Source organism: Rhinolophus ferrumequinum, chromosome 23 (genome assembly GCF_004115265.2).
Source record: "Rhinolophus ferrumequinum isolate MPI-CBG mRhiFer1 chromosome 23, mRhiFer1_v1.p, whole genome shotgun sequence".
NCBI classification, from domain to species: Eukaryota; Metazoa; Chordata; class Mammalia; order Chiroptera; family Rhinolophidae; genus Rhinolophus; species Rhinolophus ferrumequinum.
The window spans coordinates 15442662-15666926 of NC_046306.1; the positions used below are offsets into that span (position 1 = coordinate 15442662).

Sequence of the window (224265 nt, forward strand, 5' to 3'; positions counted from 1 at the left end):
TCATAGAGCCACATGGCCTGCAAAGGCTAAAATATTTACTGTCTGGTCCTTTACAGAGTCAGTTAAGATATGTTTATATTAACTGACACATGGTTTTGTATAAATATGAATCATAGACTAGTATGTAAGTGACGTCTGCTTTTAAGATAAAACAGACTTCAAAGATGAGCTGGGCTTCGGGCACACTTGGTTGCCTCCAGACTCGCAGGGCATACTTTCACTTCGGAGGGCAAGTCGGAGCTGCCCTGCCCGGCCTGGCCCTGTCCTCTTGATACTACATCCGGTTTGGGGTGAAGAACAAGGGACCCGGAGGACAGACTTGAAGCCACCAGTGAGAGAGAAGATGAAAATTTTAGAGAGGACTCCAAAAAGGGCAGGAGGAGAGTCAGGAAGACACAGGCAGAATGAGACGGTGTGGGTTTAAGGACCAGAAGGCAAAACGGCCCAGGCCTTGGGAAGGGGCCAGCGAGACAGTCCTCGGTCAGGGGCTGTGGGCTCCTTACCTGCACATGGGCGGAGAGAGGCCTCCCAGGAAATGGGCCTGGAGGATGAGTGGACATTGGCCAGGCCCCACCTGGAGCTCAGGCAACGGGAAGACAGGTTGTGGGGTTGCTGAGTGCAAGGAAGCAGTAGCCCTGGCCCAGGCTGGCAGACAGCCACATCCTGGAAACAGAGTTCAGAGGAAGACAGGACAAAGCAGCTGGAACCAAGTCTATGCAGGGAGAAGTAAGTTCCCATCTCACACCTTCCCGCACCGGATATTAAGGGCAGCAGGCACACGATCAGGCCTCAACCCATGGCCTCCCAAAGGTATTGAGTCCTTGGACACTGCCTGGGGACTTCCAGTCTCTCCTGTGTGTCAAGCTAGGCTGTGCTCAGGAAGACAGATCAGACACCACCCTGCTGTTGGGGACCTCCGAGTCTGGGGGACAGGACTGTCCCACGGAACCACTAAATCTGCTAGATGTTCTCCTCTGTGACTCAACACCAGGCAGAGGGACTTGCGACTTGAATGGGTTGCTGTTCTGCATGCAAGTCTCCGGCGGCCAGTGTGGATTATGCACAGGGAGCAAGAGCAGCCTTCATGGAGCAGCTTTGGGTCTCTGAGCAGTCGGGGATGGCAGACGTGTGGGAGACAGGCGGGAGGAAGTGCCGCCATTTTCAGGACAGGAAGATGGGAGAGTCAACCCTAGTGGAAAACATTGTGGAAAGGATTTTTAAAGATGTGCTGAGGGTTTACCAAGAGCAAGTCAAGCCACACGTCCATCCCCTTTGGGGATCCCTGTTAGGTGAAGAGAGCAGCTCTGGGTGTTTTGCAGAGTGATGGGAAAAGTGGAGAGCTGTGGGCATTTGTCTCTGCCTGAATGGCCGTACCCAAACGGAACTAAGAAATGGGTCTGTCACCATCTGAGCAGGCCTCGGTAGCTCATGGGCCCTTTTCTTAATACTGTATTTCCCCAAAAATAAGACCGGGTCTTATATTAAGTTTTGTTCCAAAAGACGCATTAGGGCTTATGTTCAGGGGATGTCATCCTGAAAAATCATGCTTGGGCTTATTTTCCAGCGAGGTCTTATTTTCGGGGAAACGTGGTGTGTAGCAGTGTTTGTCAAATCACGTGCTTGCGAGGTGAGGCAGCTGACAAACATGAGTATCATGGGCCAGATTTGAGGCACTAAGAAGTGCTGGGGACCATGGAAACTAGAAACGTATTGCCCGGACTAAAAGGGACAGCTGGGACCAGCTACAGCCAAGTGAGGCCGTGCAGGAATGTGCACTCTGTGTTGCCTGACGCCCCGATATTTTTTTCAGCAGAGGATGGAAATTCAGGTACTTATGTAAAAATCCCGATTTTTAAATGTATGCAATAAATTCAAATTAAAAAAAAACACACACCACCACTGGGCAGACAAAGCCCTGTCTGCAGGATGAATCTAGTGCACAGAACACGTTTGCTACTCGTGTAGTTGCAGAGCCGTGGGCATTGGCAGGCTCCTGCTACAACCAGCAGGTGACAGGTGAGAAGACAGAATCAGGATGCATTTGAAAGGTGGTTATCCTGCTCCCCACTGGGATGTTCAGCCCGGGCTCAGAAGCAGGACGCTAGGAAAGGCTCAGGAGTTCAGGTCAGTGCAATGCTGGCAGCTGGCAGCTCCCAGAGTGGTGAACTGTCCCCCCAGGGAGAGGGTGTCCAGGAAGGTGCCGCAGTCCTATGTGGGGGCGAGCCTGGGCAATGGCCAACCTCAGGTGGGAGACGGGACAGAAGCAGCTTTGCAAAGTCACCTTAGTCTGATTGTTAGGCCACTTGACTCTCTGGTCCTTGTTTCTGTGTGTGAGCCTGTGGTACCACCCCCTTAGGATGACACTTGAGCCTCACCCTTTCCTGTCCCTAGCACACGTGTGTTCCCTGAGACTCCTCAGGGACTTCTAAAGAGTGAGTGATGGCACCTGTGGCCACTCCTCAGGTGTGAGTCGGGGAGGAGAGCAGGATCTGAGAGGGGCCAGGCCTAGCACGACTGCTGAGGATTTAAGCTTCTTCCGGGCTCGCCGAGAGGAGCCAGAGCAGGAAAGCTCACGCCACTGCTCCCACCCACGCCCCTACCCCATCTCCACTGCAGCTCTGATCCAGGCTTTTCCATTCACAGATCCCAAACTTTCCAGGCCAGCAAAGAGCCAGAGGGGCTGCCAAGGCCCTGGTGGATGCCTTCGGCGGGAGCTGGGGAGCCGTGCAGGCCTGTCGGGTGGGTGATAGGGGCCTGAGGAAAGCCCCAGCCCCAGCCCCCGGGGCCCACGTGTTGGAAACCCTCCTACTCTCACCCCAGTCCTTTGTCAAATCGCCCCATCAGGAAGCAGTCTATATGCATATGAGGAACGGGGCCCTCAATTCAGGTACTCCTGATATGAGTGTACATCTGAGAGAGGAGAGATGAGAGAGAGAGAGCTGGAGAGCCGTGGGCATGGGGGAGCAGGTACTCTTGCTGGCTAAGACCCTGCAGCTACTTCCGTCCTTCCCCCAGATCAGTTAGCGAAAACTCATTCAGGGAGGGGATGGAGAGGCAACCCCCTACCCTGGACTGCGTGGGCAGGAGGATTTGGGGCCCCCTCCAACAGCACAGTCAGTGTACAACCCAGAACCTACAACAGACCCAAGGGGCTGGGGCCATGTTCCACTGCCAGACCCCAGCGGCCCAGCTCCCCCGCCCCCGCCCCGCCTCTGTAAGGGGCCTGGGGTAAAAGATGAAACGTCCCTGCAAAGTGGTACTCTCTCTGCAGAGCCAGTGGTGGTGGCGTAGTGTGCTGGAAATGCTGACCTTGTGTTTTTTAGCTTTTAGTTATTCCTTATACCCTTTGCGTCCACTCTCCCTTTCAGCCCGTCAGCCAGTCTGTGCTCATCTCTCAGGGGCAGTGAGCCCTGAAGAAGAAAAAAAAAAAAGGCAAGAGTCTCTGTCTGGTTTTTGAGTTTCCCAAGAAGCCCCTGGCCTGGATATAACATGACAGGTAAGAGCAAAGCTTTGCACTACCGTCTCTCCCAGTCTAGAAAAGGATTCCTGGAAGGGAGAGGTGAGGGAACAGTTGGTGGGGGGTGTGGGGATTGGAAGGAACCGGCTTCTGGAACATTCTGTTCATTCCAGCGCCCACTGTGCCCACGGGCCTGCCCTCCTCATCAGACTATGTCACCTCCTTCACCAGCAGCTCCCATGTCCCATGGACAGACCAGTGAGAATGGCTACCACCTGTCCCCTTGAGCTTCACTTGGGATCAGATCTTCTTACCCCATTGGACAGTCCTTCCAACATCCTAGGACACCTGCAAGACCCTTGTGCCCTTAGAGGTGGAGCCCCGGATATCTGGGAGGAGAGAGGTGTGGAAAGCCCTCACCCCTGTGCCTCAGGGGGCTGGCGGAAAGCAGCCAGAGGGCCCCACAGCCCAAGTCAGGTGGGTGCTGGGTAAAACCTGCTGCCTGAGATCAGCGCTGCTCAAACACTGACTTTCTGATTTGGAGTCTGGAGGCTTTGGGCTCTGAGGCAGCCGTGCCTCGGAGTCTCCTGGGAGGCTGTGAGACTGGCAGCAGCACCCACCTCACTGAAGGTGGGCAGACCCAGCGCTCTCCATGGATGGGTCGCCAGGGTCAGGGGCAGCACAATGCCCGGAAGGGGCTCAGCTCTCTGAATGGCCTGAAGCACCTGCCTGGGCCTCACCTTCCCTGTGCTCAGTCCCTCCCAGCTCTGCTCCCCTGGGCATGAGACCTGGAGATGCTGTGTCCCCTCCTTGGGTGGGGGGAGGTCCTCAGACTGAGCTCAGCCTCGGGACACAGAGCCCCTTTCTGGCTGAAGCGCCGCTGAGTGATGTTCCATTTCATCTTGGGGCTTGGAGCGGGGGTCCTGAGCCCCCTCTACAGGGTCCCCACCTTCCTGTTAGCCTACTCCCCATGAGCCTTTTTGTAAAGAGTTCGGCTGGGAGCCAGGGAACTTTTGGAAAGTGTATGGGCCAAGGCAAGCTGTACAAACCTGTCTTCCTCCCAGAGCTGAAAGGGGCCAGGTTGTTCTCAGACAAACGCAGAGGCGGGGGTTGGGGGTAGGGGGCGGTCGAGAAGAAAGGGACGACTTGAAGAGGCCTTGCACACCAGAGCAGCAGCCGGGGTGGGAAGAACGGGGGGTGCACAGCCAGAGGCAGCAGAGGTGGACACACACATGAAACGTACACACACACCCAAAAGCACCTGGGTACAGAAGTGGCTACACAGATACATAGGTGTGTAAGCATGCATAGGTATGTGCTGGTGTATACAGACATATACCTAGGTGGTCACTCATGCTAAAACATGCTTACACACACACACACAAACACATACACACCCTGGGAGGGAACCACTTTTTTTGTAGGAGCTTTTGGATCCAGGGCAACATGCAATCGAGACCTTGTGCTGGGAAAGAAAGCGCCTTTGTCTGCTGGGACCAGGACTGTGGGCGCAGCTGCAGCCTCCTCCAGGCTAAGGGCCAGGCCAGTTCCTCACCCCAGGGAGGAAGGTCAGGTGGGGTCAGGGATGGGGATTGAGGGAGCTGGGGGCTCCGGCAGGCGCTGCCACCAACTCCGGACACTGTCTCTGGCTGGCGGCACAGAGGCCAGAAAGCCAGTTGTTCCTGGGCCTGGCCGCTCTGCCCCTGGGCCCTGGTCTGTCTCTGTCCTCAGAACGACCGTGGTTCTGACCCCAACCCTGGTGCTACGCTGACCCAGACTAAGACCCAGCTCTGGCCCCAATACCACGCCTGTCTTGTACCAATGACCTTGCTTGTTTTTCAGCAGAGTGAAAAAAGGTCAGTCTCTGGAATTACAAAGATGTGAGATTCAGCCCTGCTCTGGCACTTGCGAGCTGTGTGACTGAGAACGGACCTGACTTTGTAAGTCCTACATGTGAGCCCGTTACAGTGCTCGGAGCAGGGAGGCAAATCCTCCTTACTGAGCCCACAACACACAGGGGCCTTCTCTTTGTACACACCTCTTCTCTGGGCATGGCCGATACAGCATCCTGTTGTCCCAGGGAGGAAGGTGGAGCCCAGGCCCAGTCCCGGGGCTGCCATCTCTGGAACACCCCGCCTCCCTTTCGCCCCTTCCTCCCACCTGTGGGGGGCCTGCAGGTGCCCAGTGCCCTCTGAGCTTCCTCATCACGTTCTGGAGGCAACTCTCACCTCCCCACATCCCCTGCCCCAGACCCAGCCTCACCTCTGTTCCCTCAGAGCTGCGTCCTCTACAGGCCAAACTTCCAGGGAGAACAGCCCTGTTTTCTAACTCAAGAGTGTTCAGCCTAGGGAGACCCTCCAGGGGTGACCCCGGCACCTTCTCCAGACACTGTTCCTGGGCTCATTCATCATTTAGTCAGCACGTATTTACTGAAGACCTACTGTGTACCAGACTCTGTTCTAGATGCTGGACATTTAGGGATGAACCAAGAGACAAAAACATCTGCCTGTGGGCTCACATCCTGATGGCCACACTGCACGCTGTTAGGGGGCCTCAAGCATCACACATCCCCCACATCTGCCCCGAGAGCTATACTCATCCTTCAGGCACAGACATCACTTCCTTCTTTGTGTCACCACCAAACTTGGGAACGTGACTATTGCAGCTCTTGCTCCCCCACCCCTCCCTGCCCGCCCCTCCCTGACCGTGCATATCTCAAGGGTGTGGACGGCTGCCTCACAGGCCGTGGGGGACTCAGCTATGGCCATAGTTCAAGTGCATTCAGATACCACTGCCTCTTGGTGCGTTTCTGTCTTTTGCTCTGACTGTAACTTGGCACATCTCTTTTAATGTATTTCTCATAATTGCACAATAGTCAAATAACTTGTGACCGATGAAATTATATGTTTTTAGGAACCAATTGACTGAAGCTCAACCAGCAAGCGTGGGAGGGTCAGCTCACGTGCTCTGCTCTGTCACTTACAGTACAATTTGTTTGTCCATATGCTATGGGCGAACACTGCCCCACTTCAGACCTGGAGCAGGGGAGGGGAGCCCTCGGAGACCCCTGTCTCGAGGTGCCCAGATCTAGCAGGTAAGAAGATAAGTGCGGTTGAGTGGTAGCATGATGGCAGGTACTGCAGGAACCTGAGGGAAGTCCCTTGCGGGGGCTGGGTGCATCAAAGATGGTGTTGCAGAACTGGACATTTGAGCTGAGCCTTCAAGGAAGGAGCAGCTGGATTTTTTTTCTGATACTGATGAGAGAGGGTGAGCCAGGCGGAGAGACCAGCATTTGCAAAAAGTCATGGAAATGGGAAGTGCCTCGTGTGTGTGAAGGAATGGGGAAATGTTAGATGTGCTGGTCAGGCCATGTGTCTGGCTGAAGAAAGAGCTGGCACCAGACAGGATGGTGGGTGCCAGGGAGACGGGGGAACCCCTGCCACATGGAGGGTACCCAGCCCTGGCCTGGGAGCTGCCCCACGGAGCTCTCTGCTCCTGTTCTGAACCGTCTGGGCAGCTCCCCCTCCACCCTCAGCCGTGCCCGAAGAAACTCAGGGTTCCTTGTGGTCCAACTCCTCTCTATTCTTGGCTTTGGAAAAAAACCAGGGGCGGGAATTTTTGTAAGAGCTCTATATATATTGAAAATGTGATTCTTTGTTACATAGCCATCTTGTCATTTCTTTTCTTTTTCTTGTTTTTGGAAGTTTGACCTTTATTTTATTTTGTGTTGATGGAAAGGAAGAGCCTTATATATTTTTGTTATCAAATCCATCAGTCTGTTCATTTAATGCCCTCTTAGAAAATTGTTGCCTATTCTAAAATTGTATGTGTTTTAGGATTCTTTTATGGTTTTCCTTCTAACATTTTCAGTCTTTAAGCCATCTGAGGTTATTTTGGTGTAAGGTAGGAATCTAACTTTATTTTTTCCAAATTGTTAGCCAGTTGCTCAGCCTCGTTTAGTGAGTAATCCATCATTTCTGTACTCGTTTGTTTATTTTGTTCAAAATTCATTCCTACTCTTTTCTATGTTAAAGTCATGCTTGCAATCGAGAGGCAGACAGACAGACAGACAGGCAAGCAGACAGAGACATAGAGACAGAGAGAAAAAAAGGAAGAAAAAGTAGTCCAAATGTCATGGAACTATATGGTGTAGAAGGTGAAAACCCTCCCGGGGCCCACATCCCCAAGATAACGCCATCAACAGTTTGTTTCATATCCTTTTATTAGTAATAGTGTAAAACCTATTAGGTTTCTCTTAAGCGCGAAGACGTACACTGGAGAAATCTCTAGGTAACATATCAACATAAAAACATGTTGGGTGCTCGCTTCAGCGGCACATATACTAAAATTGGAACGATACAGAGAAGATTAGCATGGCCCCTGTGCAAGGATGACACACAAATTCGTGAAGTGTTCCATATTTAAAAAAAAACAAAACATGTTGGCATTTGAAAAACAGAGTAATGCATATATAAGGTTGGAAAAGTCAAACAATCCTCAAAGATACAAAATGAAAACTAAGCTTCCTCTTTCACTACCCTCCCACACCAAGTCCCTTGCCCCCCAAGGTACAATTTGCTATTTGCTTGAGTTTGAAATGCATCTCTTTACCACATCCCACATTCTCATCTGTAGATGGGTCTATTTCTGGAGTTTCAATTTTCTATACCATTTATCTCTCTGCTGTTCTGGTGCTCATACCATACTGTTTAAAGCATGAGAATTGCACCATATGTTTTAACAGCTGGGAGGGTAAGACTTCCCTTATTGTTCTTCATTCTTGGATATATCATGACTTCCTTAGTCCCTTTGGGCTGCCATAACAAAGGACCACAGACTGGGGTGCTTCAACAACAGAAATTTCTTTCTCATGGTTCTGGAGGCTAGAAGTCCGAGGTCAGGGTGGTACCACCATTGGGTTCTGGTGAAGACTCTCTTCTGGGTGGTAGACTGCCAACTTCTCACTGTGTCCTCACGTGCCAGAGAAGGGGCGAGAAGAGCTCTCTGGGGTCTCTTCCACGAGGGCACCCATCCCATTCCTGAGGGCTCTGCCCTGCTTTCTCATCACCTCCCAAAGACCCCACCTCCTAGTACCAGCGTGGTAAGGGTTAGGATTTCAGCATAGGAATTTGGGGGAACACATACATCCGGTCCATAACAATAATCAGTCTACACTTATTTTCCATGTCAACTCTGTATTGTATCCTCCCCCTCCAAACTCCCAGTTTGAGTGGGATTTTGCTGGAACTGCATTGTTTCTATGGACGAATTGGGGGACAGTTATCTTCTTTTCGGTAGTGAGTGTTCCTGTTGGGGGTAAGGACGTGTCTGTCTCCTATGACTACGTTTAGGTTCTGTGACCTTTCTCGTTCATCACCTTGAACCTCCCTCCTCAGGGCACCTTCCTTTTAATCCATCGGATGTTATAGCTGCAGCCACCTGAGAGGAGGATCAGGACACTTGGTCATTGTCCTGCCATACCTGAGGGCCACCAAGTAGAAGAGCAAGGGAATGCGCTCAGCAAAGCTGCAGACAGCAGACTCTGAGCAGCTGGGGGTCACCCCGGGGCCCCCTTTGGCTCTGCAAAGGGAAGACTGTTCTATATGTTGGCACCACATGGCCACCGCATGGAGCAAGGGTGGAAGAGGTGCTGAGCGCTCCACCGTGGCTTTTCCAGTGTTCCATGGAAAATATCGTCTGTGCTGCCCAGGGACTTCCCAGCTTGGCAGGGCGGCATCAGGAGTGTGCCGGATCCCCAGGGCCCAGGCCTTCCATTGACCAAGGGGACGGACCCAAGTCTTCCTAATACCTCTGTACCCCTCACCTCGCTGCCCTCCTCACAGTGACCCTTAGAGGTGGAATGGTCTTAATCTGCTTTACATCCGACCACAGCGAGGATCAGCAAGGCCGAGACACCTAACCGAGGTCACCCAGCAGCACTGGTACAACCCGATTCCCACGCACATGCCCCTCAGGCTGCCATTCTGTGATTGTCCCCTGGGAGCCCCTGCTCAGAGTTAGGACTGACCGACAGGAGGCTGAAACCCCCTCCCGGCTGCCCCAGGCAGAGGACAGCTGCTGGGCAGGTGAGTGACCCAGTGGGCAGCAGGATGGCACCATCAGCTCCTCTCCCATTCCTGATGTGCACGTATGTCTGCCTCTCTCCCCCGGGCAGCTCTCGGCTTGGCTCACGGTGTCCCCAGGGAGCCAGTGGGCTTCTTGATTCCAGGCTGCACATCTGGAAGTTGACGCTATTAAAACAAACCCCATTATATAACAAACGGACATCTGGAACCCGTTAACGCTGAGTTTTTAGAAAAAGAAATTGTTTTGGATGTGCTCTCTCCTAAAAATGTGGCAAGACGCCCTCACCCTGGCTGTCCAGGAACCCAGAGACCAGGCAGCCTCTCCTGGGCCCATTTCTCAAGGTATCTCAGGCCAGGCCAGGGGTGGGCTCGGGCAGAGACAGAGGCAGGCTCTCCCCGCCGGACAGGCAAGTGCCCTGTCTCCTGAGGAGTACGTCTGGGGAAGGCTTCTCTCCACCTCCACTAAATATGTCTTCAGCACTTGTGTGCCTGCTGTGTGCTGCCGACTCCATGTCATTCACCTGCCCACCCCGACACCCGCACTGAGCCTAATCACTCTATCATGGCTGAAGAAAACAGGTCTTGGACTGCCCTGGATTCTGACCCACCTGCCAACACCGAGACTGCGACCTTAGCTTGTCCCTGGAGCTCCCTAGCACCCTCCAACCTCTCCCTGAATTGTCTTCCTACCTTTCTCCCTGGACACAGGTGTCCTGGAGCTAAACACTGTGAGGCACCGACTCACAAATGACTTGGCAAGGCTCATGGTCATTCCCTCTATGAGTGGACCTTGAACTAGCAGTGAAGAGGCTTTATGAGAAATGTCTGGCTAACGTTTTCAAGTAGAAATTTTAATTTTTAAAATAATTTCCCCCACCCCCAACATTTTATGATGAAAAATTTCAAACATACAGAAATGGTGGGAGAATTGTACAATGAATGCCCACATCAACCCACCACTTCGATTCTGCCGTTGTTAACATGCAGCTGTATCTGTCCACCTAGTCACCGATCAATCAATTCAAAAGCAAGTCACAGGCATCACTACACTTCACCCCTAAACACTATGCATACATATCATTAACTAGAGTTTAATATTTGTTTCTGGTTTTCTTCCCCCACCCCCGCCCTTCTCCCAACTCGTTCAAGCCATTGTTCTCAGTCTAGTTGTGGAGAACACAGCTCACTGGCCCATGTGGGAATCGAACCGGCGGCTTCGGTGTTGTGAGCACAGCACTCCAACCACCTGAGCCACCCGATTGCCCTGTTGCTGGTTTTCTTGGAAGTAAAATGAACATACAATGAAATGCACAAGTCTTAAGTATAGTATTCCAGTAAGTTTCACAACCCTGTGGTTGCCATGATACCTGTGTAACCCAAACCCTTGTCACCATGTACAATTTACCATCAATGCCAGAAAGTTCACTGTGGTCCTTCGCAATCAATCTCCACCCCCCACTCCGAGAAGCAGTCACTGTTCTGGTTATTTTCACTGTAGACTAGGTATTATGGGTTGAATTGTGTTCTCCCAAACTTCCTATGTTGAAGTCCTAACCCCAGGATCTTAGAATGTGACTGTATTTGGAGAGGAACTTTAAGAGGGGATTAAGGTAAAAATGACGTCAGAGGCGTAGGCCCTAATCCCACATGACTGGTGTCCTTATGAGAAGAGATTAGGACACAGATACCCACAGGCATAGAGGAAAGACTATGGAAGGACACAGGGAGAAGACAGCCATCCACAAGCCAAGGGGAGAGGCCTCAGGAGAAATCAAGCCTGCCCATACCTTGATCTTGAACTTGTAGCCTCCAAAACTGTGAGAAAATAAATTTCTCTTGTTTAAGACCCCTCCCCATGCCCCAGTCTGTGGCAGTCCTAACAAACTAATAGGGTTTCTCTTTTCTAGGATTTCATATAGATAAAACCATACAGTATGTATTCTTTTCTGTCTGGCATACTTGACCCAGCATGAGGCTTTTGGGATTCATCTGTTTGGCAACATGCATCAATACTGAGCTCCTTTTCGTCGCTGAGTACTATTCCAGTGTATACGTATTCCACAGTTTGTTTAGCTGGGACAACTTGTTTTTTAATGACCGAGGAATTGTTTCATAACATTTCACTCTAATGCATGTTCTTTATGTCCTCCCAACAACAGAGAAGACATTCCACGGCCAGCCCTACTTAGTAGACAGCTTCATAACTACACGAGTGTCTAATCATCCAGAAATACACATAGAACACATTATACCTCCTGAAACGAAACATTCTTAGAGATGAAAGTAGTAGTGCATTTTAACATCAGCTAATGCAGACGACCCCGTGATGTCACAGGGGCATTAGCTCTTCATCTGTGTGGTTACAAATAACACAGTGATTATCCTGGCTTTGGGGACTGGGGCTTTGAGTTTGTGTCTTCACTTGCTATATGGCCTTGGCAACTCAACCTCGCCAAGCCTCATTTTCCTCACCTGAGAAACGAGGCAGTAATCCCCTCCCTAAGGGTTGCTTGAAGACTGAATGAGCTAATGAATTCAGGGTGTTCCCATTGGCTGGAGAAAGTAAGGACTGAGGAAGTTTTCACTGTTTTGATGTGTCCTACTTGGCAGCCCTCAGAGTCAGAACGTCCCTCATGCCAGGCAGGGCAGCAAAAGTGGCTTTCCAGTTCACAAAGAGTAGAAAAGAGTAGAAAATGAGCTTTCTGCACTGCCATGTATGATAGCTGAGACGATGGAGCAGGGTGGTGATGGTTGCGGCATCACCAAAACGCCAAGATCAGTTAGGCTGATGCAGATTGTGCTTTTGGAGTTTCATGAAACACGCTCTGAATTGTGGGAGTAAAAGTTGCATGTGTTTGACCATGTCTCTTTATTAAATATTCTGTCTGAATGGGGTGGTTTCAAAATTTTGTTTCACTTTGTCATGGTCTCTTCTAGGAAAGGGTAAATTTACATCGGGTAACCTTGGGACCATCCTGTAGAATAGATATTAACTTAGTACTTTTCTTCTGGCAAAGCAGAAGTGCATGATTCGAATTGCCACCATTTATTTTATTTCAGAAATTCTTCTCTTTCGAAAGAAATATTTTTCAACTTTGAAGTCCTTAGGAATTGTTTTTTTGGCATAATTTATCCACTCTGTCCCAAGTGGCTTCGCAATGTCCATAATTTCTCTCAGATGATGATCTCTGTTGGCTTTTCAAGACAAAGAAAATGCCTATAGTTTCACTTTGAAGCTCTTTAGAAAAAATTCCCATGACACTTAACCATGTGGTAAATAAATTTCAAACAAAAGATAGATCCGAATTTGGAAACAGGGCAATCGAGTGCACCCACCGATAGCCTGCAGGTTGAGAAGAACCATTTACTACCATTTCCCGTGGTCTGACGGCGTGTGAACACGGTCCATTGAAGCTGCAGGTGTCTTAAAAAAATGTCCTTGCGCCCTGCCCACTTCATCGGCGCCCCGCTTCCAAAGGCTGGGAGAGCTCTTTTAGTGGGTTCCTCATGTTGTGCCAAGAACAGAACCGAGAGCTTTGAGGTCCTTTCCTTTCCTCGCAAAAGTTCATGATTATTAGAACCAAAAGATGCGCAGAACCCCTCACACTTCCTTCAGTTTTATTCAAGTCAATTCCCCTTTGCTGCTATCTTTTTGTTTTCTGATATCTGTGTAACCCTGAATGAGATGATTGATCCCAGTCATGGCTTCAACAGCCATGAAACCCGAGAATCTTTCTTCGACTAAACCTTCTGGGTCAGGGCTGCCCTGTTTCCCAACTCCAAACGTGCGACGGGCGCAGAGCTCCAGGGTCAGCCAGAAGCAGCCCTGGCGGATTGGGCAGAGCCTCTGGAATGAGAGGGCTGGCCAGACAGTAGCAACCAGCGGCAGACAGAGCCGTGGGCAGCAATCACATCTACTAGGTTCAGGAGAGAGCTTGGCACAGGGGTCCACTAGAGAGCTGGGTTAGCAGTCTTGGGTGGTCCTGGGAGGATCCGTACAACCCACCGCCCACATTGTCCCTGGGAGATGGGGACCCAGAACACTCCCTTCTGGGGTACCACAGGGCACGAGCCAGCCTGTCAGCTGGACCTGAGCCTTGAGGGTGACTAGAGCTGCAAGAAGGCAAAAGGATAAACTCTCTTAGCCCTGCTTTTGCGGCATCCCATAAGTTTTGGTATGCGGTGTTTTCATTTTCGTTTGTCTCAAGATATTTTTTTAAATTTCCTTTTGATTTCCTATTTGACGCAATAGTTGTTCAAGAGTGTGCTTGCTGTTCACTTTCCACGCGTTTGTGAGTCTTCCCATTTCCTTATTGTTAAACTGATTTCCAGTTTCATTCCGTTGTGGTTGGAAAAGAGACTTGGAATGATTTCAGATGAATGATTAAAGAAAATGTATTCCATATATATAATGGAATATTATTCAGCCTCTAAAAAGAAGGCAATTCTGCCATTTGCAGGAATGTGGATGGACCCAGAGGACATTATGCTGAGTGAAATAAACCAGACACAGAAAGACGAATACTGCATGATTTCATTTATATGTGGAATCTAAAATAGGCAAACTCATAGAAGCAGAGAGTAGCGTGGTGATTGCCAGGGGTGGGGAAGAAGAGGGAGGGCCGGGGGAGGGGGACATATTGATCAAAGAGTACAGAGTTTCAGTTATGCAGGATGAGTAAATCCTGGGGAGCTAATGTACAACAACATGACTGTAGTTAATAATACTATATTGTGTACTTGAAATTTGTTAAGAGAATTGATCTTAAGTGTTGTCACCAGGAAAAAAAAAAGGTAACTGTATGAGGTGAAGGATGTGTTAGTTGGATTGTGATAGTCATTTCACAGTGTATACTTACACCAAAACTTCATATTGTACACCTGAAATATATACAACTTTTTAAATCTGTCAATTATACCACAATAAAGCTGGGGGGGGAAATGGGAACTTAATAAAACTTATATTGAAGTTCTGGAAAATAAAAAAAGGACAGAGAGAAGAAAATAGGCACCTGAGGGAACCTAACAGGCAGGAGAAAGCCTGCAATGCACTCAGAACTGCAGGAGGAGACAAACCGCATCCTGCACAACAACAGGAGAAAGCAAACAAAACAAAAAGAGCATTTTAGAAAATCAGATGCAAAAGAAAATACTTTCCTGAACTCAAAAACATGATTTCAAATTTAAAATAAATTGGAGGAGAGAATGGAGAACTGGGAAACCAAGTGGAAGAGATAATGCAAAACCCAAAGCAAACATAGAAGACGACAGAAACAATGCAGAGAAAAAGAAGAGCCTAGGAGGAGAGAGACTCAGGAGACATGATAAGTGAATAATAAACCTAGAAGGGGGAACAAAATAACAACAACAAACAGAGGAGAAGCAATAACTTTCAAACGGGAAAGAAAATTTTCCGTGGCTTGAAGAAAGACTTGGGTTTGAAAGGGCTCGTTGAGTTCCAGGCAGGAATGATGGAAAAAAACAGGCAGTTAGGCATAGCCGGGGAAGATTCCTGAATTCCATGATTAAAGGGAAAACTCTTACAAGCTTCCCAAATGAGAGAACAAATTCCATGGGAAGAAAAGAGAAACAGACTGAAACCACACATCTCATTTGCTAGGAGGAGAAAAGAATCCTATGCCAGCCAAGGTTCTATTCACCTACCCAGGACAGAAAAAATACAAGGGCCCAGTGAATTTCCCTGTATGGGGAAAACACCCAAGAACAAATCGAATCAGGCAATAAATGAATCAGATTGGAGACAAGGAAGATGGAGATTAGAGGAAGCCTTCCATGGTGAGTCGGGAACCTACCAATTCATGTGTAGTTGGTTCCAAGTGGATAATGATAGATTAGGTGGAATTTGTAATAGAAGCACTAAATGAGCTGTTTTTCTGTTTTGTTTTGTTTTGTTTTGTTTTTTAAACAGCGGAGAGATGCAGTCAGACCTATTGGGCAGTAGACAAATGGGACACCTCCACGAGCTGCATAGGCTGGCCCTCCGTGCAGGCTTTCTGTAGGGCACCTCCAATTTCGCATGGTTTCCTTTCATACACGTGCCTCCCTTCTTTCCTTGTCACAGCAAAAAGGACCCCCAAGCTGGAAACCTGAAGTCATCCTGGAGCCCCTCAAAAGTCACCAAGGCTTAGCGGTTCTCCTCCCAGTCTTTCTGGACGCCTCCTCTCACTTCCATCCTTGGCTCCATGGCGGCAGCTGTGGCCTGCACCCTCGGGCACCAGCACAGCCTCCTAACCATCTCTGCTGCCCCTTCCCTGTCCCCCTCCCATCGCCACCCAGGCACTCCACAGTGGGTGGCTGAGGGGTGGCCCTCCCTCTGAATGCCAGCCCTCTCTCATTTCCAGCATCTGTGGCCTGGACCCGTCCTCATGGCTGCAGAGTGACTTGTTTAAAACCCACAGCTGTTTAGCTAACACAGGCAGGAGGTGGCCCCCGCATCAAGCAAGGCCTGTCCGTCAGGAGGGGAGCTCAATGCAGAAAGGCAGTGACTGTGGCCTGTGGGAAGTGGCAGGTGAGTAGACTCATGGGGTCTGAAGACCGAGGGTGTCTGTACAGGCCCTCAGCCTGTACCTGGAGGAGGTATGAGGGAAGGAGGAGCCGAGACTTAGGATAACATGGTGTGGATGAGACACACCGTGGGGGAGTCTGGGGGAGGGCAGGATGCCCTATTCCCTGTGCAGCACCCAGGGTGGGGGAGGGGAGAGGGGGTAAAGTCCCACTGCAGGAGCCTTCTGCCTGCCCTTTCCCAAAGGAACTGGGGCTGCTGGTCCGCGCCAGTGTAGCCAGGAATGTCGGAGTCACCAGCTGCAGAGACTCCACCTGGACGGGGTCTCATTGGTTAGGGTGGGCAGCAAGAGCAGGTGGGTGGGCTGCTGGGGGGGTCAGAGTGGTTAGGCCCTGGCAGGGAGCCCTTTGAAAAGCTGCCAAATGTATCATCTGGCCCTAAGCACGAGACGGATGGGGAGACAGAGCCCTGCAACCCTGCCAGGGTGTGGGCCCATGACTGACCTTGTCCTTGACCTCTCTCTCCAGCCAGTTCACGGAAGCCTGGCAGCCCTCCCTCTGAATGCCTGCCCTGTCTCATTTTCAGCATCTGTGGCCTGGATCCTGGCACCAGCCCCGTCAGTGCCCCATCCTCATGGCTACAGAGTGACTTGTTTAAAACCCACAGCTCATCTGTTTAGCCAACACAGGCAGGAGGTGGCCCCAGCATCAAGCAAGGCCTGTCCGTCAGGAGGGGAGCTCAATGCAGAAAGGCAGTGACCGTGGCCTGTGGGAAGCGGCAGGTGAGTGGACTCATGGGGTCTGAAGATGGAGAAATGCAGGTGCGCTACCTCCCAAGTCCTCAGCCTGTACATGGCCCTCCTGGCTCCTGCAAACCCCCTCCTAAGCCACGGCATTCTCACTGGAGCACGTCTCGCCCCGCCCTAGGGAGTCTCTTGACCCTCTCGCCTCCCCAGGCCCCTTTCCTGACCCCTCCTGGGATTTCTCCCAACTCTCAGCCACGTCTGCCCACCCCTCGTCTCGGTGCCTGGAGCACAGTCTGAGGCCACTGTGTCTGTGCTGCTTGCACTGAGCGGGTGCCCAGCAAACGTCCGGGAGAATTAAGGAATTAAGGCAGAGCAGGTCTGAGATGAGGGCAGTGTCTGGGTGGAGGTCAGGTCCTGCCTAGCCAAGCATGAGTTTCCATGGCAACAGCCTCACCCGCCTGCTGCCCTCCCCCTCCACCCCCAGTGGAGGGTAGCCTCCTCTCCGGCTTGGCTTGGCCTCTCTGCTCAGCCCATGGTGTGCCTGCCTCCTCTGTCACCAGCGGTAATCCTGTGTGGTTTTTACTCTGGTGCCCATGAATAGAAGAGTTAGAGGAGGGCGGGGCCTGAGCTCTTCCCAGGGCCTTGCACCCAGCCCCGCCAGCAGGGAGCAGCTCCCGGCCCCCTGGAGTCAGGCCAGCTGTACCACCCACTCCTGTCAGCATCCGCCTTCACGGAGGCCTCCCCACTCCAGGCTCAGCGTCGTTGGCCTGGCCTGCGCCGGGAATGCAGACCCTGCCCTGTACAGTTCATTAAACCGTCCTCTCTCCTCACACTTAGCCACATATGGTCTCCCCTGTCCCAGTCCTGACGTTTTGTCTCCCCTCAGCCTGGCACCTTCCAGAATCCTTCCCACACCCACAGCCCCCAAATCAGCCACCAAGGCCTGTCAGCTCTCTGTCCTAAAAGCCTCTGGGACCCACCCTCTGTCCCCGGCCCCCACCCCTGTCAGCCTAATGGCTGACATTGCAGACACCTCCTTCCTGGAACCCTCCCCCAGTGCCTGCTCCATGCAGCAGCACCCCTCAGAGCGAAGGGGACATTTTTCGAGATAGTTCTGTATGCATTGTCCCCCTGCTGTAAAGTCCAGACTCTTCTCTGAAGTAGCCAAGGCCCCTCTTATCTGGCCCCTGCTAATCCCTATTGGGGCCTGGCCCCCCAGAGATCTGCAGGGCTCCCGAAACACAGCAGGCTGTCTCCTGCCTCCTGGCCTAGCACACACTGCACCCACTCCCTGGCATGCTCTCTCCCCACAGGTGGACTCCGTGTTGCCTGTTTGGGGAGACAAATTCTTATCCCCCCCAGGCACTTCTTCCTTAGTGACCCCACGCGTCCCCATGGTCCTTGATCATAATGAGTGTCATGCACATTGTCCCTTTCTGCTTGCAGGTCTGTCTCCCTGTCTGGGGTCGGGTTCCCAGAAGCAGAGCTGGAGACAGATTCAGGAACATACCATTTTCTAGGAAGGGTTCTCAGGAGACACACAGAAGGGAGGGTGGGAAGCAGGAGAGGGAAGGGGCAGAGCAAGAATGGGGTCTCGGGTGGAGTCTAGATGTGGCCTGATCCAGGGGGGCCTAGAACATAAACCCGTGAGGGGAGGAGGCCCGTCTTTTTTACCCCTGTATCAGCCATGGGGTGGGAGGCTTTGTGACTTCCCAGGGGAGGTGGCTCTTATCAGCCACGGGCAACTCGCAGGAAGGGCAGCTGTGAGCAAAAGCAGTCAGCACTCCTGAAGTGGGGGGTGGGGGTGATGGGTGCACTCGGTAAAGGGGGTCTGGCAGGGCTCCGCGCCCCTGTCGCGTGGGACCTGTGACACCTTTCGGGATGAATGAAGAGCCTGCCGCTCCTCGGGCCGTCAGCTGTGACCGTCCCCAAGCCCACAGCTGCACGGCTGCCCTTGGAGAAGGTCGTGCCATGGCAGTTACCACTGTAGTGGGCAGAAAGAAGCCCAGACACCCACTCCCCAGGGAAGGACTCAGCCCTGCTTCCTCCATGAGTATCTCTTGTGGGCCCAGTCATGCAGATGGGAGCGTAGCCAATGTTCTCCTAGTCACCATTTTACAGATGGGAAGATAGAGGCTCAGGGGATGACAAGACTCCATGAAGGTCGCGCAATTTCTGAGTGGAGGAGCTGGGATTCAAAGCCAGGGCCAGTCGACTCTCTGCCTGGTTCCTTCCCCCAGGGTGTGTGAACGGCCTCAGTAAGCCCTTCCTGCCCACCATAAGAGACTGGTGAGTCCAGGGTCACTTCTGTGCATCACAACAGGGCTCAGCTCAACTCAGGGTCCCCAAGGGCCACATCTGGTGTTTGCAATAGTTGGAAGGCCCATGCATGTATTTTGCATGTGATTTGCATAATGATTGCATCTGGTTTGCATGTGTCCACACTGAGAGCCCATCAGTGCTGCACAATTTTTAAGTTGCTTGTTAGTACCTCTCATTCAATGGAAGTCTATCCCGGCTCCACAGAGTCCAGTGTCCATGATTTCTGGACCTTCGGGCTGCACGTCTACACACCCGAGGGTCCTGGAGAAGCCACACTTCTGCCCAGCTGGAAGAGGTCACCCCAAACCCCTGCGTGTGGATTTGACAGTAACCTTTTTTGATGGCGTGGGTGTAATCAAAATACCGACTGGGCTTTGAGCGTGCTGATGTTTATGTTGAGGAGAGAGTGAGCCAGGCAAAGAGCCTTGCTCACTTTCAATGGTGGCCCCGTGTGCAGGAAGGCCGAGCTTCTCGGGCTCAGAAGAAAGAAGATGGGGGGTGGGGCTGGACAGGGACAAAGGGCTAGTGGAGACGGAGTAGGAGGCTGGTATCCTAGAGGGTGCTACCCCCAATTGGCTGGTGGTGGGGGGTGTGAGTTTCTTCCAATAGGCTCATCCGTGGTAGGAAGGGCCTGTGCCAGAAAGCTGTCAGTGTCAGTGCTTTCTATTTCTGTCTCTTTAAGGGGACCTACATTCCATAAAACTGAGGCTTTCAATGACCTTATGTGGTGGGACTCCCTCAAAAAGCAGGTAACATCCTGGGTGAGGTGGAAGGAGCCTGGAGATGGGAGAGGAAGCTCCTGGGGTCCTCAGAAGTGCCTGGAGGCCTGGAAGGGCTATCCCAGGTGAGTGGGTCACCACTAAGCAACTCTGCCCCCCAGGAGCGCATGGACGAAGGAGGCAGAGGTTCCTGCTCATGTCTCCCCACACTGTGCTACTTACTGATAGACCCTAAATGCAAGACTTTATGCTCCCTGTCCCATGGGACAATAACCCTATCCATAGTTATTGTCATCCTGATGGCATTCTCTGTTCTTCCTGAGGAGAGAGGTGGCGTATCACTCACCAGGGCCTCATGAAGGTTGGGGAAGTATGCTTCTTAGTGTGTGTGTAGGGAACTGGCATGGGGTGGACCAAGTGTCTGGATATGGCTGTGCAGGTCCCCACGAACAGAAAGCGTGGTCCTGTGTGTGGCCCCTCAGCCTGCCTCCATCCAGGTGTGGAAACTCCAGTGTGAGTGGGGGGAGGACATACTGTCTCCCTCCCTCCCCTGCCCCTGGCTTGCCTATGCTTCCTGTCTGGCAGATGCAAAGTGGCCTCATTGTCTGCGGGGGAGACCCCAGCCTCTGGCTAGATCCAGCCAAGACCCTGAGTGTCTCCCCCACCAGGAAGGGGCCCCAGTGCTGGCTCCCAAAACTGTTCCTATTAAAGAGGGAATATGGTGTTTGATGTCAGCCACCTGGGAAAGGGGGAAATGGGGTCCAACTGTCCTTTCAGCCCCCTGTTATGTGGGTTTTTCCACGTAAAGACAAGGATCTAGCCTCCTCCCTGTGAGTTATGGGCCCCACATCTGGGCTGGGGAAAGGAGTGAGAGGAAGAGGCGGGACCCCTTGGAAAAGGATCACAGTTTCTGGGACGGGGAGGGGGGTTTCTCCCAGAGCCGCTGGGCAGCGCTGCCAGGCAGTCAGGAGCCAGCCTAGGGTGTGGAGTCGGGCCCTGTTCATCTCCCACTCACATGCTTCTCACTTTCCGAGAAGTAGAAATTCAGTGCTCACCAGATCAAGAGCATGTTATGGACACTGTGTATCCTGCCCTCAGCAGAATGGCTCATGACATCTCTGTTACAGGCTGGAGATTATAATAGCACATTGGGTGGACTTGTGGCAGAGGATGAAAGGCTGTCTTAGACAGGCAACACTTGGATGCTGGGATCAGAAGCCCACTCGAGCTAGCTCAAGTGAAGTGGCTTATTGGAAGCAGACGGGAAGACAGTCACCAGATGGCCACTCACTGCACTTCTCCCTGAGTCCAGAGCCTCTCGACTTTGCCCCACTCTCTCCTGGCAAATTCTCTTCTTCAGCTTCCCTGTAACTCCAGTAGAGCTAAGGCTGCAGCGTAGCTACGGCAGATCTGCAGCCATGATCTGTCCTCTCACCACCCCTCAAGGTCCCTGTCGTGGGTTGAATAGTGTCTGTTCTCCCAAAATTTATGTCTGCCTAGAACCTTGGAATGTGAACTTAAGAGGAAATAGCGTCTTTGCAGTTTTAATTACTTAAGATGAGGTCATACTGGATTAGACTCGGCCCTAAATTCAATGAGTGGTCCTTATAAGAAGAGGAGAGGACACAGAGACACCCACAGAGACAAGGCCACGTGAAGAAGGCCACGGGGAGGAGACCCTGGGAAGACAGATGGGGACATTGGAATCATGCCGTTACAAGCCAAAGAACGCCAAGGATTGCCAGGAGCCCCCAGAAGCTGGAAGAGGCAAGGAAGGATCCTTTTTCTAGAGCCTCTGGAAGGAGAATAGCTATGATGACACCTTGATTTCAGATTTCTAGTCTCCAGGATTCGGGGAGAATAGATTTCTGTTGTTTTAAGCCACAGAGTTTGTGGTAATTTGTTAGGGCAGCCCTAGGAAACTAGTACAGCACCCATCTTGAAGCTGGATCCCATCAGCCTCTGTATTCCAACTCCCAAGCCCAGGACAAAGAACAGTTAGCTTGGCTGGGTCAGGTGTCTGCCTCCCAGGCCCCACAAGCCACTGTGCTAGGAGAGGGCAGAGGCATAGTTGTGGGTTTCAGAGCTGCCCACTTCCAGCACCCTTGATATCTTCCCTTTACCTGAAGGGTGTGGATTTGCATCTCAAAGTCAGGTTGGAGTGAGGTCTCTCCAAGTGTGCCTCCGAGTTCCTCGCCTTCTGCACGCCTACCAGCTACTTGGGTAAAGACGCAGAAAGCTGTGGTCACCTGTGTGCATGAGACAAAGCCAGGAAGACGTGCCACTCTGTTGGATGACAGCACCAGGATTCAAAAGGCTCTTTGCAGGTCAGAACGTCAACAAGATGATTTTGAATGAGGATGGCTATGAGGGCCAACTCTTGGGGTCCAAGAGTCAACTTCCCAAGGGAAAGATGGAGGAAGCCTGGCTTAACAGCAGCTCTTTGTGAGAAAGACCTAAAGGTTTTCTTTGAGCAGACGCTACTAAGGAGCCAGTGCTGTGTGGCCCAGCGGGCTAAGAGCTCTAGATGCCCAAAGAGAATCAGAGCGTCACTGGCTGGGCTGGAGAGGTGATAGGCATTTGGGGCTCCATGCAGCCCGTACCTGAGACACAGGGATAACACGGACCCCATCAGTACACCAGAGAGACAGCCTGACCACCAGACTGGGTGGCAGAGGGTCAGGGAGCAGGGAGGAGTTAAGATGCCTGGGGAGGGGACAGCAGACTTATCAGATGTCCTGGGCACTTCCAGACAATGACAATGACAGTGCAAGGAGGCAGAGCTAGCCAACAGGGACGGTCTGGGGCCTATTCCAAGGAGGTGGCTGCGGAGGTGTTGCTGGCGCTACCCCAAATACGGTCATCTCAGCTCCGAAGTGGTGGACCGCCGTCCCCAGATGCACACTGGCTTTTAAGAGCAGTGTGTCCGGCGGGTGGGCCGCTCCCGGAGAGCCCCACGCCCACGCCGGTCCCAGGGGTCTGGCTCTGCTTCTCACCCGTGCACGCGGGCTACGGCAGTGGATGGGTGTGTTTGGGGGCATCCCTGGGCGCGACGGCCTGCGTGCGCCCCTGCCACCCCGGGGTTGCTCCCTTCTTAACCTCTTGCTTGCGGGCGGCCCCTCGGGCGTCAGCTGGGAGTCAGGGCGGGGGTCTGGCGGCAGAGAGGGGGCCGGCGGAGGAGAGCGACGCGGCCCCAAGTTTATGCTAATCCGCGCAGAGCCCGCCTCCCGCCTCCCCTCCGCGGCCCCAGCCGCGAGAAGCGCCGGCCACTCCGCGGGACGCAGCCGCTGCGAAGCGCCAGGCGGCTGGGCCAGCGAGCTGCAGGGGCCGCGAGCGGCGGCGGGACCCGGGCGGTGAGCGGCGGGGCGGCGCGGCGGGCGGACACCGGCGGGGGCCCCGCATGGGGCCAGGTGGGGACCCGGGGGCGGCGGCGATGGGCCGCCGCCGCCTGCCGGTCTGGCTGTGCGCCGTCGCGGCGCTGCTCTCTGGGGCGCAGGCCAAGGGCACCCCGCTCCTCTCGCGGCCCGCGCCGCCCGGTGTGTCCCGCTACAACCTCTACACGACGGGATGGCACCCGCGACTGCGTCCGGGGCCGCACAAGTAAGCGCGGGCCGCGCGGCGGGCGGGAAGCGGGAGGGACGGCCCCGCGGCGCTGCTCCCACCTGCCCCGATCGCACGCGCGGGCGGCGGGGCGCAGGGCTCCCGAGGCCGCGGCGCGGAGGGGGCGGCTCCCAGGGCCAAGCCCCTGCCAGCGGGCGCCCCACGCCGCAGGAGGCTGAGGGGCTAGTGAAGAAAAATAAGCCGAGGGGGCCTGGCGCGGCGGCGGGGATCCTGGCAGTGCCCGCGGAAACCTTTCCAGAGAAGTAACATTTTCCAGCTGCGCTGTGTGCAAACCCCGGGCGCAGCGGACCAGGTGGAGGGAGCGGAGGGAGGGCGGTCCGCGCACGGAGCACGCGGGGCTCTCCCCCACACACACACACACCACGCCGGGGCCTCCCATCGTTCCTCTGCCCCAGTAGGTAGGGGAGGGATCCCTGCGCCCAGCGGCCTGCCCTCCCTTGGTCAGCCTGGCCCCAGCAACCCCTTGACAGCCGCAATGTGGCTGGGCCTCAGAGCTGGTGGGGGCTCCTGGGTCCTGGGTTCGTGGGCTTCAGAGTCTAACAACAGACTACAGGTGGCCGGTTTATGTCAGGCAGCTGCCTCCCCAACATTTGTGGCCTGTAAGGAGGAGCTGCTGTCCCGCTCCTGCCTCAGCTTCTGGTCTTTAGCGGCAGTGGCTTGAGAACTGGCCTATCTCAGGTGAGTTAGCGGCTCTGCCTGGGGTGGAGCTGAATTTGAACTCTAGCTGCATGTGAGAGGTACTGTAGAAGGAGAGCGTCCAGCCCATAGCTGACACTCAAATGTGCCTGGGCACATCAGAGTAGGCTTCCTGGAGGAGGTGGTAGAAATGATGTGAGAATGAGGAACCAGGATCAGAGGCAGGGTCCCCAAAGCTACAAGGTGGGGTGCATTTCCCCAGGAGTCAGGGGAGGAAGGGAGAAGTGTGGTCTCCAAGACACTCAGGTGCTAAATTGGGACCTCGGAAGCGTCAAATGCTGAGATGAGGAATTGAGAACCAGTGGAGGAGTTGGAGAAGGGTGGGGAATGCGGAAAGGTCCTTGATGGGGAATCTGGGGGGAGGGGCTTCTTCTCCAGGCAGGGAGAGCAGAGGTCAGACTGAGGAAGGGCAGCCACACCAGGCTCCTGGTTCAGTACAGAGCTTAGCCCAGTGACCAACTCATCAGGGAGGCTGGGATCAAAGAGACCAACAGCAGGGCTGGACCCCAGGCCAAGGGCGCTGGCTCCTGGGATCAAGGAGAAGGGGTAGAAGAAAGATGGAGGTCTCTTCTGCTGAGGCCCACAGTTGGGGGGAAGGGGTAAAGAGCCTCAGTGGGCCTGGCCCAGGCCAGATATTCCAAGGATGCCATTCTCCCCTGCAGGGCCCTCTGCGCCTACGTGGTGCACAGGAATGTGACCTGTGTCCTCCAGGAGGGAGCAGAGAGCTACATAAAGGCTGAGTACCGGCAGTGTGGATGGGGGCCCAAGTGCCCCGGGACAGTCACGTGAGTGCACCCTCATCCCACCCACTCGGGGTCCCTGGGCACACGCCCCACCCAAACTTGCCTTCAGCTGAGAGCAGCAGCCAACTCTACAAGGGCTGTAACTCCTTGGACTTCAGAGAGCCTACCCCAGCCCCCACCCCAGCTGGATGGAGGGGGCCAGGGAGGAGTCAGGGGCAGGCTCAGGTCAGAGCCCACAGGGGACCAGGGGAGGGTTCCTGGGGGAGAGGCAGCACCAGGCAAGGAAGAAGCAGCATGGGGGTGGGGGGACAGGGGAAAGCAGAGGGTCACACTGGCATGGTCGATGCCAAAGGACCTGGTCAGACTCAAGGAGGCCTGTGCTGACAGTGGAGAAGGTAGGCCAGGTGTGGGGCTCAGGCTGGACACATGGGGCCGTGTGAGGACGTGTCGTCTTGCACACAGGTGGGATGCACAGGTCTGTGCTCGGAGGGGTTCAAATGCAGGTTTGAAAACAAACCCGTTTGCTTCCATGTGTCAGTGGGTGAATAGGTACAGGTACACTGCTGAACAGGTGAGAGAGTGGCCCCTGTGCTGCCTTACACCCCAGGCCTTCCTCTCTGTGCTCAAAATCAAAGGTGCCCTGTCACTAGCCTCTGCGATCAGAGCTGAGTCCTTGGAGTCAGCTAGGGAGAAGTGGAAAGGCCTAAGGGAAGCTGATGGGAGTCCAGAGTGGCCCCCAGGCAGTGTGAGGGGCTGCCTGCCCCAGCTCCAGGGCAGTACCCCTCACCCACCATAGGAGTGGGGGGTGGGGCGGGGGCTGAGGCTTTGCCAGAATTATTCAAGGTACCACCAAAGCCAGAGTGGAATTTCTGATGGCAGTATAAGCTCAAGGGGGTCCAAGTGATCTTGGGAGCTTTGGGGCCAAATTCCTGCTTGCCTTCTCCCCAGGCAAACAGGAGGGGGTGGGGCTTCTTCCTACACCCTCCTCTAACACATCTGTGAGCCTTGGCAAGGCCTACTTCCATTCTCCAGCCCTGTCACCTTAAGCACAGAAAAAGGAAACCCCTGGGGGTGTTGCGGAGGTGGGAAGACTTCTAGACTGTATGCAAGTGTCTGAGAGTGGCCCTGAATACCAGCCAGGGCACAAGGCCCCCTGCCAGGAGGCAGGCACCTCAGCCCACAGGTACAGGACCCTGCCCTCTCCCCATTCCTGGCCCAGGTACCGCACGGTGCTCAGACCCAAATACAAAGTCGGCTACAAGACTGTGACGGAGCTCTCCTGGCGTTGCTGTCCCGGGCTCACTGGACAAGGCTGCCCTGAGCACCTCACGGACCCTCGGGCCACCCCGCCCCATTCAGAGCCTGAGTCCCAGATTCCCTCTGGGCAGCTGGGACCGGGCCCCAGGCCCCCTCCTTCTAGCAGAGCGGCGCCCAGCCCCTACGGTGAGTCTGCCCGTGGAGACCCTACCAAGGTAGTTGGGTTTCTTGGGGGGAGGGATGTGGGAAACGGACTGACCCAGGCTGGCTGAGCTCAGGCAGAGCTGGCAGAGTGCATCTCATGCTGGGCAGAAGGGTGAGCCCCTGGGCCCCCTCCAAACGCTGGTGGAGCTATGCCCAGCGAGGTTGACTTAGAATAGAAAATCTCTCAGGTGGCCGGGCAACAGGACAAGCTGAGCCAGCCAGGCCAACGACACCCCTGCGGTTCTCTCCTCTTTCCCAGGAAGGAAAGGCCCAGGGCTGTTTGGTGAGCGGCTGGAACGCCTGGAGGGTGATGTCCGGCGCCTGGCACAAGCATATGGTACTCTCAGCGGCCTGCTGACCAGCCATGAGGACCCCAGCAGGATTACTGGTGGCCCCAGAGCTCCTGCTGCCCCAGTGGGCTTTGAGGTCATCCCCGAGGGGTTTGTGAACCCTGAAGACAGAGCTGGAAGGCCGCTTACACCTCCCCTGGACGAGATCTTGAGCAAGGTGACAGAGGTGAGCAACACGCTCCAGAGCAAGGTGCAGCTGCTGCACGAGGTGCACGGGCTGGCCCTCGGCCACGAGGCCCACCTGCAGCAGCTGCGGGACGCACCCCCATCTCCACTTACCTCCCTGGCCCTGTTGGATGAGTATGTGGACCGACGGCTGCACCGACTCTGGGGGAGCCTGCTGGATGGCTTCGAGCAGAAGCTGCAAGGTGTCCAGAGCACATGTGACCTGCAGGTGCAGGAGGTTCGGCAGCAGTGTGAGGAGGGCCAGGCGGCCAGCCGAAGGCTGCACCAGAGCCTGGATGGCCGGGAGCTGGCCCTGCGCCGGGAGCTCTCACAGCTGGGTACCCGGCTGCAAGGCCTAAGTGTGGCTGGCGCTGGGAGCTGCTGCAGCCAGCTGGCCCTGGTCAGTGCCCGCATGGACAGCCTCGAGAGGAACCTGCAGGTAGTCACTGAGGCCCAAAGGGGCCACGGCCCCACCTCCAGGGATGAGCTCACGCGGCTGTCTGCGGCCATGCTTGACGGGGGTGTTGATGGACTTCTTGAGGGCCTGGAGACCCTCAATGGGACGGAGAGTGGCATGAGGGGCTGCTGTCTGGGGATGAAGGACGGGGGATGGGGTGTGGGCGGCTTCAGGACCGTGCTGGAAGAGCGTGTGCAGAGCCTAGAGGAGCGCCTGGTGGCACTGGCTGGGGAGCTAAGCCATGACAGCACTCCACCAGGGAGGTCGGCGTGGCCCCTGGTGCAGACAGAGCTGGCCGTGCTGGAGCAACGGCTGGTTTCGCTAGAGACCTCGTGCACCCCCAGCACCACCTCAGCCATCCTGGACAACCTCATGGCAGAGGTGAAGGCCTGGCAGAGCCAGATTGCGGTCCTTCTACGCCAGGTAGCCAGCCACACGGCCCTGCTCCAGCAGCTCAATGGCACCGTGGCCGAGGTCCAGGGACAGCTGGCAGGAGTGACAGGCAGCTCCCTCCAGGGCGAGATCACCCTGCTCAAGGTCAATCTGAACTCTGTGAGCAAGTCGCTCACAGGCCTCAGTGACTCCGTCAGCCGGTACTCTGATGCCTTCTTGGCCGCCAACACCTCCCTGGATGAGCGGGAGCGCAAGGTGGAGGCCGAGGTCCACGCCATCCAGGAGCAGGTCAGCAGCCAAGGCTCGCGGCTTCGGGCTGGCCACAGGCAGGTCCTGAGCCTGCGGGGGGAGCTGGAGCAACTCAAGGCCGGTGTGGCCGGTGTGGCCGGCGGGCTGAGCCGCTGCCAGGACACAGCCCAGGAACTCCAGCACGCAATGGGCCACTTCGACCAGAGGGTAGCACAAGTGGAGGGTGCGTGTGGGAAGCTGGGCCTGATGGCTGCAGACCTGGACAGCTTGCCCACCGAGTCGCTCAGGTCCAGGGAGGGTCTATGGGACCATGTGGACCAGCTGAATCGCACGCTGGCCCAGCACGCACAGGACATCGCCCGCCTCCGGGACGATCTGTTGGACTGCCGGGCCCAGCTGGCCGAGCAGGCGCGGCCAGGGCAGGCTGACTAGGCGGGCCAGACAGGACCCAACCCCAGATCCCATCAACCCTGGGAACATCAACCCAGAGCTCAGACCATGCCTCCCAGCCACCCCTGGCCATTGCAGATGCCAGAGGCCACTGAAGGAACAGTCTTGGTCCAGCTCCAAGAGTGTCCCAGGCACCAGCTCACCCACGCTCAGGGCTGCACCAACTGGACGACTCAGGATAGCAGTCAAGGGAAGCACGTGGTGCCTGAAGGCCAGGGTGGACCTAAGAGACCTCACAATCCCGTCTGCAAACGCTCTTCTGCGGACACATAAGTTGGCCTCTGTGCAAAGACCTGCAGCGCCATTCTCTCAGACAGTGGCCTGTCCACAGCTGGGGCCCCAGCCCATGGAGGCTTCTGGTTCCTCTGTCCCCTCAGTGTTCCTCCCCAGGGTTCTGGGCTCAGTTTCTGCAGGAAGGTGACGCCCACTGGCACTGCCCTCACACCTAGCAGCTTCACGGGTGCTGCTTCTGAACCAAGGACCAGAGGTTCCCACCACCCCCAGGTCCTTCAGGGTGAACAGAAACACGAAGACTCAGCCAGAGTTCTCTTTATTCCTTTTGATTCTCCCCAAGGTGAGGGCTTAGGCAGCTGTAGATTCTTGAGGAAGCTTGGGTCCAGGCGATCTGTTTGGAGATACCACTCCAATTTATCCTTTTTCTTCCCCAAAGATATTTTCAGGGCACTCTGGTTCGCACACAGTTCTCTCCTTTCCATGTGGGGGCGGGGGCGGTTCTTCCCCCCCCAGGTTAGGGCCTCTCTCCAGAGAGCAGCCCTTCTTGTACGTCATGGCCTGAATGAGGTCAGACCCTGGGCAAGAGGCCACAGCTGGAGGGAGAGGGCTCCAGGCCTAGTTTCCAATATCCCTGTAAACCCAACCCCGCCTGGATGTTCCGTTCACAAAGTCCTGAGAAAGTCAGATATGAATGACACCACCAAGGGACAACCTGAAAACACAAGTGTTCAGCCCGCACAGTTCCAAGACCCTGAGGCCTGCCTGCTGAGTCTCCAGGCCTCAGTTTCCCCACAGCAGCACGAGCCCTCCTGTGCTGTTTTGCAGGTCCCTGTAGCCCTGCCTTCTGGTGTCTCAACATTGGGTACCCTGCCCTCCACTGTGGTGCTATTGGGGAAGGGCAGGCCTGGATTAAAGCTTTCAGCCCATCTGAAGGTATTTTCTTCCCCGAAGACGGAGAGATGGAAGGCTGCAGTGGGATGCCAGCCCTCCTCCCCACAGCTCCTCAGGCAGCAGCCCACTCAGCAGCTGTGTGGGCACTGAACTGACCAGGCTAGGGGAGGACAGACCAACCCCCACCTGCCTGTGTCCCCAGGGGAGGTGCCGGGAGGAGCAGGAGCAGCTGCTGGGGGCAGGCTAGGCCAAGTGAGAGCCATATTCTCTTGGTCCTTGCATTGCCCTGGGCTCCCCCTTTCCTGATTTCAGAGGTCACTGGAGCATCTGAGCTTGCGATGTGCTGCAATGTCTGGCTCAAGAGCTGTGGGAAGGGGCCAGGGCTATGTGAGGCTCTGGCCTCAGAGGGTGTGGACGGTCCAGGCTCCCAGAAGGCAGTGGGGGAGCACTGTGTTCTTCCCAGATGCTATTCAACTACTCCCCACTGCTGCCACCAACCTTCCCTGTGCACCCAACTCTGAAGCCTCAGTGGGGCCTCTATTCTCTCTGTCCTAATCAGGAGTTGAGGCAGAGTCTCAGGGTGATAGGGACAGAGATGTCAAGGGCACAGAATGCTGCTGCAAGGGCCCAGGTGACAATCATTTAATTGCTATCAGCCAGGGCCATGCTGAGGCCTGGAGCAGCTGCCCCGCCCCCTGCAGCTCAGCTGGCAGGAGACAGGAGAACAGGACCGGGAGAGGCTGCCAGCCAGCCCACAGCGCCCGTCCTCCCCACCTAGCTTCCAACCCCCATGCCCTGGGACACCCAGTCAGTTCTGGGCCAGGCCAGAGAGGAGGGGGCAGCCTGGGCGGGTTCAGGCCAGGGCATCAAGGTCCACAGAGGTCAGTGGCTCCCGCCAGTAGCAGAAGTTGCTGTATTCAGGGTTGGCCAGGTCTGTGCTCGGGCCACGGGCCACCGGCGGGAAGAGGAGCTCAACCACCTCACCCAGCCGCTCGTATCTATGGACAGAAAAGGGTCGTCACTAAGAGCCCGAGCTGCCACCAGGCCACAGCCTCTGAGAGGCCTGGGCAAGGAACAGAGGCCCTGGTAGGGAGGTGGAACTGGGGTCCAGGGACAGGCTGGGGCGTGGGGATGTGGCAGGGCGTGGGAGACAGGTGGCAGGGTTTGGCCTCACGTGGATTTGTGGTTCTTCATGGGCTCCTGGGTGAGCTCTCCCCGGGGATTCACTGTGAAGATGCGAGATTCAGGTAGGCCCACCTGTCGGTAGGCAGTGATATCCTGTGGGGGACAAGAAAGGGCCGGTGGGCTGGGAAGTGGGGAGGAGGTGGCTCAGCCCTCGGGGAGAGGACATGCTTACGTTGGGCCTGTTCCCGAAGGCGGCATAGAAGGGCTGGCCGTGGGGCAGAAACAGCTGTTGGATGTCACTCAGGCAGGCGATCTTAAAGACCTCTGGCTTCTTCTCAATCACCTCCCTGGGGAGCAGGGGCAAGGGCAGGGAAGGGAGCCAAGGAGGGGTAGCAGTCAGAGGATGGCAGGGTCAGGTGACACAGGCCTGGTGTTGCCCTGGCCTGGGCTGGCAGTGGGCCTGCGCTCCACCCCCCCACCGGGAGCTGCAGGCCCCTGTGGGGTAGGGGAGTTACCTGTGCAGGGCGGAGAAGAGGCTGCTGGGAGACAGCAGGATGGGGCCCTTGGGGAGGCCACAGCCGCGCTCGCTCACCCATTGCAGGTACGCCTTGGTGAGGTCAGCCATGCCGATGGCCCGTGCCGAGCAGTACAGGAACTTGTACCCATTTCTGGGGGTGGCACGGAGCCATCAGGGACCAGCCATCCCCCATCCCGCCCTCTTGGCTTTAGCCAGTTCAGCGCAACCCTGGGATTCTGGCCTCCAAACCCAGAGGCTTTTGTAGGGAAGGGACTTAGGACAGCTGAGCCAGGTCTGAGAGGTGGCTGTCCCCAGTAAAAGGAGCATGGCCAGAGTCGTGAGGCCCAAGTGGGCCAAGATGGACAAGGGTCTGTAGACTTCCTGCTGTAGCAGGAAGACCAGCAGTTAGATCCCAGGCCACAGGAGAACCGAGGACCAGCAGGTAGGTCTCAGCACTCCAGGGACATGCCCTGGCCTCTTCCCTTGTGGGCTCTGCTGGTCCCCAAGCCTGGCTTCCTAGGGCCGAGGCCACGGTAGCTTAAGAGATCCTGTCACCCACTCCCTGGGGCCCTGCCCTCGCCCCCGCACTCACAGGTGGATTTTGTGGTAGAGACTCGTGATGCCCTGGTGTGTCCAGTCTTTCCCCAGCTGGGGCAGAATGTGGCCCAGAGCATCCGACCTAGAGCCCAAAGGAGGGGTCACTCCACGGCAGCCCACGTGGCCCGCATGGGGCCTACCCCACAGCCCCAAGATGGTGCAGACAGGCCTCTCTCCCTGTCTGCCCCCCCCCCCCCCAGAACAGAGAGATGAGTTTCCAGAACACCCCTCACTTCCCCTGGCCAACCCGGCCTCACTTGGTGATGGTGCCATCGATGTCTGAGATGACCACTTTGTCGTCCCATTTCCACAGGTAGATGGTGGCCCTGCAGCGGCAGGTGCCCTGGTACTGGGTTGTCACACTGAAGACCACGTCGTTGGCACCTTCTTGCAGGTTCAGCTGCCGCTGGGGCCGGGCAAAGGGGGTGAGCTGTGATCTGCGATAGCCGGCCACGATCTACCCTGTGCCCCCCAAACTGTGGCCTTTGATCCCCCAGGCCTCTCCTTCTCCTCTCCTTCCCAACTCAGAGAACCTGCTAGAACTCATCAGAGATAGGCACACATAGACACATCCACGTGGGCCGAGGGTGGCCACGAGGAGGAAGTGAGGGAGTGCTGGCGGTGCCCACAAAGTACCAGGCACAGGAACCCTACCCTCCTTTTGTGCTCCTTTGGGGTGCAGTTCAAGGACAAAGCCTGGCCCATGGCTCCCAGTCAAGTTTCTCAGGTCAGTGCCAAGGCTGGCATTGCTCTTGGCAGGGGACACCCCACTCCATAGATGGGCCCTGAGGGGATCCCCACAGGCGGCCCCCTGACTAAGGCTAGGGTACTTGTGATAGCCCCCTAAAGAGAGACCCAGCCCTGTGCTTGGTCCATAGAGAAGGATCAGGAAGCTCAGCCACAACTGGTGACCAAGGCTGCCAGGCCCTGGCTGACGTGAGCTGTGTGTGAGCCCTAGGGTACCACAAAGGTGGCACCTTCTCTGCACAGGCTGGCCAAGTCCCCCCTGGGGCACCTCCCTGACCACAGAGTCACACTCGGAGAAGACATTCTTATTACAGGAGCCACGCGTTACAGAGCTTGAAAACATGACTCGGGGTGGGGGGAGGGGCGGGGGGCTGGGGTTGCCAACATCTGAAGGGCTGTCATCAGCATTTGATTCCTTTAGCGTGGCTTCCAAGGGCAGACCCAGAGCCAGCAGACCCATTGCAGGTAGGGATTTTAGGATGGCACAGAGCTTTTCCAGTGACAGCATCTGACAGGGAAATGGGCTGGCACACAAGGAAGTGAGCCCCTTGCCCCTGGAGGTATTCAAGTAGAGGCTGTCAGGGAGGCTGCCAAGGAACAGATTCTGGGCTTTGGTGACTGTGGCTTTGTGGAACCATTCCTTAGCCGAGACCTGTCAGGTTCTGGGACAGAGTTCTCACCGCCCTCCCACCCCTCCGCGATACTTACAATCTGATCGGAGGAGAGTCGGAGGGATTTCTTGTAGGTAGGCGTGTAGACTGGAGGTGAGGGTGGCAGGGAGGGAGCCTCAAGGATCACAGGGCTGTCTGGGGCGTCATCCTCACTGCTCAGGACATCAGGCTTGTCCCTGTGGGCAGCCCAGCTCTCAGGCCACCTCCCCCAGCTGGAGGCCCTGCACTCCCAGGAGATGCTCAGCCCGCAGGCCAGACCACGAGGGGTTTGGGGCCTGTCCCTGCGCCTCTGGAGACTACCTAGGGGATCAGAAACCCCTCCCTCGAGGTACCACCCATTGTGGGGGTGGCAGCCGAATAAGGATGCCCGGGCTCTCAGCCCTCAGTGCCTCACCAGCTAGGATGCCAGTGCCTGCCTTGGAGATATTTACCTGAAAAACCTAGTGTGTATTTTAGGGTTTATTCCCATCTCCACCTGCTTTGGCTTTAGTCGACTCATCCTTGGTCACCCTCCCACCCAACCCTGGGCGTTCTGGGTCACTTCAAAGGTAAAACAGGAAGCACGGTCAGCTGGCCTCTGGTGGAGAGGGGAGGCCCTGCCCCTCCTTAATACAGGAGCCCCTTGTCTGGGCTGGGAGTCCGGGTACCCGTTCCAGCTCTGCTATTTCCTGGCTCTGAGACCTTTGCTGCATCTCTAAGTCTCAGTTTTCCTATCTGTGAAATGGGGGCATTTCTCAGGAAAAAGAAAGGGTGTAGAAGTGATTGGGGAGTGACAAAGAAGCATGGCTGGGGGAGGGGTACTGGCTCCACCCCTGTCCTCCAGGGGATCCTTCCCAGACTCCTCCCCAGGCTCCAGCTCCACCCAGGAAATCAACTCACCCCCCTGGTTCCCTGGCTGTGTTCTTCTCCCTCTGTGCATTGCGCTGTGGGAAGAACATCCATCCAGTGAAGTCTGGCTCCTGCCTGTGCTGGCCCTGCCCTCTGACTGTGACCACCCACCTCCTCGGCTGAGAAATCCCGGCGTCGCCAGGAAAACCACCACCGCCCACCCTTCCGGGGCATCTTCTCCTTCTCCAGCTTGTCCACGGTGCCCTGTGGGCAGATGAAGGTCATGGCATTTTCCCCCGGCACCACACAAACCCACCTTAGATTGCCCTTGGGGGTCACGCTGAGCCCAGAGTCTGGGGCTGACCCTCGAGCAAGGTGCTGCCGCTATCGGGATGCGGAAGAAGCACATTCACCTCCACTCTGGGACTCATGGAGCTAAGCCCAGGAGAGCAAGGGCCACTTCTGTCTGTCCCCACTCCACCCCAGCCCAGACCCGCTACCTTTAGCCCAGCCTCGGCCTGGCCTCCAAATAGTGTGGGTCAGTCTTTCTACTAGAGTAGCTTTGGGAGTTTCTAAGCTCTGGTACTCCCTGCGTGATGCCACCAAGTGACAGCAGGAAGGAAGTCTATGGTCATTACTGCCCTCAACCTCCAAGACCAACACAGCCAACTGCTAAGGTCAGTGCTTCTACCCCGTGCACAGCCTCCCTCTCTGTCTACTCCCATCACTGTCTCGTGGGGGCAACATGACCTTATGACAAACGCTAGAAAGTTGTGCTAGATATCCCCAGGGAGGGCCCAGGTCCCCCTGGGAGACACATCAGCTTCCTACAAGCACCAAATGGCACACCCAAGTCAGGAGGACGTGGGCTCGGGAGGGGTTGGCCAGGGTGCCCACTTGAGCTGGGAACAGGCTGAGGGAGTCTCCCAGGGGCCTCCGTGTGGGTCTGTCTGGGTAGGTGAGGAGAGCCAGGCAGGAGAGGGTCCTCCTCCTTCCCACAGGCTGTGGTCCTCGCTCAGACCCAGAGCCAGCCAGAGGACGGAGCTGAGTGTCACCAAAGGGAGGCATCAGCTGTCACCATCTGGTTACTGATGTTCTTTGCGCAATTCTAACCCAGTGGAGAACAGACCAGGGTCGGGCCCTGGACCACTCTGAGGGGCAGAAAGGGCAGATGCAGGTCAGACAGGGTGGACGCTCTGGCAGAACTGAAGAGTCTGCATTCCTTCCCCTCTCTGAGTATCTGCACACGCTGTTCCCACCCCTCACCAGCTTAAGGCTTCCTCATCCTTCCGATCTCTGACCAGTGGGCACTTGCTCAGCCAACCTCCCTGTTGTAGGCTCTCAAAGCAACCCAGACCGCTCCTGTCCAATACTCACATTCATCTGAACTTTACATTCATCTGACAGAGTCTTTGATTAATTGTCTGTCTATGAAGGTATGACTGTCCCTGGCACATAGTAGGTACACAACAAATGTGTGCTGATAAAGCAAGCAAGTCCCGCAGCGCGTCTGGAGAGAGTCTCCAGGTAAGGTGAGGGCGGGGAGCTCCATCTCCCTACCTCGTCGCTCAGATCCAAAATCTCTTGTTGAAGGCCTGTCCCTGTCAAATGTTTATCCCCCTCTGGTTTATCCTGAGCTCAAGCCCAAATCCACGAGGATTCAGCCATGCCAGGAAACCAGGGAAGGGTGGAGCTTTGTCCCCACACCACGGGTGAGGCTTCAGGGGCCCTCGGTCTCCTCTCCCAGGGTGGGTCTTGCAGCCGGTCAGCCCCAGGCCCATCTCTGCCCACACTCCACTTCCTGGCCAAGGCCTCTACCCTGAGGCTATGGCTTCTTTCCCCAGGGGGCCCAGGGGTGCTCTAAGCATTACCTTGGGCAAGTTCTTCTGGAAGGCTTGCAGGGAGAGGATCATGGGGGCAGCTACAGCCCAGTTATAATGCCTGGGGAGACAGAACAGGGTGTCAGGGCTACAGTAGTTACAGAGCCATGAAGGCGGGGGTGGGGGTGACTTCTGGGGCTGCTGGCAGCCCAACCTCGGTACTTACTTCTCATTGATTTTCACCACTAGGTTCTGGTCTTCCAGGAGGCCAGGGTTTTTGGTGAGGTCCTGATAGGAGACGATGTGCTGGTTGAATTTCTCTGGGCACAGAGGCAGAGAGTGAGGGGCCGGCTGACACATCCCACGATGCCCTGCCCCGTGCCTCCTGGCTCCTCTGCGCTCCACCACTCAGGCCTCTTGCAGGTGGGGGCTTTGACCCCGCAGGGCTCCTCCCTACCTGTGGTTTTCGCCCCTGTTGTTCCCACCCCAGGCTCTGGCCATTGTGGATTCACCGGATCACTCACACCTTGGTATCAAGCGTTTGCTTCATGGGGATGCCATGCCCTTGCTGGCTGAACGTGGGCTCCACAGGGCAGAGAATGGCAGGGGCTCCAGGCCCAGCCTCACACTTCTGCTGCCCCACCCTCTGGGGTCCTCCCGGCACCCACCACCACCCCCAGCCTCCAGCCTCAGAAGGGTCAAACATACCCAGGGAAATGTCCCGGCTGTCAGCCAGTCCCCCACAAAGGGACAGCACTACAGTGTCCACTGTGTCCGGAGTGGGTTCTGGCTCCTGTTTGGGGTTGGGGTCCTCCAAGAGCTTCTGGCTGCTGGGTTCACTCCACCTCCTGGCCCCCATTCCCCAGTCACTGAGGGCAAATGGGCCATCAGTGACATGAAGAGGAGGAAGCTGGGAGGAGGGCACTCAGCCCTCCCAGGCCCGTGGTAGCCAACCCCTGGTCCCACGGGCTCCGACCCCAAGACACCCTGGCACCCAGAGCCCAGGCACCTCTGGGGGAAGTAAAGGGCTGCGTTCTCAGAATCCAGAGACGGCAAGTCATCCAGGTAGATGTCACTGGGGCCCAGGTGCTGGCTTCTCTTCAGGGGGCCTGAGGGCAGAGGAGGGGACACCTGTAGACCTAACATGTGCTCAGCAGTGTGAGCGGTACATGTCCCCCTTGCCTCTGGACACTCTAGAGCAGCGCTGTCCGGTAGACTTTTTACGGTGATAGAAATGTCCTATGTCTGCTGGCCAATAGCCACAGGTGACTGTCAGCACCCTTACAATGTGATGTGATGAAGAAATGGAATTTTCAATGTTATTTAATTTTAATTCACTGTAAGTAGCCAGTGACTACTGACTTGGGCAGTGCAGGCCCCGTGCCTCCCCCCATTCTTGGGATAAACCGCCTGCTCGTGAGCCGAATGTCCAGCTTCTCTCATCAACTCAGCTTCATTTCCCAACCTCCCCCCTGCCTCACTTTAGACACGTCAGCTGCCTCAGTTCCTAGACATGAAACCTCTCTCCTTCCTCATGGCCTTGACCCATGCTGTTCCTTCTGCCTAGAATTCTCTTCCCTTTGATCCTCACTGGGCCACCTCTTCATCATTAATGTCTCAGCTCAAACATCACCCACTCGGACCACATGATTTTACCAGCCCCCCTCCCACCCAATGATCACGCACATCACATTCTTCCTGGTTTATGCCTGTGTCATCTGTCTGCCCCACTGGACTGGGAGCCCCACGGGCTGGTGCCAAACACAATACCTGGCACATAGGAGGTGCTCAAAACATGCTTGAAGTCACAGAATTCACCCAGGGGGTAACAGCGGGGCATCCAGCCATCACTCACCTTTCCCCCTGGAGGATCCCTCTGGCTGCCCAGTGGGAGCTGGACCCTCCAGAGCGGCCCAGCTCCATGATTTAGAGGCAGGAGGGTGACCCGTACCCCTGGACCTCTGAGTCTTGGTTTCTGTTCTCTCAGGGATGGTAAGAAGGGGGCCCGCCAGAGCGGGCACCTCCATGTCAGGCTGAAGGAGGTCAGTGCCAGCCCCCGCTGGCAGGAGCAGGGCTCCAGAAGGGTCCACACCAGTCACAGAGGTGGAGGCGGTGCTGGGCTCTCCCTGAGGAGCAGAGGCTGCCCCTGTGCTGCCATCAGGGACCGTCGAGGACACTGGCCACTCAGCCTTGGCCACCTTCATTCAAACAGAGGGGGGAGGATGTGGGCCAGTGCAGAGTCTGCCTCCCACACCCCACAAGGCTTTGGGAAGGTGGCCCACGGAGGCCACGGAGCCCCTGAAAGGCAGAGATGGGGGCTGACGTGAGGAACTCACCTTAGGCAGCCTCCCCCAGGCCCACTGCATGTGGGACTCAGCCCTCAGGGCGCGGGGCTCGGGCGTCTGCACCTCCAGCTCTGAGTCGCTTTTAGGGGATGTCAGCCCACCTGACGAGAGGCTGCAGGAAACAAGAACTCAGAGGCCTCAGAGCCAGCCTGCCACCCCCCTACCGCCCACCCTAGCCTGGGAAGAAATATTTGTAACACATAGTTATGCCTGTGTTGGAGCCAGAATATATAAAGAATATATAAATATATAGAGAATGCCAACAAATCAACAATAAGAAGGCAGCCCCGTAAAAGAAGAAAAAAACTGGGCAAGGTTGTGACTCCTTAATGGGTACTCGGTGTCCATGTGGGGTGATGAGAAAGTTCTGCAACTAGATAGAGGCTGCACTAGATGGTGGCACAACGCTGTGAATATACTAAATGCCCCTGAATTGTATGCTTTCAAATGGTTAAAATGGTAAACGTTGCGTTACGTGCATTTTACCGCAGTTTTAAAAAAATGGGCGAAAGACTCGTACGAACACTTTACGAAGAAGGTACACAAATGGCTGGTAAACACAGTAAAAGTGTTCTAAGTCATTACGCATCAGAAAAATGGAAATCATTCTGAGACCTTGGCCTTGAGTCCCTGCCTGCAGCCCACCTGGACTCTCACCTGGCCTGCGGGGACCACTCTCCATCAGAGAGGGGATAGATGTCTTTGGGCTGCGGCGAGGACTCCCCTTCTGACAGGACACTGCTGAGGGGCCACAGGGAAAGAAGTGATCACTGATAGTCCAGGGTGCTCCGGGCAGGGCATGGCAGCTGGACAGCAGGGACTCGGGGACGTGGAGCCCTGGCCCAGGGTCACAGCACCAGCAGAAGAAACTGCTTCAAGCCCGGCTGGCATCCTTACACCCATTAGTTCCCACCTGGTACCCACACACCCGGGAGACTCTGGCTTTGGCTTTTCCAGCAGGGACAGCTCACTCTCAGCGCCTGCCTCCAGCTCCTCAGAACTAGAATCGGCTGCCACTGTGTCCTCCTTCCGCCTGGGTTTCCTCCTACGAAGCCTCTTCTTCCGCCCCGTGGAGGGCACACCGGTGATGATGGGCTCTGCTTCACTGGCTGTACCCAGCTGGGAGTCCGAGGGGAACCCAGACAGGCCCCCCCAGGGGATGGGTGACGTGCACAGGCGGGGAGGCACGTGTTCCTGAGGAACAGACCAGGGTCAGGACTGAGGGGCTACAGTTTAGGGGGGCCGCTCTTGTCTCCCCATTACTCTGAGCCCTGCCGGAGTCCCAGACTTTGGAGTGAGCTCATCTGGGTTCAGGCACACAGGATGGAGCCTGGACAGAGGCGGCAGCCACATGGCCTTGAACGGCTGCTGGCTTCACGGCGCCCTCACAGAGATGAGGCAGGCCAGAGGAGCGCCCTCACCAGAAACCTGGGCATCAGCCTCTCATCTCTCCACACCGACCACAGTAGACACCTACTTCCCTTTTAAGTCTCAGCCAGGTGTCACCTCCTCCAGGACGTTCACCCTGACCACCCTCAGCCTCGGTTCCAACCCCAATCACTGCAATGAACAGTTTCATCATCAGTTGTTTATGTGTCTGTCTCCCAGGCTAGTCTGGGAATCTTCTTCGAAGGTAGGGGTCTACCCTTACCCGAGTCCACTGCAGTGTCTGGCATGAAGTAGGGACTGTTGGAGCTCGTCCAGCTCAAACTATTTAAACACCTCTGCTGGCTTGTGCTGGGCCTCCCTCCCATCTGCAAACACCCCTCTCTGTACCCAGCACCCACACATTTCCATGTTCCAGCTGCACTGAGCTAGCCCCAGATCCAGAACAAGTCGTCATATGCGTTCCAGCCCCAGCCATTCCTCAGCAAGCAACCCCCAGCCAAGCTGCCCGAGGAAGTCCTCCTTTCTAGCCTTCAGGGGACCAGCTCAAGTGTCCTCTTCTGAGACACCTTTCCCAGCTTCCCCTGGGAGGGAAGTCAGCCCTCGACCCCACCGCCCCCCAGGCGCTCATAGCGCATCCTGAGTGCCAGCACCAACCCTTCCCCTGCCATCAGACCCTTGATGATGTGGTATTCCCCACAGAGGGCACAGTGACACACCCACGGCCCCATCCACAGGGGGTTGTAGGGAAGGGAAGAGGCAGGTGGTGTGACGGACACAGGGACTTACCTCGTCACTCTCCAGCTCCTGGACGAAGAAGGCCTCCCCGCTGTCCCCCAGCTTCATGTGCAAGTCCACCGGCTCCCCGTTGATTTCAATGTCTACCTGTAACGGGGTGTGATGGGGCAGGGGACGCACGGTCCCCACCGCTGGCCTCACTCACTGCCACGCTCCAGTCCACTGGCCTCCCAGCTGGTCCTGGACACAGGGGCTCCCGGCTGCCCCCGAGTCCTGTACTTGCTGGAACTTTCTCCTTGAGACCTTGACATGCCTGGCTGCTCCCCACTCGGAGGGGCTCTGCTTCTTCTGAGAGTTCCCCTTCCTCAGAGAGGCTGTGTGCCCCCCGACATTTCCCCATTCTCCGGGCTCAGTTGCAGGTGTCCTGGTCACAGTATTCCTGTTTGGGCCTTGGTTTCTGTGTTCCTCTCTCTCCCACACCCCCTGAGAACAAGAACCTGATCCATCTCGTCACTGTTGTGGCCCCAGCCCTGGGCCAGCGCTCAGACATCTGTGGAGTACCCCAGCAACGGTAAGAATGACCATTTCCTATTCACTTCGTACAGTGTTTTATTGCGACTGTGCTGTTTAACCTTCACAACAAGCTGTTGCAGCCCTATCGTTAGTCTCTTTATAGATGAGGAAACTGAGGCTCAGAGAGTTAAGCCATTCGCTGGGAGGTAGCCCAATGAGGCTATGAACCTAGAAAGTCTGAGCCTACAAGCCAGGCTCTTAACCACTTAGTTCCATGGTCTCCCACAAGGTTATACTTTCCTAGTAGGATTCTAGAAAGCTCACCTCAGTGTGAAAGGGACCTGGGCCCACCAAACCTCTTTTCACACACCAGGCCTTGGCACGAACCACAGTCTGTCATCACGTTTGCCCAAGCCCAGTGAAGTCAGTGTAGGTTCCCTAAGGGAGAGGAACTAACCTTTGCACAGGCCTGGCCCTGGGACGTGCTATCAGCTCCTATCTAATCACCAGGCAGATGAGACCTTATCCATTTGCACAGGTGAAGTGACTTACCAGGAACACACAGGTAAGGTCTTAGCTAGCTGGAGCCAGGTCTGATGGCTCCAGCACCAGGGACTGCCCCACCATGCTGCTTGCAGTGGAAATAGAAACCCTCTTGGACCCAAACCCCCAAACTAAATCAAAACCTTCCAAGAAAATACAGAAGAAGGGAAGTCTGTCCAGAGGACAGATCCCCACCTAAGAAGGGCCCAAGTCCTCTCCTGGGACAAGAGGGGCTGCCTTGGCTTCAACAGCCCACCCAGCATTGGCCCCTTGGGCAGCCGCCAGCACTCACCACCTTCTCCCGTGACCGCAGGACGCCCAGCTTGCCGAAACGCACGTGGAAGGGCGAGCAGCGGAAGGAGCCGTCCACCTGCTTTACCACCAGCACGTCAATTCCACCGCTCAGCGTAGCTGGGTTCAGGCCCTGGTATAGCTCCTTCACCGTCCCGAACACCGTCTCCGCCAGCTGCCCCACGTAGTTCATGGCTGGGGCTGGCAAAGGGAGGCGGTGGTGGGACTAAGGCCTGGTCCCCCTTCCTCCGTGGGGAAGCTCCGCAGCCTGACCTCTGGGTCCCCAGCTTACCCCTGGAACACCTTTGAACACAGGTAGCAGTCTCAGGATGGGACGTATGCCAGTAGATGTGGGTTTTGGCTGTGCCTCACCCCGACCAGAGTGGCCCTCCTGGACAGCTGCCTCCCTTCGCCGGGAGCCGATCCCCACATCTGTAAAATGAGGGCACTGAGTAAGGCGATTGGGGGTGCTCTGAGCCTCTAAATGCCATGAGTCATGATAATGAGCATGGTACTGAGTGGCAGGGCTCATTTCATCTTCACAACAACCCGCGAGGCTGGTCGAGTGGGTGTCATTATTCCTGTTTACAGACACGCCAGCTGAGGCTCAGAGAGGTGGAGTGACTTGCCTGGAATATCACAACAAGTAAAGAGAGGATTCGAACCCAGGCCTGTGTGGCTGCAGAACTCTAGGTGTGGACCACTGGGATGACGGCTCAACTGTGGGAACAGCAGGAGGTAGGCACCCCTCACTGGGGTCAATGAGGGGCAGCCTCGTGACATATCGACCCTGGACCCTACTGGGTAATGCCCCAAAGGCTGATATCTTCCCAGGAAGTGGGGAGGAGGGAGTCTCGGTTTTTCCATCTGAGAAATGGGTTCAGATATCAGCTTGCTGCCTCCTGGTCCTAGGAGTTGGGAGGGGTCTTGCTGGTCCACTGTGGCTGATTTGTGGGGAACCAGAGGTGGGGGTACCCCAGGTACCATCGTCTCTGCCCAGCTCTACTCCTAGGGTCAAATGCTCGACGTAGGGCGTCCCCTACAGCTGCAGGTGGAGGGAGCTCTCACTTGAAGGCCCCAAGCTCCAAAGTCCTTCCCAAGTTTCCTTGGGAGAATGGGAAGTGCTTCTGTGGCCCACAGTTGACCCCAGTATCTCTAGGCTATAGTTCTCAGCCCCGACGCACATCCAGGCTTTGGCCTAGCTCTTGGCGTGTCAAAGCTGCTCCTCCTTCCCACAGCCAGACCGGTCCCTCCAGCTTTCCCATACCAGGCACAGCTAGGTGAGCCAGAGGCAGGAGGCTGCCACCGCTGTGGAGAAGAGCCTGGGCTGTAATGAGAGCCACCTCCATGCTGGCACAGTGCCTGCCTGCCAGCTTCAGCTCATCGCCCTCGCGCTGGCTGGCGGGCGGGACCCAGGCCCTCCCACCTCTGCAGAGCACTTCCCGCTCGCAGACCTTGCATCAGAACCCCTGGAGGACCAGCTGCCACGTAAGCCCATCCCTCAAAGATGTGAAGTGGCTTATCCAAACTCTATTACGCTAAGAGGCCATGGGTGGGGGGAGGCCATGACTTATATCTTGGTTTCCTGACTCCATACCATGGTTCCTTCTACTCCACGGTCCCCAAACCGCACCACAGTTGTCTGCAGAGAGGGCAGCCCAGCCCACAACCCCCCCTCTGCACAGCCCTGGAATGCCCTGCCCCTCAAAGTGCGGTCCAGGCCCAGCAGCACACGTGTCTCCTGGGAACGTATTAGAAACATAGAGCTTCACACGCATAAGGTACAATTTGAATTGCTAAAATGAAAACTGGATTACAATGAAGTTTTTTGGACTCCAAATATGTCACTCAAATTTAACAAATATTTTATCTGCAAGGCACCTACTCTGTGTTGGGTAAAACTTTCCACTTTGGTTTCTCCCTGCTTAGCTAACACTCAACTCTGTGAATATAGGTCTGGAAACAGACAGACTGACAAGGACAGACATGTTGTGGGCAGGGCTCTAGACCACTGTGCTCAGGAAAATCAGAGAGGACTTTAGAAGCTTCCAGGAATAAAGGAGCAAGCATGGGAGGGGCAGACCAGGGGAAAGGGCAAAGGTCTGCCCAGTTGGAGGCCCAAGCTAAGCTATCTGCCTTGCTGGGGGCAAAAGAGCTCGATGTGTGTGTCTGTGACATGCTCAGCTCGCCCTAGTACAAGATTTCCCAACTTGGGAATCACTGACGTTTGGGACTGGGTAATTCTTTGTTATGGGGGGATTGCAGGATGTTAAGCAATATCCCTGGTCTCTACCCACTAGACGCCAACAGTACCCATCCCCCAGTTGTGACAAATCGTCTCCAAACATTGACAGAATTGGCTCCGGTTGAGAGCCACTGAGGTAGCAGAAAGAGACGAATGGCAGAGATGGCACCCAGGGAGCACTAGGTCCTACTCTGATCCACCCATGAAGTGTCCTCAGACAAGTACCTCGCCGGCCTCAGTTTTCCCCTCTATGAAACAAGTCCTCAATTTTTTAAACCGTTCTCAGCCTAGAATTCCTTCCTCTCCCTGTTCCCACCACCCCATGAGTAGCTATCCCCACATCTGCCTGCTCAGCATTTGGGGAGACTCCTGTGAGCCAGGCCTTGGGCTCCCCTCCTCTACCTGTACCCATCCCTGAAGGCATCGCCTCTCCCCAGGACCCAGCTCTGCCTCCTTGGTCCTCTCCAGATGCAGGCAGGCTCTGCTTGGCTCTCCTATGCCACCCTCCACCCCAAACTAACATGTCTAAAATCAAACACTTCCTCTCCCCCACACCCGACCCCTCGTCAGCTGAATTCCTCTCGGGACTCATGGGTAACCCTCTCCAAGCCCTCCGAATCCTATCCCCCAGTTTCCTGCTCATCTAACCCCTCCTTTCTCCTCCTTCTGGCCTAGGTCAAGGCTTTATAACTGGATGCCTAGTTCCTGGGTGGCAACAGGACACTGTGGGTAAGGCACCAGACTGGGTTCTAATCCCCTCCCTGACACTAACTAGCTGTTGCCTTGGACAAGTCACTTGACCTCTTGGGGCCTCAATTTCAGCCTCTGAAATGGGGATAACATAAGGGACGCATGAGTAGTTAATGACATAATTCACGTAAAGCACAAGAACACAATAAATGCCCATATATGTCATTTATCAGCGGAAGCATCTTTTTGGCATCGTGACAGCCGCACCTACCCAGGCTGGTCCTGATGACACTACAGGTCAGACTCCAATGCACTGTCCCAGCCTGCAGCTGAGAGTTTAGACTTCTTAGCTCAGCATTCAAAGCCCTGCACAATGGTGGCCCCACTGTTTGTAAAGTGAGCAGGTGGGCTCCAGGCAGGCTTCACAGGGGGCCCAAGCCTCAGAGCCCACTCTGGGAACATCCACAGCCCTCCCAGGCCAGCACACAGCTACCCCACAGGGAAGCCACAACAAGCTGCTTTGGGTGGGAGCTTTCAGCCTTTCTGGGCTCCCAGATTTGGGAAGGGGTGGGGGCAGGGCTGTCCACCTAGGACCAGAGGGAGCAGGAGGACAAGCATCCCTCTAGCTCTGGAAGGGAGATAACCAACCCCAGCTCCCCAGCGGCTTTCACAGCTGCCCCATTCGACCTGGCTAGTCCCAAAGCAGACCTGACAAGGGTAAGACCCAACTGTGCAACTGAAGATACTTAGTACCAGAGAGGATGGGTGTTCTCCCCAAGGACAGACAGTCTGCCTGGGGAGACGCTGGGCCAGCCTCCTCTGAGAGGTTTTTGCATCTCCTTATCTCCTGAAACCTCGTTCTGTATGTCCCGGGGCCTGCAGCCTCTGGGCCAGATCCAAGGACGAAGTGAGTTCCTCCACCCCGGAGTTCCCTTCTGATGGCTAGGGATGGATTGGATTCAGGCCCGCGAACAGGAAAGAACGAGGGTCGGATGGCAGGACGGAAGGACAGGGCAAACGCGGACAGGAAGAGGGGCACCTCTTCTCAGGCCCGGGTTGGGCCCTACCTGGGGAGCTGCCCACTGGACTTCCGGGACCGGAGCCGCCGCCTCTACCTGAGTGCACAGGGTCGGCTGGTGGGCGTCCTTGGGCCCGCACTCGGCGCTTCCTGCTCCTCTAGGACGGAGTAAGTTCCCGGTTCCGCCCCTTCCACGCGCCAAGGGCGTCTTCGCTGGCACCAACGCGTCCAGGCTCCACCCGCCCCCAAAAGACCCCGCCCCCGCCCAGTCCCCACGCCCAAGGCTGTCCTTTCACCTATAGAGGCTGGGCGGGGCCAGACTTCAGGCTCCACCCCAGTCCCTTCCCGCACCCCAGAGGTGCTAGGTGGAAGTTGCGGGTGGCCCGCCACATGACCCACTGCCAGGACAGGCGGAAAACCCGCGACCTTGGTACTCTTGGCTTTACTTCCAGCTCGCTATGTGACTTTGGGTAAATTTTCCCAGCCTGAGCCCGTTTTCTGCTTTGTCCAAGGGAATAAAGTGGCTAATCCCATTTGTCAAAGCCACCTCGTAGGATTTTCGATATTACATGCAGTGACACTCAAACGTCCCCTCCTTGGGGGCAGCTTTCCCTGACCTCCCTTATCCTGGACAGGACCCTCGTACCATATGCTTCATATTTGCTCGAATGACTGTATGGTTATTGTCTGCCTCCTCATTTGAATTTGGACTCCGTGAGAGTACGTCGCGTTCATCCTTACACCCTAGCGCCCAGTTCAGTGCCTGACACACAGCAGGAGAGCAGTAACTGCCGCTTATCCTTCATTCCACCTCTCCGATGCACTGGGGGAGCGGCAGCCGTCTCAATACCGCCACTGGCCAGCAGAGGGCAGGTGATGACCAGCCTTCTTGCCCAGCTGAGCAACCTCTTCGCCCGCAGGCGCCCCGGGGATGGGACAGGTGAGCCCAGGTGCGCGCACTTCTAAAAAGATCAGTCGGCCGGTGAGCCACGGGGCGAAGCTCGGGCCAAGGAATGGTTTCTGCTTTTGGATCTGTGGTTCGTGGCCTGTCGTGCATCGAAGACCTTTCCGAGAGCCTTGAGGATGTACGGCCCCTGCAAAGAAGGTGTACTGAGAAGGCTCAGGAGGTGAGGGGATTTGTTGTAAAGGGGGAAGGCACCGAGAAAAGGCTTGGAAGGGTGGGGTGCAATGGCAAAGAGCCAGACTTAGAAAGTACTGGGCAGTGGGGAGTGAGCGGTGATCGCCATTGCTCTGTGACCCAAGATGACAGGACCTGCTTGGAACCTCAGTTATCTTTGCTTTAGCAAAAATCAATCCTGAACCCAGGCAGTGTCTGGCTGGTATCTCAGAAGAGAGCCCTGTTGGGAGCAGAGTTATCTCAAAGTGGCCAGAGAGCAGCACCAGGCCGCAAACATGTCTGTGGAAGCATCATACATAACTATTCTATTTAACAGTGAAACACTTGGAAATGTCGGAAATCGCTCCAGCGAGCAAAGGAAGGAAGGAAGAAAGGAAGGAAGGAAGAAAGGAAAGAGAGGTCATAGGTTGGGGCTACAGAGGCCACAGTCACTCCTTTTTGAGCCTCAATGCCCTCATCTGCAAAATGGAGATAAAACCTACCTTGCACGATTGTATTGTGAGGATGAAACAGGACGATCTAACTCAGTGGTTCTTAACTGTGGTTTCACATTGGAATCACGGTATCCTGGGCACATACTGATGCCTGGGGCACTGGCAATAGAAACACAAAAAACAAAAACTTCTCCAGGTGATTGTAATATGTGGCCAACACTAGAACTATTGAGGTAAATAAAATGCTGAACACGGTGCAGGGCGCACACTAGGCATTCGATAATGTTTATTGCATATATATATATATACATATATTTAAAATGGAGCACAAATTATTTTCATTGTTACTTGTTAGAGAAAAAGAAGATGATATAAAGGTTGTTGCAGAAATTGGATTTTGGACAGGCTTCTTTCTGGAACTATGAATCATCTGAGATTTGGTGATTATGGGGGTGGGGGAGACAGGGGCAGCTTCTGATAGTATAATTTGTCCTAACACCCAAATGAGCTGAACAAGGCAGGTGTCGTTAGACCACCCTGTGGTTTATATCACCATTTCCAACACGTCCTTCGAACATGCATGCAGCGTGGATGCTTGTGTTTGCCCATTTCTGGGGTTAAGGGTAGAGGCTATTTTCTCCTCTCCATGGGTACACTCACCAGGCGGACCTATACCACTGGCAACTGTTTGTTTCTTGATTAATCCGCGAGTATAGGTAGCACTTCCTTCTTTATGGAACTAGATAGGCGTCTGTGCTTCATTAAGTCACAGAGCCAGTGATTATTTACTGTGTCTCACTACTTTCTTGCTGGCCCCCATGCCTGCAGCTATGACCACTTGTCACAGGCAGCAAGACTGGCTGTGGGAACAGTTCTTCAACCACTCCTGGTGGCTTCATTGAAAGTGGAAAGGGAGGCAAAGGAACCTGGGGCTCACTCTCTCCAGCACGTAGGCTTGGGGGTGGAAGGGTAGGCAGCTGGTATCTGGCTAGGGTTGTCAGATTTAGCAAATAAAAATAAAGGATGCCCAGTTAAATTTGAATTTCAGATAAATAACATAAGGTGTTGTGGTGTGTGTGTGTGTGTGTGTGTGTGTTTCCATGCAATATTTGGGAGATACTTATACTAAAAGAATCATTTGTTTATCTGAAATTCAAATTTAACCAAATATCCTTTATTTTTATTTGCTAAATCCGGCACCCCAGTGCTTGGCCAGCCAGCCCAGGAGAACCCAGCATGTGGGATTTACTGCCGGCGACGGCCTCCTGCCCAGCATTGCCACATTCAGCTTCCACCTGTCACTGCCCTGCTCCAGAACTGTGTGTGGCTCCCAGCTGCTTGCGTAGCACAATGGACTCCCTGGCTGCTGTGCTGGGCCTTGGCTCTTCTGTCAGCCCAGCTGCCCTGCTTGGACCCGTTCCCGCCTCTGCTCTTGCTTCCCCTGCTTGGCATGTCTCCTGCCCATCCCCAGTAGTGATTGCAAGCACTGATTGTGCCCCTACTGGGTGCAGGCATGTTGCTGAGTTCTTTATTTGCATTGGTTCACTGGACTCTCACACAACGTAGTACGGTAGGGACAGCACTTATCCTACCTTACCAATGAAGAAACTGATACTCTAAGAAAGTGATTCTTAAAGTTGGTCCCTGGGCTAACAGCAGCAGCAGCTCCTGGGAACGTGTTAGAAATGCAAACCCTCAGGCCCTACTCCAGACCTATGGAATCAGAAACTCGGGGGTGGGCCCCACCATCTGTATTTTATAACCTCACCCCTACCCCAACCAGGTGATTTTGATGCATGCTCGAATTTGAGACCTGCTGTTCTAAGAGACGAGATGACTGCAGGTATAGCGGACCACCAGACAGGATGTTTATAATCTCACCCAACATCGTGCCTGGAGCCAGGGACTGGAGACGCTGCAGCAACAGCACAGTCTGGGAGGTGGCAGCGGAGGAAGGAGGGAAAGAAAGAGAAGAATACACAGGCCACTGGGATGTAAGATGATGAGGCTGAGGTGGGCCAAGCCCTGGAGCCCATAGCAGGATGTGAGGGCTCAAGGAGAGCTTTCCCAAGGTAGAGCTCTAAGCCTGAAAATAAGTTGGAATTTGTTAGGTGAAGTACAGTGGCAACAGTGTTCCAGGTGTCAGGACTAGTTTGTACAAAGGTCCTGCGGGTAGTTCATTTTTGTAGATAGAAAGTGAGGCAAGGTGAGTGGGGGGTGGGGAAGGAATCTGATTGTGCCAGAGTCCTCTGCTCTCAGAGCAAAGGAAGAAGTTTTAACGGCTATTGAGAAAAAGCCCTCTGGCTTCCAGGCAGAACAGGTCCTGGGTCAGATGAGGGTGTGGGTGGGGGTGGGGGGTGGGCAGCAAGGAGAGACACGGTGGTGCTAGGCCTTACCCCAAGCCCTGGATTCAGGCTGCTTCTGTCCTCCAAGGCATCTGCAGAGATTCAGCCCCCTATCACAGCAGTGGGCAGGTGTGTGGGTCCAACGCTGGAGTCGTGGGGTGCAAGGCCAATATGTAATATAATATTCTGGGCCTAAGAAGTGGGTTTGAGGAAGCAGTGCCCGCCCTGTCCCCCCTCCACAGGCATCAACCACACTGCCGGCCCCACCCTGCTGGCCCCGGCCTCTGCCGCACACTGGAGGGAGCCAGGCTCAGGCCACTGGCCCAAGTTCTTTTCCCTTGCATATTCCTTTTCCATGCTGATGTGGCTAAAGCTGAGCCTTTCAGGGACAAGCCCTGGACGGGGTCAGGGATCCCTAGGCTGGAGGGCAAGAGACTTCTGCTACTATCCCCTACTCCTGCCAATGAAGCCTTTGGTGCCAGCCAAAAACTGAGCCGGCCAGGCCAAGTTGCCTGGCAGCCTGGGTTTCGGCTGGGCAGTTCCCGGTTCCAACTGTCCTTCCCGGAAAAATATCAGTTTGACCGAATCCTTTTGGAACCTGCTTGTCATTTCTAGCCTAGGGAAGAATAGTGAAAGATCACTGAGCATTGTATGAAGTGGAGCTTTCTGTGTGTCTAAAATCCCTGCAGGATTTACCAACTGCCCCGTGAACTTGACCTTCAGCAAGGGGACCTCCTATTCTTCCTCTTTTTATGTGCTCCCCAGCCTCCATCTGGCATCCAAGACTATGTCTCATGCTTTGCCATCTAAGGAGGGTCTAGCCTGGAGCCCTCCACTTAAATAGATGTTCAGAGATACTGTTTAGGGGAGATCAATTTATGCTCAGCCTTGAATAATATACAGATGGAGTATATATAGGATGGGCAGTCTAAGTGGATGGAAGTGGTTGAATGAAGGCACGGATATTGGAGAGAGAAAGTGAGGACAAGGAGATAGCCTGTCTGGCCTGAAATATGGGGCAAAACCTTGGGCATTAAGGAACAATTGATGGTTGTTGAGCAGGAGAGTGACATAATATTGCTAGTCATTGTACTAGATTCTTTGTAAATGTTACATGTACTGTCTGGCACATATTGTTTTCTCTACCTGGACAGTTCTCTCCTCCCCCTGTCCATACAGTTAACGCCAGCTCATTTTTCAGATCCTTGCTCCTCCGTTACTTCCTCAGGGAAGCCTTCAGTGGCAGACAGACTCTAAAGTGACCCCCTGTATCCTTGCCTCCTGGTGTTCATGCCTCTGGGTATGTAATCCCTTCCTCTTGACTGTGGGTGGGACCTGTGACTTGATTTTAACCAATAGAATGGGGCAGAGGTGATGGGCTGTCACTCACAAGGTGATGTTACGTCAGATGAGGTCTGACAATTAAGTTCACGAACTTGTTGCAACGATGTTGCTAACCTTTTTTTGATATCAGAGGGATTATTCATTATGAATTTGTACCAACTGGACAAACAGTGAACAAAGTTTACTATTTGGAAGTGTTGAAAAGGCTGCATGAAAAAGTTAGACAACCTGAACTTTTCACCCACAATTCATGGCTCTTGCATCACGACAATGCGCCAGCTCACACAGCATTGTCTGTGAGGGAGTTTTTAGGCCGGAAACACATAACTGTATTGGAACACCCTCCCTACTCACCTGGTCTGGCCCCCAATGACTTCTTTCTTTACCCAAAGAGAAAGGAAATATTGAAAGGTAGACATTTTGATGACATTTAGGACCTCAATGGTAACAAGACGAGAGCTCTGTTGGTCATTCCAGAAAAAGAGTTCCAAAATTGCTTTGAAGGGTGGACTAGGTGCTGGCATGGGTGCATAGCTTTGAAGGTAACCATAGTTATATTCAGCAAAGAGGTACGTAGCATTTTTTCTAGGATGAGTTCATGAACTTAATTGTCAGACCTTGCGTAAGAGTCTTGCTAGCAGACTAGCTCTGGAGACTCTCCTTGCTGACTTGATGAAGTAAACAGCCACGTTGAGGAAGCCCACATGGCAAGGAGCTAGAGGTGGCCTCTAGGAGTTGTGGTAGCCTCCAAGAAGCCACAGTCCTTAGTACTATAGTCACAAGGAAATGAATCCTGACAACAACCTGAATGAGCTTGGAAGGGGTTTTTCCCCAGTTCAGCCTCCAGATGAGAAAGCAGCTCAGCTGTCACCTTGATTGCAGCCTTCTGAGTCCCAAAGCAGAAGACCCAACTAAGACATACCCAGACTGCTGACTCACAGAAACTGTGAGATAATACACATATGTTGTTCAAAACCTCTAAGTTTGTAGTGACTTGTTACACAGCAATAGCTAACTAATACACCTTCTTGCTAGGTTGACTCTCCCTTACATAGGCTCTCATAGCATCACGTATCTTTTCATCTTAGTGCTTTATGTGACACTTTCCATATACTACTTGATGAAAGCTGTCTTTATGAGGGCACTTTTTGCTCACCACTGTATCCCGGAGCTTCACTTGGTGCCTGGTACACAAAAGAAAACCCACAATAAGTATTAGTTACATGTGTTAGTGAGTGAAGGCTCTTATTTTATCTTTATAACAACCTGTTAGAGTAGCAACCATTGTTCCATATGAAGAAAAGGGAACCAATTATTAACTTATACTTAAGTATACTGATCAAAATTTTATACTTAGTAAAATTTTGGTTATGCATGCCACCCTATCCTAATTTTTAGTGTGACCCAAGAATAAATTATTTGAGTGCAGGGTATGGATCACATCATTGCATGGTATGACATTGTTTATGTAGCATTGTATTTTCCAAAAAGCACAGCTATCCAAAAAATAATTCTGGGCTCCTTTGGTTTTCCTAACGGCTTCTCTTACCCTTTACTTAAATCATTCTTTTGAAACTCCTGCCCTGAGACTGTTCTTCTCTAACACTGCCAGACCCTCGTCTGCCAATGCTTTTTATGATTCCAGCTGTTCCCAACCTCATTCTAATCAACTTCATAAAATTCTACATCTTCAGCAAGACTTCTTCCTACACAGCAGTGAGAAGCTATGAATTAGACATGCATACAGTAGCCTGGATGGAACTTACAGTGTTATGTGGGGAAAACAGTAAAAGAGATTGAAAGCAGTTTAACTGAGGTATGACTGACGTACCATAAACCACACATATTTAAGCTGTACATTTGAGTTTTGACATGTGTAGATGGATACCCATGAAACCATCACCACAATCAATGGTTTTATTTTGTACTCCTCTTGCACTGAACTCTCAGAGTTCAAAGCCATGTGACAGCAGGATGCTGTTAAAACCAAAGTCAGTTCTGGTTGGCTGTCTTCTCAAAACCTCCCAGTGGCTCAGAGTCACACCTCCCACTTCTCTGCTCTCTTCTCCCACTCAGCTCCGCATCACTCACTGCCCCTGCCACATTCACCTCCTCCTGGGTCCTCAAGCACACCAGACACACTCCCCCACTTTGCCCTGGTGGTTTCCTCTGCCTAGAATGCTCTTTCCCCAGATACCCACATGGCTTACTCTCTCACCCACCTCAAGACGACTCAGATGTCACCTTTCTACCCTGACCCCTCCCATCTACCGTTCCCCGTTGTAATCTTTTCCAGTAGCACTAATCACCTTCTCACATGCCATATAATTGACTCATGTATAATATTTGGTGTTTGTCTCCCCCCACGAGAATGTAGCCCCAGGACAACAAGACATTTGATCTGTCTTCACTGATCTATCCCAAGAATGGCGTCTGGCACATAGTAGGTCTCCAATCAAGATTAGTGAGTGACTGTCTGCATTGCCTCTACCTTGAAGTCTCTAGCCCTTGCTGCTGTATATCTCCCTCTGACCACTTTCTCCAGTATTCTCTCCAGGTGATACAACTGGTGGTATCTGTCTGACTTACTAGGTTGCCAGTGTTTTGACCTTACTGTGTCTTTGTCAAGTCTCCAGCAGTTGCGAAATACTAAATTCAAGCTTTTTTTTTTTTTTTTTTTTTTTTTTTAAGGGCAAGAGGATAAAAGAGGAAGGAGCAAAGAGAATGAAGGGAGATGATGGGGGAAGCAATGGGCAGAGCAGAGAGGGTGGAGACAGAAGACAGTCACGGATTTTCCTGGGGTCCCCACCCAATCAGCTTTCCAAGCGGCTCAGAGGACCAGCCAGCAGTGGCTGAGGGTAATGTGCCACATATCCAGAGCTGTGTGCCACATGGCAGAAGCAGTCCCGTTGAGTCATGGGACACCCAGCCACCCTAGAGTTTGGTGTGTGGAGTATTTTTGTTTTTTACAGCCCAGCTGTCTATGTAATGACTTCCTTCCCTGTGGCGTTATTCATGGAGGTGTCCCTGAGCGACCAGCTGAGTCACTGCATTCCTTGCAGCTTAAAACACTGGCTAAGCACCCAGGCCCAGTTCTTTCATGCAGGTGGGACCTGTGAAGGCGGCCAGGGAGTGCCCCGGAAAGACAGGCTTTCGGGTTCCCGTCTCTAACCTGCACCCATCCCCAAAAGCATGATTTTAAAAAGCAACACGGTAAAAGTAGAGATTCCCTCTGTTAAGCACTGAGGGAATGGCCGCAGTCGTGTACCACAGCCTGAATAATCACATGTCACAACCATGACATCAATACCACATCGAAGGGGGCACGAGGAACCAGAGTCCATGCCCTCTGTGTCGTTGCAGCGTGAAGGGTCAGAAACCCAAGTGAAGAGACTGGGAACGCTCATGCCCAACTGGCAGCCATGGAAACGTGCTCAGCCCTTCTGTAAAGTAAGCATGAAGTTCTCAGTAAAATGAAGTCTGCCTACGGCACAGCGTTCAGCAGTCTCCTTGAAATGTATCTTGAAGGAAGTGTGCTCAGATACATAAGAAGAGAAGGAGGGGGTTGTTTATTGATAGCGTTGTTTGTTCATGCGTCAGTGAATGGGAGGCCGGGCGAGACTGCTGCAGGACTGCCCCAGGCAGACTTCATTTTGCTGAGAACTACCTGCTTGTTTTACAGTTTACTTCTACACAGCAATGAGAGGCTATGCATTAGATGTACACACAGTAGTCTGGATGGAACTTACTGTGTTAAGTGGGGAAAAGAGTAAGAGAGATTTAAAGCACAATACTTTTCCAGTTTTACTGCGGTATGACTGACATAAAATGAACCACACACATTTAAAATGTACATTTGAGTTTTGACATGTGTGGACACCCATGAAACCATCACCACAATAAAGATAACACATATATCCATCACCCCCCAACGCGTGAAATAGATCTATATGTGTTAAAATTTTAACTTAACCTAACATTAAGTTGTTGTTTTTTTAAGTTTAACTGTATGTGTAATATAATCCCATATTTATAACAACAAAAAATATTCAGATACCCTGAAAAAACTGGAGGAACATATACCAAACTTGTTTGTTGTTGGGAATCTTGTGAAAACTGTGTGGCCCCGTTTTGCCTGGCACCTCAGAAACTGCCCATATCTGTTGTTCCATATCATGGTCTCCAAGTCTCTGAAGAAGGTTTAGCACACTAGAAATTTGTTATTATGGTCCCCTTACTTTGAGTGACTTTATTAAAATATCACAGAGGTCATCACAATGGACTCCCACAGAAGGGGTGTCTGACTCTTCTGTTTTCCTTTCAGCTCACCTCCAGGACCATTTTCTCATCACCCCTCCAAACAGGAACTATTTCAGCAGGGGGCTGGCTGTGGCTGGGGAGAAGAGTGCTTCCCCAACTTGTTTTTCAAATCCATCTTTTATTACCACTCTTCACGTAGCTCATGAGAACAGGAAGTGGTGAAAGATTGTGGGGGTTGGGGTATGTTTAGTTTTGTCTGGTTATGGGTTTTATATAAAGGCAGTCATTAAGTGTTTTGTGTCTGGCTTCTTTCTCTGCACGTTATTTATAAGAGCTGCGTGCAACTGTAGTCCATTCACTTTTAGTGCGATATATAGCGTTCTGTTGAGTGACTATACCCCCATTAATTTATCCCTTCTACTACTGATTGACCTTTGGGTTGTTTCCAACTTGAGACTATCATAAATAATGCTGCTGTGAACATTCTTGTACAGGTCTACTGTTCTACCTGGGCATTTATTTCTCTTAGGTATATACTTTGGAGCAGATTTGCTGGGTAATAGGAATGCTCATTCTTAACTTTAAATAGTAATTCCAAATTGTTTTCCAAAATGATTATAACTTTCCGCCCCCAGCAATGTGTTAAGAGCTCCCCTTGTCCATTCAGCAACAGTTCTCAGCAGTTGGCACTGTCAGACTTTGTACTTTTAGCCATCTGTTGCGTCTGTAGTAGTTGTTCACTCTGGTTCATTTCCTTGATTACTAATGAGGCTAAGCACCTTTCATATGTTTATTGGCCATTTGGATTTATCTTTGTGTGAAGTGAAGAGTGTGTTCTTGCCCATTTTTCTATTGCTCTTTTTTTTTTTTTTTTTTGTATATTCTGGATATAAACCCTTTGTCAGTTATGTGCATTGCAAATCTTTCTCATCTGTGGCTTGCCTCTTCACTCTGTTAATGGTATTTCATTTTTTTTTTTTTTTAAAGATTTTTATTGGGGAAAGGGAACAGGACTCGACTGGGGAACAGTGTGTACTTCCAGGACCTTTTTTTCCAAGTCAAGTTTTCCCTTCAATCCTAGTTGTGGAGGGTGCCATTCAGCTTCAAGTTGTTGTCCTTTCAGTCTTAGTTGTGGAGGGCACAGCTCAGCTCCAGGTCCAGTTGCCGTTGCTAGTTGTAGGGGGCGCAGCCCACCATCCCTTGTGGGAGTCGAACTGGCAACCTTGTGGTTGAGAGGATGCGCTCCAACCAACTGAGCTATCAGGGAGCTCAGCAGCAGCTCAGCTCAAGGTGCCTTGTTCAATCTTAGTTGCAGGGGGCGGAGCCCACCATCCCTTGCGGGACTCGAGGGATTGAACTGGCAACCTAGTGGTTGAGAGCCCACTGGCCCATGTGGGAATCGAACTGGCAGCCTTCAGAGTTAGGAGCATGGAGCTCTAACCGCCTGAGCCACCAGGCTGGCCCTGTTAATGGTGTTTCTTGATGAACAGAAATTTTTAACTGTCTAGAAATCCAATTGATTAATTTTTCCTTTGTGGTTAGTGTGTTTTCTGTCTTGTTTAAGAAAACTTTTTCTATCTTGAGATCATGAAGATATTTTTGTATGTTATCTTCTAAAGCTTCATTTTTTTTTTTTTTTGAAGATTTTATTGGGAAAGGGGAACAGGACTTTATTGGGGAACAGTGTGTACTTCCAGGACTTTTTTTTTTTTTTTCCAAGTCAAGTTGTTGTCCCTTCAATCTTAGTTGTGGTGGGTACTGTTCAGCTTCAAGTTGTCCTTTTTTCAGTCTTAGTTGTGGAGGGCACAGCTCAGCTCCAGATCCAATTGCCGTTGCTATTTGCAGGGGGCGCAGCCCACCATCCCCTGCGGGAGTTGAACTGGCAACTTTGTGGTTGAGAGGATGCGCTCTAACCAACTGAGCCATCTGGGAGCTCAGCGACAGCTCACCTCAAGGTGCCCTTTTCAATCTTAGTTGCAGGGGGCACTGCCCACTATTCCTTGCGGGAGTCAAGGAATTGAACTGGCAGCCTTGTGGTTGAGAGCCCGTGCTCCAACCAACTAAGCCATCCAGGAGCTCAGCAGCAGCTCAGTTTAAGGTGCCGTGTTCAATCTTAGTTGCAGGGGGCACTGCCCACCATCCTTTGCGGGAGTCGAGGGATTGAACCGGCAACCTGTGGTTGAGAGCCCACTGGCCCATGTGAGAATCAAACAGGCAGCCTTCGGAGTTAGGAGCACGGAGCTCCAACCGCCTGAGCCACCGGGCCGGCCCCATAAAGCTTTATTGTTTTGCCTTTCATATTTAAGTTCATAATCCAACAGAAATTGGTTTGTTGTTTGTTAAATACATGAAGTTAAATTGGAACGACACATCTCATAGACACCCATTCATTCAAGAAATATTTATTGAGTATCTCCTGTGTGTCTGGCCACGTTTATTGTTTTCCTTTTCATATTCAGGTCCATAATCCATCAGAAATTGGCTTTTGAGTATGGTGTGAGATAGGGTTCCAATGTCATTTTTCCCAGATGAATAGTCAATTGACTCAATGTCATTTATTCAAGAGATCATTTCCCCACACTATTCTACAATGCTATCTTTATCATTAATCTGTTTTGGGGGGTCTTTTTTTCTGTCTGTTGGTTTTTCTCTACTCTTGTGCCAGTACCATACTGTCCAAACCTTTAGAGCTGTATTATAACTCTAATTAGCTGATAGAGCAAATTCTCCCACCTGGTATTTCTTTGAGAGTACCTTGGCTATTCGTGGCCTTCTATAGTATCACATAAATTTGATATTAGAATTATCATATAATGTTCCATATGAAAATCAATTGGGATGGCTTTGAATCCATATACCAATTAGAGAGAATGATAACTTTATAATATTGAGTCTTCCAATTTATTAACATGGTGTCTCTCTCCATTATTCATTTATTCTTTGATGTCCATTAAAATGTTCATGGTTTCCTCTACAGAGGTCTTACATGTCTTTTGTTAGATTCATTTATAGGTACTTGGTATTTTTTGACTATTGCAAAACTATGATTCTTTTAAGAAACTATTTTTTCTGACATTTGCTAGAATATGTAAATAAGGTTGACTTTGGTGTAGTATTGATTTTGAAACCCAGTAGTGATCCTTCATAAATCAGTACCCAACCATGGTGGCACCCTGCTCTCAGACTATTACCCTCCAGAATGGGGAGAAATACATTTCTATTGCTTATAAGCTACCTAGTCTGTGGCATTTTATCATAGCAGCCAGATTAAGACAATCATTTATTGGTCCTAAAAGTTTTTGAAATTCCTTAGGATTTTCTATCTACGCAATCATGTCATCTTTGAATAAAGACAGTTTTAGTTTTTTTTTCTTTCATTTCTATTCTTAGGTTGCTAAGAGTTTTTATTGTGAAAAGTGTTCAATTTTATCAAACGCTTTTTCATCACACATTCAGATGATCAAATTATTTTTCTATTTTATTCTGTTAATGTGGTTGTTTGATTTTTAAATGTTAAACCAATTTGCATTTCTGGGATAAATTCCATTTGGTTGTGATTTCTTACTCTTTTTATTTATTGCTGGATTTGATTTGCTAACATTTTGTTTTGGGTTGTTGCATTTTGGTCATGAGGGATATTGATCTGTCATATATTCTCTTGCCATGTTCTTGCCAGGTTTTGGTAGTAGTATTATGCTGACCTTATAAAACAAGTTGGGAGGTATTATTTCTTATTTAAATATTAGCTAGAATATTTCCAATCTTTTATCTTTTTACCCCGTATGCCCTTAAAGTGTGTCTCTTATAAACATTATATAGTTGAGTCTTTTTGTTTGTTTAAATTCAACCTGTCAACCTTTTTCTTTTTATTAAAATATTTAGTCCATTTACATTTGATGGAATTAAAGGTATGGTTCCAAACCAGTTATTTCTATAATCTTATTTGTCTTCTCTTTTTCCTACCTGGTTTTTGTTCCTGTTTTCCTTTTTATCTTCCTTCTTTTGGATTTTTTATTATTCCATTTTATTTTATTTTTAATTGTGGTAAAATACGTATAACATAAAATTAATCATTGTAGCCATTTTAAGTGTACAGTTTACTAGTTCACATTTTTGTGCAGCCAATCTCCAGAATTCTTTTCATCTTGCAAAACTGAATCTCTGCCTCCATTAAACAATGACTTCCCATTCCTTACACACCCCCGCCCCCCACCCCATTCCCGGCAATCACCATTCTACTTTCTGTCTCTATGAATTTTACTTTTCTAGGTACAGGCATACCTCACTTTATTGTACTTCACTTTATTGGGCTTTGCAAATATTGCATGTCTTACAAATTAAAGGTAAGCCTCTCCACCAGAAAAAAAGACTATCACTTGCTGACAGCTAAGATGATCATTAGCATTTTTTTAGCAATAAAGTATTTTTTAATGAAGGTGTATGGTCGTTGCATTTTTAGATAAAATGCTATTGTATGTCTATTGCACATTGAGCAGCCTACAGGATATACAGGATATATAAGAGTTATGTAAACACTGGGAAAACCAGAAAAGCACTGGGAAACCAGAATTTTTGTGTGACTCACTTTACTGTGATATTCATTTTATTACTGTGGTCTGGAACCGAATCTGCGGTATCTCCGAGGTATGCCAGTACTTCATATCTGTGGAGTCATACAGTATTTCTGTTTTGTGACTGGCTTATTTCACTTAGCATTATGTCCTCAAGGTTCATCTATGTTGTAGCATGTGTCAGACTTTTCTCCATTTTTAAGGCTGAATAATATTTCACTGTATGAATATATTACGTTTTGTTTTTCCATTCATCTGTTGATTGTTATCTGGGTTGCTTCCACCTTTTGGCCATTGTGAATAATGCTGCTATGAACATGAATGTATAAATATCTGTTTGAGACTCTGCTTTCGATGTTTTTCCACTGGATTTTTAGGTAAACCACTTTTTTATATTTTTAGTGGTTACATTGAAGATTATGATATACATCCTTAACTTATTGCAGTATAACTTGAGTTAGTACTTTACAATTCTCCAAACAATGTAAGAACCTTACAACAATGTAATTCCCTTTACTGCTCCTACCCTCTATATTATTTTTGTCACATAGTTTGCTTTTACATATTACAAATCTCAAAATACATTTTGTTATTGCTTTAAATAGTAGTTTATCGTAAATTTAAAGTTGTTATTATGTTTACCCACATGTATACCCTTTCCTGTGGTCTTTATTTTGTTCTATAGTTCTGTATTCCCACCTAGAATTGTTTTTCTTTGACTTGAGAAACTTTTAGTATTTCTTGTATTTCAGACTTGCTGGCATTGACTTCTCCAAGTTTTTCTTTTTCCTTTTTTCCTGGCCTGGAAATGTCTTTATTTCACCTCACTTTTTTGAAGGCTATTTTCACTAAGTTCAGAATTTCTTAGTTGGCAGTTTTCTTCCCACTGTAGATTTTAAAGATGCCATTTTAGCCTTCTTTCTTCTTTATCATGAGAAGCAGGCTGGTATTATAATTGTTGTTTCTCTGAATTGTCTTTTTTTCCTTCTGCCTGCTTTTAAGATTTTATCTTTGATTTTTAATGGTTTAACTATGTTGTGTCTAAGATATGGTTTTCTTTATATTTGTTATATTTCATGTATTTATTATCTGAGCTTGAATTTGTGCATATCTTTCATTAATTTTGAAAAAATTTTAACTATAATCTCTTCAAATATCTTTTTCTTTCCACCCTCTCCTTTTCTGGGACTCAAATTACTTTTGTATTAGACCAATTTGATATGTCTTTGGTTTTCTATGGTTTTGCCATAATGTATCTGGGTGTAGATTTATTTGGCATCTTCAACTTATGACTTGATGTCTTTCCTAAGTTCTAGAAAATTCTCAGACATTGTCTTTTCAAATATTGCTTCTGTCTCATTCTCTTTTCTCTTTCTGGGACTCTAATGAAACTGTACATTAACCCTCACTGTATCCTGTATGTCTCTTACCTTTTCCTATATTTTCTATCTCTTTGTCTCTCCATACTTCATTCTGGGTGTTTTTGTCTTACCTCTAATGGTAATTGTCATTTGCTTTGCTTTCACCTTTTGGCTATTGTGAATAATGCTGCTATGACCATGGGTGTACAAATGTCTGTTCGAGTTCCTCCTTTAGATTCTTTTGGGTATTGGAGTTTGGACAATTAAGTTTGTGAACTCATCCTAGCAAAAGTGCTACATCACTATGTGATGTAGCAAAAAGTGCTGAATATCACTATGGTCACCTTCGAAATACTCCCCTTGGGAAGTTATGCACCGACGCCAGCACCTAGTCCATCTTTCAAAGCAATGTTGGAACTCTTTTTCTGGAATGGCCATCAGAGCTGTCGTCATATTACTCTTGATGTCCTGAATGTCATCAAAATATCTTCCTTTCAATATTTCCTTTATCTTTGGGTAAAGAAAGAAGTCATTGGGGGCCAGATCAGGTGAGGAGGGAGGGTGTTCCAATACACTTATTTGTTTACTGGCTCAAAACCCCCTCACAGACAGTGCCATGTGAGCTGGTGCATTGTTGTGATGCAAGAGCCATGAATTGTTGGCAAAAAGTTCAGGTTGTCTAATTTTTTCATGCAGCCTTTTCAACACTTCCAAATAGTAAACTTGGTTAACTGTTGGTACAAATTCATAATGAATAATCCCTTTGACATCAAAAAAAGGTTAGCTACATTGTTACAACAAATTTGCAAACTTAATTGTCCGACCTCGTACACCTAGAAGTAGAAATCCTGGATCATTCTATATCCATTCTGATAAGTCTATATTTAATTTTCTTTTTTTTTTTTGCATTTTTTCCATTTTTATTTAAATTTATTGGGGTAACCTTGGTTAATAACATCATATAAATTTCAGATGTGCAACTTTATAATACACCATCTGTATAGTCCATTGTGTGCCCTCCAGCCAACGTCTAGTCTCCTTCTGTAACCATATATTTGAACCCCTTTACCCTCTTCATCTTTCCCTTCCCCCTTTTCCCTTCTGGTAACCACCATACTGTTGTCTGTGTCTATGAGTTTGTTTGTTTTGTTTGAATGTTTGCTTTTTTGAAGAGCCATCATACTGTTTTCTACAGCAGTTGCATTATTTTACATTCTCACTAATAATGCACAAGTGTTCCAATTTCTGCACATCTACATCTAACACCTGTTATTTTCTTTTTCTTTTCTTTTTTGGATAATAGCCATTCTAATGATTGTGAAGAATTAGCTCATGATTTTGATTTGTCAAAGCTTGGCTTTTATCTCCTCGAATGTAATAAGTTTGGTTGGTTTTTGGTCTGTGTCTGATAATTTCCTACATTTAGCGTCCCTATGAATCTGTTTCTTTGTTGTTTTACTCATTTTTTCTTTTGGTGTCTTGTCTCCATTTGTGTCTGGCTACATTTGACTGTCCATTAGGCATTGCAGTACATTTGAGACAATTGTAGAAAAATTTTAAGGTTAGACCGATGTAAACTTTTCCCAAAAAGATTTGAAAAAAAATTTTTTTAATTTTTCGTTTTTTACTTGACCCCTTGAGAGTGCTCACCGTTCAGGACCCCTTTAATCTGTATTCAGAGTGTGACGTTATCTAGAACACTCCGAAGACTTGAAACCAGGCTGCCACTGTGCAAGGAATGGAGCACTTCCAGTGCACAACTTTTCTGAAAGCTCTTCAGAACCCTTGATTAAAGTGTAAAGAGTTTTGTTGGCTGAAGTCTTGAATCTTTCACTGAGTTGTCTGGAGAAGGGATGGGCAGTTGTTGGATTGGTATTGGGTCAGGGGGCAGCTTGTTGAACTTTATATTGTGGTTGAACTTTATATTGTGGTCAGGGGGCAGCTTGTTGAACTTTATATTGTGGCTGTGCCAGACTAGGGCTAGGGAAACCGAACCTGCCTCAGGGATGGGCTGTCCCTGCGGAGGCTCATCCCTATATGGTACAGGGTCTACCAGGTAGAGTACAGCAGGGGAGAAGCCGGGACTACAGAGAAGCTGAGAAAGTGACCGGGGGTGACTCAGCAGTCCAAGGCTTCTGTTCACCTGGGCCAGAAGTAGGTTCTCTTTCTTGGGTCTATACCTTGGCCTCCGCCAGGCCAACCAGTACCTACATATGTGGCCTGGGCTGAGCCTGGACACTTGAGGCAGCTTCATTATTGTTCTCCCTGCATCATTCTGAGCCTACCCAGTCTGTTCCCCACATAGCAGGTTGTCCCTACTCAGGTCACTTCCATAAAGTCCCATTGCTCTTAGGATGTCTCAAATTATTACCGTGACTTGATCTGGCCACTGGCCACCTCTCCAACCGCATCTCCTCCCATTATCAACCTCATTGTTCGTGTTTCTTCTGATTTAAAGAATAAAATCACCATGTACCCTTAACTGCCACCCAGGCTACGCTTCTTTTCCCTATCTACCTAATGGTATGGACTCAATGTGTGTGTCCCTGAAAAATTCATATGGTGAAGCCCTAACCCCCTTTGTGACTGTGTTTGGAGTAAGGAAATAATTAAGGTTAAATGAGGTCGTAAGGGTTGTGCCCTGAGCCAGTAGGATTAGTGTCGTAAGAAGAGACACAGGGAGCTCACTCTTCCTCTCTCTGCACACACACGTACTGAGGAAAGGCCATATGAGGACACAGAAGAAGGTGGCCTCACCAGAAACCAAATTGGCTGAAACCTTGATCTTGTATTTCCAGCCTCAAAAACTGAGAAAATTAACTGCTGTTGTTTAACCCACCTGGTCTATGTTATTTTGTTATGGCAGTCCAAGCAGACTAACACATCTAATAGCACCCCAATTTTCCCCTTTAGATCTCACACTTACTGTTTCCCTCAATATCTTTAGGCCAGAGCTTCCTATTTCTGGATCTCATGGTACCAGCACCATGTAAGATTTATGTTTTTGATTACTTGACCAATGTCTGCCTGACTTATTAGATTGAAGCTCTGTGAGGGTCTCTGGTTTTATTCGCTGCTGCATACCCAGAACCTAACAGAAGGCCAGGTACATGGTAGGTGCACAATACAAATTGATTGGGAATGAGAGTGGTGGGTAGGGACAGACAATGCCTTGAGCTGGACACTCAAGCTCATCTCTGGTCCAGCAGAAACTGCATATTTATAAAACAAGATGTGACTCTAAGCCCCACCCTGTGAAGGATTGGGGCTCTTGCCCGTCATGCCTGGCTCAGGTCCTGGGCTGGCCTGGCCTGGCCTACGCCTGCACATGGAAGCAGCAGAACCCCAGCTGTGAGGACTGGCAGAAGACAGGCTCTGACATCAGGCCACATCCTGTTCCTTCTCTGAGCTCTGCCTGCATTATGCTACTCATTCTTAAAAAAGAGCTGGCATATCAATCGGGTAGAATTTTCAGCTTCTCTTCCTGTAGTTCAAAGCTCAGACTTGTTCCCACCTATGCGTCTATAGCCCTGTCTACTACCCAGAGCTGGGCAGGAAACAGCCATTGTTAAAATGCTTTTGGTTTCAAGTATAATAGAGAATCCTACTCAAATTAAAATCAACAATAAAGATGATTTATTGATTTATGGAACTGTTATTTGGTAGATGGACTCAGGTAGGCCTTGATCAGCCCTCCGGCTCTGTTTCTCTTCAATTCTTGCTGCCTTTCCCGATTCCATATGTGAGGTTCATCTTTAGGCTGGCTCTCCTCATGGTTACAAAACAGCTGCCAACAGCAAATGGTTCCTGCCTGACATTCCAAGAGACAGTGAGGGTTTTATGCAATTATTGTGATGAGATGAATGCTGGGTATTGATAGATGTAGGCTGGGGTAATCGGACTGTCCCTGAAGCAGTCAACACAAGGTGGATGAGATTACTTCAACTGGCTTAGAACAGTCAGGGTCCACACCCACATGGGGGAGACGGGGTCTATGCCTCTCAAATTGTCTCAATGCTGTACAATGGAGAGATGGACTGGATGTCAGGAAGATGCATCTGTCAAGCTAGGCTAGATGTTGCTGTGGTGAAAAATAAGCCCCAATCTTGTTTATGTAACAGCAAAACTTTATGTCTTGCTTATACTGCGTGTCCACTGTGGGTCACCTACGGGCATTATTCCATGTTTTCTCACTTCAGGACCCAGACTGATGGAGCTATCACTATCTCAAACATCGTCTATTGCTGTTACTGATGGAAAGAGTATAGAAAATTGTTTACTAGTTCTTAAAATTTGGACCTGGGAGTGACATACTTCTACTCATCCTTTATTGACTACAATAAAAGCAAGTACCATGGTCATTCCTGACTCCAAGCTGTAAGGAAGTATAACACAAGCCTGTGATGTGTCTGGGAAGCAAACTTGAAATCATTGGCTAGCATTCATGTCAACTACCACAGGAGGTCATCAGAATACCCACTACCGAGGGCTCATGGAGACCACCCTAGTTTTTGTCCACTTTTTGTTGGGGAGAAAACAACTTCCTGTTTTGATTGCTACCTAAAAATAGGCCTCCTGACTACACAGAAACTCAATAATCATCTCCTGTGTCACAATCAAATGTTTCTCAGGTTTTGTCCCATAAGTGAAATCAATGGTTCTATTTTCCCATTAAATGAAATCAATGGTTAAGATATCGCCTCAACTCACAACAATTTCCTTTATTGTGGTCTTGATCCACAGAGGTGGGTTCCTGATGAACTACACCACTTGTAAGCTGGACACAATTATCGGTGGTGGGGAGTGGGGTGGCACCGGACTCAAGTTGCATCAACGAGAGCCTCTTCTCTGGGATTTGGAAATTGGAATGATTAGGGATTTTAGTCTTTCTCTGGGTACCTGGAATTGTGTCACGTACTTGGGAGTGGTTGGCAGACATATTTCCCATTGTGTTATCTGGACGCAAAGAAAACAAGTTTGCAGAGAGAATCTTACAGGTAAACCTTGCTCTGCTTCCAGTTCATCCAGAAGTCCAGCTGGGTTCTCCCCCTTGGCCTGAGAGACTCCTCCCCTTCTTCCCCCTTTTATTTTCCTTAAATTGGCCTGATGGGTTACTGGTACTTGCAGCCAACAAACTCCTAACTGATACATGTTCTTTGCCTCTGGATCCTGACCTAAATAGGTCACAGGTGTAGCTCATTCCAATAAAATAAAGCTCAGGTTGTGATTCTGGTGCATCAACTATACTTCTGGCAGTTTCTTTCCTGCTTGAGAAAGCTGATCAGAATGAGTGCAAAAGATTATTATAGGGAACACCTGGAATCTACTTAAATTTTTTTTTTTAAGAAAAATAATTTTCATCCTCAGGTAAGCATGATTCGTGACTTACCTCCTCACACTGGCATTAAGTGCATGCTGCCTCCTCTGCCTGGAGTCTCCTCATTAATTTTTTAGACCCAACCCAATGTCACCTCCTCTTGGAAGCCTTTCCACACTCTCCTATATAGTATTAATTATGTCTGTCTCTCTGCTTCCCAAAGCAGTTGGCACATCTATCTAGTGTTATGTGTTTTCCTCCAGAAGTACTTTGTTACCTGGGTGTCTTCTTTGAAATACTGAGTCTCTCAGTGGTCAGGAGAGTGCCTTGTCTATCTCTGTGTCCCATAGTGCCTGGATTGGAATAGATGCTCAGAAGTTTGAGTAAATGAAGTTAATTGGAACAATATAGCCCATATCTACTTCTATTCATTCAAGAAATATTTATTGAGTACCTGACTATGTCAGGCCATGTTCCAGTTGCTAGAACACAAAGTTTCTGCCCGTGGGACGTTACAGATGATATTCAGGTCATAAGGGCTATGAGGGAAAATGAAGCAGCGAGAAGGGAGAGCAAGTGATTGGGGTTGGGATTTGATATTTTAGTAGAGTTGTCTGAGAAGGTCTTCTTGAGGAGGTGACTTTTGAGTAGATATTTGGAGTAAGGGCACATACCTTTCTTGGGGGAAGAAACACCAAGTGCAAAAGTCCTGAGGTAAAAGTGAGCCTGCATGTTCCAGGAGCAGGAAGACAGCCGGTGTGGCTGGAATGGAGGGAGGGGGTAGAGTGGCAGGAGATGCAGTTAAAGTGGTGGGGGAGGGGAGGAGTGCAGATGATCTAGAATCTTGGAGGCCCTTGAAAAAAAAGCCTTTGGTTTTTGCTGTGAGTGAGGCGGGAAGCCACTGAAGGCTTTAGAGAAGAAATATGTTTTGACTTAGGCGGCTTGAGAACAAGCTCTGTGAGAGCAGAGTGGATTCAGGGAGCAGAGGTAGCAGGTCCTTGCAATATTCTAGGAAAGAGAAGATGAGGGCTCAAATGAGGCTACTTTAAAGGTAGAGCTGACAAACTTTGCTGCTAGACTGCATGTGGGATATGACAGGAAGAGAGGGATCAAGGATGATTCCAGTGGTTTGTCCTGAGCCCCCAGAAGGATGGAATTGACATTAACTGCGGTGGGGAAGGCGGCAAAGGAGCAAGCTGAGGGGCAATTCCAGTTTGGCTTTGGACATGTGAAGTCTGATGTATTGCTCAGTACTTGTGTACGCGTATATATACGTATTTACTGGTTTTCAGATCTGAAGGTTATACGCAATCCGATTTAAAGTTAGCCTTACTTATTTATTGAACAGCAGGCACCGTGCAGAAAACTTCATGTGTGCTGTCATTTAATCCTTTCAATCATTCCTATTGTCTTGGTTACTAATATTTTCATAGCCCTTTTATGGATCAGAGATTAAATAGCATGTACAAAGTCACTCAGCCAATTGTTAATCTGCCAGTATAATGCAGATCTGGGATTCCAACGCAGTTATGTCAGACTGCAGAGATCTTGCTGTTTATTAATCACTAAATTCTAAATGTGGGGACCACTGAGCGTATTTGCTATAGGTTTGGGCTCCAGAACAAAAATGGTGCCTGGAACGTATGACAAACTCAGAAAAGGGCCCACTCCCATCCCAGGTGTTACAGGTTACAAATAGAGCCCGTGAAGAAAGAATAGCATTATTTATTGTACCTGAGAGGGCTAACTGATACTTTAAAGTTCTCAAATACCTGAAGATTCAGTGTTAGGAAAGCAGTTATCAGAAGTTGTTGTTAGGAAATAGAAAAGCTTCAACACTGCAGTGAAGCGTTGGTGGGATAAAAGAAAGGCTGACTCCCAGGTGATGCATCCTGGGAAACACTAGACTGGGGTAGGGGGTGAGAGGGGATGGCCTCTGGCCCCTGGTCCCTGTCCTGCCTACATCCTTTTGAAAGTGCAGCCTGCCGTGGCCTTCCTTAGGTGGTCCTCTAGAAAGACCAGGATATGGAGTACAAAAGCCGGGAACCTCTGGGGCCACAGCATCCGCCCCTGTCCCCTTCTTCCCCACCCCCTTCAGGTTCCACATGGGTAAAAGCATGACCGGCGCCCGCGCATGCGCCCGGGACAAGGTCCGCTCTCCGCGACGTCAGGGGGCTCGCGCCCGCACGAAGGCCCCGCCCCCCGGGCGCCAGAGGCGACTTGGGCGGGGGGCCTCGGGCCACGCCCCAGCCGAGCCGAACGGGGCCGAGCGGAGCCGAGCGCTTCCGAGTGCCGCCGAGCCGAGCCGAGTCGAGCGGCCCGGAGTCGGTTGGTGCAGCTGCGTCCCCGCCGCTCAGCAGTCCGCGGCTCCGGCGTCGCCGCCGCCGCCTCAGCGGGGCCTGCGCCGGCCGGCCGGCCACCCGCCGGGAGGGAGGCTCGGAGCGCAGGGAGAGCGGCCCAGCTACGGGGGCCGCCGCCGCCGCAGCTGCCAGGTGAGCGCCCGCCGCGGCCCGTCAGCCCCGTGTGCCCCCGCCACTGTCAGCCCCCGTGTCTGTGTGTGCCTCTGCCTGTCAGCCCCCTGTGTTTGTGCGAGCTGCTTCCCGCCACGCCTGACCCCCAGCCCTGCCCGCAGTGTACGCCAACCCCTCCCGCCCGCTGCCCCGGGTCTTTCTGTCAGCCGCCAGCACCCCCATGCTGGGAGGCTCCGCCCCTTCCCCCCGAGGCCCCGCCTTCCGCCCATCTGTCATCACCCCCGTCCCCCGCTCCAGGCGCGGGCGTCCTGGGGGCGTGTGGTGCCACCGATCTTGGGGGTCAGCGTAGCCATCCCGGGCCACATAGCTGCGAAGAAAGCAACCAGGGGGTTGTGGAGGGGAAGTGGGGGGTCCGCAGATGCCCGCCTGACCGTGTGAGGGTGCGTGTCCTAGGGTCCGCCGGGTGGGAAGCGCTGCGTGTGCGCCCGAGAGCCTGGAGGGGAGCGCGGAGGACAGTCTCCGACTGACGTGGGGGGGAGGTGCTGGGCGGCCAGAGCCACTTGCTGTCACTCCGCGGGCCCATTCGGTCCGGGGGGTACAGGCCAGTCCCTGCCTGTGGTCTGAAGAGCGTCAGCTCGACAAGGGAGGCAGCTGAACCCGGACTCGACCCACTGGGGTACAGTAGGATCCTGAATCCTGGGACCCTTGCTTGCCCACGCGAAAACAGTAAACCTGGGCGCGGGGTTCCCGGCTGCCGCAGGTGGCGTGTGAGCCGAGTTTGGGGCTTGTCAGACCTTCCCAGTTTGGGATTTTTATTCAGAGAAGCCTGTTGGCAGGACTCAGGTAGAAAGGATTTGAGAGTTTGGGTCATTTTGAGTTGCGTGGTTTGTATTTCTGAGCGGTGATTGCCCGGAGCTTGTGCCCTGGGAGAAACTTCCGTGATGGGGAAGGGACGTATACTCCCTTCTGTTTTTATCTGTGTGATGTGAACACGTAGTATAGTATATTTATTCACGAGACCTCCACACACCCTCAATTTAAAACAGGATTGCAGTAGTTCCCATTTTATACATTTTTTAAATGTTGTTATCTTGATGCTCTTTTATTTGTCGTAACTTAGTAGTGCAATATTTCAAAACTAAGAGAAAATGCGCCCTAAAACAATTTGGTGTTTTGTCGGATAAATCTGAACCACGGGGAAAGAGCCAAAAGCACACTTCATTAGCTGGGACCATTTATTCGGGCTTAATTTGTTTCTAAGAGACATACAGTGGAAAAATCCAGAAGCAGCAAGGTAGTATCAAAGAGTCTTAGGAAATTAATGAAAAGGGCCTTCTATTGCTGCCTTGGAAAGATGGTATCAAACTTGCTTTAGAGGACAGAGCTACTATGTAATGATAAACATATTAACCAAGTTGGTGTTTTGACCTTGATACCTTGAACAGCGCTTGATTTGTGCAGTGCTTCCCAACAAACATTGCAGGGGCAGCGGGGTAATTTTTGGAGGAAAATGTTTCCCCTGTTTCATGTTTTGTTTTGTTTTTTTTTTCGTAAGTAAGATTTCAGACTAAGGCAGTCTCATGGTGGGAATGTTGTTGTTTTTTTTCCTTTAAGATAACATTAAAAAATTACAAAAAGTAATTCATGTTTAAGGCAGAAAACTAGAAAAACAAAGAAAAGCCTAAGAAAAAAAACCCCACAGTGCCACAAACCATAGTAAACCAGTTTGGTATTTATCTTCTGTTCCCATGGATAAGTATTTTTTCCTACAAAAATGCTACCATAGCATAAGGTTGTTTAATTGTATTTTTTCACGTATAAATAGATTATGAGAGATATCTATTTGTTTTATTTTTACGAGTAAGAACTTGTGTTCCCTTTGTGATCTTTTTAAAAAGTAAAAGATCTTTTTAAAGCGCTCCAATATCTTCTTGTTTTAAAGTAAAATCTGAAGTCCCTGCCGTGGCCTGCAAGACTACCTCCTGCTCCTCTGCCCCAGCTGTGCTGGGTGGAGCTCTTTGCTGTGCCCTACAAACCTCGCGCATATGGTAGCCTCAGTGCCTTTGCATCTGCCTGGAACTCTGTTCCCTGGATATCAGGGTTCTTGCCGCAGGTCTCTGCTCAGACATAACCTTATCACGCTTTTCCTGACCACTGTGTGTAAAATACACTCCATTCCCCTGTCCTCCTCACCCAGCTTACTTGTCTTCATAGCACTTACCACAACTTGGTAAATACAGACTTATTTATTCGTTGGCTTATTGTGTCTCCCCCGCTCCCGCCCCATTAACCTAGAAGTGTGAGACTTTTTCACTGATGTAATAACCTCAGGGCCCAGAAAAGCACCTGACACATGTATGGGTGCTTACTCAATATTGGTTAAATGGGCGAATGAATGAATGATCATTATCCATCCATCCATTCATGTGACCTTACTGGTCGCCTCCTCGGCTTTTAAATAGCGAGTACCATGAAACGGGGTGACAGTCCCTTAAAAGTCAGGACAGCCCTCTCCTTTACATATCTGAGGAGAAGAATTTTACAAAGTGAGTCTTATGATCCTAAAAAGAACCACAGTCTTGATTTAACTTCACAATTGAGGGAAGGAACATTTTTGGCAAATGTTACTGACTTTCCTTCTTATGCATATTCCCTTGTGTCACATTGGAAATCTTTGAAACATATAAAGTATCCCAGTTATGTTTACAGCTGTGATTTCAATTTGGTAGTTCTCAGTGATAGTATAAGCTTCAAGAGCATAGTGAGCTTTTTGTGTCAACAGATACCTAGAGATATAATTACAGCTTTAATGTGTTTTCATTTGAGGAGTAGCTGTTATGTTTACTTATTTTCCTGGCAATTCTATCCTTTTCAACTCCTTGCTTATCAGTTTTTGGATGGCCTGGCAGGTATACTTAAGTGTTTTGTTTTTGTTTTTAACATTTTAAAATAAATCCTTGATCTTTTGAGCATTTTACATCTCTCATGTGACTCTTGAACTGTTTGAAAGTACCAGTTTCATCTTTCAGGATGAAATGACATCTGTAATAAAACATAATTGCATTTTCATTATAAAGATGGGAAAAATTGTATCTTAAGGTAGAATGTTTACAGGCAGGACACTACAAGAGTAAGTTTTTTAAAAGCTTGAATTTCAAGTAGGCTACTTTTAATTTTTGTGAGTTTTTAAAAAAATCCTTGCTTTTACTCTTAAGGAAGAAGATCCCTCTGAACACGATCCAAACACTATTTCAAAAAATTTTCTCATGCCCCAAATTTACAGAACTTGGGGGGAAAAATCCTAATGAAACTTTTATGCTTTTAAAGGCCTAAAGATAATGTGTTAAGAATTTATTTTTAATTTTTCTACAGGCATTTCTTGAGCACATATTTGGGGCAGTGTTTTTTTTTTTTTTATGAGCTCCATGACCCTGTTCAGTTTTAGGTTACCAACTTGATTTCTTATTGTTTCTTCTCTTTTCTCACTCCATTACCTCCCTTCTCTCATCATATTCTCTCCCAAAGTGATCTCATCTATTCCCAGGAGTTTAATACCCTCTGGATGCAGATGACGCCCTCAGTTACACCACCCGCCTGGCCCTTTCTCTGGTTCCAGACTTGCATTCTCAGCTGCCTCCTTCCTGTTATCTCTACTTGCTGCCTCACAGGGATCTCAAACGTCACAGGTCCGAGATGGGTCTCTCAGTCTTCTTTTTAAACTTCCAGATTTGTATTCCCCATGCCTGCCCCCCCCCCCCCCCCCCCGCACTCACTGTTCAGGGCAGACGCCTGAAAGTCGTCTTTGATTCTTCCTGAGTCCTCACCCCGCATCCAAGCCTAGCCTCCAGAATCCCACAAATCCTCTGTTTCCTCCACCCTCCTAATCTAGCCACCATCCTCTCTCAGCTAGATGACTGACCCTACCGGTTACCTAGTCTCCCAGCTTCCATTCTTGCCTTCTTCTGACCTATTCTACCCCCCCTGCCCCCCCCCCCCCGTAACCAAAGTGACCCTACCAAAAACGTAAGCCAGAACACACCACCTCCCCGCTAGTGTCTTCCCACTGCACTTAGCCCCACACCCACTTGTTCTGAGGTGTCCAGCCTCCGCCTCCCTCTCCAACCTCCGCTCCTTGCTCAGCGTGCTTCTGTCAGGTCGGAGCACCGCCAAGTTCTCCCCTGTAGGGACCCTTCCCTCGGCCTGCCCCTCACACTTACCTCCTCATAGGAAGATCCCTCTCAAACACCTGGTCGCAGCTCAAATGGCGCTCCTCAGAGGGGCCCTCCCTGACCACCCCGGCCGCAGCAGCTTCCTCCCCAAGGTCCCCTCTCTCAGGACTTGTGCATTTCTTGCTTAGCGCTTCACCAACATTCCAAGTGTTTCATTGATGTTAGCTTCCTTCTGTAATGTCTACTCCCCCAACAGACTGCAGGACATGTGGGGGCAGGGCTGGCCTTGTCCTGTTGATGGTTCAGTCCTGGCACCCGGTGCTCCGCCCGCAGTCCCATAGGTGCAGGGCTTCGATGTGCTGTGGACAATCGTCATTGTAACAGCTGACTTTTTCTTCAAGGCTGACTTTGTGCCAGGGCCATTGCTAAGTGCATTCACGCTTTATCTCTGAATACCTGGGAGAACCCTTAATAAGGTGCTGTGGTTATTACATGACCATTTCTACTTTTAGTGGGGAAAATGGCCCTTAGAGAAGGTAAGCAACGTTTAAGGTTTCACAGCTAAGAAAGTGGTGGAGCTGAGATTTGAATCTACATGATCTGAGTGTAGAAATGTCCCTCTGACTCATTACTGTCTTCTGATATGAATGTAGGAATGAATGTGAAATATGCAGTAATATTAATATTTGATAATTCCTCATGTTTGTGTTTCTAAACATATATCGGAGTATAAAAACTAAGAATGCTTGGGTTAAGATATTGCATTTCCGGGGAAGTTTCTGATCATAACCAGTGTGCAAATCACGCAGATTAGGTTGTGTTCAGGCTCTGTTTTTGCTTTTACTTTTGTCACTTTCCAGCTACAAGCCCTTGGACAAATTATTTAACATGTCTAAGTTCATTTTTTCAGCTGTAAATGGAGAAAATGAATAGTTCTTATCTCACAGGGTCATTGTGAGGAACATAATTGTACACCAAAAAAAATCCATGTTAGCTATTAGTATTATAAGAAAGAAAACAAATCCCTCAGGAAAAGACTTGTAGACCCACCAACAAATTCGAGTTCGGGTAAAAGTGAAGGAGAGCATAACAGTACTGCTTCACTGACTCTGCTTTTGAATTATAAAAATCATCGGGGAATTCACTATTTGGCTTGGAATTTATAATCTATTGATGTATGGCAGCTTTATGTTTAGATGTAAACTTGTTAAATGCTTGGAGGGAAGACACCTTTCTTCTTTTTAAAACTCTGTCTCATCTTAAAGATTCTCAGGGTAGAGAGATCTTTTGAAAGTTCGGCTATTTTTATACTTTTCACCAAAAAGGTGCTCACCACCATTACTGCTTACTTCAGTAATGATTGTCACTGGGGAGCTTACTTCAAATCACTGAGCGACCAGTAGACCTCGTAGTACAGGTGCAGGGGGCTTGGGCACAGTTGCTTTTTTTGGTGGAATGTCTTATATAAGCCAGGACCAGTCTGGTGGTTTCCATCATCTCTGTGAAATAGAGGGTGAGGTTGTCTGCTAAAAGTGGGAAGAAGTTAGAGCAAAAACAAGGAGATTTGATGTACAGTTGAGAGCAGGAACAGGAAGAGTGACCGTCGGGCAATGTCCATGATCTCCAGGCAGTAGGATCTTCAACCCATGGAGGTAGAAGACCATGGGTTGATTGAGACACCAGTAGCAGTCAGCTGCCTGGTTTTAGGAGCAAAGAAGGCATATAGTTGGACTGAGCCAGGGTTGGAGTTTACGGGGAGAGGCAGCAGAAGGCCAGTGGGACCAAGGAGCTGAGGTATTGACCAGACAGTGACGACATGGTAGGTAAAGGTGTCTAGGCTGAGTGGGAGGAGAGAAGGACCAGAGGTGTGGATGAAGTCAAGGATGGGTGTGTTGGGTTGATGGAGTAATAGGAGGGTGTGGTTAGCGAGGGACACCTGAGTGGAAGATGTCTGAGTTGGAGCAATTAATTATTGACTGGACGTGTCCGGGCCCTGGGTTTTGCCTCCTGAATGGCTGAAGTGAATGCATTCAGTGGAAAGGAGTGAAGTCAAGGTCAAGTAACGGAGAGGCTGGAGAGTTCTTTGGGCCATCCATGTGGTCGATCAGAGAAGGCATCAGAAAGATGGCAGGACATTTGGGGTGGCGAGAAGGAAGGTGTGCTAGGTCTTCAATAAATGAAGTACCAGCAATAAGAAGAGGTGTTATGATCAGCCTGCAGGAGCCTCAGATCAGGGAGTTTTGGGAAATGCAACTGTAGTGGATTAAAACATGGTCTAGAAGCCAACTGCCTGTGTCTGAAGGTGAGACGGGTGGGAGTGAGCCTTTGCCCACGTCCTTTAATAGATCGCTTTTCCAGGTCTGTCTGACATCAGAAGGTGTGAATTAAGGGAGCCTCTATTAGAGGCAAATATACTGACAAAAACAAGAAGAGACAGCTGGTAATGACAGAGGCAGAAACGCTATACAAAGTAATTCAAAGGATGGCAGTGGGGGGACATTCATTGTAGAGGAAACAGTCTTGTTAGCCTCTGTGGTCTCTGAATACAGTAATTAATCATAATTATCTTGTTCAACAGGAATAGGTCAAATTATGGTTTAGTTAGTTCAGAAAGGCTGAGAAGGAAGTAGTGCAATTTAGAAAGCTTTCCTTCATAAGCTTGCATGTTTTAGTGCTTCGGTTATCCCTAAAATTAACTTATGTGACACAATTCTGTCTCTGAAGATACTGGATTTAAAAAACCATTTACTCCCTTCTCTCTTCAACCGAGCTCAGGATTGGGTGTTACCTGTCCTTCACAGCCCTGGTGGCTGTGTCATCGCCTCTCGTCGTGATTTACATAGGAAGGACTCAGAGAAACCCAGGAAATCTAGCAATGAAGTTATATGGTAGAGAGTGTGTGTGATCGAAAAGAGGGTAGTCAATATGAAGAAAACTTCGGCCTTATTTCACATCTTAATCTGAACAAGAAAACTTTCTGGAGTAAAACCATGGGAATACAGTGTGTATGGAAAAATCTTTCTGCATCATTCATCTCAAGATATGCACATCAGATATCAAACTGGACACAAGCCACATGAGTATCCGAATTATGGAGAGAAGCCAGACAAATGTAGTGAGTGTGGGAGAGCCTTCTGTTATCTCCAGTGTTTTGAAAAACATAAAAAAAATTACAATGGACAGAAAACCTATAAAGTAGGGAATGTGGGAAAACATTCAGTTCTTCAACTTCACTTTATATACAAGAAAGAGCCCACAATGGAGAGAAGCTCTATAAATGTAAACAATGTGGCAAAGCCTATAGAAATCAAACTTTTCAAACACATGAAAGGACTCACAGGAGCGAAACCCTATGAATGTAGAAAATGTAAAGCCTTCACTTGTTTTAGTTCCTTTTGAGAACATGAAAGAACTCACATTGCAGAGAAACCTAATGTATGTAAACATACATATATTATGTGGTATGTATGTGGTATGTAATGTGGGAAAGCCTAATGTATGAGAGTGCCTTACAAACACACTAGAGGTGTGTTCTCCCACAGGTGAGAAACCCTGTGAACATGAGCCGCGTGGTAAAACGTGCGGTTCTCATCTAGGTTCCCAAACGTGAAAGAACTGACACTGGAGAGAAGCTCTGTGCATGTAAGGAATGTGGAAGAGCCTTCACATGGTACCAAATTTTTGAAGACATGAAAGAAAATTCGCTGGAGAGAAGGCCTTTGAATGTAACGAATGTGGGAAAGCCTTTAGATGTTACCCAAGTTTTCAAACACATGAAAGAAATCCTACGGGGAAACCCTATGAATGTGAGGAGTGCGGGTTAGCCTGCAGACATACAGTGCCTTACGAAGACACAAAAGCACTCACCCTGGAGAGAAACCCTGAACGTAAGGAATGTGGAAAAGCCTCCATAGAGAGATCACAGTTGTTCCTTAATAACACAAAATAATTCAGACTGGAGAAAAATCACATGTATGTAAACAATGTGAAGCATTTAGTTGTCTCAGTGATCTTCAAAAACATGCAAGAAATCTCACTGGAGAGAAACTGAAAGTAAACAGTGTGGTGAAGCTTGGAGAGAGCCTCGTTTCTTACAAACACGTGACAGAACTCATTGGAGAGAAACCATGTGACTGTAAGGCATGTGGGAAAGCCTTCATTTATCACACAACATTTCGAAGACATACGACAGTGCCCACTGGAGAGAAACCATATAAAATTGCAGAATTTGGGAAAAGCTTCAGTTATCCCGGTTCCTTTTCAACACATGAAAGGACTCACTGAATATAACTTTTCAAATATAAACAGCATGGGAAAGACTTGAATTGGCCCACACACCATTTCATGTGAAGACTCCTAATGGAAATTAAATAGAAATATAAGTAATATTAGAAAACTTAATAGACATTAATCCATGTATATTGTGCCAGAAAGCTTTCAACATAAAAGAGTTCTTATTCATGTTGTAAATATATTTTATTTATTGAACTTTTGTTTATAGTACATCATTGGACTGTGGATTTCTACTAATTACTTTCAGAAGTGAATATTCGTGGGAGAATTCTGAGAGTTGTCTTTCAACAATAGTACATAAGATTAATAGGCAGTGTCTTTTCCTTAAAACATTTAATATTTTTCTCCATTTTGAAGCTTGTTAGATCCATGGGTGAATTGAAGTGTATTTTTATGTGCAGTTAAGTTAAATATCTCTTTAAAAGTTTTATTTGTTCTGTGTTAAGGGGCCATTGGAAAAGGATAGTTTGGTGTTTGGATTTTCCTAGTGACCTTGAGGCAGTCTTTTATATCCCTGGTCCATTATCCATTATATATGTTCTATCTTTCGCTCTGACAAAGCTCCTTTGTGGGGGTAAGGGGTATAAGGGTCTTTTTCTATTTTCCAGACAAATAGTTGGAATAAGTTTTATGTATGGCAAGTTTATGAAAGAATATAGTTTCATGTAAATTATTATTTTCATATTTGGCCCTTTGCTTTTTGTCCTTCCTTCTGACTAACACTTGGTGGATAGATTTTGGTTTAAGATGAGGGCAACAAAATCTAGAGTTGGAGATATTCTCCCCCGTCAATAAAGTTAGGAGCTTGATTTTCTAAAATCCGCCTTCTTTATAGTTCCATGTTAGAATTCATTAATAGCCACACTTGCATGAGATTTTAGAAGGTAAAAACGAAAAAGGCGTTAGTCAGATTTTGGAGCCACCATTCAGACAGACACACAGACACACAGACACATAGTAGCCAGAGGAACACCATCTTCCAACCCATAATCTGGATTCTTTGACCTTCCAATCAAGACCATCCTAAAACCACTACCAACTGTCTGGTATTTATTGTCTGAGAGGTGTAGCTTTCCACTGATTTCTTCACAAGTTCCACATCAAAGATCCACCAGAGTTTGTATTTTTCTGTAAGCCCTCTGGTGTCCACCAGGAAGCTTGTTCAGACTCTTATGCCTGTCAGATTCCCCTCTTCTCTAGATGATATGCATGTAAGGTCTAATTCGTATAGGAAACCCCATTATGCACTAACAGTGCTAGTGAGGATGCTTTCCTGATTCGCCATGGCCCCCACAGTGCTGCGCTCAACAAGGAAAACGGGGGTGTCGGCTGCATGTGCAGTGGCTGCCTCCACCAGCCCTGCCTCCTGGCAGGAAGACTCCGGATGTCCCGTTACTTGTAGCTGAATGTCATCCCTCAGTATGTTTTCAATGGTATTTGATTGTGATTAAAAGTATGAGGGATTTTTTTGGTCAAATGTACACTTGTGTAGGTGTTTCATAAAAATACTGTTTTCTAAGCTTTTGTATGCCAACAAATATTGTTTTTCATTTCCTGAGAAAATGTTAGAAATGTCCCATTATAATTACAGATTTTCAAATTAACTTTGTGACTCTCTTCATTTAAAAAAAAAATTTACTCAATGACAAGCCAAAGACAAGAGCCGTTATTATCCCACGGGACTGTGTACATGATTAGATACTTAATATCACGGTACCAGTAGCCCCACCATCCCATTCCCCTATTTTCACCAAGAAAATTCTGTTCCTTTTCATGGCAAGGAAGGGGAATCCTGCAAAAGAATAGCTGCTGGGGGCAGGGAACTTTGGAGTTAGCCTGTCTTGGCTGACCACTTAGAATCCCCTATTGCTAGGAAGGAGGTTTCGAGTTTGGCTTGCAGTGTTTCTTCGAATGCTTAAACTATACTTACCACCGGGCTTGTCATACCCAAACACTAAAGCGTTGGGAAAAGGAAGTTGTAGAAGTGGTTGCTACCGACCTTGAGCCTAAAACTTGACTTGCTCTAGCATGTGCTCCATTTCTTACTTCCTTTTAGCACTGCTAGTCCTGAGAAGCCTGGCGTTCAAGCTGGTGAACTGGGTGCCAAACATGGCATAGCATCTCGGTTATATTCCTGTCACTTACCACATCCTTCCACGCGCTGTCTCATCTCCTTGGTGAACGGCAGGGAGCCACTTGAATGCACATCTTGAGACCTATTAGGTTGGTGCAAAAGTAATTGCGGTTTTTGTAGTTTTTTTTTTTTTTTTTTTAACCTTTTAAACCGCAATTACTTTTGCACCAACCTAACAGAAAATGTGGCAGTGGAGATTTAGCAATGAACTCCACCAGAACTTTCAGTTTGCAAGCTGAGATTTTTAAAAAGTATTTCTATTTTAGAAGAAAATAGGAATTCAGAGTATTTTTCCCTTTTAGTAAAACACTTTCTTTTAAAGCTGAGAAATACTGAGCCAGAGGCCCCCGAGTATTTTAATGGTAGTAACATGGTCTCTAATATCAGACTTTCCCGCCCTACGGAGCTCAGGAACCCTCGAAGGCTTTGCTGTGTTACGGTGTTCTTTCTAATGCTTGAATCGCTAAGAGTATTCCATTTGTGAAGTATTTGTATGCTTGCTGTGAACCAGGCCCCTTGGGGTTAAAAAAGAGGGTCCCTGGTCTCAAGGAACTTATTTTTTTTAAAGTTAGACTAGGTGTATTTAAATCTCTAACCTCAAGTTGACTATGCTCTGCTGCGAAGGAGGTACCGTGTTTCCCCGAAAATAAGACCTAGCCGGACCATCAACTCTACTGCATCTTTTGGAGCAAAAATTAACATAAGACTCGGTCTTATTTTACTATAAGACCTGGTATAATATAATATGATATGATATGATATGATATAATGTAATGTCATATAACACCAGGTCTTATATTAATTTTTGCTCCAAAAGATGCATTAGAGCTGATGATCCGGCTAGGTCTTATTTTCGGGGAAACAGCGTATAATCAAAGTGTAGGATCACAGACAAAAGAGAGGTTACTCCTCGTGGTGGGTGGAAGTGACAAGAGGGCATTGGAGCACGCTTTCAGGGAGCGTTTGTAATCAGACTGCATCTGGAAGGTTGGGTAGAATTTTGACCCATTATATTTGATATTCTCTGTTTGCTAAGGCATTTATTTTAGCAAGACTACAGAAATGTTTTGGTACTTAATGAACTAGCTTTGAGTGATCTAAATGACTCACTTGTCCAGAGTGCCTCATTCCTCAATTGTTTTGGATAGCTTGTCTCTGTAATCACCATATGAAGTATTAGGAATGTATGGTGGAGAAGGGCTTTCATGGAAGCCCTTAAAAATCATCTCGGGATCATAGTGAATATCTCAAATCCCAAGAGAATTAGAAATATAATGCTGTGGTGATGACAGAAAATCAGAATGATAATGGAAGATATAGGTGTGGGTATATGATTTAGGAATTGGGGAAGGATGGAGTTCTACGTGTTGTGGTGAGGCGTTTGATAGGAAAAGAATCTTCTGCCCGCTTAGGAGGCTCTTGAACACTCACCGTCTCATTTCTGAGTCTCTTTCTCAGGGATGGTGGGCAGTGAAGGTAGGAGAGCCCTGTGGGCTGAGGTCGTAATAAGCTGAAGGAGGCCGGCTCCTCCTGTTCTTTCTCCCTTACTCGAGCTAAGCAAGAGGGTTTTCCATTTTCACAGGAAGGCTGCAAAGCCAGGCTCAGGATTTCTCTTTCTGCCGGAAGCCTCTGTGTGTTTGTTTCTGGGCTTATCCTACCTCAGAGCTGTGTGTCACTGCCACAGAGTGGCTTCTCTCTTGCTGCCGTGTGGCCCTCCGGGTGCATCCTCACTTCTTCAGCGACCCCGAGTCTCGCCGTGGTAGGTTAGTTATTGCTGCACCGTTGGGCCAGCCTTGCAAATGCTGGTTGTTATACCTGCCACCTTGCTGTTTCTCCTTTCCTGTGTTAAGGCTCTATTTTCAGTCTTCCAATGGCCCCATCAAAACAACACTTAATTTTCCAGGAAGCTGAAAAACATACCACTTGCTACCTTTTGTGCTGAAATGGGGCCCTGGCTCAGAATTCTGATCTCCTTGGGAACCAACTCATGCAGTTATGAAAAGATAGTATTTCCCTTTTTGTTTATTCCTGATAATGCCAATAGCATTTAAAAGCCAAGATATTTGGCAATGCTGTATGCCTCATTTAACCATGGAGGTGACTAAAGCAGCTCTAATAAAAAGAATTCAGCTTCTAACCAGTAATGCACTTACATTATATGCCGACTATGTGTCACGTAGGGTTTCCAGGCGGGAACTCCTGCCTGTTCTCAGGAATTTTTTTCGCTTTCCCGCTCCCGAATCCCGAGAAAAGTTGGTCGGGAAATTGGGAAAATCGACTCCTTGAACCCAGGTGGTTGGTAGTATCGGCCGTCACTTTGTGGAAAAGATTCATCGTGGAGAACAGAAAATAGTTTATATCTTGGGATTTGGCAATGGGAAAGCGGAAAAAATTCCTAAGAATGGGCGGGAATTCCCACCTGGAAACCCTAGTGTCAGGTGCTGTGCTAGACACCAATGGGAGCAAGTAAGACGTGGGTATGTACTTTAGGAATTGGGGCAGATGGAGCCCTAAGTGATGGTGAGGTCTGGATAGGAAAGGAATAGTCTGCCAGGTTAGGGGGTCTCTTGAACACTCACTGTCTCATTTCTGACTCTCTGGCCTGGTGCCACGTACAGTCTGGTAGCTCCATGGCCCGGAAGCCACGATAGATTTACAGAATAATGGGGCCGGAGGCAAAAAGGCCTGGTGTCTAGTTCTGCTTTTGCCTTTTATCAATTACATGACCTCAGGCATTTGCCTCTGTTTTCCGTCAAGTGGAATGAAACACCTTTTAAAAAGTTTCATAAGACTTTTATAATACTTAAATGACACTACACAGAAAAGAGCTTTGAAAAGGTCAGGTTACTATATATGCAAATATAGGTGGGTGATCAGCGCCTGCCGTGTTTAATAGGAATAGCTAATGGAGAGTGGCCCGTAGCCATGGCTTCCAAGTCACCAAATACAATACTTGGACTAAATATTATTAATATTTCACTAATTGTAATGTTTATTAATAAATAAGGAAACTAGCTACATTTTGGTGCCTGGGGTTAATATAGGCAACTTAGTCATCCCTAAAGAACTGTAGATTTAATACATACTGGCATTGTTTCAAAAAATAGTGCTTCTAGGTATTTACTATATAAACAGAAATGTATTACTACAACGATGGGTATGTGGTAATGCTAATAATCTAATTCATACAATGGAATTAGAGTGCAGTAAGACAAAACATGATCTGAGCCATAATTATAACACAATAAAAAGTATGCTTTGTAAATGCTAGAAGATGACCTGTAGTTTTCGCAGATTTAGGTACATAAGGAGCTTTGAATTTCATGGTTCCTTTTTGGTTCCAACCTTCTGTTGTTTTTGTGGTGTCTCTTACCTGCATATCGCTGAGGAACTAAGACCTTTCATTGTAGATATTTCCTCTAGAAACCTGGACAACAGGTTTGGTCTTTCTGAACCTCAATTTTCTTGTAAAATGTGGCCTTTTCTTTCTTATGCCAACCTCACAGGGTTGTTGAGACATTCCAATAAAGTACTAGATTGGATATGCTCCTATGTGAGTGACGGTCCTCATTCCATCACAGGTGTAGTGGCTGGGTAGTTCTGGCCAACAAACGCCACAGAATGTTGATTTATAGCACAGCCCTTGTTCAAGTTTCCTGGTTCTTCCTCCTCTCGATTCAGTGCCTTCCACATCTTTTTGTCCCATTGTCATTCAACAGCATTTCACTTTATATCTGGTTGGCAATTTGCCAGCATTTATTGAACTTCTGCTGCATGTCAGGCATTGTATACGGTGCTGAAGATATTGAGGTGAGAGGGCCAGACCCTGATTCCAGAGTTCCCATTTGAGGGGGGATGAGCCCAAGACGGCAGCACTAATTCTTCCCTGAATTTCCAGCTTGCTGGTCTTCCCTACACATTTCAGACTCGTCAGTCCCTGCAGTTGCGTGAGCCAACTTCTTAAAATAAGTCTCTTAATTTGTGTGTATACATACATCATACATAGATACATACATACATACAAGTACACACATTCATTCTATTGGTTCTGTTTCTCTGGAGAATCCAGACTGATATAGTACTCAACAAATGCTGTCGTTATCAGTGAAGAGGAGGCACAAGTGTGGTAAGCAAGATGCTCGGTGTAGTTTCAGCTATGTTGAGTTTGAGGTGCCCGTGGAACCCATATGGAGATACCAGCAGGTCACGGTAACCAGGGTATGGAGAGTTCCCATGGGTGGTCTGGACGGTGGGTATGTGTTTTCAGGTCACCAGTGTGTAGCTGTCTGTTGAAGCTACGTTTGTGGATGATTTCAAACAGAGAGAGTAGATATGTAAAGTAAGAGGAAATATCAAGATGGAACCTCAAGAAACACCAACACTTAGGGGAGAGGTGGAGGAAGAGAGGCCAGTAAAGGAAACCAAGGAGTAGACGGGAGGCTCAGGAGAGTGGGGGCGTGGAAATCAAGGCAGGGGAGAATTTCAAGAAGGAGGGAGTGCAGCCATAAAGAGTAGAGAGAAATGTGGATGTATGTCTATTGGACTTAGCTCCTGTGTGGTATCATTAGAGGTGACAGTTTTAGTGTCATAATACATTACAGAGAGTGGAATAGAGAGAATCCATGGTGATGAAGTGGAGATGAGTGTTTGCTGCTGTTATTTCCTAAAGGAGCTCAGTTAGGAAGCATGAGGATAAGAGGCGGTGGGCTTCCTGGGGTGGGGTGATTTTAGGGCAGAAGAGACTCGAGCATGTTCAGAGGCTGAAGAGATGGAGCCTGAAGAAAGGAAGAAGGCAGAGATTCAAGGGAGAGCGAGGACAGTGATTGATCACGTTCTCCTCCGTGGATGGACGGGCTTGCACAGGGTGGGCAGTAACATTGCCAGAGGAGGGCTGCCTCTTTCACTTGGTGTGGGAAGCGGGGGGCTGTTTGGGGATGCAGATATGTCTATAGGAGATAGGCGCCGGAAGTTTTGCCCTCGTTAAAGCTTCTGTTTTCTTTGTGAAGTGAACCTTTGGCAACAACTGCTAGCCAAGGGGAGATGGAGCAGTCTGATCTTTGCAGACAGAGGTGAAGGTATAAAATTACTGCCGTGAGGCATGAAAGTGGAGGCTGGTTACTGTTCCCCATTGTCTATTGAATGAAAGTTACCCTCCACGGTCTGATGTTTATAAAGTCCTCCACAACCTGCCTGTAACCAGTTCTGTCAGCCTGCCTAGCTTTTCTGTTGCATCCCAGCACCCTTGCACTTCAGCCGAGAGTAGCTCTGCTGTAGCACTAGAAGGTGGCTTTGAGAGACCGGATGTGAAAATGCCACTGGGCTCTGAGGCAGGGTCCTGGGGTCCAGGCTGGGCTCCTCCGTTTACTGGCTGTGGGACCTTGGACATACCTTAACTTCTCTAAGTCTGTTTCTTCATTTGTAAACTGGTAATTACAACACCACCAACAACAGAATGATGATGATGATGGTTGTGTTAGATGATAAAGTGCTTTTTTAAGTACTTTGAAGAGGATAGTGCATCCAAATGGAGCTGGTGTCATCAGGCCATGAGTGACCCTGTGCCGGCTTTGGTGTGAATTTTCTTCTTTACCACTGAAGTCCTTCCCCTTTCTCTCCAACGATCCAAGTTGAGCCTGTATTACTGAGAGAAATGCTAGCTTCTGTAACAGATAAACCCTGCTGAAATCTTAGTGGCTTAAAACAGTAGCGTTTTCATGCTTATTTCAAATGCAGTCAGCAGTGGGAGTGGTGGGGGCCCAGGCTGCTGGGTGCTTTGCCATCTTCAAGCCGTGGTTTCCGAGGTTGCTCTGGGTGTCAGTGTCCGGCCAGCAGCGGGCGGAGAGAAGGTGTAGAGGATTGCCTGGGAGGCTTTTCTGCACCAGGCCTAGGGGGGAGCTGGTGACTAAGGTGAAAGGCGTGATGGTTGAAAGGAGGCATTCACTGGGTGGGAGAGGCATTTGGGGAGTTTGGGGTTTAGAGTGCACAGGATGGTGGAGGGGGCTCAGAAGAGTGAAGCAGGACCTGCGCAGCCCTAGAACAGAACAGAACAAGAGGCCACGTCTCCTGCCTTAATGGACAGAGCTGGGAAGGGCCGAGAGGCCTAAGGTAAGGACTGGTTCCCAGTGAAGGCAAGTTTAAAATGTGGGAGAGAGCCCCGGCTCAGGGCAGATAGGTGGGCGAGAACTGGGCTGTGAATACAGCTTCTGACATGAGCTTCCATCTCTGTGGGAGGCAGACACGGGTTGTCTTTCTCAAGGTAAGAAAACTGATGAGGTGGTGCCTTGATAAAAGCCACACAACTAATAGGCAGCAGAGCAGTGAGCTAGGTCTTGAGTCTTGCTCGGTCAGAGGCCCTGGTGGTGAGAGCCAGGAGCTGTCCCACCTGGAGAGCTGGAGACCTGGACTCTGAAGTAGGTTTGAGGTGAACCCTTGAGCATGGGGGGGAGAGAGATCTCTGTGGTGGCTGTTCTTTGACAGGTGACTCACCCTTTGGTAGCTTCCATAGGAGGCGGGAGGGCAGGAGAGAGTTTCAGGTGTAAGGAGCAGCCTGAGCAAAGACCCTAAGGCAGAAACATGCTTAATGAGCTTGGGGACAAAGCAGAGCATGCTGGTCCGTGACAAGCAGGAGGGACAGGTACAAGAGAGGAGGCTGGGGAAGGAAGCAGGGCCAGGTCCCACAGGACCAAACAGGCCGTGGCAGGTGGTTAAGCTGTTACTCCAAGGGCAGTGCAAAACCATTGTACATTTTGAGTAAGATGGGGTAAGATGGTCCAGTTTATCTGTTAAAAAGATCACTCTGGCTGTTGTATGGAGAAGGGGTTGAGGGGAGGCCACAGTGTATACTGAGTGTAGTGGGTGAGAGAGAAGGAGGAATTCAAGAGAAGTGAGTCTGGAGCTCAGGGCAGAGGTTCAGGCCGGTGAAGAAAATTTGATCCTGTATTTCCTGTTAGCTCACTCCCTGTCCTCAGCCAAGCTTCCTGCAAGTAGCCTTATCCACAGTTGTCTACTTCCTCAGCTCCTCAACTCAACCCTCTGTGCTGTGGCCTCTGTCACCGCCACTTCCCTGAAATGTCTCGGGTAAAGGGCACCCGAGGCCCTTCATGGTTCACCAGGTCTAGGCCTTTGGCCCTCGCCTGGCTTGACTGGCATCCAGGCACACTGTGAGCCATTCCTGCCTTGAGATGCTCTCCTCCTTAGCCCTCCTTAGCCCTCCTCCTTAGCTCCCTCATTCAGAGACCCCTGGTAGTCCCGAAGTCCTCAGGCCAGCCCTGAAATGATAGCATTCCCCAGGCTCTGACCTTGGTTCTCCTGGGTGTTCTTTGTGCCTCTCAGAATAGAAAGAGCCCTCCCCGCTTCATCAGGCCAGTGCCTACTTGCCTTTCCAGCTTCATCTCAGGTGCCCCCTCCTCCAGGAAGCCTTCCCTGACCCTTTAGGCTGGGTTAGGCGCCGCTTCTCCTCCTTTTCCATTTCTCCTGGAGCATAAAGAGGATATGATAGCACTTAGCACCCTGCTTACTTATTTATCTCCCCAGTCTAATAGTGCTTGAAGGATAGGATTACCACGAAATACTTTGTGATCTAGGACAAAGATTGCTTTCTCTAGTTCAGGTGAAAGCCACACTTTATAATGAAGGTACCTACACCTGATTGTATGTCCTTTAGTAGAGCATTCATTTCTCACTGAGTCTGAGGGCTGTAAATACTGGTGTGATATCTTCTGTGAACAGAAGGAATTAATTTAACCCAAAAGAATTAGTAATTGTCTCCATAGTCTGAAAGGAAAAAATCTGAGAATTTAAGAATATGAATAGCTTAGGAAGAACTTCCAAAGACCCACACTGCCTGGTGACTTGGTTCTCCTCCACTGCCTCGCACCGCCCCCCAAACATGTTACATGGCCCTCATATTTGTGATTCCACAATTCTGGCTTTGACAGCACAGTTGCCTCCATGGTGACGAGCACTAACATTCTGCGGGGCCCTCCAAGGCAGCCAACAGGCTGAGGGAAAGATGAGCTTCTGCCTGAAGAGCCTTCCCCCTTGCTAACCTGCTGCTGTGTGAGTGACACAGACGAGATGGGTAGAGACAGTGCGGTGGGCGCGTAGGTATGTATGTATGCAGCCCCACATCTGGGCACTTAGTGTCAGTAAACTCGCTTGCTGCTCTTTTAAATGTCTTTTTGTACTCGTTCGAATTGTTTATTTTTGTCTTTCTCTCAGTTCCAAACCCACTTTATCTTTTTTGGCAGGTGGAACAAAGAAAATAAAATGTTGAATCACTTTCTTCCGTGGCTCGGTTTTTAGAATCTTTCTTGCTTTTTTCCCCCCCAATGTTTAGTTTTCTGAGTCTAACAGAGCACAAAGCAGAGATGCCTTTGACATAACAAAACTCTTAGCTTCATTAGTCAGAATAATGCGACAGGTTGTACTTGTGCCTTTTTGATGTAGTATTGGGCTGATTATTTTTTAAGAAAAAACGATGGGGTTGTTGTTATTTATTTTTAACTGTAAACATCAAAGGAAGCAAGACTGTGTAAGGATGTGTAATGGCGGGCTAAATCTGGGCCCCCATATTACTCCCTCAAGGGTTCATTGCTATCAGGGTGAGAAATGTGTGCACACAACTCACACTCTCTTGATTCCACTTATGTTTATTTCTGGTGTCTAAACAAGACCTTCGGATTGTAGACTCTCAGACAGGAAATGACGTAGGGCCTTCCAGTATGCCCACTGGTGAGGTGCCAACTCCCCTTCTTAGGAGGCGGGCCTCTTTGTTAGCCGGAGAACGTTCTTCCTCACAGGAAGCTACAGGCCGTATCTTGTGACCTTTGACCCTTTGGCTTTACTAAGTGACTCTCTCCCACCACATACGACATGTACATCCTTTCAAGTACTTGAAGACAGCTATCATCTTCCCTTGTGTCCTCCAAGCCTTATCTCAGATGTAACCTCCTCCTTCTGTATCTTGTGATCTTCACAGATGCTCCCAAGGTTTTGTTAGCTTTTTCTGGTGGCTCAGTCTCTTGTTGAACTTACTCTCAACTGAAACCCACCCTCAAGGAACCCACTCTGAGTGGAGGTTCTAAAATGTCTATGTACTATGTAATGGAATGTTTTTATCTCAGTGGTCTTACTTAACGGTAAAGCATTTCGTACATGCGATAATATTGTAAGAAAACACAGGCGTTGATGTACTGGGGTGCAGGTAAAATGCCGGTAAGGCTGTAGAATTTGATTTCTGGCCAGAGGGGACTTATGCACTGACTGAGTCTGACAGTAGTAAGCGCCAGCTTGGACCGAGCCCTCAGAGCACACCGCCACTGTGCCAAGGACTGTTACGTGTGCCATGTGTCCAGTCCTCACAGTGACCCTGGTAAGGAAGATGTCATCCATAGCAGGTACGTTACTGACCTCATCTTTACCGCGAAGAAACTGAGGCTTGGAAAGGTCGGGGCTCGCGCCGTGTTTCCCGTGTGGCACTGTGACCTGGATTTGGAGCTCCTAATACACCACGACATCGCTTCTCTTACCCCTGGGCACACAGAGCTGACTTGGGCCTCCTATTCAGCTGTCTGGTCTTTTTAATTAAAATGTGAATTTAAAAGAAGAAAGAATCGGATAATTTTTTGCAACTCACCAGGGTGCCTGGAAGCGTGTTCTTCACGTGGTGGGTGGGTGCTGACAGTAGAACGGAGGTGCCTGGTTCTCTGTCTCCAGACCCAACAAAAAAAGATTAAGTCCCTGTGAGTTCTTTCGTCTTGGGATGGCTAGGGCCACTGCAGGCACTGTTAAGTCTGTCTTAAACCAGTAAAAGGCTGATGTCATCGTGGCAGGCGAAGGACTGACCCTTCGATTTGCGTTTGGGCAGCTGGCTAGCACAGAGCGATGGGAGAGAGTATGGCCGTTGCAGTGGAAGCTGGGCTGGTAGCCAGACACCTCTGTTGGGTCCCGGCTCTGTCTCACAGGCACACTTATCCTCTGTGGGCCTCCGTGTCCTCGTCTCCCGGGAGTTGCAAGGGAGAGAAAGGCATGAGGGCAGAGGGCAGGTGGTTAGCCCTTGTCCTTTCCCTGCTCTTTCAGAGGTTAAAACAGCCCTTTTGGGGTTGGAGAGGCAGTCCTGGTGCCCTATTTCCCAACTACACACTTGAACCTGTGGCACAGTTGGAAGTTGGAACTTGGGGAGGCTGTCTGCTGTTTCCCCTTCCCCCAGTCCCTAAGAGATTGGTGAGTTGGACACCATTACTAACTTGGGATAAAAGTAGCCCTTGTTAACTGAGCCTGAACTGAGCAATTAACACATGGGACTGCCTAGAACTTCTCCCCCAAGAGTTTAGGAACGGTTGTTAATCCCCTGTGGTCTGAGGAGGGTGGCGCTCAGTCATGGGCCTTCTTCAGGCCTGTTGGGAGAACACAGCTAGTCTTTTGAGTCTGGTGTTTTAGAATCATCCAGTCCTGCCTGGGTGCACCTCCCGGCCTGAGATGAACCCTAGCGCTGCCCATTCTCCCTGTGGTTCTGGAATGCTATAGATGCGGCTTTATCAGTCAGAGTCCCAACAGGAAAAGTTGGCATTCTCAATTTAGGATAATTCCAGGAGAGTTTGCTTAAAGAGATGTGGGTAGGCTGTAGAGGAAATCAGAAGCGACAGAGTCAGAACCCTGGGTTATGGTCGTTGTGGAGCTGATACCACCTCCAGCTCCAGTGGGACAAGTGGATAAAGTGGTCCTCGGAAGCCAGAAGGGATTGTCATTTACAAGAGGCCACCTGGAGAGGAGCAGTAACTTTTGGTTGGGGCATACACAAGTGAAATAAATTTCCTAACCTCACCACTTCCCTCACCCCAACTCCTGCCCCATTTCCTTTCTCAAATCTCTTTCTGGGACTCAGCATTGGACAAGCTCAGTCAGAAGTCAGAGGCACGGGGCCTGTGGATGTGATCAGAAAAGATCGGCCCCCGCTGGGACTGAGAGCAAGGTAGAGAAGGGTGGAGAGTGCATCTGGGGAGCCATAGAAGATATTAGACAAGAACCATGCAATTCATAAGGGGCAGAAGTGTGTGTGTGTGTGTGTGTGTGTGTGTGTGTGTGTGTGTGTGTAGCAGAAGGAGAGCAAGAGGATGAAGTAAGCATTTCTTGAGCATCACCATGTGCTAGGGACTTGCTTAAGACACAGTCGTGTTTTGGGGGTAAGTGCATTGTTTACATGTTATAGATGTGGAAAACTTGGACCCAAATCACTTGGCCTTAAGTCAGTTCAGTCCTGGTGATCCCTGTAGTGACAAATGGTAGCCAGATGTCCCTCACGGCTGATCCTCAGGAGCCCATTCCAAAAAGCCACAGTTCATGGCATCGCTGGGAGAACAGGGGAGGACTGTAAAAGAGCTGCTGGGTTTTTTTTTCCCCCTTCACGTCTATGAACTTGAAGAGAAGGGGAAAGAGGAGGAAAAAAACTCAAGTTGGCATGAATGATGTTAAGCGAGATCAAATAAGGTGAAAAGCAAAATAGAATCCAGAAATTTAGTTTTGCTTTTACCCGAAGTTCCTGGGCGGCTGCTGTACAAAGTCCTTTTTACTTTCCACAAATGTTAAGCACTTTTCAGAACATGAATCTCATTACCTTTTACTTTTGGTTGTTTATGAACTTAAATTGCTCCATAAAAGACAAAGAACCAATTGAGCATTAAGATCAAGCTATGCTTCCTGTTATTTCACTTCTTGCTAATGTACAAATTATTACACTTAGGAGTTAAAATTATTTTTAATACATTCATTGTAAATGTATTTATTGAACCATCAACAGTGAAATAGAAATTTTAAGTTGAAAAAGAGGGGAATTGTAACACGCTAGAAAATAAACACCAAATTTTCTGTTCTAGTTTTTGTTGCATGCATGCTTAAATTTTGCATGGCTAGAATTGTACAAGTTTATATTATTTTCTTGTCATTGTATTTTTCCATGTTGCTATAATTATTTATAGTAGTTTATCAGTTTACCTTAAATATTCTCCTACTTGTTGGATATTATTATTTCTGTATTCTGCTTCATGACATGAAAAAGACTGGCAGTTTTGTTGAACATTTAAGCGGTTTATTATTTTTCTTTGTAAGCATTGTTCACATCTAGTTTCACCATCCCCTCACTCTTTTGTTCTTTCTCGCAGAGGGAAAGGAATTATTATTATTATTATTTTTACTTTTTCAGTGTAGCATTTATTAAATTATATGTCTGTCTCCCCCACTAGAATGTAAGCTCCAGGAATTATTTTTTAAGGATAATTTCTCAGAGGTAAAATGAGCATCTCTGAAGGTATATCAAGGAACATTAAAATAGTTTTAGGGGTTGCTGAAAGAAGCAAGATTACAATTAAAATGAGTCACTAAGCAGAGTTAGTGCTTAAAATGTTGATTTCTATTAAATCCCAGGTTTTAAAAATTATTGTTAAAAGAGAACTTGAATGTCACTTAGGTTTACACATGAAATTTAGCTGAAACCCTAATGTGATTAAGTTTTCAAAAATGTGTTCTTGGCTAAATTGAATGTAGTGTAATTCTGAACAGACCTTGTTTTTGATGAACGATATTGGCCCGTTGTCCTGCAACCCTGGAATATTCGTATTGGCTTGGTGGTCCCCTGGGCTGCTCACTGGGAGGTGGTCATCCCTAAACCGTTCTGCTCAGACCTGGGCAGCCTGGCCCCTTCTGTCTGTTCACTTCTTTACAAAGCTGGAGGCCTCAGGCTTCCTTGTAAGGTGCTCTTCTTGCCCTTCCACTTGCCTCCCAGCGGCCATAGTTCTGTGTTCTGGAACAACAGACGAGTTTCTTCCAGTTGTCAGGAAACTTGAGAAAATCAGAGATCGGTTGTGGTTTCCACTCGCTGTGTCCTTCGCTCTGGCATAGCGCCTGGCACAGAGTAGAGGCACAAAGACTCATCTGCAGAATGAAATGTCTAGAGACAGTTCTTCCAATGTGTGAATATGTGAATACAACCACGGTGTCCCCACTTAGTCACCTCTTCTTCAGGTTTCATGTCCTCCAGGTCAGCCATCCCTCTTGACAGAATCTCCCTCCCAGTTTCTCACCATGGTCTGTGACCACAGTTTTTTGTTAGTCACCGTTAGAAAATGTGGCCAGATTTGCAGCAAGGTCTCTAGAAGTGGTCTGATTTGCAGTAATTCATTCAAGTGTGCTTTTTTTTTTCCCTGTAGTAAATCCCTGGTTGCTTGTATTTTTTCATATGATCTGCTGTCAAGCCTGCTGTCTTCCACGGGGTGGCTTGTGCAATTGAATGTTTCCTTCTCGATTAGTGTCACTTGGGATTTGATGAGGGCTCTTCAGTATCCTCATGTGAGTCATCAGTAAAAATGAGGAGCAGGGACGTCCCCGGAAGAGCTCTGTGGAAACCTCCCTCCAAATTGACAATAATTCCCTAATCCCATGCTTTTCAAACTGTCATGTGCACATAGATTACCTGGGAATTTGGTTAAAATGCAGATTCTGATTCAATAGGTCTGAGGACAGCCTGCGACTCAGTCTTTCTGACAAGTTGCCAGGTGGTGCTGATGCCGTGTGTCTGTCAGGTCACACCTGATACCTGGAGTAGCCAGGCACACTGCGGGCAGAGCTGTTCGTGGGAACGAGACCTGCAGTGTTTAGATCGTGGTGCTGTCCTGTCAGAGCCCCCAGGAGATACTGTTTGATGCAGATACTTGACCCCCTCCTCAGAGCTTCATCTCCTGTGTCACGAGGTAAATGAAGAAAACAAGTGGTTGTGGACCTCTCTGTGTGTTTGATTGGACCCTTTATTCCAGCCTGACAAGTTCTTCCCTCGCATATTTGTTATTTTCAAGTTTCTTGTCATCTGGACATTTGGTAAAGTGCTCATGTATACTGAGCACTTTCTAAAAAAGTTATTAACCTGGTATATTCTCATATACCAGAAAGTTACCCAAAGAGAAGCGAAAAAGATACTTAGTTTTTAAAACATTGGTTAGAAAGTACAGTGTTACTGATAACATTCTTTTACAAGAAATGTTACGGAGCATCCAGATTTTTTTCACTCCATTGGAATTTGGAGAAAATGGATGCATTGTTGAAATAACATTCCTAAAGTGAAAGATACTCTTTTGGCTGGCAGCCTTTCAGTAACAGATTAGTAAGTGAGTTCTGGAGCACAGGGTGGGGAGGTCACAAGCACCTGATCCCCCTTTCCTCCAGGCTTTTCATCTGTTAGCTTACGGGATCGGTGCTTGTCTTTTGCTCTTTGTACAAGGCAGGTAACAGGTGACCAAGACTCTTTTGGTCATTTCAAGGGATTGTTATTAGGTCAAAATGCAGGCGACAAAGCATTTACACTAGAGCTCGTGACCTGGTCAACAGGGCATGGGTCTGCATTAGGAATTCCCTACCTCATTGTGAGGTGAGCTCTTATTTCCTCAAAGCCATAGGATGAATAGGAAGAAGTATTTGGCTAACGTTCTTGAAAAAGAAGTTTTGAATCATTCTGCAGCCCTTAGGGGGTGGGCTTTCTAAGCTCAGAGTTTGTGCTTAGAAACTCCCCAGCATTCTCCTTCCCTGAGTAGGCCTTGGGGGTGCAGTGTTCTTGAGGGGGGAGGACATTAGAATCACTTTTAAAGTGCACTCTACCCAGAGCCCTTGTTATGGCATTTTATGGTGTAGTTTTTGCAGTTATCAACACACACACACACACACACACACACACACACACAGTCTTACAATCCCTTAAATTTTACCTGATTAGGTCACCTTTTTGTTTGTATGTGGTAGATGTGGCCATCACCCTGGAAGGTATGCTGCCCACTGAATATCAAAATAGCCTCTCTCTATATATATACTCTTGAGCTCTTAAAACCCCAGGTGTGTCTTTTGAGCATATGGAGAAGAGGTAAAGAGTGACGTGTTGCTGCTGTAGTTCAACCATTGATTTCTTCCCTTTCAGTGACTATGGTTTTCCATGGTCAGCCTGATGTCTCCCTGTCCTTTCAGTTGCTCATAGGCAAGCACAGTTGGAACAGCAATTATGCATTCCCTTTAACAGTTTTTTATTATAGTAATTTTCAAATATGTGTTATGAACATCCATGAACCCACAACATAATCTCAGCAATATCAGTATCTTTCTAATCTTGTTTCATTTGTTTTCCACCCCTTTGTATCCTCTCCCCTACCCACCACCATATGTGTCTTCCCCTGACCACCCCCATCTGCTGGTCTTTTAAAGCAAGTTCCAGGTATCCTATCATTTCATCTGTATATTTCAGTATATAACTTAATAGAGAAAAGAAAAAAAATTGTTTAATTTTTTATTGAATTATACATAAAGAAAAATGAACGTAAGTGTAGAATCTGGTGAATTTTCACAAACCGGATGGACCCCTATCACCAGCACCCAGATCAAGAAACAGAACGTTACCAGCTCTAAGCAGTGGACTTTTCTAGATGAATTCAATGTTAATTTCCAGTTTGTTCTTTACTAAATATTCTCAGTCCATTCTGGTGCATAATTTAAGCTTTTATGGTATGTCCACAGTTTAATTAGGACAAATAATAAGTTTTCATTCCAAACATGTAAGACACAATTTGACTCTTAACTCTGTTAAAGAAAACCCCCAAATCAAGTATTATTAGTCTCAATGAGTTGATTACTTCACCATTGTTCATTAATATGTTTAGATAACAATGACTCTTAAATTCTAAAGACAGTGTCTTCCAAATACGTCACAAAAATGAATCCTGTAACTAAACATTAAATTAGGAAACCCCAATCAGAGGAGAAAGACAACAGCAGCAAAAATTAAGCCTTGACTTTAAAAATAATTAGGCTGTTTTAGTTTCAGTGAAAAATAATAATACTCATATTCAATCCAGGTTGAAAAGAATGACTTGAATGTATTAACAATAATTAAATAATGGAACTTAAAAAACACACACACACATAACTAGTGCAGTTAACACACCTAAAAACAGCAACAAGTTCTTTAATATCACCTGATACTCAGTATATGAAAAATTTCGTGAGCGCTCAAAAATGTCTTTTTTTTTTTTTAAGATTCAGGCTTTACTTTTAATTGATGGTCCATATAAGATTTGTAGGTTTAGAAGATATATTTTTTAGTCTATCTTACAGTTTTTATATAACCGCAGCTCTTATACAGTACTTATGCCTGTGCTTGCTAAGTTATTAACCAAGAAAATGTCGTCAGTTGTATCAAAATTATTGCATCTTTGGTTAGGAAAGTATTTTTAAGTTGATCCAGTCAACCTTTCCGAACCTGTACTCACTTAATTTAGGACAACGTGTACTTAGAGATGCTGCTGTCACCCAAATTCTGCCAAGTATTTGTGTTATTCTGGATTTGCCTTTCTCTGGCAGCATCTCTCCTCTATTTCCACATATTCGTAAAGTTTTATGTGAATTCTATTCTCTGATCTCCCGTTTTTCCTATAATCCACCTTGAGGTTATGTGACTGCCCTTTCAATAGTGGAAGGAACACTACGTGGGGAAGGAAAAAAAAAAAGTCTGGGTTCAGATCTCAGCTGTACCACTTATTAACTGTATGACCTGAGGCAGTGTATTTAACTTCCCCAATTATGAGTAATAGGTTTGATTCCTTTTCAGTGGCCTGCATCAAACAATACCACAAATTGTTCGAAAAATCATAAAGCTCCCCAAACTTGTACACAGGGAGGCAGGGAAGAAGCAAATTATTGGGTCACTGCATATCTTTCCAAATTACAACTTAGGGAGCATTGCCTAAGGAGCCAGGGTGGGAGGCCCCTAGATGAAGGAAGTGGGAGAGGAGACACAGGAAGAGAGATGATAACTAATATTTACTGGGTGCCTGTCACTACTTTTCCACGTGTTCATTTGGACCTCACAGCGGCCCTGGTGATTTTATGATCAGAGAAACTTTGGCTCGGCTAGTGTAGCCGAGTGATTCAGAGCAACAGTCTGGGTTGAAATCCCTGCTTTGCCACTGTGTGACCTATGGCAGGGTCCTTTGCCTCTCTGTGTTTGATTCCTCATCTGTAACATGGAGATAACAAGCCTCTGCTTCATAGGCTGTTGGTAAGGATTGCGTGCAATATGTGTGTAAGATGCTAAGCACAGCACCTGGTATGTCAGCATTCAGTAAGGCAAACTTATTTATCCACCACTTCTTTTTAGACTTACAGTCTTTTTAAAGGAAGGCTGTGGAGTTTTAGTAGCTTAATAAGAGAATTGTGACTACAGAGTTAGCAGATTTTCCAACAGCCATAGCAGAACTTCGTCAAACCCGAGTGCTGGCCTTTGAAACTGGTCATCTTGAAACACTTACTGATTCCATTGTTGCCCTTGCTCAAAATGTGTTTGGACTTCTTATTACTGGTTTGTAGTCAACAAGTATGTTTTGGACAAAATTACAACTAGAATAGAGGTGAATACGTACATAATTAAATTTAGTTGTTTATTTATTCAACAAACTTTTATTGACCACCTACTGTTTTGTCAGACGTAGTACAGCTAAGCACTAGGAATATAGCAGTGAACAAGGAAGGGTCATGTCCCCGTGGCATTTGTAATCTGGGGCTTTCATCAGTACCTTGGATTGTGTTAAAAATGCTACAATACTAAATAACATTGTTGAAACTGCTGAAAGGAAAAATGCAAATTTTGGAATGTTTCATAGATATATCCACTATTTTTATTGGTACAAGAGCACATCTTTGATATGTTACCCAAAAGAAGACAGGTGCCTTCTTTATGAATAAAATAAGATGTTCCGAGGGAGACACCATGAATCTATAGCCAGTGCAATGATATAATCAGTAAATTCAAATTGGGAATAAAACAGGATCTCCTTTATTTTCTCTCTGTTTAACTGTGACTTTGGAGTCATTCATGGACTTGAAATAGGAAGCACAGTTAACATAGGAAGCACAGTTAAAATTGGAAGCACAGTTGAACAACACAATTGGAACTAAATTATTCACCAGTGGCCTGTTGATGATTGGAAATGGCTGTACATTCAATAACATTTGTTAGGTTCTGTTACTATGTCTAAGAAGTGTGTTGATTTCTTCTTAAACTTGGCAAATATTTGTGTCCATTCAATTTAACACTTTATGTTAAATAACTGCAAAATATATACAGTTAAACAAAATTACATAGTCTCAAGATTCAAAGGGGCTTTAAAGAACATTTAGGATTCGCCCTTATAGTATAAAAGTACTATTTTTGACAATTAAGTTCATGAACTTGTCACTGTGCGCTTCCATTGGCGGCACTGTGCAAACAGCTCGGTAAGGTTTCATAACCTTGGTATATCAGTGTCTGATAGCTGTGTTCGTGTCGACGTGTGGCGGTGTCTTGCTGAGTGGCGTTCATTATTGTATATTTTTGTGTGCCATCGCAAGAATGTCTGAGCTTGAATTAGAGCAATGGACAAACATTCAATTTCTTGTTAAACTTGGCAAGAGTGGAAGTGAAATCAGGGACATGTTAGTCCACGTTTATGGGGATAATGCCATGAAGAAAATGGTAGTGTACAAATGGGTTAAATGTTTTTCTGAGGGGAGAGAACATATCACTGATGAAGAGAGGTCAGGGCGGCCAGTATGACCAGAACTGATGAAAACATTGCAAAAATTCATTGAATAGTGCTTCAAAATCGGCTGACTGTGAGAAGCATAGTAGACCAAGTAAACATCGATGGAGAAACAGGAAAAATGTTAACTGAAAATCTAGGCATGAGAAAGGTGTGTGCAAAAATGGTCCTGAAGGAGCTCACAGATGAACAAAAGCAAAGGAGAGCTGAAGTTTGCCAAGGCCTTTTGGAGACGCACGATGATGTTTTGGGCTGTGTTATCACTGGTGGTGAAACGTGGGTGTAGCAATATGACCCCAAACAAAGCATCAAAGTGCACAATGGAAGTCAGCCAATTCTCCATGACCAAAAAAGTTCCATCAGTTCAAATCAAGAGTCAAAACGATTTTGCTAACCTTTTTGATATCAGAGGGATTATGCATAATAAATTTGTACCAACAGGACAAACAGTTAACCAAGTTTACTAATTGGAAGTGCTGAAAAGGCTGCATGAAACAGTTAGACGAAAACGACCTGAACTTTTCACCAACAATTCATGGCTCTTGCATCACAACAATGCACCAGCTCACACGGCACTGTCTGGAAGGGAGTTTTTAGCCAGTAAACAAATAAGTGTATTGGAACACCCTCCCTACTCACCTGATCTGGTCCCCAATGACAACTTTCTTTACCCAAAGATAAAGGAAATATTGAAAGGAAGACATTTTGATGACATTCAGGACATCAAGGGTAATAAAACGACAGCTCCGATGGCTATTCCAGAAAAAGAGTTCCAACGCTGCTTTGAAAGATGGACTAGGAGCTGGCATCGGTGCATAGCTTCCCAAGGGGAGTACTTCGAAGGTGACCATAGTGATATTCAGCAATGAAGTATGTGGCACTTTTTCTAGGATGAATTTGTGAACTTAATTGTCAGACCTCATACCTTCAGACTATGCCCAACACCTCTGGTGAAGGAGAACGTTTAACTGCAGACCAGGAGTCGTAGGCATGTAATATAAAGGTGGGACTTTGTCTCTTATAAGACAGGAGTGGTATTAATAGTCACCTATGGAAAATTTTGGGCCGTCTCTGTAAGTACAGTTTTTTTCCCCCAAATATCATTCTGGTCAGCTGAGACTTGTCTTTTGCAGTCCAGTTTTTCTGCCTGTGGACCTCCAATTTGTCACTCTTCTGGCAAACTTTGGCATTGGCTGGGGAAACATCCCAAGATCTTTTTAGTTTTCTAAATTAGTAGTTAACATTAAAGCACACAATTTTAACCATGTATTTATTTAGCAAGTATTTAGTAAGTGTCTATTGTGTGCAAGTTACTACTGTTCTAGCAGAAGGGATGATAGCACTGGGCAGAAAGTCACTGCCTTCAGGGAGATTTCAAATTCACGAAGGAGTGGCTGTAAAGTTGCCGTCAAACATGAAGTAAAGGAAATGAATCAGGTCTGAGGGAGATGATGAATCTGGTTTGGACATGTTGAGCTTGGGAGGCGATGGGCCATCCAAGAACAGAGATCCAGTGGGCAGCTGGCTCTGTGGTTGAGAAGAAGCTGCTTTGGGGATTGTTGGCGTATAAGGTGGGACCTGAAGCAACTGGAACAGATGTCATCAGGGGAAGTGAGTAGTCTGAGAGCAGGAGAGAATCTAGAATGGTATGATTCTTGGCACTGTTAGGACCAAATAAAAGTTTATTAATTCATTTATTTGATTAACAGATGTATTTCTTTTAGAGTAATTATGTAATAAGCCTTCCTTATTCAGTAATTGTAATATTATGAAGCAAGTACAATTACTTTGGGAGAACTAATTCTTTTCTATTACAAGGATTTGAGATGTGGAGGTTTTTGTGTAATAACCTTTTTATAGAATGATGTCAGTAATATGCAAACACACAGATACTTGTAACAGCCAAAATATACGCATGTATAAAGCTTGTCCCTTTTACCTCTCTCCTCACCCTTTACTCTATTTTTTATGACTTTGCGTGTGCAGTTCACTTTGAGGGAAGCTGTGCTCTGTGCAGAGTCTAGGTTGGAGATTGGAGAATGTGATTCCTCATGTTTGTCTTTGACTCTCAGTGACCGTAGATAGTTACATTGATGTCCAGTGAATACCTCCCTGGAGGTGTATGTGCCTTTGCTCTCAGAGGTGGGCGACCTTGCTTTATAGGAAGTCATTCAACGGCATAGTTAGTGGCAGCTGAAGCTCATGGGGAAGCTGTACTATAGCTGGACAGATGCAGTGGGTGGGGGGAGATCTCATTTCCAGGGTATAGAAAATCATTGGCGTGTGAATGCAGGCAAGTTTGTGCTGAGAGGAGAAATTATGTGATTGCACTTGGCGTTGACAGAAAATCTCAGGATTTAGAATTTAAATGAAAAATTAGCCCAGAGCAAAAGCACAGAAAGGGTAGTTGGTATTTTTTTGACAACTTGCTGATCTCCGGTCTTCCCTGTCTTGGTAAAATGGTACCCTCATGGACTTAGTTATTATGGTCAGAAACCTGGACGTCATCGTTAAGAACTCTGTCCTCACACCCACTCCGCCGGCAGGCCTGCCGATGCTACCTCCAACACAGAGAAAACACGCCTCTGCTGCCCACACCCGAGCGCAGGCCCCGGTCCCCATTGCCCAGCACTTGTGCAGGAACCTTCTGCCTTCTCTTTCGGTTTCCGCTCTTGCCTTTCTCCCCTGCATTCTACCAGAGTCATCTTTTTGGAAATGTAAATCAAATATAGATTTACTCCCCTGCTTAAAACTCTTAAATGGCTTCCTAGTGCCCTTAGAATTAAAATGTAAATGTCTGGGCAGTGGAGAAACACTGCGGCTCCAGTATTTACCACTGGGAGGTTGTACTCCCCGCTGTTCCTCCTCTGCCCTTACCTTCACCGTGGGCGCCCCATTCTTCCAGCATGCCTTCAGTCAAGGTGCGACGGGATCTACGAACACACCAACCAGGGGAAGCTGTGGAACCACATCAAGCATAGGTATGAGAACCGGTAGTTTCTCGGAGGCCCCCATCCAGGCCAGAAGGACCAGGTTCCCATCCAGGCCCCCGTCCGGGCCAGGAAGACCAGGTTCCCATCGAGGCCCCCATCTGGGCCAGAAGGACCAGGTTCCCATCCAGGCCCCCGTCCGGGCCAGGAGGACCAGGTTCCCATCCAGGCCCCCATCCGGGCCAGAAGGACCAGGTTCCCATCCAGGCCCCCAACCGGGCCAGAAGGACCAGGTTCCCATCCAGGCCCCCGTCCGGGCCAGAAGGACCAGGTCACCCGCCAGCTGTGTGCCCAGAGCCAGGGCCTCAGCTTGCAGATGACACTCACAGCACTCTCCATGGACCACCTTCAGCTCTTGGCAAGAAATGGCTTCACCTGGCAGACTCTTTAACCTCTGCTCTGTTGGGAGTATGTTTAGTCCGTCATCAACAAATAAATGTAAATTGTCCTTGAGAAAAAAACCTTTTCATTCCCCATCTTGGTCTGCAAGGCTGTGTGTGACATACCCTGGACTAACTAACATCAGCTTGAACCCTCTCACCTCCACTCAGCACCGTCCATCCAGTTCCTGGAGGAGGCCATCCTTTTATCCTTTTAGAATCTAACATTTTCTGTAGACATCAAAATAGAAATAGCACCGATGTTTCCTCCACAAATAGGAAGACTGTCAAACTGTGTCTGCTTTTTCCTACTCTTCGTTCCCAGATTTTTTTCAAAGTTTCTGATTAATTGTCTACATTATGCCTGTTTTCTTTCAAGAATTCTTCTTACCAATTGCATTGCACTTCACATTCTATTTGATCAATAATTGTCCAGATTTAACTATAAGCTTTACTTATTTCTTTGATGAACACTGCTTCTTATATCCCAAGAAAGAATTTCTGAAATTCAGATTTAATTTTGCTACAATACATCTTTGAATCTCTTCTCCACACCCGTCTTCCTCGCCCCACCCCCGCCCCACCGCTCCGAAATGCATGGATGGTGAACTTCATGGAGCCCTTGCGTATGCCAACATATCTTTCTTTTGTCTTTGTACTTAAATGATAGTATTGGGAGGAGGGGTATGGGATTCTAAGTCTAAAATTATTTTTCCTTCAAAACTTTGTAGAAATTGCTTCATTTGTGTTTCAGCATCTGGTGGTGTAGATAAGGTGTGTGGTGCAAATCCAGTTTTCCTTTTGCTATGGTTAGTGCTCCTGCTATCTTCCCCATCTTAGATGGCAAGAGTCTCTTTATTTTCTGCAATTTAAAAAATTTGCCAAGTTGTATTTAGGTGTGTTTTTTTTTAATATTATAAACCATTGGCAGACCCTTCAACCTAGTACAGGTCCCTTTTCAACTCAGAGAAATTTGGTCCTTTTGTTTCTTTGGTAATTTCTTTTCCTCCACCCTACCTCTTTTTTAAAAAATTAGACCTATATCCTTTCTCCCCTCATATTTCCTGTCTCTTGGTTTGGGAAAATTTATCAGTTCAATCTTTCAGATCTCTACTTGTACCTTTTGTAATGCTCCTTTTGCTTTTCAGACCTCTGTTGAGAGATTCAAAAAATAATTTTGTTTGCAGTTTTGCTTCTTTATTCCCCAGGAGTAACTTTTAGTATTGTTTTTCCTCACCCTTAGTGTTTCATAATCTTTGAAATGGTATCTTCAAAGTCTTTCAGAGAATACTAAAATTATTTTGTTTCCTTTGTTAACCCTGTGCCTCTGGGCTTAGCTCCTCTATTCAATTTGGTGTCACTTTTTAAAAGATTTTTATTAAAATATAGCTAACATACAATATTATTTTATTATATTATTGTGTACACACTAGCTCAACATTTATATACCTAAAGAAGTGATCACCATGATAAATCTAGCAACTGTCCCGCACGATCACAATATTTTTGACTATATTCCCCATGCTGTACATTACATCCTCATGACTTATTTGTTTTTTACTTAGAAATCTGAACCTCTTATTCCTTTCTAAAAATTTTTAAATTATAATCGACATTCAATATTATTTTATATTAATTTCAGATGTATAGCATAGTGGTTAGACATTTATATAATTTAAGAAGTGATCTCCCTGACTAGTTTGAGCAATATCCCATTGCATATATGTACCACCTCTTCTTTATCCATTCATCCATCGACAGACACCCAGGCTGCCTCCACATCTTGGCCATTGTAAACAATGCTGCAATGACCATACGGATGCACATGTCCCCTTGAAGTAGAGTTTTGGGTTTCTTTGGATAAATACCCTGAAGTGGGATTACTGGGTCCTTCTTTGTCTCTTGTTATAGCCTTTGTTTTAAAGTCTATTTTGTGTGGTATAAGTATTGCTACCCCAGATTTTTGTGTTTTTTTTTTTTCATTTTCATAAAATATCTTTTTCCATCCCTTTACTTTCAGTCTGTATGTGTCTTTCAATCTGAAGTGAGTCTCTTGTAGACGGTATATGTAAGGGTCTTATTTTCTTTTCCATTCAGTCACTCTATCTTTTGATTGGAGCATTTAATCCGTTTACATTAAAAGTAATTGTTGATAGACAATATATAGTAGTTATTGCCATTTTATTCATATTTTTTATTTTTCCCCCCATTTTAAGTGCCTCTGAGATTCCTTGTAATTTGGGTTTGATGTTGATGAACTCCGATAGTTTTTTCTGTTTGGGAAGCTCTTTATCTGTCCTTTGATTCTAAATGATAGCTTTTCTAGGTAATCTTGGTTGTAGGTCCTTGCTTTTCATTACTTTGGATATTTTGTGCCAATCCCCTCTGGCCTGCAAAGTTTCTGTTGAGAAATCATCTGATAGTCTTGTTGAAAAATCATCTGATAGTCTTATAGGAGCTCCCTTGTATGTAACTGTTATTCTCTTGCTGTTTTTAAGATTCTTTCTTTGTCATCAACCTTTGGCATTTTAATTATGATGTATCTTGGTGTGGGCCTCTTTGGGTTCATCTTGTTTAGGACTCTCTGTGCTTCCTGGGCTTATATATTTATTTCTGTTGACAGATTAAGGAAGTTTTCTGTCATTTCTTCAAAAAGGTTTTCAATTCCTTGCTCTCTCTCTCCTTCTGGTACCCCAATGATGTGAATGTTGTCCCAGAGGCCCCTTAAACTATTCTCATTTTTTCAGATTATTATTTTTTATTTTTTGCTATTCTGTTTGGGTGTTTTCTGCTACATTATCTTCCAAATTGCTGATTTAAACCTCTGCTTTATCTAATCTAATTAGATCTCATTTCCCTCTAATGTATTCTTCATTTCAGTTATTGTATTCTTTATTTCTGATGGATTCTTTTTTGTTTTCTATCTATATTTTAATTTTTCTTGTCTCTTTATTGAAGTTCTCCCTGAGTTCATTGAGCATCCTTATAACCAAAGTTTTGAACTGTGCATCTGGTAGATTGCTTGTCTCCATTTTGTTTAGTTTTTTTAATGGAGCTTTGTTCTATTCTTTCATTTGGGACATGTTTCTTTGTCTCCCCATTTTGGCTGTATTCCTGTGTTTGTTCCTATGTACTAGGTAGGGCTGCTATGTCTCCTGGTCTTAGAACAGTGGCCTTATGTAGTAGGTGTCCTGTGGGGCCCAGTGGCACAGTCTTCCTGGTCATCTGAGCTGGGTGCTCCATGTGTGTCCCTTGTGTGGGTTGTGTGTGCCCTTCTGTTGTAGTTGAGCCTTAGTTGCTGTTTGCACATCAATGAGAGGGATTGGTCCTTGGGCTGATTGTTTGTGAGGACTGGCCATGACTACAGTGAAGGAGTTGTAGTGCAGGGGCTGACCCTACAGAGCAGGATTCGCTTTAGCAGGGCTCTGGTGCCTGCCCCATGTGCTCTTTGAGTGTGTCGTCCCCAGAGGTGTCTGGGTAATGCTCCAGCTGAGTCTGAAACTGGCCACTGGGCATACCAGCCCTGGGGCCTTCTTGGAGAAGGTCCACCACAGGCCAAGTTTAGCCCCAGCGTGTGCCCTGCCCAGGGCCACCTGGCATGAGCCACAAAGCAATCCAGAGATGGCCACAACCCACAGTGGGCTTGGAGGTGCCTTTAGAGGCCAAGCCACAAATTGAGGCTGGCTCTTGCTAGTGCTGGGCTTAGGGCTGCTCAGCCAGAGGTATGGGACACACTGAAGTCAGATGTGCTTGTTTGGGTTTTGTGAACCTTTGAAAGATTTTAGGACAGTCCGCAGCATGCACTGAGGCAGGTTGTTTATACAGATAAGCCACTGGATGCGGCTTGAGTGGGTCTGAAAGTTGAGTGGGGTGGGGTCGGGTCTCAGGGAACCAGGGCGAATGAATGGTGTTGGACAGGTTGATGGAGACTCAGGTATGGCAGCTGCCTGCGTTCACATGCCAGGATGGGGGAGAGCTCAACAAAGAAACAGTGGCTTCCATCAGCTCCTCCATCTGGGAGAAAACTACCCCTCCATCCCTCAACCTGAAGCCAGATAATTCAGTTCCTCCTCATATGTCCCTGATGCCTTTTGAGCTGCTGCCCCAGCACTGGAGATCAGAGTGAATGACACCCTCTGAGAGTAAGGCCATGCATGGGCCCTTTAAGAGGAGTGCCTGTGATTGCAGCCACCCTAGTCTCACTCAGCCCCAATCTCCACTTGTTTTTGCAACCAAAATTTATGGGGACTTCTCTCCCTGGCACTGAAACCCTGAGCTGGGGAGCCTAGTGTGGGGCTAGGACTCCTTGCTCCTCTGGAGGTGGGGGTGGGGACTCAGCAGCCAAGATAACCCTCCAGATTTTTAATGGTCACACGTGGGTGTGGGACCAGCCCGTTTTGCATCTCTCCCCCTTCTACCAGTCTCAAAGTGGCTTCTTCTGTATGTCTTTAGTTGTAGGACTTCTGTTCAACTAGGTTTCAGGCAATTCTGAATAATGGTTTTCTGTAGTTTAGTTGTAATTTTGATATGGTCCTGAGAGGAGGTAAGCACAGCATTTACCTACTCTGCCATCTTGACCAGGTTTTGGTGTCACTTTTAAATCTACTGTTTTCTTAGTTGGTTTTCTGTTCACATTTATAAATGATGATCCCAATCAGTGGTTTTCAATCCTAAGTGTGTATTAAAATATCTGGAAAGCATATAAATACTAATTTCCCATCCCTCTATAAATGCTGATTCAGTGGATTGGGGTGGGGCCCATGCAATTGGTAGTTTTTAAATTTCAGTTTTTACCACAATGCAGTTTTATTTTTATTTATTTTTATTGAGGTATAATTCATATAGAACAGTTAGTTTCAGGTGTACAATATAATGATTTGATATTTGTATCTATTGCAAAATTATCACCATAGTAAGTCACCATGCAGTTATAAAGTTTTTTTTTTTTTTTTTTTAAGATTTTATTGGGGAAAGGGAACAGGACTTTATTGGGGAACAGTGTGTGCTTCCAGGATTTTTCCAAGTCAAGTTGTTGTCCTTTCAGTCTTAGTTCTGGAGGGTGCCGTTCAGCTTCAAGTTGTTGTCCTTTCAGTCTTAGTTGTGGAGGGCGCAGCTCAGCTCCAGGTCCAGTTGCCATTGTTAGTTGCAGGGGATGCAGCCCACCATCCCCTGCAGGAGTCGAACCAGCAACCTTGTGGTTGAGAGGACGTGCTCCAACCAACTGAGCCATCTGGTCATTCAAGTTGTTTCTTTCTTGTGATGAAGACTTTTAAGATGTAATCTCTTAGCAACTTTCAAATATGCAATATAGTACTATTAACTATAGTCACCTTGCTAAACATTACATCTCTGTGACTTGTTTATTTTTTAACTGGAAGTATGTACCTTTTGACCCCCTTCAGCCATTTCACCCCTCTCCTCCAACTCTGGCAACCTGTCAGTCTGTTCTCTGTATCTATGAGCTTCTTGTTTGTTTGTTTCTTTTTAGATTCCACAGGTAAGTCAGATCATACAGTGTTTGTCTTTCTCTGACTTATTTCACTTAGCATAATGCCTTCAAGGTCCATCCGCATTGTCACAAATGGCAAGATTTCATTCTTTTTTATGGCTGAGTAACGTTACTTTACACACACACACACACACACACACACACACACACCACATTTTCTTTATTCTTCAGCCATCAATGGACACTTAGGTTGTTTCCATATCTTGGTTATTGTAAGTAATGATGCAATAAATATGGGGGTGTCTACAAGGTGTGACAATTAAGTTCGCGAACTTGTTGCAACGATGTTGCTAAACTTTTTTGATATCAGAGGGATTATTCATTATGAATTTGTACCAACTGGACAAACAGTTAACCAAGTTTACTATTTGGAAGTGCTGAAAAGGCTGCGTGAAAAAGTTAGGCTACCTGAACTTTTTGCCAACAATTCACTGCTCTTGCATCACGACAATGCACCAGCTCACACGGCACTGTCTGTGAGGGAGTTTTTAGCCAGTAAACAAATAACTGTATTGGAACACCCTCCCTACTCACCTGATCTGGCCCCCAATGACTTCTTTCTTTACCCAAAGAGAAAGGAAATATTGAAAGGAAGTCATTTTGATGACATTCAGGACATCAAGGGTAATATGATGACAGCTCTGATGGCCATTCCAAAGAAAGAGTTCCAAAATTGCTTTGCAGGGTGGACTAGACTCTGGCATCGGTGCATAGCTTCCCAAGGGGAGTACTTCGAAGGTGACCCTAGTGATATTCAGCAATGAGGTATGTAGCACTTTTTCTAGGATGAGTTTGCAAACTTAATTGTCTGACCTGGTATATCTTTTTGAGTTAGTCTTTTCTTTTCTTTTCTTTTCTTTTTGTATAAATATCCAGAAGTGGAATTTTTAAAAATGTTTTGAAGAACCTCTATATTGTTTTCCATGGTGACTGCACTGGTTTCCCTTCCCACCCAGCAGTGCACAAGGGTTCTCCACATCCTCACCAGTCCTTGTTATTTCTTTTTGATAATATCATGCATAATATAACATAAGACTGGGTCGCATATTAATTTTTGCTCCAAAAGACGCATTAGAGCTGATGGTCCAGCCAGGTCTTATTTTCAGGGAAAGACGGTAACAGGTTTGAGGCGATACCTCGTTGTGGTTTTGATTTGCATTTGCCCGATGATTAGTGATGTTGAGCATCTTCTCATGTACCTGTTGGCCATTTGTATGTCAGTGGATATTTTTTACAAGCTCCCCAGATGATTCTGATATGCAACCTGAGTTGAGAATCTTGGTTATGTGATGAGAGCGGTAACTGTAGCAGGTTTCCTGAGCACAAGTAGGAATTGTTTTTCCAGGAGTAAGTTGAAGAGTACAGGAGCCCTGCTCCTGCTCTACTGAGTTGCCAGGCTGTCCCTCCAGGGTGCTGGGAGGGTGTGTGCCTTGTGCTTTGAGGTGCTGTTTCTCCATCCACTAGTGCTGCCACTCATGTGGGTGGTCCCTACTGCCAACCCCCCACTTTCTTATAGACAGCTATTCTTACACTTTCGCCTTTCTCAGAACACTGAAGGAGGCAGCTGTCACCCAGACCTTTAATTATCCTCCTGACAATCCCTGGACAACTTCCACTTCCATATCCAGCTTTCACTGTTGCCGAGTTTGGGTATGTTTCCACCCAGGGTTCTCTTGGGAACACTCACATTTTTAGGAATCTCTGTTTTTGCTGGTTCAAGTTGAAGGTTCTAGGTGGTCAGCACCGCCGTCGTTCAGTTCTGATGGCTTTTTTTTTTTTTTTGCCAAGAATTCCTCAGTATTCTTCTGATGGCATCTTTCCTGTTTATCCTGTGCTACTATGGATTTATTCTTATTTTTATATTTTTATAATATATGTTCTTACTGTTATAATAAAAAATTGAATAGTCTTTTATATTTGTCATTTTAAGGAAGGGGAGAAGCACATTCAAATGATCCGTCATTTGTCATGAACCAGAAGTTCCCCAAACACTTTTTGGTTACCTCTGAAAAGTGCCAGATAGCCAAGGAATTTAGAAGACTGTTCATAGAAGAGGAACTACTAATATAAGTGGTTTAACCAAATGAAAAACTACTTATTCCATTAACAGAAAATGCATTTAAAGTTGTAAGATACCATTTTCACATATCAAATTAGCAAAGCGTGTGTTTTGTGGAGAGTTGTAGTGGGAGATGTGGTGGGAAACTTATGAGGGGTGGGGAGTGTGTGTATGTGAGAGACAGAGAAAGAGAATTTAATGCTGGTGAGGATGTAGAAGCTCAGACATTCTTACATACTGCTTGGGGATTGCAAATCGATATAACTCTCAGTGCAGTTTGGCAGTATGGGCCTTAAAAATATTCATACTTTTTGATCTGGGGATTCAAATACTGGCAGTCTATCCCATGGAAATAATCTTAGGTTAAGACAGTAATTTATACTCAGAGATGTTTATTTCCACATTATAAAGGAACTAAAAACAAAAACAAAATGAACATGTTCAAGTGACTGACACTAAGCAGCTATTAAATTATGGTGCATCTATGTAGCTAACAAAATTCTACAAACAAAATGAAGCTAACAAAAATCAATGTTTAGAGAGAGGCTTTTAATGACAGAGGGGAAATGCTCATGTAGTTTTTAATGATGCTAAGTGAAAAAAAGACATATTCTAAAACATTTAAACAGAATATCAATTCTATAAGAAAAATGCATGTGCAAAGAAAAGTAAAAATTAACAGTAGTGATTGTTTTTATCAACTGGATTTATGTGAGTTTTTCCCCCTATAGTCTTATATTCTTCTGTATTTTCCACATTTCTGCAATAAGTATATTATGATCAGGGGGGAAAATCAATATATTTTAATTGCCATGCTGTCTCACAGAGAATAAAAATGGCCAATAATTTCATGAACGTATTTAACCTCACTAGTTATTTAAAAATGTGAAGAAAGCTGAGTGACATGGAAAATGTTTGTTTCATATATTTAAGTGAGAAAAAAATAACAATACATACACTATGATCCCAATTTGTTAAACTTGTGTGTGCGGGCATGTCTGTGTGTATCAAAATGTTAACAGTGCTTATCTCTGAGTGGTGGATATTTTTCAGATGTCTTTTGATTTTCTTCTTTATGCTTATTATTTGGATTATGTGACTTTTCTCCCCTTATAATCTTATCTACTCTTATGTATTTTCCAGTTTTCCTATAGTGAATGTGTATTGCTCTTAAAATTATGGGAATTTTTTTCATACATTAAAAAATGTCAAATTACTTTTTCCATCCTCTATACTATACTTTCTACTCTTAAAACATACTTAAAATATTTAACTTGGATGTTAGAGTAAGAGAAATTTTAAGGAATTCTTTATGTAATTCAGTCTTAAGAATGAAATGAATACATTAATATAAATTTCTATAGTGCTTTAAAGAGATTTATCTTTGTTTTGTCTAAAGAAGTGTATTTGATTTCTTCAAATATTTTGCCTTTCTCAAAATATTAGGCACATAGGTGCAACATGATGGATAATTGCCTTTTTGCCCTTTCTTATAAAGACTTCTGAACTTCTTTATTTCTAAAAATTGAGATATAATTTACATGCAGCAAAATGTACAGATTTTAAATGTATAGTTCAGTAAGTTTTAACAAATTTTTATACCCATGTAAGTACTACACCAATCAATATATAGAATAGTTTTGACTCCAGAAAAGTTCCCTTATGCTCCCTTCCTGTCAGTCTTTATCACCCAAAGGTAATCTCTGTTCTGAGTTTTACCACCATAGATTAATTTTTTTTCTAGAACTTCATATAAACAGAATCATATAATATGTTCTTTCATGTCCAGCTTCTTTTGCTCAACGTGATTTTGAGATTCATCCATATTGTGTGTATCAGAAACGTATTCTTTCTTTTTAATTGCCCAGTAGTATTCCATTGTATGAACCACCATTTCTTTATCCATTCTCATGCTGATAAACGTGTAGGATGTGTCCAGGTTTGGACTATTTCAGAATCAGGGATGGTTAGTTTGGAGCTGGGTCATAAACCGCCCCCAGCATGCCACCCTGCTCCTCTTTTCCTGTCTAGCAGTGCTTGCAAATCAGGCATTTGCCGACATTTAAGGGCCTGTTTCCAGGAGCTTACAACTAAGACCACCACAAAGAGAGCAGAGAACAAAACTAAAGTGGGCCCCGCCAAGTCCAGGACAGATGCCGCAGGAGTTTAGCTCCTGGATGCAGAGTGGCAGGCCTACAAATGAACAGGAAGCTCTTTTTACAGAAAGAAACAAAAGAAAGAAAAACTAAGCAGTGAAAGAGCTACGGGTGCCCAGTCAGGGCAAGAGAGCTACTAATGTTAATACTGGAACCAAATCCCAGCAGGTGTTTGAGGAGACTCAGAATGCTGAGTGCTGCCTACACTGGGAGTGGGGTGGGGGTGCTTCCTCACCCAGCTGGCCCTGCAGTGCCCATCGGGGCTCCTGCTGCTAGAGCTTCTGGGGTAAGGACTGCCAGGATGACCTGAAGCATGCTCTGCGGCCCCTGCTCCTCTTCCAATACAGGCTACATAAAAACCCACAGCCTCTTGGAGCACAGGCTTTGATAACTGGAAAAGGACGCCCCCTAGACCCCAGTGGCTAGCCTGCCCTCAGGTATTCCGTGTATTCCCCAAGAGCAGAAATTGTGAATTCTGGGTTTGGGAAGTCGAGGATGTCTCTCTCTCTCTCTCTCTCTCTCTCTCTCTCTCTCTCTGACGGAATAGAGCACAGCACCCTTCCCCCCCACCGCCACCTCATTCCTTGCAGACTGCATTTCCCCCTTGCCACCACCAGCCAAGGAGAAGAGGCCTTTATCCCATTTCCTCGGGCACTGCCCCTTTACCCCACCTGTCCCCTGAATCTTGACACAGAGTTCACGGTGACTGCATGCAAACAGAGCTGAGGAAGTGTGGAGGGAGAGGTCCACTTCTTCAGTTAGCTTGCTGAAAACACTCTTAGCCAATGGGAAACAGTGTGGACGCTGAAGACAGGGCCCTCATCGGGCGCTGGCAGGGTTATAGAAGAGGGCGCCCTCTCCACCTGCCATGTTATAAGGGCTTTCCAGTTCTGGAAGAATTCATGGCAAAACTCATGCCACGAGAGCGTCTACCACACACGTCACACGGACCAGCTTTGCTGACAGCTGTCCTAGAAGGTGCTCTGATGCTCGGCGGAGGGCTCAGCCCGCAAGCAGTCCACTGGACTGTTTCTTCCCGGGGCTGCTGTTGGCGGCTGCCTTACTGCACCGGGGTCTTACCTGCTTATCTTCTGGCCCCTTCTTGCCCAGCTCTGTTTTTATCCTTGTCCCTTTTCCTTGCCCCCTTCAACAGACTTTGTGGTTAAAAAACAAAACAAATACAGACCTTCTAACTTTGCATTAGCGAACGTTCCTGCCAAGGCAATGACCCTGAGCACCTGCCAGAAGATATTTTTATTGTCTTTGGTTTCATTATAGATGATAAAAATACACGGAATTGGATTTCTTTTTCCCGGGATTTTGACTGTTAGTTGTTTATTTCAACACCAGATAGTAATTTCTGATTGAAGTTATTTATAAGCAGTTTGATTCTTAAAACGCTTTTTGATGTTGCTGGATCACCTTGCACCGAAAGTCTCACGTGACACATAGGTTGGGAGGAGGTCTGAGCTGGAGCTTTGGAAAGTTTCCACCGAACATGGGGACTGAAGCAATCACAGCCCCTCAGACTAATAATCTCCTGGTCTCAAAATGACTTTTAGTTTGGGGGAATATATAATTTCCTTGAAATTGCTAGTCTTAGAAAAAGCCACAGTTATTTTTCCTGGGTTACTTATGTTGTCTTCAGTTCTAATTTTGATGTGAGAGCAAAGAACAGATTGTGTCCAGCCAAGTTACATTTATAACTTCAAACAATTGTTCTCTCATAGAATAGCAAAAAAGTGTATAGAAAAAAATACTTTAAAAGTCTTCTTCCCTTCCCTCCCAATTATAGTTGACACTTCAAGCTAACACTAAGAAGTGTGTTTGAGCACAGTCTTTGGGAAAGTAGCTAGAGTTTCCTATCAATTTTGGGGAATTTGAACTATGTGAAAGAGAATTCACGATACCATTCTATGAAGTCTGTTCAACAAGTTACTCTTTTCAGTGAACATACAAGGCTCATGAGTATCAGTTCCTTTACTAGGAACTGAAGGTGATAAAAATCCTTGAGTTCTGACCTTTTCCATAGATAAAAGCAAAGAGTAAGACCCTGAATAATTGACACTCTGGAATATAAATATTGGACTCTCCATGGCAAGTGTAAACTTCATATTTGTGAATTACGCCTGGGTGTTTGTAGATGACCACAGAGATATACACAACTAAAAGAAGTTATTGCATGACTTTATCAAGCACATTTTAAGGTAACTTAAAATTACACCATGGAATGGAAAGCTATCCCATGTTCATGGTTTGGAAGACTTGATATTATAAAGATGGCAATATTACCCAAAGCAATCTACAGATTCACTGTAATCGCTACCAAAATCCTGGCAGCCTCTTTTGCAGAAATGGAAAAGTTGATCCTAAAATCCATATGGAATTGCAAGGAACTTTGAATAGTAAAAACAGTCTTGAAAAATAATGCTGGAGGACTCATGCTTCCCAATTTTAAAAAGCTACAATAATCAAAGTAGTGTGGTACTGGCATAAAATAGACATATAGATTAATGGAATGGAATTGAGAGTCTAGAAATAAACCCACACATCTAAGCAATTGATTTTTGACAAGGATGCCACGACCATTCAATGGCTGAAAGGACAATTTCTTTAACAAATGGTACTGGGACAACTAGATATCCACATACAAAAGGGTCAAGTTAGATGCCAATCTCACACCATATACTAAAATTAACTCAAAATGGATCAATTGTAAAACCCAAAACTCTTAGAAGAAAACATAAGCCTAAATATTCATGACCTTGGACTTGGTAATGGATTCTTAGAAATGACCTCAAAGGCACAAGCAACAACAGCAATAAAAATAGATCAGTTGGACTTCATCAAAGTTTAAAATTTTTGTGCAGCAACGGACACTATTAAAAAAGTGGAAAGGCAGTCTACAGAATGGGAGAAAATGATTTTCAAATCTGATAAGGGCCCAGTTTTCATAATATATTTTTTTAAAAAAACTCTTACAACTCAAAGACAGAAGGCAAACAACCCAATTAAAATATAGGCAAAGACTTGATTGGACATTTCTCTAAAGGCGATATGCGTATACAAATGGGCAACAAACATGAAAATATGCTCAGCATCATTGGTCGTAAGGAAATGCAAATCACAAATGCTCTGCAATACCATCTCACGCCCAATGGTAGCCAATTATGGGATGGCTATAAGTTTAAAACACTCAAACAAACAGAAAATAAAAAGTGTTGGTGAGGATGTAGAAAAATTGGAACCCTCTTGCTTTGTTGGTGAGAATGTAAAATGCCGTAGTCACTGGAAAATAGTTTGGCAATTCCTCAAAAACTTGAATATTGAATTACCATATGTTGCAGCAATTCTATGTCTATACCCAAAATAATTGAAGACAGGTATTCAAACAAATACTTACACACCGCTGTTCATCGCAGCACTATTCACAGTTGCCGAAAGGTGGAAAACACCCAAATGTCCATCAGTGGATGAGTGGATGGACAAAATGTGATGTATCCATACAATGGAAGATTTTTCAGCCATCAAAAGGAAAGAAGTAAAAAAAAAAAAAAAAAAAAGGAATGAAGTATTGATACATGCTACAACGTAGAAGAACTTCAGAACATCATGCCAAGTAAAAGAAGGTTGACACAAAAGGTCACATATTGTATGACTGCATTTACATGAAATATCCAAAACGGTAAATCGATAGAGACAATAAAACATATTAGTGGTTGCCAGGGGCTAGAGCAGGGAAATGGTAGTGACTGCTTTAATGAGGTCAAGATTTCAGTATGGGGTGACTGAAATGGTTTGGAACTAGGTAGAGGTGACAGTTACACAACATTGTGAATGTACTAAATGCCACTGAATTGTATCTTTTAAAATGGTTAATTTTATGTGATGTGAATTTCACCTCAGTTTTAAAAAATTACATCATCTAGTTTTTGTGATATCATAAATAACTGTGGTTTTGTTGTCATAGTTACCTGTGACTGTTGGAACCCATGTGCTTTGTAGCATTAATTCATTGGAAAAGTTCTTTGCACCTGTGGGCAGGAAAACTCAAAGATGGATGATCCCAAGTGGGTTTCTTTCTTAAATAACAATTAAGGGATATAGTTTTGCTTTTTCATTTTGATAGTGTAGAAGCTGGTAAGACTTCTACCTTAAATGGGTTATTTAAAAATATGATCTAGACTGATATTGGTTGGTTTCTTTTAATTTGAAAAAGCCTGTTTTAAATAACTTCATATTATTTGGAGATGGAGCAGCTTTTAGTTTCATGAAAATTAATAGTAATTTTTAAAGAATCTAGGATATACCTATGGAATTGCAGTAAGGTTTTTCTGATGGTTTGCTATGTTGCACTGTTAGAGATTTTTGTGACACTTTCTAAAACCACTACAAGTGCTTTTTATTGACAATGGAATTGGTGTTAGGAATAAAAACTCAGTTTAGATCAGTCAAGCAAGTTTGTGCAAAAACTGAAAACCTTCGTTTCTTAATTTTATCTTACACCTGTTTTGTTTTTTGAAGGAGGGACTTTAGGTTCGATTCTGGCTAAAGATCTGAGACTGAGAAGTGCTTCAGAAAGGTAGAAGTGATTTGCCAGTGATCAGGAAGCTTTTCTTTATGAATGAAGTTCATGTTTCTGCCCCTGTGTTATATGTGGACTTGTTTTTCCAGCACGTGTTATATATGCTAGTTTTCTTGCACACTCCCACCTGGTTCCTCTTGTGATCCAAAATATGCCATCCAGGCTGTGAGTTTGTAGACATGAAGCAAACAAAGCAAATGGGTTTGTAGTGGAGTGAACCCACAGCTTTTGCCATTGTTAATGTGCCGGTCAACCGAACTGGAGAGTAAAGGAAGAAATGCCTTGCTTGAGTGAGGGTCTTGTGATTTGAAAGTCAGAAGGAATCTGGTAAGCATAGCCAAATATCTGGGATAAATATAATAAGCTGAAGTAGTGGGTGAATGTGAGCGCGTGTTCAGCTTAAAGTACTTATTGCCTCCGACTTCTGTAAAATTAAGATTTCCTTTTTGTGATGTGCACTGGATAATTTTTTAAAATAAGAAAAGGTCAGTTTTTAAGTTGTGAAGAATTAAAAGTCAAGCTTTTCGGTAAAGTATTAACTAGGGAAATTTTCCAACAAGGGTTAATTTTCATAGACACTGAGCTACTTCGTATCCCATGACAGAAGAAAGTGCAGTAGTAAGTGGGTGAGACTTCAGCTTGCTGCAAGATTCCATTTGCCCAGAACCCCTGCGTACATTTCTTCGCACGATTTACTTAACCTTTCTGTGCATTGGTTTCCTCACCTGGGCAATTAAAATAATAGAATGTACCTCACAGTGTTGTTATAAAGATTGAATTAGTTCATTAATGTAGTTAAAGCTTAGAACAGTGGCTGACAGAGTCGAAGCTGGCTGTGTCTATATTAAAGACATAGGAATGCTGGTGAGAGATAACTCGGAGGTGCTTTGATGACGGGTGCTTTTCTGAGGGGCACACCTGTTCACATTCACAGATGCTCGTAGTCCCCACCCTTTCTAGTGGGGACTGGTGATGCACTGTTCTGTCTGAGGTTCTGAGCCCTCTGGTGCACTCTCTTTAGGGCCATTGTACTGCTAATGGGCGTCTCAGCCAAGCAGAATGCTTTGGGAAAGAAGTAAAGAATTCAAAAGCATGGTTTTTCAACGGCTTCACAAGTAATTTTAAGATCTCATGAAGCATCTCTGGTGGTTTGTTGAAAACATAATCACTGTCTCATTCATTCACCAGGAGTTACTGTGTGCCCATCATTGGCACTGGGCAGAAGGGCATGACATAGGAGTAAGGGTCAGAGACAGAGGTGAACATAGCATAGTTCTTTGGCCTGGAACTCACAGCCTAGACCATTTTTGGTACCCCTAGAATCCATGCCAGGAAGCCCCAGGGCTTAGAATGGAAGAGCTTCAGAAAAGAGCTCCTCCGTAATGGTGTGCATCCTCGAAGGTGTGTTGCGTACACATCAGTTAGTGTATCGTTTCTGCTCAGGCCTCTCAAACTTAGCTAGGAGAGAGAGGGAGCTCACGGGTCGGAAGAGTGTTAAAGATTTTAATGAATCATCTTGCTCTGATATATTATCAGAGACAACTGAATTGGCTTTATTTCCATTTATATTTTTCAGTTTCTACTAGCATTTTTAATAGTTTTAAATTGCTAGTTTGTATTTTAATGACTTCTTTTTCTCTCCCCACCCCCTTCGCTTTTCTGTTTGTGTATAGTTCTGGTGAAAATGAATGAGGAAAGGAGATTGATGAGATTGGATAACTCAGCTTCCTAGAATATACTTTATTCTTTTCTCCGTAAGTGATGATATGCTGCTTCTTTTATAGGACTGAATTGCAACTGCTGAAGCAACAAGTGAACCTTTAAAGATGCATACAGGGCTGCATAAAGTGAAGAGAGAAACTGGAGAAACCAATGAAGTAAAGAAAAAGTATGTTTCCCAGGTAAATAGCATGCTTCTGAATTTTAGCAAGTTTCTTTCATAACAATTACCATATCTTCGTAATGCCTAACTCTTTAGAGCCATATTTAGTTTCTGTATTGCTGTTAAACATTCTTTATTCTCCTCTCTGTTTTTATTGCTGAGCGCTTTGATTAAATGTTCCTTTTTTGGATTAATCTAAAAATCTGCATTAAATATGCAACTTAGGAGATTTCTTAGATCCCTTGATAGGAACCTGTTATATGTTAGGTTGACCGTTCGGTATTATGATTGTCTGTTGGGTCTGTGATGTGCCATTTACTACAAGTCAGCTTTTAGTTGGAGTGCAAAACTTACACTTCTGCTTAATTAAATGATTGACTTGAAAAATTAGGACACTAATTTGAATATCAATTTATACTAATTTGAATATTAGTTTTCCAAGCTATATTCTACAAGATATGTGACACGGCCCTCAGGAATAGGAAACATTTTTCAATGCTAAATTTAATACTCAAGACAAAGCAGACTGGCAACTAATCAATGTAAATAGACAGTCTTTACTTGATGTGCGTAAAGTTTTACTTATTTATTTGAATTGGGAACTCAATTTAGTCTCAGCCACTCGCAAGCTTAGACTTTGGGGGTTTTTGGGGTTGTTGTTAAAGTTTTTTAAATAAAGCAAATTTATTACATTACTTTTCATTATAAGTAAGAGCCTTTCTCCATCCAGTATGCTGAGTAGAAATTTCTGGAAAGAAATGGGAGGAAATGGAGTCATCTGTGGTATATAGTGCTGGAAGTTCTCTACACAGCTTCCCAACAGACAGGGCCACCTCACTCCTCCATTAGCCTGGGCCCACCCAGCCCAGGGGAATTTTCCCACAATTGTCGCTTCTGGAACTTCCCTCCTCATGGTCGATTGCAGCAGGGCCACTTATTGTTGGATATATGATATACTCCAGCTTGCTCATTCTTCAACTTGGAGTCATCAGGTTCAGTAAAAACTATTTAGTGGCCTTGTGTATCAATCATCTAAACTGAAAATGGCATAAGACAAGTTTATTTATAAGTAAACTCATACACACATTTTTTAATGCTCGTCTTCACGCTGACTCCTGCCTCAAATCTTCTCACACGTAGCCACATGGTTCCTGCCATCCTCCTTCTTCAGGTTTCTGCTGTGGGGGCAAAGGTAATGGGAAGGGCAAAGCCAAATTGGAATCACCAGGAATTTTCTGTATGTCAGTCTCTGTACCTACTACAACTTGGCAACACTGAGCCGTCTTTTCTACCTCTGGCTTACCTCATTTCTCCCACTCCACTCCTACCTATTAAATATGATGTTCTATTTATTATCTACACATCATGCTTCTTCTGTTTCACCTTTAGGATCTTTAAAAAATTTTCACTTTTAAAGGGACATACTATTTGACTCAGCAGTTGCATTTCTAGAAATTATATAACCTCAGACAAGTATGCAGGTAATCCCTGTACCACCTCAGCCTCTATTAAATCCTCGTGCATGCTTTCTATTTCAGTAGCACTTGGACAGAGACTAATTATTTCTTGCTGCCATTATTTTGTTGTGGCCATGGGTCATGTCCCCTTCTAATAACTTGGGCAACTGCTCACTTCTTTGCCTAAACTGCGGCGGACTAGAGACATTTGTGCAGTATATTCCCTTTCAGGTTTCTTCTTTTGAACTCCTGTTCCCTTGCAGCAATCTTTCTCTTCCCATTTGCGAATATCACAAATGGTTGCACTTTTTGCATTACATATTTCGATATTTAAATGACTAAACATGTAGTGGTGGTATTTCTACTTGGCTGTACGTTAGAATCACCTCAGAAGCTTTATAAAATACTAATACCTTGTCCCACTCCCAGAAGATTCTGAGGCAAGTTTTCTGGGGTGAGGTGTAGGTATCAGCATTTTAAAAAGCTGCCTGGGTGATTTTCATGTGTGGTCAAGTTTGAGGACTAGAAATACTATTGATTTTTCTATATCGGTGATGACTCTGGTCACTTTAAATGCATCATAACCGTTTACGTGATTCCTTCGGGTTTATAAGTATACAGTAGTGTTATGTGTAAAAACATTTTTCCTCTGCCTTTACCATATTTGTATTTCTTTTTTGTTTTCATGTTTCTTTGTATCGGAAGGAACTTCTGATACTATATTAACTAACAGTGATAAAATGCTTCTTCGTTTTGTGCCGGTTTTTAATGACTGCATGGCTCACTTATTCGTCAAAGCATATTGACGGTTAATTTTAAATAAATACTTTAATAATGTAAGAAAGTATACCTTTATTGTTAGTTTTAGAATTTTTAAATTAAGAATAGGCGTTGGATTTTAACAAATGAATTTTTGGTGTCTATTGACATGACACTATAAAAAATTTCAACCTATTTCTAGATTCTGTTTACTATTATTTTCTTTTAAATTTTTGAGCACGAATTCTAAGTAAGCTTTGTCTATAGTGTTCTCTTTTCATTTTCTTTAACCATTTTTTTTTTATAAGTAATATATTTGATTTATTTTATTTTTTAAAAGGTTTTATTGGGGAAGGGGAACAGGACTTTATTGGGGAACAGTGTGTACTTCCAGGACTTTTTCCAAGTCAAGTTGTTGTCCTTTCAGTCTTAGTTGTGGAGGGTGCAACTCAGCTCCAGGTCCAGTTGCCGTTGCTAGTTGCAAGGGGCACAGCCCACCATCCCTTGCAGGAGTCAAACAGCAACCTTGTGGTTGAGAGGACGCGCTCCAACCAACTGAGCCATCCAGGAGCTCAGCGGCAGCTCAAGGTGCCGTGTTCAATCTTGGTTGCAGATGCAGCCCACCATCTCTTGTGGGAGTCGAGGAATTGAACCAGCAACCTTGTGGTTGAGAGTCCACTGGTCCTTGTGGGAATCGAATCAGCAGTCTTCGTAGTTAGGAGCACGGAGCTCCAACCGCCTGAGCCACCAGGCCGGCCCTCTTTAGCCAGTTTTAGGAGCAGGTTAGTAGAATAAACTAGTAACCTATATCTTGACCTATTTTAGGCATGATTTTTGTGATGTGAATTGTTTGTTTCTGGAAAGTTTGAAAGGATTCACTAATAAACAGTCAGAGACTTGTTTTTGTGGGGGTATAGTTTTTTTATTTTATTTTAAAGATGTTGGTCTAGTTAGGTATTTTATTTTGCAATGTTATAATTTTACATTTTTAATAGAAAATCCATCTATTTAGTTTTATCCAAATTTATTAACACATACATAGTATTCCCCTACAATTTTATTGCCTCTTTTTATTTTATTTTTTTAAGTTAAAGTTTATTGGAGTGACAATTGTTAGTAAAGTTACATAGGTTTCAGGTGTACAATTCTGTAATACATCTATGTATCACATTGTATATTTGATCCCATGTATTTGATCCCTTTTATCCTCATCTACTACCCCCCTGCCCACTTACCTGCTGGTAACCACTAAACTATTGTCTTTGTCTATGAGTTTTTGTTTCTTCATTTGTTTGTCTTGTTCTTTTGTTGTTTTCAGTTTTATATCCCACATATCAGTGAAATCATGGTTCTCGACTTTTTTCTATCTGACTTATTTCACTTAGCATAATAATCTCAAGATCCATCCATGTTGTCGCAAATGGCACTATTTCATTTTTTCTTATGGCAGAATAGTATTCCACTGTGTATATGTAGCACAGTCTTCTTTATCCAATCATCTATTGAAGGACACTTTGGTTGTTTCCATGTCTTGGCCAACGTAAATAAAGCTGCAGTGAACTTCAGGGCACATATATCTTTACGGATAAAGGTTTTCAGATTTTTCGGGTAGATACCCAGGAGAGGGATTGCTGGGTCATATAGTAATTCTGTTTTTAAATTGTTATTATTTTATTATTGCCTCTTTAATGTCCTATTTTTCCAATTACATTTCCTCCTTTTTTGTAATTAAATTTACCAGTACCATCACTTTTAGTCTCTTCACAAAAACTTTTAATTGAAATACAAAACTTTAAAAGGACGAAAGGAGGTTGTGAACAGTTAGTTTCCCATTCCTGTTCCTCAGGCAATCCGTCCCTCTTTCATAGGCAGCACCTCCTGCCAATTCCTTCTCTTGTGGTCCTTCCAAAATATTTTGGTTTTTGCTTTCAAATATCTAATTCCTTTCTTTTTTAAAAAAGTTCCTCTAGGTTTCTTTCTTTCTTTCTTTCTTTCTTTCTTTCTTTCTTTCTTTCTTTCTTTCTCTCTCTCTCTCTCTCTCTCTCTCTTTCTTTCTTTTTGTCGTTTGTTTCTCAAGATTATTTGCTGCATGTTTAGGTTTTGTTTTTTTGACGATACTTAAAGCAATGCTTGTCCTCTATTTTTTTTTTCAGTCTATAGATTTCTTGTGTAGTGATTTTGGTACATTTTCTAACTTCATTATATCTTGCAAGCAAAATACTGTTGATTTTGTCTTCTGTTCAACTAATCTTGAAGGTTCTGTAACTTATGTGTAAATTTATCCTCTTTAATTTATGTTTGATATTGCATTTGTTATGTTTTCTATGTATAATTTATTTCTTAATTTTTATAATTCTTGTCTCTTTCGATTATACCTTCTGTTTAATAGAATGTTTTCCCCTTCCTTTTCACTTTTAAACAAATTTTAAAGGTGAACAAACTTTTGAATTCTCCCAATGCTAAAAATAACATATGTTTCTATATTTATTTATTATCATTAAAGCAAAAACAGGAACTTTCCTTTCCTTCCATATAAGGAAACTCAGTTTCTCCCTGTTTTGGCATTCCCTCTTCCTATTCCATAGCTACCCCCATTATTTTTTCCTTTCACATTTTACATTTGTTTGATGCGGTGCACTAATTATTTTTGGCTTCAGCCTGTTATTTATAAGTATTTTGCTCTTCTTGATTAAGTTAACAGCTACCCAGGCCTTCCTCTGAGGGGACGGACGCTGTGCCAGAATCAGGAGATACAGAGATAAAGGCCGTTCTGTCTTCAAGGTCCCCTTTCTGGCTGAGGAGGTATCTTGCATGCATATCAACCATGGCAAAAGATTGATGTGTCACGTGTGCTGGAGACACACAGGGAGGGACTGATGTTTGTTGAATCAGCGAAGGCATCCTGGGAGCTGAGTGTTACTGTACCAGTAGGGCTTTGAGAGGTAATGGATAAAGCAAAAAGGCGAAAGTGTGAAGGTACCCAAGTTCATTGCCCACGTTCATCAAAGGCTGAAGGTACCCAAGTGGCTGGAGATGAGACTGGACAAAGGAATGTTGGGGCCAGATGGTGAAGCATCTTGAGTGCCTGGCCAACAAGTTTCAGTGTGTCTCCTGTGGGCTGCACTGCTAAGGCTTCAACGTAGGGGAGGACCAGGCTCAAGGCTGTTTTTAGGACGATAACTCTGTCTGTCACGGGAAGTGGGAACTCCAGGGAGAAAGTCAGTCAGGCGGCTGTGGCAGTCATCCAGGTGAGAGATGATGGGCGCTTGAACAAGGTGGTAGCAATAGTGATGGAGAAGAGAAGATGAGTGTTTTGAGGCAGAATCTAAAGATACCAGGTAGTGTCTGACTCGGGTGAGATTAGGAATTAGAGGATGACTCAGAAAAGTTTTTTGTTTGTTTTAGGGCAGGTGATAATAGATGGTGGAAATATTGAACAGCTTGTGGAGTGGGGTAAAGTTTGTGTGTGTGTGGGGGGTGCTTAGCAGAAACTGATTTGGAGAGAGACAGAGGGGAGTTTATTTTAGGACTTGTTGAATTTAAGAAACCTTCAAGAGATCTAGAAAAACGTATCTAGAAAGAGTGGGCAGTATGGGTCGGAAACTCAGGAGAGACGTAGGGGCTGGAGATAAAGGTGCGAGACACACTTGCCCAAAGGAGGATGTCGAAGCCATAAGTGCTATCCCTTCCCGCAGGCAGAGCATGAAGACAGAAAATCAAAGGGCTCAGGATGGCTTCTTGGCAAACACCAGTCTTTATGTATAGGAAATCGCAATGTCCTGAGCACTGTAATATGTGCCCAGCATGAGAGAAGGAGAGCTTTTTCAGATGGCTTACTTTATCTTCTCAATAGCCCTGTGTATGGAAATTATTACTACCCTACTTTGTGGGCCAGGAAACTAAGGCCCTAAGGCATTGTTACCAAGCTAGTAAGTGGGATTGCAGGGCAGGCCTGGATGCGTGTCCATGCTAGAGGAAGCGGTAGGGGAGAAGCAGAACGACCTCCTACAGGGGCAGTGGCCAGCAGTGGCCGTTCACCCAGAGGTCCAATAGGATAAGGAGAAGCTAAGCCATTGGTTTTTCTCAACTAGAAAACTGATAAGGATCCCAGCATGCTCAGTTCCCACTGAGGACCAAAGTCAGCTCACACTGAAGTCAGAGAAGCTGAGGAAATGCAGCTGTTAACTGCAGCTTTTGGAGACAGCTTGGTGGTAGAGGAATGAATGACTAGGGCACCTGGTCTGGGGGTTGGGGGAGGGGTGGCATCATTTTGTTTGTTTACAGATGACAGCTTAAAGTATTCTGATTATCTTTTTTTCTTTTAGGTCATTATCTTAGTCTTGTCTTGACTCTGGGCTTCTGTTACTGAAAACAAAAAGAAATCAAAAGGAACTCTGCTGGATTCTTTTTCACATAGTCTGCTTGTTTAACTTGTTTACTTGGAGTTCTTTTCTTTTTCTCTCTTTCTTTTCTTTCTACACATTGTTTTCAGATGTTTCTAAGCTGTGTCTTAGTGACCCTCTTTCATTGCTAAATACGTGTGAGACCCTGAGAGCTCCTCTTTGGTTCTTCTTTCAGGTCTTTCCATTTTGGAAGTGGTTTTCTTCTGTCATTTGAATCTTTTGTTCAATTCAGCTTCCTCCAGAACTCTTAATTCGGAAACTGTTTCTCCTCCAGATGATAACTTGTTCTTGCATTCTTTGACAATAGGAGAGTCCAGAGCGCTAAGAACGTGCACTCTGGAACTAGACTGCCTGGGTTTAAATCCTGGTTGTACCAGCCACTAGCTGAGTGACCTTGGGCAAGTTATTTAGCTGCTTTGTGCCTCAGTCTCTTCATCTGTAAACGGGAGGCAAGACTAGTGCCTATTGGCAAGGGTTGTGATGAGGGTTAAGTGAACTGCTGCCCGTGAAGAGCTTAGACTGAGCAGTGTCCGACGCCCGTGTTCCATCCTCGTTAGCTGTTCTTGTTGTTCTGGGGGAAAAACAGTAGGAGAGGTGACCTTTTCCTGATTGTCATTTGGACCACACAAATAAGTGATACATTTACAGATTATGGGAGCTTTACTTGGTTTGGTAAACTAGAAATAGGCAAATCCTGGAAACCAAGTAGCATTCCCTCAGGTTTTTAAGCAGTTCAGCAGCGAACAATTTTAATTTCGGTCCAGATGTGGCATGTGGACTTGCAGATGTCCACTGTGTGACCTCACCTTCCCCATGGCAAGTGCTTTTTTCTTAAATACAGGCCATAAAATTTTAAATTTCTCCCTTACTAAATAGTTCTTCCACAAAACTATTTAATTTTGCTCATCCCATGTGCAAATAACAGCTGCTGGTGAATCCGCACTCAAAATGAAGTAACTTGCCTGAAGTCCGTGGTGGGCTTGGGATTTAATTAAGCCCATGGTATCTGACTCCAGTGATATTAAAAGGAAAAGAGGTTTGCTGGAATACATATACATCAAACCATAGTGCTGTTTTAGTTCAAGCTACCAAGACAAGCTACCATAGACTGGGAGGCTTATAAAGAACAGACATTTATTTCTCACAGTTCTAGTCGCTGGAAGTTGAAATTAGGGTGCCAACATGCTTAGGTTCTGGTGAGGGCTCTCTTCCGGGTTGCAGACAGCCTTTTTCTTGTTGTATCTCCTCATTTGGTGGGGAGAGAGAGCTCTCTGCGGTCACAAAGTGCTTGCAAGACAGCGGTAGTAAGGGGAAATCATATCAACCTAACCTTTTGGAGTTTTTAAGGGAAGTGAGGAGGCTTGTGAATGAGGGAGCCAGTCATTTTTTAAGAAACCTTTGACAGAATTTGCATGGTTTCAAATAAATTCCTTCAACATGTTTATTAACTATAAAAGGAAAGAAAAGGTAGTAACTTTGCAGCGGAGAAACCACCTTAACCAAGCGGTCATGGTCGACATCACCAGTAAGAAGACATAGCACCGTCACGAACCCCATGATAGGCGTACTCAGAACACATCATTTCCGGGGTATTTTTGCCCCAAATACATAACCTCAGTGTAATCATGAGAAAACAGCAGGCAGACCCAAATCAAGGGACATTCAATAAAATAACTGATTAATACTCTTAAAGGGTGTCAAGGACATGAATGGCGAGGACAGACTGAGAAACTGTAAACGGGAGGCAAGATTAATGCCTATTAGAAACTGTCACAGACTGCAAGATAACTGAGAAACAGCAACTCAGTAGAGTGGGAATCCTGGATAGGCTCCTGGAACAGCAAAGGGACATCAGGAGAAAAACTGGTGAAATCTGAGTAAGGCCTTTGTTGTAGTGAACAGTTCTGTGCCAATGATAAGATCTGGTCCTGTCCCACATACCGTAGCTGCTCGTATGGAAGATGGTCGCACTGGGCGAGCTGGGGCAGGGGTAACGGACACTGTCTGTACTTTTCTTTTTTAATTTTTTTTTTATTGGGGAATATTGGGGAATAGTTTTTCCAGGACCCATCAGCTACAAGTCAAGTTGTCCTTTAATCTAGTAGTGAAGGGCGCAGCTCAGCTCCAAGTCCAGTGAGCGTTTTCAATCTCAGTTGCAGGGGGCACAACCCACCATCCCATGCGGGAATTGAACCAGCAACCTTGTTGTTGAGAGCTCATGCTCTAACCAACTGAGGCATCTGGCCACCCTCTCTGTACTCTTTTTCAACTGTTTTGCAAGTTCTAAAATTAGCTCAAAATAAAAAACTTGTTAAAAAATAAACCTTTGACGAGATTCTGTACAAATGTTTTCTGTTTTGTCTCTATCTCATTTTTCTGTTAAGTAAAAAGCCATCGGGTTAGAGAAACTCTTTGGTCCTGGGTGGAAACAGGTGTAAGAATAGGAAAGAAATCGTGGCGCTCAGTCTCCTTCTCTGAGTGGGTAAATCTTAATGAGAACCTTCTACAGTATTGCTCATTTCCTGATATGTTGAATTTCCTAGACCTTTCTGAAGGGTGTAGTAGCTGTGTTGGTGGGAGATTTTTCTGAAAATTTTGTGAGGCCAAGTGGGCAGAATTAGCAAGATACTGCATTTAGGTTTTAAAAAAATTCCAAATCAGACTTGTGCAGGGTCATGTGTCTAAAGCTAGCACTTCGTACCCAGAGTTCTCTGAAGTGTTTGCTGCTGAGACCAGAATGGCCTGAAAACTGGTGCACGTCCATGCAGAGGTGAGCAGACCCAAGCGCTCCTTGGGAGGTATATGTAGATGAAGGGCCCTTCTGGTCCTTAGGGAGCAGCCACCTTACAGCCCTGAACACAGAAAGATCTTAAAAGCTAGGGTTTTCTAACGTGTTCAGATGAAGAATGCTGCACAGTGACAGCAGTGGGAGTCTGCATGGAGTCCAGGAGGATTTGCAGGGCGGGACTCAGAGGTCAGCTCGCTCTGCCCACTGGCCTGGGGCAGACGCTCTGCTTGCTGCAAAGCTGGGCTTGCTGCATGAGCAGACTGCAAACCTGAGAAGCTCTGAAGTTGTTCCTGAGGCAACAACCTAATCAGGGATTTTGTTTCCCAAATGCAAATACCCTGTTAGGAAAGGACAGTTCTGGCTAGATTACAGGAACAGCGAGGCTCCTGGAAAACTATACCTTCTCTAAAATGGGGGTAAAAATCTAGTGTGTCTCCTCCTCCATTGAGTTTGGTGGGTATTAAAGCAGTTGTGCCCCACCAATTAAGAATAATCTCAGTGAACTAAAAAACGTCACATTTGTGAACTTACAAAAGACACTTTGGCAAGGCTTAGTGGGTTTGCTCAATGCCTACAGCAATCAGAAATGTGTTTACCAAGGCATAGTGAGCGCTGAGAGGTGCAGGTGGCCAGCTGGCAGCGTCCGGAGGGAGCCAGCTCTTCTTGGCTGCTCTGTGGATGTCTCTCCCTTCCTGAAGTTAATCTCTTGGGTCAGATTCCAAGTTGAACCTCAAGGCAGTGAACCAACTACCATGGTGCAAACTCAAATCCACGACACTGTTACGAAGCTCTTCCCTGGCCCGCCCTCCACTAGCTCTGGGCCTTCTTGTTCAGTAGAGATATGTCCTCATGCCTTGAGTTGGTAAAATGGTTATGGTGATGCATTTTTAGTTATTCTCTACAATGAGTGCAGTGGATAAATGAGATGGAAAAATCAAGGATGAGTTCTTGGTTGGCAATTAATTTGGAAGACTCAGCTCTGCTAACTCAGTGGAGTATGAGAAATGGATGACCGTTTTTTTCAGAATACTTTTGCAGAACAGAATCTACATTCATCAGTAGAGCTTTCCGCCATCTGACCACGATCCCTTTCCAGCCACAAATCTTCTATCCTGCCCTACCTGCGTTTGATGTAGCTCTGGTAGGCTGGCGATGCCATGTACTCTAACATTGCCAAACTTTTTCTTCCCCTTCTCTGCTTTCAGGTCCCGTATCATCAAATGCCACCCCCTTGAAACCTTCTTTGGTCTTCCTCAGTCATTATTATCAGTCTGCTTTTCCGTACCCCAAGCTCATTGTAGCACGTTTCCTATGGCACGTGTCACACACCACTTTGTGATGTTTCTGTTGACGTGGCTTTCTCCTCTCCTGGATTATCACCACCTTGAGGTGTCAGGGACTTCGGCGTTCATCTTCACATCCTCTGAGTGTTCAGCATAGTAAATTTGCTGACATTGATTTAGTGTTTATACTGTTTCAGCCATTGTCTAAGCATTTTCTATTTATTAACGTGTTTAATGATCATAGTAACCTCATGAGAGAGAGATTTATCCTCCCCCATATTTTTACAGATGAAGAAACAGAAAGGGTAAGAATTTTGCCCGAAGTTGCAAAATGGTGGAGTTGAGATTTGAACCCAGGCAGTCAGTCAGGGGTCAGGGCTTCTAACCAGTACTTGATACTGGACTATTACGCTGTAATGCCCATGCTCTTTCTGCATGCTATACTGGCATTTACTGAACACCAGCTGTGTACTGGCAGGAGCTGGGCTGACCCTCCCAAATATCCCAGGAGGCATATGAGTTGCTGTTCCGTAGATGAGGAAACTGAGATTCAGAGGGCTGGAGGTTAAGCAACCTGTACTAGTCAGTAGTACAGTATGTGCCTAGTGTGTGCAGGTAAATGAACAAGTGGATGAATAACAACTGAAAGACGCTGTGGGAAGAGAACCATCATGTACTGAGTGCCTTCCATTTTTTTCTGTAGGAAATTCTTCCCCCACATTTTATTATGAAAAATTTCCAACGTGCTGCAAAGTTGAAAGAATTTTACAGTGAGCAGCCATACAGCCACTGCCCAGTTCTGACTATTAACGTTTTACACCGTGTGCTTCCTATTCCTCTGTCCGGCCATCTGGTCATCGTAGTTTTTTACGTATCCCCCTCAGTGCTTCAGCACGCAGATCACTACGTAGAGGTCACTATTTGTTTTACAGGTTTTTTCTTTTGAGGTAAGATTTGTACATTTGTAGTTAAATTTGCAGTTAAATTTTAATTGTACATCTGCGTTTTGACAAATGTATACCCCTGTGTAACCCAAAATCTTACCAAGATATCATTACCCACAAAGTTGCTTCATGTCCTCTCCCAGTAAATGCCTGTCCCTACTTCCCCGAGGAGTGTTTACTATTTTTATGTTGAATATTTATGGGTTTTTTTTGTTGTTGTTCCAAAAGAATTTAAGGTGACTCATTCAGGTCCATAAAATACAGCAAGAAAACATAAATGAGAAGTAGGTGGAGAAAAGGAACTAAGTTAGGAATATTAAATGGAGCCAAGAGAGCACCTATGTTATGCCAGGCACTTTTATACGTAATATGTTACTTAATCCTCACAAGAGGTATGCATAATTATTTCCGTTTTATAAGTGGAGAGGCTGCAAAGTGGTGTAGCTAATAAGTAATGGGACACTTCAACGCCAAAGTCTTTTTCTACTCTATCACCCCAAAAGCAAGAAAATAGGTAAAATAGCTTATTTTGAAAATTAATATGGTCTCAAATAATATTTGCTCAAGTATTTGTAAATTTATGTTACCTCAGTATGTTGGTAGTTTAACTAAGGGAGATGGCAGAGGTGGGGGCAATAAATTAGTCCTGAGTATTAGTCCAACCCTCAAGGTCAGGGTTGGCTTTGAGTTATCTCATATGGCCCTAGAGATGGGATTCTATGTCCTCAGTAAGAGAAAAAGTCAACTTTTCCAGAAATGGTGATAAAAATGGGAAGTCTAGAAATGGCTCCATTGACTGTTAAATGTGGCCATAGCAACATCAGCAAGGAAGCGTCTTATGCATGGAAGAGCCTTGGTCAGAGCTTTCCTCGTTGACTTCAACAGGGTTCATTTGTTATAAGATCTCATAGGGGATCTTAGAAATCATTGTATCTGCTACCGTCTGCATTCTGTGTTGAATCTCCTTTATGTTAATAGATTGCATATACCAAAGAAGGGCAAGGAAAAACTGAATATTACTTAGAGGTTTCTTACTTGAAATGCCAGAAGAAGATTGAGCCTGTGGTAGTAGGAAGGTTGTCACAGGACTCCTGGATAAAGTTAGGGACAGACTTTGAAAAGTAAAGGAAGCTGGGAGTGTTAAATTGATACTGACGTGGCGATACAAAACAGGAGAATTTCCTCTCTCGACTGTGGCCCCCAACATGGTGCGATGATCATTGCTTTAGGCTCTGTTGGGCTGTGAGGACCACGGCGTGCTCATGCGGTCCTGGGTGATGCAGTGAGGAAACGCAGGAGCCAGCCCCGCGGCAGACCTGTGTGGACCTAGCTCCGTGATCTGGAGCCCCCTGGGAGCGAGGCAGGGGTCCCCCGTGTGTCTGCTTCCTCACCACTCCCTACCCCCCCCCCCACCCCCCCCCCCCACCCCCCGAATACCATGCCCGAAGCTTGCAAAGCGAGCATTTTCTGTACCTTCCAGGCCTTCTGCTTGTGCCTGTGGTCCCCTGGGGAGCAGGGAAGGGGTGGGCAGCCAAGTAGAAAGGTCACCAGTAGAAAGATCCATGTGAATGGTGGCCACCAATGATAAATACCGGTTTCTCCTCCCCGGACAGCAGCGCAATGATCTTTAATAGACTGCTTTAATTGAAGGGAATTTTTTTTAAAAAATTACATTGTTTTCTCACTATAAAAGCCATTCATTCTTATGGTAGATAATCTGGAAAATATAGGAAAGCATAATGAAGATAATTGAGATTCCTGTTAATGATATCTTGACAGCCTTCTTTTTAGGCATTTACTTAAAAATTGTTTTCTTACAGTTGAAGCCATTCTATATATACATTTTGTATCTTGCTTTGAAAATATTTAATTGTCATATAAAATGTAATATTCAAAATACTTTATCATTAAAATTATTCATAAGCATGCTTTTAAATAGCTGTTTACATTTTCTATCTGTTGTATGGACAGTACTCTATTTTCTGCCTACCTTTCTCATTGAATTTGAAGTGAGTTTCTTGTGAACAGCATATATATGGTTGGGTTATATTTTTCTCCACTCTGCCAATCACTACTTTTTAATTGGTGTATTTAGACCATTTACATGTCAGGTAATTATTGATGTATTCGGGCTTTATTCTGCCATTTTATCATTTATTTTCTTTCCTGTTTCTCTTTTCTTGCCTTTGTCTGAATTGCTTGAACATTTTTTAGGATTTTTATCTTGACTCATTCATTTGTAGTGTTTTTGAGTGTATCTCTTTGTGTCATTTTCTTGGTGGTTACTGTGGGTATTAAAATATGCATAGTTGACTTATAACAGACTTATTGTTATCAATATTTTATCACTTTGAGTGAAATGTGGAAACCCTACTTTCATCTAAGTGTCCCTTTACTTCCCCTTTCCCCCTTTTAAATATAAACCTTGAGTGTCAGATTGAGTTATGATTTTTTCAGTCATTAAATATGATTTATAAAACTCATGAGGAGAAGGATAGTCTATTGTATATATTAATATTCTTTTTCTATTCTTTCTTCCTTCCTGTTGCTCCAAGATTTCTTCTGTTATCATTTCCATTCTGTAAGGGGAGATCTTCCAGAGACACATTCTTTTAGTTTATGTCTTGTCCACTCCAGTCTTGAAGTATAGTTTCTCCAGATACAGAATTCATGGTTGACATTCTTTTTTTTCAGCACTGAAAATGTTGTGCTACTTCCGTCTGGCCTCCATGGTTTTAAATGAGAAGACTGTTGTCATTTGAATTGGTGTTTCCTTATAGGCAATAGGTTCTTTTTCTCTTCTTCCAAGAGTTTTTCTTTGTCTTTAATTATCAGAAATTTAGTTATCTTGTGTTTTGGCATGATTTCTTTGGGTTTATCCTATTTGAGTTTTTCCTAGCTTCTTGAATCTGTAGGTTTGTGTATTTCACCAGGTTTAGGAAATTCTCAGCCATTATCTTTTTGAATACTTTTTCAGCCCCTCTCTTTCTACTCTTCTTCTGATGATGTGAACATTGGATCTTTTGTTATTGTCTCACCAGTGCCTGAAACTCGGTCAATTTGTTTTCAGTATACTCTCTTTTATTCATATTGGATAAGTTTTATTGATCTATCTTTAAGTTCACTGATTCTGTGTTCTGTCATCTATGCTCTATTATTAAACCTATCTAGTAAGTGTTTATTTCTGTTATTCTATCTTTCAGTTCTATAATTTTCAGTTTTTTTTTTTAAATAACTTCTATTTCTTTGATGAGTTTTCTGTTTTTTCATTTGTTTCAAGAGAATTTCTCATTGCTTTTTCCCACATTTTTATGATGACTGCTTTAAAATCCTTTGTAAGCTGGTTTCTTCATCAGATTCATCGTAGTGTTGATATTAGTTGATTATCTTTTTTTCATTCAAGTCATGGTTTTTCTGGTTCTTGATATGATGGGTGATTTTCAGTTTCATTCTGGACATTTTGTCTGTTATGTTAGGATACCCTGAGTCCTATCATTCCACAATAATTTCTTTATTTTACCTGGAAGTCACCCTGATTAAGTCTAGCACACAGGTTGGGTCTGCTTCTGTGGGGTGTGGTTCCAATGAAGGTTTGCTTTTCAGAACCTTTGCTGTTACTGTTTTGGTCTGCTTGGCTTATCTGGTGCAGCTGGGGCTCTCACTGTTCCTGCTGGTGCTGTCCGATGGGGGTAGTTTCTCCAGGCTATGCCGCCTGGTGCCTCTATGCTACCAGGCAGCATAGCCTGGAGAAACTTCCTGGGTGACCTGCAGGGAGGGAGGGTGCTTTCTTAACCTCTTTTATTATCTCTCCTTCTTTTGGTGCTGCCAGCTGGCCTGATATTGATAGCAGAATTCCCATTGTATCATGGTGAAGGATATGCCTACCTGGGTTGCCTTCTGTTGCTAGGCTGGGGCTTGGGAAACATTGGGACTGGGCCACCTTCTTCAGTTGGATGGAGGTGGGAGGTGGGTCATAAGATGCCCTGCTGCTGTGTTGTCCCTAAGCTGTTTGCTTTGCTTTTTCCATCTTTTACACTTCTCCTTTGGTTACCTCTTGTGTTATTTCCAGTGTTTATAGTTCTACGCAGCAAGGAGGCTGGGGGAGAAATGAGTTATGCCATCTTGTCTGGACTGTTACAGTGTTCTATTTAACTATTTGTCTTTTGGATGATTAAGTTGTTTTAAATGTTGAGTACTGTAGACATCATGACAAGGGACCTTCCAACAGCCTTGGAACCTAAAAGGCTTCCTTGCTCCACAGACCCAAGGGCCTGTGCCTGGTTGGCTGCCCAGTACAGGCTGTTACTCGTCTGTCTTCTGCTTGCTTGGCTGGTGATGTCAGTTCTTCATGTCTGCTTTAAAGGCAGGCATTCCTTGTTGTTCTTATGGTCGTTGAATAATGCAGTAGTTTGTCACATTTCTAGCATGATTAAAACAGATAAACTTTCGCCTTTATAGAGCCTTTTCTTAGCCTTTCGTTTTGGTCGATTTTCTCTCTCTTTTGGCAAACATTTTATATTAAATTCAGCAATGTAAATTGTATTTAACTGTGATTTAACTATGAGATATTGAATTTTTTTATGTGAACATTTCTATTTTAGGGCTTTAAGACAATGACCAAGTTTTGTTTTGTTTTGTTTTGTTTTGTAAGTTAGTGTGAAAAGTTTTTGAATTTTCCATTTGTGAATGAGAAACTCAAGGTCATTTCAGTTCTTCCCCATAAATGTGCCTTAAAAAAGTCAGAGGGGGAAATCCTTTATATTGGAAGCCATGGGTCCCTTTGTATAGTTTACAATAATAGTTTTGCAGAAATAATTTCAGGTTAAAATTGCATACTATTTATTCCCACCCATTTCCTTTATTGGCTGTGACACACAGGAATTACGCCCATTGCTTGACTAACCTTTTTGACCTTTTGTTACTTGGCTATAAATTGACTTGGGTCTTTTGCAAAAACACTGTCAGGGGGGAAAAATCTTTTTGTTAGAACCCAGCCAATTCCTGCTTCAGTGTAGAACAGTTTGTTCTCCTGAAGAAATGAGCCAGTTCAGTGAACAGAAAAACATAGCCGTAAACTGGCATCACCAAAAACTGCAAAAGCAACTGCCCATGATCATTCCACAGACCAGGGAGCTTTATAAAAACAAAAATGAGGCTTTCGGGAGAAACATAGGTAAATGTTTAGGACTTGTTAGAATTATAACCACATAAAAAGGGTTTGGTGTTGGTTTTGTTTGTTTGTTTGTTTGTTTTTAAGTTCTATCTGTCACCAACATTTTAACATTTTAAATGGGGATGTTGTAGAATTCTCTCTCTGCCTTCTCTCACATTCGCAGACTGCTATTGTAGCATGTATCCCCTGCATTTCAGTGATCTTCCTGCCAGGTTAAAAGCTTCTTCTGTTCAACAATATAACTATTTCCTGAGTGACTGCTCTGTGCAAGACTGAGTCGTGGGTCACCCCCCAAAGAAGACATTTATACTGACTTGTCTAGTGAATTATAAGAAAACATGAAAAATATCTATAGCATGGCAGGTGCAGTAACAGCAAAATTTACAAGACACAGTGTCAGTAGTTGACAGAGTGGCCCGGAAGTGGAGCCATTAGAGTGAAGTTTGAAGACTGTCTGGGAGTTTGCCAGCTACCGTGTTTCCCTGAAAATAAGACCTACCCAGACAATCAGCTCTAATGTGTCTTTTGGAGCAAAAATTAATATAAGACCCGGTCTTATATTATAACATAATATATTATATAAGACCGGGTATTAGATTAGATTAGATTATACCTGGTCTTATTTTGTCTTATATTAATTTTTGCACCAAAAATTAATTAAAGCTGATTGTCTGGCTAGGTCTTATTTTCAGGGAAACACAGTACAAGAAAGGAGAAGGGTATTCTGGGAAAAGAGAGAAGTATATATAAAATTGAAGAGTGATGAGATAGCACGGGGGTTCCAGGTACTATAAGTAGAATTGCTTGGGTATTAAGTATGGAGGGAAAGGAGTGGTGGCCAGTGAAACTGGAGAGGAACAGGGACCAGATAACATGCGTCTCAAATGCCACGTGAAGCAGTTTGAAGTCTATGCTGTAGGTCATGGAGCTTTGTAAGGGCTTGAACCGGGAATGGCCTGGACAGAGTTGGGCAGGGAAGATGTGGGTTTGCAAGGAACCATGAGCTCGGTAAGGGTGGGTTGGACCAGACTAAGGACCATGATGGCAGGCTAATGTGGGCAGGCTTTATTCTGCAGGGAATCGCTGAGGACAATGCCCTGTGTGTTTTGAAAAGGCAAATATAGTTGTGATGAAGACTGTATGGGGGAGGGTGTGTGTGTGTGTAGGTGTGTGTGCACGCACAGGGAATATAGGTCACTAAAATCACTTTGTAGTCTACATGCCAGAGGAGAGGGACGGCGCTCAGAAGCCTTGCACAGGGGCCACCGTGGTGACAGGGAAGTGCAGGGAGCCAGGAAGAAGGCAGGAAGCCCAAGACTTTGCTTAACTCTGCGCCTGCCCTGCAAGGATGCTCTCAGTGGACTGTCATTCAGTTTTCATAGTGAGCCTTACACTGTATGCACGGCACCATTCCAGTTTTGTAAAGGAGAAAACTGAGGTTTGGGAGATGGCGTACTGCACCAAAGACCCAAGGGACCTGCATGAGGCAGTTGCCGAGTCACAGTCGGAACTCAGGTTTATCTGACTCCAATCATAGTGACATGCCTCCTTGGAATAATACTTACTCTAACTGAGCTGCCCAGTGTTAGCAAGTCTCAAAGTGTCTTACATTTTCAGTATAAGAGCTATGCCTGGAAATGCTACTAACACTTAGATTTGGGTATTAATGCTGATACAATTCATATTTTGAAAGCCTATTTTTCTTTTTCTTCTTAACCTGTCATCCCATGAAAACATAAAATACATGGTTTTATTTCTTAAAATCTCACCATTTTGGAAAAATTGGTGTGGGGGAAGGCCCAACAAAATTGGCAAAAAAGTATAAATGACTGAATGTGCTTAAAGAAATATGATTTTTTAATGTTCAAGTGAGTGTGTATATATAACAATTTATATTAGAATAACTGCAGCTTTCAGTAGGTAGAGAACCTTTTAGGACTAACACAAAGTTAACACAGTAATTTTTGGTAAATGTATGTTTTTAAAAGCCTCAGAAAACAGTTTTCAAGTAACTGTACTGTAGCTAAAGAAGGTTCACTAAGCAAAAACCATTTTCAATCAAGTCCCAGGAAAAATGAATGATTCTTTCTATGAAACATTCATTCTGTGGTCACAGGGTCATGGAATTCAGGCTTAGGGCCTAGAGGGAAGGTGGGGAAGGACCCAAAACAAACCTGGCCTCCTCTGTATCAAGAATATATCAGCCCCTATTTAGTTACCGAAGGGAAGTACTGGCCCATTTGGGACTGCAGCCTTGAAGTTCCGGTATCAAGGCTGTACTTATGGAATGTGGCAAGCTGTCTCTTCAGCATCTCATTTCCACCCCTCCTTTGCTTCTTTCTCAAAGTGGAACTAGAAAAAAAATAAATGTTTTTGAGATAGAAAAATGCTGGAAATGTGGGCAAAGGATCTAAATCTTAAGCTAAGTCTGAATTATTATTTTGTGGCATCAGTAGTAAAAGAAAATTTGCAGGGTTTTTAAGAAAAAATTAATATCTAATGTGACAGTGGAACTGTAGCACGTTCCCCTGCCAAAACAGAGATTATATATAGCACAGCAAAAGAAAGAGCCCCGCTTTCCTCAAGCGGCTGCTGAGCATAGCGGGAGAAGCACTTACGTAACTGGGTGTGCTCATTCCTCGCACTGTACGTTCACACAGCTCGGCCTCGCCGGGCCTTTGTTCTCCTCAGCGTTAACTCTTGCTCGTATCGTCCATGGCTCTGGGACCTGTGCCTGGCACAGGAGGAAATGCTGCAGATACAGAACCCAAATCATGTCCCCTGACCGTCTGGTCTGCTGGAGCCGACAGACAGGCCAGTGGCGGTAGCTCACCTGGAGCAAGAAACTGGGGGCTGTGGAGTGTGGGGGAGACGCGGCCTGGAGGCACCTGCCAGCCACACCTGGGGGTGTATTCCTGCAGTCAGCAGAGACGCTACCTGCCTCCCTGCACCTCAGATTCCTCTGCTCTAGAAAGCTGGCAATACCCACACCACTCATAGGTAGGGCAGGATGCTGTGAAATCGTATGTGGTAGCTCGTGCAGTGCGCCCACTTACCCAGAGCTGGCACTCAGTGGGCATTTGGGAAATACACGTACGCATTTCTCTGCCTCTGTCCTTTTCTCAAACCCCCAGACCCAGTTCTACTTTTTTTTTACTCTCTACTGAGAAACACGGTCCCTTTGGTGAACTCTGTCAGTATATATATATATCTCTTAAACCTCAAAATTCTCTCACTTTCACCCCCTTCTCCTTTTTCCTTCCTGCCTCCTAGGAGTAAGTATCCCAATTCCTTTCTACTTTTCCTGGGCAACAGCAAGCAGTGTGAGGGTGAGAGGTGCGGGAGTGGGACGTGGCCTGTGAAGGTGAGGATGACATTGCAGTCATACAAGTAGACACATCACAACTCAGAATTTGTCCTAATCCAGGTCCCCTCAAGTCTTCCCAAATAGGTTTGGGAATTACAGGCTCCTGTAGCATTCCCTGTATCTTCTTCTCTTGCTTCTGTTTCTTGAAAAGAAAGAAGAGAATAAGAGTTTGTCCTTTCCAAGCTGCCTAGGCCTAGAATCCTTTCTCTCCTCCCAGCCAGGGACCTTCAAAGGGATCCCATTCGTTATGGAATCATGTTTGGCTCCATTTGTCCTAATGTCATCAGAGTCCGTACCTGAGGGAATTAGCTGAGAGGACATCGGGGCACACATCTGCTCCCTTTCCTGTCTTGTTCACGACCTCCCCTTCTTATTCTACTTCTCCCCAACCCCCGCCTCCAGCCAGGCCCCCATTGCTGGCATATCTTCATCTAAGGTAGTGGTTCTCAACAGTGGATATTTGGCAATGTCCGGAGACTTTTCTGATTGTCACAACAAGGGGGTGGGGTGGGAGGTGCTGTTGGCACCTAGTGGGTAAAGGTCAGGGATGTTGCTAAATATGCTACAATGCACAGGATGGCCCCCCAGAAAAAAAATTATCTGGTCTAAAATGTCAATACCAAGATTGAGACCCTGGTCTATGGGGTTTCCCACACGAGCCCCCTTCTTTATACTTGCCCGCCTCCGTGCCTGTGTCAGTAGGGGCTTTTGTGAACCTCAAAATCTCGTCCTCCCAATGGATGACCTCCCCTCCCTGGAGTCCTCCCCCACCCCTGCTCCAGTTAGAGCTCATCCTTACCCAGGGTTTCCCAACTGCTCGTGTCCATTCATTGCAACACTTACCACCCTTTGCCTCTGATGGCCCCCTTGAACATGATATATTTTTTTCTCTTTTGAGAGCAGAGTAAGAGTTTGGCTATAACGAGGATGACCATCCACACCCCAGTTTACATAATAATAATATTCCAAGGTCCCAAACCTAGCACGGGGAGAGGCAGTGGCACAGCATGGAATGAACACCAGACTTGGCATCGAGAGATTGTCTGGTACCTAACTATAACATTCCCGTTCTGTGACGATAGACATTCATTTTTCTGAACTTTCGCTTGCACACAGGTAACAGAGAGATAATAGGATCCATTTCCTAGGATTGTTTGAGGCTGTGAGGAGATGTTAGCCCAGGACCTGGTACCCAGTGGTCAAAGGCGGGTTGAAGCTTAAACGTGAATCCAAGATCCCAGCTGTGACCCTGAAAACAGAATTGTTTCCCATTGCCTTGATAGCTGTGATCTTAATTCCAGCTAGCACGCGACCAGTATACCTTATGAAACGAGGAGAGCCCTCCCAGCACCGGGGCCAGTAGCACATCTTGCTCACTGGAGAAGTACTGGAGGGTTGATGCTTCCCCTAATCCCATCGAAGCAGAGGAATTCCCGTACACTTCTGACTCCCCCCTATTTTATAAGGAGATATTTCTCCCTATCCAGGAACATTGGGGCCCAAGAACCATGCCCTGAAGTTTGGAAGGTCTGCCTGACCGGCGGTTACCGGAAGGCAGCTGCTTTGTAAGGGGGTTGCTGAGGCCTGAGAGGGATGCTGTATCCATTCACTGCCACGACTGTCTGGTGCATGGGGACCTGCATCTTGTTCAGATGCTGTATTACATTTATCTTTTCTGCAGTACTAAGAGCTTAGTGACAGTTGGTCCCGTGGGCAAAGGCAATTTTCATATACTCCTAGAGCTAGGGTTATAAAAACCATGTAACTATCCAACAGTGCAAATACCATCTTGTATTTGCCCAGAGAATTTCAAACTTACTTCCTCTATATGTGGCCTTATCTTTAGAAAAGAGAGGAAGTCTGTGCACATCAAAGAAAGAACTGATTCCATCTTTGGGATAGCTATGAAATGTTCTGTGGGCTGCAGAAATATCGTGGGCCTTCCATTTTTATCAGCAGCCAAAGAATGAAGAAATACTAGATGACTAGGTCGTGGGTCAGAGGCCAGGGGACAGATGGGGTATGAGCAGGTGAACATGAGTAGCTACAGGGCTCCCAGGGTTAATAGCAGCGAATTATGGCTCCTCCTCACACGATGTGCCTTGTTAGGTTTTCTCAGAAGCCTCAGGCACTCACTCTCCACCCCAGGACTTAGCGCTCCAATCTGATACACTCTGTTGTGCTGTTCACGCTTAAGGGATGTTCGTGTCTGTTTTTTGTTTTGTTTTGTTTTTTTGCCAACCAAATGGGCTGTGGTTAAGAGTTAAGAGCATAGCTTTGGAGGCAGGAAGACTTGGGTTTGAATCCTAGCTGCTGCCTGTTGCTTGTGTGACCTGTCACGTTACTTAGCCATATAACTTTGGTTTCCCAGTTTGGAAAATTGGTTGATGATAACTTAGCTCACAGGACTGTTGTGAAGATTAAAGTAAATGAGGAAATAAATGTAAAGACGTTGGCGCAGTGCCTGACGTCTTGTCATTGTACAGTCGGTGGAGATGGTGGTGGTGGTGGTGGTGGTGGTGATGGTTGTACTCTTTGAGAGCAGAGACACGGTGGCTTTGAATTCTCCCGTTTCCACCATATTCCTTAGCAAAGAGCTGAGCATCTAGTAGTACTCAAATATTTTTTACTTGAAATAAATGACAGGTACACACATGTACATACAAACACATGCTCGGAGGATAATCTGATAATGACAAGAACTTGAAAAACTTAAGAGGTCATGCTTTTAAAGTATTTTAGCTCATTTTTAGAAATTTGATACATAAGAAGACGTGTAAGATAAGTCGGTCCCTACTCTTTGCAGTAAATTAGACCAGTTCAAGGGAAAGCATCTGGGCCATTTCATCTCAGCCCTCTGCTGAGATAACTTCACTTGGTCATGATACACTGTCAGGTCTTTGCCTTCTGGAGGATCGAAGTAAGGATGGCCTGTTTGAGTGTGTCTCAATGTGTTTTTCCAAACATAGTCTGCTCTCCTCACCTTTACCCATTGTCCCTTCCATAGAATTCCAAGACATCTTTCTCCTTGACTTTACCTCCAAGAGAATTCTTCTCTGTATAAGAATAAACATTAGTCTTTGTTAAATGATCAAATGTTACTTAAAACGGACTTCCACATTTGCCCTTGATACTGGGGACCTCAGAGTCAGATTCAGTACCAGGTGAGGTGTGGAGGCACACAGACCACATTTGTATTATTGTTGTCTGGTAGAGAGGGACTGGCTACCCCCTCAGTCCCTCCCACCCTCAGGGTGGGTCTGGATTGTTTAAACCCAGTCAGATAACTCCTCACCTGTTGCCATAGTGATTAACCCAGTGGCGGTCAGTGCCGGGGGGCTAGTTCAGTGCTGGCTGTGTGCCCCAGTTGAGGCCATGAGAACATTCCCTGAGGACCTTGCGGAGGAGGCTCCTCAGTGTTGTGGGAAGCCCTCCCCAAAGCCAGCCCTCTCTCTGTCTGGACGGTGTGAGGCATCGAAGCCTGGGACTGCTGTCGCCACCTTGCAGTGATTTGGGAAGCTACCCCTAGGATGCAGCCAGCAAAATAGAGAGAAAGAAAACAGGCCCTTGCTTTCATCACACGAGAGCAACTGAATGAAACCCAACCTCTGGACTTTCCACTTACATGTGCCAGTAAACCCACTTTATTATGTAAGCCCTTTTGAATTGGGTTTCATTACTTGTACCTTAGAATCCAAATGGAGACAAATTTCCTTTTATTTTGTGTATTTTAGTGATTCTCATCTGTGGATTACCTTGGAGGAGGGGGAAAGGGAGTTGGAGGGCTCCATTTTGATAAAGCATGCATGGATTGCTTACATATTTCTGCAAAGTAAAGAAATTTCTTGCCTATATATTATTAATATTTTTCAAATTTATCTGACGGTTTTGGTTAATGAAGTACAAATTTAGGTAAAAGTACTGAATGTGCAGGTTTCTGTTAGTGTTTTTACAATGACCAGAGATTAAAAGCATCATGTAAATTTCTGCAAAAATGTTCTTTGGTCGTGAAGCCATTACTTCGGTGTTTCCTTCTTCCCTCCCTCCCTTTCTTTCTCTACATGCTTTATCTCCCAGTTTCCTTCCTATTTAGTCTTATTAGTTATCTCGGTCTCTGTTAAAAATAGTTGAGATATAAATTCTAATTAATTTTATTGAGATGGCTACATTAAGATTCAGCTAAACTTTTCAAACCCTGCACCTATGAGTTCTACACACACGCAAACCAATACTGGGTATCGCGTGCTTTAGTATCAAGGGGCCCAAACTGAAGTTCAGTCCCATGCAACAGATTGGGTGTTGGATGGGAACACTTGTAACTTCAGCCTTACTTCTTTTGCTAGTAAAGCAGAGAACACTGCCAGCGAACTCCTGTAATTGACGTATTTAATGCCCCCCATGTACTTGTCACCATTACTAAGGTGGAGTGGTCCAGCGCTGAGTCCTTTCCTCAGAGATTTTGCAGTTCTTTGGAAAGGAAAGACATGTACACCAGACCCTAACTGAGCCAGGGCTGTTTGTATAGAGGGCTACATCAGTAGACCATTCCGGAGCCTGTTTCTTAGAATTACTCTCCCAGAGCACTCTGGAACCTTGTGTTTAATAAACGTCAGTCGCTACTGTTGTGAAATACGCTCTTTGCTAATAAAACATATTGCTCAAGTGCTCTTTCCTTTACCTTCTCTCTTCTAGCACTGATTCTTGATCAGTAATTCTCAGCCTATTTTTTTTCGAGCAGTTGTTTTTTTTCCACATAGAAGCAAAATGTTGACACCCCCTCCCAGCCACGCACACACAGACAGAATTTACTGCAAATACAGCAGTATAATGATTCATAGTGGTAACTCTCTCAAGGAAAAGAGGCTGCTGCTGGCCCTACGCAGGTATAAGCGAGGGAGCTGAACTCGATTCATTTCTTTCCTATAAAATAATACAGCTGATTGCGAGGGAGAGAGACTTCTTGTAAGGACAACCTTGAATTGTCTCCCAATTGGTTCAAAACAGAGCAAAACTTATGAACTCTGGTATTTCATGTCAGCAGTGACAAAGGCTCACTGAGCTGCCCAGTCCTTGCCCGGCCCTGTGTGCTGCTTCTAGAATGCCAGCGGGAAGGCCAGGCCGAGGTGGCCAGCTGGCTGTGGAACCCTTATTCTAAGGCTGTGCTGCCACTTTCCTGTGACACTGGAATCAGAAGCAAAAGGGGCTTGCTGCCAGTAACCCAAAGGGCTGCATTCAAGCAGTGACCTATTTTTCCACTGTAATCGGGTTGGGTTTCTCTTTTTCTCTCGCAAGGCAGCAATCTCACATTCTTGTGAGCGTGTGAGAAGCCAATTCCTTGTTACCTCTTGGGCTTGGTTGTTTCAGTTTAACATCAGTCACTCTTAACTGGGGACAAGAGTGTCTGCCCCTACCCCCAATCAGGGTGGGAGTTGATTTAGGAGAAAATGAAAGGGTAGGAAAGTGTGAACCAGGGGAGGACGGATAGGTGATGAGCAAGAACAAAACAAAGTGAAGGACATAGAGGAAGGTTTGTGGGATTACAGGTCCAGGGCTCTGCAGTTTTAAATCCTAGTCATACCTATGAACTAGGCACTTAGCCTGTTCCTTACATTTTGTCTGAGCTCCCTATATGCTGGGTAATAGCGGCATAGTGATAAAAAAGATACAGCTCTTGCCTCAGCGCACAGTCTTGTGGGGGAAGAAGCTTGTACCCACAGTTACAATGCACTGTCCCCAGTGCTGCAGGGAGTTAGGCATGGAGTGAGGCTGGGAAGGAGGGGGACTGAGAAGGCCATCAGGACTTCCTGCTTGAGTGTCCCAGCCAGCCTGCTGGCCTCCCAGTGCTGTCTGCTCCTGCCTGTTCTCACCGCCATCAGACCAATGTCTGGTCTGTGTTGTTTTTGTTCGTTGCCACTGCGGTATGTGCTGTGTATAATGTGTAGGGCTCGGGTTATTTAGGTGTGTTTCTCATTTCTACTCAAGGAGACCTTTGAGACATGAGGGAACATGTGTTACATGTCTCCATTCTCCAAATGGTGATGTGTGCGGGAGAGGTGGGGGGGCGATACTTTAATTTTTTAGGCCTTGAGGTCTTTACACCTAGCGTGATATGTGCTCCTATCTCCTCGGCCTGGACAGCGACGCCTTTTCACCCTTGAAGACCTCCCATAGGACTTAAGTCCGGCTCTGATGTCCCGAGAAGCACCCAGAAAGCTCTTCTCTGGTGTTTTCATTGCCTTTTACTTTCCCTCTGTTAGTGCTTACAGCTTTGAGCTTCCCCTTATCTGTTTGCACCTGTATCTGTCTGCCTCCCCCACTGGACTGTGACTCTCAGACACAAGGCCCGTGTTGTGTTTATCTAGGACACGCTAGCTGCTTAGCAGTAGTGAGTCACATGAACAAAGTATGTGTGTCACGGAAATGAAGTTCCCACCCAGCACCGAGATGACTAAAGATAGGGAGAGGAGCTCGAAACATTCTTCATTGATTGTCGGACTTTTTAGCTCGCAGAATGTCTTTTGTACTTAAAAATAAGAGGAAGGGATATGGAGAAAGTTTTCAAGCATATAGCCTAGGAGGATGTAAAAAGTGGCCTGTTGGCTTTCCGGACAAAGAGGGATCGGTAAGGAAGGGCTTTGTACACCGTGACAGAGAGGGGACCTGTCGGAAGGACAACCCATTCAGCTGTTCCTTAACTGTCGTGTCTAATATCCTCCTGAAAGCAAGGCAGAATTGAAACGGTCTGGTAGACAGCATCGTCATGTCTCAGCATGAAATGTTCATGTGCCAACTGGTGTAGCAAAGTCTGAATTCAGCATTGAAGAGGTGATCGGGAGGCAGCCATGTTTAGCGTTGACAGACATGGTGTTGCTGTACGAGTCGTCCTGGTACCAAACGGGCAAGGTACTTGAAAAAGATGGATGTAGCGACTAAGTGAACGCTATGACCAGCCTCGACTCTATCATGGTTTGGACCTTAGATTTTGGGAAATACTGATACATGTCAGGAATCTTCCTTCATTGAAAGACAGTTATGTACACCAGAGGGTGCTGTGTTTCAATTTTCGTATCTGTTTCTTTTCCATCCCTGTGGTTGTACATTAGTTGATTCATTTGAAGGTCTGCCAGTTGAGGATCTGCCCTCCACAAAGGCTTGTGAAGGCCTGACCACACCTCCCCATTTGCTGCTTTCCTAGCGTGGTAAAGGCGTTGGGAAGTGGCTGTACCACACACTCCTTGGGCCTGCTTTGATGTCTGCTAGTTCTTAGCCATTAAGTTCTTTCTTTAAAACTAGACAACTTTTCTTATGCTACAGCTCAAGTCCATGTTCAGTATTCTTTCTTTGGCGGAAATGGAGACCATCTGGTCACCATCATCTGTGTAATAACAATGATTGAAGATGGTTATTAAGTCACCCTTCAGCCTTTTCTCTTGTCTAGGCAAAATTGTCTCTTGTTCCTGTGGCCATTCCCCATAAATCTCATTTTCCAACTCTTTAATCATCTTGGTGGCTTTCTTTGGAAACTACATCAAAGGCTCAGTTTCAGTGCCTCTATTCTGGTGGGGTCTGGGCTGTCAGCTAATGGGTATGGAATGTGGTTGTTTTAACCATCCGGTTTCCATAGCCAGGCCCCACATTTCCAAGGCAATCAGAATCCACTGACCAATAAGGGGCTGATTACCATCTCTTCATTGTGACACATTTATACATATTAAGGTGTTGATTTGATATAAAACAAATTTTCACTTGTGAATAATTCTAGCTATTGATTGATGTACTTTTGCAGCCTGGTTTGTTGTATTTAAGAAACTTTTCTGAGCTGTCTGATTGTTAAGTGGATATGTTCTCTCTTACTGGAGGATAATCTCCATTTTGTTGTGTTTCTTTCATTCATTCATTTATTCAGCCAACATCTGTGTCTACTGAGTGTCAGGCTCTGTGCTAGGGATTGAGGTCCTAAAGATGAACAGAAAATGGTCCCTAACTTCAGGGAGCTCACAATCCACAATCTAGTGGGAAACTCAATGTAATCAAAAAACAATTTACAATAGAAAGTGCAAAGTAGTATAAAAGATGACTTAAGTGCAGTGGACATTTAGAAAGTCTACACTGGAGATGTCGTATTTAAGCTGGGTCTGACTGTGAGTCAGTCTTCAGAGATAAGGGAGGTAAAGAAGGCTCTAGTGGGGGGGATTCTAGCACTGTGAAGGCAAGGAGGCAGGCGGGTCAGGGTGCATGCAGAGAACTGGGTGTGTCCAGGCATGAACTTGAGTGGCGGAGAGGCAGGCAGATGCCAAACTGAAAAACTGCCCATGTGAAGCCAGCGAGTATCCAACAGAAATATAATGTGAGCTGCATGTGTCATCTTAAAATTCTTGGGGCAACATTTTAAAAAGTAAGAATAAACAGGAAATAAGCTGTCAGGCCTTGAAAAGACATGGAGGAAACTTAAATGCATATTGCTAAGTGACAGAAGCCAATCCAAAAAGGCTGTATACTATATGATTCAAACTATATGACATTCTGGAAAAGGCCAAACTGTGGAGACAGTAAAAAGACCAGTGGTTGCCATGGGGCTATGGGGGAGAGAGGGAGGGAGAGAGGAACAGGCGGAGCACAGAGGATTTTTAAGGCAGTAAAACTACTCTGTATGATACCATCATAATGGATAAAGGTCATTATGAATTTGTAGAACCATAGAATATACAACATCAAGAGTGAGTTGTAATGTCCACTGTGGACTTTGGGTGATGGTGGTGCGTCCTTGTAGGTTAATCAGTTGGAACAAATGGGACACTGTGGTGGGGGACGTAGACAGTGGGAGACGCTGTGCATGTGTGGGACGGGGGTGTACCGTGCACTCAATTTTGCTGTGAACCTAAAACTACTAAAAAAATTATTAAAAATGAATAAACAAGCTTAATTTTATTTAATACTATCTATCAAAAATGTTAATATTTTAGCATGTAATAAAGATTATTAATGAGATATTTTACATCACTTTTTTGTACTGAGTTTTTGAGATCTAGTCTGAGTTTTGTACTTGAAGCACGTCTCAATTTGCACTGGCCACATTTCAAGTGCTCAGTAGGCATATGTGGCTAGTGGCTGCTGCATTGGACAGAGCGGGTCTTGAAGACTGAAACTGGAGCTTGCCTGATTCAGAAACCTCAGTTCTCAGCCATACTACTTTCCTGCTCCCTAAGCACTGTCATGATAACACAGAAGGAAGGGAGCTTTAGACTATCATTTAATTCCACGGTGTCAGCCGTTGTCTTCCACACTGCCTGGTGGCCCAAGTTCAGAGCGTTAGAGCAGCACTGTCCAATAGAAATATAATGTGAGCCACATGTGTGATTTAAAATGCTTTAGAAACCACACTGAAAACCTAAAAAGAAACAGATGGAATTAATTTTAAGAATGTATTTAACCTAATATATCCAAAATATTGTTTCAACATATACTTAATATTAGAAGACATATAGACCAATGAAATAGAATTGAAAGCCCAGAAATAAACCCTCACACATATGGTCGAATGATTTTTGACTAGTGTCAAGACCATTCAATGGGAAAAGAACAGGTCTTTTCATTAACTGGTCCTGGGAAAACTGGATATCCACATGTAAAAGAATGATGTTGACCCTTTACCTTACACCGTATACAAAAATTAATTTAAAATGGATCAAAGACCTAAATATGAGAGCTAAAACTATAAAACTCTTAAAAGAAAACATAAGAGAAAAGCTTCATGGCGTTGGATTTGGCAATGATTTCTTGGATATAATACCCAAAAGCATAGGCAATAAAGGATAAAAATAGATATATTGTATTACATCAAAATTAAAAACTTCTGTGCTTCAAAGAACACATTCAGCAGTGGAAAGCCAGCCCATGGAATGGAAGAAATTATTTACAAATCATATATCTAATAAGGGGTTAATATCCAAAATATATAAAGAACTCATACAACTCAACAACAGTAAAAACACAACTTGATTTAAAAATGAACAAAGGAATTGAAGAGACATTTCTCCAAAGAACTTTTACAAATGGCCAATAAGCACATGAAAAGATGTTCAATATTGCTAATCTTAGGGAAATACAAATCAAAACCACAATGAGATACCACTTCGCACCCATTAAGATGGCTACTACCAAAAAAACAGAAACTAACAAATAGGGGCATGGATGTGGGGGAAATTGGAACACTTGTCACTGTTGGGAGGAATGTAAAATGATGCAGCTCCTGTGGAATACAGTATGACAGTTACTCAAAAGGCTGAAGATAGAATTACCATATGGTCCAGCAATTCCACTAATGGGTATGTACCCAAAAGGTTGAAAGCAAGGACTCAAAGAGATATTTGTACACCGACGTAGCAGTATTTTTCACAATAGCCAGAAGATGGAAGCAACTCAAGTGTCCATTGATGAATGAATGGATAAATAAAATGTGATATATACATTCAAGGAATATTACCCAGCCTTAAAAAGGAAGGAAATTCTGACACATGATACAATATGGATGAACCTTGAAGACATTATGCTAAGTAAAACAAGCCAGTCACAAAAGGACGAGTACTGTATTATTCCACTCATACGAAGTACCTAGAGTAGTCAAATTCATAGAGACAGAAAGTAGAATGGTGGTTTCCAGGGTCTGGGGTGGGGAGGAAATGAAATACTATTTAATGGGTACAGAATTTCTTTTTTGCCAGATGAAAAGAGGTCTGGGGATGGGTGGTGGTGGTGATCACACCGCAATGTGAACGTACTTAATATCCCTGAATTGGACACTTAAAAATGGTTAAGAGGGTAAATTTTACCTTATGTGTGTTTTACCACAATATTTTTTAAAAATCCCCCTCCTTCCAAAAGAGATGTAATTGCTTCTGAGACAATAAACTTTAAGATGGGAAAAGAGAAAAAGAAAGGAGACATGAGTAAAGGGACTTAGAAAAATGAGAAACTACCAAAAAACATAAGCATGTTGATTCAAAAAGGTAATTTAAAGGTTTTTTAAAAGGTACTATATCAGCATTTGTTCTGTCTCTGCTTTAAATAAAGAACTCTGTCCTATTAAAAAATGATTAATGAGCTACTTTGCATTCTTTTTCACACCAAGTCTTCCAATCTAGTGTGTATTTGACCCTCACCATACATTGCAGTTTGGACAAGCCACAGCTGAAGTGCTGAATAGCCACGTGTGGCTTGTGGCCATGGAATCAAGCAGCACATATGTGTAGAGTCTTCCGATTGGAAGTAAGAAGACAGCAGGAAAGCTTTAATAAATCAAGGAGCGAAGCGAACAGATTTGTTTTTCAGGATGTTGATCCTGGTGGCAATGTTCAAGGTGGACGAAAGGGGAGAAAGAACTAAGGACTAGGAGTTGGAAGGGTTGTGATAAGACTCCCAGCCAGAACAGACCAGGCACGGAATGATGGTAAAAGACACAAGGGTGATGCCGGTAGCCATTGTTTATGGTGCACTTGCTATGTGTTGGGCATGGTGTTGCACCCCTTACACCTGTACTCTTAATTTTTGCAACAACTCAGAGATTGAGGCTATTATCCCCTCTCACAGAGGGGTTGCTGGAGACTTAGAAAGCACAAGCACCAAAGCTTCTAGACAGCAGAATCAGGATATAAACTAGGCCTGTCTGGCTCCAGAGCTTAAGCCCTCAAGCATCGGACTGCGTCTCGCAAGGATGGAGATAAGACGTCAGATCTGAAACATTGTTAGATTTATAGGATTTGATGGCAGCCGCGTAAGGGGAAGATGGGCCAGGGCTGCAGAAAGGATGCAGGAGTGATTTTTGAGATCACATCTCTTGCTTGGAACTCTGGATCTGGATGTGAGGTGAAGATCTAGGCAGTGGGACATGGTGGCTGAAGTTTTGGTTTGCTTATTTTGTTTAGGTTTGTTTTTTGTTTGTTTTTTGAGGGGTGACTGCCAAGGTGAGGAGAGGCAGAAACTATGTGTGTACTTTTTAAAAACCTACAGGGACCAATGGCATTGGAAGTAATGGATTTGGAGCTTGGCAGATAGGTCAGGGCTGGCAAGGGGGATGTGGAAATCACGTGGATACAGGAGATGGCAACGTCCTGGGCAGGGGTGAGTTCGCTCCCTGGTGGAGAGCTTGTAGAGACATGGGTACCTCCTCTGGGGCCTGAATGGCTGTGAGACGCGCCAAAGAGTAGGAAAGAGCCACTTGACTGGTGACCTTAGAGCAGGCGTTTGGGCAGAATGGGAGGAATGAATGTGCCAAAGACTGACTGAGCGAGGAAGTTGAATAAGTGGAAGGATGGATGGGGAGGCTGGCTCTGCGGGAGCGGGGGTGTGAGAGGGCCAATTAAGGGGATGATTTCTATTCTTATGAGAGTTAAGTGGTATTTTAAGTAAAGTCAGATACAATTTTGTTGTCCGAGATTTATCATAGAAACAACAACACCACACCAACACATAATATTAAAGCACCCCTTTAGTTTACAAACAGTTAAAGAAATAAAACTTCAGCGTAACTTATGATGGCAAGTACATCACATCAGTCCTCATTTATGACATTAAGAGAAGTTCTTAGAAACGTTTTATTTAGGTTCCTGAAATTACATGGAAAGAAAATGAATATGCTTACCAGTTTGCACCAGAAGATACATCTCCCCAAACACCCTCCTGAGTGTATCAGTAGTGAGTGTGTGTGTGTGCACGTGCGTGCCGGTATGTGTGCCCTCGTGTATCCTGGGAAGAGGTGGGAATAGGGAGATACTGTGTACTCGATTCCCGGGTTGACAATGGTTGTGAAGAAATAGTTGTTGGAATGTCACTTTTGGCACACAGTCACTCTGACTTGCCTGGTTTATAATTGACTTGACTGCTCAATAGACTAGAGAAGGCCCAGGTGTTGAGTCCTGTCGTTCCTCCTTACCCCTGGGTGACCTTGGCACCCTAAGGTTCCTCAAGACAGAGCCAAAGAGGAGGAGGAGAGATCCAGTGACACATTTTAATAAATGTAGAAAAACTACAGGCTGCTGTGATAGAGGACTGATTAGCGTGGACGTTGCGGACAGAGTTAGGTCACTTAACAGGGGTGTCCAGAGAGGGTCTCACAGGGCTGCGATACTTAGGGGGAGGTGTGAGGGACGTGATGGTTCCAGACGCCATCACCACAGAGGCCCCGCAGTGTGCCAGAGCCGCACTGGCCACAGAGCTGTGATCCCAGGTGGCGTGGCTATAATAAAGGACGAGAAATGGACATTCCCTCTTTAATACAAGAAGGAAGAATTCAAAGAGGCAAAGGGGAAGGAAGCCCAGCACTCCTCTATCAAAACTGTAAATGAGTGTGTGAAAATCTGTACCCATAAGGCCTTGTGATGAAAGAACCCCAGTGCTGCCAAGTTCCAGCAGTGTTCCCCTGTCCCACTGGTCACTTCTCCACTCTGGGCCTCCAATTCCCCATCTGTGTCGGGGGAGAAAGAAGGTAGAACTCGGACCCAGAGCGGGTTCTGGTCATACTAGTAGTGGTAGCAGAAAGATTAAAAAACACTGCCTCCGTTTACGTCTCTCTGGTTGTGCTACGTCGTGAGTGCTTGTCCAGTTCTTCTAATTGCCTGCCACGTGTTGAGAGACACATGGACAAATGAGAATGTATTCACAGAGCAGGTCACTGGAGAGTGGGGGATAAATTCGAGACGCTTACTCTGCAGAGGCGATCGCTAAAGGATGGAGTGCCGATTTCCAACTGTGTGTGTGAAAGACTGATCGATAGAAAAAGAGTGGACTGATCGCATAGTGAAGAGTGTTGCCTTGTTCTGCATATGTTCAAAAGTCAGATCTAAAACCTGGGAATCAGGTCCGACTAAGAAAGGAACTTTGGCATAAATTGTTACAAGTGATAATGAGCTCTCAGACCGTGGAGATACTCAAATGGGGACTGGACATCAGGTCGCTATAGGATTTTTCAAATGGGACAGGGGTTGCTCTGCATGTATGCTCCCATTCCTCCGTCTTGGAATGTCTAGTTATTTTAGAACTATGGCTGTAAGCTGGAGGCGGATGGAGTACAGTTAGTTGTAGAAGTGCCCACGTACCACCACGGGAGTTAAGCCCAAAGCCCATCTGTGTTTATTAGAAACTTGGAAGTAAAGGGGTTCTATCTGGTATTTGACTCCAGTCAAACGTTTTTAAAGGACTTCTGCTTCAACCCTGGTAACCACTTACTTTTTCACTCCTTACTTGTAACAACCCACACACTTTGGGAAAGGTGCTAACATTTTTTTCCATTTATATATTAATCACATTTTGAGTTTTTGTCTGGAATACAGGACACATTCACATTGTTCAGAATTTAAGAGTTCACAGGAAAAAAGTTCCCTGTCTCTCTGTTCCCCTCCTCAGAGGCGACCACTAGTTCCATGGGTTTGCCTAGAGTATTTTAAGAGTGTGGACACAGAAGTATACCTTTCTTCTGCACTTGGCTTTCTAAAAAGGTAACACGTATCAAGATATCTTGACAATTAACCCACAGCAGTATAAAAAGTGCTCGCTTGTTCTTTTTCACAAATGCATGTTATTCCCCTCCCGTTTGTGGACAATTAGGTTATTTCCAATCCTTTGCTGTTACAATGTTTACAGTGGATTACCGTATACATGCATTACTACAACACGTATCTATATACATTCCTAGAGGCAGACTTGCTGAATCACAGGGAATGGGCATTTGTAAGTTTGTTAGCTATTGTTAAATAGTTCTCAGTAGAGGTTTTACCAGTTTTCACTCCTGCAAGCAGTTTTCTCAAACCCTTGCCAGCTAAGTGTACTGTCAAATCTTTCAAGCTTTTCTGAAGTAAGTGAAAGAAAGAGAATCAGAGTGATTTTAATTAGTGTTTCTCTTACTGTGGGTGAAGTTGGGCATCCTTTCTTGTGTGAAAGATCTTGATGGGCTTTGTAGTGAGGCCATTGAAGAAGGTCATCAGTGCGGACTGAGCCTGGAAGGAGGGGGAGAGCCAGAGAGTTCCTTTTAAAATGAATATTCTGGAGAGATTCAGCCTTCAAGCTATTTAGCCTGTAAACTCTCTGGCCCACACTGGAAAAATTAAAACAAAACAAATGTAATTCAGAAGTAAAACCACATCCAGAACAAACCATTTATATTGCATCTTTTAATTTTTAGTTTTAAATTTAATAAAGTAATTTGCTTTTGTATTTGGAACCAGATTTAGGATGCAAGGACATTTTAATCTAACACGTTTAACTTTGGAAGGAGCTGTCCCACACCTCCGAGGACGCAGGTCATGAGGAGTTGGCTCTCATGGTGCCCTGGGTTTGCTCCCAGCCTCCCCCAGCCCCAGCCCCGCACTCTCCCCACCCCCTACCCTGTCCTGCAGTTTCTCTGTGGGTTCAAGCAAGTTTTGATAAAGACCAGGATCTTTTCAGTGGGAACACTGCCACTGCACCCCTTCCCCGCTCATTAGCAGCCTGAGCCATTAGTTCTCTGAAATGCTTGTGACCAAACCAGCTCAATCCAGTTTTTCACCTGCAAGGGACTGTCCAGTCTTAGCAGCACAGCTTTGCTTTTCCTTCCCACAGTAAGCTGGTAGGTTCAAGCCTATCTTGGTGGATGGACACAAAGCTCGCACTTCATCCAGTCCCTTAGGAAATCTTGTTGGCTCTATTTTCAAAATGTACCCAGAACCCAACCACTGCTGTCTCCCTCCACCTGCCATCCTGCTCCCAGCTGCTGTCGTCTCCTGCCTGGATTGCTGCCATAACCTCTTGACAGGTGTCCTGCTTCTCCAGTGGTTTTCCCTTCAGTCTGTTCTCAACACAGCCAGCAGGGGTGTCCTATAGGACAAGGCTCCAGCGGGCCCCTGCCCCCAGCCCTCCCAGGGTGCGCCCATGTCAGAGAAACCCATCATCACAGTGGCTGGCTCCGCATGGCGGCCTCCTCACCAACCTGACCTTGTCTCCTCCTGCTCTCCGTCGGACTCCTCGGCCGTCCTGGCTCCTTGCTCTTCCTGAACACACCAGGCACGCTGCCACCGCAAGGTCCTTGCACGAGCTTGTGCCTCTTTCAGGAACGTTCTTCCCTCACTCCCTCACCTCTGAGTCTCTGCTGCGTGTCCCGTTCTCAGCGAGGCCATTCTGGCCACCGTGTTTAAAACTGCAGCCTCATCCCCGCCCCACCCACCATGCTCCTGGCCCCCTCCCCTGCCTATTTTTCTCCATTGCACTTACTACTCTTGAACACACAATTCCATTTACTTATTTGGTTTATGGTCTCTCCCCCAGACACACACAGATTTTTATAGCTCTGTTTTATCTTACCCATGCAGAACGGTGCCTGGCACAGGGCAGGCACGTAGTAAACATTTGTTAAGTGAATTATCTTCTTTTCTCTATGAAACTTGTTCCTCACAGTCTGCCAAACCTAAACTGAAACAACACGTGATATGGTTTGGTACTGGTACTGGTGATGTGAATGAAATCCAAGAGCACTGATCCACGTTTTTCTGGGGAATATCACAGGATAACTAATCTGGCATCATTTGGGTACCAACTCTCATGGAAGGATGCAGTATGACACTAGAAACTTCATTAAGGACAGTGATAAACACATTCAGACTACATCTGGAGAATGAGACTTAGATTCACTCTTAGAGGGCTAGAGACAAACAAGAGCACGTTCAGGGGAACGCAGACATTCCCACCCATGACACAGAGTGCAGGGATGAGGACGATTGGCTTGGGCGGAAAGAAGACTCTTACGGAACATGATTCCTGTCTTCAAATGTTGAACAAGGTGTCACGTGGAAGATTAATAGGTCTGCACATCTGCTGTGTAGACCTGTAATCACCTCCTTTTCCCCTCCACCCCGTCAAAAGCAGATCCAGCTTTTGTGGAACCTGCACATTAGGAGGGAGGCTGTCCTAAAGAAAACAAGTATAAAGAATATGAGTATGAATTTATAAAAGTATAGCTACCTTGGAAGGTACCTGTGCAAGTGAGGGTCCCGGAAGCTTCAGCTTCATTAGCTTCATGATAAATTCACCACATTCAGACTTCCTGTGCAGCAAAACTGAACTTGTAGCTCTCCAAACACACCATGTTTTTCCTTCCCTGTGTGGCTTTGCGTCAAGTGTTCCGTCTAGAAACCCTTTTCTCAACATGTCTACTTGGCAGTGTCTGTTCATCCTTCCACTGCTAATTCAAGGCTGCCCGCTCTGTGGGGCCATGCCCAGGTCCTCCAGAACACTTAGGTGGGTGCTAAGCTTTCTGTACACCCACAGGAATCTTGTGCAAGCCGCTGCTACAACGCTCGGCTTAGTGTTTAAGTTTGGTAATGTGTTTGTCTGGCTTCCCTTATACTGGGTATCAGTCAGGATGGGCTGGGTTATGCTGTAGTAAAAAGCAACTCCAAACACCTCCGTGGCTTAAAACAACAGAGGTTATTTCTTGCTCATGCTGTGTATAGATTGTGGGTCAGCTTTAGTTCTCCCTTTAGGGCTCAGGCTAGGAGAGTAGCCACTGTTTGGAACATTGCCAGAAAGTAAATAGTGAACCAAAGGATGTACTTTCTCCTAAAGTTTTCCCCTGGAGATGACACATTTTCTTACGTTTCACTGGTTACACCGACCTTCACGTGGGCAGGGTAATCCAGTGTGTCAGAAGGAGAGCCAGCCCCAGAATACTGCTGAATAGCCTAATAACCACAACAAACTATTAGCTTCTTGAGTAAAGGATGGCATCTGTTAAAAAATCTTTGTGTATCCAGTACCTCCATGTAGTTCTTTAGAACATACTAAGTCCTCACTATTTTTTAAAATTATTGTTTTTTTCAGTTACAGTTGACATTCAATATTATTTTATATTAGTTTCAGGTGTACAACATAGTGGTTAGACACTTATATTTATGCACTGATTCCTCTAATTAATCTAGTACCCACCTGGCACTATACATAGCGGTTGCAACATTACTGACTATATTCTTCTCTGTGCTGTCCTTTACATCCCTGTGACTAGTTTGTAACTACCATTTTGTATTTTTTAATCCCTTCATCTTTTTCATCCAGCTCCCTTGCCCCGCTCCCCTCTGGCAACCATCAGTTTGTTCTCTTTATCTATGAGTGTGTTTCTGGTTTGTTTGTTTATTTTGTGTTTTAGATTCCCCGTATTAGTGAGATCATATGGTTTGTCTCTCTCTGTCTGACTTGTTTCACTTAGCATAATACCTTCCATGTTGTCACAAATGGTAAGATTTCATTCTTTTTTATGGCCGAGTGATATTCCATTGAGTACATGTACCACATCTTTTTTATCCAATCATCCATTGATGGGCACTTGGGTTACTTCTATATCTTGGCTATTGTAAATAGCACTGCAGTGAACATAGGGGTGCATATATCTTTTAAACTTAGTGTTTTGGATTTCTTCAGATAAATACCCAAATGGAATTTCTGGGCCAAATGGTAGTTCAATTTTTAATTTTTTCAGGAACCTCCAAACCATTTTCCACACTGGCTGCACCAATTTGCAATCCCACCAACAACACATGAGGGTTCCCCCTTTTCTCCACCTCCTCGCCAGCACTTGTTGTTTGTTGATTTATTGATGATAGCTATTCTGACAGGTGTGAAGTGATATCTCGTTGTGGTTTTTATTTGCATTTCTCTGATAATTAGAGACATTGAGCATCTTTTCATATGTCGGTTGGCCATCTGTATGTTCTCTTTGGAGAGATGTCTATTCAGGTCCTCTGCCCATTTTTTAATTGGATTGTTTGTGTTTTTTTGGTGTTGAGTTGCACGAGTTCTTTATAAATTTGGGGTATTAACCCTTTATCAGATGTATCATTGTCGAATATCTTCTCCCATTCGGTAGGTTGTCTTTTTGTTTTGTTAATGGTTACCTTTGCTGTACAAAAACTTTTTAGTTTGATGTAGTCCCACTTGTTTAATTTTTCTTTTGTCTCCCTTGCCCAAGGGGAGATATTGGGAAAAAAAAATATTACTAAGAGCAGTGTCACAGAGTCTACTGCCTATGTTTTCTTCTAGGAGTTTTATGGTTTTGGGTCTTACATTTAAGTCTTTAGTCCATTTTGAGTTTTTTCTTGTATATGGTGTTGGAAGGTGGTCCAGTTTCTTTTGTTTTGTATGTATCTGTCCAGTTTTTCTAACACCATTTATTGAATAGACTGTCTTTACCCCATTGTATACTCTTGCCTCCTTTGTCATAGGTTAACTGACCATATAGGCATGAGTTTATTTCTGGGCTCTGTATTCTGTTCCTTGGATCTATGTGTCTGTTTTTAGACCAGTACCATGCTGTTTTGATTACTATAGCTTTGTAGTATAGTTTGCTATCAGGTAGTGTGATACTTTTAATTTTGTTCTTCTTTCTTAAGATTGCTGTGGCTCTTTGAGGTCATGGTTCCATGTGAATTTGAAGATTATTTGTTCTAGTTCTGTGAAAAAGGGCATTGGTACTTTGATAGGGATTGCACTGAATCTATAGATTGCTTTGGGGAGTATGGACATTTTAACAATGTTAATTCTTCCTACCCATGAGCATGGTTATGCTTCCATATATTTGTATCTTCTTCAGTTTCCTTTGTCAGTGTCTCATAGTTTTCTGAGTACAGGTCTTTTCCCTCCTTAGTTAAATTCATTCTTAGGGTTTTTTGTTTGTTTTTGATACAATTGTAAGTGGGATTGTTTTCTTAATTTTTCTTTCTGACAGTTCATTATTGGTGTATAAAAATGCAATTTATTTCTGAATATTAATTTTGTATCCTGCTTTACTAAATTACTTTATCAGTTCTAATATTTTTTTGGTGGAATATTTAGGGTTCTCAATATATAGTATCATGTCATCTGCAAAAAATGACAGTTTTGCTTCTTCCTTTTCCATTTGGATGCCTTTTATTTCTTTTGTTTTTCTCTGATTGCTGTGGCTGGGACTTCCAGTACTATGTTGAATAAAAGTGGTAAAAGTAGACATCCTTGTCTTGTTCCTGATCTTAAGGAGGACACTTTCAGCTTTTCCCTGTTGAGTATGATGTTAGCTGTGGGTTTGTCGTATATGGCCTTTATTATGTTGAGGTACATTCCCTCTATTCCCACTTTACTGAGAGTTTATCATAAATGGATGCTGGATTTTTGTCAAACACTTTTTTCCTGAATCTATTGATACAATCATGTGATTTTTATCTTTCATTTTATTTATGTGGTGTAGCACATTAATTGATTTGCAGCTATTAAACCAAACTTGCATCCCAAGAATAAATCGTACTTGATTGTGGTGTATTATCTTTTTAATGTATTGCTGAATTCAGTTTGCTAATATTTTGTTGAGGATTTTTGCATCTATGTTCATCGGACATATTGGTCTATAATTTTCTTTTTTTGTAATGTCTTTGTCTAATTTTGGAATCAAGGTAATGGTGGCCTCATAAAATGAGCTTGGGAGCTTTCCCTTCTCTTGTGTTTTTTGGAATAGTTTGAGAAGGATGAGTGTTAATTATTCTTTGGCTGTTTGGTAAAATTCACCTGCGAAGCCATCCAGTCCAGGACTTTTGTTTGTTGTTTTTTGTTTACTGATTAGATTTCATTAGTAGTAATCGGTCAGTTCACAGTTTTTGTTGCTTCTTGATTCAGTCTTGGAAGATAGTATGTTCCTAGGAATTTATCCATTTCTCCCAGATTGACTGATTTGTTGGCATATAATTTTCATAATATTTTCTTATAATCTTTTGTATTTCTGTGGTGTCAGTTGTCACTTTTCTTTCATTTCTGATTTTATTGATTTGTATCCTTTCCTTTTTTTTCTTGGTTAAGGGTTTATCAATTTTATCTTTTCATAAAAGCAGCTCTTGGTTTCATCGATCTTTTGTATTGTATTTTTAGACTATTCTGGTCTGATCTTTATTCTTTCCTTCCTCCTACTCACTTTGGACTTTGCTGTTCTTTTTTTAGTGCCTTTAAGTGTAAGGTTAGATTGTATATTTGAGATTTTTCTTGTTTCTTGAGGTAGGCCTGTATTGCTATGAATTTCCATCTTAGGACTGCTTTTTCTGTGTCCTATAGATTTTGGGTCATTATGTTTTCATTTCCATTTGCCTCGGTATCTTTTGATTTTTCCCCCTTGATCTCATTGTTGATTCATTCATTGTTTAGTAGCGTGTTATTTAGCTCCAGGCGTTTGTGTGTTTTTCAGTTTTTTCATGTAATTCATTTCTATTTTCATACCACTGTGGTCAGAGAAGATGCTCGATATGATTTCAATCTTCTTAAATGTGTTGAGACTTGTTTTGTAGCTTAACATATGGTCTATTTTGGAAAATGTTCTATGTGCTCTTGAAAAGAATGTATATTCTGCTTTGGGCTGAGTCCTTAACTATTTTTTTAGTAAATAATTAAATTTAGTGAGTAAAACTTACAGGGAAAGGTAATTTTTGGGGGTGCTTAATACAAGGAACCATTTCCGACGTCTTTTCAACCTCAGAAGATGCTGACCTTCCTGTCTTAAGAGATATTCAAGTATAGGCTATCCTAAACACCTAATGATGCTTTCAAGATGATTCATGCAAAGACGAGTGGTTGAAATATGTGGTCTCTAAAGTCCCTTTAATTCTGAGGCCTCTGTATTTATATCATCATCATCTTTCTGAGTTTGAGGAAGAATAAATTAGTGTTCATTAAAGAGGTGATAACATCTGACTGGAGCAGGATATTTCTATTGGTGACTTAACAGAAACAAGATTTGTTTGAGGGGGGAAAACAAGTAGAGAGCTCTGGCTCTGATCCCTCAGCTGAATGGTGATTACTAAGTGTAGAAAGTATTGTGACTCTTACGTATTCAGAGAGCAAAACAAGGCCAGCTCTGGACTGGATGTTGCTTTGACACTTGAGGATTCAGGCTTAGAAACAGATGAATTCTTTGTGACTCTTTTGTTTCAGCAGAAATCTGATGATTCTAGCCAGCGGATCTGCTGGACTGCCAGGGTCCTGCCCACACACATTCCTGAGGATGGACGGTTTCCCTTGTGTTGGTTTTGCTGTAGATTCCTGCTGACCTAACCTTGGTCTGATCACTGAGTCCCACTGTAACAGAGTTCTCTAGTCACATGTAAGTGTAAATAATACATCCCCTCTTCTGACTATGTAAAACTCTTATAAATATTAAGGATCCTGATAGCCCTGTCATTTTAATTTAAAAAAATAACACTGGAGTAATTCAGTTTGTAAAATCTTTGAGCTCTCTGTAAAAAGGCTCAAAATAATGTAATTAATAATGTAAATAGGGCCGGCCCGGTGGCTCAGGTGGTTAGAGCTCCATGCTCCTAACTCTGAAGGCTGCCGGTTCGATTCCCACATGGGCCAGTGGGCTCTCAACCACAAGGTTGCCGGTTCAACTCCTCGAGTCCCGCAAGGGATGGTGGGCTGCACCCCCTGCAACTAGCAACAGCAACTGGACCTGGAGCCCAAACTACACTGTGCCCTCCACAACTAAGATTGAAAGGACAACAACTTGACTTAGAAAAAAGTCCTAGAAGTACACACTGTTCCCCAATAAAGTCCTGTTCCCCTTCCCCAATAAAATCTAAAAAAGAAAAAAAATGTAAAAATAAAGGTAGTGGGTTATTTTTCAGTTGAATGTGTCCTGAAAAAGAACATAGGATTTAGAATCAGAGCACCAGGCCCGCACACAAATCTGTGTGGCTTTCGTCATATCACCTCCCCTTTCTTGCTCAGTAACTCCTCAATGCTAAAATGGGGGAAGGGGTGGTAGTAACTACTTCAGGAGGCTATAGAGATGGATCAGGAGAGATGAAAGCACTTTGCAGGCTCTGAAGCACTGTGAGTGATGGAATTTAAGTAAATCCAGTGTCCTGGTTGGTCATGGCAATGTCTCAGATTTTCTTTCTAGCATAGCAGTGGCGCCATTGGTGCAAATAGACCCATCTGTGTGTGGTGTTATCTTATACTTCAGAAATCTCTTGAGATGCAAACCATTGATTTAATTCAGAGTGTATGTCAGTGGTTCACAGGACCAGCTACTACTACTATTGGGATCACTTGACTCATGCCATAGACTCTAAAAGGTACTCATGCATTGTCACTTTCAGCCTGGATTAAATTCACATGAGAACTTGCTGGGTTCTTTGTTTTGTTTTGTTTGCACATCTGGCCCCAGTACAACTTTTTGTCACTTCCAGTGCTGTTGTGTGTAACTTCACACAAATGTGCAATTTTCAGGATGTTTGTAACTAGGTTTATTTTTAAGTGTCAAAACTACATTTCCTAAAGATTCTGCCTCAATGAAATTGTATCCTCATGGATTCCAGGGTCCGTAGAAGTGGTAAAAGCTGTTGATAGTTTGAAATTGATACCGTTGTATTTTGGTATTGGGGGGGAATTGGTTCTTCAACCCCCCCACCCTTGGATACCTAAATTTGTGGATGCTTGAGTCCCTTATATAAAATGGTATAATATTTACATATAAGCTACACACATCTTCCTGTATACTTTAAATCATTACTGATTACTTATAATACTTAATACAATGTAAATGCTGTGTAAATACTACATTGTATTGTTTAGGGCATAATGACAAGAAAAAAAGTCTGTACATGTTTAGTACAGAGGCAACTATCATAGGTCTAACTACTAGGTACACATCAGCAACAGTGTAACATTTTTCTTTTTAATATTTTCCATCTATGATTAGTTGAATCTGTGGATGCAGAACCTTCAGATATGGAGGCCTGACTGTATTTGAAAACAATGAGTAGTCAGATTCCCTCCACCTGCCTAGTACAGGTAAATCCATGACAGCTATCATTTATTGTTCCAATTGAATGACTTTAAAAAGGATAAGGTAGTGATACCAATTAGGGGCTCCATTTGGACAAAGCCTTGGCATCTGTGGGTATATCAGGACCCCACCTCCTGTCCTCGCCACACACAGGATGGTTCGTAGCACACTAAAATCTCTCAACTCTACATGAGCAACTCGCAATCATGCCATATGCTGGCCACCCAATTTGCAGGGTATACTGCTCCCTGACACTATTAATTTTATTTATTTTAACCCTTACTGCTATTTTTAAACTAAAAGTAACACATGATTATAACAAATTCAAATAATATAGAAGGCATAGTTAAAAAAAAATGTAAATGTTCTTCTCCTTGCTTAATAAAGTAACTTACTATTTAATGAATCAGTCTTTATCCTTTGTTCTTTTAAATCCTGTTCATAGTCAAACAAATACAAGTGTACATAGATTGGTCTTTATACAATGAAATCATGTATTTTATTATGTAGCACATTACATGTTTTATTATTTAAATATATATGCCTGGGAGATGTATTCACATCAGTTCAGTTAGGTCTTAATCTTTTTAAATGGCTGCATTTCATTTTCTAGTATGTTCTAGTTTTTTTCTTTTATCACTACCTTACTGCACATTGTTCATGCTAGCAAATTATGCTGTGAATGACCTTACTAATATCTTTGTGATTATGTGCATGTATTTTTGTACTTTATCAGACTATATGGGTTCTTAGAAATGAAATGGCTAGATAAAAGGATATGCCTTTTTAAATATTGATGAATGTTGCTAAATTGAACTTCATAAAATTTCACCAATTTATACTCTCACCAGTGGTGCATGAATACTACATGGTCTGTCTTTCTGATATCTGCCAATTTGTAAAGAAGGGGAGAAAAATCTCATTTTTAATTTAATTTTTATTTCCTTAATTACTAGTGAGGTTGAGCATCTTTTCTAGTTTATAGCTTGTATATTTTGCTTGTTCATTTTCTTTTCCCCTTTTTCTAATATTTTTGTCTTATTTACATGAGCTTTTATACATTGTAAATATTAACATATTTTTAAAAATTACAGTGTTTTATAAATTTTCTTTCAGGATGTCACTTGTCTTTAAACTTTACTAATGATGTCTTTTAGTATTCAAAAGTTTGTAATACTTGTGTAGTCAAATCAATCAACCTTTTATTTTGAGGTTTCTAGATTTTGAGTTTTGTATAGGAAGAACTTCTCAGCACAACCTAAAAAAAACTTCTCCTATATTTTTTCTAATATGTTTGTAATTTTGCTTGTTAAACTTCTCTGTTAAATTCACTTGGAAATTATTGTTCTTTATAATGTGAGTTAGGGATTGAACTCAGTTGTCCTAATACTTACTCGTTTGTTTCTTTCTTTCCCAACTGATTTAAAAATAGCACAGCTTTCATATTCTGAAAACCCCATATATACAAAATCTATCTAGATGATTCATTTATCCCTTTATCAATTCTTATGCTAATAATACATTATTTTAATTATTCAGGCTTTAAATTATATTTTGATATGTGATAAAGCAAATTCCTCTAAATAGCTCTGTTTCAAAACTTTTAAATCTATTTTGCACTTTTTACCTTCCAGAGGAATTTCATATTCAGCTTGTCAAGTTCCATAAAAAATTCTTATGGTATTTCCCCCAACATTTTTTAAATAAAAAGTTTCAAACATACAGAAAAATTGAAAGAATTTTATAGTGAGCATCCATATACTCACCACTTAGCTTTTACCACTAACATTTTAAATGTTTGCTTTATCTGATGGCATTTCAATTGTGATGATAATCGTCCGAAATGTAGAGATTAATTTAGAGAGAAATGACATTTGTATAATTCTGAATCTTTACCCACAAGATATGCTATGACTCTCCATTTATTTAGGTCTTTTTGTTCTTATTAAAGTTGGTAGTTATTGTTTTATGGATTTTGCACATGTCTTATAAGGTTTATTCTGAGATGTTTTCCAGATTTGGTTGTTCATGTAAAGGGGCTCTTCCCCCCCCCAACCCCATTTTCTTTTCTAATTGATTATTTATGGCATATGGGAAAGTTAATTATTTGTGTGTTGCAAATGTATCTCATCATCTTACTTAGTTCTCTTATTAGTTATAATACTTTTTCAGGGGATTTTTCTCACTAGACAGTCCCCTCATATGCAAATAACACTGGTTTGTCTCATCATTTTTTACTGTCTATTCCTTTCATTTTTTTCTCTTATATTTTACTGTCTTGGATCCCATTATAATGTTAAATAATGATAGTGGGAATCCTTATTTTGTTTCTGACTTGAATATTTCGTTATTAGGTATAATATTTGCTGTGTTTCTGGTAAAGATTATTTATCTAAGGAAATTTTCTTCTTTTTTCCTTCATTTCCTTCATTTGCTAAATCTTTTCAAGAACGAGAGTTTAGACTTGAACAACACCAAGGAACAATTGGACCTAGCAGACATATACAGAACACTCCACCCAACAGAATATACACCTTTTTCTCAAGTGTACATGGAACATTCTCTAGGGTAGATCATATATTAGGTTACTAATCAAGTCTTAACAAATTTAAAAAGATTAAAATCATACCAAGTATCCTTTCCAGCCACAACGGAATGAAACTAGAAATCAGTAGCAAAAGGAAAACTGGAAAATTCACAGATATGTGGAAATTAAAAAACACACTCTTGAACAACCAGTGGGTCAATGAAAAAATCACAAGAAAAATCAGAAAACATCTTAAAAACAAATGAAAATAAAAATCAACATACCAAAACTTACGCATACAACAAAAGCATAGTAAGAATATTTATAGCAGTAAATGCCTACATTAAAAAAAGAAGAAAGATCTCAAATCAACAACCTAACTTTACACCTCAAGGAACTAGAAAAAGAAGAAAAAACTAAACCCAAACTTAGCAGAAGGAAAGAAATAATAAAGATTAGAGCAAAAATAAACAAAATAGAAAATAGGAAAACAATAGAAAAAACTTAACAAAAGAGTTAGGTTTTTTTGAAAAGATCAACAAAATCGACAAACCGTTAGCCAAACTAAGAAAAAAGAGAGAAGACCCAATAATAAAATTAAGAAATGAAAGAGGCAGCAGTCCGAGTCCACAAAAATAAAAAAGTATCACAAGAGACTATTGTGAACAATTATACATTGACAGATTGGATAAAAGAAATGGATAGAAGAAATGGATAAATTCCTGGAAACATACAATTTACCAAGACTGAATCATGAATAAAAAATCTGGCCAGACATATAACTAGTAAGGAGATTGAATCAGTAATCAAAAACCTCCCAACAAAGAAAAGCCAAGGACCAGATGGCTACACTGGAAATTTTTACCAAACATTTAAAGAATTATTAACATCAAATCTTCTCAAACTCTTCCAAAAATTGAAGAGGAAGGAACACTTCCAAATTCATTTTATGAGGTCAGCATTACTATGATACCAAAACCAGACAAATATCCTACAAGAAAAGAAAAAAAACTGATGAATACTGATACAAACATGTTCAACAAAAATGCTCAACAAAATACTAGCAAAGCCAAATTCAACAGCACATTAAAAGGATTATATACTATGACCAAGTGAGAATATTCCTGGAATGCAAGGATGGTTCAACAAATGAAAATCAATCAATGTAATACGATACACCAGATTAACAGGATGAAGGACAGAAGACATGCAATCATCTCAATTGATATGGAAAAGGCATTTGATAAAATTAAACATCCTTTAATGATTAAAACACTTTCAACCAACTAGAAATAGACGGTAATTACCTCAACACAATAAAGGCCATATATGAAAAGCCCAAAACTAACATTATGTTTAATAGTGAAAAACTGAAAGCTTTTTTTCTAAGATCAAGAATAAGGCAAGGATGCCCATTTTCACCTGTTCTATTCAACATACTACTGGAAGTCTTAGCAGGGCAATTAGTCAAGAAAAGGAAATAAAAGGCATCTAACTTGGAAAGGAAGAAATAAAATTATCTCTGTTCACAGATGAACTGATCATATATGTAGAAAACCCTGAAATTTCCACAAAAAAAAAAAGAGAAAAGAATTCAACAAAAGTTGCAGGACACAAAATCAGTACACAGGAATTATTTTTTTCTATATACTGTGTTTCCCTGAAAATAAGGGAAACCTACCCTGAAAATATGCCCCAGTTAAGATCGTCAGCCAAAGGGACGCATTTAATATGTTATGACGACATTCCAAAAGAACATGACATGACTATATTTGAATAAATGTAGATTATTGTACATGAAAAAATAAAACATCCCCTGAAAATATGCTCTAATGCATCTTTTGGAGCAAAAGTTAATATAAGACCTGGTCTTATTTTTGGGGAAATATGGTATAAGACCCGGTCTTACTTTGGGGGAAACACAGTACTAACAGTGAAATATCCAAAAAGTAAATTAGGAAAACAATCTCATTTACAGTAGCATCAAAAAGAACAAAATACTTAAGAGTAAATTTAATCAAGGAGTCAAAAGACTTGTACACTAAAAAATACAAAACAGTGGTGATAAAATTAAAGAAGACACAAATAAACAGACATCTCATGTTCATGAATTGGAGGACTTAATATTGTTAAATTATCCATACTACCCAAAGTGATCTATGGGTTTAATGCATCCATATCAAAATCCCAGTGGCCTTTTTTTGCAGAAGTAGAAAAAAAGTCCTAAAATTCATATGGACTTTCAAAGGACCCTGAATAGCAAAAACAATCTAGAGAAAGGAAAACAAAGCTGGAGGCCTCAAACATCCTGATTTCAAAGTACATTACAAAGATACAATAATCAAAACTGTATGGTACTGGCAGAAAGTCTCCATCAAGATGGTGCAGTAAGTAAATGCTGTGCTCACCTCCTCCCATGACCACATCAAAATTACAAATAAACTATAGAACAGCCATCATTGAGAATTGCCTGAAGTCTAGCTGAACAGAAGTCCTGAGACTAAGGATATGCAGAAGAAACCACTTTGAGACCTGTAGGAGGGGCAGAAATATGGAATGGGCTGGTCCCACACACACATATGGTGGTTGAAAATCAGGAGGGGTATCTGGGCTGCAGAGGTCCACCCAGTGGAGTGAGGGGTTCCAGCTCCACACCAGGCTCCCCAGCTCAGGGCTCCAGTGCCGCAAAGAGAAGTCCTCATAACTTCTGGCTTTGAAAACCAGCAGAGATTGTGGCTGAGTGAGACAGAGGGCTGCTGGAGTCCCAGACGTTCCCCTTAAAGAGTCTGCACCCAGACTTACTCGCTGATGGACTGACTCACTGTGAGCTCAGGCACTGGGGCAGCAACTCAAAATGCACTAGGGACATACGGGGAGAAACTGAATTGTCTGGCTTCAGGGAAAGGACTGGAGGAGCAGCTTTCTCCCAGACACAACTGCTGGCAGAGCCATTGTTCCTTTGTTGAGCCCTCTCCAATCCAGCCTACACACGCAGGTGGGCGCCGTATCTGAGTCTCCATCAACCTGGCTATCACTGTTGGCCCTGCCCTGGTGATTCCCTGAGACCCTCCTCCACCCAACTTGTGGGCCCACCCAAGCCACTTCCAGTGGCTTTTCCATACAAATGGCCTGTTTTGACTCATGCTGAAGACTTTCCTAAAATCTCTCAAAGGTTCACAAACCCCAAACAAGCAGCATCTGGCCTCAGTATGCCCTGTACCTCTTGCTAAGCAGCCCCAAGCCCAGCACTAGAGGTAGCTGGCCTCATTTTGCAGCTTAGCCTTTTCCAGGTACCTCCAAGCCCAGCACAAGTGGCAACGACCTGCAGATCACTTTGAAGCTCATACCAAGTGGTTTCAGGCAGGGCATAGGCAGTGACTGACCTTAACTGCACCAGAGCCCCTCTCAAGAGGCCCCAGAACCAACATACCTGATGGCCAGCTTCAGAACACACCAGAGTACCACCCAACCACTTCCACAAATGACACACCCAAAGGGCAGATTTGGCAGGCACCAGACCTCTACTAAAGCGAATTCTGATCCATAGGGTTAGCCCCTGCACAAAAGCTCCTCCATTGTAGTCACAGCCAGTCCTCACAACCAATAAGCCTGAGGGTCAACCCCTCCCATTGATGTGCCAGCAGCAATCAAAGCTCAACTATAACAGGAGGGCACACACAATCCACACAAGGGACACACCTGGAGCACCTGGCTGAGGTGACCAGGGAGACTGCACCATTGAGCCCCACAGCACACCTACTACATAAGGACACTGTACCAAGACTGGGAGACACAGCCGATCTACCTAATACATAGAAACAGACACAGGGAGGCAGCCAAAATGAGGTGACAAAGAAACATCTCCCAAATGAAAGAACAGAACCAAAATCCAGAAAAAGAAACATGATGGAGATGAGCAATCTACCAGATGCAGAGTTCAAAACTCTGGTTATAAGTATGCTCAATTCAGTGAGAGCTTCAGCAAAGAGATAGGAAACATAAAAATGGAGATAGAAAACATAAAAAAGAATCAGTCAGAAATAAAGAATACAATTACTGAAATGAAGAATGCATTAGAGGGAGTCAACAGTAGATTAGATGAAACAGAGGATTGCGAATCAGCGATTTGGAAGATAAGGTAGCAGGAAAAGACCCAATCAGAACAGCAAAAAGAAAAAAGAATCCCGCAAAATGAGGATGGTTTAAGAGGCCTGTGGGACAACATCAAACATTTCAACGTTCACATCATAGGGGTACCAGAAGGAAAAGAGAGAGAGCGAGGAATTGAAAACCTATTTGAAGAAATAATGATGGAAAACTTCTCTAACCTGGCAAAAGAAATGGATATTCAAGCCCTGGAAGTGCAGAGAGTCCCAAATAAGATGAACCCAAAAGAGCCCACAACTGGACACATCATAAGCTGATTTCTTAACAGAAACTTTGCAGGCCTAAAGGGATTGGCATGAAATACTCAAAGTGATGAAAAGCAAGGGCCTACAACCAAGATTACTCTACACAGCAAAGCTATCACTTAGAACTGAAGGACAGATAAAGAGCTTCCCAGACAAGAAAAACCTAAAGAAAGTCATCACCACCAAACCAGTATTACAAGAAATGTTAAAGAGACTTCTTTACAAGAAGAAGAAGAAAAAAAAACAATCAAAAATATGAATAATAAAATGGCAGTAACTACATATCTATCAACAATTACTTTCAATGTAAATGGATTAATGCTCCAATCAAAATACATAGGAGGGCTGAATGGATAAGAAAACAAAACCCTTACATATGCTGCCTAAAAGAGACTCACACTTTAGATTGAAAGACACACAGACTGAATGTAAAGGGATGGAAAAACATATTTCATAAAAATGGAAACAAACAAACCTGGGGTAGTAATACTTATACCAGACAAAATAAACTTTAAAACAAAGGCTATAATAAGAGACAAGAAGGACCCAGTAATTCCACTTCTGGATATTTATCCGAAGAAACCCAAAACACTAATTGAAAAGACATGCGTCCATATGTTCATCGCAGGATCATTTACAATAGCCAAGATATGGAAAGCAAGCTAAATGTCCATCAGTAGACTAATGGATAAAGAAGTGCTACAACATATATATAATGAAACATTACTCAGCCATAAAAAAGAATGAAGTCTTGCCATCTGCAACAACATGGATGGACCTAAAGGATACTATACTAAGTGAAGTAAGTCAGACAGAGAAAGACAAATGCCATATGATTTCACTTATATGTGGAATCTAAAGAACAAAATAAATGAACAAACAAAACAGAAAGAAACTCATAGATGTAGAGAACATTTTGATGGTTGTCAGATGGGAGGGGGTTTGGGGAAATGGGTGAAAGGGAGGAAAGGATTAAGAAGTACATATTGGTAGTTACAAAATAGTCATTGGGATGTAAAATATAACAGAAAATATAGTCAATAATATTGTAATAACTATGTATAGTGTCAGATGGGTGCTAGATTTATCGGGATGATTACTTCGTAAGTTATATAAATGTCTAATCACTATGTTGTACACCTGAAACTAATATATGTCAACTCTAATTGAAAAATAAGTTATTTTAAAACAACTGTATGGTATTGGCATAAACACAGACATAGACCAATGGAACAGGATAGAAAAATCCAGGAATAAACTCATTTGATCTCAAAAAGGGTGCCAAGGCTACACAGTAGAGAAAGGACAGTCTCTTCAACAAATGATGCTGGATAAACTGGATAGCCACAGGCAAAAGAATGAAGCAGGACTGTTACCTTACACCTTATACAAAAATTAACTCAAAATAGATTAAAGATCTAAATATAAGACCTGAAACTATAAAACTTCTAAAAGAAAACATAGGGAAAAAGCTTCATGACATGGGTTTGCCAGTAATTTCTTGGATCTCACATGAAAAATACAGGCAACAAAGGAAAATATACAAATGGGACTACATCAAACCTAAAAACTTCTGTGCATCAAAGGGAACAATCAACAGAGTGAAAAGACCATAATGTTTTCCATAGCAGCTATGCAATTTTACATTCCCACCAACAGTGACGAGAGTTCCAATTTCTCCACATCCTCGCCAACACTTTTTGTGTTCTTTTTTTTTTTTTTATAGTAACCATCCTAATGGGTGTGAGGTGATTTCTCACTGTGGTTTGATTTGCGCTTCCCTAATGACTAATGATGTTGAGCACTTTTTCATGTTTACTGGCCATTTGTATATATTTTTTGGAGAAATGTATTTTCAAATCCTTTACTTATTTTTTAGTTGTTTTTTTGTCCCTCTATTGTTGAGTAGTAAGAGTTCTTTATTCTGAATACAAGGCCCTTATCAAATGTATGAATTGGAAATATTTTCTCCCATTCTGCAGATTGTCTTTTTCTCTTTTTTGATGGTGACCTTTGAAGCACAAAGTTTTTAATTTTGATGAAGTCTAATTTATCTGTCTTTTTCTTATGTCATTTGCACTTTGAGATATTCTATTTGATGTCTTTAATGATGTATCTGAAAATCTGATTTGCTCACTGGTAACACAACTGTATTATTTTTAGCTTTCCTGATTTGGAACTGTAAAGCATTTGATTTAAAATGTTTGCCAATAGCATATAAAGGAGCTTAGAAATGTTTATATCCATTGAGATGGTCAACCCATTTCTATGAACTTAGCCTCTGAAAATAGTTTAATAGAAATACATCCTATATATCCAGAGGTCATTTCATTGTCACCTATGAGAGAGGGATGCTGGAAGCATGTTTAGTAGCAGAGGAGGATAAGCTAAGTCCATAGTGGTGTATTATCAGGCAGCTATTGAATATTATAATTATGAAACTTATTTAATGAAAATATTTATAATATAATGTTCAGTGAAAAAACACACGTTTGCACCCATCATGATTAAAAGTATGTATAAAATATTTGCACTAGATGGAAAGGTATACAAAATTATAGGTGGTTTTATTTTTTACAATTTAACTTAATATTGATATTTTATCTTTACAATTAAAAATTAAGTAAAAAAATATGTGCATGATATTTCACATTGGTTGGGGAAATGGTGACGAGTGGTTAGATCTGGGCATATATTTATCCTTATGGCACCCTATTTTTAAATAGTAATTGTTTATTATGATCATCAGGGTTAGATTTACAAACAGAAAAACAGTTTGCTCTGTTTATTTACTAAGAATTTAAATAGAGATATTTTAATTTTCTTTACATTTTTATTAGGTTGGTGCAAAAGTAATTGCAGTTTAAAAGGTTAAAAATAATTGCAATTACTTTTGCACCAATCTAATATATCAAATACAAACACTGATGATAACATGATTTGGGTATTAGAATTAGTATTATTTTAGTCATTATCAGTATTATAATTTGCTACAAGAAAGATAGTGATGATTAATAATAGGTATGACAGAAAAACTTTCTCAGGTATCTCATGAAAGAATTATTATAATTATTTCACATGTAAACAAGTCGGTCACCCCAGCTTTTGAAATGCATTTTAAATGGACCAAAGATTTAATAGTTGTTTTTCCTTTTACGGAACTATACAGGGCTCGAAGGAAATAAAAAAGTAAGGGGTCTGTGGATTCCCCTACCCGCTGACCTTTGGCTTCATCTGAGTGACAGCGGTCCGGGCTACGGCCAGTATCTGTGAGGTGATCACTCGTCTGTAACTGGGAGTGGGTTTGACAGGGCAGCAGGCAAGGAAAGGTCCCCAAGAGAGGCCTGGCTCCTATAGCGAGCCTGTACCCCCTGCCACCCCTCCCTCTGACTTGGCCTCTGGGCCTGGCTTGGTTCAGGCAGAGGCGTCATCTTGTTCTCATGTGTGGGAAGGCTATGAAAAGAAATCCCTGGTTGGCCCAAACATTAAACAAGAATTACACTAGGATCTTTTGTTCTTACTCGGACATGGTCAGAATTAATTTGGAGGTCCAAAACAGGATTATTTTGTTGTTGTCGTTTTTGTTTTTGAATCCGAGTTACTTAATGCAAGGATACAGAGGGAAGTACAAAACAAAAACACATGGCTGAAGTCTGTCAAATGGTATTGAAACATCCCCAGGTCATTCTTCTTTGTTAGTGTTTGGGGGGCTCCTGACTCAAATTCTACATCCCAGCTGCCGCTGAACCTCCTGTGAAAAGGCCCCAGTGATAGAAGTCAAGCAGTGGAGTGTGTCTGGGTTTCTGAGACATACCCAGACAGAGCTTCAGAGATCTTAATCATTTTTTTTCTTCCTCCTCAGGTTTAATAGGGAAAACTTGCTTTCTGCAAACAACTGAAAAAGCTGCCCTTGGAAACTTTCTTTGGCCCTCATGGCGCAGCTGGAACTTGTACAGTGAGGCCCTTGATGGGACAAGCTCTCAGTCACTGAGCCCTCAGAGTGGCTGTCGCCATGGCCAGCAAGAGGAAGTCCACCACCCCGTGCATGATCCCCGTGAAGACGGTGGTGCTGCAGGATCCCGGGGGTGCGGAGGCCCCGGCCGCCGAGCCTTCGCCTGAAGGACCCCAGCAGGATCTGCCCGCAGACGCACCTGCCCCGAGCGGCGAGGCCGCCCAGAACCCCGGCAGCACCGACGGCGCCGCGCTGGCCAACGGGCACCGGGCCACTCTGGATGGCTATTCGTATTCCTGTAAATACTGCGATTTCAGGTCCCAGGACATGACCCGGTTTGTGGGACACATGAACTCCGAGCACACAGACTTTAATAAAGACCCGTCTTTTGTCTGCACTGAGTGCAGTTTTCCGGCAAAAACTCCTGAGGGGCTTTCTCTGCACAATGCCAAGTGTCACTCGGGGGAAGCCAGCTTTGTGTGGAATGTGGCCAAGCCAGACAATCATGTCGTCGTGGAGCAGAACGTCCCCGAGAGCACCGGCGCTCCTGATCTACTGTGCGAGCCCAGCGCCGAAGGGACCGACGGGCAGGCCGAAATCATCATCACCAAAACTCCAATCATGAAGATAATGAAAGGCAAAGCTGAAGCCAAAAAAATTCATATGCTCAAGGAAAACGTCCCCAGTCAGCCCGTCGGTGAGGCCGTACCAACCCCCTCGGCTGGCGAGACGGAGGTGAAAGAGGGCGGCCACCCTTTTGTCAACGGGGCGGTCCCGCTCAGCCAGGCATCAGCCACCTCCGCCAAGGCCCCGCAGGCGGCCAACGGGCCTCTGATCGGGACGGTGCCGGTGCTGCCGGCCGGGATCGCGCAGTTCCTGCCGCTGCAGCCGCCGCCGCACGTGCGCGCCCAGCACCACGCCCACCCGCCGCCGCCCAGCTCCAAGTCCCTCCCCAAAGTGATGATCCCGCTGAGCAGCATTCCCACCTACAACGCGGCCATGGACTCCAACAGCTTCCTGAAGAACTCTTTCCACAAGTTCCCCTACCCAACCAAAGCCGAGCTCTGCTATTTGACGGTGGTCACCAAGTATCCGGAGGAACAGCTCAAGATCTGGTTCACAGCCCAAAGGCTCAAACAGGGGATCAGCTGGTCCCCGGAGGAGATCGAGGACGCCCGGAAGAAGATGTTCAATACAGTCATTCAGTCTGTACCTCAGCCCACAATCACCGTGCTGAATACTCCGCTGGTTGCCAACGCGGGCAATGTCCAGCATCTCATCCAGGCCGCCCTCCCGGGTCATGTTGTGGGGCAGCCAGAGGGCACGGCGGGGGGCCTGCTGGTCACTCAGCCACTGATGGCCAACGGGCTGCAGGCGCCAAGCTCATCCCTCCCCCTAGCGGTGACGTCGGTCCCCAAGCAGCCGGCCGTGGCGCCCATCAACACCGTGTGTTCCAACACGACGTCCGCGGTGAAGGTGGTGAACGCGGCGCAGTCGCTGCTCACGGCCTGCCCCAGCATCACCTCGCAAGCCTTCCTGGACGCCAGCATCTACAAAAATAAGAAGTCTCACGAGCAGCTGTCAGCTCTGAAAGGAAGCTTCTGTCGGAACCAGTTCCCGGGACAGAGCGAAGTGGAGCATCTGACCAAAGTGACGGGCCTCAGCACCAGGGAGGTGCGGAAGTGGTTCAGTGACCGCAGGTACCACTGCCGGAACCTGAAGGGCTCCCGCGCCATGATGCCCGGAGACCCCGGCTCCATCCTCATCGACTCCGGGCCGGACGCGCCCTTCTCCCCAGCACCCAAGGCCCCTGAGGTGACCTGCGTCCCGCCGGCAGCCACTCTGGCCGCCCACCCTTCTGCCAAACGACAGTCCTGGCACCAGATCCCTGACTTCACACCAACCAAATACAGGGAGCGGGCCCCCGAGCAGCTCCGAGCCCTGGAGAGCAGTTTTGCACAAAACCCCCTTCCCCTTGACGAGGAACTGGACCGCCTGAGGACTGAAACCAAAATGACCCGAAGAGAGATTGACAGCTGGTTTTCTGAGAGAAGGAAAAAAGTGAATGCAGAAGAGACCACGAAGGCTGATGGGATGAGCTCTCTGGAGGAAGGGGAGGCTGTGGAGGACGAGGGTGGGGCAGACGATTCGTTGGGTGACCTGAGGGTCCCTGGGGAGAATGGCTCCCCGGAAGTGCCCAGCAGCTACACGTTAGCCGAGCGCAAAGTCAGCCCCATCAAAATCAACCTCAAGAACCTGCGGGTCACTGAAGCCAACGGCAAAAGTGAGCTGCCAGGGCTGGGCCCCTGTGAGCCTGAAGACGATGGGCCAAGCAAGCTGGCCGAGCAGCCCCCTGGCAAGGTGAGCTGCAAGAAGACAGCACAGCAGCGGCACCTACTTCGCCAGCTCTTTGTGCAGACGCAGTGGCCCAGCGCCCAGGACTACGACTCCATCGTGGCCCAGACGGGTCTGCCGCGACCGGAGGTGGTGCGCTGGTTCGGAGACAGCAGGTACGCCCTGAAGAACGGCCAGCTCAGGTGGTACGAAGACTACAAGCGGGGCAACTTCCCACCAGGGCTGCTGGTTGTCGCCCCTGGCAGCCGGGAGCTGCTGCAGGACTATTGCGTGACACACAAGACGCTGTGCGAGGAGGACCTGCAGAGCCTCTGCGACAAGACCCAGATGAGCTCCCAGCAGGTCAAGCAGTGGTTTGCGGAGAAAGTGGGCGAGGAGACCCGGGCTGTGGCAGACACAGGCGGCGAGGACCAGGGCCCTGGAGACCCTGCAGCAGTTCACAGAGGGCTGGGTGACACCTATTCGGAGGTGTCGGAAAACAGTGAGTCCTGGGAGCCCAGTGCCCCTGAGGCCAGCTCAGAGCCCTGTGACACACCGAGTCCCCAAGCTGGACGTCAGCTAGGTAAGGAGCCCCCCGGGAGCCATGGCTCTCCTCTGTGGGTGTGGGGAGGAGGCACCCATGGGTGGGACTGAATTTACTGCATGGGGGCGTCTGCTGTTCTGAAGGCTGCCTGGCAGCGGACTAAACTGCCTGTCTGCTTCAAGTACAGCGAGCCGCAGATGTCGTCGGAGCATAATGTGATCAAGGCTTGAGAGCTGGTTTTTCATTTCGTTTCATGTTCTTTTAAACCTGTGCAGGGGAAGGAACATAGTGAACCTACAAGGGGCCAAACTTTTCTCACCCTTTCTTAGCAAAAGGAAAATAGGTCCAAACGTCACCGAATCAGACAGAACCACACCACTGGTAGGAGAGAGAAGTAGCACTTGTGAGGCAGTTCAGCTCAAATTGGTGAACAAAAGGAAAGAGTCTCTCATTGTTCTTGGATACATGAGTATTTTTTTTACTGATGAAAATATTATAATTTACATGTCTGTTGTTCTTTCTGATGTAGAAGTAATGTTAAATCATCTTCCCACTTAGCCATATATGGAATCAAAACCTTGAGTTTTATTCCTCACTTTCTCTGGATCATGGTATTAGTACTTGACAGAAAATTTTAGATTATTTTATTGAAGACAGTTTTGAAGCTACAGGCAAGTCACATCATGAGGTATTGATTTTCTAGGCTCTGGGTCCCGGAGTTCCCAGCCTCTCCCCTTCCCTTCCCTTCCCTTCCCTTCCCTTCCCTCTCCTCCCTTTCCCTCCCCTCCCCTCCCATCCCCTTCTTTTTCCTCCCCTTCCTTTTCCTTCCCTTCCTTTCCTTTCCCTTCCCTTCCCTTCTCTTCCTTTCCCTCCCCTCCCCTCCCCTCCCCTCACTTCCCCTCCCCTCCCCTCCCTTCCCTTCCCCTCCCCTCCCCTCCCCTCCCCTCCCTTCCCCTCCCTTCCCCGCCCCTCCCCTCCCCTCCCTTCCCTTCCCTTCCCTTCCCTTCCCTTTCCTTCCCTTCCCTTCCCTTCCCTTCCTACTCTTAGGCATTCTCGTCCCCAGGATGACCGGGAGCCTTGTAACTCAGCTCCTCACAGGAGTCTGGGACCTGGGGAAGTGTCTGGATCTTCACCTTCTCTGATTCGTGGAGCTTTACAAGTTGCTTCTGGGACCTGGTGTTTCTGAACTTGGCCTTGTTTTCCTCCAGGGCCCCAGGAGGCAGTGAGGGCCTCTCAGGGGGCATCCTGAGCGGCAGGGGACAGGTGTGGTCTTCCAGCGCTGGCAGTGCTGGTTGCCTTGGGCATCTTCTCCAGCTGGGGGCCTGCTCCCTGGGGGATGCCCACCCAGGCTTTGGCTTTGCCATTGAAACAACGTAGATTGCTAGGAACTAGAAAAAACTAGTTTCTTTTGCTTTTATAAATTAAATTTTATTCTAAGTTATATTCTTGGGTAGCTGGAAATAGGGTGGTTACACAGCATTGTGGTTACACAGCATTGTGAACATACTAATACCACTTCATGCACACTTAAAATGGTTAAAACTGTAGGTTTTATGTTATGTATACTATTTTATCGCAATTTTTTTTTAAAAGCTGACCTGGAATTGGGATGAATGGGTTTGAATCACAAGCGTTGACTCCCCTCAGCTACTAAATTCAACACAAAATGAAGTGTTGATGTCGTGGGTGGGGCAGAGCCCGAGTGGCAGGGGTTGTGGCATGCCGTTGTAGCATCGTCCTCTTCTGTCCGAGGATGGTTACCATGCGTGCAGGAAGGGCTTGTCTGCTATCTGTCCGCGATTCTCATGGCTTTGTCGGCAGCCTCTGTACAAGGGCCACTTCTGTAAGCAGCACAGATAACGGCCCTCTCTGAACAGACCCACTGACTCTGACTTCAGGGTTGGAAGTTCTAAATGAAGTGAAGACACACATGTCAGAAACTAGAGCCAGCTGCTGTTCTGTTAGAACAGTATGTTCTGGAGAGCCGGAAGCAGAGGGCAGGACGAGGCGGATTAGGACAGGACCCAGAGGTGGCGGTGGCCTGGGGAGCGGGGCCGAGGAGCGCAGTGAGGGCCCAGAGGAGACGAGCTCCTGCCCAGCTGCGAGGCCCGGGGTTTGGCGGTGGTCCCTTGGAGTATCTGTGGCCGCACCAGATGTAGCCGGCATCCCGTCCATAACCCACATCCCTTCTTCACATTCCCTCATGCTGCAGAGTAGGGAGTGGCTGGCAAGAAGGCATTGCTCATGGAATTAAGAGGTCCCCAAAGCCAGTGGTGCCACCCTGGCATGGCAAAAATGGCACGCTGCCCTGGGGGCTATGCCAGTGACAGCTGACATGGAGGTGACAGGCATGTGTTTTCTCCTCAGAAACAGACTGAATTTGAACCAATGACTGTGAAGGAGTGGCCAGTCTGGGATGCCGTCTGCCACGTGGAAGGGTCCCACCTACTCTCTGCTGCCACATGCCGTTCCCAGCCTGGCCGCTGGGAGCGCACAAGAGCTTCTGGAAGCCTCACAGATACCCCAGAGCCCTCCATCACCTTCGGCCTGCCACCACCGAGCAAGCAGGGAGAGCGAGTTCTCGTCAGTTCTTCCTCCCACAATGTAGGACCTTTCCTTTGCCTTCCAGTGGATAAAGTAGTTCAGATTTCATATTCATAGACACGGAATCAAAGTTTTAACATATAAATCCGCCTATACACATTTAATAAAGCATCGTATTATAAACACTTTTATTACATAGAAGCTTTGGTTAGCAAAGCAGTACATTGTCTTTTACATCATCTCTGAAAATGCCCTGTGTCTGTTCTCTGGAGATCGCTGGGGCCTCATGTCCCCTCACCGTCCAGGGTCAGGCAGGGGTTATGGGCAGACTCAGACTCCATCTGGAGCCCCTGTGCCCGCTTGGTTCCTCAAGGAAGGCTGTACCTTTGAAGAGATTCCCGCTACGCTCACTAAGCGGTGACCAGCAGTTTCCTGCCGGGCTTGCCTCGCCTGTTGGGATGATGGATGCAGAGCCCACTGTTACCCGCATTTAAAATTCGGGCTGGTTCAGTGATTAGCATGTGATGCTCACCGCTCCCTGAAGTGGTTGCAGGAATTCTGCTTTTTCACGGAAGTTTGAATCATGGACCATAACTTTTCAGTTATCAGATCAACTGAAGAAACATTTGTTGTCAAGCCTAATGTACTGACCTAGGTGCCCGCATTTTTAAAAAACCTAGGCGTGTTTAGAGCGAGAGGAAAATTGAAAACAGAAACGGGTGGGGCTGAAAGAATGCACAGCCACAGCGTGGGGGTGTTCTGAGCCCTTCACCCTGTCTCCAGAGCCGCCTGTGTTTTAGGAAGGAAGACCCACACTTGTTTGGAAGTGCGAGTGACCACTGATGGGATTCAGGACTTCTTAGAATGAGCTGAGCTGGGTGATCTTCGGCACAAAGACCTGCGTGTAGGGCTTCCTGGCAGAACACCCAGAGGGCTCCTGGCACCCTCGCCAAGGGCCCGGCTGGCATGCTGGGCACTCGCCCCAGGGCTGCTGGCCACTACTGGACAGGTCCTTGTGAGGATTTATATTTTGACGGTTCAGTATTTATATCCACAAACTTGGAAACAAGTTCTCTGTCTCCTTTAGCCTAACCCTCATATCCATTTTTTTCAATTGAGAAAGATCACAGGAAAAGGTGCCTTTGCAACATTGGGAAACTTGCTTCCAAAGCTGTACTAAATGGTAAATCCCTACTTCCCCTAGACTGGCTGCTCTGAGAGTGGCAGGGGGATGGTAGGGTGGGCAAAAGCAGCATCACATGCAGCTCTGCTCCGCTCCAGGAAACCGCCTGCTTCCCAAAGCATCAAGGCCTTGGGGACTTGGCCCTCCTGGGCCCAGGCTGGGTGGGCAGCACTAGGAAACTCCAGAGGGAGGGCAGGGGCTTTGGGCAAGAAAACTAGCGGTGGGTCAGCCGCAGTCCTTCTCCCCGCCCCACCAGGGAACTGGACTGGGTGGGCCCCTCTTGGGCTTGCCTGTGAGGACGAAGACGCTGGTAGCACCTTCTGCTGCCAGGAGAGCGTTCACCTGGAAACCAGAAGCCCTCGAACCATCGTCGTCTTCAGAAGTGTCTTCTCCGGCCCTCTCTGTCTTAATAGGGACCACCTCTTATGTGTTTCAAACAGGTGACTTGTGAGTACTTGGCAAGTTTTGCAGCCTGTTTTTGTATCCTTTCCATTTTGGGTGTAAAGCCCAAAGGCCTCTCTGCGGAATCGCCAAAAATGGCGAGTTACTGTCTTCCTTCAGAGAACAGACACCTGGAATTTTCCCTGTAGTGTTTATGTACATGCAGATTAATTTATATGTACACATATACAGTACAGATATCCATTTGATACTTTGCTCATGAAATGGACATCTGACATGTACTCTTGAGGACATCAGTGGCTGGCACGTGGGTTTTGGGGAAAGTAGCCTGTGTTGGAGGGAATGCTGGTATGTGGGGTGCACTGGGCGGCCCAACACGAAGCCACCTCCAAGTATTGGGGAGACACCCTCCCGGCATCACCCCCAGGGCACTGCACGCACTGGCCGAAGGGGTGTGTCTTCAGAGAGGGTTTTCTTGGTTATTTGTATTCACATTTCATTTACAACCCAAACAGCAAGACAGAAAAATCACATGGTGGACAAGTTCATGTAGGACATAGACAGCGATCCACCCTCGGCACCAGCTCGTCGTTAAAAGCTGGAAAAGTTGGCCGGTTTTCCTCACAGATGTTGTCCTCCCCACCAGCCAGGGCCATGCAAACAAATGGTGAGACTGCCCAGGTAAGGAGGCCAGCAAGTAGCCAGACCCTTCCCTTGCCTGTGCTCTGGGACAGGAGTGAATAAGTGGGTGTGGGCCTCATGCTTGGAAAGAATAAGATGATCAAAGGCGACGGTGGGAGAGATGGTGGGGTCATCGAGCAGGTGCCTAACTGGGCGTTGCAGCAGGTACCCAGGGCTTTGATGTGGGTGCGAAACCGTGAACACAGCGAACCGGGCACAGAGGGAAAACCCACACAGGCCCGGAAATCGGGACTGCACCAGCCGTGCCGTGGGCCTGTGGGACAGCAGCCGCCAGCCCCGTGGCCCTGTCACAAGGCGGCTCCTGGCCAGGCTGGATTCTGTGATGTCTGTGATGTCGCCTACAGTGGAAGGCAGTGTGGGCTGCCGAGTAGAGGGGTGGGGCGGGGCTGCTCTGTCCCGCAGAAAAAGCCTATTTTGTAAGGTGACTGATCGTTCCCCGCTCCCGGCATGCTCCTGGACTCATCAGAGACAGTACCGTATTTCGGTGTTTCTCATTGCTTAGGGCTTATCCATGTTGGGTTTATTGTTTTTTTACATGGGATTGTAGATCCAGTTTTAGTAGGTGAAACCAGATCACCATTCTAATACAGGAATTCTGGATTTATGATACATATACTTCGCATATTTTGATTACTTGTTTTATTTCTTGATTCTTGAGGAGCTTTTTGATTTGGGAGGAGGTCCTCATTTCTGGGAGTTGCAGGTTCCTGAAATAGAATGCCCGAGTGGGATGACTGCCGGCGCTTTGGGCTTTGGCAGATCCTGGGGGTTCGGGCTCCTTGCTTGGCCGAGTGACTGGCAGCTGTTCAGGTGGACCAAAGCGCTTCGACTCGAGGCCCCCACACCCCACTCTCCAGAAGCAAAAGGTGGGAGCTGGGCAGAGTGTCGGGTGGTACCTTGTAGGCTCCCAGGTGTAGGGATGGCTTTGTCCCAGCTGGCCGTGGGGGCTGTCCCTCCAGGAAGTTTCATTGTGTTCTCCAGGCTGAGATGTGGCTCTTGTGGGTTTTATCCCGCTCAGTCAGTGGTCCAGTGACAGATCCTGTGTCACCTCCTTCTGGCCTCTGACTTGGGGACACCTGGCAGGCTGCTTGTCATGCAGGGCGCTCACGTTTCTATGCACACTGTCTCCCATGGCATCCTGCTTGTGCTGCCCTGTGTGGGACCCTGTTGCCTCGTACCTCCCTGTTCTCTTCTCGGACCAAAATGTTGGGATTAGAGCAGCTTTGTCAGTTCAGACATCACAGCCCAAGTGGATAAAGAACTTTGCAGAAGAGAACCAGCCAAGAAGAAAATCTTAAAACCAATCCTGTAGTTTGGGCTTTTCCTTATGTTTTTCCTCCCCTTTTTCCTTGCTCCAAGTTTACCTGAGGCAGGTTATCTGTTTGACTCACCTTTTCTATGAAGTTTAAATTTTCACGAATCCCATTGATTTGCAAGGCTCAGTTGTATGCTCGCTCGAGAAGAAAAAGCATCAAGACATGTAAAGGTCCACACAGCCAGCTCTTCCGGGCCACAGCCAAGCGGCCTGCCTGGGTCAGGACAGTAATGGGGCTCAGTTCTCCTCACTCCAGACGGGAGCCCCTCCCTCTGCAGAGTCTCCTGAATCAGCTTCCTTCGCCGTCTTTCCCTAGGAGCACAGGCCCTCCCAGCCTTCCTGCCCAGAACTAGGCAGCATCTCCATGTGGCTTGGGGAGCACCTGCCCTCAGAAAAGCTCCAGTACCTGAGAAAGGAGGGTATGGAGCCCAAGCCTCTCCTGCATAATCCCCTCCCCGAGCGAGGCTTCCATCTGGGTACCCACCATGCTGTTTTCTCTGGCCTGTTTATAGCTGAGGAGGCCATGAAGTGGTGGGGTTTGCTTTGGGCTCAGGAGGTGGAAGCGGCTCTCACAGGCGCTGCGTGGCTCACTGTCCAGCCCAATGCTAAGCCCAATGGAACTGACAGGTCTCGGTTCGAATTCATTTCTGCTGGAATCTGACTGTGCTCCCAGGGTCGGGTCGCAGTGGGAAGAGGGTAGGGGGACGAGCCCCGTTTTCCTGTAGGTGACCCGGTGTCCGTAAGTAGCTGTGAGGACCACAGAGGGTCTGCTTGTTGGTTCTTCAGTTCTGAGCTCATTGTCAAGACTGGCCGTTCTGTGACCTGCCTGCAAAGCTGGCCTCTCCTTTGAATGGGGCTAGTCCTTCACCAGACTGGGGACATGACAGCCTGGACCCAACAGGAACCAGGCGTTCTACTTGCTCCAAAACCTGGACCAGGGGCGTAGACCCCAAGTCTGGGACGGACTAGGCAGGCCCTGGTTACCATACAGACGAGGACGGGCTGCCTTGATTTTGAAAAATTCAGGTCATTTGGTTTTCAGGACTGCAAGGATTCATGAACATATAGTTACTGCTTTGCTGTCACCAGCCCTCAGGCATTGTCACCAGCCCCCAGGCTTTCGCAGGCCACAGGACCTGGCCCTTCCTGCTGATCAGGCCTGAGCCGTCGTCGCCCAGCGGAGCGAGGGGCTAGCAGTGAGCAGGGCTGTCGGGGTGGGGGCAGGCTGTCTTCTCTTCTGGCTGTGTAGTGTCTTGCTGGCCCCTCGGGGCAGGTGGCAAGCCAGGGTTCCTGAGAGGAGTCCGAGTGTTTACCTGAAACATGCCGTTAGTGCCTCTTCCTTCCGGAGAAGGGCTCTGTGGTGAGCATGTGTGCACACAGGAGCACTGGAGTGTGTTAATGAATAGCTCTTCTTGGCTAATGCTTTATAACTTCTGTTCCCTTCCATGATAAATGGAGCGTTTAAAAGTACTCAGTGTGACTGGAGCTGAAGGTGAAATGTCTAGGATGAGAAAGGCTGTTCAGAGTCACTGAATATAAAAAGGTACAAGTGCTTGGTCTTTCCCCAAGAGTCAAACCTCAGCGTAGACACACTGTTAGGGGCCGAATCTACCCATGTGGTGCCTGTTAGTCCTGTAATTTGTGTTTAAAGAGATTGTCACTCATGCTTGGCTCCTGCCCATACAGCTGTCTTATTCGTGCAGTTTGCTGGAAATGTGGGCGGGGCCCCAGGTTGAGCGACCGGAGAGGGGACAGCCAGCACCGCCCCCGCAGCCCAGCAGGGATCCAGCATGGTAATGGGCCTCAGTGAAACTGGGCCAGTGCCAGGGCAGGGAGAAGTGGGCACTCCTGTGCGGAGGAGTTCCCACCAGGCTTCTGTGGAGCCGCTTTGTTCAGCTGTGTCAGGAGGGCCAGACTGTGCCATAATTGTTATCAAAAGGGAAAACATGCCAAGCTCCCCTCTGCCCTGCCGGCCATTGTCCATTGACAGTTTACTGAGCAGTCTTTGTGGGAGTTGCCAGAAGCTGCAGATTCCTTCCTGCCGGTCCTGATTCCTGGTTTTCTACCACCCGACCCACCGTGTCTGTTCTGGTCTCCATGCAAACCTTTGTTCCCGAGGGCCACACTGCTGCGAAGTGACACAGGAATGACTGCTGAGCAGTTTGCTTTGGGTGTGCTTCCTGTCTTCCAGAGACGGCTGAAGAAATGATCGTCTTGGTGCTAAGAGGTGACTGCCCTGTTTTTGTCCAGAGGCAAATCGGAACTTTACCAAACTGTGTAAGAGGGGCCCACCGCCCGCGGTGGCCAAGTGAGAGACACCACACACAGGCATGCTCGGACTGTCACGTAGGCCTGGGTGGAAGGGGTTCTTTACCTGGGTAAATGTTTCTAACAGAGATGGAACTTGCCTCTGGACAGCGGCTGTGCCGAGGCAGGAGGAGGGGACGGCCCTCTCGGCTGTCTCCAGGCATCACAAGGTCCCCTGTGGGGATGCTGCTATTTCTAAGATGCAAATTGCACATTTCCTAGATTTTGTATCTGTGGATTTGGATAAGGGAGGGGAACAGGGACAAACTGCTTGTACAATTTGAATTGGGCCGAAATGGTACTTCAGATCTTTTTGATTGTTCCTAAATAAAAACGTAAATACATTTCACATCTGCTGACTCTTATTTTGTGGGGGAGTCAAAAACATAAAAAGCTAAAAACACTTTAGATGTATTCTGTGGGCAAGACCGACCTTAAACTTGGATGGATGAGGTCCGTTTTCCTCAGCCCACTTCAGAAAAGTTCCAACTTGCCTGTCTCCTGCACGGCTTGATCCACTGCAATGGCTTCTACGTGACAGAACTGGGATGTTTTTAGAAATTACGCTAAATGCAAACAGAGTCAAACCAGGAGTCATCAGGTATCCGGTGAGAGGACACTGGCCAGACTTTTCCTTTTCCTGTGAGAAAGGTATTGATAAGCAGCGCTTGTCATTTGCTGGTGGGGAGAGGCGGGTAGGTAGAGGGGGAATGCATAAGGACCCAAGAATAGGAAGCAGCTTAGTGCTGAGTCTGAAAAGCACGCCCTGGGAGCTAGAGCACACTGCTGTGGAGCCTGAAGCCCGTCAGCTGACCCCCAGGGTGCGTGCAGACGTGGGCAGTGGCTCCCTTAGGACACAGCTGTGGCCGGGGTTGGCAGTAGTGGCCCGCAAGGGGTCACTGCGGGCTTCTGGGCAGGGAACAGCCTGAGTGCCACAGGGACTCGCAGAGGATGACCCAATGTGGAGGGTGGAACTGAAATGTGGGAGGAGCATGATTTTGTTCCAGGAGCTAGTTTGGTGGGATAACCTGTTACGACTTAATGGTTGTTTCTACCTCAGCAGAACTGAAATGGTGAGAGATGATGCCTCAAGTGGAAAGACAAGAGTGTCTAGCCCCAGGCCCAGCCTTCGGGTGATGTGCAGGCTATGCCTGGTCAGGCGGGGAGACCCTGCCCTCTCTGCTGGTGACTGCAGGTCCTCATTCATGGCAGTGACCTCAGCTGAGGTCAGCAACTGCTCCCGCCTTCTCTTCACGGGCAGTCTTCACAGTGACGGGCTCCGACCGGAGTCCTCTGATCAGGCTGCAGTCCCTGACCATGGAGGGAGGCATGCTGTGTGTGTGCAGACGTCCACGGGGCGAACGTCAAGGCCTGCCGCTTGGAACCCGCTCTCCTCATCCCTAATGTGCCTGCCGGCGGCCAGGAGCAAAGGACCCTGCGAGGGAGCCAGGCCACTTCCCCTTGTTTGCCCCTGGTACCACTGACTTCCTGTCCTAGCTCTGCTTTTGGTTTCCTCTGCCCAAACTGCCCCCAAGCACCAGTTTTTCCGAAGCTTCCCAGGTGATGCGTGACCCAGTGGGTGGAGGGCACACAGCCCACATTTCACACCGAGTGTATGGTGCACCGTGGGCTAAGACACGACCTGCCATCCTAAGCGAGGATCTCCTGGGTCAATCAAGAGCGTCAGGTCTGGTGGAACGTGAAGTGTGTGTACCTGACTGAGAGCTGTCATGTTTCCTACTAGGAAGAAGGATCAAGACCTTTGCAGTCAAAGGCACAGTTGTGGCAGCGCCCCAGGGACCCCAGGTCATGCTCCAGAAAGACTTGTTCAGGAAGTGGAGGTATGTCATGCTAGAAATTAAAGTCCCATTAGCAAGGAGGTCACCATGTCTCCTGGCCACAAGAATCTGGAGTGGGAAAACATGGATCAGGAGCGTCCAGGTTAATTCCCACCCATCTTCTTGTCTGAGGGAAAGGCCCACCCTCCTCTCTTGAGTAGGGCCGTGGAGCCTTGGAAGCCAAGGCCAGCAAGCACCTGAGCAGTGGCTGTTTGATCCTGGCTGTCGTACCTAGTTCAGTGGATGACAGGACAGATTTTAAACGATGCCCCCAGTCCGCCAAATGCATGGTATTCAGAGGGGCCCACACTGAACCAGTACTGGCCCCAAACCTGTGAACTTGGGAAATGTGAACTTTGGTCTGATTTCTCATGTAGGAAAGGACGCCCTGCACCTACCACTCTAAGTCTGCCTTGGGCTTCTCTTAAAATAACCTTGGTCTGAAGCCAATGACCGTGCTTTGGTACGTGCATTATCGCACCAGGGGTGTTCTAATTACCATCTTAGGATCCAACCGATTACCCTGACCTGCGTCTCTTCAATGACATCTGATCTCAGCTCCCTGGGGTGGCTTTTTATGCCTGTCGCCACCCACCTATCCATCGGGCAGCCACTCTTGTCTGGATGGCATCACTTTTGAGCCACACCGCGTGGACCACTATGAAACCAGCCACAGGAAGGGAAGGGCCTTGCCAGCCATGTTCTGGGCAGAGGTTTAGGTTGCAAGCTACAGAGGCAACCAGAGTGGCACCCAGCACCCTACAGTTGTTTTGAAAGGTGGTTTCTGTGGAACTAGGAAGGGACTCTGCTTGCTTCTGCTCACCGCCATGGCTGGCTGGCCACGGAAGCCTGGGCTTGCTCCCAGACAGGCCACAGTATCCAGCCACACCCTCGGAGGACAGTGTGGCCTCACTCCTCCTCACACCTCCTCGTAGCCCAGAGGAGGGAAGATCTGCTTGACCTGGGAAGTTACCAAAAACTTCTCACCTGCTTCAATTGCAGAACCAGCACCAGACGACTGTCCCTAGTTAACAAGGCTCCAGACAACAGGCTTTCCTGAGCCCACAAAAGAACACACAAGTTAAAGGAAAAGGGACACAAGGATGATTTATTTGGCAGTTAGATCTTAAAAGAGCAGCAGAACGAGCAGGTGGCTGGGCTACCCTAATGCTGGCTACGCTGTGTGCCCACAGCCTGTCCTTAGAGGTGGGGCTGCCTCTTCCCATCTCTTTCCTGGATCTTTTACCCGCTAGACAGAAACCGTCAAAGGCACAGCAGCTTCATTCAGCACCTGGTGCCTGTCCATCCCCCACCTACCCACAAAGCAGGCGACTCCTTAGTCGCTGTTCCATTCCTAAGGGGAAGCATATCGAATCTTCTTTGCTTTAAAAAACAACCCACCTCACCAGAATAGGCTTTGCTATTTCTTCTCTTCCCACCCTATTCCTGACGGTGCTTTAACCCCCAGCAGGGCAGGCTACACACCAGCTGCTCTCCTCTCCAAGGATCTGCTCCAAGGTCCCCCCAAGGGGCAGGAGCAAGAAGAAGTTAGTTATAATACTATTGAGAAGAAACAAATACCGCTGCTTTTTAGAAGTCCTTTTTAGAAGGAAAGCTTTTCTGATAAAATTTAAAATTTTTAATATTTAAATTATAAACCAAACGCTGGCAACCATATATAGATATGTTTGCTATGGACAAATTAAGATTGTGAGGTCATACTTTCAAATACAATTTCAGAATTAGTTTAAATAAATCAATACACTTCCTCAGAAATTGTATGATTTCCTTCGGTTTACAATTCATGATATGGAAAGTTTAATATGTTAAATAATTTACCATCTACCCTAAAAGTAAGCTATAGAAAACTGAATCACTATTAGGACCGAATAATAACAAGGCTTTTAACGGCTCAGTGGTTTTTCTTAAGAGTATATATAAATCTTGAAAAGGTAACACTGTTAGCTGAGCTGAAAAATCCGTAAAAATAACAGTTCTGCCACAGTGCACAGATGAGTTCTTTCATTTTGCTTCCTCCCAATCCCCTCACCAAGCAGCTTTCAGGTTAGAAATGGAAGACATAGAAAATCATACATCCTACATGAAATAAGGAAGATAGTGAGAAACAGAGTGTGCAAAAAATAATAAACGTTAAAATCCCACCCTCCGACGTCATGTATGTCTAGCATAGGATTTTCAGTTGATTTAATACTTGAGATCATCTCAGACAGTGTCCTCTCGCAGTGTTGTCTGCAGACTCAGGCCAGGCCTTCCACTGCAACAGGCAAAGTGGTCTTCGGTCCGAAACAGGATGGGGTCGTAGCTGCTCTGCCAGGGCCTCTGGAGGCGCCTTGCTGGAGGGCATGTGATCTGTGTGCAGGAGTTTCCTGAATGTACTGGGCAAAGTCCCCAGCTCGGCCTCGGCGACTTGGTCCTCCCTTCTGGCCCCACTGGCCCCGATCTCCCCGACGAAGGCCTCAGGGCTGTTGCTGCCGAGCTGCCACGTCTCGGTGGCACAGCCTTGCTGATGACGCAGCACATCCACCCTGGCGAGCAGGTCCCATGGCTCATGTCCAAGGCCCCAGCCATGGGCAGTGGCAGGTCGTAGCCCAGGGTGTGGCGCGCCCAGCCCAGGGCCCCGGTCCTCCATCGCACTGAGGCCCTGCTGTGGCTCTGGGACTCATGGCCCCCATTCCTGCTCCACGTGGTGCCCTGGGGCTCAGTCTCCTCCACTGGCCCCTCGCAGGGCGACCCTCCATGGCTTCCGATGCCCAATGCTACTATTTTAAACCTGATCCCCTGTATCTTTCAGGCTGGGCAGTGTGCCCTTGTGCTGTGTCCTCCTCGGGCAGGCCCTGGCTCCAGGGCCAAACTGCGGGGCATCTACCCTCCCACCTTGCCCGGCTATGGTTTTAAAGCTGCAGGACAGTGTAAACTTGGTTCCCCTGGCCCAGCAAGGCTGCTGCTCCATGCTCAGGAGTGTCAGCGGCTCCTCAGTGCCTCCTGTGCTGCCGGCTGAGGCAGCCTCTCCGAGGGGCTGCAGCCGTGGGCCTGGCCCCACCAGATGGAAGGATCCACCTCCAGGAGTCAGGTCAGATGTGTGTGCTTAATGCGAGACAGTACAGTTTGGCCTGCACCCAGGCTGGGGCGTGGAGGCCCCAACAGTAATACTCATTGATGGCTTGGTTTTGTCTAGCAGTCACCACTGGAACCCAGGTCCGGGCTGCGAGACCAGGAAGGCGGCTGCTTCCAGAGACCCCAGTTCACGGCATTCCGAGAGGCGCGCAGCAGCTGCTGCTCCCACCGAGGCTGGGGCACAACTAGAGGCGGTTGTCTCCGTTGACCCGAGTCCTTCGTGGGGCCCTGGACAGAAGGGACGTGTGTCCTTCCCAGCAGGGGGTCCTTGCAGCCCAGTGGGACAGCCCAAAGCCAGACAATTCAAACTCCTGGACTTAGGAGGTACCAGTGGGCGGCCGGGCCCCTCCGCCCCGTCTGCCCAGCACCCAGCACCCCTCCGAGCTGCACTGGCGTCTACTCCCTGTCCCCTCACCTTCGCTCCCGACTGTCAAAATGGTCTGCGAGATGCTCCTGGGAGATGCGAAAATCCTCAAATGGCTGCTGGTAGCGGGCTTCAAAGGAGCCTTCCCGGGCCCGGCCGTGAAACAGCTGGCCCGAAGCCTCGGAGCCCCGCTCCCGCAGGGACACCCCGCTGAAGGGGCTGAGGTCACCGTTCTCCTGCTTCAACAAGGGCCAGTGCATGAGGTCAGGGTGTCCCCACCCCTCGGTAAGGCTGCAGCAGTTGCCATCCCACCCGCGGCCCTTACCTTGGCGGGGAAAATGTCTATCTTGACCAGCAGGGAGGCCAACTCCAGGTCCTCACTGTAGTTGTTCTTCAAAGGCACTGCTCTGTACCCTAGAGGAGGAGAGCTTAGCCCTTAGCCCGGGGGGAGCCGAGCGAGGGCCCCCCGTCATGTGGCCCTGTCTGCAGGAAGGGTCCTCACCTGTCTTCAGGCCTTTCACCGGGAAGGTAGCCTGAGCCAGGAAGTTCTGGTCACTAAACATGTCCTCTTCATACACCACAAAACGCAGGAAGGCGAATTCGGGGTTACTGATCTGGAAGTGGAAGGGCTTGGCCGGCCACACAGGGTTCAGGCCATTGTCCACTACAAAAGCAAGGGCAAAAGGCCTCAGGCCACCGCGGGAGAAGGTGGGGGGCACTGGTACACTGAGTGGGGAAGGCAGACTCACCCACAAACTCTGTCTTCTGCTTGGTGCTGTCGTACTCGGCTCCAGCCACCTCAATCTCCACAAAGGGACACACAATGCCTCGGCCATTCTTCGGCAGATGCCGGGCTCCCAGCACCTGTAGGGCAGGCAGAGATGGATGGGCGCAGACTGTCCCTCCTGCTCCCGCCCAGTCCCCACTACGCAGTGGAGGCAGTGCGCCCTCTGCTGGGCCCCAAGGACACTGCTTACGTCCCTAGGAGCAGCACTGCCAGCAAAAATTCTTTTGAAGACTTAGCTTTAGGCAAAATTTTCATGTGAGATTTGTAATCCACGTCACGTTAAATCCATGTCTGTATTAACATGGAAGACTTTTAAATGACTTGACCCTAGGGAATAGTCCGGTTCTCCTAAGTGCTGTCTAGCTTGCCCTGGGGGCTGGGCCCCGGCCCACCACTGGCTCCAGCTTCCTGCCCGTCTTCCGCGTACTCCTTCCACGCGGTGGCCACAGCTGCGGCCACAGCAGTTTGGCCTCCCTGGACAGCCTGACTCCTCAGTGCCGAGAACCAGCCACGGTGAGCCCAACTGCCCGTGCCACGCGGAGCCCAGCCCCACAGTGGAGGCTCCTAGCTGCCTTTCCATCTCAGCGGACAGCGATGCGTCCTCCAGCTCCAGGACCGTCCAGTGCCCCTTCCCCATCCAGTCTTATTAACTGGCAGCCCCTCCTCGACTCCCGAACCGAACCTCAATGCAGATGGCGCATGGCTCCAGCCCACGGAGGCTGCTCTTGTCAAAGGGGTCGAAGGCCTCGTCCCGCATGGTGCTGGGCTGCAGCACGTAGCCGCAGTGCCCGCCGGTCATGAACAGGGCCTGGTTCATCTGCATAGGCTTGTCTGCAAGAGCCAGGGTACAGGCCTCCAGCCCCAGGCCCAGGGCTGCCCCGCCCGCCCGCCCCGCCCCTCAGGGCACCCCCTCACCTGGGGTCTGGAAGTTGAGGGCCACCAGCTGACTACCACAGATCCACATGGGCAAGGGGTCGTAGTTGGAGGAGTCCAGCCGCTGGCCCTTGGGGTAGATGCGCGACAGCTGCAGCCGATTATACTGGAGGAACTTCTTGCCTTTGGCCTTGTTCACGTATTTCTCAGCCTTGGTCTCCGGGAAGGACGACATGTCCCGGTAGCAGGCCCGCTCTGTACCAATCTCTGAACCAAACAGAGAAAACACTTACAGAGCTCTCCTACCCAGGCAGTGCTGGGGGCCAGCTCCCCAACCCCCACATTCAGGGACCTGACTCTTCCCTTGCACTCACTCCCATGGAGGGCACCCAAACACACGTACACCCACTGGGCCTTGATCCTTACTCTCTTCATCGAAGGGAACAGGTCGGCAGTAGACGACAAGCTCCGAGAGCTCCAGGGCAATCTTCTTCCTCCGTTCCATCATCTTCCCCTCTGTGAGCTGGTGACACACACAAAGGCCCCATAGCTCCAGGCTGGAGCCCCACCCAGGACAAAGATGCTCCTCCAGCCTTGGGCAGTCCACACTGTAGGTGGTCTGGGTCCTTCCCCTCCCTTGAACTTTCCAGACCCCACGGGACAGGAAATGGGAGCCCTCTATGCTCAGCCTCACCCCAGAATCATCCTCTTCTCTGCCCCTGAGGACACACTTGCTCTCCAGGACTCAGAGGGTGGGACCCTCGCCACCACCCATGCGCAGTGATAGCTCAGGTCCTGGTGTTGGCTGCACTACCCAGTGATGCTTTGTGACCACTCGGGACCCAGCCTCCCTCAGGCAAAACTGTCCCCTCCTGGTTTCCCTGTGACTTCACTGGGGCCTCTGGCGCAGTCTTCTGTACCCTAAAGACCATCCTTCCACCACCCTGGCCTAAAAGCCTCACCATGTCAGCTCCCCCGACTCCAATGCAGCCATCTACTTGCCACGCCACGTCTCAGCAACAGAGGCCCACTCACAAGTACCCATCCTGTCGTCTTAGGCCTGGAGGCCCACTTCCTTCCATCAAGAGCTCCTACACTCACATTCTATCTTCCCTTTTCAGTCTAAACCCCGGCATCCACCCCTTCAACCACCTGGTCTGCAACCACCTTGTCCATCCTAACCGGCCACAGCCCTGGCAAACCCTCAGCACCCATCCCTTCTCTGCTTGGCTCAGAGGTGCCCCCTCTCCAAAGCAGCGATGGGTCTGTTCTGTAGCCCCTCCAGCCCACGCCCAATGACTGGAGGAAATGGCCACCTGACCCTTTGACGGCTTCCCCCTCTTGGTTGCCCAGGATCAGTGGAAGGGGCCTCCCTGCTCCAGGAAGCTGGTGCTGCCGCCCAGGCCTGGGCTCCATCGCCCACGTGCCACTGGCTCCTTCAGCTGCTGGCACTAACACCTCCTTGAATCCCAGCCCTGCGTACTCGCCGCTCTTCCCCACAGCCAGGCCCTACAGAGCTTGGCCAAGCTACTGCCTGATGCCCACTGCCATCCAACCCCAGCCGTGACACTGACACGACTCTTGGTACTATCACCAGGGCCACGTGCTACTGCCACCCCTAGGGGGACTTTCAGCGTCGTACTCACTGGGCCTGTGTTCCCTCCCCAGCCCTGCGCACGCCAGACCCCCCGCTGCGCCCAACCGCCTCTTCCTGCTCTCTACTCTGCACCCCTCCTGAGTCTCCGGGCACCTGCTCCTGCTTGCACCCGACTTCTCCTCTTACCTCCGCCCTCTTATGTACCTAGCTGCGCACTAAGCAGACCCATGCATATCTCAACGCATCCTAACTGTGGCACCTTGCCGCCTACATGTCTGTTTCCTCTGGGTGCCTGCCTAGAGGCGGGGGGCTGGGGCTCGGGCTCGGCCTCCCGACAGGCTCCCACTCTGCCCACCCGGCACCCCATGGGCTCCAGGAGGTGCTCACCCTGGCATCTGCAGTCTGGGCCACTTCGCGGATCTTTTTCACCCAGTCCTGCAGGTCCTCCTGTGAATCAGCTGCGACATCCAGGGACCACTGTGCCACCGACGCCATGCTGATGGAGAAGACGAAGAGCCGGTTGTTCTTGCCCTCGGGACGGATGGCTGGGGGGCGAGAGCGGGCGAGAGCTGGGACACACATGTCTCGTCCCTGGCACCAGCTGCACTGAGTTCTCGTCCCCTGACTCTTCCCCACACCCCGGAGGGAGGCGGCTGCTTTGCCAGCTCCATTTTACAGCCGAGGACGCTACCGCTCATCAACAAGTCACTGCCAGGAGGTACAGGCCAGGGCTCGAACCTGGGTCCTGGAGCCCACCTGCATCCAAGCCCCGTCACACCCTGTGCCCCAACCTAAGACTGTGGCTGGCAGCGAGCCAGCAGCATCACCCACGGTGCCTGGCCCAGGTGAGCATGCAGGGTCAGAGCCGGAGGTGTCAAGGGGGTGTCCAAGGACGGGGAGAGCTCGACTGAAGGCAGCCTCTGGGGTCCAGCCAGCGGCCTCCCCACTTGGAGCACAGAGAAAGCCACAAAGGAGAGCCCGGCCCTAAGGAACCATGGGCAAGAGAAAGGGAAGGGGCTCACCAATCTGACAAGCTGGCACATCCAAGACTCCCCGCAGCAGGTCCCCTAGGGGGCTGTTCTCGTCCAAGTGCTGTGGGAAGCAAAGCCCACGGACTTGTCAGCGTGTCTCCGTACACACGCATGGGAGGGGCTGTGTGTGTGCAGGTGATCTCACAAGTGTGCACATAACTACACAAACGTGGCATGTGGATGGTGGAGACCATGGACACCTGGGGTGTGACAGTCACATGCTGGGTGGCTGTGCACGCACAAGAGTCTGGGGATGGGAACCTGGACCCGCCGACGTGGGTCTGGTCTCACCTCCCTCTCAGGCTCCAGGGCCGCAGGGCTGACCAGCTCTTCCACATAGTTCGACGGGAACCACAGCTGCTTCTTCCCACCATAGTCTCCCCGCCACCTGTGGAAGTCATGGGGTGCTGACCTCAGCAACCACTCCAAACTCCCACAAGGAGGGTCCTTTGTCAGGGGCCCCCAACCCAAGCCGGCCGAAGCAGGTACTGCTGGTACACACGTGGGACAGACGCTGCTCACACGTCTATCACTGGGGGCACACACAGCGCCCCGTGTCGCACGGAACCCTCAGTGTCAGCCCCTGCTGGAGCCCCAGACGCCTGGCTCACCCACCACAGCTCTCTGGCCCGGGAACCCGGCTTACCAGCCTCCGTCCTGCTTCTCCACATTCTGGATGATGGCGCTTTTGGTGAAAGTCAGCTCATCGTCTCTCTGGGCCTTGTAGTCAAAGAGGGCTTTGACTGCACACTGCAGAGGAGAGAGGCACTAGTGAGAGCACTTCCTCCTGCCACTGCTGACGGGGCCTCACGTGTGCACACACATGTGCTAGGGCTTCCCACAGGGGCTCCAGTGGCAGCAGGTACCCCTGCTAGTCACCGTCCTCACCCTCACCACTGCCCTGCAGGAGGCGCCAGGACAGATGAGACCGGGGACAGAGGCAAGCCTCGGCCGGGAAGCGCCTCAGGGTCTGGGCGGAACCTTGCAAGCTGGGAAGGGAGTGTCTGTGGGCCCCGAGTGCCTGCCTCGGGACCTGGCAGCCTGTGGGCATCGCTAGGACCCCATCATCCCTCTGGAAAGAGGAGAAGGAAACTTCTCCCAGACTCCCTGGCTGCTGAGGAAAGGGGGTGAGGAGGAACAGAGCGCAGCTCCTTACTCCTTAGAGAAAAAGGCAAAAAGAGGAAGATCCTGTCTGACGGATCTCCACGAGGTGAGAGACTGAGTGGCAAAGACAGTTTTCTGGCAGGTGTGCCCCGCCCCCACCCTGCTACTGCCCAAAGAGGAAACGGGGTTACCCTGGGGAGCAGTCTGAAGGGTCAGTGCTGACCCCCAGGGACAGGGGCTGGGCCAGGGGTCGGCCCTGAGACAGCTGCGGTCGTACACCAACCACACACCTCTCACAACCTCTCGGGTCTCGGAAAACCACAAACACCACTTCTCCACAAAGACCACAGATGGGCCTGAGCAGGGAAATGCAAGCCCCAAGCAGCTGCGGACCCTCCCCGAGGCCCGAGGCTGTACCTTAAAAGTCGGCATAGGGTTTGCCTCCACATAGAAGCCGGGGTTGCGTCCCTCATACAGGGCGCCGTAGTCAGGCTCCTGGAAATGGGACAGAATACGATGTGTTAACACCCAGACATGAAAGCAGGGCTGGCTTCCACCATGTCCTATTTCCCCAGTGCAGCTGGCCGCCAAGCTCACGCCCAACACTGGCACCCGGTCCACCGCCGTCCCCCTACCTCAGTGGGGATGGCTAAAGGGAACTGGCCTCACCCCTTCCTCTGTCCCCGTGCTTGGCCTTGAGGCCCACCCACCCCATGACTCCGCAACCTCCCAGGTCCTGAAGGCCCACACTGGCCCTGGGATCTCGGCAGCACGGTCCGCGCAGAAACGCCTCCTCAGTGCTCACGTTCAGGGGCTCACTCGTGCACCGCTGAGCCCGTCCCACCCCAACCCCAGGCCCCAGCAGATGGCAGTCCTCCCTGGCCACCCATGTCCACTGATGACAAGAGTCTCAGTGGCGGCCCCGTCCCAGACCTCTTCCTTCTGTCTGAGGCATGACCCGGGTCCAGAGCTCTCATCACCACTGCGCCACCAGTCCTGTCTCCTTTTCACTAGTCTCACCCCTGTGGCTCTGCCCTCTATACCCCACTTCTGCAGCCTCTCCTGCCCCAGGGACAGTCCAGTCCATGCCCGCTGGGTGAGCCTCTCCGTGTGGGCTCCAGGATGGGCTCACCCCACCTTGGCTCACAGGGGACCTCTCTGCTTGAATGCCTGTCCCCCACCTCTTCACCTGCCAACTCACGCCCATCCTTATAGACACACTCCAAGGTCACTCCCTCTAGGACACCTTTCCGGCACCCACACCAGTTCCCAGCTGGGCTAAGTGGCCCCCCCAGGAGCTCCGACAGCAGCCAGTCCTCTCTGTCCCACACATCCAGATTATCCCATGCCTGCCCAGTGGCCGGCCCAGGAGTGTGTGGAGAGTCACGCCGCTGTCCCCAGCCCCAGCCCCAGCGCCAGGCCTCACAGCTGTGCCGATCTTCTCCAGCGCCTCCTCATTGATGGGGTAGCGCAGCTTCATCTTGCGGTAGAGGGGATGCTTCTCGTAGTAGCTGATGAGGTCCACCAGGCTGTCAAACTCCGAGTTGCCCAGCATCACTGTCTGGCCCTCCTGCTGGACGCGACAGTGCTTGATCTTGCCCTCAGCCCTTGACGAAGAGAGTAGTCACACAGGTTCAGGGCGGCCCAGCCCCAGGTGCGGCCCAGCCCCACCACCAGCACCCCAGGGCCACAGGCCTCACCGGAAGGAGATGGCGTAGGAGTTGGGCTCGTTCCGTTTCCGCACCAAGAAGGCCCCATCACGGGGAACACGCATCAGCATGTGCTCGGCCTGCGCTCTGGTCAGGCTTGCGTGGTACCACCTGAGGAGCGGCCGAGTCAGGTCCCTGCCATCACCACCCAGGTCCTATCCCCAGCCCCGCCCGGGCCCCGCCCTCACTCTTTGCTCTCGTGGGCATTGGTCTGCGGGACAGGCTCCGAGAGGCGCATCTCAAATTCGTTGCAGCGCAGGGGCACCTGCTGGTAGTGCGTGATGAGGTCATAGAGTGAGTCAAAGACGAGGTTGTCTGTCAAGAAGAACTTGGGGGTGCCAGCATCTTGCCGGGAGTGGATCCGGCAGTGTTGGACTTTCCCGTTCCGCCTGAGGGAAGACGGTGAGGCAGTGAGAGGCAGGCCCGAGTCCTGAACACCACGCACCAAGTCTCAAAGAGGGAGGGACCTCCTGAGGCGCTCAGGTACGGGGCAGCCCTGCAGCAGGAGCCACGCTGACTGAAAAACTGTGTGTGAGCATGTGCGTAAGTGTACACGTACACGTCATAAATAACGTTTCACCTGAAAGCCTAGGACAGAAGACAAACTGGATCACAGCTACCTCTGGGCGGTGCTGTCCGCATGTGCAAAGCACTGGGAGTGGCTCACCAGAAAGAGAGGGTGTAGTCGCCCACGAAGGTCTCGCTCTCGCGCACCAGGAAGGAGCCGTCGGGGGCCCCTGTCTCGATGCAGTACTCGGTGAGCAGGCGTTCGGCAATGTGCCGCCCGTCCCGTCCTGCTCCGAGCTTCCCGTGGAACCACTTCTCGTTGGAGTGCAGCTCTGTGCTGCCACTGGCCTGCGAGGGGGATGACAGCAAGGACACTCAGTGACTGAGCCCAGCCCAGCTCCCGGCCCTGGGCAGGTGGCCCCTCACCTCTTTGGGCTCTTCCTCATCCTCGTTGCCCTGGTCACTGCTGGTCTCCTCGGAGTAGTAGATCTTGCTGCTGGTCAGAACGAAGTAGTGGGGATACCACTCCTGGAAGAAACCGAAGCGGGGCGGTCACAGAGCCCTCGCACCGCACTGTCCCTGACCGGACCCGCCCCGCCCGGCCCGGCCCGCACATGGTTCACGGGGTCCTCCAGGTAGAGGATGCCATTCTTGATGGAGTTGCTGATGTCGTTCTCGGAGTACATCACGGACGTCGGCACCTCCTCGTAGGCACTGCCCTCAGCCAGCTTCTTGTGCTGTGGGGGGAAGGCCAGACATGGCAGTGCCAGCCGCAGTCCCAGAGCCCCAGCTCGTCACCCAGGTCTAGACGACAGCCGGGGCAATGGCCAGGGACAGGCGCCGGGAAGTGGGGGCCCAGCTCACTGCCCACCTTGATAAGGATCTTCCTCTTGAGCTGGTTGGGGGACGGGAGCCCGTCGGCGGCGATGTCCACCGGCTTGGTGAGGAGTGTGTCCCCCAGCACCTTCTTGAAGTACTGGGCCATGTTCCTCTGCTGGGCAATACTGCAGTGGTCCTCGATGGACAGGATGACCGGGTACCTGCAGGAGGGGGACCAGTGTGGTGGCACAGACCCTATGGTTCTGCGGAGTCAAGGCCCAGTCCAAACAGCCCCTCAGAGGGAGGTATCAGGAGCCCAGGGCCTGGGGGTCCTGTCCACGGGGAAGCCGTCCCAGAGAGGGGGTGGGCCCTGGCCACCGGAAGGGGCACCTGTGGGTGCAGCAGAAACAAAGGAGTGGGACTGCTACAGATGGGAGGCCCAGAGTTGGTCCCATCACGGAGGCTGCCCCGGCGTGCAGGAGAGACGTCCCACACCACAGAGGTCGGGAACAAGGAGAAGCAGCCTCTAGATTCAGCTCCTGGGGGGGCCCTGATGAGCCCTTCAATGAGGTGGCAGAGACTAGTGAGCACAGGTTAGGGTGAAAGGAGTTGTAGAATGGGACACGGGACAGACAATTCTCTGGGCTGTGAAGGAAAAGGGGTTGGCAGGACCTACAGAGTCAGGGAGGGTTAAGGAAGTAATTTTTGTGAGGATGGGAACATCTTGACTGTATTCTACAAGCTAAAGAGAAGGACCCATGAAGAGGGTGGGCCAAGGATGCAGGAAAGAGAGTAACTTGGGAAGCAATGGCTCAAGCAAGCAGTAGGAGAGGAAAGGAAGGACGAAGATGAAACAAGTAGAATGGCGACAGGGCAGTGGAGGGGACCCTCTGCCTTCTGTTCCAGGGGAGAACTGGAGCCAAGCCCACCTGGGGTCCCCCACCCCCACTCACTCTGAGGCCACGAAGGCATGCTCCTTGATGGTATGCAGGACATCTGAGAACTTGATCTTGGTGGTAAGGGTGTGTCCATGGTAAATGACGGGCATCCCGTCTGGGCCGTCCCAGCAGTCCACTGGGGAGCACATGCAAAGTCAAGCAGGCAGGCCTCCCGTCGTCCCCCCCCCCCCCAGCCCCGGCCCCCACGCACACTCAATGCAGCGACAACCCATGCGCAGGCAGCGAGCATAGGCTTCCAGGGAGGACTCGCTGGAGAACTGGTCCCCGGTCAGGTACCTGGATGGGGAAGGAAGGCAGGGTGGTCAGCCAGCCCCTCCCTCCCATGGATGGGTCGGGTGGGGCCGAGGGAGCAGCTCACGTATTGTGCGAGGAGGAGATCCAGTAGTGGGAGAGCGGGTTGTTCATGGTATCTGGGCACACTGCATCCAGCTGCGAGTTCCACACACTGTTCTCTTTGGAGAACAGGAAGGTGACAAACTGTCCAGAAAAAGATGTGGAAGGAAAGAGAAACTGAGCCCCTGCCCTAGCCCACCAGCATGGGGATAGTGGGGAGCAGAGAGAGGAGCTCAGTCTTAACCGGGGTGGGCAAGGTAAGCAGTGTGTGTGTTGGGGGGAACAAGGTGGCACCCTGAAGGCAAATCTGGCTCCTGGAAAGCAGATGGGTCTCTGACAAGGGGTGAGAGGTAGGGCTCACCTCATCCAGGAAGAAGTATGGCTCCTCGATTTCTCGCAAGGGGTCTCGGAGGAAGCTGAGCATGAATTCCTGCACCTGGAGCTGGTCGACAGCCCACAGCTCCTGATGGGGATGGGCAGAGTGGGGGCATTTGTGAGCCCCAGTCAGGGATGAGCCCAGCCCCCCTCAGTCGGGCACCCTGGCGCAGTCCCAGCTAAGCCATACCCCTTGGTACTCGAGGAGGAACTGCTGAAACACAGGCAGAGACACTCGGCAGAGCTCTGGCCGCTCCCCCGCCCTGCAGAAGAGAAGGGAAGTGCCTGGCGGCCAGCTGACTAGCATGGCCCACAGACAGACAATGAGGGGCCCCTTAGAAGGCAGAGCCCAGCTTCCGGCCAGCACAGCTGCCCAGAACGGTCCAGCATGGCTCCCCTCCTCCCACTGCATAGGGAATCACCCAGCGGGGAACCCCACCTTCCCACTTCAAACCAAACCTCAGGGCACTGGCTTCCAAGAAGGGGAGATCCATCTGCAGGAGACAGAACCTGGTCAGAGCGAGAGCCCCTGGGAGGCCACATGGGAAAGGGGCTCTCAGGAAGAAAGGCTGGGGCAACAGATGGGGGTAGGCCTCGAGAGCAGAAGAGCTGGAGAAATAGCACCCCAAAGCCCCCAAGCAGGGCAGCAGGGCTGAGACAAGCAGGGCTGGGGCGGGAGAGCAGGGGCAAGGGCCGTGGGAGGACAGGTGGCTCGTGCACCGTCTTCTGGGCGCTGTACATGAGGCTGCGGTACAGCTGAGCAAACTGCCCATACGTGATGTCGCTGCTGCGCTGCTCCAGGTCCTGCAAGGTTCACGGCAGGACCCTGGTCAGGCCCACTGGCCAGGGGCTCCTGGTCTCGCCGGCCCCACCCGCGGACAGCCCAGGAGGCCCTTACCGTCAGCCGCTCTCGCAGGAAACGCATGTTGGGGACCCGGTAGTTGACCTGGGACAGCATGTTCTTCAGGTCCTTGGCTGATATACTGAGGAAACAGGGACAGCCCAGCAGCCTTGCACCAGTTCTCACGACCTCTGACCCACAAGCTAAGCCCACCACCTGGGGCTGCACAGGTAAACAAGACTACTCCGGGACCCGAGGGCAAGGCTGGCTAAGAATAAGAAGCCCCTTCTTTTCTCTGGGCCTCAGTTTCCTCATCTGAGCAAAGAAAAGCCCATGATTGTGGCAAGGAAGGCTTAATAAATGAGGTCGGACGTGCGGGAGTGGGGCCCATCTCAGGCCCCCCCACCAGCACTGCTCAAGCCCACAGCCCCGGCCCCCAGCTCTCCGCGGTGGCAACTGGCCCATGGGCTGTTCCTGCAGGGCTCACTCACAAGCTCTCTGCGAGGGGCAGCTCTGCAGAGACGGTACCCACCGCCCCTGGGACGCTGGGCGTTCAGGCCTCAGCACGGGCTTTGGGGGAGGAGGGGAGGCCTCTCTCAGCCAAATACACTGCTGGCGACGGGCACTTTCTGGGAGTCTGACTCCTGCGTCCCCTGCCCCCCGGAGGTGCCCTGCCCAGGATGTGGGCCCTGCTGGGCCTAGCAACAGGATGGAAAAATGGGGGGGAAAGGCTGTCTCTCCTGGAAGGTGGTGCCAGGGAAGGGAGGGTATGAGCCCCCGTCTCCTGCCCAGCAGCCTGGCAGGCAGTACCCAGCATCCAAGCAGCCCGGAGTCAGCCTGCAGCCCCCTTCCCTTTTCTTGCTGCACCCACCCCCAGCCTCATGGCCTTTCGTATCATCTAAATGCTCCCCAGGTAGCATCTCCACCTGCCTTCTGCCCTGAACTACATCTACCCACCCGGCTACTCAATGTACGCCTCCACCCGGACCTCTACGGGCATCATAAAACTTAACGCGCTCCAAACGAACTCCTAAGTTCCCCGAAATGTACTGCTCCAGTCATCGGCCGCTCCACCTTTCCAGATGCTCAAGCCAAAAAGCTGTCATCCTTGACTCCTCTCTTTCATGCATACCCCAAAAATCAATCTGTTAAGAAAAGCTACTGGGCTCCATCTTTGAAACACAGTACAGCCAAAGTCCAACGCCTCCTACTGCCCCCACACTGACCCAAACCCTCTCAGCTCCCACTGGAATGCTGAAGTTACTTCTTAACTGGGCTCCCTGGCTCTGCTCCACCCCACTGTCTCCCGGCGCCAGCGATCCGCGTCACTGAAGTCAGGTCACGTCACACCTCTCTGGCAGGCTGTCTGTCTCTTTCACAGCACAGCCCAAGGTCCTTCCCAGGACCGGGTCTGTCCCCCGTCTCTCCTTGGCCCCTGGTTGTCACTCCATGTCTTCAAATCCAGGAGCTTCAAGGTACCCCCGCCACACGCACTAAAAGGCATCCTGACCCTCTTTCTAGGACAGCTAGTTCTGTGCTTCCTGTCTCTGCCTACAGTGGCAGGGCACACAGCCTCTCACGCCAGCTTGCACAGTGGCCACAGAGGGCTTTCTGCGGGAAGCTATTGTGCCAGAACCACTTGCCCTCCTTTAGCCCCCTTGAAGCAGGTCCCCTGGGTCCTCCCTCGGAGGCATGGCTACTGCCGTGGATGCCCCAGCTCACCCTGCTCAGCACCTACCGGTCCTCGCGATTCCGATCCACAGAGTAGAACTGCTTCCGCAGCCACCTGTGGGAACAGAAGCCTACAGTGAAGGCCACTTCTCCAGCCAGGGCCCGGCCTGCGGAGGTGGTCAGCAGGCAGTGTCTGGGCACACAGAGGCTTGCTGCCCTGCCCCTGCTCCCTAGACCTCAAAACCCCCAATCCTACCCACAGGGTCAGAGGTGGTTCTTACCTTTCGATCTGCAACGGGGTGGCCGCCTGCAGTGTATCCTCCATCAGCCACGTCAAGCCCTTTATCCACATGTTCACTTCATCCTCAGATGTAGCTATGAGTGAGGGATGAACGGCTGAGCAGAGGGCACACACCTCCCGCTGCGTTGGGGACCCGGGGGACACGCCCTTCACTCCCCTGCCTCCTCCTGGCCCTTGACCCTCACCTTGAAGACTCAGGGTCTTCAGACGGAATTCCATTCCATACAGGATGACAAAGCAGTGTGACTGGTCCGGTCGGAAAGCAGGGTCCTCTTGGTAGCGATCAAAGTCCCGTGAGGTTTTCCCTGGGCGGATCTCTTTGATTTCGCGAATGTCAACTAGGAAGGTAGAGAAGCAGCCAAGGTCAGGATGGGGTACCTGAGACTCAGCACCAAAGCGAGGGCAGCCTGGTTTCCTCACTCATTCCCACACTCTCCCTTAGGGAGGGACCACAAAGAGAGACCCCTCTCGAGGGGCAGAACAAAGATCACTCACAGTCCCACTGGGTGACCAAAAAGAGCTGCCCTAAGCATAGACCTCTGCTAAGAGCTGAAAGGTCTGGGGAAGCAGCGAGTTCTGACCGGTGTACCTTCCGTCGCTGACGACACAGGCAGGTCACTTTGACTTGAAAAAAAGCTGGACTCTTTCTAGAAAGAGAAATGGGGAGCCCAGGCTGTTCTGGAAGGAAAATTTCCTTACACAAAATTCACAAACCAAATCATTCAGTCCTGAGGGGGGGTTGGGGGGGGCAGACCCAAATGGCTGAGTCTCAGGATCCCTGGGAGGAAACAGGGATCAGGCCCCGAGGACTGGTGCACCCTGGAAGTGGCCCACTCCCTGAAGTCATCCACAAGCAAGTCTCAGCAAGCGGCCTAGTCCCCCGAGGCAGCGGCTGCCCCTGGGATGTTTCCCGTCCTGGCTGTCAAAGGCCTGCACACGCGCTTGCCCTCACGGAGCACACAGAGCATGGGGAGCAGACAGGACAGAGTGGCAGACACCTGCCTCGGCCGCTAACTCCAGAGATGATGCAAAGTCACTCATCTGACTCCTCAGTCTCGGTTTTACCATCTGTAGAGCAAAGGGCTTGACTGAATTTCTCCAGAAGGCAGGGTGGTAGAAAAACCATGCCCGGGCTCTGGGGCGAGCATGCCTGGACTAGACCCCCAGCTCAGGTCACTGCTATGTGACCTCAGCAGAGTGACAACCACGCTGACCCCACTTCGTCTGTGAACACAAGTAAGCAACAACAGCGTCATAAGGGTGTTGGTAAGACCACGAGTCCTAACAGCCAAACAGCCCAGCCCGGGCCCTGCAGCAGCATGGTGGGAAGTCTACTCAGGCACACAGGTTCTCAACCAGGCCCGGAGAGGGCTGCCCCGGCCACAGGGCCACTCACTCTCTCCCCTGGTGCTGGCTGGGACTCTGGACAGAAGGCAGACTTTCCAGGCGGGATAAAGAGAGAGTTAGGGAAAAGTCAAACGGAAGAAGCCTGGCTTAGCCACCAGAGACAACTCTATCTGAGCACTCCCTTAGCTCGAGAGCCTCTCTTTCCAAATGCTCTCATCTCAGACCAGCCCGGAAGATTTGGAGCCAGGAGCAGTGCCAGGTTGCTGCCTGGGCAGTCTCCACCCCAGGAGCCCTCCCAGCCCAAACTGCACACCAGACTGGCTGGAATGTCCGAAGGGGCCCAAATCCCCAGGTTCCCTTCCTGTCTTTCTGGCCGCAGCTGTGTCCCATCCATCCCGCCTGGAGCAGCGGCATGGCTTCTGGCCCCAACTCCAGCTCCCCCACCACACATTACTAGTTCTATTGGGCCTGCTGCACTGCCCTCAGCAAACCCCTTGGGCCTGGCTGTCCAGCTGAAAGCCCCGACTCTCCTGCCGGCTGCCCTGCCCCCCAGTTCTCCCCACCAATCAGCCATCCTTCTGGAGTCTTCCGAATCTCTATAGAACATTGTTCAGGTCCCTCCCTAGGTTGCTCACTAAGGAGACATGCGCTTTTTCTGGCCTTCCAAGCCCTTTATGATGGGGCTCAGTCCCCCAGCTTCCGTCCTCCCATCTTCTCTGCTCCATACAAACTAAGCTGGATCAATGGCAAGAATAGGCAGTACTCCCCGTTCCCCATTTCATCCTGCTTCTGAGCCGGGGACAATCTACCTCCTGGACTCCAATTCTACCAACAACCCACCGGGGAAGCACCCTCCTGCAGTCGTCACACCCTTGACAGCGAGCGGCACTACATGTGCATGCAGGCCTCTCCCCGCCAGGCCAGGCGTGGCCCTTCCAGTGCTCGCTCAAAGACAGTGAACAAATGAAAAGGGCACATGGTCGGGGTGGGGGGGCAACAAACTGGGAGTGGAGTTGGAAAAATGGGGAGTTATACTCAGGTGGAAACAGGGAGGGGGGAAACTGAGTCACAAAGACCCAGCCTGGAAAGACAGTCTCCAAGGATGGAAGGAGGAGCTGAACAGGGGAAATGCCCCGATGAGAAACTGCAGAATAACCACAAACTCTGCTCTTTAAACAGAAACCAGCATGCTTTTCCGGTGCAGAGCTGCTGTCACCACCTCCCACATCTCACACAGGCACACAACTCACACACATAAACGCTTACAGGCCACGGCTTTCGTGGTCCATAGCCCGGGGGGGGGGCCTTCCTCCCAGCCATCCCTGCCCACCCCCCACCCCGTCCTGTCATTAGAGGTAGGCCACTACATGGCTACCACTCAGCAGGCAGCTGGAGGGGCAGTAAAACCTGCTGCCCGGCCGCAGGCAGCCACCCCACAGGTGTGCGCACGTGCCCGTGCACAACACACTGTCAGCAGGTCCTAGAGGAGGCTCTGGCGTGGCCTGTGCTCCTGGGCACATTTCCCCCGAGACCAGGCTGGGGGCAGACAGCCTCCTTTCCAAGACAGGGACCAGGCAGATACAGGACAGCTCCAGGCCAGGCGGCGAGTCTCCCAAACTCCTGCTGGCTACCTGGTCCCTTTACGTCCCCCATAGGGAGGTGCCAGCCTGGCCCTGATGCCCTCCAAGTCCATCAAGCCAACAGCAGGCTGACAAGGACGTGACACCAGAGTGAGACTCTACTATTCTTAAAAGCCACATCCTATGCGACCTCCTACCCACCCACCCCCATCTTCTTGCCTCCCAGAACAAATAGAGCAGGGTCCCTTTTCCTGACAGAGCCAGGCCTGGTCCCCCAGGGATTGCCATCATGGGAAGGAGACGCCGGGGACAGGCACGGCCTTGACCCTGTTGGGGGGGCAGGGGAGGCTGACCACCCAGCATGGTCAGCAGTGGCACAGGAAGGGCAGAAAGAGAGACCCTCCCGGGGAAGGGAGAAGTGCTCAGAGGAGCAGGAGAGTAGCACCCTGTTCCCAGAGACCCATAACCCTGCCTCACCCTCACTTAGAAACCATCGGAGAACAGCGTTCAGGGGAACACTGGGAAAAAGAAGAGCCAAAGGGACTGAGGTCTTTGCTGGGCTGGAGACGGGGGGTAAGAGGGGGGCTCTCTGAGGCAAGGGCAGGATCCCCCAAACAGGGTTCCTGTGGCCAGGCCAGCCTGATATGCAGGGAGCGCAGGGCTTTCGCTGGTGCCAAAGGCTCATCCCCAAGCTCAGCACAAGCCGACAGGGCCTGGGGTTCTGCCAGCATGACAGCCAGCTCAGCCCATCAGCAGCCACGGCGTGCTCAATCCCTCCATGGACCAAGCCCTGGGGGCCACGAAGGCTGCCCAGGCTTCAGGAATGGCATGGGTGTCACCATTCCAGCATGGCCATGGTACACAGTGGCAAAATAAGCTGCCTGGGTGACGAGGGGGACTCAGTCCCAGGCATTTAATCACCCACAAATGCTCATGAAGAAATAGAGACTAGCCCTCCTTGAGAGGCTTGGGGGTAATGAGGGACCACCTGCGCCTGGGCTAGGCCCTGGCATCCCATGCCAGCTCTTAGGGCTTAGGACCTGCTCATAGACCAGGCTGCCCGGTGCTCTGGGCAGAAGAATGAGGGTCCTGGTGGTGGCCTGCCTCCTCCCACTCCTTCAGGAAGCCTGGCTGACCATCCCTTTCCTAAAGGTTGCCCAGGCCTAGCACAGACAAACCACAGAGGTCTTACATTATGTGGCCCTGGGCAGCCCCTCAGTCATTCAGCCTCAGTTTCCCCATCAGTCAACGGGGAATTCCTTCTACCTCCCAGAAATGCAGTCAGCGCCCTGCCAGGGACCACTGGTCCCAGTGAAGTCTGCAGGAGTCTGTCCCCTGCCTGTGTTGTGTGCCTCGTGCCACAAACACCAGTCCTCGTAACCTGGCAGCAGGGGAGACAACTGGGGGCAAACCCAAACCTAGGAGAGTCGAGCTGGGCCACAGCTATCTCGGCCCAAGGAAAGGAATCCAAGTGGCCAGTTCCCAGCTCAGAAAGGGGTCTGGCAGGAATGGAACACCGTGGACAGGAGTGGGACTCCAGGGGCTAAGTTCAGATCAGTGCGCACAGACGTGCACTAGGCCAGAGGCTACTGCCTGAACCTTCAGCAGCCGCCTGTCGCAAGCACAGCACCCACGGGCACACCCCCCAACAATCTGAGGCATGTACTCCTCACCACTTCACACCAGTGGGTACCAGAATGGGGACTAACAGGTATGAAATCACAAAGATCAAGTTTTGAATCCTGTTTCCCAGAGTATAACTGGGGTCTTGAGCAAGTCAGCTTTCCCCTCTGGTGGGTCATGGATAAAGGGAAGGCTGCAGACCTGTCGAAAACCCTGCACATGCAGAGAGCCGCAGGGGAGACATCAGCCTTGGCCTGTCCTGAGCGCCCCCAGCCTTCGACTGGATGTTGGGGTGGTCTTTATGCAGAAGGAAATGGGCTCTCTGCCTGGCAGCGGGGGCCAGCCCTAAGCTCTAAGGCAGGATGTACGGCCAGGCACAGAGACCCTCCCTCCTCTCCTCTCTTGGCCCAGGGACAGACTCCTTGCCTGAGACCACAGAGACCAGAGAGCAGCAGTTACTCACAGCAGAGTGCCCTCCCTGGTCATGCAGACCTTCCGGACATACCTGTAATGGCAGTCACTTTCTCTCAAGGAGCCTCAGTTTCCTCATCTGAGCCACAGAACTGATCCCAAGCACTCTGGGAGCTGTACAGCGAGACTGCAGCAAAGGGTACTGCTGCTCTCAGGGCCAGCTTAGAACCTGCCTCTGCGGCAGCATAGGCCCCCACGCCAGGACAGCACCCACTGCCTTGGGTTGGGGAGGAAAGGGTACTGTGAAGGGGACAAACTAACTGGCAGGCAACCAGTCTGGAGCCTGGGAAGGGGGAAGAGGATTGGCCTGTGCTCAGCCCCTCTGAAGGGAGGGCTGCTTTCTGTCTTGGAATGCTACTCCCCACCGCTCCCAAACATCAGGCCAAGCCATGAGGCCCCATCAGCCCTCCCCCTGCCCAGCGCAGTAGGACAGTCCCTCAGGGATGCACCTGGGGCAGCATTCCTATTGACCAGGCAGAGTCCCAGGACAACGAGAATCCCAGGGAAGAGAAAAAGCAGCAAGGGTGGGGCGCCAAGGCCTTTTCAGGGTTCCTTAATGAGCACAGCCAAAGAGAGCCAGCCAATGCTGCCCTGGGAGTAGAAACACGGCTTTATCCTGACCACGGTGGGCCCTGGAAGTGGGAGAGGGAGCCCAGGCAGTAAATCTAAGACCCTAAATTAGACCCAAGCTTCTTGGTCAGGAGCCCGTGTCTCAGCATCTAGTGCCCTCAGCGAAGCCACTTTCCAAATGGCCCTACACAGGTAGAAGTCCCCCAAACCTGCTGGACCATTAACCACCCATCAAGCAAGGAAGACATACAGAAAAGAACCGTGAGCAAAAGCACTGGCAAGCTGGGGAGGAGGCAGCGCCTTTGAGCCTCACTTTCCTCATCTGCCAAATGGGATCACCACTCCTGGTACTTCCTCCACTGGGCCACTGCGAGACGTCAATGAGTTGAGAAATACAAAAGTGATTTTACCAGAAAGGGGCAGGAGGACATACTGAAAATTAAAACCCCCAAATGAAGATATGGCCAAGAAAACCACCACCACCATCACAACAACAACAAAAAAGGAAATGGCATGTATCACAAACTTCTGGACATGAAACGTGCTTTTACCAAAATATTTCTCTTAAGAGTTTTCCCTTTACAAAGTAATTATAAGTTAACTGATGTAAACTACAATAGAAAATATTCATATGTAATGTATGTAAATAACATTTTGAAACTTAAAAAAACTGCAACTCATGATAAATATGAAAGGTCTTTCCAAAATCTCAACAGCTTGAGAGAGGTAAGTGAATATTACCTAGACAGGCCCCTTCGCTCAGGGGTTTTCAGCGCTCCCACCTGTGGGATGTAAGCACCCAGATCCCCCAGGCCCACATGGCTCCCAGCCCTCCTTCCTGCCTCTAAGCCTTTGCACAAGCCAGGGCCACCTTCTCTCTTGACTCTCCATCAGGCCCCCCCAGTGGCATACGTGTGCTCCAGGACTCTCGTCACACCGTCTAGTGCTTCCTGGTGTCTAGGCCACTGGCCTGTGAGCTCCCCAAGGAGGAAACCACTTTGGACTCTTCCCTCCATTCCCCAAACCCAGGACCTGGGGAAGCCTCAAATGTTTAGGGTGTTTAGGAGCAGGAATGAACACATGCGACTTAGACCCCAGAGCTGTTATCTAAAAGCGGCACGAGGACCAGCGGGGCTCACAGATGGTATCAGGGATGGAAGAAGTGGTGCAGTGGAGCAACAATGGCTGAAGAGCTACAACAAACCTACAAATGCACTGGTCAGGGAGGCGACCGTGGGGACAGAGAAAAGGACCAGGCACAGCAGTGGAACATGGGGACCAGTGCAATCTGCAAACAGTGGGAGGTCCTGCACAGAGGTTCCTGCAGCCAGGGGGAACCAGGGGGAGCTAATGGAGCTTTGGAGAGATGTTACAGTAGGAGAGGCAAGGCTCCCTGAGTACCACGCCCCTCCTGGCTCTAAGCCAAGGCCACCAGGCGATTCAGAGGAGTGGGTCCCAGGAGGCAGAAAGGTGTGCAGATCTTCCCAGAAATGATCTCAGCAGTCACCCTCTCCACGCACAGCCTGCGCAAACAGATGGGCCATTCCCGGTCCCCCCGTCCTCCAACTCAACAACACCCCCAGGGCCTGAGGGAGCACAAATGGAGCTGAGCCGTCTCCCCCAGAGGATGTTGAGATGGAGTAAGGAAGCCCCAAGGGGAAGCGACTGCCATCCGGCCATTCCCCAGCCCTGCACCTCTGCCACACCTACACACAGGTTCCTGCACAGTGCAGCCAGGGTGGGGCAGGCACTGTACGCCCCCGTCACAGGGAGCCCGAGGCAAAGGGGCTCGGGCCCCCAGGGTGTCAGTCCCAGCCAGGAGTACGCAGTCTCAACGAGGCTTCACAGCTCTGAGGCAAAGGCAGGAGGTGGAGGAAGAGGAGACACGGACAGAAGCTGGGCACCCGTGAGCAGGAACCTGATGCAGCAGCAGCCCGGTGCACGGGCGGGCCAGCAGTTCCCACGCTGGCTGCCTGCTGCCCAAGGCCTCTGGGAGGAATCAGCTTCCCCTCCCTCTCCATTCTCCTCTCTGTTCTGAGGCTGTAACTCTTCCCCTCCGACCTTCCAACAGAAACCGCCAGGAGCAGCTCCCAGCTCCCACCAGAGGAAGGCAAACGCAGAGGGGTGGGTAGCTATCCTCCTCCATTTGACAGATGAGGGTCCAGGCTTGGAGACCCAGTGAGCCTGATACTTAGCTCCTTCCCCTTCCTGGATGGCAGCTGCCTTCAAACCAGACCAACCGGGGAGAGAGGAAAAGGGCCCCCTTTCCAGGATGCATACACGGAAACCCTGGCTGAACCCTGGAGTCTAGGTATACCAATGTCAGAGCTCAGCATCTATCCCCAGCTGGGATTTCGTCAGCTGTTGTCCCCCAAACACCTGACCAAGAAGAGCAGCCAGGCCGGACTCGACATCCGGCCCCTCTCCCACCTTGATAAACAGGAAAAGGCCATTCAGTCAGCTGGATGTAGGTCTGTGGCTCCTCCTACCTGGGACCCTGCACCCCTCCTTGCTAACTGCTTCAGGTCACAGCTGTGAAGGATCCTCACCGTACGTGGTGAGTCATCTACAGTCTAGATTCTGGAGGAATCTCCTCTTTGGAGAGATGAGGAAATACAGGCTCCAAACGATTTCATCACGCTCACATGTAGTTCATGGCAGAACTGCGACCCTCTGCAGTGGCCCCACTGCAGCCACCATCCCTGACAAGGGTATGCAGAGAAGCAGGACGGGCCCTGTGAGACTTTCCACTTTCCAGGCAGGCAGCCCTCTTCGCTAGGACGCTAGACTAAGCCCACCCACTTTGGAGATGGGAAAAGCATGCCGAGGCCCCAAAGGAAGGAAGGGACAGAAGGTTCCACCCACCCAGAAAACTCAAAGCTGGGAGAGGGCTGAGCAGGTGTCTATCAGGCTTATTCATTAATTCCATCAGCCCATCAAACATGTATTAGGCATCTACCCGTCCGTGTCAAGCCCTGCGCTGGGTCCTGGCTAAGCAGAGATCCAGAAGGCACTGGAGTTCCTGCCCCTGAGAAAGCCCCTGCCCGGTGGAGGAAACAGATGGGGAAGCAGATAACTAGGAGGTCGTGCCAAGAGTGGAACAACAGGGCAATATGTGTCTGTGGTGCTGAGAGCGTGGAGAAAGTGAGCAGTTCCACTTGGGAAGTCTCGGGCTGCTCCAGAGAAGGCAGGGCTGGAGGGCTGACTTGCCCACACAGGCAAAGGGGACCACAGAAGCCAAAGCCTGGATGCAGTAGTTTGGTTGTTTGGGGAACAAGGGCGTTTGTTCAGTTTCGTGGATGAGAAGGGAGGGAAGAGTGGCCTATACCCGCCTTCGCTGCCACAGTAAGTGGAAGTTGCAACAAGAGGGGCTTGCCCCAATTTTTCTGCTCCAACATAGATGACCACAGGCCGCCCACGGGTCCGTCTCCAGGGCAGAGGTCCTATGCACTCTGACCTCTGCCTCCCCTGCAGGCTGATGCTGCCCCAGTTCTAGATGGCCTGTGTCCCCAGTCCCCCGGCTACAGCAGAGGGGCTGAGGGCCCAGCAGCACCAGGTCCCAGAGGTGCCCAGGATCTAGAAAGGCCCCATGATATGCCCCCCATAGTATATTCAGGCCACCTGGAGAACCAGAATAATGAGCATAGGTTACTTTTTATCCTCTTTCCTGACGCTCAGAGCAATCAACAGGGTCGACCACACCCTCCGTCCTGCGTGAAGCTCTGCCCTTCGCTTCTTCCTCACAAGCTCTCCCGGTTTTCCTGCTACCCCTTGGGCCCACGCCCAGCCCCATTACGCGTTAGCCTCCCACAAGGCCAGGCCAAGGGCCGCTCTCTCCTGTGCTCGACCGTCTCCCTAGCCCGTGCCATCCACACGCACAGCTTCAACTGCCTCAGCAACACAGCTCTAGCCTCGTCCTTGACTCTGAAGCTTCAGACTCTTCAACCCAATTGCCTACTCACCATCTCCACCTTGGCATCTGTTCAGCTCAAAAACACCTCGGGGTCAAGCCCTCAAAACCCAGTACTGTCTTCTCCCACTGAAGCCCAGGCCTCTTGCCACAGCACTTGGGCCAGCTAACAGCAGCACCTCCAAACAGGAACTAGAGACTTTAGAATCACCCTTACCATCTCCTTCCCCCACTCCCATCTACTCCTCGAACAAACCCTATTGGCTTTATTATTCCCGCCAGAGCTAGCGATGAGTGGGAACCGGCTGAGTAGCTAAGGCCATCTGACTGACAGGCAGCACCCCCACTGGAGTGTAAGCTCCTTGAGCACGGATGCTGCCCTCAGCTTCAGTTCTCCAGAGCCCAGCAGGAACCGGGATGAGTTGGAAAGAAAAAGCCGGGGCCTCCCTCCCCCAAGGACACACCAGGGGCCTCTGATGGGGGTCTGAGTGACAAGGGCTGAAGTGTGGGGATAGCAGAGGCCTCCCCTTGTGGAGCTCGCTGAGCCCCATGCCTTCTCACCACCCCAGCCCCGGCTCTTTGGTTTCCGTGTTACTGGCACCGCAGGAGCTGCTCTCTCTGGGGCGGAGGGGCGTTGAGCTGTGGGGCCAGCCCTTAAACCCCAACAGAGTGAACCCCGACTAGGAGGTTGGAGACATTCTAAGTAATGAAAAGAGCCATCGAGTCAGTGGTCTGCTGGCTGAGACACCCTCTTCCGACGCCCGACTAGCCTCTTCCGTTTTAGAGCTGCCTGGCCCAGCCTCTCCTCAGCATTTGGCCACATTCCCTGTGGGCCATGTCAGCCCACGCCAAGCCACTGTCCTTGTCCTTTTGCTTCCTGGGGAGGCAAGGCCCCAGTGCGTGTCTAGACTCTGACCTCACTCTGAGGTGATAGGGAACTCACTCCCTCACTGCCTGCCTCCCTGGGAAGCCCTGATTCTTAGAGATGGCCTCCCCTACTGAGAGGGATGGCTGCCTTGGGACTTCCCTTCCTGATTTGAATTCCCTCATTCTCCCCTCTTAAGATAGCTTCTCGCCTCCCCCTGTACTAGCACACATCCTAGGACAGCTGCCTCCCGCCTCCCACCCCAGCCTGCAGAGACGCACCCATCCAAGGAGGGCCCGTTCTCAGGCCAGGGACATGGATGTCCTGGACACAGCAGTCCAGGCACCAGACATTCTGTTCTCACTGGAGAGCATGCTCTATGGATTTCACTGCTGGCCTCAAGAGACCCTGAGGAAAATCCCTGACCAAGTGACATAGGTTCCCCTTCTAACCTCCTGGCTGAATACTCCAAGAGCTCCCAAGAAAAGCCACAGTCCCCGTTAAGAACCGACAAGCGAACACAGGCAACTGACACTCACTGCTGGGTAAGAAGAGCACTACTTCCGAACAGGTGGAACAGGGGACGTGGTCTGCAGAGCCTAAGGGGTCCCATCACTCTCCGCCCTTGTCGCTGCCCAACCTCCCAGATGACCTCCTGCCCCTGAGAGGACTGAGAATCCTTTGGGCCCTGTGGTCACTGCTCCCCTCACCTGCGGTGAGCCGCTCTGTGAACACGCTGGGCCCAAGCTGAAGTCCCTCAATCCCGTGGGGTTAAGCTCCCCCACCACACCCCCACACCACCCCCACACCACCACAGGCAGGGCCAGTGTTGTCAATGCCCTACGCCCCCCACAGGCAGGGCCAAGCCAGGGACACTGTGACCTGGGGACAGCCCTTAAACAACCACTTCCCTCAGGCCATGTCAGCTCAGCCATGTCCCCAGGTGTCCAAGAAAACAGGAAGCCAACCTCAAAGCGAACATCCCAGCCCCATGAGTTAGAATTAGATCTCACACAAACAAGCGGTCAAACGCTGTGGCCCAAACCTTCCCCAGACGGGTCAGCTGTTTGCTGCCAGGGCCGGAGCTGTGCTCAGACCGCCCACTCTTCACCATGCCCACGCCTGGCTCCCAGGCCCCTCACAGCCTTTGCACACATCCTCTAACCAACAGGAGCATGCTGGCCAGTAGAGGGAGCCGACAGGGGCAGGATGGGCTGCTACAGAGCAGAGGCTGATTGCATGTGGACCCTCAGCCTGCAGCCCTTTAGGCACAACTGTCTCCTGCCAGCCCTCGCTTTCGTGGTCTTTTCCATGTCCCAGGCCACAGGCTCCCCAGGATCAAGGACTGGGTCACCTCCTTTTCTTGCTTCCTAACCCCAGCCTTCTGTGGCAGGCCTGGGCTCAGCAAAGGAGATGCCAGTCTTCTGCAAGAGAAAGTCCCGCCCTGTTTATTCTGCATCCTGAGTCTCGCTGAAGCCAGGGCCACCCGCCAACACCGGGAAGGGCCCGGAAGGAAGCAGCAGAGCCTATACACAAAGCGTACATGTGGGCTATAGAAAGGAGCCCTCCCTGCTTCCCCCAGGAGGGGCCCAGTTCCTAGGAGGTGATGAGTGGGGAGAGCTAGGACTTGTGCCTCGGCACATGGCACTGCAGCCTCTCAAAGGCTGGCCAAGCGCCACTGCAAAAGGAACTAGTCCTGCAAGGAGTGAAGGGGCACATGAAGAACTGAGCCCTGAATGCAAGCAAAGGCCCTCAGAGCCCCACCTCCTGGGACCACGGTGGCCCCCAAAGCAACTAACTCCACTTTCCTTACTGCCCCACCCCAAACACCAGAGTATTCGGGGACCACGGCCTTCTCACACCACTTTCCCTCTTCTCTGGGGGCTGCGGGCATTCCCTACTCCGAGGCCTCAGCACACCCGCAAAGGAGCCCTAGGGAGCTGTGATGAGAGGGCCTCACTGTGGGGTGACAGCAAGAGCTGTGGCCATAACAGACCAGGCTCCGGAGCAGCTCAAACGAGGGCACGAGTGTCGGGGTGAGTACAGGGAGATGACAGGCAAGGGCACAGCTACACCTCAAAGTCTGAACACAAGACACCTCTTCAAAGACCCCAGCCAAAGCAGCCTCTTGACCCACACAGATAGCCACGTCCTCTGCCTCACTGCGTCTTGGCCCAAGTCACAGAAATCAATTCCTCCCAGTCGCCATTCTCCGAATCCCTCTCCAGCCTATTCTGCCCAGTGTTAAGGCTCTGCGCCAGAGGGCTAACCCAGAGCCACTGAGGCCACTCTCCAGGGACAGAGGACTGGCTCACCATGGACATGCACATGTAGCTAAAGGGAGAAATGAGCCTTGGTGGTCGTCAGCCACTGAAATGTGGGGTCGAGCGTTACCTACCACGGCCCACCCTCCCCTCTCCTGACAGACACAGCAGCCTCTGTCTTGTTTCTGTCACAGCACTCCCCAGGCCCCAGAATTATGTTTACTCCCTGGCTGTTTACGTCCTTTCTGGCTGCATCTACCTTAAACTTTATGTTCGCTACTGGGCTCCACAGTGCTTGGCACATTAGCCGATGCCGTCGTCCCAAGCCAGGGAAGCACCAGTGGTGTCTCACTTGTTCAGTATGCCACAGAGGCCCAAGAGAGCTGGCTTTTTTCTTTTTTAAGAAAAGAATAGCTCTGGTGATACAGAAAGCACACCAGGCTAGAGCTCTACTGAACAAGCCAGAAGTTAGAGTAATCACGTCCAGTTCAGCAGGCCTAACACAGCAGCTCGGCCCACAGTAAGTGAGAGACAACCAAAGGAGCACGTGGGTGAAGGCAGGCGTGGGAGCTTGTCTGCAGGGGGCCTGGGAAGGCCCTTCTCGGAGCTCCTAGAGCATGGCGCCCCAGGTGCCCGGTTCCCTGGCAGAGACTTGGGTACAGCTGTTGTCATGAGCCAGTGAGAGCAAGTCAGATGAGGCTCCTCTGTTCCTCCACCTCAAAACAGCTGCTCCTACCCCCCACCCCGATAGGAGTGTGGGAAAGAATCTTGATGAGGGTACTGTAGCAAGACGAGGGCAGCAGAGGCTCTAGACGGAAGCACTGAGTCAGTCTAGTTTGTCCACAGACAAACCTGGAGGGCAAGGGTAGACATCAGATAGCAATGTCCACGTTAAACAAAACAGTACCAAAACTCTGGTCCTACAGAAGAGTCCACATTATTGTCATTTTCTCCAGAGTGGAAGAATGAACTGAATATTGTAGTGAGAATCAGAAATGCCAGGCTCTGGTCGAGGTCACTGCCATGAGCTTGCTGTGTGGCCTTACCCGTGGGGCCTTGGTTTCCTCATCTGTAAGACAGGGCTACTCACTCTTGCCCACCCTCGACTCACAGAACTGTGGTAGAGCTCAAACAACACAATAGATGAGAAAATACTCCATGAACTCCAACATACTATTCAAATACCCAGATTTTTCTCATGCCCTAGGCCCCTGTGTACAGACTGGAGGAGGGAACAAAGAAAACAAGAAGGAAACAGACTTCCAGCCTAAGCTGTCAGGGCAGCACTGGTGGCCAAGCTTGGGGGTGGCACTGGAGCTCTGTCATTAGTTAAGATGAGACCAAAGGAAACAAATACTTATTAAGAGCCCACAGGTGCCAAATGCTGTGCTGATGTCACATATAAAATCTCTTACTTTCATTTGACTATTGTTAGTATACAGCTCTGTGAGGAAGGAATTATTTTTACAGCTAAAGATTCGTTTCAGATAGGTTAAAGTTACTTGCTCAAGGTCACAGGAAAAGCTGAGGCTCGAACCCAAATCTGACTGACTCTACACTCAAATCTCTGGTCACTGCAGCCCAATTACCAACCACTGGAGGTCACGCCTCACCCTTGGCTCTGCTTTGCCTAGAGTCTTGTCACCTGTCACCACGCTGCTCTCAAAGATCGCCCCCAGGGAAATACAGGCGCCATGCTTCTCTGAACAAAGCACTCAAGGAGCACCAGAACGTTCCTCTGCCTCATCCCACCCCCGTTTCTCCTAGAACTCTCGTCAAAGTCCCCACGGACATCTCCAGTTCTCAGAGAGGGAGTGGAGAAGGGAAAAAGTCCTAATAGCAGGCCTTTCGACATTATCCATTTCTGGCCGCCTTGAAGCCATGTCCCAGAGGAAAAGAGCACAGAGTGGGAAGAGATGCCATTAGTTAATGAAGACTGACACAGAGGGTGACAGTAGGGGCAGAGGCAGGCCCTGCCACTCTGAGGCGGTGGCATTAAAATACTTCCTGGAAGACGGAGTTCTCCTACCAGGGTGTTCAGATAGCATTTCTGTGGTCTAGGCACTCCTAAATAGACCAGTCTGTTACCTTCCTACGACACCAAAGCAGGTACTTCCAGTCAAGTGCCCTGTCACCCCGCAAAAGGCAGCTGTGGGGAACAATCCTGACAACAGAGCGGTGGCTGAGAGCTTCAAGGGAGGAGATGGGTGGGTCGCCTTGTCTCTTGAATCAAAGGGCTTGGTGGCCAGGCAGCAGGCCCCTCATGTAACAGGGGTGTTTGCGCCCTTCTGCTATCAGGTCCTCCTGGGACCTCATCTTCCTCCTCGTCAGAGCTCCCATGGACACTGTGCCACGCTCAATTTAAAGCACTTTACACAGATTCTCATCAAATCCTCACAAAATCCTCATGAGGCAAATGTAGTTTATACCTAGCCCCCTTTTATAAATGAGGAGCCCAGAGAGGGAAAGTCACATACTCAAGGTCACAGAGCAAGTTGCAGAACAGGATTTTTAAACTAAGAAGTCCAAGTTCAGAGCCCAAATGCTAAACTACAGTTGACCCTTGAACAATGACAGGGGCACTGCCCCACCTCGCCCCACACAGTCCAAAACCCGTGCCTAATTTCTGACTCTCCAGTCGACCCTTAGTATCTGCAGGGGATTGGTTCTAGGACCCCCCCAGATACCAAAACCGCAGATGCTCAGGTCCCTTATATAAAATGGCCCAGAACAATGCAGACAGTCAGCCCTCCACATCCGCAGGTGCCCAGCTGTGGATCCAAACTACCGGTAAAATCCACGTGTAAGTGGGCAGCACAGTTTATCTGCACCGCCATCCCTCCAGACCCAACCCCAGCCCTCCACCACCACTGCGTCCGCACCCTCCCACAGCGAGGAGGTCTTGCCCTGCTTGTCAGCTCTCTCCTGCAAACTGCAGCTCACCGGTCTCCCTCCTCAACCTCTCCCAAACACACGAGACGGTCCCAATGTAGCCTCTGCTGACACTCACTGTCCACAGGACAGAGTGTAGCCCGTGAGCAGGGCACACGGGGCACCTCCCTAAGCTGCCACCAACCAGTCCCAGCCTCATCTCCACCACACTCCACACATTCCAGACCCCTGCAGCGACCCCCACCCCGCCCCTCAGCCACAGTTCCCGAATCGTTCAAGGCCCAGCTCCCAGCTCACGTCTCCTGGCTCTCTCCTCTCAATCCCAACTCGCTAAGCAAAGCTTGTTCCTCTGCACTCCCAGCGCTCTCGGTACAGACCTTTATCCTGGTATGTAACACATGGGATTATAATTACATGTTCCCAAGTCTGTCTCCTCCAAGGGCCTGGCAGTTCCTCAATGGCACAGATCATGTCTTATTTATCTTTTGAACTCTCAGTGGGCAAACAGGAGGTCTTCAAACACTATTTATTGAACAAATACATGCCCCTCATTCCAAGGGGCTACCCCAAAACAAGGCTAGTGGCCACGATCTCTAACCAGTGACTCAAGCCTGTGCGTCTGTGTATGTACACACACAGTATTGTGGTATTGGGGCACCCAGTGCTGCATACACTCAGCTCCTCCAGTCATCTGTGCTGCAGGCCCCTTTCTGAGGTTCACAGGAAAGAGAGCCCCAGATGGACAGGGGGTCCTGGCAGGCCTGGTCTGAAACCCACACATCAGGGCAAGCCTGGGGTGCTGAGGAAACACTAAGAGGTCTGACTTCCCCTGGAAAAAACTACGTAAAGTCAGACAGGAAACACACAGGCAGGGACGGCTAGCTCTGGAGAGCCTGACATGTGTTCTTGCCCCTCTCCCACTGGGAGCAGCCAGCCAGTACAAAGAAAACCCCTGATGACACCCCGCCTGCTGCCCTGAGAACAGGCCTCGTGGTCTGTCTCCTCAGCAGTCTGACACCCAGACGGGTAAAGCCCCTATGTCCCAACCTCACCTCCTCTCTGTCCACGTGGTGTGCTTTCTTTGGCCACTCCCCACCCCTTGTCATCAAGGGCACCACTTGGAATTGTCTACTTCAGTTTCCCTGAGGGTAAGGACCTGTTTTCATTCACCACCTCAGGGGGCCTAGCATCTAGAAGAGAATCTACAGAAGAATCAAAAAGAAAGCCTAGGGTTTCAACCCCGGTGTGCGGCTGGCATGCAGAGCCCTCCGTGGAGCCTACACCTGGGCCCTGGCCCACAATGACCCTTGACTGAACCATCTCATCCCAAAAGGCACCAGAAGGAAAAGTGTGGCGCCAGAGCCTAGGGAGGCTGAGGCTGTCTGTACTGTACAGTCTGAGCACAAAGGTTTCTCCTCAGAGGAGCAACGGGCCTGGGGCCCACTCGCAGCACAACCCCAAGGCTTAGAGCCTCCTGGGATTGGCCAGCCAGCTATGACTGTCCCACATCAGCACTATGACCCGTGACATAATTCACTCCCTGGATTTCCATTTCCTCATCTGTAAAATGGGATACTACTCTGGACTACCCCCCAGGGCCCTTGTGAGGATCAACCAAGAAAACATGATGAAAAGCCTTTGTAGCACTCAGCAGGAAGTCTATAATTGCTTTATATTCACTTATGTCAGTATCTGCAAAAAAAAAAAAAAAAAAAAAAGTGGTTCCTGTCACACCACTATGACAACTGGTACCAAAGCATTTCCCCACCCCTCTTCTAAGCCAAACTACCGCTCTAGACATCAGCAGGCCTACTTCACAAGTGGTAAAGTGAGAGGGAACAGGTCTTACACACGAGTGCTGTGCACTTTCCCTGAACTACATACACCATCTCCTACGGGGCCACAGGCACCATGAGGGTAGCACAAGTGTCTCAGTCTTTGGCCAGGCTACAGGCACTGCATGGTACCCTGGCAGGGCCAGCAGGAAAAGGCCAGGCACCTGGGCAAGAGGCCAGGTGGCAGGGGACCCAGCTGGCAGCCCAACCTTCCTCAGAGCTTGCAGAGCAGGGCTTCAGGAGTCAGAACCCACCAACAAGGTAAACCCATGAATGGGCAGAAGTGGGCCAGTTTCAGTGGGGGGCTCCACGTGCACAGTCTGAACTCTACACAGGCATCTACTGCCGTGAGTCCCCCAAAATGAGACCTAGCTGGACCATCTGTTCTAATGCGTCTTTTGGAGCAAAAATTAATAAGACCAGGTATTATATTATATCATATTAGACCTGGTCTTATATTAAAATAAGACTGAGTCTTATATTAATTTTTGCTCCAAAATACACATTAGAGCTGATGGTCCTGGCTAAGTCTTATTTTGGGGGAAACACAGTAGCCTACTAACCTTGTTACCGAGGCTCTTTCAATCGGGCCTCCAAAATCAAAGGGCCAGGGCCCCTTCTACACCCTTTACCTATGCTCCAGGTCTCTCAAATCCCAGCTAACTAGTAAGATCATTGAATATGCACCTCTCTGACTGACCCACCCACGGGGGCTGGGGTCATCAGGTCCTCTGCATTCCTGCCTCCATCCCCCAAAGACCTGTGACACCGTGGACTAAATCCTTCCCTCTCCACACCTCTGCCTTCTGTTCAGGCCCCAACTTACAAACAAAAAAAAAATCAGGTGTCAGATGTGCAAATCTCCATATATTTACTCTACACACTATTCTACATGGTAGGTGGGTGGGTAGGTAGATGGGTTGGGGCAAAAAAACCCCCTTTCCTACCCTTTTCCGGGTAGTGATCTAAGTGAAATGTGAACTCAGTTGCCATCCTCCTCCCTTCCTGCACTCTCAGACTCTCCTACACCCACACTCCCCCTGCACAATATTCACAGTCCAGGGTCTAGCAGGGCAGTCATAATCTGTTATTGTCATTATTAACAACAGCTCACATTTACTAAGCATTGATCATGTGTCAGGCACTGTGCTAGATGTTTTCACATCAATTTTCTCATTTACTCCCCTGAGCAACCACATATAGCGGATATGTTATTATTCCTACTTTACAGATGAAAAGTAAGGACAGGAGAAGATAAGGAACTGACTGGGGACACACAACTAATATACAGGCCTCAAATCGAGCCTTGCCTTCAACCCCTGGGCTGCACTTATTACCTGCTGGTTACATGCGTGGTTTGAAATGCAGCCTGTTGTTACCCAGGAGCTCTCTATCTGGGAACCTCCAGCCAGGGACCCCATTTAGGCACAGCATAGGGATCACCACAGAAGCAAGAGAGGGGCTGTGTCTGGACTCTGATATGTGGGTGACGTTCCCAAGACTATCTCAGCTTTCTGCAGTGTCTGTACTTCCTCCACTTTGAAATCCAGTCTCTCAAATCACTAACATTTTCTCGCAATGGCTGACAGGGCCAATGGGGGCATGGAGATGGAGGAAGACAGCTGCCATTTCTAAGGTCAGCAGCTGTGTCAGATCTGGAGTTTGCAGTTGAGGATGGCTGCCTTACCACAAGGCCTTCCTTCCTCCCAATCTCCTCACCCATCTACATGCATATACAGCATGTTCAAGGAAGTCTGTAGGACCTTCCCTTGGGGGTGTCAGTTCCCGACCACCCTCCTATACATGGACCGAGTTCTGAGCCTGGCTCTGACACCTGTCTCTGGAGGGGGTGGGGGGGGCGGTCCTTGCAGGAAGCAACCCACAGCCTGGGGTTGTGACACATCATCTCTCACACTTGGAGGCGGGGGGGGGGGGGGGGGGGGGGGGGGGGGGAACGCAGGGCAGAGCTGGGTGCCCATCCGGCCACAGCACAGGCATGTGCTAAGTGGAATAACACTGAGAGATCTGGGTTTTTTTAAAAATCCCCAACTCCCTCCTCCCAACTCAGACCTGCACAAAAGCTGCCATGCTCAGGCCCGGGAGAGCACAAAGGTAAGAAATCAAGAGTAGTAGCTCCTGGCTCCCTACAGCCACAGGACATAAAGGGCTAGACCCCAAACTGGCTGCCCGCTCATGAAAAGAGTATCTGACTCCAAGGCACTGAGGCTGGCCTTTCTGGGGTCAAGTAGTTGAGACTGAGCTTCCAAGGGAAAGGGGAGCCTGGATCTTTACCAAGAGTCCCTGCCCTGGCTTTGGGTGTCTGCTCACCCACACAGACCTCCAATATTCAGCTTCAGGACAAAAGCAGCAGTAGGAAAAAGCAGCCACTGCCTTCTCTCAGGCTTTTCCAAACCAAACAAGACCACCTTCCTCCTCCCCAAGAGGGAGATGAGTAGGCCCGGCTCGGCTCCAAAACCAGCCCTACTCCAACATCTGCCTAAGTTCTACTCAAAGAACCCAAAGGTTCTTTTGCAAATAAAAGCCCAGCCTAGGGGCCCAAAGAGTTTCACCAAGACTGCTCTTTTTGGAGAAAAGGTGGTGAGCGGCGACCATCTGGTCTCACCCCAGGTTCAGGGGCTGGATGGGGGGCGCCGCCTTGCCTCCCCTCGCCTCTGTGGACACCACTCCCGGTGTGTGGGAGACCCGATGCCTGCCCCGCTGGTCTCCAACTCACTAGAATTTTTAGGCCTCTGGGCAAAGCGCCAGAACACTCCCCCCAGCTGGGGGAGGGGGTGTCCTGTCAGGTGACTGAGGACCCGGATGCCCCCCGCCCCTGGTGACCACCGGGACCGAGGCGGGGGCGGGGTCCGGAGGGTGTGGGGAGGGACGGAAAGTTTGTCCAAGTCGCTCGGCGGCCGCGGGCGCGCGGGAGGCGGGCGCGGATCTCTGCCGCCCCCGCGCGCGCAGCGGGCCCCGGGGAGGGGTCGCACTTACTGGCCCCCTCGATCTTGTCGGCGCCGCGGCTCCACGTGATCTGCCGAGTCTCCAGCTTGACCTGGAAGGTCTTCCGCTCCGGCCGCTGCGACTTCTTGGAGTAGAACAAAGTCATGACGGTGCCCACCTCGAGGCTGCGGCAAAGGTGCAGCACCTCGGCGTCCGAGGGCGCGCCGGGCCCGCAGCCATTGGCGCAGGGGGACGCAGCGCCTGCCATGGCTCCGGTCCTGGGGGCGGTAGAGGCTACGACAGCGATGCAGGCCCGGCTGGTGGGAGCAGGCGGCAGCGGCGGCGGCTGAGGCTGCCGGCGAGCGGGCCCCGGCGGCGGCTCCTGCGGGCGGAGACGGGGCGGGGCGGGGCCTGAGCGGGGGGCGGGGCGGCCCTGCAGGCCCCGCCCCGGTCCGCGCGCCGGGAACAAAGACGCCCGCGCGCCCGTGGGGAGGACCCCCGCCTGCCGCCCTCCGCGCCTGCGCCCCGCGACCCCCGGCGAGGCCCCGGGCGGGGGCGCAATGGCGGCGGGAGCGCGCGTGCCGCTCGCGGTCAAGCCCCCACTCCTCCGTCCCGCAGAGCTTCCTCACGCGACCCCGTACACAGCTGCGTGGCCACAGTCGACCCCGTCACGCGCGGTAGCCGCTCGGCGGCCCCGCAGTGAGTCGCACACGCACAGGCGGCCGCCCAGCCCACTGTCCCGCTCAGGCCCAGTCGTAGCTTTTTCCTCACCCCTACTCCCCGAGCACCGCCCGCGCAGCAACCGGGTAGGGAGGTGAGGGCGCGGAGCGTCCCTCGGGCCCGCCAGCCAAACCCAGTTACCTGGGCGGGCTGCCCGGCGGAGGGAGCCAGGCCGGGCCGCCTCACACCGGCGGCGGCGGCGGGTCTTCTGCGCGCCCTCTCCGGGGAGGGGCGGGGGCGGGGCCGTCTGCGGATTGGCCTGCGGTCTCTGATGGACAGACGATCTAGCCCGCCCCTCCTCTCTGGCCGCGCAGGGCTGGCCCGCAGGCCGCAGACCCACCTCTGTCCTGCTCCTGCGGCCAGTGTAGCCTTCGAGGGCCCTGTAACTTGGAGAAGCCCACCAGATCTGAGCATCTCCTGCAGGGCCTTTAGACCTACAGCTCCCAGTGGCCTTTGTCTCTGTCACCTCAGCTCACACTCCGTGTCCACAAGGCAGGAGGTGGTCTCAGGTCCTACCTCATGGTGACCCTCCTGTAAATGCTCTCCTGAGCTTTGGTTTTCACAGCCCGACTCCTCTTGTTTCCCTCCTCCCTCTCTGGCTGCTGCCTTTAGGCCTCAGAAGCTTCTCTTCCTCTCTGCTGGGTCCTGAGCCAGTTCCCAAGGCGACCTGTCACCCCCAACCCAGGCACCCGCAACGTCAAATCTGTCTCTCTCCTGCATCCCGTCCATACTCTCTCCATACTCCGCGTCCACACTTAACACAGGCATTTCACTTCTTCCTCAAACTGCTCTTCCCACCGTCTTCACTTTCTCAGAACATGGCACTAAATGCTAAGGTGCTTGGGCCAAAACCCTTGGAGATATTCTTGATTCCTCTCTGCCTCAATCCCACACACACAGTAATCCATCAGATCCAGTTCACTCTGCCCTCAGATATCGCCACTCCATCCACAAGCCCAAGGCCCATCTTTTCTCACTCAGACTATTTACCCTCCTTGCTCTTGCCTGCATCTATTCTCCATGCTTTAATCTTTAAAATTAAATTACATCATGGTCCCCTACCTCCAGCCTCAAAGCCTCCATGATTTTCCATTGCACATAAAATCCACACTCCCTACCTGGCCCAACAGGTCCCGTATGGTCTGGCCCCTTTC

The 224265-nt window shown here is 48.1% G+C and overlaps 4 protein-coding genes, 2 long non-coding RNA genes and 1 other non-coding gene across 17 annotated transcripts; 3 read left to right on the forward strand and 4 right to left on the reverse strand.

Moving 5' to 3' along the window:
• Positions 1-7775: 7775 nt before the first annotated feature.
• On the forward strand, positions 7776-7882 carry LOC117016347 (U6 spliceosomal RNA). Its single transcript, XR_004421873.1, has one exon. It is a non-coding gene; the product is annotated as a U6 spliceosomal RNA (small nuclear RNA).
• Positions 7883-23285: 15403 nt separating this feature from the next.
• Positions 23286-29469, forward strand: EMILIN3 (elastin microfibril interfacer 3). Its single transcript, XM_033094621.1, has 4 exons — positions 23286-23452; positions 24832-24954; positions 26132-26355; positions 26633-29469. Exons 1-4 carry the CDS (start codon positions 23286-23288, stop codon positions 28417-28419), a joined length of 2301 nt encoding a protein of 766 aa, XP_032950512.1. The 3' UTR covers positions 28420-29469.
• On the reverse strand, positions 28972-45864 carry LPIN3 (lipin 3). Of its 4 annotated transcripts, none has more exons than XM_033094617.1 (21): positions 45734-45864; positions 41976-42115; positions 41685-41884; positions 40388-40483; positions 39141-39406; positions 38870-38953; positions 38204-38324; positions 37723-38065; positions 36877-36976; positions 36576-36736; positions 36094-36187; positions 35919-35988; positions 34219-34311; positions 34099-34142; positions 33257-33395; positions 32059-32207; positions 31797-31883; positions 31203-31355; positions 30920-31034; positions 30737-30840; positions 28972-30560 (listed from the first exon to the last, which is right to left on the reverse strand). In XM_033094617.1, the coding sequence occupies exons 3-21, from the start codon at positions 41874-41876 to the stop codon at positions 30416-30418; spliced, it is 2556 nt and encodes an 851-aa protein (XP_032950508.1). In that variant the 5' UTR covers positions 41877-41884; positions 41976-42115; positions 45734-45864; the 3' UTR covers positions 28972-30415. The 4 variants fall into 4 exon arrangements, with proteins under 4 accessions (XP_032950508.1, XP_032950509.1, XP_032950507.1 ...); XM_033094618.1 differs by having other exon boundaries at positions 38870-38950; positions 45686-45857; XM_033094616.1 differs by having other exon boundaries at positions 45686-45857.
• Positions 45865-46602: 738 nt separating this feature from the next.
• Positions 46603-49720, reverse strand: LOC117015840 (uncharacterized). Its single transcript, XR_004421806.1, has 3 exons — positions 49605-49720; positions 47257-47367; positions 46603-46730 (listed from the first exon to the last, which is right to left on the reverse strand). It is a non-coding gene; the product is annotated as an uncharacterized LOC117015840 (long non-coding RNA).
• Positions 46637-184191, forward strand: ZHX3 (zinc fingers and homeoboxes 3). 6 transcript variants are annotated; one of them, XM_033094611.1, is made up of 4 exons: positions 46637-46763; positions 117539-117655; positions 172427-175433; positions 177762-184191. In XM_033094611.1, exons 3-4 carry the CDS (start codon positions 172577-172579, stop codon positions 177770-177772), a joined length of 2868 nt encoding a protein of 955 aa, XP_032950502.1. In that variant the 5' UTR covers positions 46637-46763; positions 117539-117655; positions 172427-172576; the 3' UTR covers positions 177773-184191. The 6 variants fall into 6 exon arrangements, with proteins under 6 accessions (XP_032950502.1, XP_032950501.1, XP_032950504.1 ...); XM_033094610.1 differs by lacking the exon at positions 46637-46763 and adding an exon at positions 68757-68898; XM_033094613.1 differs by lacking the exon at positions 46637-46763 and adding an exon at positions 68757-68898 and having other exon boundaries at positions 117539-117642.
• On the reverse strand, positions 146536-153950 carry LOC117015839 (uncharacterized). Of its 2 annotated transcripts, none has more exons than XR_004421804.1 (3): positions 153771-153950; positions 152706-152797; positions 146536-147198 (listed from the first exon to the last, which is right to left on the reverse strand). It is a non-coding gene; the product is annotated as an uncharacterized LOC117015839 (long non-coding RNA). The 2 variants fall into 2 exon arrangements; XR_004421805.1 differs by having other exon boundaries at positions 153766-153950.
• A 2587-nt stretch (positions 184192-186778) lies between the features above and the next one.
• PLCG1 (phospholipase C gamma 1) lies at positions 186779-223298 on the reverse strand. 2 transcript variants are annotated; one of them, XM_033094776.1, is made up of 33 exons: positions 223163-223298; positions 222443-222773; positions 202277-202429; positions 202072-202165; positions 201858-201905; positions 200177-200261; positions 199999-200082; positions 199738-199772; positions 199469-199541; positions 199265-199366; positions 198929-199047; positions 198761-198846; positions 198565-198685; positions 197664-197832; positions 197407-197529; positions 197219-197320; positions 196953-197140; positions 196474-196674; positions 196277-196396; positions 196003-196183; positions 194994-195071; positions 194119-194222; positions 193764-193860; positions 193464-193533; positions 192829-192986; positions 191271-191367; positions 190887-191111; positions 190654-190802; positions 189934-190048; positions 189687-189848; positions 189510-189598; positions 189236-189420; positions 186779-189048 (listed from the first exon to the last, which is right to left on the reverse strand). In XM_033094776.1, exons 2-33 carry the CDS (start codon positions 222657-222659, stop codon positions 189006-189008), a joined length of 3873 nt encoding a protein of 1290 aa, XP_032950667.1. In that variant the 5' UTR covers positions 222660-222773; positions 223163-223298; the 3' UTR covers positions 186779-189005. The 2 variants fall into 2 exon arrangements, with proteins under 2 accessions (XP_032950667.1, XP_032950665.1); XM_033094774.1 differs by having other exon boundaries at positions 189236-189423.
• Positions 223299-224265: the final 967 nt, after the last annotated feature.

Bases quoted from the DNA above. Each gene is read 5' to 3' on its own strand.
- ZHX3 (XM_033094611.1), top strand. From the start codon at position 172,577: ATGGCCAGCAAGAGGAAGTCCACCACCCCGTGCATGATCCCCGTGAAG.
- LPIN3 (XM_033094617.1), bottom strand. From the start codon at position 41,876: ATGAACTACGTGGGGCAGCTGGCGGAGACGGTGTTCGGGACGGTGAAG. The intron at 40,484-41,684 runs GTGAGTGCTGGC...ACCCCGTTACAG, and splicing joins TGCGGTCACGGGAGAAGGTG to GTAGACATTGAAATCAACGG. The intron at 30,841-30,919 runs GTAAGCATGTCC...TGTCCCCCACAG, and splicing joins CCTTCGGGAACAGGCCCAAC to GATATCACTGCCTACCGACA.
- EMILIN3 (XM_033094621.1), top strand. From the start codon at position 23,286: ATGGGCCGCCGCCGCCTGCCGGTCTGGCTGTGCGCCGTCGCGGCGCTG. The intron at 23,453-24,831 runs GTAAGCGCGGGC...TCTCCCCTGCAG, and splicing joins CTGCGTCCGGGGCCGCACAA to GGCCCTCTGCGCCTACGTGG. The intron at 26,356-26,632 runs GTGAGTCTGCCC...CCTCTTTCCCAG, and splicing joins AGCGGCGCCCAGCCCCTACG to GAAGGAAAGGCCCAGGGCTG.
- PLCG1 (XM_033094774.1), bottom strand. From the start codon at position 222,659: ATGGCAGGCGCTGCGTCCCCCTGCGCCAATGGCTGCGGGCCCGGCGCG. The intron at 195,072-196,002 runs GTGAGGCCTGGC...TCCCATTTCCAG, and splicing joins TGGAGAAGATCGGCACAGCT to GAGCCTGACTACGGCGCCCT. The intron at 193,534-193,763 runs GTGAGACCAGAC...TGCTTCCCACAG, and splicing joins CCCTGGAGCCTGAGAGGGAG to CACTTGGACGAGAACAGCCC.